Source organism: Scatophagus argus, chromosome 16, assembly GCF_020382885.2.
Source record: "Scatophagus argus isolate fScaArg1 chromosome 16, fScaArg1.pri, whole genome shotgun sequence".
Lineage (NCBI taxonomy): Eukaryota > Metazoa > Chordata > Actinopteri > Scatophagidae > Scatophagus > Scatophagus argus.
Genome location: NC_058508.1, coordinates 7,182,623 through 7,421,100, shown reverse-complemented (window position 1 = coordinate 7,421,100; position 238,478 = coordinate 7,182,623). Strand labels below are relative to the sequence as shown.

The window sequence follows — 238,478 nt, the reverse complement described above, 5'->3', positions numbered from 1 at the left end:
TATGGCTACAGAGCACCTTGCATTTCACTCCACAGATCTTCGACCGGCTCGAAAGCCATTTTGACCTCTCTGGCCTGGCTCTGGCAGGGTTTAAGTCCTGCCAGTCAGAAAGAACACAGTGTGTTTCCTAAAATAATAATCCATCAGTATATAAGAAATGTGAAATATGGAATACCTCAGACCTTTGCTCTTCTCCCTGTGTATCTTATGTCTTGACCAAATCATATGCAGTTATGGAATAAATTTAACTGATATGCTGACAATACTCAACTGTATGTGCCGGAGATGTTGGTGATTGGCCCAACTCGATACAGACATTAGTGTATTAGCTGTATAACAGTTACACTCAATAAGTGTGGTATTGCACAAAGTCGTTTGGCCCTGCCCTTTCTTTACAGCAAATGAAAGAAACCAAGATTTTATTTTTTACTTAACATAGCTAAGGATAGGACTTTCACATCTATGCCTGATGCAAATATCACAGTTCATGCCTTTGTTTCATCCAGGCTGGGTTATTATAATGTTTCATGTCTGTCTAAGGACAGAGGGTGTAAAGTCCTCATGCATTGTGACTTGTGATTTCAGCTATATAAATAAAATTTACTTGAGTTTACCAAAGGGAAATCGCCGGTTTTACTCTGTCCAAAGGTAACAAAAGCTCACTAATTAACATGTTATTGATTTTTGTATGAATGTTGTGTTGTATACAGGACTGTTTCCTTGACTGGTAGCAGTTGCCAGGCAACCAGTGGATACTCCAGGAAGTCAAACTGCAAATTGTCACTTTCACACTTCAGTTTGTGTACAAATTGAATAAACAAGATATAACATGTTAATTGGTGAGTTTTGGAGGTGCTGGTAGGTGCATTTGGTTGTGTTTGGACAGAGCCAAGCCAGTGGTTTCCCTCGTTTCCAGTCTTTGTGCTAAGCTAAGTTAATAGGCTGCTAGTTGTAGCTTCATATTAACGTATACTGACATACTGAGAGTTGCATCAGTCTTCCCACTCAACAGTCTGTGAATCTCCCAAAATGTCGAGCTATTCCGTCAGCTCGTCTCCCGCAGTTTTCACTGCCACTAGGAGAAGCAGCTCCCCCACGTAAATTAGAGCACTCGCGTGTTTTTGTTTTTTTCCTTTGCTTTTCGTGCTTGAGTTCAGTTTTTGTGGACTGCCCCTTTAATCAACAGTGGACTCCATCAGGCCTCCATTTTGGCAGTGCCAGTAATGAAGCTGCTGGTTGTGATAAAATGGAGGAAAATTCAGCTTTCTCTGCAGAGCTGCAGAGCTGACCACGGGAGACACATTTTCCACCGCTGACCATTCATGACTCTGCCCTCAAAGAGCTGGCAAAGGTGCATGTGAGTGTGAGTGTGTGTGTGGGTGGCTTTTGAATTCCTGTGTGTCCATGTGTAATTAAATCTTTGCTGACATGAAGTGAGTGTGTGTTCCTGTTTCACAGTGAGCAGCAGTCAGGGGTTCAGCCGTCTCTCTGTTTCCCCCAGAGGACCAGCATCAGCAGAACCTCAGAACCTGCTGGGAGCTTCCTCTGACACACACACACATAGAAAAGTATCCACACATCCTAAGATACATGGGCACACACACACACACACACACCCACACTCTGTCTCTCCATCCTACTTCAGCAGCGCCCCACACACACCCTCCTGTGGGAGTGTCAGCATGCAGGGTTCTGATTGGCCAGGACCACATGAACAGAGGAATTCTATTGGCTAAGGCTTCATTCCAGCTTTAACACAGGGAGTGGAGGGAGCCGAGACATGAGTGTGTGTGTGCATGTACCAACGTATGTGAGTGTTTGAATTCATTACTGATGAATCCGTCCACCTCTCCTTATTTCTTTCTTTACTCCTCAGCTCTTCTGGGCAGCCTTGGGTGTGTGTGTGTGTGTGTGTGTGTGTGTGTGTGTGAGAGAGAGAGAGAAAGAGAGAGAGAGAGAGGGTCGCACACACCAGTTTCCCAGGAGACAGGTATCTAAGTGAGGGGGCGTTCAAATGCATGCTGAGCACAAACAGTTTGAAAGGGTTGTTATTCTTACTGGAGTTGGCTCTCAGACTTTCAGAGCACTGTTTGTCCTTCAGATCTGTTTTGTCAAAAAGAAAAAGAGTTATCTGTATTCAGTTCTATACTAACTCTACTTTCTCCTCCTTTTCTCTTTGCTAAACGTCTTTCATTTTTTCATTCTCACATGCTTCCCTCTCTGATTACATTACTTGTGTAGTTTTGCCTTAAGCAGGCTGAAATCAGGAGGTCTAGAAAGACTGGATGTCAAATACAGGACTGCTTGCTCATCAACCCGGAGACACCAGAAACCTTAAATCTTCATGTCACTGATGCTCTGCTTAGCTGATAAGATCAACTACCACTCTCATGTCTGCATGTTAGAGCTGCTGTAATCAATAGTTTTATTATAACAATGGATCAAATGACTGCACAAAATGTCAGGGGTTGCTCATAGTGATGAACCCAACAAGAATTATCACCTTATTCTACAGTTTCACTCAGCTCTACAGTCTCCAAGGACACTCGCTGTAGCAGGTCAGCTACCAGAGCTCGGTAACATCGTTTCAGCTCGTTGTTTGATTTTCCAGCATGCACCTTTACTGTTTGGATACACTCTCACAGCATATAGAGCAGTTATCTGCCACAACCAGCAGGAAAAAACCTACTGCACATTAGGGTTACCTGTCCAGCACTAAATGAACATAGTGGAGCGTTTAGCAGCAAAACAAATTCAGTTATTTCCTTCAGGTCTTTGTGCAGGAAAACAGAGCTAAAGGGAATGAGTGCTAATGCTGCTCCTTGTGTAATAGATGACAGTTTGCAGCTTCTTCCACTGTGCCAGTTCCCCTGCCCAAATCAGATTTTGCAGGAGGTGATGATCTTAGCATTAAGATTTAAAGTAGGGAAACAGTTAGTATGGCTCTGTTCAGTTATCAGCACCTCTAAGACTCAAATACTAACATGTTGTACTGCACTTGTGTGTGCTGTTAAACATCAAACTTCCTCCTGTTCTTCAACACCAAATGCATCGTGTTCACTGCAACAGGTGAGTAATTAAATCATTTGCTAAGGCATGCAGAGATACAAAATGGGGTTAAAAAGTGATACAGGACAGGAGCCAACACCTCATGGCCCCTGCAATCTATCAAGTGACCCCTTGGGAGGGTCTGACCCCAGCCTGGGATCTGCTGACATCTTGTCATATTTGCTCTTACAGAGTAATTCTAGTAATGCTAGAGCAATGCTTTCACAAAAGCAGTTCAGCATCTCATCAGGTTCATCAACAAGTTCTGATGTTACAATGAAGAAAAGCCCCTCAGCTACAGACACATGAGAAGTAGTTGTGTGCTTCTTGTTTTCCCTGGCTTTTGATCTCTCTATATCCCTCTCGCCTCTGCACTGTGTCTCTTGTTCTTTTGCCTCTTGTGATAAATTTGAATGCGAAATGACAACTGAGCTTTACAAATATTAGTTCAGTGTGATCCCACATGGAAGTGTGTGTGTGTCTGTGTGTGTGTGTGTGTTTGCGTGTGATGTACTGCATATCAATTAGCTATCTATTATTCATGCTGACAACATAATGAATGAAACATCACAGTCTTTGAATTTCAGGCATGTTTACTTGTCTCTCTTTCTCTCTCTCTCACTCTCACACTCACACTCACTCTCTCTCTCTCTCACACACACACACACACACACACACAGCTGTCGTTGTGGGTATTTAGACAGGAGTGACAGTACGAATGAAATCCCACTGTAGCTGTGAAGACAAGGTGATGCCCACTGAATACCTGACAGCTGAATGCAGCTCAAGACTGCCAGCTTCTCATGTACAATGAGGATGAAGGAGAACATGATCTGGTCTCTAAAATATCCCATAAGAACCCAGAACCATTTTTCTTTATTGGAAATTATGGGGGACATAAATGGACCACATGTAACACATTTCTGAAGTTGTTTTGGGAAAAGTGTCCCCTAGGGACACAGGACCTGTGGGGGTCACCAGTCTCAGAACGTTGGGTCCTTTAAGTCCTGTGCATTGAGAGTGGGGTCTCCACGTACACAGATTCCTGTTCAGGTTATGATCTGGGGAGTCTGACTACCACCACTATAGAAAGCAAGCTACCCAGTTTCATCAATATGTAATATTTGCTAGACAAATATAAATGCGATATAAATGCGGAACATAATGGTAACATTGTTTATACTTAAAGAGAGAGGGAGAGGTTTGTATGCAAGAAAAACATCTTTTGAAACTAAGGTTTTGTCTGAAACTACCACGGAAAAACCTATGGTTTTAAGGCTACATAGTCTATGATTTTTCCATATATATTTTTATTGCATAGAAATGCAGTATAAACAAAACTTGGGAAAAAAATCGTTTGCTATAGCCAAATACACACGTATCTGAGACGTATCTGCGCTTTGTGTCACTTATCATGATGTCTCCATCTGTTCTTCTGGCGAGTCCTCTCTTCTCTGGTGCTTCCCTTTTCTCTCATGTCATCTCATCCATCACCTCTTCCTCCTCTCTCGTCATCCATCCACACCATGATTTTGTAGCTGTTTTCTCCATGTCTTCTCTCTTATACCTCTCTCTCTCTCCTACCTTTCTTCCCTTGGTTCCTCCACTGGCCCTCTCTCTCTTTCTCCCTGCTCCCCTTCCTCTGGACTGTCTCTCTGTACTTCTCTGCAGTCAATCAATTTACTTTAGCTCAAAATCCCAGAACACTGTGCAGTCTAAGCAACATATGATACTGTCTACCTGTCTGCACTACTTTTATATGAGGAAATAGCTGACCTACGGGGTCTTTTTGATTTGATTTCTACGTAGAAGTTATGAAAAACAGAGTCAGATTTCCAACTAAAATTTCTCGAGGTCAGTAAATTGATAAAGATTTTCCAAATTAGTATTTCCATATTTCTCCTTCTATAATTTATTGTGTTATTGTTCTTTGAGGTGATATCCTTGTGTCTTTTCCCTTTGGTGTGTGGTCATCATTATAAGCATATATAAACATTTACGTCATTTTTGACAGATTTTATGTACTGAGACCTCTCATCTCTCATCACGTCTTATGTCTCCTAATAAACATTTAAGACTGTATAATAACGACAAGTACGATAGAAGTCCAGCAGTTTCATATAACATTTTCAAAAGGGTCATCACAGTATTTACAATTATGTCTTCCAAATGTACTCTCACTTCTTCTTTAATAGGGTTTGATTCACCGCACAGAGACAGTTAAGAAGAAGTGGAACATTTTTTGATGATGTGAAAATGTCACATGGAGCACTTTCAAATCAATAGACAGGACTTAATTATGCAAGTGAGCTGATAGCAAAAAATGTAATGCAGTTCAGCATTTCTTTATGGCACAAAGTCATACCAATTCCAGTGGCACAAAGGCCAAGTTTCTTGCAAAACAGGTGTTTGTAACAGGTTTATCTAAGTGGTAGGCAGACAGATAAATCTAATATCCAAAATCCCAGGTGGTCTATCACTGTCCTCACACAAAAACAATCCACTTGAAGAACATATTTCATAATTTAACACATAGCACCCGGTCACAGTGGAGAAGAAATGACCAGTTCCTTTCCACTCCCCCTCTACCTTCCTCTATCTCCTCTTCCTCCTCCCCACAGTAGCCTATGTGGAGCAGAATGACTAATGATCAGTTGCTCTGTCACACACCAGAGACTTTCTTTTCCTGCAGCCATATCCAAAATTAGCACAAATGCACACACACGAAATACACACTCAGGCACAAACAGCCAGATATTCACAGGTCCTTGCACACACATAAAGTCACATGCACACACATGAAGACAATATTAGTAGCTGTAAAAGAACACTTTGACCTGTATGAAGATATATGTTATTGGTCTAAATGACTTACACTTCTGTCTTTGTGTGGTTTTGTGACCTATGTAGAGATTGTGCCCGATGAAAGAAAGGTCAGAGGTCAAAAAGAGAGAATTTCTCTTTATGAGAAGCTTTTTTTCATTCCCTGACAGAGTTATGAAGCTAAATAAAGACACGTCCTCTGATTTGTGATGCAAATGCTCTACAGAATCCATTTGGACCTGAAGTCCTTCAAGTGCACAGTTGATGGCTTTGTTCTCTGAGCTGCAGCTCTCTCTGCTGGATACAAGCAGTCAATACACACTCACTTGCTAATCTCCTACAGGGTGAATTCATCTGGATTCTTGAGAACACTTGAGCGGGGCGGACATCTGCTGTCGTGGCACTGAGAATGAAAAACCAGGTTGTATTTCTCATCTGTTGGACATCTTGACCATTGCAACCTGATCACTAACTCCAGCTCCGAAGAAGCTCGCATTCAAACATTTATAATAAACTCTATAATACAGGCTGCTTTTGTAAAAGCTCAGAGGAAAAAGGTGTTGTGAAATGTGAGGTTTTGTGGTGCAGATCTGCTCTGCACGCAGTTGTTTCAACAGGAAAAAATCTGACTGACTAAATGCGGTTGCTTCCTGTTTTGACAGACACAAAGGAGCTCTGATCTAAACCATAAGAAAAAAAGTCTCTTCTCCTTGCAAGTAAATGCATAACAGCAGAAATAGCAACAACTCATATAAATAGAGTCGGCATACAAAGATGTAAACACCTGTTTTATTAAGCTTTGACAATGGAGCAGTGCTGGGCCCAAACAGAATGCATTGTAAAAAAAAAAAATCCAGGATCTTAAAACTAAATCTTAACATATTTACAGTAAAACAACATTTTAAATTACATCATTGCAGAGTTTTTCACCTACTATGACATATTAGCAGATTTTGGAGGATTATATTAGTTGTATTTGATAGGTTAAGCACTGAATATCCTTTTAAAAGTGTAATAAATAGCTAATCTTTGAGAGCTGAACAGCCACAGCCACATTACTCCAATCCTCCTTAACCTTCAGATTTCATACAGATAAACTGAATTAAAGATAACTGTCCTTCCACTCCTGAAACCAGGCAGGTCTGTTTGGTTAAATCCTTTATTTATCTGCACATATTTTGCACCACAAAAGCGGTTCAAACATCCAAAGAAAAATAATTTAGCTCACAGCACATAATTCTTGGCTTGGACGTTTTAAGAGGCTCACTAAGTTATGCTGATCTTTTTCACAAGTATTACCTGCAAAATATCTTATGTTACAGTAGATATGTACATATATACAGTGTAGTGTCAGTCTGCAATCTTTTTACACCATCCTGATGTTTCACAGTGTGCAGTCACATGAGGGTTCAGTCTAAAATTGTCAGCTTGAGGTGGTTTCTGAAGAAATTCTTTGTTGTTACCGGGGAGAAAAAGTCCATCTGTGGCTGATTTTAAGACAGGAAGTGACACGGCGGGATGACGGATATCACACCTTGAGGATGAGATGAAATGTGGTCAATGTGTTTACTTCACAGTGAACTCAAACTCAATTATCCTTTACCTTAAAACACCAGAGTCGCTTCTCATCTCTCAGAGGCCAAAAACTTGCCTTTTGAGTGTCTAGTTCACTTTAATTGCTGTCCAAACATTCTTTCTGCTGTAGGTTAAATGTGTTTTCCTGACACTCCTTTATTGTCATAGTGATTTTGTCAAAGAACTGCTTTCCTTTTCGTACTACCTGTGGCTGGCTGCCTGTACTTTTTGGTGAAGCTTATTCTACCGCTAAACTCATCATGAGTTACGCCATCAGCTAATGGCAAAATTATGATCTGAAATGATGATTCAGATGATCGACAGTGGAAAACAATATCAGTTTCAAAGTGTCATTGTGGTCAAATTCTGCAGGACTGATTTTTCTCTGGTACAGCTTAAATCTTATTTATTAACTCTAACCCAAAAATTACACATTCTTCATGATAAAACAATCTGTTTAGAATATCTTACTAATTTGCTTCTTAGTGTATACAACAAACTACAACTTATTAAAAAAAAAAAAAGTAATAGTTCAACATTTAGGAAATATGTTTATTCACTCTCTTGGATTGAGTTAGACAAGAAGATGTCTGCATGATAAATAAAAAAGCTGGAGTCGGCAGCTGGTTAGCTTTGTTCAGCATAAAGAATGGAAATGGGACAAAGGTAACCTGGCTCTGTCATAATTGTCAGTTTACCAGTGAATTTAGAGGATTTTGTTACCATTGAATAGATTCAGGCTTTCACCCTTCTTCCAGTCTTTATGCTAAGCTAAGCTAACAAGCTTTAGATTCATATTTACCATCCATCTTTTTATCAAACTCTATTCTTTTAACTGATGAAGGATTGAATTCAACATAACATATTGGGTTTAAGATGCAATTCGGAAAGTGGGATGTCGCCTCTCTCAAATGGCACTGATCCTTTCTACCGGAGAGTGAGAGCGAGAGCGAGAAAGACGAAGGAAAGAGACTTTTCATGTCTTTTAATGCCAAGTCTGTCCAAAAATAACTAAAAACACCTTCAAACCCAGCAGCTCACTGAGAGGACTGAGGCCTCAGGCAATATGGCACTGTCAGCACAGTGGGACATACATATAGTAATGAGGTTAGCTCCCAAATGGCACCCTACCATTCTTCCATTCACGCTGTCACCTACATAATGTAGTGCACTTCGTGCCTTTCTGCACCGAGGCCTGCTTTCTTCATAATGTATAAATTCTGGCCTCTGCTCTATGAGGAGATCCTCTTTATCGCTGCAAATTTAATCAAATCCAACAGGAAACGCAGATGAAGTAAGGAGCCGGGGGAGGCTGTTCAGTGCTTTGTCGAAATAATAAAAGAAACAGTTGCTCTCTGAATTCTATGTTCTATAAAACAAAGCTACCAAAAATATAAATCTGATATTTTCTAGAGGCTTCCACATGAATAAAATAAGCGCTCTTCACGACCTTTAGTGCATTTCACTCTGTGTATTTACAACCTCCATCCTGTTACATTTTTAATTACATTCATTATTTTCTCAGCTACTAACACTGATCAGACTTTTTGGCACTAATTTGTTTCTCCATGATGTCCCACATCATTACATAGATGTTACAGACACTGTTCAGGGGGACACAGAGGGAATACAAACCATAAAAAAACAACTGCAAGACACAGACATTACCAGCTTACCTCATCTGGTGAATTCACACCAACATTCTCTTACCAGTGTGTGAGAAGTGATGTGAAAAAGAAACCTGCTTATTCTTGTCTTCTTTTTTGCGCTACAATATCTGAATACAACAGGGGGCAGCAGCTGCTAATGCAGAGAATCCATAACTTCATAAAGGTTTAACGTCTCTTTAGTTCAATATAAGGGTTACCTAACTGGTAAGAGTACAACTGAAATTTTCCAATTCAGATTAGACAAGCAAGATGGAGATGGAAAAGTGTGGTTAATGTGTCTGCTGTCTCTAAAAAGGATGGATTTCTGAAATTGCAATAACAATTATATAATTTTTGATTTTCTCTTGCATGATGTGTGTTATGTCATTAATGGAAGAATGTAATTCCTTTTAAGGCACAGTAAAATAAAATAAATAAATAAATAAATTTTTGAACTACTAATTTTGTGTTGTCGTGTTGACCCTTGACTTCTTTTCATTTTCAGCTTTTGTAAATCAGGTTTCCTCTTTTCAATTACACCTGTTTATCCAATCAAATGTGATTTGGTCATCGTGTTAAACCACACTTAACTGTCTGTAGCAGCTTGCAGAACAATATTTGTAGTCAGAGGTTGCAATTCTAATTCTTTAAATTCTTCTCATAATTATACCCAGGCTTCCATTATACTGGCAATCATATCACATTACAGGAGCTAAACAAGTTCTAGCTTCCATTTTACTGTGAATGGAATGGAGATCACGTTAGGTTACATTTGATGCAGGCTAAATGTTGCACATTTCAATAATTTTACCTGAATCAAACCATTGTGGTTGGACCTTACTGTCCAAAAATCTCCATCATCTTATTTTCATCACAGGAGACTACAACGAAGAAACAGCTGGTCCAGAAAAATCCACACTGACGTCATCTCTCTATTCTGAATATCACAGTTCTGATAAATCATGAATTGGGACATATGTGACCCATGACACCAGGGCTCCTTCGTCTCCTGCAGCGAAGTATCACTTGACATTACACTGTACAAATGCCAGCCCATCTGTTCGCACACACATGCTGACGATAATTTCACTGTGAGACACTCAAAGGGCTTGTGTTTGCCCGCTGAGCTGCCGTTCTTCACCTCCAGGGAAAAGGTCATCACAGCAGAGCCGAGATATCTGAAGGTCACTGGACAGCCAGGTCGGAGATTGAGACAGTGGAGAAATCTGCTACGTATTTGCTGTTTAACATCATTTCCTCCACTACTAAATCCTTTTTTCCCCCTTATTCCACTGCCTTTATCCACTGAACCAAACTGAAGCGTGAATCAGTCTCTCATAGTAAAACTTGAAGCTTTAAAGCGTTCTTTCCAGATGTCTTCCCGTCCTCTGCAGCTGGACTTGTGTCCATCAGTCTGTGCAGGTTCTCCTGGCCAGGATCTCATGTGTGTGAATGGCTGTAAGTGTGTGTGTGCATGTATGTGTGTTTATATCTGTGTTTGCTTGTGTGTGGACATTCAATACCCAGTGCCGTTGGCTGGTGTGTGCATGTTGACTGTGGAAAACTGTGTTCCTGATCCCGGTGCAGTGAAGCTGTAAGCTGCGTACGCCACAGTCGAGCCCACCATCAAACCCGTCATGTAGGAGACGGTCATGGTGTTCCCTAGACAAAAACATGTAGAGCAGAGATTCACTGTGGAGCTGTTACAGAGAGAATAAAGAAGTATCTTATCCAGAGTGAATGATTTTAAATACAATGTACATGTGGGACAGTTAAATAGCATGTAAGCATGTTTGTTTTTTAAAAAACAAATTAATGTACCAAGATTAGCGGTGTTTGTAAGGTTTTCTCTTGTACTATTTTCTCTCCATTCCAACACACAGGGTCTTTTAGCATATAACTTGCTGTTGAGATGAGTCTGTATAGCCAAAGCAGGGATGGGGATTATGTAATTTTATAAAAATGAAGAGGACTGCAACTAACATATGTTTTCATTATTGATTTAATGTCTTCATCATTTTTTAGATTAATTAATTTAATCAAAATTGCTTTATTTGTTCAACCAGCAGTCGAAAACCCAACAGAGGGAAGCAGACAGAGGCAGAAAATCCTCACATTTGAGTAGTTGGAACTGGTGACAGCTTGCTGGTTTTTGCTTGACAAATGGCTCGAATGATCACTTAATTAATTTTCAACAACATAAATTCAATGTTTCCTTAAGCTGCAACGACATTCTTTACATTCTTTGAAGCGTATAACTCTCACCTGCCAGCTCCCTCTGTTCGGGAGGCACTTTGCCAGCTGCCTGGATCATCGGCACAGACCCAAAGTACCCGTTGGTGACTCCCATGAGGAGGGAGAAGAGACAAGGCCAGGCGGGGTGGGACAGGGTGGGGTTGCTGGCTGGATACACGCACATGACGAACAGAGGGATGAAGATCACCCTCAGGCAGGAGAAGAAGAGTAGTCGGCCTCCAGACCAGTCGTACGGCAGCGCAGCCAAGATCTGAGGAAAGAACAGGAGGCTAAATCCTTTTCTGCTTTGCCGTCAAGTTGCAAAACTAACATTATGTTAAACGTGATCTTGCATTTTTCTGAACATCACAACAGTCACTGTCTAAGCCACATGTTTACCAGCTGCTTATGGAAGTTTCTAGAAAGCACAACAATAAGTCAAAATGCCACAGAGACCATTTCAGTGTTTTGCTCTTTCTTATCATGACGTTTTCCTCTAAGCTGACTTAGTTTTTCTTTCTCATTTTCTATTTAATTTCTCTTATTATCTTCTTTTCCCCCCATTTCAACCAAATGCTAAATTTGCCGTTAGGACAAAGTCAAAGTGTAAAATAAAATCAGAGCAACTTTTACTCTGACAACTTTTTTTCAGTTCAAAGTCAGAATTATGACTCCAGGATGCCAGATAAAGTTTCGCTTCTCAATATTCAGATAAAGCCTTTGAGCTAAGTCCAATTACCCAAAATAAACCAGGATTTTTTTCCCCATTCTTACTCGCAGGTTTAATAAATGGAGCAACTTCTTTCACAATTTCACAAGGTCAGCTCCAGTGTTAAAGTGTGACTTTGTCTCTTTCCTCCTTCTGTAGTGCAACACTGATCAAGTGTGTTTCAGATTTGAACACAAAGGCATAATTTCCACTGGATATAGGCCAGGGAGAATGTCCCCAACAACTATACAGTTTCAGTTTCAGTGATGTCAAACTAATAAAATGTCATCTGGGTCATCTTCAGTAATTAAAGCGTCCTCACAGTATTTGAGCTGTGCAAACAGTAGTGTGATTGAGTAGTGATTCACAGATGTCTCACAGGCACCGTACAAGCTTCCTCTACCTCCCTGATAAAGGCTGTTTGGGCTCCATGCAGATTGCGAGGAAGACTGCACTATACTATTCAGGGTTGAAAAAAGTTCCCAAACTCCTCTGCATTTTCAGATAAAAAATGATTTAGCTTTATTTACAGTTAAAGAGAAGAAGAAGATTAAGACAGTGTTTGTTGTTCTAAATATAGATATAAAATATCATTTAGTGAGCTTAAAGGTTCATTATTGATATTGTAAATGGTGCGTAACAATAATTAGGAAAAAGGAACAGCTTTCTATCATGTTAATCACAGGTGACTGTGCTAGTGCATCATAAGGCAGACATTCATACTGTATAAGGCTATTTTTGGTATACTAAGGCATGATAACATATTTAATAATTATCTATTATCTGGTAGATCATATAAATTTAAAATAAATGAAGAAAATGACATACTTGTATAAAAAGCTTTAGTTGTTGTTATTATTCATTCTTTTGCCACTTGGGGGCAGCAGAAACAGGTTTTTTTTTCACACAACACTGAAATTTCATCAACAATTTGGTGAACATATTGTACAATGAGTTGCCTTACTACATGTCCACTAGTCCTGTGTCCACTCATCTGATGAATTTAACGTTCACGCTCTTTTAGAGCTTCTTCACAAACAACTGCCTGCTTCAGCCAAAGATAGTAGAGCAGTGAGAAGGACCAAATCCAGGAAAGTTGTGGGTCAAGGCCAAAACAAGGAGATGCAAGTCATTATAAAGCCAACAGGAGCTCACACATTCCACTAACAAGTGCTGCTGTGATACTCAATGTGCGATAGCATAAACAAAACACACAAAGGTCAAAAGTGTTTCTTAGTGTGTCATTTTGTACTTGTAACTAAAGAAGAAACCTTCATCTCAACATGATCTTCAGATTGGTTGTTTTCTTTGGTTTATTAAAGCTCAGTCAGGTTGAATTTGGGTGGAGTGGAGCTGGATATTACATTAAGTCACTGAGCTCCATGAGAATGACAAAGGTGTTCACTTGTCCTGCCCAGGTGCATAAAGACCATTGAGGACACGTCAAAGACCATGTCTCAGATCTTCACATCTTTTAACTCTTCTTTACAACTTAAAAACCATGGACCTCACCTTGCCAACAAAGTCTGACATGTTGAATGTGGCCATGATGAGGATAGGGAGCCATTCCCCTAAGGTGGAGTTTCGTATCTCTGACTCCAGGCCGGGGAACAGACACAGAGTGATGCTGTAGGTCACTGCTATAGACAGCATGTAGGCCCAGATGACACGGGACACCACGTAACGATGCAAGATCATGTCTGGTTAGAGAAGACACACACAGAGTGATGTTGGAACATCCCAAACATCAGTCATGCAGGTTAATTCACTAAGAACACTCTCCTCCTCCCAATAATAACCAGGGGATGCATTTAAATTTTAAATCTATCCATTAGAGTCAGAGGGTAATTGAGCAGCGAGTACACGGGATTAAAATGGAAAGTACCGCGGACACCGGGCCAGCTCTTCCTTATCTTGGCTTTTGGGGCATCAAATCGTACATACATCCCGCTCGCCATTTCCTCAGGGCCTTCATCTGTAGAGGACGGCCCGGTCCCACCATTTCCCTGAAGAGACACACACACACACACACACACACACACACAGAGAGAGACTTCAATTTTCATATATCCTTATTTTTGGATCCAAGATTAAATTGAAAACATCACATGAACTATAAAATCACAAGTCACAATTTAATTTTGTTCCTCGTTTCCTGCAAACAATTTCAAGGCTTTTTGAAGGACATTAACAGTTCATTAAGAAAACACTAGAGGCAGCCATCACACAGCAAATAACCACATTTTCTTGCACTTGTTTTCAACTTTTCAGTCTTTCCTTTTTTTTTTGTTTTATTAATAATGGCTTCCTAGCTGCATGACATCATTTTTAGGGCAGCGGCTATTAAAGAGGCTGGCTCTGAGTTGCTGCGGGTTGATGTAATGATGTTGGAGAGACTGCAAATAAGCTCAGGAGCCACACACACACACACACACACACACACAGAAGACAACATATAAATATTTCCTTCTTATCCAAACATATAGGTGCCTCTTTCTACTCTGCTTCTTTCCAAACACACATATGTACATCACAGAGGTGATGTGCACCATCACTTATGCACATGTGCACACACACACACACACAGAGAGAGAGAGCAATCCATTAGTTGATTAGAGAGACCTGCGGGCACTACTCTTCTTGATTATCTCATAATATAGAGTGCTGCCTTGGTTTCCCCCGGCAACCAGAACAAAGAGCCGCCTGAATCAGCCCCCAGACTCAGAAAATGGCACACAAACACCAACACAACACAAACACAGACTGTGTAAAACACAAGGGGACGTCCCTCATACACTTTTCTTTTGCACATTAGTGTACAAACACAAACGTTCACATGAAAAGATGGCAGCCTGAGGTGTTGTGTCGTCCTTTCAAGGCTCTGAACAAACACACACGATGTGATGAGAAATTTTAGCTCCATGTCTTCATGCTACAAGTACAAAGTGCATTCACCTCCTCTTCTCTCATTCCTTTCTCTCAATGCCGTGACGGGTTCCTGCTTTCTGCCTTCTCTCCTCTCACTTTTTGCTCCCTTCCTGTTGTGTTTTTTTCGCTAATTTTGGTGATGATCCCTCGCTCTTCCTCCCCTTGGCTGGCTGTCTCTCTGCACCGTCTCCCCCTGTCTGTCTCATCTCTTTGCCGCATCAGTTTTCTCCAAACAATTTTTTTTTCCACTCAATGTCGTGACTCTCAATTTGTCTCTCTTCACAGCAGGCCTCAACCTCTTCCTTTCCCTCTAAAACTCCATCTGTCTTTGTCTTTATTTCCACAAGCATCATGTTCTATCCCTACATACTTGAACCATAATAACCCCTCTCAGAATCTTTCTCTAACTCCCTCTCAATATTTCTCTTTCTGAGTGGTATTCAAAAAGCAGCCCGCAGCTTAAATGATTGATTCTGCATTTTTAAAAAGCATACCGCCCTCAATCCCTTTGTGCACAGCAGACGAGAGGCACACACAGAAATCAACAAGGAAACAGAGTTGCACGACACCACAGTTTAGAGACCTGACAATTCTTTCCTGTCTTGGTTCAGCAACAGTTTGCTGGTGCAACATTAATGAAGGGTTTAATAAATGAAATATGTACAAGAAACTTTAATGAGGGAATTTGCTACTTCGTGTGAAGTAGAAGAGAGAAATTCTCAACAGAACTTAAAAAACCCCAACTTGAGAACAAACTGAATTTACTATATGACAACTGCAAAACATATAAGACAGAACACAAACATCTAAAGGAAAGGCATGTAAAGCTAATAGGCGGATAGATGGACTGCTCTTAGTGCAGCAGACACAAAATCTCGAAACATGACATTTGCTTATTCCATACACCCAATGTAACTTTTACATTCTGCGGTTTAACACTAAATGAACAGTAAATTGACAGTATTGGGACATGTGACCATCAGATGAACAGGGATTTAATGACACTGAAAATAAAGTGCAGAGATTAAATAGAATACATTATGACGTAAAAAGAGATTTTGGTCAGACAATAAGTGTACAATCATGATAGCAACTCTGAGAGGCTGTGCACAGCAGTGCTTAATATTCAGAATCAACATTAACAATGGAAATGTCAGTAATTTTTCAGGTATATGAAAAACTAAAGGTGTGGAATCTATCTGCCACAGTTAAAGCTGGCAGAAAGAAAGAGCCATCGAGCCAGACTACTGGCAGGACTAAAAATAAATGTTCATTATATTCACTATGTGCATTCATAGCTGTGCAGTCAAGAAACTCTACACAAACTTACAAATCTTACTTCCTCTGCGGTGACATCATGGTGAACTCGGTATCCAGTCCCGTTGTCACGCGGGTCTTGGCATTTACCCGGACCTTTTCCCTGGGTGTGGCTGGTGTAGTAACGCACGAATCTGGAGCGGCGGACGACCAGGTGAAGCAGGAAACACAGCATCTCCATGCTGATGGAGATGAGGAAGAAGATGAGAGTGTTCCTCCTCTCGTCTTCGATCAGCAGCTTGGTGAAGATGCGCGACAGGGAGATGATCACCCCTGCTGTACCTGGGTGAGAGGAGAGGAGAGGAAGAGAAGAGAGAATGTAAAAGTGAGAAAGGGAACGAGACGAGGACGACAGCAGGAATGTGTGAGTGCAATTCTTCCGTCTGTGTGAGTGTTCTTACTCTCTCCAGTCATCACCCCTTGTGTGTACCTCTTCGGCAGCATCCCCATGTAACCATAGAAACTGGACTGCTGCACTGGGGAGAGATGAGGAAGTGGTTGTCAGTACCTAACAGTCTACATTGTAAGAACACTATTTATTTAGAGGCATAGCTTCCTGAGCGTAAACACGCCACTCGAGAGAAGCCACTCTGACCTCTGGACCCCCACTGATTAAACTGTTACTAGTGCTGGCTGACGGGCTCTGTGTTCACACCCTCAGTAACAACAAGGAAACTGGCTCAGTGCAAGTCATTAGCAGCAGATGATAACTGAAGCCTCCACTCTGTCCTAACAGTCTGTTACTTGGTGATTTCACAACTCAGAGTGATATTTAGCTAGAGCATCAAGAGCACCAAAAGTTGAGGCTGTATTATACATGATAATACATGTGTCTCCATCTTATTCATCTATACCTACCTCATCTATACCTACCTCTTTTATCCTGGATATATGACGGTGCTATGAAATCAGACACCACTAGTATATACTGTGTATTTCACCATCAGCTTACTCTGTTATATGCAATTACTTGGAAGGGAAATAAAGTTTTAACGGTAGAGCTTAATGAAGCAGCACCATTTTTAACCACAGAGTGATGAGTGTAAACACTGACATACCTTATTGATTTGTGTTAGCAAACATGTCAGTCAACTGTTGCAGACACATTTGCATTTATTTGAACTCACATGGCAAATGTAAGGGAAATATTTGAGGCTTTCAGCTGTGAAGAACTCCACTGTGTTCACCACTGATAACTTTGTCTGTTAGCTGTTCGGTGTTTCAGAAATTTTTCAGATTTTTCAACCCATAACAAGAGCTGGAAGTCGCTAAAATCAATAGATAGGTAGATAAATAGATGGATAGATAGATACAGACAGACAGGCAGACAGATAAATAAGCATTACTGTTAGTGGTACCTGTACATCCGAAGGCCACCACTGCCACTGACACAAGGTTGACGATGTAAGCCTGCTTGGTGGTGAAACTTGCCAGCAACACATCAAACACACTGACAAAGACCAGCGGTCCGAGTGCTAAGACGTAACCTGCCGGGAAATGACACACGGACAGACAGTGAAGAGACACCGCTGAACCAGGACTCTGTTTGGATGCATGACACACATTTGACAAGCCAGATGTGCAAATAGTATGGTTTTCATCCAAAGTCCGGTCCTGAGTTTATTCACTCCAGAGACCAGCTCTCATGCAGACAGCACACTTCAAAAGATATTTCCTCAGGGATGTGAGCAGAGCTATTTTAAGCAGCAGAGGGTAAGATGGTGAAACCTTGCTCTTGTATGCAGTATATGTGTAGATATATCAAACCTCGCCTCCGGGGACATACATTTTTAAAAAGCATTTTTTAAAGTTTTGCTCAAAGATATTTTTTTTTATACCGAGGAGGCTGAACAACTTGCATGTTTTTTATGTTTTTAAGGCATGGACGTATCACAGTGTCTCACTGAGAATTCTATACCCTGCAAAGATGTGCAGGCACTTTGAAAATCAGCTTTTTAATGAACATTTTTGGGCCATAATTAAATTTCTCTCATATAAGGCTTTGTCTGAGTGTGCACCCTTGTATCTCAAATAATATAGCGGATTGAATGTTTTGAAGGTTGAAAACATAACTGATGATGATGCAAGATTTGAAAAAAGAAAAAGAAAAGAGAAACAGAAAAATACCCGCCCTCTGGAAAGACAGTCGCTTGTGAATTCAGTCTTTGGCAAAGTTTGTTTGAAACATTTTATGAATAAAAGCCACGGGAGAGTTATGACAGAGTGTATTTTTCTCTTTCTCTTTATACTGCCTTTCCATTTTCATTCTACATATTCTGCCCTGATAGGCCTTGAGGCTCCCAGAGGATCCTTAATAAATGAGTAACAGCAGAAGTTCCATAACGGGAAATTTTTCACAATTAGAGCTGCGTCTGTGAACCAGTTGACTTACCCACAGTGATTCTGGTGTGCATGCTGAGTCTCTCCACCAGAACGTTGTTGAGGATGACGGCCAACAGAGCCACCAGGATATACGTCAGACTCATGTCAAACACGATGGACGTCCCTGAAACACACACACACACACACACAGGAGCCATGACTCCTGGGGACTGAATATGGACATCCTCTATAGGTGCAGTTCTGTACGCATATGCATATTTGTACCTTTAAACTTGTGGTGCAGGTAGTCCACATCAGTAATGAAACTGTTGTAGGGAAGCAGGAAGCCCACTCCAGCCAACAACATTGCAAAGTAGATGCCATGGTAACGGTCGTCAGGGATCGGCTCCTCAAAGTCTGAGCAGGAAGGAAGGAGAGAAGGGTTAGAGAATTTTATAAAACAGTAAGGATGGAAAAAATGACTTCAAAACATCTAAATTAGGTCTGAAACCAACACACTCAATCCTCATTAAAGCTAATCAGGATGAATGAAGCAGCAGCAGCAGCAGTGACGCCTCTAATGCAGCAGAGGACCTTGTTGCTGTGTTGAAGGTAAATTGATCAGAGGAAGTGCTGATCGTGGACTAACTGGCCGAATGACTTCAGCTAAAAACTGGGCTTTGTGTTCTGATTCAGCTTCATAGTTAAAGTGTGATGTGCAGCTTCCTGATAGAACTGTTCATAATCCTTCCCTAATCCTGTGAGCCTACCATTAATGGCTGCTAAGAATTTCTGACCAATTTTACAGCTGAATATTGGAGGGGGGATGGGGGGGGTGTATTTGTTATGTTTGTTTGTTTGTTATGTAATTTGTTATTATGGTAACTAGGACTGATAAATTATTGCCCTGTACATCTGCTGATGATAACCTGCATTCAGCTCTTCAATGTTTTGTTTCTGGGATAAGCAAAGAAAGTGAAGCAGCAGATCCAGTCACAATAAAGCAAAGTGTGCAGCTAGCATGAGCACTGAACATCTCCATGGCTGCACAGACTGAAGGAAAGATTACCGCCTGCAGAAAATCAAACTTCATTAACTGAAAATCCAATGAAGACAACACCGCAGCACTGCCCACACTGGGTCACTGACATTTCGGTGTAGAAATTCAACTGACAATATGGAGATGTTTCACAGTGGATTTTTTTTCCTTTCTGACATTCACGTGGCTAAAACTGACACACCCTCCACACAACATGTCAGAATTATTTAAGAGTATTTAACTGGGAAGACTTCTTTAATAGTGTACCCAATTTAATCCAATTTTAAGAAATATCTCGGAGTAATGGAAACTCCATACACAGAATGTTGCATGTTGTCCTCTGCATATGCCAATGTGCATCTTTATGAAAGATGAAAAGTTGTCTTTATAATATATGTGTAACTACTAACCGTATGCATGTATTAATTAAAAGAAAACCCTCCTCCTTTTAGACCGCGTCTCCCCCTGTAATTAAAAAAAGTCCCTCAGAACCTCCTCTTTAAGGAAGGAGGAGATTGCATACCCCTTCTGTTCTGCTGGCTGTGCACTGAGACATGGAGACTGACAGCTACAGGAGGAGGACAGACACAACAAAGGACGAAGAAACCGAGAGAAGAGGGAGAGTTCTCACAATCTAGGATCTTCGCTGCGCATCCTTGGTCACTTGTTATCTGATTAGTGTGCTCTTTGTGCAACCTGAGTAACCAGGCAACACAACAATTTTCTCTTAACAAGCTTGCCTCCTGGTTTTTCTTTTTCTTTTTTTTTTTGCATACGCTTCCTTTGTTCTCTCTGTGTCACGGTTTTTAATCTCTCAGCCTGAACCACCGTCTGAAAACACAGGCACACTCGGATTCAGCCTCACTTATTTTTCTTACAAAACCTAAAAATTGTAAAAAATTAAATCTGACTAACATGTTTTCATTTTGTTTATCTTTTTTCAATAAGCATACACAGCTTTGTTTATATATTACATTGTATGTTCTATAACTGTCTGTCCCTTTACCTGCATGGTGAGTGTTGCACCATGCACATCTACTCAGAAAGGTGAAGCTAGAAAGCTAGGCTATCTAGCTTCCACATAAAGAAACCATTTGGTTTAGCCTGCTAATGTAAATTAAGCGCTGATTCTGATGAGCTTATGTTACCGTTTGCTTATTTCAATACCTGCTGAGTCATCAGCGACTCCTGCACCGGAATATACAATAAAACAACATATAGTATAACAGTACAAAAGAAACAAGGCTGGCTGAGAACGCTAAATGAAACTGCTGAAGTAGTGTGAGTGTAAAGAATCTATGCACTGCTGCTAACAAATGGAAAAATGGCTGTGCACCATCATACACTACTGCACCTTTATTAACCTCCAGGAAGGGTGCATATAACAAGGCAAAGTATATTGAACATACAGCAAGGCATGTGTTAAATACACATTAAATAACCTTTTGGTAATGTTCAATTTTACACCAACATTTCACAATAATTCTTTGAAATTATTGGGGGACCCCTGCAGTCAGTATCAATCTAAACACATCTTCCTTTGCTTGGTGTTTTGGAGTAGCTATTCATATCTTCTGTTTTCACTTTGATGTATTGTCGATACCTCTACCGCATTCCTCGCTCACTGTCCATAAAACCAGCATAGAGAAAACCAGTGCAGTCAGAATAGAAACTCCCTCACCGGGCTCGGACAGAGCCAGCACTCCTCGCTCCGGGGCATCTTTACTGATCTCCTCCTCCTCCAGCTGGTACGAGTCGAAGCTGTAGCTCTGCACCACGCCACCCTCTCTTCCCTCTCTCCAGCCCTCCCTCCCCCCATCCCTCCATCCAGCTCTTCCTCCCTCCCTCCACACATCCCTCTCCTCGGGCGTCTGGACCGGCGTGGGCCTGCGGCGCTCCGCTCCCACTGAGCCCATCTCTGCAATTGAAGTATACACACACGCAAACACACACACACACACTAAAGACTCGTCTGGGCACAAGCTACACACTCACTCACTACGACACCCACTGGAAGAGAGGAAGGAGGCCTTCAGATGATGGAGGATCTGCAGGGGGGAAACAGAAGCAGAAACAGAATTAAAATGTGAAAGGCAGAGATAGAAAAAAAACCAAAAAACAATCTGTCAGTGTCTCAGTGAAAGTGACAAGAGTCAAGGGTAGACACCCCAAAGAACCGTAGTTTGCTGTGTGAGTGTTTGTGTGTGAGAGGCATATTAAATGTGAGAAACAGAGTGACAAAGGATGCATAACTGTGACAGACGAGGTGAGCGAAACTGCAGCTCTGCATTCAAAGAACAGGCACTCAAATACACACCACCGAACAGACGGAGAAGATGTGGAACAGAAGGGAAAATCGATTAATAAGCTGACAGAAAATTAATCAATGAAATACTGACACCTTTACTCATTCAGTCTTCTCAAATGTCAGGATTTTCTGTGTTTGACTTTAATATTGAATATTTTTTGGTTGCTGAGCTGTAATTTGACAAAACAAGCAGCCTGAGGACATCCTTTTGGGCTTGGGGAGACTGTGACAAGCCTTTTTCAAAATTTTCTGAAATGCTAAACAATGCACTGGTTACACAAATCACTTAAAAACAAATGGTCAAACCCACTGACAATAAACACAATCGTTAGCTGCAGCCATACATTACATGAAAGCCTTGCAGTTTAACGGGATAAAGAGCCAGAACGGTGAGCATTAAAATCGTTTTAAATAAATCAGCTGACAGAAAGCTTATTACATCACAAGTCATCAGAAGATACACACTGCAAGTTTCCTCAAGCCCAGGTTGCTTATTTCTCTACTGCTGTTTTATCGGTTCAACAGAGCTAAACCCAAACACATTCTATTCACAGTGATATGAATGAAAAATACCCTGTGTTAAAGACTGAAAGTGTATTTAAACACTTTCTTTCATTGCAGCATCTGAAACACGGCTCACTAACCTGCTTTCATTAACTCCAGCCAACAGGGAACTGTTGAGGAAAATGTTATTGTTACAAGCGAGATCAACATCGATGGGTATTGACACTGTTCCATATGCAAACACACGCACACAAAGCTCATATATTGTGTAGACCCGTGTGGTTACACAGACTGCTGCCATACAATGCAGCTCTGTCACCACACACACACACACACACACACATCCAGTCTGTGGCCTGCGATGAACTGCGAGATGCCTTTCAGCTCTGATACAACACGAATCAAACTCAGTGAGGAACACGGCTGCTTTGTTAGTGGGCTCAGATTCTATTTTAAACTGCGCTCTGGAAAGTGGCAGGATGAGATGATGTAAGAAGGTTACAATCATCTCTGTAATTAAGGATCATCCTGATGCAGATGCAGGGAAACAGGTGATCAAACAGAGGCTCCCGCTCTCTGGCTGAACACACCGACACAGCTTACTGAGTAAAGGTTGCGTGGTCGTTTTAAATCTAATGACGACGGAGAATTTACTGGCGCTTCGCGCACGGAGCCGCCTGGAGAGGTTCCGTCTCCAGACTGATGGCGGCGCTCTCAGCCCTCCTTGCACAAATTAAAAGGCTCAAACAAGCGAACCATAATTGAATTGCAATCAAATGTCACGCTGCAGTTTCTCTTCTACTTATAAAATAAAGAAACTGAACATCGGAATAAAAGAAAAAAAAACACCTCTAACAGACAAGACAAGCAACCCCTTGGAAATAATTATATTCCAAATCAATTAAGCTCACGTTTTACCACACAGGCGCGTGTGAGAATAAGAAATTGTGATCAATTAAAGGTAAAAACACGACGGCTGAGCAGTGTAGGATGCACAGAGACGCTCTCTCAGTTATTCTTCTTTTCCAAAAGCATTATTAAAACGATTCTTATCAAGTACAACAAGGTTTAGATGTCGCTTTTACATCTATCCTTGTGTTGTTCTGTCTAAGACGCGAGCGACCATCGCGTTTTCTCCCTCAAATGAAAAACAGAAACACAAAAACAACAGGTTATTACCGCTAATGGCCCCTTTACCTCCCGCGTCTCCCCTCTCGCTCCCCCCCAGTCTCGCGTCCGTTTCTCCGGACTGGAGTCCGTCCTGCACGGTCCTCGGAGTGGTTTCTGGTCTCTCCTCCTCAGCCCGTCTCCACCAGACAGAAGGGAAGCCCCCGGTACAATCCTGTGTGCGCTCCTAACGCACCATCCATCCAGTCAGCAGCGTAGGAGAGCGAGCGTGGATGGATGGATGAGGAGAGCGAGAACGGGGCGGCGGGGAGGGAGGGGGGCGGGGGTGTAGCCTCTGGGTGTTCATCTTTTGCAAAAGCACCATTAGAGCGGAGGATGAAACCATCCAAATGAGATACAACTTAAAAAAAATAAAAGAAAACAACAACAACAAAACTGGGATTAAAATTGATTTTGGGGGGGGGGCGTTGCATTTTTAAAAATAATGTATTACAGGGTAACATTCATCCTATACCACAGACAGAAATCTTCTTTTCATAGTTTAAAATAGTTAGTTTATATGCCACAGCAATAAGTCATGTCACAGATTGTTATTGTTTTCATAATAATTTTTCTGAATTGTTATTCTTAGTTTTCTGTTTTCCATTGATGCTTCTTGGGTTGCAGTACTTGCTCGTATCGTCATTTTATATTTTCTCATGCTATGGTTATTGTTATGACCCAATATACCAAAGAACCTTCCTCATATGTGAAAACCTACTTGGCAATAAACCTGATTCAGATAAAACCCAGAAGGTGCTGCAGGAACATTATAAATCCGAGATTTTTCTTTTGATATTCTCTATTTATGTCTGTTCAACTTTCATTGTTATTTTCAATTCTATTTCTTGGCAAGATATGAAGATATGAAGTATGTGAGCTGCCAAAGCATTTAGATAAGGAAAGCAGAGGAAAGGAAAGGGACAAAAGGACAATAGAGAGGAGAAAAAAATCTGTGATTGACAGTTTTATCAGTTCAGTTCGATATGTTAATATTTCATTATTGACTCTGTCATATCACACCCCCTCAGTGTTCTCACAGAGGAGCAGAGCCAGACAGGAATTAGTTGCTGTCTTTTTAGGCGTGCTGTGAGTGCAGCAAACTGACCCAGGATCTGCTGCTGCCGCTGCACTACAGGGTAGGAGGTTGTGAATTTGAATCGTGGGCTTGGCGTTTCTGTCTTTGCATGCTGTCTCATTCATCTAACTGTTGGCTCGATATCACTGATTGCAACAAATATCAACTGTGTCGAATGATGCAGTGCAACATGCAAAGGGTTTGTCCCATCAGGATACTGAGGCTGTTCTGAAAGCTGAATTTAGGAATAATGTCATGCTGATCTTTTAGAGATTATGTGCAGAGAGCATTCCCTTTGATATTTGCGATTTCTATTTCTAATATCCTGCACACTGGCACATACTGCACAAAATTAATCCACTCCTGTCTGTCATTATGGCAGAAGACTCACAAATTAAAGAAAAACTGCACAGGCTCAAAATACACCTGCATGTATTTTGAGCCTGTGCAGTTTTTTGCATTGTATTGCAGTCTCACTGAAGGTATCAGTTTACTGCACATATATTTGAATTAATCTATAACTCAAAATCAGTGAAGCAACAATTAACACTGGACTTCCAAGAAAAGAATAATAAATAATAATGACAATAACAACAACTGCTGCAACAACCTAAAAATACAGATGCATTTTTTGTGCCAGATAAAGAAGACTGGCTTGTCTTTGTTGATCAGAATATACCTCAGTAGATGCAACAGGAGTTCACTGCATATTTACTAAAGACAAACATTCAAGATATCAGGACAAAGCTGCTTTCTTCACAAATATCCTCATCTTTTTCAAATCCACCACAGATTTGAAACAACACCAGATGTTTTACCGGCTGTAGTGTTGTCACTGTTTCTCAGTGTAGAACAACTTCATCCTGACTTCATGTTTCATTGTTGCTTCTTTCACACTCACATGACAGAACAATCTGCAGTCATTCTTGACTAAATGTTCTCCTGGTTTGACAGCAGACAAAAATAGTTCATATTAGCAGAAGTTCAGGAGGTTTGTATTACTGACTTCTGCTTTACTGCAGGAAGCCTACAGTAGCACACATATTGTTGTGGCTTAACAGCTACTGGATGGATACTTTATTTACAAATAATTCTTTTCTATTCCCTGTTGCTATCGAATGAAATAAAAAACAATTTACAGCAACAGAGACAAAAAGACACAAAACAGCAGCAGTGAAAGAAATACTCAGAAACAGCTCAGCCTGAACAATGAAGCAACACTAATCTGTGATTTATCAAGCGCAACATTCTTTATGAGACGCACAAACATATGCTGTGACCCAGCAGGCATTTTGACGCTGGACCAGAAACTTGTTCTTGAGATGAATTTAATCTGCGTAAAATCCTCTGGATGACGGGGGCGTCGTTTTCCGGTTGTCTGCCTGCTTATCTCTTTAGCTGGCTGGTTGTTTACCTGTCTGCCTATCGCTTCACCTGCCTGTCTTGGGTGGGTTATAATTTAGTTGGCAAATTTCTGTCTTTCCATCATTCTGTCATCCTGCTGCTCTAGTCCTCCATTCGTCTGCTTTCCTCTCCCTCTCCCTCATTCTGCTTAGCTTGTGGGGATGCTTGCAGCTCTGGATTTATGCTGTGTGTTGAATAGTAATAGTTTGTCATGTTGTTTTAGCCTACAGCAATCCGTCCAGAAAAGAAGGAGTTATTGTCTGTTTGTGTGTGTCTGTGTGTGTGTGATTGTGTGCAAGTGTGTGTTCATCCCATAAATATCTTTCCAGCAGTTCTCTGTTATGAATGTGTAAAAAGGTCAGACCGTGTTACGCCTCCTTCACTCAAATGGAATTATTTTTTTCTGTACAACCAACACCCTGCGGGACTGTACTGACAGAAGTGTCTGTAAGTGTGTGTGCTTGTTTGTGTGTGTATGTGTGTCTATGCGTGCGTGGCTTTCCCTTCATCTGCTCCATCCATCCCTCCTTCCCGCCTGGTAAAGATGCTGAGCCTCAACAGTGTCTATATTTAGCTGCTGGTTCAATCAATGACGGCAGAGCCACAGCACCATGACTCTGCATACTGATAGTACTACTGCACATCACCACCTCTGCTCACCTCTGTAGATAGACAAAGAGAGAAACAGGGGACAGAAAATAGGCAAAAGAAAGAAATTATGACAAGAAAATGAGGGCAAAGTCGCCAAAAATGACCCAAAAAAAACGTTCAAAAACAAATCAAAGAGAGAGGGACACACGCAGGGCCTTAATCCTATCACGTTTAAAAGAAGACAGAAAAAAGCGAGAGAAATGGGCACCAGGAGGAGGTAATGATGTGCAAGGCATGCAGGTGAAGAAGACGAGGGATGAAAGGAAAGAGACAAGTAAATGCAGAGGGACTGTCAAGGGACAGAGACAGATGGAAAGGGGTGTTAGAGAGTGGGGGATGAAGAGGAAAGAGGACGTGGTGAGTTCACACAGGCGGGCATGAAGATATGGAGACCGAAGGATGGATGAGGACAGAGAGAAAAAAGAGGGAGGAGGGCGATATGGAGTCAGTGTCTGAGGAAAGAGAAGCACAGAGAAATGTGTTTCTTACAGAAGGGGAAACCGAGAAGAGAAGGATTCCAGGGGATGAAAAAGAGAAAAGTTCACACCAGAGCAAAGAGAGGAAGATGTAACAGAAAGAGCAGAATGTGTAGCCGGGTTTCAAGGGAAATAAAAATAATGTAGTGTATAGAGAAGCTGGGAACAGGCACTCTGAAGAGGACAGCCTATTGACACTATTGAGATGTGACAAAGAGAGATATGAGACACACAGTGAAAGACTGTGGGCTAGAGAGAGGTCAGGATTGAGTCACTGCTTGAACAGGAATTTTATCTTTCAGGGTGTTTTCTCATTTAAAGCAAATGTTTCTTGTCTTGTTTTCAATCACTTATCAGGGTACAACAAATGTATCGCATTTATTTCCACAGCTGCTACCAAGCATGGTGCCGTGTATTTCAAAGAATCTTTCAAAGTTTTGAGAGAGCCCATTTGCTTTTTTTGACAGGAGTGAGGTAAAAAGATCAATGTCACTGTCATGTCTGTTTCTGCAAATATAACACCACAGGTAGATAGCTTAGCTTGGCTCAAACACTGGAATAAGTGACAAAATTCACCTTGGAGCACATATACATATGTATATGCAAATTAAAGAGACTATGCAACATATATATGCAAATTAAAGAGACCCTATGCAACGTGTTCAGAATTCAGCAAAAACATACATACGCACACACACACACCAACAGGCACACATGGTTGGTGTGTATGTTGCTAGCCACTTAGCTAATAACGTCTGTACAGTCAGTATACAGCCTGCAGAGAGAAAACAAGGTAATATACCATCTTTACTAACAGGAGCAGTAGTGATGTGGTTGAAATTCCTAATTGGTTCACAGAATTTGTTTGGACTTTTATCACTTTGTTTAACTTTTATCCCCTAATGTGACTGTGGGTACAAACCTATAGCATGTCATCAAAATATGAATAATACTAAGTGCGCACACACAGGGAACACACACATGCAGTTGTGTTCCTTTTATTTCTGTGCTGTGGGCTCAAGCGATACACACTCACACATGGTGCATAATCTCTCACATGCACAAATTATCTCTGTATCATCTCTGCAAGCATAAAAATGAAAAAGTACACTCAAACAGAGTACACACACACACACTCTCTCTCTTGCTTGCACACACACACACACGCACACTCAGACTTTAAATAGCTGTGAAAACTGGAAAGCGCCTTGAGCACTTGGAAAGCACTTGCAGTAAATCCACACTATTGTTATGTTTGGCTGTGATCATCTGTACTGGGCTGCAATTACATGACAACAGAAGAGTAGAACAACGTCTCTGCGTTTTCTCTGTCTCTGTGACACGCGCGCGCACGCACACACACACACACACACACAAAGGTGCATTCAAACACCGTAAGCAGGTGATGTATTCTTATAATAGGATCTACTGAGTACATTCTTCCTTTACACTTATAACTTCTTGTTATCCCATCAGGTTTACACTAATTCTAAACCCAAAATTCTAAATTAGCTTTGGTCTTTAATGTCTCTTGAAGGATTGGTTTGACATTTTCACAAATACAGATGAAAAAAATCATACCGCTCTCATGTCTGCATGACAAATATAAAGCTACAGCTAGCATCTAGTTAGCAAAGCTTGGCACAGCGACAGGAAATGGGTAAACAGTTAGCCTGTGACAGCCTGTAGATAGATAGATAGATAGATAGATAGATAGATAGATAGATAGATAGATAGATAGATAGTCAAAGCAGCAGGAGAAAGACACAAATCTTCTTTCATGGATGAGATAATTCTGTTCATAGCTCTGTTGCTTTGTTTTGCTGTGTCCTTTTCAAATGTGATCCCTGCTCTCTTGAGCAGTTTATCTCTGTGTGTGCTTCTTCTGTGTCAGTTTAAGCTTTTAGAGCTTTGTTAAACACACTGTATATGTGCACACACAGACACATGCACACACATTCTAACCAAAGCTCAGAGACACTCAGAGAGCCAGAGTCCAATCACTCTTCTCTCTCTGTCTCCCATTATCATTGTCTCCATCTTACGCCTGTTGTTTATTAAAGGCTGCTACAAAACCACCAGCAGCTTCACCATTTCAACACAGCTCTCTTTGTATTTGTTTGCGTGCGTGCGTGCGTGCATGAGCATTTGTGCCCTCAGTGTGTGTTTTATTGTGCATGTACTGTAATTGTATTTTTTTTATTTATTTGTTTATTTTTTGTACCCTCAGCTGCAGCATTTCACAGTGAAGCAAAAGCACCAATCTGTGCGTCTAATCTGCTGCAGAAGGCTGAAGGCCAGGATGACTTCCCCTTCCCCTGTCTTGCAGACAACGTGGCCTCCCAGTTCATTTTGTCCTACAGTGGTCAGTTAGGAAACAAGTTAACATTGCTGCAGCATTTTGTAAGAGTTAAGAATATGAAGAATAAGAATTTTTCAACATGTTAGTTTGCCATGTTGAAATGCTAACATTTGCTAATGAGCATCAAACTGAAAGTAATGCTGAGACTGAAGGGAATATCACAGGTATGCCATCATAATCCAAAGTGTGGCGTTAGAGGGGAGGGATTACCAACAACATTACAGATATTACAATTGTTCCTGAGGGGCACATGAATACTGAATCATTACAGTAACAATGAAAAATTACAACACATGAACAGTACAGGGCCAAGGATAACATTTTCTGCTCTGGGCGAGTTGGTCAGACTGACTGAGACTTTCCACTGTTCAAAAGACAAACCCAGCTTCACAAGTTATTAAACAAGCTGATATAATCTATGGTGTTGATGACAAGCATCAACTGAGATCAAATACAATTAAAATATTTTATTCTCTCTTTAATCGTTTTAAAAACAAAGGATATCTGCTCCTCTCTTCAACCTTAGAAGAAAAAGGCAGTTGTGACTGATTTATTTATGCATGTCTGCATGTTTAGGACTGGAAGGAAAGTACCTACAGAAACATTAATTAGTATTAAAGTGTCTCTATTGACCACTTGGGGGCTTTGGTTAAATCATGAATCTGCAAGGTTGTACTGAAGCTGAACCTAAACATAGGACTGTGACACACAGATGAAACCCTTAAAAGTGAAGATTTATTGCAAAGATGTAAAAATGGAGGTTTGGTGAGTTGACCCTGGTCACACTGAGGAGCAGGCATGTAGAGAGCAGTTGGGTAGAAGGCAGACCAGACTGACAAACAGTGGGCGATGGTCGGATGAGGATCACATGTGTCCACAGTGCTGCTCTGGCAAAGACTGAAGTGAAAAGCTGCCGATCAGGCAGATTCTTACTTCCTAAATAGGCTGTAGGTGTGAAGGCTGATTGGCATCTCACTGATGGCAGGAGACAGACAAAAGCACACACACACAAACACACAGAAAGATAAAAATCAAGGAGCAAACAAGACACACAAAAGAGAAACACTGGGAGTGAGGGAAACCATAACCGACCTTTGATACATCCTCTGTCTGTGTTGAACATTTAATGCAGTAAATGCAGTCTCCAGTGATGGAAGCATCGGCTTCACTGAGATGCCTTTTGTGCAAGGCAGGCATGTACAGCAGCTGTATGACTGTGAAGAAGAAATAATCACATTAAATCGAGCTCACAATACTTCATTTTATCATACTGGAAATCACAGCAGGTGTAATTGATGTTTGTAGAATAACATATGAGATAACTATGTGTCACCTGTGACTCTGCAGGTCCCTTCCCTTCAGCTCTAAGGAGGTTTTTTAAGCATCTTTCAACTCATTGATTTGGTCTTCTGACAGTTTGGCAGCTTTTCTCAGAGAAAAAAGCTCTAAAAAATCCCTACTGTCCATTACCTGCCAAGCATAAAACAAGGCATAGACAGAGTTAGTCAGAAGCTTGTGGAAAGTGGAGCATTTAGCAGCTTAAGAGCCAGATATTTCCTATCGGGAGATGGTAGAGATCAATAACATATCTAAAAGGAGAGAGAGAGTATCCAAGTCCAGATGAATGCTAATAGATATGAATGGTGTGTTCACATATATGGAACACAGTTAGAAGCTTCCAGTCTTTATAATCCTGGCTGTAGCTCCATACTTATCTATCCTCTCATCTAAGAAAGCAAATAAGAAATAAATGCCAACCTTTTCCTTTACAAGTAGAAAGATCAACAATGTTAAGCATCGCAGTTCGAACACAACTGTAAAATGGTTTACGCTGATAGGGTTATGAGGCTTTGTGCTCTCAAACAATGTACAATTTGTCAAGGTTAAATGAGGATTCAGGAGTGTGTGGTCTAAAATAGATAAAGAACTTAACATCCTGACCCATATTAAACCTTTTCAACCTTTTCTACAAATTTTCTACAAATTTCTACCAAGTTGGAGGTGTACTGCAGGTCTGTCCTGTTTTACAGTCAGCAATTGTGTAGCTTCAATTAGTCAACGTGCCATTAGGGCCCATCACATTCAAGTGTGTGAGTGAATGTGAATGGGAAAGTTTGATTTAGTGGCCAAAGCCATTATCACTGAGGAATGAAAAGGTCCCTGTGGAGCGTTTCTGCACATGTAGTATCTTCTTTCTCTCTCTCTCTCTCTGTTCCTCTGTATCTGTCACACACACACACACAGTTGTGTTTCCATCACTTCTGGGGACATTACACAGGCTTCCATTCATTTCCTGGAGGCTTAACCACCAGCTAAGCATAACAATAAACATTACTTGACGAATCCTGACCCTTACCTTAACCTAACCTCACAACTACTGGAATACGCATGTGTGTTCCAGTAGTAGAATACACACATACACACACACATTTCCTCTGGGACACTCATCAGGCCAACAAGCTCCTTTTAGCAGTTCCCCTGATGATCGCCATATCTCTAATGAGATTATTATAGTAATAGGAGAGTTGATAAATTCATTAGCCACAACCCACCCCTCCTGCCTGCCTGTGCTATCCACCTGTGAGCTCTCAACCAGGACAGAGAAGAGGACAAAGACACATTCAGGTCAACAGGAGGACGAGGCTGCTACCTGGTTAAGAGAAATAGAGGAAGAGAGGGCAAAAGAGCAGGAATAGACAGGACAGAAATCAATGAGGGAGGGAGGAAAGAGGAATTGTGAGACAGTTACAGAAGGAGGGAAAGAGAAATAGCTGACAAGGTCGGAGAAAAAAGTGTTGATTATGAGGAAAACACAGGGGGGAAGTCTGAAAAATGAAATAAAAGAAGATGTGGCGCATGAAGGATGGAAGAACGAGGAGTGGCTGTGGAGAGTGGCTGTTTAAAGGTCATGTGTATTACAGAGCTGTGTGCAGAGACAGAGGCTCAGTCCCCTCCTCTTTTCTCTCCTTTATCCTTCATCTCCCTCCATCTGTCTCTTTCCACTGCCACTTTCCCTTTCTGTAGTCTTCATGTCTTTGCTACCCTCATCCTCCTTCATCCCTGTCTCTTCTCCTTGTCTGCCTATCCTCCCTCTGTGCATCCTCCCCCTTGCACAAACTCCCTCCCCCCCATCTCTCGTTCTTTCTCTCTCTATCTCCCTCCATCAGCTTCAAAGAGCTGTCTCTGTGGCAGACCTCGAGGGCACCTGCCTCTTGAGGTGGAATAAAATCAGAATCCTCTAGTGCCTTGTGTGTGTGTGTGTGTGTGTGTGTGTGTGTGTGTGTGTGTGTGTGTGTACAGCTGGTATAGATTCTGAAGTGCACAGAGGCCCGAGACAGCTCAACAACAGACAAACAATGCCAACAAACAAGCAGGTGAACCTGGACAACAGGGTCATTCCTGCCTGTGGGTTTACTCCCTAAATGAGATTATGTTACAGTGCTGTTTCTAACCTTTACAGCACAAATGAAATCTGTGTGTCTGTCCATCTCTGCATGGCTACTGAGTGTGTCAATTTGTCACAGTGTTTTCACCTTTCTGAAAGTTTGCGTCCGTGTGTGTGTGTGTGTGTTTTCATCGCATCAGAGAATCTGCCACCTCTGAGGGTGTACGCTGGCTTCTCAGCAGCACCGAGCAGGATTGGATTAGAGGTTGTGGTCTGCGCTGTTTATCAGTGAGACAGACACAAGAAGCTGGTTCAACCAAGTGTATGACTGAGTGTGACCTTCGTGAGGAGACGACAGGAGAAGACAAGACAGGAGCAGTACTACCAGACTAGGATCTCGTCTGTCCAAAATGGAAGACTTGTGATAGTAGAGAATCTTTATTGGCAGTAGATTTTTACATACGCTTTTTTCCTCTGCATTTAATTCATCCTTGGTGGAACACAAATGCAACACCCAGCAAATTACATGCAGTGAACACACACACACACACAGGTGCTAAAGGGAGCAGTTAGGGGGTTGGATGCCTTGCTGGGGGGTGGGGGGCACTGATTATGCTTCCTCCAAGTGGCGAAAAAATAAATCATTGCATGTTTAAGAAGGAGAAAAAGAAGAGACGTGCCTCAGTACAATAGTCTCATCCCTCTGAACAATTAGCTTTCATCCACTACAGATTGTAATTTTTTATTCATTATCTAGTCAATTAACAAAATCTGTCACACATGTGTGTTCCATCCATCCATCCATCCATCCATCCATTTTCTATACTGCTTATCCGTCAGGGTCGCGGGCATGTGTTTTCCATAAATATCATAATAATATAAATTGGAAAGCTGCCTGCCGGGAGACAGTAATGAAAATTGTCTGTACATTTTCTGTTCACTGTATGTGAGAGGTCAAAGGTGAAGTTTCTGTTGACAAGACATGACAGTACATGTAACATGTTGCTACACAAATAAATTTAGTGCATACATGCAAATATGCATATCACCTCTTTCTGTACTAGAATATCGTATTGCTGTATTCCCTTTTAACATTAAATTTTTACCTGCTGTTGAAATCTCAATCTGAAAAGCTCAGCGTGGAACATAACACCATTTGGCTGGACAAAAGGGTCATTCTTGTATAGTACAGGACACAGCCAGTGTAAAAAAAAGACACTTCTGAAATACATTTGGACCAGTACAGCTCACACAATGACAAAGCAACTTTTCATTTTTAGTAGCATTTGCCAGATCACTGACACAATAACTTGGTACTGAAGCATGAATGAAATGTTTTGTTTGAGTTACTACCTTTTGCACAAAGGGTTTAGAGAATGTTTGCAGCAGAACTGAGGACTGATTGGTTTGTTTGGGGAGGAGAAGAGAAGAGAAGAGAAGAGAAGAGAAGAGAAGAGAAGAGGAGAGAAGAGAAGAGGAGAGAAGAGAAGAGGAGAGGAGAGAAGAGAAGAGAAGAGAAGAGAAGAGAAGAGAAGAGAAGAGAAGAGAAAAAACTGGGCCAATATGCAGAGCTGAATCATCAACATCAAAGACTAACCCTGGTTAAGATTTATCCATGTTCACTATACACATGCAATGTAGTCATGTATCCACCTACGTAACCCCTCCACACACACACACACATCACAGTAATCAAAACTGTGTGTGTGTGTGTTGAGTAGGAGAGAGAGAGAAGCAGAGAAAAAAAGCAGGCTGGTGTTGTACATCTACACGAGTCCTCCATCTAATGAAAGTCATCAGAGTGAAGAAGGAAAATCAGTCTAATAAAGGAAAGAGGTTATTGCTCAGTCTTGGATGAAGGCCAAAACCACTACCATACACCCTAATTCACTATGTGTGTGTGTGTGTGCGAGAGAGAGAGAGAGAGAGAGAGAGAGAGAGGGAGAGAGAGGGCTGTATTGATCAGTGGGCGTGCTGAGAAGGGACCTGAACCACCACAGCACCACCTCAACCACTCACACAAGCACCAGCGTGAATAAGCTCTTAATTATATCTTCGGGTATATTATGTATAGCAGTGCTACTGGCTGCTGCGCTGTGCACAGATCAGCTGCTTTCTCTTGGGGAAAAAAAATGATTCCTCTGATAGAGTGTCAGGAGACACTATTGTAGTAAACCCCTCAGGTCGATCTGTGGTGCTTTTTAAAGCAGAGGGGTTTAACATGAGGTTTGAAAAAAAAACCTGAGGTATCAGAACATTTAGAGTATGGAGTATTAATGTATAAATCCAAAACCAATTTACTGTGAAACGCTATGGTTTTATCTCTAACTGCATGTATTATCAATTGATTACACTAATACACAAAAAACAAAGCTTTGTAAACAAAAGCTCGCGTTTCATATTAGGAAACTCAGTTTAATTATTTAGACGATAAACTGGTGGAAAAGACTGATTCCATGTGTTTGTATTATTTTGTCCACCTCCCTTATATAAATAAGGGCAGGCTGTATAATACAATACAGTTGAACGGTATGACAAACTGCATTATCCAAAATGACCATGAAGATTAATCAATACCTCTCTTACACAGTTTGAACAAAAACTGAGGGAGGATATATTGCAGGACTGTTGTGCTAGGTGTGCCTAATAAAGTGGCAAAGTGGTGATTGTTATTGTAGTTTTCTACGCAGTGTTATATTTGTAAAGCCTTCAGGTCTGATCCACTGACTTGATACAGTAAATAGCCTAGACTCGAGCCTCGTCATTAAACGTGTGCTTTCACGTCTTCCGCTGCCCTCTAGTGGACAGATTTGAAAAAACACACGTTTTCCCATAATGCACTGCCTCCGTTTTATTCCCATCATCCCCTTCTGCGAGCCCTCTGCACCAGTCAAGATGGCGGACAGACCAGGTAAAACAGCGTGCCCTCTGCTAAAAAACATCCCAACTTTTCTCTGTTATTCGTTTTATCGTTGTCTTATTTTTGCGTTTTCACAGACGGTGTGTGTTTTTCTGTCAGACAAGCCATTATTTAGTCACCTAAAGGTCTTTGTCAGACCGGAGGCCTCACTCAATCCTTTGAGTCACGTCAAGGACTTTGCGTGTCATTGCCGGTTTTGTAGTTGAAATTAATCTGTGAGCCGCTTCTGGACATTGACTGATATGTTAAGTGATCAGAAGATTTTGACTTGACTTGCAGTTTGGACGAAACTTCTATAAATAAACTGTCTCAGCGTGCATATCTTATGCAACGGTTTCATGCTGCTAGCTTGCACAGTAGCCTTCAAACACGGTCTACCCCACACTCTGATTTTCTTTTCTTTTTTAAAATCCTAAAACAAATTACAAACACGAAATATATAAACGTAAAGCCATGCTTTGGTTTGCAGTGTTCTCTGAACGGTGGGCCCAGAATATTTCATTCATATAATTGTTGTTCATATAATTAATGTCGCTTCTCGGTAGTAAATGTCAGATGACACCCCACAGCTGACTGCAGAAGCGGAAAGAAACAAACGAGTATTTCAGTGTAAATAGATATTTTTTATATAAGGACTGAATACCTTTTGCAGCAGTTAGACCTGCAAATAATAGTTGTGTTCAGTATTGATGAGTCCGCAGATCTTTTTAGAGAAGAGTAACAGATTTGTCTATAAAATATCAGTAAATAATTGTCATGCCCATCCCAGGCTCTCAGACACATTGTCTGTTTAAAAGGTCGTCACTAACACGTAAGACAAACAAAAACCAGACGAGTTCAAAGATGGAGCCAGGAGTTGTTTTTCATTTTTACTCAGAAATAATGTTTGAACAGTTAATCAGTCATCATAACTGTTTCAGTTTAGGTTCATTTTCGACGGATCGACTTGTCAGTTAAGTGACCAATTAGCTCTGCTTTGACACAGTTAATAGCTGCAAATTACGTTAGTATTTGCAGCGATGAAAAGTGTTGAATTACCCCTAAACCAGAGCAGACAACATTAAGGAAGACATGTAAGCTAACTGTTGTTGCCGTCTCCACTTGTGTCCAGTTCCCGTAGCTGAGAAGAGGCTGATGGATGTGAAACTGGGTGAGATGGGACGGTGGCTTGGAGGTCGAGACTTCACTCCTAATGGCATCCTCTCAGCCCTCCGCAGGGGTAAGGAAAACTTTCATGATGACGTTGTTGTGCACCTAGGGATGTGTGTGTGGGGGGGGGTTTGTTCTTTGACCTCAGTCTCTTGCAAAAACACAAGTGCACTTTGCAGTTTTAAATATGGGTGATGTTTGAAATGCAGGCTTTTTTTTTAGTGCCAAATATTTGGGGCATGTGCAGCATGTTCATTCTTAACAGACTGCACAACATAATTTTCCATGTTCCCCATTAGCAACAACCTCACTGAAAGGTTGCTGGTTCAGTAACTCGTTTAAAGGCAAGAGCTGTATTAAACAAACACCCTCAGGATAAAAGTATTTCCCACCTGGGAGAGTTATGAGAAACTCCCATACATAAGAGGTGTGTCAGTCGTACTGTTTGCACTCAGAAGTTTTTGGTAAAGAGTTAATCACAAAGCATTTCAACACCAAAAACCAGCTCTTAAAGGTGCAGTGTGCAAAATTGTTGATTGTTAAGTCTCTTTCCCAGGTCATCAGCTTACACATTTAAGACTGAGAGAAGCTGAGGGAGGTCCTAAGGACTCACCAAGAAACTAAATCCAGTTTTAATAGTTCATTGAGTGTGCATTAAATAATCACCAACTAGCTTTTATGTGGAAACCAAATCACATAAGCTGGCTATCAAACCAGGTGGTCAACAGTATTGTTGATCAAACCGTTTGCACTAATTTTATTAAACACCATCAGTATGGCACCACAGTAATACTTATAATGGAAGCTTTTCATGTGTTAATCTAAGCGATGGTTGACATGACTTGTGTCAGTGTCAAAAGGCACACATGTAGTAAATTCTTAGGGCATCTGGACTTGTTAGGGTTCTTGAAGACGCTTTGCCTCTCACCCAAGAAGCTTCTTCAGTTCTAAATAAAGTTCTAACCCTAACCCTAACCCTTCTAAATAAAGACCCACTTCAGGAATGAGCCTGTAGGCTTACAGCCCTTTCGTTTAGGCATTCAATTCCCACAGAGGTTAAATACTCTGCACTCCCCACCAAAATTTAGAACTGAAAAAGCTTCTTGGATGAGAGGCAAAACATCTTCAAGAACCCTAACAAGTCCAGATGCCCTAAGAATTCACAACACAGACCATGACCTGGGTGACTGAGAACCTTCACCGACAAAAGGCACATGCGTAAACATTCAGAGGTCTGCCAAAGCCTTACACTAGTTCTCCAGTGTAAGATACTTTGTTGTCATACTGTTGTGGTTTATGCTGTTTTTGACTTTGTTTTTTTCCTCCCCCTGCCTCTCTGCCTTCCAGGCCATGACCGATACTACACCAAATACATTGATGTGAGGAAGGGAGGCATCGGTGGCATAGCTATGCTGCTGGCTGGCTATGTGGCCATCAGCTATCTGTGGGAATACGACCACCTCAGTAAGAAACGGAAACATTCCCTCATTTCCTGTTCAGGATGTTTCTTCCTTTTCTATGAAGTTGTTTTTCTGGGAGCAAATGTTACATCTGATAATTGACTTTTGAGCTCCAGTTCATCTCAAAATTGCAGTGCCACTAATGTGAAAAATTTGCATTTATTTTAAATATCCCTCTCTCAATTTGGTCTTCCAGAGCATGATCGCTGGAGGAAGTACCACTGAGGCCCTTCAGCAGCCATCAGACCTTCAGGGGTTGAACTTGAATCTCTTTGTTCCTCCTGCTCTTTCTACTGTCAGCTCTCTGTTGTGTTGAATGTGACTGTTGTGACCAATAAACAATATAAACATTTATTGTTGGTTATCATGAGTTTAGCTTGTGCCCTATGTGGTTACACTTTATAATGTGAGGCTAGCATGATGTTAGACATCTGTAAGAACATTTATTTGTACAGACACAAGTCGAGAGAACATGTTCATACACAAATGTATCCTCTGAGATGTCTTTCTGTCATGTATCCACATCCTCTTCTGTAAAACTGAATGATCTGTGTATGCAGATCAAACATGGGTCTCCACACACAACTGGCAAATAATCCAACAACCTTCAGGGTTTAAAATGTTTGAAAACCACAATCATGTAACTGAGCTATTGCATGGCAAGCAAGAGGTACAGATTTAGAAGTATAAAACTGAGTGCCAAGTGGATTTGGGCTCTGATGAATTGCAGTAGTTTGGATTCAAACAGTGTTAGTTTACATCACTACTGACAATTATTTTATTTATTTGTATACATTGTCACACCGATTTTCTAGAATTAGTAGAACAGAAGATCTGGTCTGGTGTCACTGATGCAGTCACATGACCAGAGGAAACATGAATATCCTAAAAGAAACACATTGCATTGCTGCACTTCTGTCTGGTGTGATGTGGATTTAAATATTCACTGTACTATTGGGTACAAACATTGTAGAAAACTATGTACACTAACCCAAAAAGTGGCAAAGAATAGAAATAGTTTTATCTTTCCCACAGCCTGTATCTGTATGAATTCACCCTGAAACCACGCAGACACAACAGTCGCAGTTAAAGTCTTTTAAGTTCAACTTCAGCCTGTGGAGCAAAGGTGCTTTGTCTCCTCTGCTGCTCTTCCTCTCATCTCCTCCGTCCACAGGGGGAGAGACTGAGCTACGGCAATGTGGTGACCTCAAGGCTGGAGGTTACTGTCCACTCAGGAAAGCAAGATGGCCTTTAGTGCATTTGTTGGCATAGTGGCCCTTCTCACCACACTACATACACAAGGGGGACAAAAGAATGAAGATGCAATTAGCTCCTTACTAAACGCAAATGACAAATGGAAATAGTGCAGGAAAGAGAGCATGTGTGTGTATCATAAGTAGAAATCATCATTATTGGACAGTCAAGAGTGTTGGTGTAGAAAAGGAGCACATCCTCACATTTGGAAAGGCTGAGCAAAATGTGTGAACAGGATTATAAAAAAAAAAAAATCAGCTGAGAAAGTTTCAACTTTATTGTATATAATGACAATGTCGATAAGTATCACTTTACATGCATTTTACATTTAAATCTGACAGAATAATGATGCCAGTGCCTGTTTGTACTGTGTTAGTCTTACAACTGTCCCAAACAAATAATATTTAGCGAAATGTGAAGGAGAAAATCTTGAGGGAACATTTAACAGCATTCACACCTACGACTACACTGAGAGACTTGTGTCTAAACCAGATGCGGGGACACATTAGCAGACATATGTTCAGGTGACTTACCTTGTAGCAGGTGACCTGGTCCAGTGGCCGAGGCCCTCTGTTACCAGTCATGTTATTTTGCTGAGCACCAGCCATCGATGTGTGGTTCTGCGGCCGCTGGCCTGGGCTGGAGTTTGTGAGCTGGATTAGAGAGAGCGATGAGCGAACGACGGTAGGCACAGGCTGCAGCAGGTGACGAGGAAAGAGTAATGATTTATATTTTAATTTCCACCAGACACTCTGCTACCTAAGTGAATGAGATGGCCTATCACTGATACATACAGTAGTGTGGGTCTTTGTGAATGTAACCTCTTACCTTTGTCTGGTTCTGGGTCTGCTGTGGCAAAGGAGGCTGTTCAGAGGCTCCCATGGGCAACTCAAAACGAGGGCTGTAGAACAACTCAATGTTAAATGTACGTAATGGTATAGTGGAGTTTCCAATTGTTTTCATCTACTGTTTCTTCAATCTTTCAACTAAAGAATATTTTACTAGACGACATAATTCATCCTTTTAATACGGCAGAGAGAGGTTACAAAATATAATACCAAAAAAGGTTGCAGGTGATGTAATATCAAACAACAAAACTGCTTCTATTATGTAGGAATCATATGAAAAAGATTACATACTGCATAAATTTACAGGATTTTCCTTCTGGACAAAAGCCCACCAGGTAGTTCACACAGATAACCCTTCTTGTGTGTCTGTGTCTGCAGTCAGGACCTGAGACAGAACATGGAAAAGAAATTCCAAAATGGGTCATAAAGAGTGTGTTTAGGTGTGAATATGAAATGCCAGAATATTTATGCCAACCACAGAGGAGGACTCACCATGTTTGCAGAAGCCTCGGTCATACCAGGGACAGTCTTTGATCTTGGACTCGGGATCAATGTGCAGGAATGGACATTCCTTGTTGCTGCACTCACCTGCGAGGGTCAACACAGGCACAAAACATTAACGGAATAAAGTCATGGCAGTCCGCCATCAAGCTCATCTGTGTGATTTTCTGAAACAACAAATCAACGAACCAAACTTGGAGTAGAAGTAGCATTCAGGCATCTTGGTCATGTCGTATTCATGGAGAAACTCGCACTGGTCTCCCTTCTTACACAGTCCTCTGAGCCAGTGCTTACACACCACCGTCTTCTCTCCACTGATGTGCCGGAAAGGACACATCCCGCCTGGGAGCAGAGAGAAAAGAAAAGATACAGCACAGATGAGAGGACAACGTTCCAAAATCATACCTACTTTATTTTTTTTTTTTTATGTGGATCAGTTTTAAATAGTGGAGGAAAGAACGTTAAAAGAAGTAACAGCAACAAGAAGCTGCTTTCTGGTTTTATGACCTTAAACAATATCCTCCCTTTGGGTACTAGAACAACAAATCTGTTTTTTTAGGCAATCCAACCCTGTCAGCTCTCATTTTTTCTTTGCTATTAATAGAGTTTTGATTATATTTTATCATGTTGTCATCAATCATGTTACATATTCTTATTTTCATTCTTTCACTGAATTCACATTAATTTAACTCTGCTTTCTAAACCACTGAAAGGTGCAGATGAAGGTTCTGGTGAAAACCTGCATCTCTCCAACATATCATCAAGGTAAAAAAAAATGCCATGCACATACCACAAAACAGTTTGCTGATCACAGTGAAACAGTGTCAGTGTCCCAAATCCATAAAAAAAATACTACTGACTACTGACTTCTTTCCTGAGATTCACTCCTTATGTCACATGTGCACAGTTGTTAAAATATTGTCATCACCCAGCACTGAACATGATTATTTATCCTTTCTTTGGACATGTTGGTGACCACTGACATTCGTGTTTAACAGGCAGGGAGAATGTAATTTAAAAACATTATATGGGTTGCATTAAGGGGAATGTAGGATCCAGTGTTTTTGGAGCTTGACTCATTCTAGAGGATTATCCCTTTACAAAGCAACTTCTACCGATATCAGTTTACTTTATTGAGTAATAACACAAGGGATATAAAATTCTAAGTGACACGATTATACAATTGCACGAATAACAGGTGTAACGTAACGTTAAGACTGACACAGCTGTTGAAGCGTTGTCACGTTGTGTTTTACCTTTCACACAAGCTGCTCTCATGAAGAACTCACACACAGCAGATCCGGATTCTGCAGGGACACACAGTATTACAGTCTTAGTAAATGAATGGCATAGAGGGTATACACATCCGCCACTGTTAGGTTGCCAGTGTCAACCTGCCGTTAGCCAACATCAGTTTTACCGTTAACTTTGACCATCACCTCCAGCAGCTACACACCAGCTAGCATCCAAGTACTTACTGTCCATGCCGGGAAAGGGCAGAGGCTGTGCTCCTAGCTGCTGCTGCACAGCGATTTCCAGGTCAAACTTGATGTGATCCACGTTTGCCAGTAGGTCCTGCATGTCTGCGTTAGTTTGCCGTACTCCGCTCAACGAGATATCAGTTTCGATTAGCTAGCTTGAAGTTAAGCTAGTTAGCTTGTATTTTCTTCATTAGCCAGCTAAATCGGCTAACGAGGCTAGCCAGGCTAACCGATAAACTTAAAAAAAAGACAAACTCCCCGATGAGAAACCTCAATAGATATTGTTCTTTGAAGTTTTGTGGGGGTATTTAAAAAAACCCCTTAGCACTGATCACTCTGTAACTTCTCAGGCAAGACCAGCTCCTTGTTCTCCCCGAATGGTTTGGAAGCGCGCAGACTGACCTTTGACCTGAAGGAAACAAGGCTCGACTAAACGATCCCCGAGCGGATTCTTCTTCTTCTCTGGGGGGGGGTTTGGCGTGTTGCAACCAACTTGAAAGGTGCATATCGCCACCTACTGTACTGGAGTGTGTAATTCAGGATGACTTGTTCTTCAGGTTACAATCTAAATTAATACAGTTAACAAAAGAGACAGCCAAACAAGAAAAACAAAACAAAACAATCGTATCCTATCCGATTTCTGTCATATTTGTTGAATTAACTCTATTAAAAAATGCAGCAACAGGCTTTTTACTGAGAAATCACAGGGCCATAGCCAGGATTTTATTGCCCAAACACATTTTTTTTATTCCCCTCAGCCAAAAAGATTTCTAATTTTTCCAATTAGTTTCTTACACTCTTCATGTATTTACTTGTGTCACATATTTTTCATACTTAATTAACTGTTCCTTCTATGCCAGGGCCAAACTGCTGGAGAAATAATGCAATACAGAACTAACTCTATCGGGGAGGTTACCTGAACCCATCATATTGTATTATTATTATTGTAACACCTCAACAACTATCGGTTTAATTTCCATTAATGTTTTACAGCTTGCTCTGAGTTTCATGAGCAGTGTGTGCTCAGATGCCACTTACTTTTATTTCAGCTTTCAGTGAATGATACATCCATTTATTTGTCTGAGATGGTGGCACTCGAGTCTTATATCTAGCAGCAGTCAAGGTTTTGTATCTCACCTTTAATGTGACCAGTATTTTGGTTTATTTCCAAATACCTAAACAACTGATTCTATACCACAGGCTTCAGATCTACTTTGTATTTAGTGTAAAATAGTAAATGGTAGCATGATAAATTAAACACTGTGGGCTTTTACTTCACATCAGTGTGGTCTTTGTTATGAACATATTGGTGTAGGCATTTAACTCATAAATGCCATGATGCAGTCACAGCACAATGGTTAGCCTTATGCTAAATCCTTTTAATAAAGTTGATATGTCAGTGAAGGAACATGGATATATTGGCTTTAAAGGAAAACTCATACATAGCTGTTGTGCCATTCATTATGATGACTTTAATTAATGTAATGACAGGTTTTATTTATCCAATTGTATTTATTATAATGTGTATGTACAGTGCATAATACAGAATAACTTCATGTCATGCTTTGTGCTTCAGTCTGCAGTACAGTAACTGTGGATTTTAAATTGAATACAAAAACATGATTTTGACAAGATTAAAGCTTAAAGTGATTGTAACATTCAAGACTGTGGAGAACCAAAACCAATATAATACCAACAAAGGCACTGTAGCAACACTCAATAACTGGGGGATAATTAAGTCTGCAAAGTCTTTCTGTTGTTTCATTAAGACACATCTGTTCCAAGCTAAAACTGAACTGTTGTGAGGTCAGGATGACACACACTGAAAACCACTATATACATGAAACAACACACCACCAAAACAGACATACGGATTTTGTTCCAATCATCTGTTCAGAAGCTATCAGCGTCCAAAGTGGCACCGTCTACAGCTCAGGCAGGCCAGGCATGGGGAACTGACCGGCGAAAGCCTCCACCTCTACCCTGATGTCTGCTACTCGCTGCTGGAACTTTTCTCCCTGAGCCAGAGCCTGAATGAACTCCTTCAGAGGAGCCTTGGGATCAAGGCTTCCCTGCACCTCCAAGGTCAGCACAATACCTGCAGGATTACATTATTGCAATTGATATCAAAACACTATTGAATTCTAAAAGTTCTGGGCATCTCAGTTCAAGATGCATTTTTTAGAGAACATATTTGCAATTTTATTTTTTTTATTTCTTTGAATTGATTACCTCTGTGAATGAACTCAGCCACCTTCTTGAAGTCATCCTCCACCAAGCCCCTGGAGGTAAGAGCTGGGGATCCAAACCTCAGGCCGCTGGGGCGCAAAGCACTCTTATCTCCTAAACATTTGTATGTGGAAATGTTAAAATAGTGGCATTCTGTACAGAATAAATTATATTTGGACCAGATTACACACACTAGGGTCTCTTAAGCAAACAAAACTGCATGTATCATTATATATCAATCATGAAGAGACACTTGCACACTACCTGGACAGGTGTTTTTATTACAAGCAATGGCACAGGCTTCCAGAACCTTCTCAGCTCGTCCTCCGTCAGTTCCTTTGTTGCGCAGGTCCAGCAGGATCAGATGGTTGTCAGAGCCACCTACACAGGAAAAGAAAAAGTCTTCAAAGACACTACATAGGCCATCAGAAATCTGCTGTCACAACCTTGCTTGTCATGTTACCCTTTGTTTTTTTAAAAAAAAGGTATATTACATATTTTAGCTGTTATCATTTAAAAGAGATTCAACAAGAAGCTATGGATTATTATGTGAGAAAAAGTAATTGTAACTTGGCATCTTTTAATTCTGAAAGAATAATCTGAGTAATTTATCTTGTAATTCTGAAAATTCAATTCTCAAAGGAGATAATCTTCTAATTATCAAATCTAACTCAATCAACTGTGTTGTAGACGCTAGAGAAACATCAAATAGACTGGAGTGTGCTTTTGTCTGAACAGAACCAACAGACCTTAAATGCCCTTGCAAGATGCCATGACAACAGCTACGAATGTCTTAAATAAAAGAGGAAATAATGGCAAGTTTAATCAGTTCAATTATGGACTTTGCTTTTGTACATTCATAGAAACGATATGTCGAGGAACTTACCAGTGACAATCTTGTAGCCATGGTCAGTAAGGGCACTGGAGAGAGCTTTGCAGTTAGCAAGAACCTGCGTCTGGTAGGCTTTGAATTCTGGTGACATGGCTTGTTTGAGAGCTACAGCAACACCTGCCAGTGAAAAACAAGTCCTACGTGAGATAAATGCTGACATATCTGAATGACAGTGAAGAATATGAGTGGACAAAGTCAAAGGGAGATGATCAGTTGTACCTGCAATAGCATGGTTGTGTGGTCCTCCCTGTAAACCTGGAAACACAGCCTGATTGATCAAGGATTCCAAGTTGTACAGAATCTCCTTCCCTTTGGCATCCACGCTCCTCACACCTGGAGGGGAAAACAGAAAGTGTCGAGAAATCTCAAAATACCAACACAGGCAAAAAGAGTATTGATGACCAAACAAAAAAAGGCAAGTGGTTTGTATTGGCAGAAGCACAATTAGTCGTACCTTTCCTAAAGAAGATGAGTCCAGCGCGGCAGCCACGCAGCGTCTTGTGCGTTGTCGTGGAAACAATGTCACAGTGCTCAAAAGGTGAGGGCACCACTCCAGCAGCCACCAGTCCACTGATGTGAGCCATGTCTCCCATCAGATATGCACCATTCTCATTAGCGATCTGCTTCAGGCGGGCGTAGTCAAGGTTGCGGGAATAGCAGCTTGTTCCTGGAGAAGAAGAGAGAGGAAAACAAAACAGAGGTGAATGTGATGTTTTTCAGGTTTTTTGGACACAGACTCCACATTTCACTGATTTATTTGAATATGTGAATATAAACAAGTAATAGCAGTCTGTGCTAAAGGACCTGCAATGATGAGTTTGGGGTGGAACAGCCGGGCGTTTTCTTGCAGTCTGTCATAGTCAATGTAGCCAGTTTCTGGGTTCACCTAAAAACAGAAAACCCCGGTTATATTAAAACACCAGGCAACACAGTGATACATCAATACCTAAACAACCTGAAATACTGAAATTTATCCTCTTAGGTTTCCACAACCGAATCTTAACATTAAAATCAGCTTTTATTATTTTGTAAACAGTTTTTGACTTTGGATGCACTGTGTTATTAAAATGTATTTCATCTGTCTACTAACTATCACTTTAATATTGTGTGAACATTCATTCATTCCAATTGTATTACAATAAGGCATGACTGGTAAAGTCCATTACTTTTCATTTTTCCAAGTGATAATCCAACTTTTGGCCAATATACTTAGATTAGAAACAAAAAAATATACAAATGTAGGCTTTAAAGAAAAGCAAAACATTTTAAATATAAAATTAATACTGAACAGCAAAAATGTTTTTAACCAACACATTTGCAGATATGTTTATATTCAAGACAGTTCACACTGAACTTTGAGGGGCATCTCAGTGCCTGGGGTTTTGGCATGAGAACAGGAGATGTGCCCTTGAGGAAGGCAACTAACCCTTAACAGCTTGAAGCACTGAGTATGTGGCCCAAATAATGAATACCTACAGGTCCTGTGTGTGCATTTTCAGCCTATATGTGGGATTAAAATAAATGCAGTGCAAAAACTGAATGAGGGACCAATAAAGTATATTTTCTTGATCTTTTTTGCTTTAAGTTGCTTTGTGTCTTGTGTCTTGTGACACAAAACAGATTACGATTATGGCCTTTTTGCCATCTTTGGCCTGTGAATGCCACGTGGACATTCTTGTACTCATGAGGACTAATCTTGTTAGTCCAGGGCTCCATTTTAGAGATGCAACTATCAAATATCTCTCAAAGTAGATCAACAATCACTTACTCTGTACATATTCTGAGTTTAAGCTGTCATTACTACTACCACAATGAGAGGACAGATTCTTATTTATTTAACAATTATTAATTTTAGTATATGATATATATGCAAAACAGTGTACAATTATTTGTTTCACAATTCTGAGAAATTTTTACCCAACTCCGTACCTTATATGGCATGGATTCAAAGAAAATGGACGTTGCTGAGATTTTCTTCTTGTCAGTCATGAAGCCATGTGTCAGGTGACCTCCATCGGGAAGGTCCAGTCCCATGATCCTTCCATGTGGCTCCACAATGGCCGTGTAGACAGCAAAGTTAGCAGGAGAACCTTAAAGAGAAGCATGAACAAAAATATGACAGTTGCAAGAATTTCCCTCCAGGGATTAATAAAGGAATTCTGATCTGTAAGACAGAGAAACGAGGAAGAAACTGTGAGAGAGCCAACATGGTAAGGGGAAATGGGAAAAGCAACAAGTACAGAAGAAGAGTTTTTAGGGATGAGAAAGAAGTGAGGCTAAACACCTGAGTATGGCTGCACATTGACCCCCCATTTGTCTGAGTCCAAACCAAAGACCTCCAACGCCCTCTTCTGACAGAGTCTCTCCAGCTCATCAACATGCTCTGTACCACCATAGTACCTGAACACAATGGATTGAAATGATTATTAGTGCTACACTCATTTAGCTCGGACAAATCAGAATGCAGCATCTACATGATGAAATAAAACAGTAGGACTTCATAGACCAACTTGCTTAATTCTTCCTACCTCTGACCAGGATATCCCTCAGAGTATTTGTTGTTCATACAGGAACCCAGAGCCTCAAGAACAGCTCTGCTGGCAAAGTTCTCAGACGCTATGAGCTCCAGCCCGTACGTCTGCCTGCGCTTCTCTTTTTTAATGATATTAAACACCTAAAACCACAAATATACACAAAGATCATATCGTTCAGGAGAGAGGACAATTTTACAATTTGACTCAAAAACAATGCATTATAATTGGACTAAATACCAACAGCAACCTCATGCAAAAAACAACCAAAAATACCTCTGCTAAGCAATTTTTCAGATGGTTGTTAGTACTGCTGATGCCAGTGAATCATCACTGCAGGTAATCACTGGGTATTGTTCTGTTTATAAAATTAAAAAAAAACCCCACAAACCTCAGCGTCGCTGATGGACAGGGGATCCAGCATCATCTTGTTGTGAGAATCCCATGTTTCTTTGCTCACACGGTGGCCATTTGTCAAAGACATGATTGCTGTTTCTCTGGTCACACAAAGTGGAAATCTAAAACAGGGAGGATGATTCTTCATTTAGAGACTAGATAAAAATCACATTGAATTTTTCTATTAGAGTTAACAAAATGTTGTGGATGTCTTATGAAAGAGAATATAATGATTGCTGCTGACCAACTGGCTTCTGCAAAATGCATCCATTATCACAGCCCTAAGCCTCTAACAAAGGAGCAGGCGAGGCATATGCCCCACCACCACCTAAACTGTCGGCAGGAGTGTTGCAACTCTTCGCCCAATGACGTGATATGGTCTCATCAGTTAAACCTTGAACCTTTATAGACTGATAAGCTGCAGACACTGTCATAACTGGGGTTGTTAGGTAACTCATAACGCATTCACACCAGTTTATCGTCCAGTTGTGTTTACACTGGCCACAACTTTATCTGAGACAGCTCTGTCCTGTCTGCAGAGTTGATAGCTACTGCAGCTCAGTCACGCATCTGTCAAATGCAAAAACTGCTAGCACATGATACTTACTACCGTGATTATCTATTCTGGTCGACTGACCCAGAAACCCAACAACGAGTGTAAGAGTGAAAACGTTTGATAAACCTTTAAATCGAGCTGCGTAAATATAGCACTAGCGTCAGAAAATGTCCATGTATAAACAGTCACAACAACTAACTATTTAGCTAGCTTTCTACTTTTGAAACAAAGTTACTTGCTGGCAAACTGCTAGCATAAATGTCATGTCATGGTGCTGCGTTAAAACACCGCGGGAAAACAAACAAATCGACAAAGTGGGGCAAGTAAGACCTCTGCACGCTAGAATAAAGTAAGTTCTTCTTGAAAAGATTTGGCAACGTACACATTAACTTCCACTACTTTGCACATTTCCTTGTGTCCATGAAACACTGATGTTTGTTTAGCCAGTTTACTCACCAGTTGAAGAGAGACTCCAGCGGCTGTCACTTGTCAGACTGAGCTGAAATCAGACCACGGGGCTTCAAAGCTTCTCTGAGTAGGATAAAGTCCGCCAAACTTTCCACCAATAGACGCACTTACTCTTCTTTTTCATTTTCTTATCCAGCACATTAGGCGCAGTACCGCCCCCCTCTGCTCAGAGTGTGGACCAGGACACACTTTTTCTTCATAACGCTATAGCAATGGCTCTTTACAGTCAATGTGAGGATTTCGATACAGTGAAATCACAGCTGACATAATTTGTAACCTCAAAAAGGAAAAAAGAAAAGAAAAAAAAATCAGCATCAAAATAAAGTTTGCGAAGCATGTTAAGGCAAACTGAATTGGTAACTCCTAACCAGGCCACAGAATCTAACAGGTGCAGAATTTGGTGTAACACTGCTATGTACTTGTAAATATGGTCTTATGAATGGCTCTAAACTTTATCTTATGAGTCAAATAATGCTTAAAAGCAGGACTGTCATTAAGACTACCCATTGTTTACTGTATCCAAAGCTTGCACGCTTCCATATATTGATGTTTTGTTTCCACAAATAACAGCTGAAGGTCGTATTAAATGTTTACATGAGAAATATCATACATTGTATATTTATATTTTTTTCTAAAACCGAGTACTCAGGGGTCAAAACATAATTTATTTGGACTTTTTTTAATTTGTCACTTTTCTGTTTTATTACTCATTGCCTTTCAAGCTCACCCGAATTCATCAAAGCTCAGTCCAATGCAGTACATCACGAACATTTACTTGACATAGATTTGATGACCTTTTTCATGCTGTATAGGAAATGGAAGTATTGGATACACTTTCTGTCTTTATTCAACTTCTCATCATACATATCCAAAATATAGAAACTGTATGTGACTGATTTAAGAGAACTCTTTTAAATAATTTAGGATCTGAGACCATAACACATATGTACACTTATGTATGGTATTTATTCTTAATGCTCTTTAATGCACTTAGGACTTTATCAAGGATTTATCAAGAGGCCTGATTCATACAGACCCAGAGACTAAATCCTACCCTTTATTCCTGTCTGGCTAAGAGAATCAAAGGAAATCCCACTTTGTGTACCACTTGATACATCTTCATATTAACATCTTTAACAGCAGTACTTTTTCATTCTTTGGTTTTTCATAATCAGATCCATTACTGAAGTAAGAGCCATTCATTTGTTAATATAACTGTTCTGTTATACCTTGTATAAATGTGGAAATCCTGATGTTCCAAAATAAACATCTGCGATATCGACTCATCTCATTTTCATATCAACTGACTCTTGCACCTAATGCTGATAAATCTTGCTCTAAAGCAGTAACAACAGTTTTCTCACAGGGAAGTAAAGCAAATAAAGAAATAGACACATTTTACTGGTTTCATCATAATAAGCTAAAATAGTTTCATGAGTCTGTTATATACAATGTTAAGATCCCCAAAAAATCATAGTGGCAAAGCTCAGTTAACAAAGTCATAATTGTACAATGTTAAGTATACTATTATTAATACCATGTACAAGATCATGGATTATAAGAGGTTCATTCCAGGTGTACATGAAGACCGCTGTATTCTCAAATGTAGCTTTACTTCCTGGAGGGATCAACGTAGTCATTACTTCATGCCAAAATACACACAACCCCCCTCCATTGGTGTCTCCACAGTCATTTCACAAATGGCCATATGGTATAGTAATGTCAGCATCATAGTTCCTCCTTTAAAAATAGTCAAATATGTATTGCGCCAGTCCGTGAACAAGTGAAAGTGCCTCTGATGAATACTGTGCATCATTTCAGTGAGAGGGAGTTTACTCCTCTGGCTGCTGCTGCTGCTGCCGCTGCTGCATCTTTTGCTGCAAGCAGAGAAATAGAAGAAAGAGACAATTAAACTGACTCACTGCACGGACGCGGCCATGTATGCAGTGGCAGCAATGAGACTGTGGCCGTTGTTTGAACTTGACCGTTCACTATGCCTCGGTCCACTAAATTACTGTTGCCATGCCTGTAAAGTTTTCCAGTCTCACACGGCACACATGCAGATTACAATGATGGCAGAATTAAATTAACCGCTCAAAAATGTTTCAATCGATGGGGCTTAAATTTCATTTAACAACTGTTGCGGGTAGATTTTTAAAGAAAAGAAAAAGCAAGCTTTCACGACCACACCAGGGCTCTAATTAGGTAATAAATCATGTAGTGTTACTCAAAATGTACACTGAATATTTAATACAATAAACACTGCAAAAAACACTTTTTGTCTTGCCTACCTTTTTTCTCTTCTTCTTTCTTTTTGGCTGCCTCTTCTCTCTGTTTCCTGATGATGGCGAGGCGAGCAAGGTCAGCTTTGGCCTGGTCCGTCTTCCCTGCCAAATGCATCTTCATATAGCGCTCCTTCGCTTTCTGCTTCTCAATCTCCTCTCTGTGTCAGAGTGTGTCAAGATGTAGAAAGTGACATAAGACAAGAAAGTCATTATTATTTTTTTTAACATTTTTGATTGGAAATTACTGAAATTTACTGACACTGAGAAGTTATAAAACATAAGTGTATGAGTACATAACTCTTCAGTGTTTACATCCTAACTGCTAGATGCAGGGTGAAGTTCCCATTTAGCACTTATAATGTGTGACTGACTACACACCTCTCTCTCCTTGATAACTGCTTGGGCTCATCCAGCTCAATCTGTGCCACCTTCTTGGACTTCTGAGCGACTCTGTTGGGGTTCTCGATTTCTATCAAGCCCTCCACACCCGCTCTCCTCCTCTAGAAGCACAACAGCTCATACAGTTTAAGGTGAAAGCTTCGAACGATGAAATGACCACGCAAACACGCTTATTAAAAACTGCCATACAGAAAAAAATGTTACAAGTGTGTGTGGTAGCAGAGTAAGGAAGTGACAGAAATAGTGTGGCCGTACCACTGAATTTTCATCATCGCTGTCCTCTGATCCTGATCCTGCTGGTAGCTTATCCTCTACCATGTCGTTCTGAGCTGCACCGGCCTCTTCCCCATCCTGCTCCTGCTATAACATACAACAACACAGAACCAAACAGTGAGATGACACAACCAGGAGAACATAATTAAACAAGGGCATCATGTCACTCACATACATATAGAAAGAAACACCACAGCCTCTGTTTCACAGATCGGTTTCTCTCTTCTGGCTGGTGAAGAGTTAATGAGTGCAATCATCAGGTGAAGGGTCTTACAGGGTCCTTCCAGCTATGTTAAACTCAAGTGTTTACTCACATACGCAGGCTAGTTGACTCTTTCCAGTGGAAAAATGCAACTGAGTTGCATTCCGGTAGGTGTGTCTTTTTCACAGCTTCACCAACACTTAAGTGAAAAACTGCACATACTTGGCCCTGTGTAGTACATGATTGAACAGTGTTTAGATGTACACTGCACCAACCCTTTTCCTCTCCTTCTCTGCCTTCATCTGGGCGTCGATCTCCTCGGGGCTGGTATACGTCCGCACGCGACCCTTGTGGCCACCTTTCTTACCTGCAACGATGACCATGATTGAAAATGACATCACACACAGATTCGCGTACACATAGTACGAGAGATGAAAAGAGCAACGAACTGACAAGTGTCAGAAGAGGCAGAGCGGTTTATCAACATATTCTCAATATTTTTCAATTGTTTAACGTCATCCACAGCACGGAAGTGTAAGTTAGGAAACCTGCACTTGCTCTACAGAGGCGTCTGGATGCTAGTTGTTGGGTGGCTAACAGAAGGCTAACAGATGTAGAAAAACTGACTTCAACAAAATGTAGAGGGTTTATGATCCTTCTTACCTCCTCTGGGCATTCTGACAAACGAAGCCTTTCTTACAAATTCAATGACAAGGAAAACAGAAGTGATGAAGCAGCAACACGAACTGACAGCTGGCTAAACTCACTGTCGAGATGAGTAACACAATACTCGAAGCAGTTCAAGTATTTGCCTTAAAAAAAACTTTACAACAAGGCATTTGCAAGTGTTTAGTAAAATCAGTTGCTGTTCTAAGGTAAATAACGCATACTTTCATATAATTTCATGTTGAATAAATTACATGAGTTATGAAATATGAAGATCTTAATTGTGTTGTTTATCTTAAGGCAATGTGCTAGTGCGCTAAAGTGATGCAATATGCCAGGTACGACAGAAATACATCTACTTTGATTTAATCACACCAATCACCTTTAGACTGACATAAACAAATGTTGACATAACCTTGTATGGTGCGTTAGTCTCAGAGAAGATCTAAGAACTAATTAACGCCAATAACTGTAGTATGTTTATTCGTGATGGTGACATCTTCAAGAGACGACAGATGAAAATGGACCCTTTCTTGTGACGTCGGATTGTTGCGCCCGTGTTGCAAAGGAAAGCTAAGATACCGTGAGCTTTTGTTCTGTTTTGTACAAACTATAGCAACATGCCCAAAGTAAAGAGGAGTCGGAAGCCGCCTCCAGATGGCTGGGAGCTCATTGAGCCAACTTTAGACGAGCTGGATCAGAAAATGAGAGAAGGTAAGCCGGTAGAAGATGATTAGCCTAATGGTCCTCAAAACACTTGGCCGTTTGACTGTAACGTCAATTACAGCGTGCAGTGGTTAAATAATTTCAGCCTTTACTTCATATTTACATGAGCTGTTTACACATACCCTTTCAGTTTTATTTTCCGTTTGATTAAATATTGGACATTTTTAAATTTTGGAAGTGGATACATTAGTTGATTATCACGCGTGTTGTAAAGTCGTATTAATGAACTGAGCCAATCAAAAGTCCCGTGAAGTGGCTGTAGTTCAGTCAGATGCACATGTTTGTTATTAATTAATTTATAATTAATAAAGATCTTTATCCGTAATGCCGTCGTATACATTGTGTACAAAACTGTGTCGCCATATTGTGCCCATATATTCCAGTCAAGGAAAACTCTAATATTACGGTATATAGTTGTGGAAAAACGAACAAATCCCTTAAGATTGGTTCCAAACTCTTGTGGGGAATATTTTATTATTAGTTGAGGCTGTTATAGCAACAGATTAATGTATTATTTCTGATGTGACATCACTATTCAAGACTCTATTCACACATAGTCCCAATAGCCATTTTAATTTATTATTTTAAACAGGTGCTCCATTGATTTTTCACTTTCCTCATTTTCCTCTGTGTCACAGCTGAAACAGAGCCTCATGAGGGAAAGCGAAAGGTGGAGTCTCTTTGGCCAATTTTCAGGTTGCACCATCAGCGGAGTCGATACATCTATGATCTGTTCTACAAAAGGAAAGCCATCAGCAGAGGTATAGAGTTTTGATTCTTGCTTTCTTCCTTTTGAACTACTTGATTTGCTTGTTTCATTGCCCTCCTGCCTGACATATTAGGTATCTTCACTAGATGTGGTGAATTTGTAAAAGAGATTTTAGTCTCTGTGGGACCTCTTGGTAAAAGGGTTAAAAAATGAAATGACAATGAAACCCGTTGGTAGTTGTACTCATAGATGCCAAACCAACATTTCCTTTCTGTGTGTGTTTCCTCACAGAGCTGTATGAGTACTGTATAAAGGAAGGCTATGCAGACAAGAACCTGATTGCCAAATGGAAGAAGCAGGGCTACGAGAACTTGTGCTGCCTGCGTTGCATCCAAACACGAGACACCAACTTTGGAACCAACTGTATCTGCAGAGTCCCCAAGAGCAAGCTGGAAGTCGTAAGTCTCGCAGAATTTTGGACATTTTTACTAAGGCCATCTACTTTAATCACTTTGAAAAACGACCCCATTAAAAGCTTGTATTAAATATGTGTTAAAGGGTTAGGTTGTCCCTCTGCTTACATTAGTCCTGCTGATGTACAGATATAAGTGCAAACAGTGCAGATGAGTGTAAGATTAAGTAACAACGCCGCTATCACACTGCACACATTCAAAGACCTCTTACTGGTCCAGAGTGTCTCGGGATTTTTGTTTGGACAAATGAGGCCAGAGTGCTCACCAGTCACTGTGTCATATATATTAAGTACCGGTAATCATTGACAGGCGTTTTGTTACAGAAACAGGAAGTCGCAAACGCCACAAAAACAAACACTCCAAACCAATACTGTACAGGTTACAGGCCTTACTGTTAGTTGTACTTGTTTTAATTTCAGATGCTCTATCTTCTGTTTGATTTCAACAATAGTCAAGTCCATATTTCAATAAGACTATGAATGTCTGTACAAAATGTTGGTTCAGTCTATTCTATTCAGAAGATGTTGCTGTATTTCTCAGAATGGGTGAAAAGTTCAACCCACTGGTGGTGTGAAAGAAAAGATCTGTGCAGCAACAATGAGAGTAAATTCATACTCTGGAGACCTTGAATTTTGGATAAAATATTTATCCATCTGTCCAACTCATATTTGCTGAAACAGACCAGCAAACTGACAGTTCCATCCCTAGAGTCATGCCACTAGCATGGCTAGTGGCTGGCACATTTTTAAATTCTGAGGATTTTTACAAACAAGATATTTAATAAAGGACAGTGACAATTAGCCATTTACCTTCCCAAATGGAGGCATTTTGGGATGTAAGCTGGCCTGTTCATTTCTTGTGTATTTTTGTCACCTAATTCTGTTGTTTTCATCTTCTCCGCAGGGAAGGATCATTGAATGCACCCACTGTGGGTGCAGAGGATGTTCTGGTTAAGTCCACTTTGCGGACATCTGGTCTACTTTTTGTTGGGCATCAGGACTCGCCCAACCTCCATCTCTCATATCCCCAAATCAACATTGTCTTATTTCAACTGCATCAGAAATAAATGACTGATGAGCTTCACCATCATCCTCATCTTCCCTAATAGGGGTGGGTAAAGGAGGATCCACTGACAGGGGCCATATTGTAGAACATGCATTTGTGTCTTTTTTTTTGTTTGTTTTGTTTTGTTTTTTCAAGATTTTCTGCCCTCCTCTGCAAAAGTAGGAAGTTGAAGTTAGCAGTTCCTAGATCAGACCTGTCATTCCAGCATGTCAAACTAACTTTGGAGGTTATTTTACATTTTAGTATGTTTCATTTCATTTTAAGAAGGCTGGGATGGAAATATTTTTTGTTTGAAATATTATTGTTTTTAATTTTAAAGCTGTTTCTTCATCATTGTTCTTGTAATCTAATTTTAAATAAAACCATTCTGGTTTAATTGTGAGTTTTTAAGCATAATTCCTCTCATGAATTAAAATAATGTCTTTATTGCCTGCAGATGTTACATGTTGTTGTTACATACTTCTCTATTCATAATGTAGCATAAATCACTAACTCTCTTACCCTTTAACAGTCACTCACATTGGATATTTTTATCATATGAGGATAATATTGCTTACATGTCACAAAGCATACTGAAGGCAAGACAAACTATAAGATGTTGGTAGTATAGAAAGGGTCTTCCCAATGGCAGATATTTTACAGGTTGTGGGATTTTCTTATCTGAGGCACAAACATTGCAGACCATTGCTAATTCTAATTCTTATCCCTGTCCACCTGTGAAAATACAGACCTGTGGACCAGCCAATATGTGTGAGTGCTCCTTCTGTGCAGCACTTGCAAAGAAGCTGCTAAAGAATCACCTGCTGCAGCTGAGGCATACAGCCCATAAATGTAGTTAGTATTTATTATTAAATGCTGAAGTAGAAAAGCACACTTGTTTACAGCATGAGACAGACACAAAGAGCTGCCCACTCAGTCTCTGCAAATAAATGTTATTGTAAAGAGTGAACAGTATTGTAGCAAACATGTTCTCACATCATTAATTTACTGCTACTTTCTCTTCAGTTCACAACCTTGACTTCTGCCGCTCCTGCAGGGCAATTAGATGCTTTCACAGACAAGCGTTTATTATTCTTGACACCTCAAACACTCGCACATACGTCATCACCTCGGCAAGTCACACAAACACGAGTCTGTTGGAGTATCTGAATTTTTCAGGCAGATTCAGTTTTTGCAAAGGTCTGTATCTTCCAGTATCTCACAGTGAGATCTGGCATAGTCATCATGATCACCCCCAACTCTTCTGTCACCCAGGCATCCACACACAAATGAAATGGATTCAAATAATTTAATGGAATAAATGAATATAATCAGCATTACAGGAAAGCATCAAGACATTCACAACGTGCTTCATTAAAATCACTGGTCATACAGGGCAGGAGTAAGCACTAATCCTCCTCATGATAAGATACAAAAGGTAGACATGACATGGCAACATAAGGACACTGAGTGACAACATGTTAAGAACACTGTGGTATGGCTTATTCAGATTACATTCACCTTTTTGCATTAGAAGATCAACACCTAAATAAAAAGAGCTGTTACATCTGAACATCTGTTTTTCAAGCAGTAAAAGAAGCAGTAAAAAAATAAAAAGATAACGTGGAAAAAAAAAGACTCAAAGTCCAAATTGCACTAAACTAAAATAAAACAATAGGTGGAATTGACAGGTGAGGTTGCTGCTCATAGTTAAAAAGCATATACCTTAAATTGTTGTTCGCAGCAGGAAGGACAGCAGAAATGATTCACATTGTTTGACCCTTCACATTAAACCATGATCATGCAGTCACAAGTACAGTTACCATCCTAGATACAGAAGTGCAGCTCCATCACTGGTGCCAAAGAATTAAAAACAGTAAAACCTAAAATACTCTCAAAAGTGCTTCTTGGGTTTTGCCTCACTGGCCAATGTGACAGAACTTAAAACATAAAGACTGCACTTGTGAAGTTCTCCAACATCCCAGAGGAAATCTGGGTGCACTTGGCGTGATGATCATGATCCAAATTTTGTCCTTAAGCAATAAAGAGAGAACTGTTGTGTTTTGTTCACAGCAAAGCAAGTTTTGCTTTTGATGGCACAGGAAATCAGGTATTCCAATCATAAAATCTAATCTACACAAACACAACATCACCGTCTCAGCAACATCTCGGCAAACTGTTCAGTCAGTTCATCCAAATATACCGAATCTGAAACACTATCAACACAATGATTCACCCTGGCACAAGACAGTCTCATGCTAACATCACAGCACTCTCACACAACTGTAAGACAACTGGGAAATTCAATACATTTAGGTTAAATAGCTTTAAAAATGTTCCTGATTGAGTGAGTAATATCCATGAAAATGTTTGCCAGCGAACAATATTGACAGGTTTTTGCGGCTGCTGGCCCCACATGGGTGAGTGTGTCGAGATGACATTATTTCTCAGACATGCAATATCATGTGGAGCTGACTGAGTCTAATTCACACATCAGATACACTTCCTCATGCATCACAAACTGAAAACAGCCTCTGGGAATGATCACTCCATGCTCTCAAAGGTCAAATCTACTCAGTTAAAATTCAACATCGTCTCTATTTAGAACAGAACTGAGATTCATCAGTTACTGCAGGAATGTGTGTCAAAATTGATTCATGAAAGAGAAAACTGAAAGAGGAAAAAGAAATATCAAAAGGAAACCTTCAGAAAGGTTTTGGCTTTTGGAGGTTGTGTGGTAGTTTTCAAGAAGAGTGGCGTATCACAAATCCAGCTGTAACAAGCCTGCATGGTGCCAAAAGGGTTTTGTGGACAGAATCGGAGGGAAGTCTGTTCACCACAGGCAGAAAATATCAGCATAGTTTGTTATTGTAAATCTGAAAAACTTGTTTACGTATAACTGAGATGATATCATAGCTGACAAACTGCTCAGCAATCGGTGGGCGTTAACACTGAGCTGTGATCGAGCTTGTTAGAAAACTGGATGAGGTCAGATCAGCACTGAAGACAAACAGACAGCCATGTTGCACAGAGTTTTAGAACATGACATGCTTAATGCATGTGTGTGTGTTGAGGAGGGGACGGGGGCTCACCTTCAACAAACCAACATTTTTTTCCCCATTGAAAGTGAAAAACACACAAATGACTCAAAAGACAATAAGTAGAACTGACCTTCATCTGCTCTGTTATGTGTGTTTCTGAGTGTCAACACACTCTAGACCTAACACATGCAAGTAAACACCCACTGACATTCACGGCTCATTCTGTCTCCTTTTTCCTGCACAAAGAGGAAAGAGCAAATCCAGAGAAAATAACAGCAAGGCAGAAAGAGATTAAACAATAACCAGTTCAGAGTTCGTCCTGAAACTAAAAGACCTTTGGTACAAAAACCAAAGTGTCAAAGATGATCTCTGCTAAAACATGTGTAGGAATCCTCCTCCCGGTATATTAGATTTTGTAAAAAACGCTGGTGGTGTAGTTAAAACTAAAACAAGTTGCTGCTACACTGCTCCCAGTGGCGGGCTGCAGGTACTGCTGAGTGATGAGCTGACTGAGGTAGAGCAGTATCCCGCTGTCCTCCTCACTCAGCCCCAGCTGCTCCTGCAGGAAGCAGCGGCGTCGGCCTTCCACAACCTCTGGCCCCTCAGTGGAGCAGACGGGCAGGTGGAGGTGGTGGGTGAAGGTAAACAGAAAGGCCTTGGCTACCAGGCGACAGAGCATGCTTTGTAAGTGAAGGAAGTAGGTAGAACCACGGCGGATGTAGGTGCGATGGTCAGCTATGTTGGCAAGGAGTTGGCCCCGATATGGTGGACAGCGCAAAGTCTTCTGGTCAGTATCCAAGATGGAGATGTAGCGACTGTAGCGGGACAGTGAGTAAAGCATGCTGGAACCCACCGGGGACGCTACTCTGCAGGGTACAGATAGACAGATAATCAAATTATTATTTTTTTTTTCCAAGGAGGATTATCAGGCTCTCCGCCACAGGTAGAACACATTTTAAGTCATCCATAAATATGGTTCAGGCTATGTTGTTTTAACCATATTTGGTCCAGGACAGTGGCACTGCGGGTCAGTACCAAAACATGAGAGTTAAAAAAATAAGCGCACTAGAGATCCTGTAAAATTAGCAATTGTTTTGTGGGTAGAGATCTGAACAGCAATTTCAATTGAAATGCTTGGCATTGACACTGTAGTCATTGCTCCAAATGTAAATAACCAACATCAAGGATGCATTCTGCATTAATGCAATACTGGTATAAGGAAGGAAAATGGGGAAAATCCATTTTAATTAAAGTGGTGTCAAGATTCAGTAAATTTTGAATGCAGCTCATGCCTCCAAATTAATTGATCTCTAGTATTAAGTATTAAATGAAAAGTATTAAATCATTTAAGTATTAAATGAAAAATGAAATTAATTAGCAAAGTAGGCGTATAATATTTGAAACTTTCTGATCTTCGCTTTAGTGTGTTCAAAAAAATACTGTAATGCGTTTGGGAATTTCAGCCCACTTTGTTGTAAAAAAGATGTGTAGAAATGAAAAAGAAGTTCAAGGACAGACGTAAGGCTGCAGATTAATAGTTGCATAGCTGAATGTGCGAGTCATCGATGACTGAGTCATACCAGATGAGTAACAGTAGACAAGGTGTGATACAAAGCACAGAGTGCAATATAGCTTCATTTTCTCAACTTCACCTTGATGGAGACTCTCGAAGGTTCTGTGAAAATCTACCTCAGTAATTTAGTGAATCTATGTTTGTAACATTACCTATCATCATTATTTGTATAAGAGTGTTTGTTAAATGCCTTGTATGAGAAATACCTTTGCAATCCAATGAGTTTCCACCTCTGCAGGTCTGTAAGGGTGAAGGGGCAGGACAGCCATGCTTGAACTCTCTCTCCGCACTTCCCAGGACCAGGCACAAAGAGTGCCAGAGCAGCAACTAGTCTACGGACTCTCCCCTCATCTGCCCCAAGCACCACCAGGGTTCTGCCACTCAGAAGACACCACAGAGCTTGCATGGCAAATGGGTACTGTCGTACAAACCTCAAGGCTGCTTGTCCAGCCTTCTTCCTCTGACGCAAGGTCACCACTCTACCATAGCCAAGAGGTGAGGCAGCCCGATCAGATCCTGTAGAAGCACTCATGGTACAGTCTGACACATCCTCCACTGATGTATGGGAAATTCCATCTCCAAGGAGCCCCAAAGGCAGCTCGAGACCAGCTGCGGGGCTTTCTGAGCATGGAGAACCCACCACATAGTCTTCCGGGAGTGGAAGTAGGGCCTGGGGTTCCTGGTTGACCACCAAGGTTTGACAGGGCTTCAGGTGGGAGCTTTGGTCAAGGCGAGGCACAGTCTCGGGGGCAGAAGCCTCATAAAGAAAACCCTCTTGGCCCATACAACATGCTGTGTCAATTGGAACCAGCAAATTAGACTCCATCTCACAAGCCCCATCAGCTGCTAATTCACCCTCATCCTCTTTGCTGGCCTCCAGCTCAGACAACACTTCCAGTAGAGACACCGGTGTCTGGTCACCCTCTTCCTCCCCAGCAGTGGTCTCGATCTCTTCACTACTGCTCTCCCTCTCCAGGTCAGTGTTGTGGTCAGGGGTCAGGTCAAAATCAGGATCTGGAGCTCCTGACTTGATACTAGGCAGATTCTGTTGTCTTTCTGTTTGACCTGTCTCACTCTTATCACTACTAAAGCTTCCTTTGGTTTCCTCTGAGCTCTCCTGAGTCTCCAGAGTCTGATCTGAGGGGGAAGACTCCAACTGACTCTCCAAAAGCTCAAGTTCACACAACTCTTGAGCATTACTGATCTCAGAGGCTGGGTCTCGACAATCTGGAGGCTCCAGAGCACCTTGCTCCAGAGGTTCTGGACCTAGCACAATTGGAGGAGGATGTAAACGTGCACAGTTACCTACAGCATGGTTCACGGCACAGAATGGTTTTGGTGCCCCCTCTTCTTCCTCATCATCATCACCAAGGTCCTCCTCAAACAAGAAGTTGGTAACTCTCTGTTTCTTGCGCAGAGCCCTTTCTAGGCGGAGTGTATACAAGTAGCTCAGGTCCCCCCGGAAACTCCTCTCCGTCTCCCTCAGGAGCTCCACGGTGGCCTCGTAGAAAGTGTTGTCACACAGCTCTCGCAGGGTCTTCAGCCGTTTGTCAAAACACTTTGCAGACTTAGCTTTGATCAACTGTGGTGTGTAGGACGGCCTGCGTTTAATACCCTCATCTTCCTCCTCAACCACTTCTTCTTCTCCTCCTTCGTTGTCAGTCCGACCCTGCCCTTCCTCCCCCTTCTCCCCTTTGTCACTGTAACTGAAGGGGTTGGCAAGCTTGGCGTATTTGTTTAACAGCTCCTCACATTCACTCAAGCACTCAGTGATACACTTCTGGCAGGTAACAGCATGAGGATCTCGGCGGGGACGGAGGTGATAGCAGCTGATCTGTCTCAGCAGGTCTCTGTGTTCATAGATGCTCTTTTCAACATTTGCAAGCTCATTGGCCTTTTCCACAGCATGAGCGGAGTACATGCACTGAGGCCCTGCCTCTCTCTGCAGGCCTTCCTCCCTCTGCAGCACAGAGCGAGTGTAGCTGAGGGAGAGAAAACAGTTACTGATTCACATGTTCATACAGGAAAAGGGAAGGCAGTTTGAAAAAAATATGATTTTATTTCCTCAAGAGAGGAGTCAGAATAAGTGGAAAAACCTACACGAGAAAACACTGAAAACCTGCTACAGGGGACATCATGAATTGTTCAGATTAGGTTTGGAGTTCATTATCCAATTATACATGCTACCCATGTTAGCTGCATATTGTTGGTCAGTTGGTTGGCTGCACCATCACTTTGGTTCAGAATGAAATATTTCAGCAAATTCATGAATCCTAATGTATTTTTGTGATCCCCTGAGCTTTCCTGTTATGCATTTGTGATTCTAAGTGACATATCTTGGCATAAAATCTGCTATACTTTGTGATCCCAAACTTTTTATTTAGCAGTCAGTGCTTTGATATATGACCGAATACGTGTAGAGACTTTCATACCAGCCTCAGTTGTACTTAGTACTTTGTGCTCATTAGGAAATGTTAGCATGCTAACATGCTAAATTAAATTCATGAATATAGTAAAGACTGTACATTCTAACCATGTTAGCACGATTGTTTTTGGTAATTTAACTGATTGCAATTTTGTTATGGACCACCATTCACTAATTTTGTGACAGTCTGGTTTAGGGGGTACTCTGTTATAGACTAATTTTAAAAGATTTGCTATTTTAGATTACACTGTGCTACATGATGCATACTCCTACATAAAGTCTCAGTTGGTGCCTAAGAATATAATCAAGCTCACATGGCATGTGTAGTCCTCTGTGTGCACTGAGGCAATTGGCTGCATGGACAATATACAGAAGGTGACTGGTGTGAGGTCAGTGAAACAATGAGAGATCTGTAAGGGACCACAATTTTTGCTCCTAACTGATTCATTTGGCTATGCTCTTGCTGTTTTTCAAAAATTATTCTATTCACTATGTAATATGACTAATAAATTCAAAGAATTCATATTAAAATATTAGATATAATTGATAAACCTTAAACTGTATGTGGGATAGCAAAAAAGGTTGTGTTCAAGCTCTTACTCCAGATCTCGGAGCTTCCTCTGGAGTTCCTTGGCAAAGGCTCTCCTGTTCCCAGCCTTCAGACACTCAGAGGCCTGCGAGAAGCGGAGGGACAGCTCCTGAAACTGCAGCATGATTTTCCTCTCATCTGCTGACACATACGCCATACAAAACGGTCGCACAAAGCCCCTCGCCTCCAGGTCGTACAGCGTAAGATGATGGACATAGGCGAAAGCCCCCTCCTTTGAGTCACCCAGCACCACCCTTGAGTCCTCCACAAAGCTGAGCCTAGGGTAGCCGGTGCCAGGTGGATGCCCAACAAAGGAGGCCTGATAGTCCACTGACATGATGCGCAGGGCAAAGTAATTGAGATCAAATGTCCCACAGACTTTGGGGTCATCAGGGATAGTGAGCAGCGGCTGAGGGCCCACCTGCTCAGAGAACTCAGAGATGAGGATGAAGTCTTTGGTGAACTTGGCATAGGAGGTTTTCGCCCAGGGGTTGAAGTCACCCAGCGGGTGGAGAGGAACAGAGAACTCCTTGGGGAGCACCCAGGGATCAGGATTTGTCTCACCATACTCATCCTCTCTGGTGAAAGCCACCACGTCAGGTGAGCCTATCATAGTGGTGTTGTTGAGCAAGGCATCAGAAAGACAACACACAGTGCAGCACAACTAATAAGCCATAAACCAACTGTCAGAGCACAGCAGTGGAGGGCAGCCCCATGAAGAACATTGAGATTGTCTGTTCTGTTGCATAATTGTTAGTTGGGATAGAACAGCTGTGGCCCAGAGATGGAGAGGGTCCACAAAAAAAATCAATATATCATCATTATATGATCTATGACAAGAGGTCCCAGAGAAGAGTGGGCCCAAAATACAGTCGTGACACTACAGGAGCCAGTCCACAGAAAAAGAGCCTGGATATGAATCAGATAAAATAAAAACATCCGCCTCGACAGAAATATAAATCAGTGTGTCTGTTAACAAAAGCAATTATCTTGTTTCAATCACAGGGTCCGGGAGGCATCAGACCATTCATGATGTGCAGAGAGAAGAAATAAAAAGCAGCATCAATGAAGCGCTTCTCTCCTTCTCTTCCTGTCTTCGTGCGTCGTATCCATTACCTTTGTGCGTTCTGGTCAAAAATGCGGGATACTGATGCGACAGAAACGCCGTAGACAGACAGAAGCGCTACATGTAATTTTCACGTCCAAAGACAGACGCCATGTTTACTCAGCTGGTTGTAGTCTGGTCAGGTGACCAATCCTCCTTCCCATCCGGAGAAATTCCACCCTAAACCAGAATTTTAGTTTCAATTTTATACCGATGATTCATAATGATGATTATATACTAATGATAATTTCATGATTCACTCCTCAAATATGTTTTGTTATTTAATTTTTTCTTTAAATATTCTTTACTTGGCTACCTGTTTGTCAGACAACACTAAATCATTTAATCAAAATGTAGTCAGATACAAGTCAAACATTTTATACCTAAAAAAATCAATACAAAACGTATACTTTTAGCTGTAGAATTACTAAAACCTCTAATTAAAACACAGGGGACATTTTCAGTCTTGGTTTCACAGTCTAGGTTTATAAAGTTGAACTGTCGAAGTTCTGATTTAGGGTGGATTTTCTGTTTAACGTTGACGTATTATAATTAATTACATAATAACTGTTGTGAAACATTTGTTGTCATTATTATTAGTAATTATATTGCATATTCGTGTAGACGACAGACAGTTTGAACACCGTTACAGCACCATTGTTATAAACTCGTTTTACATTAAGGTTTTGCTAGTTCCAGGGTTTTACGACAGTATTACGACCTTGATTACGGCAGAGTTTGACAGGCGGGCGGGGAATTTGTAAACAGAACAAACAGTATCACAGGTAGTTTATAGCGTTGCTCCTGAAGTTGTAAATCGGGATTTTCCTGTGTTAACGCCATTTTTCTTTGTTTAATTTATCAGTTGGGAAGTTAGTCAACTGGTGACGACTTTTTAGCTCTTTCTTAAAAGTTTTGAAGACGGGTTACCGCTAGCTACGTTAGCTAACATGCTAACACATTGGAGAGACACCAGTGACAGGACTACCTGGAGGACGGGCTGTTTCATGTGAGAGCGGATAGGCATGCTAGTACACCTACTCAGGAGATCTTTGTTTCGATCTGGTCTACAGTGGCTAGGGAGCCAACGGAGGTCTTTTTGTACGGCGCAGAGTGTCCCGTGTCCGGACACACCGCAGGAGGCCGGCATGAACCGAAACCGGGCTCAGATCAAGCGAGTCCTCTGCGTAGCCGAGAAAAATGATGCAGCCAAAGGCATATCAGAGATCATGTCCAACGGCAGGTCCAGAAGGGTCAGTCACGTCTTCTCACCAGAAGTACAAAACCAAAATACATGATATTAGTGTAGTGTTAAAACGAGTAGTCGATGGACAGAGAATGTATCCGAAACAACTTTGATAATCGATCAGTGGTCTTCTTCTTCAAGTCTTTTTTCAAGCTATGATGTTCTTTTCAGTGTCTGTTTTTGTTATAAATGACATTAAAATGAAATATGTTTGCGGATTAGACTACTGGTTCGTTGATTGACAGTTTCCTCATTATCAGTGAGTCTTTCCAGTCAGTGGCCCTCCTAACACTGAGCACAAGATCACATTTCTAGATGAATGAATGAATTGGTTCCAGCTAAAATTGGAAGATAGTCTTACGTGAGAGCAAAGTGAATGTCCTTGTGTATTGGACTGTTGAACTAGCTGAATAAGTCACTTTGAAAATTTAAATAACTGTGGTGGTCTTGCTGATTGTCTTTTTTCCATTTCAGAGAGAAGGGATGTCAAAGTTCAATAAAATCTATGAGTATGAATATCATCTCTTTGGTCAGGTGAGTGCATACAGTGAAATAATTAGATATCATACATATATATATATATATTTTCTAGTTTGTTGTTTGTGATCTTTCTGCTTTCATTATGTTTCTGGACTCCAGAATGTAACAGTAACAATGACATCAGTATCAGGCCATTTACTGGCTCTGGAGTTTAAAACACCGTATCAGAAATGGTGAGTTAAAACAAGTTTAATTTCTGGTAATATTCAGCATTACACAGTATCATAGCAAGTGGTATTAGCTGGACAATTTTCTCTCCAAAGGCACAGCTGCAACCCTGTTCTGTTGTTTGATGCTGAGGTAGAGAAGTACTGTCCAGATAACATGATACAAATCAAGGTATGTTTATTCACTGCCCTTCTTGTGGCCACAATGTCATAAAAATGATTTTATTTGTATTGAATGAACTTATTGGATCTCTCACTTTGTAGCCACATTGTGTCTTAATGTGTAATACGTTCTCTGTGATATTTTGAGTTCTTGTTTCCGTTTGCTCCAAATAATTTGTGCAGTTTCAGAATTGCTTTAGATTTGTGAAACTAGGATAACCTACACCATTTACCATTTGTTCATTTTGAGTAAGCAGTAAATCTGGATGATGCGCTTACTTTTTGCCTTTCATCTCTCAACAGTGTGAGCCACAATTCTCATTCAAAGAAAATAATGTTGAATTTGGGTAATAGCAATGGATTGTGAATTTTTATGACTCCTCCACACATCTAATTGTTTATGTCTAATCTTTTCCCTGTCTCTCAAGCGGACACTAGAGAAAGAGGCAAGGCAGTGCCAGGCCTTAGTCATTTGGACTGACTGTGACAGAGAGGGAGAAAACATTGGCTTTGAAATCATCGATGTTTGTAAAGCAGGTAATATGTAGTAATATAAGTGGTTTGTTTTTGTTGTTGTGTGGATGCAAGTGAGCATGTACCTGAAATCTGAATACTTTGATATTGGCTCTGATATTTTGGAAAAAAATGCATATTACCAAGAGTTAGATGAGAGGATTGATACAACGGTAAATATGAAGCTGGAGCCAGAATACAATTAACTTAGATTAGCAGAACAAATAGAAGATGGGTAAAAAGTTAGATCTGCTCTGTCCGTGTTATATCTTTTGTCCCAGGCTATCCACTTTTCTCTGTTTCCAGCCTTTTTGCTATGCTAAGCTAATCTGTTCCTGTCTGTAGCTTCATATTTACTCTATAGACATTAGAGTGGTGTTGGTCTTCTCATATTCTCATCCCAACATGTCAAACTACACAACAATTTACTCTCAGCTATGTAGAATTGATATTCATATTAATGAAGTGGAATTTGCAATGTTTCTGTGACTGTGAAAAGATTTTGTGTATGTTTGTCCACAAATCTTTCTTGCCTTTTATGTCTGCTTTTTAGTGAAGCCAAATTTACAAGTCTTTCGAGCAAAGTTTTCTGAGATCACCCCAAACTCCATCCGGAGAGCTTGTGAGACACTAACAGAGCCAGATTCTAACATCAGCTATGCTGTTGATGTCCGTCAGGAGCTGGACCTGCGGATAGGTATGGTAGCACTCTTAAACTGTACTCTAAATGCATCAGGACACTGATGCAAAAACATTATTCCAGGATTATTGGATGGCTCTACAGATGATGGTCCATGCAGAATCACAATTTAAATTCTGGATGAAGACGTGGAATAGATATGTCTTCACCTATAATACAACATTGACTGTGTCTATCTGAAAATATGTTAAATAGATTGAAAACACTGTAAGTTGTTAATATGATCCCAGCTTCTTTCCTGTGCACGTCTTCATCAGGTGCGTCCTTCACTCGATTCCAAACCCTTCGCCTGCAGAAGATCTTTCCAGAATCTCTGGCCAATCAGCTGATCTCATACGGAAGCTGCCAGTTTCCCACTCTGGGCTTTGTGGTGGAGCGTTTCAAAGCCATCCAGTCTTTCATACCCGAAACCTTCTACAAGATCAAAGGTACAAACTCAGTTGTGTGCAAACAGGTTCAACAGAGATGAAAGTATTCTGGTTTTAAACAGGCTGCTCTTCGTTCCCTCTTTTCTTTGTCCGTCTCAGTGCTGCATGAGGTGGAGGAGGACACTGTGGAGTTTAACTGGAAAAGAAACCGTCTCTTTAACCACACAGCTTGCCTGGTGCTCTACCAGATCTGCATGGAGGTATGTTGCTGTTGTGCCTATGTGTGTTTTATCAGGAGCACACTAATATGTGTATCTTTGCACATGTCATGTGCTTTCTTAAGCATTATAATGAATTAAAGCAGGCCTAGAACTCTACTGTAATGCATATTTGCAAATGCTAAGATGTCTACAATAGTTCGCTTTGTAGGTTAGTTTACAATAGCTTAGTTTTCTGTATGTGCAAGTCTTGTAAAGACATTCTTACTGTATTTCCTAGTTCATGGTTGCAAATGTAATGTTGATATTTTTGTGTTCTTAGTGAAGTTTTGGACTTTTTCATGGTCTTGTTTGCTTGGACCCTTGTTTCTTTAGATCATTGCAGTTTATTATTGTAATGTGCAAATTAAGAAGCTAATTTGAATTACCATGTTACCTGAACTTCAGCAGTACTTCAATAGACTGTTTCTCTGTGAAACTAAAATGGAAATAAACCCTCTACATCTGTGAATGCACAAGATGTACTTACTAACCTTATCAAACACAACTTCATTGAAGTGAAGATAAATAAAAGTGAAGAACTGTTACATTACGTGATTATTAGCACAAAGTTTAAGTTGCACAAAAGTAAGGTAAAAGTTGCCGGATTGGTGAGTCCAACAATCACCAAGTCTTGTTTGGTCCAAGTAAACCGTCAATTTAATGTTAAATTCAGGGTGAGTTAAATGTTAAATTATTGTGTGTACTGTGCTAATGGGTTAGCTCGCTGAACGAGAGTCTGAGGCAGATTATTCAAGTAGCAACATAAACTGACAAAAATTGCAATTGAAAAAAATGACCCACAGTTGGTTATTATGATATGTCATGTATGGTAATGTTTGAAGTATGAAATTATGATCAGTATTCATCATGCAGTAATGAAGATTAATATTGCCTCTTGTCATCCACACACACACACACACACACACACACACACACACACACACAAACTGTGTATTTACAATGATGATTTAATTTTGGTGTTGTTCCAATCTGCGCAATAGTGTCAGTACATTTAGTTGTTCTGTAATCTTTTTCTTAGTTGATCTCACCTCAGCATTTCTTTGTTTTAAATCCCGTGTGGTCTCTGTCACTAACAGGATGTTAACAGGATGGAGATGTCATCTGAATCTGTGACTGTCTCACTGAAAACACTTATTAATTGCCAAGGTGCTCACAGCTGACAGGCATGTTATTATCACTTAGCTAGATTTCACTGTTTCCAACTGAGACAGATCTGACTATCAGGAGACAAACTCTGGTCAGACAAAAAAAAGAGTACTGCATGTCCCTGTACACCAGAGCTTAATAAAAACATTAATCAAGATACCTGTTTTGCTTACATGAGTAATACCAAGTCAAAAATACAAAACTAATAAACAAAAAAAATATGAAAAAAAAATCTGAAAACAAAATGGATCTGTACATATTTAACTTTTTGTTTTGTCCTCAAACTCATCATTGTTTGTCTACAAATGATCAAATCGCTGTGTATAAAATGAAATTGTTTTCTTGTAGTCACCCATGCAGATCAACATGTTGTTTCAATTTTTCTATCCAAAATTGCCCTCAAAAAAATGAAACAGTGTTTCTGTCCACTCTGCCAATTTTTTCCCCCAGTTTTGAAACCTGCATTGTTTACAGCCATGTTTTCTTGCTAGCATTCTCCTTCTTTTCTGCCTCTGCTGGTACATTTCTGCTTTTCCTCGCACGTTTCTGTCACTTGTTGATCAATTTCATTGTGTGAAACCGTTGGCTGGAATGTGTATTTCTAGTCTTGCATACAGTATCTCCACACTGTGTTTTAGTGCTGGAGCAAGATCTGGCTGAACCTTTAATCATTATGGTATAGGGAGGAAAAAAAACGTTCTGGCTTGTTTGTACTTGTTTTGTTTTAGTGGAACATTTGCACACGTGGAGGTGAGACATGGCAGTTAAATGGCTAAACCCCTGAAAAAGAACCAAGCAGGCTGCCTTATTGTACAATCAAAATTTTTTGTCAAAACTTAACATTGCCATGTGCAGGTTCCTAGCTCGGAGCTTGTTGTTTCACATAGCATTGAGGGCTTTGCATGGTAGCATGCAGATAAGAACATGATAGCACACAGAAGAGAATACACGCAGCCTATTTCCTGTGAGTCAATCTTCTCTTTATGTATTTGTTGACAAATCCTGTTACCTGTTGTTGATCTCTGTGAAGTTCATCAGTTGTCAGGAGCAAAGCACCACTGCAGTCAGCTAAAGGCAAAATGCTCAGGTGCAATATGTATTCATACTGGAACACAGTATAAGCAAAGCAATGCAGGAGAGTGAATTTGGGTTTATGACATATTAATGCGGTTATGCTCACTATACAAATTAGTGTACTGGGACTTATTTGATGTAAATGCAAAAATACAGCGATGTTGTTGATGTTACCCACTGAGAAAGGCACCATGCATTTGTACCAGCTCTGTGTGTGTCCACTCTTTGGACCGATCACATCCGCACATGTGTGACCTCTCCTCCACCTGCAGCAGTAGCCTCTGGAGGACACATCAGTAAATTTGAATGTTGTCCATGTGCCTGAATAAAATGGGCTAATAGCCACATGCAGAAAGGTACACAAGAGAATATCTTTTCATTCTTTTCCAGGATCCCATAGCAACAATCACCTCAGTAACCAGCAAGCCCAAGAGCAAGTGGAGACCGCTGCCTTTGGACACTGTGGTAAGAATATAAAGTCAAACAATCACACACATATGTGCATTGCATCTCAGCGAACATATGTTAAATGTGCGTAGGTGTTTTCCCAGCACGGCAGGAAGAACAGTGCTTTGTTTGCTTAAATGTATTGGGTCCTTGTATCAAAGGCCTCTATCTTTATTTGATCAACAGGAGCTGGAGAAATTGGCATCTCGCAAGCTGAGGCTAAATGCCAAAGAGACTATGAAAATTGCAGAAAAGCTCTATACCCAAGGGTGAGTGTACGTCAGGTACTGTATACTGTTATCCCCACGGCAAAGTAATGGCTTGGTATGACTGTATACTAAATGTCCATATCAGATTATCCTCCTGCAGTATTTTTGATCTTTCGTTTGTACTCAGATGGCTGACTTGAAGCCACCTTATCAGAGGCTTTGTGCCATCAGTACAACGGTCAGGCGTAGAGTTTATTTACAGGGCTGTTGTACCACCTCAAAATTCAGCCTATTTTTAGACATGAAAAGATGCCATCTGGCAGTGTTGCGTCTTTCAGACGTTTAATAGATGAGTTTACTAGCAATGTCCTATTTCTCTCTTCGTTCCTGTATGTTAGGATGATTTGTGACTCTTGTTTTTTTCTTTTTTCTGCTCAGGTTCATCAGTTACCCTCGTACAGAAACAAACATTTTTCCCCAAAACCTGGCCCTTAGTCCCCTGGTGGAGCAGCAGACACAAAGCCCAGTCTGGGGGACTTTTGCCCAGCGGGTGCTTGAGCAGCCTGGTGGTCCCAACCCACGGCAGGGCAAGAAATCAGACCAAGCCCACCCCCCCATACACCCCACCAAGTACAGTGGTACACTGCAGGTCAGTTGACAAAAGCTGGAGTTCATTTTGTTCAAATGAGTCATATTCTTCCCACTGTAGGCTGAATTTTTTTCCCCCTGTGGGGACATTTTTTGTAACAGTAACAACAAAAAATGTTCCAGAACCAAAATGTTCTGTTTTCTTCTCTTTTTTTATTTTTAATCATAATGAACACCCTTAATAAACAGCTTAATTAATTAAGTAATTAATTAATTATTGGTGACAGCTCTTTCCGTGCCCAAACTGCGCAACTGTTTCTACTACCTGCATGGACGCAGCTATTGTTATGCACATGCACGTTCATTAGAAAGCACTGATAAAGGTAATAACCCGTGATAAAGTGTGCAGTAACTAAGTACATCTTGCTCAAGTACTATGCTTGTATACAATTACAAATTTCCATTTACTACTACTTTATACCTCACTACATTAATTTAATAACTTTAGTAGCTAGTTAGTTTGCAGAATGCTGATACAAAATATAGACGCTTTTAGATTTCACTACTATTACAAACAATACATTTTTAATTAATTAATTTTTTATCGGCAATCTACCAGTAATTGGAAAAAAGTTGAATATCAGAGCCAATAACCAGTCTCTCCTGAACATATTTTTAGACACACGTGGATTAGGAGATGAACACACAGTTCACGACAGTGTGAAGAAGTGATTTTCTTTCTGTTTCTCACGTTTCCAGGGTAATGAAGGACGTTTGTATGAGTTCATTGTCCGGCACTTCCTAGCTTGTGTGTCCCAGGATGCTTTAGGGCAGGAGACTGTGGTGGACATAGACATCGCCCAGGAGAAGTTCTCCACCTCGGGACTTATGATCATTGCAAGGAACTACCTGGACGTTTACCCGTATGACAAGTGGACCACCAAGGTGTGTGTGTGTGTAGCCGCAGGAGGACACATCAGTGAATCTGAATATGTTGTTCATGTTCCTGAATAAAATGTACTAAAAGCCAAATGTAGAAAGGTACACAAGAGAATATCTACTCATTCTATTCCAGGATCCCATAGCAACAATCACCTCAGTGAGAACTCTGTGAACTCACTATGCCAGTGATGTCTTTCTTCTAACAAAGTTCTATTAAAAGTCTCATCTAAAGGTTCTAAATTAAGTGAAGTCAGAGAAAATTGATGGTACCGTGGCTTAAGTGCTTTGCTTTTATAGAGGATGCTGAGTGTGGCTTCAGTTGCCTGCTGCCTCTTGTTGTTTGTGTGGCATGTCCCAGTAAGCCTGCTGTGTGTGTGTGTGTGTGTGTGTGTGTGTGTGTGTGTGTGTGTGTGTGTGTGTGTGTGTGTGTGCTAGCTGATTCCAGTGTACGAGCAAGGCTCCCAGTTTCAGCCCTCCGCTATCGAGATGGTGGACGGACAGACGAGTCCTCCGCAGCTGCTCACTGAAGCTGACCTCATAGCACTGATGGAGAAGCATGGCATTGGTATGGTGTAACACACACACGCGTGTTTTGTTTTGTTTTGACCATTGACTCTTATTCAATACTCAAAAGTTTGACTCTCATACCTTTTTATATATATATATATATATATATATATATATATATATATATATTTCCTACATAAAATATATTCTGATATAGTAAAATAAATAAATCAAAACATTTAGATTTAAAAAGGAACCATCTGTTTTGGACTCAAAAATCAACATATTTCATCTCATTTGTTTAAAAAAATGCTCTAAATCCATGCATTGTTTGTAACAGCCAACCAGAAATATTTAACACACACACACATACACACACACACATGACTGTGACTGTGACTGTGACTGTGCAGATCTGTTTGTTGGACTGTGTATGTCCACCTGGATTTATTTGTCGCATTTGCACACATTGAAAAATCCTTTTTTTTCCTAAAGAGCCTCTTTCTGTGTGTTGTTGTCTATTTGTTGACCTGTTTGCACCATATCTGATTTTGCTGCGCCTGTACCTTGAATAAAAGCACATGAATACTTATCTAATGCAAACCTGGCAACAACTTTGTGACCCTCCTGTCAATTTGATACAGAATTGTTGTTTGTGTGGTTTGTTCAGGACTAACTGTCTGGTGTCTGATACAAAGTGGTCTGTATGAACTGTGTGTATTACAGGCACAGATGCGACCCATGCAGAGCACATAGAGACTATAAAGAGTCGCATGTATGTTGGCTTGACATCTGACCAGAGATTTCTCCCTGGAGAGCTTGGCATGGGACTGGTGGAGGGTATGTACACACACGCGTGCTCAAACACACTGCATGTCATATTATACAATAGGTTTCAATACATACAGATGTTGATAGGCTTCCGCTGTCCCTGTCACTCAAATGTATGACACACGTGTGTGTGTGTGTGTGTGTGTGTGTGTGTGTTTGTGTTTAGGTTACAACTCCATGGGCTATGAGATGTCCAAACCAAACCTGCGTGCTGAATTGGAGGCGGACCTCAAGCTGGTATCAGAGGGCAGGAAGGACAAACAAAGCGTGCTGCAGCATCACATCCAGAAATATAAGACTGTCTTCATTGAGTCTGCCAGGAAGGCAAAGAAGTTAGTTACTTTTTGTTGTAAATGTGTTGTGTATTTCTTATGCAGCATTTGAACCCAAAGGACCAGACTCGTGTGACACATTGTAAAATAATGTACTAGTAACAGCTGCCCTCAGATCAATGCAGATTGGTTATTGTTTTTTGTTGTTTCCTCAGGTTGGATGAAGCCCTGTCTCCATATCTGGGTGCAGCTCTGCAGATCCCTGAAGCAGAGCAGGAGAACATAGAGATACCGCTGCCGGTCAGGAAGTGTCCTCACTGTGGGCGGGACATGGTGCTGAAGAAGAAGAGGGAGGGAAACGGGTGAGGCGAGACTTGCAGCAAATAAGTTTAAAGCTATATTATCACAAGAGAACAAAGATGCTGTCAGTCTTTCTGCACTTTAGAATCAAATTCTGCATTTCTGTCCTCATCTGCTTATCTCCAAAAGGTGACCTGTTTCTGTTATTACACTTTAAGGAACCATGCAGCCCATTAAATACAAAGCAGCTGCACATTAGCTTTTAGTTTAATTTTCTACAGTGGTAGAAATTTGAAATTTGACATTACGTAGTTCCTTTTTTATGTTGCCACAACAAACCTTGTATCTTGATAATCTATTACGTTGATGTATTAGTTTTAGCCATCCATGTTTACTAAATTGCCCCTTGGGGACAAATAACGTATTTTTGAACTGAACTGAATTGAACTGTAACAGTTCGGCTCCTGCTGTCCTCTCCACTGTGTCTCTGCAGTAAGTACCTGTCCTGCGTAGGCTTCCCAGCTTGTAAGACAGCAGTGTGGTTCCCTGACACGGTGCTGGAGGTCAGCAGAGATGACAGTGTTTGTCCCACCTGTCAGCCATACCCTGTTCACATGTAAGTGCCTTAATTTATACTAGACCACATTCAGTTTCATTTCACAGGGCTCTACACTTTACATTTAACCTGTTGACTGATCAAATTAGCTCTAACTAGAAAACATTTGTTGCACTGCTTATCTGTAAAGAAAAAAGGTCCTTGTTAAATAAAAAAAAATGATAAAATGAAAGACTAATAGTTTAGAACAACAGTTGTACAGTCTGTTTGTTACAGAGACTCTTGAGAATGATTTAAAGCAGAGAAGGATTCTTATTCACATATATAACCAGACTTACAGTAACCTCATGTATTTAACTTAGAAAACATTCTTGTCAGCAGTGGCTTCAGCACCAAGTACCTCATTTTGCCATGAGCGCACACAGCTTACATGTCTTAGATTGATGAGAAGTGTGTGTAGGCTGCGCTCTACACTGTGCACTGTACACAATAAAAACACAGATGAAGCTCTCAGTGGCCTCAGCAGTGTGGGAAACTTGTCCAAATCCTTGTTTACAAGTGGGCGTTAACCCCTTGAGCACGTGCCTCAGCTCAGTCCAAATATAGGGCACGCTCACTAGCATTGAGCCAAAGTGCTCCACACCAGCATCTGTTACCATAGTAACCAATCTGGTACCAAGCTCAAAGTTGAACTACCGCGCTTACTCTAAAACAGTATCACTGTTTTTTAATCAGATCTCACCCAGCAGTTTCAGCTTGTTGGATAACTTCATATGCCGTTAGCAGCAGATGTGTGCAGTAACAAACTGTTTCTACTGTATTATACAAAGCACGCTGCTTCAAGCTGCTTTCACTCAGTGCACACAGAGTTTACCGGGTGTACTGTGGATGTTAAATTATGCTATATTACATATTTTACATTTCGTGTGCCGTTTGCATGTTTTCCCCGTGTCTGCGTGGGTTCCCTCATGGTGCTCTGGCTTCCTCCCACAGTCAACAGACTTGCAAGTTAGGTTAAGTCAGCTGGTGTCTCTAAATTGCCCGTAGGTGTGAATGTGAGCTGTTGCCCTATGTTGGCTGGGATCTGCTCCTGCCCTTAGCGACCTTCCAAAAGTCAGCGACCCTGCAAAAGGATAAGCATTTGTAGATTATGCATGGATGGATGGGAAGTTCACTTTTTCAAATCTCTTCACACAACATCAGTCGATGTGGACTAAACTGTGAAGCATGTGTATTTTGATTTATGTAGAGTACCACCAAGAAATATCATGATAACATCTAATATCTATCTCAGTTGATTTCTCTCTTTTTATCCGGCTTCGGCACACATATTAAGGTTGAATTCCTCAACATTAATCTCCTGTGTGTCATTTGTCAGGTTAAAGTTCAGGTTCCGTAGGGGCAGCCTCCCTCCTATGATGCCTTTGGAGTTTGTTGGCTGCATCGGTGGATGTGATGAGACACTCAGAGAGGTTCTGGACCTGAAATACCTCCGACCAGAAGCAGTGGAAGGAGGTGGGGGAGGAGGAGGGGGAGGAAGAGGAGATGACCCTTGGCCCCCCAGACCAAAGCCACCCAGAGCCCCGAGTTCAAATCCCCGACCTTCTCTTCCTCCTGTCCCCTCCTGGACTCCGCAGCCACGACCTTTACCTGGTGGCAGTGTTGACACCGGCAGTGATGTCATCGTGTGTAACTGTGGTCAGGATGCGCTCCTCCTGACTGTGCGCAAAGACGGCCCCAACCAAGGTCGCCATTTCTACAAGTGTAACACCGGGAGCTGCAACTTCTTTCTGTGGGCGGATCAGCCAAGTCAGCAGGGCGCGTTGCAGAGTCAAGGGCCTCCACTGCAAGTATCGCAGACCTCCCAGCATTCGAGGCCCTCTTTGGGGTTCAGGAATACCCATGAAAATGTGGGACAGACGATGTGTAACTGTAACGAGGCTGCAGTGACGCGCACGGTGCAGAAGGACGGTCCAAACAAGGGCCGAATGTTCAACACCTGTGGGAAACCAAGAGACCAGCAGTGTGGGTTCTTCCAGTGGGCTGATGAGAACGCACCTCCACCAGGCAAGGCTCTCACATACACACACACACAAAAGCTTTACAGTGCTTTTCATTTTTTCTACTTGTTTTAACCCTGAAGCCTGTAATAGATGCGCACTGAAGGAGACATTTTTAACTTTGCTGAAGTTGCAGATGGTAAAGTTGGGTGGTCTGTCCACCACTTTGATCCAGACTGAAACATCTCAACAGCTGTTAGGTGGATTACCATAAAGTTTTTCACACACATTTATACCCCCCCCCCCCAGTTTGAATTGAAATTACTCTCTGGATCTTTCAACTGATCCTCTAGCGCCACCAGCTGGTCAAAATTTCTAATTTTCCAACAGTCTAACTAAATTGCTGCAAAACTGCTGATATTCCCATCAGCCTTAGCTGTACTTTTTGTTTAGTGCCAATTACCAAATGTTAACATACTAAACTAAGCAGTAAACTGAACAGTAAGCAGCTACACTGATTTTAAAAGACCTTCTCATTCTGACTGCAGTGAAAATAGATCACTTGGACTTATGGTCTCCTTTTAGAGCTGAAAATTGCATTTTGTTGCTGTTACTATCTCTTGGATTTAATTTTGATCAAAGGGGGATTTTTCCAAAAATCCACCTTCACCTTCTCTCCTGTACTTACCATTACCATTTACCAGTTATTTTTCTGAAATTTCCCCTGCATCACAAGCACACCCATTGAAGGCGAGCCCTACTAACACATTAATACAGGCATTTGCAGTGCATTGCATTTCTCACAGTTAAGTGTGACTGCATTAACGTAGTTGTCAAAACATTTGCATCATGAGCCTACAGTCGGGTAATACATTCTAATAACACATTCACACCATGTTTATTAAAAATATCTAAACACAAGCGTGCAAAGCAGATGTACACGCTGATCAAACGCCAGAGGGAGAGATCCTTCTCACCTACATCTATACTTAATGATAAAGAGAAGTTGTCACGACTCACAAACACTCCCACTGTGACCTTGAGGCAGACTTAGTAGGCTGAGGCAGTGTCGTCAGTCTCCGCACACACAGAAAAATCATTGGTGCCTTTTATCCAGTGACCTCCAACCACCTCGTGTTGTGTTTTATCTCTGTTCCCTGTGTCAGGTGATTTTGGTGCTGGAGACAGAGGGAAGAAGGGAAGGAGGATAATGGGAGATGCCACCGCGAACAAACCCCCAGCTGCTAAGAAACCTCGTACCTGCGGCATCTGCCACATGCCAGGACACACCCGAGCCACCTGCCCCCAGCGGTGACAGCCCATTGAAGACACTGTTTGGAGTTATCGAAGTCTGTGACTTCAAAGTGTGGAGTCAGATTTGATTTTTCAAATATGCAACAATTTAGCACCTCCTCACAGAGGGTGGATCTTCTCCGTGGTGTATCAGAATGTAATCAAGACCTATTACAGTTCAAGATGGCAAACACAGCTCTTGGCACAAGTCATGTAATAACTACGATTTAAAACAACATCTGAAATTTGCAGCATATTGGGGAGTCTGTTATTAAAAAGAGAGAGAGAAAGAAAACAGAAGAAAAGAAAAAGACATTTTGTGTCTTGAAACCTTTCTTTCTGTTTTCATCCAGCTTTGATTTTTCAAGTCTCCTCTGATCTGCAATGTGTTTGTTCAAGAAGTGTGACTCTTCTCTGGCCCCTGGGAGGAAAGTTAAGGGTTAACATTTAGTTTCCATCCCAGAATCCTTACAGGAATTCAACATTTTAAGAAATATGCTTATTCTCTCCCTGCCAAGTGAAGATTGATAGCACTTTCATGTCTGTACAGTAAATATAAAGCAATGCCAGCTTAGTTTACATAAATACGGGAAGTGGGAGAAACAGCTAAGTTTAAAAACATATTTCCCAGGATGTTGAACTTTTCCATTAAAGCTTGGTGGAGCATTCCTAAACAGACACATGCTATACGCTTTAAAGTTTCTGAACTGCCAGTGGGAAAAACTCAGTGTGAGAGGAGGAACGAGAGAATCGCTTGAGAAAAAAATCTGCAAAACGTGAATGTGCTCAATGGTTAACCAAAATTTTGCTCAGCTGGTCTTGGATCAAATGTATCCCCCGTCTGTCGTGTTCCTCTGCTTCCACCTGTATCCTGACAGCTTGTCTGAGATCAGCTGGAGGAGGGTGATTCAGACACAGAAGCTGTTTTTAATTAATAACTGTATTTTAAAGCGAACCCACTTGCACACAATTTATTTGTAAGCAACAGTGTAATTATTAAGAATAATAAATAAAATAAGTGCAAACTAGCTAGCTTCTCTCTTTATGGTCTGAGGAATTTCCAGTACCAAAGATTTCTATTTTAATATTGACGAAGGCTAATAAACATTGATATTTTGTAAGATCCTGTGCTTATTTATAGCATTGCAGTCATGACAAAGGTCAGTGTTACGACTTTTGGTTTTGGTTTTATCTGGAGTCTTTTGTATTTTCCTCTTTGTTCCAATGGTTTTGGTTTTGTTTCTATTTTGAGTTTTCAACTTTGAGCCAGCTAAACCTGAAAGAAAACAAACTCAAAAAATCTTCCATGATACTGTACTTAGTCAACATCATTAGCAAAAATTGCTTACATGATCATAATTTCTCTCCTGAGCAGTAGTGCTTAGATCCTTTATCTGTTTGAAGTCAACACCACAATACCATGCTGCAGAAATACTTTGATTGATAATTGATAATTCTTTCAGAATCAAAAGTGAATAAAGTTGCTGTGTGTGAGAAGAATAACCCCTGTGAGATGTGTATTCCTGGATGATTATTGCCTCTGGTCCATTCATGTGTAGTTCACAGCGCTACTCGGTTCGGATACTTTATATGATTATCAAATATTATGTATGTAAATCTGTAATCCAGTTAAATACAGTTGTCAAATACAGGGAGGTGGAGTAAAAAGTGCAACCCTGCCTTCTTTGATGTAGAGGAGTAGACGTCTGAAGTAGCAGAAATAGGAATACTGGGAGTACTTTTCCGCCACTGGTCCCGAGTTTTCCTGCAGCCATGCACACTGCATGGGCCTAACTAATACCAAATGTTCAATGTTATTAGGAGTGTTGTAGGAAAGGGAGTTTAGTTGTGATACATATCATATATCACACATGCCTTCCCTCAGATTAAGTTTATGACTGTGAGTTTCACTGCAGGATTTGAATAGTTTCACTTTCCCAGAAGTGCTGCTTGTAACCGCCGAGCCAAATGAAGTGCAAGCCCCTCGGGGCTAACAGGGCCGGGACAAAGGGAAATAAACCAGAAACGAATGGATTCCCGACATGAGGCTATAAGTTGCCCTGATGGTTTTTTTTCCCTGTCTGTTGATATTCCAGAGAAGTAGCGGTGATTTTACCGTCACGTTTAGTGACTCATACATGAGTCACTACATGTGGGTGGGAGCGAGCGCTGTGATCCGTCCTGCCTGTGTTGTTTTCGTCGCTCCATCCTCAGCTCCTAACTCCGCTACAGTAGTATCTGGGCAGATAACAAGTCATGTGATTGCCTTGTTTCTTTTCTGAATTGCAGCAGTTACCCTCCTCCTTACGGGAAATGCGCTCTTTTCATCCCGTGTTACATTTTAGACTCTGTGATACTGTAAAGCAGCTTCCTGTAGTGTTGCTGCAAGCTGAAAACACTATAATGCACAATGAGATCACCATAGAAATTACCGGAGCTATAAGAACACCATCATGAAGTATAAATACTGAACGTCCCTGTTCAGATACTGCAGGCTATTGAAACACCTTCTTCTTCTTCTTCTTCTTCTCTCTGAAACTTAAAGGAGAACTCCAACAATTTTACAAATGTAGTTCAGTTTACTCATCATGAAGAGCACTATGCAGACTGTAAAGAAATTTGTACAGAGTCCTCTGTGTTTCTGAAGGGGCATGTCCAAAATTCTTAGAAAGTAACCCTGATGATGTCATGGTGATGTCATCAGGGTTATTTGGATTTGGGTTTGCAGAGGCTGCGCTACAAAATGGAGGTGTGAAATTTGACGGGTAGGTCAGCTTGGGCTCTTGGGAGGAACTTTTTTACTTTTTTCTGAGATTTTATTCACCACACACTTACAAATAATTGAAAGATTGAAAATAACCATTAGTGTCCTTACAGATTTTTCCTTTTAAGCCCATAATCGCTAGAAACTGATTTCGCTCGACTTCATACCAGATGCTACACGTTTCAGGGGGAATGTCGTTGGGTTCTTACAGGACTTTGTGGTTGGGCTGCTTACATAATCTGAGAACTAAGCGGTCAAAGGTCACAGCTGGGTCAGTAGAGGTGGCTGACTCTTCAGCTCTGAGCTGTTCACCAACTCTTCCTGCTGTCTCATCATCAACATCATCCAGCTTTTCAGCCGTCGCTGTAGAAACAGTTGCCATGACACCCAGTGCCCGTAAGTGATGCAAGTATTCCAGGTGCAGAGAGACCGTGGATCGTGTGAGGGGATTGTGTGTGTGTGCGTGTGTGCGCACGCAGTGACAGAGTTTTAGTGTAAACTGATCCACACCAGCCTCAATGAAAGACAATAGGAAACTGGCTCTGGGCCTTTTTTCCACGGCAGACACTTTACCTTCATGAGCTATTCCTACATGGGGGCTGGATGATTAAATGTTCAGGTAAAAAGTTAGGTAAGTGTGTGTGATCAGTGGCTATGATGTGATTGAACAGATGTTTTTTTTTAAAAAAAAAAAAATCAGTCCTCTATAATAAATATACACTGACTGTAGCATATCAGCAGTAATTATCATCAGTGCAATGTTTTTCTGTGTTGCACCAGATCTCCTTTCTGCAGATTGGTTGCTTAGCATTCAGGATGTAAAAACTTCCAGAGTTTAGATGTTTAGTTCCATATTTGGATCAAACACAAGTGGAGGGTTGGACATTCATTTCCATTGCAGATTTTGATCTGTCCTGCCTTTACTAGTGTTACATAAAAATACATGAGCTCACATTCTGTTTCATGCTGGAGCTGGAGTTCAGTATTTTAACTGCACAACTGAACTCATTTGACTGTATGTCACATGTGAAAGAGCATAAAGCCTTTAGATCAGACATAGTAGACATATTTTGCCGTGTTCTTTTATTTGTTAATATCTTAAATGGTTCGCACATTCACTTTATGGCTACAGTCAGCAGCTGCTTAGCTTAGCTTAGCATAAAGACTGGAAACAAATAAGCACCTCTAAAGCTCACTATTTATGAATAAAAAATGTAAAAGTTTACATTTTGCAGGTGATTGTGTATCAGACTATTTCTTTGTAACTTCCAGAAGTTTCCACTAATTATGCAGCAACTGCTCATATCAAAGAAATAGTCTGTGAGAGTTGAAACAGAGACGTCACATTCTAAACACACAGACAGCTTTGCAGCTACAACAGCTTCCACCCAGCGGAGAAGGCTTTCCACATTATTTTGTGTGTTTCTGTGGGAATTTTTGCCGGTTCATACGGTGGAGCATTTGTAAGGTCAGGAACTGATGTTGGATGAAAAGGCCTGGCTCACAATCTCTGTTCCAGTTCATCCCAAAGGTGTTCGAAGGGGCTGAGGTAGTCAAGTTCTTCCACCCCAAACTCATTCAACCATGTCTTTATGGACCTTGCTTTGGTATTGAGGATACACACAAACACACACATATCTATCTATCCATCTATCTATCTACATATACATATGTAGATGTATACATATGTATCTACTAATTAAATGCCAATAACCATATTTCCTAAAGTTGCAAGAATATCCAACTTTTTATAATGAATTAAATGAAAGAAAGTCATATCACTTTGGATTTTACAAAAGGTTTTCAAAGTTTGGGAAATAAAAATGTGAACGGACTGAAAAGTGTAACTGGCAATGTTTTAATGAATAAATATTCAAGCAATCGCTCATTATACAGCAGTATTTACTCGCCCAACTTCAGTTTCATGTAACCTTGTCGTTCTGACCCTCCTCCCTCCGCCTCCTCCTCTGTCCCTTTTCTGCACTCTGCTCCCATTTGCGTGCGCGGCCCCGTGGCACGGGCACGCACATTGGGGGCTCGGCCCTACGCAATGGAAAGGGGGCGCGCCCGACTTAAAGCAGCGCGTTGTCCTGTGTTGATGTGTCGCAGATTTTAAAAAGTGACGGAGGCAGGCAGCTGGAGTTTGGTGAGAAGGACTCTTCCCGACTCTTCCGTAAGCTCGGCGCTCAGAACAAGCGTTCACGCCGGGAGCGAGCGGCTGCAGTGACACTTTCTACCCCCCTCCTTTTTTTAACATCTTTAAAAAAATTTTAGCCCTTCGAGAACAACTGCACACATCCAGTTTTTGTCCTGTTTGGAGCGTGTGGAGCAGCGCGTGGCGATGGAGCTGTCATCCATAGGAGATCAAGTGTTTGCAGTTGAGTCAATAACAAAGAAGAGAGTGAGAAAGGTAAGAAGGAAGAACGACTTGTACTTCCTATAACTAACCATAACTTGTTTTCTGGTGGTTTCTATCCTAGCGTATCGCTATACGGTCAGTGTAGCATCGCCTGTCGTCCTCATGCGCAACAAAACTAGGTTACGCAGTTTCTCAACTATTTACGCCAAATACATTTAAAGACTAATCTGTTCTTTCATTCAGATGTGCCAAAGTTTAACGTTGTCTCACAGCCCGAGTCACATCCTGTAGCCTTCCTGTGCAGCCGCTGAGATGCTGCAGCATGAACGTGTTTTGAACAAGCCTACGCAGCTGTAGTAAAATGTGGAGGGGGGTGTGTATTATGAAGGCTGGTACGGCCAGTGAACGTGGGAGCTGCGCACTTGATTTAAGTTACGCCAGCGAGCGGTTTCTGTATCGGACTGCTGCGTAATGTCACTAACTGCTGCGTAATGGTGAACGATTGATTTACAGTAGGGAAGATGTGGTAGCGACATGGCCGTAACTTGTATAGTGTACATAGAACAGTGAAGTGTATGCTGTGAAGTCAAACATATGACAAGTGCAGTGCCGCATCACCTTCATCCAACTGAAATAGGCTATTATAAAGTTTAGAATAATATAATAAAATGGTTAAAGTATATTAAGCAAATTGTTTCTTCCAGATCAGGTGAATAATACAGTAATTGGTCACTCGGGATGATTATGATAATTGTTCCAGGCTCGCTGAGTGAACGTTGCGCAACGCCGCGTTGTTTACATGTTCCCGAGGCCCCACCTATCCCAGCCTAAACCCGTGCGTTGTTGAAACCGGCTCGCGTGGCCATGTGCGGTCACGTCACCGCGCTTCGAGAGAAAAGCTGCTGTTTGGAGGCCACCCAGCCCCACTGTCATTGACGTCATCCCGCAGAAAAACACCGTTTGAGAGGCAGAAAAATGTCCATGACCCACCCCCCCTCCGCTTCCCTCCTCACTCCACACTTTAAAGTGACAGTCATCCTTTCCTCGCTCAGAGCATCTTGTTTCTGCATCGTACTGGACCGGATTTGAAACGCGGGCTGTGTGAATGTGTGCGACTCTGTGTTGTGTTTCCTCTAAGCCCACAATCCTGCATCTCTGTCTCTCCTCAGGGAAATGTGGAGTATCTACTGAAATGGCAGGGATGGCCCCCAAAGTGAGTAATCATTGAGTCATCACCCAGTGACCTCATCCCACTACCGTACAATCAGTAGCCTTTGAAAAACATATTCACACCTGACCACTGTGAGGATACTTGGGTAGATAGATAGACTGACTTATTTGAATGTATGCGTGTGTGCAGGTACAGTACTTGGGAACCAGAGGACAATATTTTGGACCCGCGTCTGGTCCTGGCCTACGAAGAGAAGTGAGTAATCATGGAAAGCCTCTTTTATGCTTGCCAAGCACTTTTTTGTTTTCTTTTTGTTCACTTGCTCACAGTGTATTTGTCTTTGTCCCACCCCTCTGTGTCTGCCTGTCTTTCAGTCAGGAGAAGATAAGAGCTCTGGCCTATCGCAGGAAAGGTCTCAGACCCAGGAGGCTCGTTCTGCGGGTAGCGGCACTTAACTTTCTTTTCTCTCACAGGCCCTTGTGATATCTTTTTGCAAATTTAGTGTCATGTGTTGAAGGGGTATGCCAACAAGTTAGCATTGAATTTCAGTCATTTTGAGTGTGGCTCAAGCCCATTTCCTGTAATACAACTCTACTGCATCTTTTATTAGACCCTACCTGGCTGGTTATTCCCATCTTCTTCCAGACCCCACATCTGTAGTTTGTAATGCAGGCTGTCTCTTAAAACATGCGAGAGATCCAGTGTGTGGGGGATCTGCTGGAGGAAGTCAAATATAACATTAATAATTAATTCATTGCCTTAGAATGGGTCTACAGAGAGAGAGAGAGCAGGTCCTCCAAGGAGTTGGCCTTGTTGTGTCACCATTTTTCTACAGTAGCTTAGAAGGGACAAACCAAACACTGACTCTAGAGAGGGCCTTTTTCATTTTTCACTACAGGTTCTCCTAAACTCTTGGAAGGGTTAGGGTGAGGCAAAGGGTTTTGATTTAAATGAAATGTGCATCCTTTAGACTCCACTAAATCGTACACCCTTGACTTTTTATCTGAAGAAAAAAATGGCGTAGTCAAACTTTAAGACAGTCCCTGCCAGATACACAGAAGACATGATACAACTGATGAGTAGGACTCTCGATGGCAAAAGCAGAGATCTGTGTTTCGGGATTAACAACAGCCTAAGTATAATGCTGCGAGGTCTGTTATGTTCAGGGGTGTTCTATGTGAGGGGTGTGGTAAAAATTTCACGGTTGCTCTTACTCTGCTACTATCACTTTCACAACTGCTGTTGATCTTCGCTGAAAGACAGTTTGACGAAAGAAATCTTGTGATATTACTAACTGAAATACAGGAGGGCGAGGCAGGTTATGGTAAACGCAGTGCAGGCCAAAAAAACAAATCGCAACAGTTTAAAATGACAGACATTTCGATAATATCCATATATTTTTCAATGGGTGGAATTTCTTTTGAAGTATAAGCCCGGATGACAGAATTGCACCTGGATGAATACAGTTAACCGTTCACCTTTGCTCTGCTCCAGAACATCTTTGCCATGGACCTCCGCAGTGCCCACAAGGAGAAACCCCCTCCCCGCCTGCGTCTCTCCCTCACCCGCGCCATGAGCACAGATGTGGACCAGGGCGAGCAGGCCAGCATGTATCGACGGCCAGCCTGGAGGAAGAAGAAGAGAGAGAAGCAGAGAGGATCCAAACGGGGGCAAGAAGGAGCCTCGCACAAAACCAGCCGTCCACTGAGGAAGAAGGAGGAGCCTGTGGAGGAGGACTGGGGCGCCACCAGCGAAGAAGAGAAGCAGGGGTCTGAAAGCGCCACCGAGGAGAGGCGTGAAAGCAGTTTATATGGTCGGTTTGCCCTGTTAATCACTTGGAAATTCAGGAGCCTGGCCATGACCTTTGAACTTTAAACAGCATTTTGACAACATTTCTCTTTTTCTCTCTTTAAGGTCAGTCAGAGTGCAGCTCTCCGCCTGTGCTGGAGCGACAGGACTTAGAGATGGAAGTGGAGGAGAAGGAAGATACCAACCTGACATCGGTAGGCACAGAAATATGGACTGGCAGACCAGACGGCAGGACACCCGAAACCATACAGAGCCAGACATTTGCGTGTGACCAATCAAAAGACAGTGCCTCTGTGCCTGAGGCCGGACCAGGAGATGCGGTTACTGGGGGCGACAGGTCTTACTGGGACAGATTGGGTGAGGAGGGCGTGGAGTCAGTGTTGGAGTGTCCCACGTTAGACAGCAGCGTTTGTCAAAGCAACAACACAGTCTCTGTGATAGTGCACGCTCAGGGGAGCAGCGAGGCGGCAGGCGATGCCACCGCCGCCTTCTGCTCTGCTGCCGAGGTGAGGAGGGAGGATGTGAGAGGTGACAATCAGAGCGTTAGCACTGCAACACCAGGCAGTCAGACTGCTTCCATTGCAGCAGGGCATCCAGAGAAGGTGATTGTGACAAACGTGACTATCAACTCTTTGACGGTGACTTTTAAAGAAGCCACAGGGGCTGAAGGTTTCTTTAAGGGCTATTGAATGATGACAGAGAGAACTGGAGAGAAATCAGAATAACCATAATTAGACTTGCCACTCATTTTGTACATGTAAATAGTCATGTATGTAAGATAATTCCACATGTTTACAAAGCTACACTCATTTCCTACGGAGTTCAGTGAAGACATTATTGCCTTTTAATGAAAAAAAATGAGTGGTAACTTTATTATTGTGGCTCATTTATTAGGTGTGATAGGGAGCCTGAGTCTCCCAAAACTGTGCTCAAATCATCCATTGCAATCCAGGGGACTAAATGGATCTCAGTGGCAGGTTTGATTCGTGGGGCCGTTGGGCTTACTGAGAACGGGAGACAGATGGTGAGACAGCAGTCAAAAACGCTACAGTCCACATTACTACTTCCATGCATTTACTTTTTCCAACCGTCCTCAGTGCTTTCCAGCCAGATGTCAGTTTCACACACTCAGATCTGTCCTCGGGGGCTTGTTTCAGTCGCTCCTCTTTCTTACAAATAATGTTTTGTAAAGATATTGGTTTTTTTTCAGTATTCTCACAGAGCTAACTGCATGCCCTGTCAGTCTGTGCCACACTTGCACAAAGTCCTGTCCTGTGGTTTGTAGAAGAGGTTTATTTCTGTCATAAAAGAGATAAAACAAAGAGAGAGAATTAATCCCTGCCGCTTAGATGCCGTTCTGTATTTCAAGGATAGATGCACAAAAAGAAATACACAGTTGTGTTTGCTGTCTGTCTGTCTGTCCTTTTACTTTTCAAGTATGAAATGCTACCTGGTTCTATTTTTATATAACCAATTGATAGTCCACTCTTTTCTCTAGCCTTCGTGCATTTCAAAAGAGGCGATGTCAGTGTACACTGCTGCTCTTGCGCTCTGTAAGGTAATGTGCAAATGGAAGCAAGTGTACGTTATGTTAGACTGTAGTGAGCTATTATTTATTGCATGTCACGCGTAAAAGCTAAACTAACTTATGTCACTTACTGTGTTGGAATCAGTCTTTGTCCGACAAAGATGAACTGTCAATCGTGTCTTCTCTCTGAAAATGATTTTTTTTTTATTTCGATTGCATTTCCAATAAATATGTACAAAAACAACTGCCTTCTGGAGAATGTTTATCATGCGACTGCAAGTAGTTTTTTATGTGCATTACATGTCGCACAGGAGGTCGAGTGTGGGGAAAAAAAAACACACACATGACATCACAGCACAACTTCAAGACACTTTTCTTTTTTAGTCAAAAGTGCCCTGAAGTACTGGAAGCATAAAGGCAGTCATGATATACAGTCTAAGGCATTTACTACTGTAATTAGTAAATGCAATTTACTGAAGTGATTATTGTGCAACCAGCTTGTACTTTTTTTAAAGGACATGCTGATTTTGTTATGCGCCCAACAGCGCCCCCACATTCAACACACACAGTCAACAAACAGTAGTTGTGTTTTAGTCATTTATTAACCCAACTGGGGACATCGGTAAGCACCACAGCAAAAGCAGGGGGACTATCTTTAACTCAAATGAGGTTTTCCTGAAGTAGTGATAGATGAATGTTACTCACTGCTTCAGAATGTCAGAAATTGCCTTGAGACCGAACGTTCACAACAATCAGTCAGAAGAGAAAAATGATCTTTGAACACACATCCAACAATTTTTTCCTTGCTGACATATAACTCATTTTTGCTCTGAAAGATGCAGCTTTTTACTTTCACCTTTGTATATTTTTTTAAGATGATAAAATATCTGTAAAACCAGTGAGTGTGATCCATCCACTCTTATTACTGCGATAATGTTGAACAATCCTAGTGCCACATATCGCCACTAGGGGGCGTGTTGCTCTCATGAAAGTTACTGTAAGTGACGCCATCGAGTGCAAGTTAATCGGCTCTGAATCATCGGCTCAGTATGTTTAAATTGTGCAGCGGTGGACATGGGGGGGTGGGGAGGGGTTTGGAGTGGAGTGCGTGGGGGCAGACACGAACAACAAACATCTGCTGGCATGTCTCTTTCTCGCTCACCCTCTTTTGACTTCATGATATGAACCAGGTGTGATCGCAGGGAGCTGCATGAGATTTTGGTGTGATCCAAGAAGCATGTGCTGTGTGTAGTGGGACAAATCATTTTCTTCAAGCTTTAGTGTTATGAATCTGATTCTATAAATAAACTGCCGTTGCACGTGTGTAAGATTTAAGCTCGACAATAAATGAACATCAGTCCTTAATCTTAACATGGCACGCTTAAAATTATTAAAACTCACATTCAAAGTCCTAATTCCTGGCAATAATAAACACTTGTTTATTCTGTTCAACAAATGGGTGCCAAATTAACAACTTTAACTTTTCTAAATATCAAGAAGAAGAATCAAGAATCAAGTTGAAATCATGTCAACTAATAGCTACTGTTTTAAAGTCCAAAGGGGCTAAAGCGTGGACAGATTAGGAGACAATGAGGGGAGGTCTTATACATGTCTGAGTCCAGTCTGTTCCTTCTACAGTGGAGCAAGACACAAAACTACAAACGACAAGGACTGTAGTCATTTCACATGCCTTTGTGGTCATTTCATTTTATGAGGTCCATATTACAGAAGCCCTGAGAGGCAAATAAGGGAAAAATAAAAGCTCTGGTGATCTACTTTCAGTTTGTAAACATAATGTACATATACGTATTATGTGTAAGCAAGCTCTGTAATATTACTCCCATGTCTTATTTTGGTGTGCATGATGAAATAAAAATGTACCTGAAAGAAAATATGAATGCATTTGGTCCTATTGAGAACATGGGAGCAGCGGTGCACGTCAGCCTCTTGTGGCGAAAAGGAGTATTACAAAAACAAACGCGGTGTTTTTCACCAAACGGAACTTTTTAACATGACAAGAGAAACTTTTAAAAATGATCCTATTTTCACAGTTGACAAAAAGTAAACTGGGAAATGGATCACCAGGTTCTTTTATCTCAATGAGTATGTGTTTTTGAGTGTATTATTTGCATGGCTTTTGTGTATTTAATGTAGTAACTGGTGCCTTAGTTTGTTTGACATTCTGTTTTAAACACACAGGAAACCTTGGACAGCAGCAAACTGCTTACTTGATTACACATCACTTCATTGTAAAGACAGTGCTCATCCTTTGATCTGATTGGTCAGTGTGGCTGTTGGCAGGTTCTGGGGTAGATCACAAAGTGATACCTGCTGCAGGTTAACCATTATTAAAAGCGAGCTAACTCTGCGATACTGGAAAACCAGGGACAGCTGGATGACATACACCTCTCGCATTGTGATCAAGAGACAGAAAGGTGTGTATTTTAAAAAGTAAAACTACTACTCTTATCCACCAAATACTAACCTTGTTTCTAACAACAGCCGCATACAGGACACAACACTATTGGTAATTTTCATTTTATTATCAAAACAGTATTTGAGTCCACAGTTTGTGTTTCCTTTGTACAGTAAAAAATATTAAATTAAACTCCCAAAGTTCTTAGCAGAAAGATAAAGAGGATGGAGTTTGGGGGGGGGGGGGGGGGGGGGGGGGCACAGGAGAACAACTTCCCCCTGAGGAGGAAGGGTGGGGAGGGGGGTTAAAGTCCAAGGGAAGCAGCAAAGGGGATGAGGCTGAAAGAGACGGAGACGTGACTGCTCATACCTCCTCCTTTCTCCTCATTTCTGTGCAACACAGTTCATTTGGATCTAAATCCTCTGTTTACTCCAAACAGTAGAATCCTAAAAACACTAAAAGGAGCCCACCCCACCCAGTTTTTTTCCACATCCCAGCCCATGTACTCAAAATGTTACAGGCACACAGGTATGCACCCCCCCTCCCCAAGCCTCCACTGCTCCATATTAAGTGTCTCTGAAGGAAGGAGTGCACACACATTCGAGGGAGAGGGCTTGCATGTTAGCGAGGGAAAAGTCCCTTCCAGCATGACCGATGTCCAACACAGAAGCTGGCCGGGATGTCACAACATGTCTGTTCAACATCTCAAACTCACAGCAGACCCTCAACCACTGTAATAAAACACTGACATTTAATTATTCCCACCTGAACAGACCCAACTAAAGACATCTAAAGTGAAATGAAATATCCACTACCCCTGTCTTAACTGTCAATAACAAAAATATATTTCTATACGAATTGTAGCAGTCTGAGAATACATAAACACCCCAACCCGCCCCCAAAAGAAGACAATAAATAAAGCTAACCCAAACATTTCCAAATGAAGATATGCATCATGTTTGGATTTACATTAACAATAATCCACATCACTCTGCAAAACAGAAATAGACAGACTGAATGATGGGAAATGAAACTGATAAAAAAAAAAGTTCTTTGCATTAAATCATCTCCTCTTTAATTCCTGACCACTTTTAAAATCTTAAAAACATTTCTTAAAAAAGGCAATTATTCCTATTTACCCCAAAATCTCCGAAAATATCACCTTTCTTGTATTCAGTAAGAGGTGGAGGTGAGGGGTGGTGCTCAAGGAACCATTCCCCTCTTTGTCCACAATTGGCAAAAAAATATATTAACAGCAATAACTTACAATTCATTTATTCTAATTTATTTAACGACTGCTGGATTTATTGTTCATCTCCCATAGGAAGTTCAGTTCAATGCATCTTTATTGAAAACATTTTAAATAACATTTAATAATAGTATAAAAAAAGAAAGGCTAAGTAATAACAATAACACTGTCCTGGGTGAGTGCAGTTTGTGCGAAGAATCACAAAGCATTTCAGCTCAACTTGACACGTTAAGTTGTAGACTTCCTACATGATGTCTAACGAGTTGTGATTCATATTCTGGCCCAGTGGATCCTGACCGCTACCCCCCGGCCCATGGAGACCAGTCATGCCGCTCAGCTGAGATAGCATGGCACTCTGGTCTGACCCAAACTGCTCCATAGAGTTCTGTTGCTGGGTCGTTGGCTGTTGTTGTGGAGGGACCACCATACCTGGGTGATGCTGGTTCAGGTGGCCTGGGTGTGGGGAACCTGTCTGCATCTGTGGGGAGATGTGATGTGGGGAGGGCTGGGGCTGCATGCGTGGAGACGGGCTTGAGTGTGGTGGCTGGGACTGGGGTCTGGGTGACGGCTGCGGTGATCGCACCTGGTTAGCCAGGGATGTGGGCAGTGCCTGTCCCTGCAAGTGTGGGTGTGGGGACTGGGCCACTTGCTGTGGTTGCTGAGGGCTCATGGGATTGCTGTGCTGGGCAGGTGACCCCCCAGGGCCCAGATGTTGCTGCTGCTGGAGCAGCCTCTGGTGAAGGGCCTGTTGGCGCAGAGCCTGAGAAGATGGTGGCGGGGGGCCACTCTGAGTGGGCTGAGGGCCCTGAGGCGGCTGCTGAGAACCTCCACCCGCACCTGCATCACCCCCTGGAAGGCCAGCCATGGCATTCTGCTGCTGCATCTGGAGGTGGTGCTGGTGCTGGAGTCTCTGCTGGAGTGCAACTGTGGCCTGCTGCTGTGCCACCGATCCTGTGTAAGCTTGCCCCTGCTGGCCTGGGGGACCACCTGGCTGCTGAGGGCCAAGAGATGGACCTCCAGGCGGGCCCTGTCCCACTGAAGGAGGCTGCATCCCAGGCTGTCCTATGTAGCCTTGCCCCTGTGGTGGCTGTGGCTGCTGGAACTGAACATGATTTACCCCCATTTGCTGTTGCTGTTGTTGTTGTTGTTGCTGTTGTTGCTGCTGTTGTTGCTGCTGTTGCTGCAGATGGCGCCTCATGAGCAGCTCTCTAAACTGGGGACTGTTGAGATTTCCCATCTGTGGCCCCTGGGCCTGCATTCCTCTTCCTCCCCCTTGTTGCTGCTGTTGTTGCTGCTGCTGCTGCTGCTGGAGAGCTGCCACTTGCTGCTGTTGTAAACTGCTGAGCATTGGCCTCTGTTGCTGCTGTAACTGCTGTTGCTGCTGCACTTGCTGTAGCTGGGCCATAGTGGCCATGTTAATATTTGTTCCACCCTGACCCCCCATGTGCATACCTGGCTGACCAGGACCTGGAGCATTCATATTCACTTGTTGGCCCCCTCCTGCCATGACATTACCAACAGGGCCCACTGTGGGTCCCCCAGGACCTCCAGGGATACCACCGGGTCCACCTGGGCCCCCTGGAACCCCTTTGTATTTTGAGGCCCTCTGTTTGATAAAAGCAGCCATGAGCTGTGGGTTGGACCGTAGGATATTGAGGACTTGCTGTTGCTGGAGTGGCGAGCTAGGTGAGCGGAGAGTCCGTAACAGCTCCTGGAGGGCTGCTTGGGGAATGTTCCCACCAGCAGCAACAGCCCCCGCGACACCAGTAGCTCCTGGCACCACACCCCCTGGGACTCCACTGCCAGCAACTTGTTGCTGCTGCTGTTGTGCCATGTTTATCAAGGCAGCATGGCCCTGTTGGTGCTGCTGCTGCTGCTGCTGCATTTGCTGCTGCTGCTGCTGCTGTTGTTGTTGAGCTGCCATCATGGCTGGATGGCCCATCTGGTTCATCATAGCTTGCCTCTGCTGAGGTGGCATCCCCTGGCCTGCCCACTGCTGTTGCTGCTGTTGAGGGTTTTGAAGTGGAGCACCCATCCTCTGTTGTTGAAGCTGTACCTGAGGGGGGAGCTGGCCCTGGGGCAGGTTACCCTGCTGAGGAGGTTGCTGCATGGGCCCACCAGCACCAACCATCATCCCTGGTGGAGCACCTTGGGGTTGATCCATGTGGGCCCGAGCAACTGCCACAGCTGCTTGGGTCTGTGGTGGCATGCCCTGGGGTCCAACCATCCCTACTGCCCCTGGTGGGTGTCCCATACCCATCTGCTGACCTTGACCCTGTTGATGATGAGGGTGAGGTGGCATCATGCCCGCAGCTGCCTGGGCCGCTTGTCTCTGCAACGCCATCTTCCTCTGAGCATCAGCTACCTGTTGGATCTTCATGGCAATTTCTACTGCTGCCGGTGGAGGGCCAGAAGGTGGCTGCTGTTGCTGCTGTGGAATGGAGGGCTGGCCCTGGGGCTGAGTGGGAGGTTGTTGGCCCCCGACACCAGCCATGACAGCACCACCAGGTGGCTGTTGAGGAGGTGTTGCTGAGCCGAGGACCGGTTTGCCTTGGGACTGATGGATTGGGGAAGAACCTGGGGGTCTGCTGGCATATGGAGGGACATTGTTGGGGTGCTGCTGGAGCTGTTGAGGGTTGGTTCCTGCTCCACTTTGCTGCTGCTGGACCTGAGGAAGCATCTGCTGCTGATGTTGGGGAGAGCTCATCATCCCCCCAGCCCCACCACCTCCACTTGCCATTTGCTGGAACTGGTGGTGAAGCGGGTGCTGAGGAGGCATGCCACTTTGTACAGGCATTCCACCAGGTTGCTGCTGCTGCTGCTGGACCCCAGGTCCAGGGCCCATTCCCTGCTGTGGGACTGGAGGCATGGCCGGAGTCGGGGTCTGGGGTGTTGGTGGTTGTGTTCCACCAGAAGTTGGGGTACTGGGCGCTGTGGTGCCGTTGTTGCCTGGTGATGGAAGCCCTACAACTGGTCCTCCTGGTGGACCTCCAGCTGGCTGCCCCACTCTCTGCATGCTTGCCATCCTCCTTCTTAACATCTGGGCCTGCTGGAGTCTGTGCTGCAGCTGCTGCTGCCGGAGCTTTTGCTTGATGTTCAGACAGAATGGGACAGGACATTTGTTCTCCTGACAGTGTTTGGCATGGTAGCAGCACAGAGCAATGAGCTGCTTGCAAATGGGACAGCCACCATTTGTCTTGCGCTTGCAGCTTTTTGTGTGCTGAACAACACGCTTCATCTTTTGGCAGGACGGCAGGGAGCAGTTGGCGTTGCGACACTGACACGCGTGGACGAGCGACTGGATGCAGCGCTGGATGCTGAGACGTCGAGAGTCTCCCGGGCTCTGGGTAGTTGCTGCTGCCTGGTTGTTGCTGTCGTCGTCCAATCCAAGCCCCAGCTTATCCATCTTGTGCTCATGACCTTTGATATTGTAGCAGGTGATGCACAAGTCATAGTCCTGAAAAGTAAAAGGAAATATGAATGTATCTCTGTGAAGCTTAAATGCCAAAAATCAGTTTTAAGCATACTGTACATTCACAATTGCATGCAGTCCTGTCTGAAAGTATGTGGTGTCCTGGCTTTTGTAAGCAGGATCACACCAATACAGCCTTTTTGCAACGTTTTGCTGTTGTGCAACTGTCAGACCTAAAACGAGAGGAGTGATTCTCTTTCACTATTCCTGACTAGATTTTCCAAACTTTTATCTGGGAATGCAAAGATGAACAATCCTCTCAAACTGACTGTTTAAACTTGTTGGCGCCAAAGGACAGAAAACAAATCGACCACCATCACAGACCTCACTACTCTGCAGCCGCATTCGGCTCTGTTGTAAAGTCCACTGAACTTGCAATGATTGGAAGGAAAGTCTTTCTCTCTGCACTAGCAGCTCGAGTCAAGGCACTGGTGTGAAACCTGGGACTGCTTTGGACTCCAAGTGTAACAAAGGTTGCACATGGCTTTGTACGCTCTCCACAGGCCAACCACCACAGTGGAGTCAGCAGTGATAATGACTACAGTACAATGGAATTTGCTGTTCCAAAGTGGAAGGAAGAAAGAAAGGTACATCTCTTAAACCACCAGGCTTCTGTTTGCTGCCTTCAACTAAAACCTCTTATTTGTTCAGCTGACACTTAAATGACAGAGAAAACCAGTTGATCTGTACTTTGAAATATGGTATTCCTATATATTACCTTTTGTAATGTACAATTTTAATAATTACATTACTTCTTGGAATGTGGGAAACAAATGATTCAAAAGACAAACAAAGAGAAAACTCAAGTCCCAGCTCTGTGCAAAACATACTAACACAGCAGAGATGTTCCAGTACCTCTTCAGAGCCATTTCCACAACAAAACTGGGTAAATTTTGGAATTTATTTATTTGGAAATAATTTGTCAGTACTATGATGCTTAGGTCAATTCATTTTGAATTGTCACAGCAAAACAAAACAAGAAGCTTATGTGTTTTCTTTCTTATCTTCGTTAAGTGAAGCAACAACACTGTGGACAGAGAGGCCCAGTTAGGCCACTGGGTCTAAGCAGTTAAAAACCTCTTTTCACCTCTCAATCAAAAGACAGGACAGCAGAGGAAACAACAACAGTATAAAACAATAATTTGCTCACAGCTCATAAATGCTACCTGTTAACCAAGGAAAACAGTAATCTGAATATATAATAACATTCACTGTTCACATGGTCACAAAGTTATGACTGGCTACAATGACTTTCAGAATAAGTGCTTGCAGAGAGTTTCAAGGTGCAGAATGATTTTGAATGCAATAAATGGCACCTTAGTGTGGAAAACTGAGGAAAATGTTTGAAATTTAGCTGGCTTACTGTGGAGACGCTCGCCTGATGATGTAAAGAACATCACAATATTTAAATCTTTCACAGTGTCGCTGTTTTGTTGCTTCAGTTTGATTTCCAGTCAAATTAAAAAGGGAGACAAGGAAATCCTAATACTCACCTCGCAGACAGTGCAGTGGAAGCGGGTCTCCACATGATGTTTGCACTCATTGCAGGTATAGACGAAGCGGTCCTGGCTCTGGTTGTGCAGTTCCACTAACATACACATGGAGCTCCACTTGGATCTCCTCAAAGAGCTGAACTCCAGGTGCTTGTCCCTGGCCAGAGTCAGGAAGGCATCACGGCCATCCATCAGATCACAGGCCATCAAGGGGTCCTGGTCAGTGATGGGGGGCAGCGAGTTGGCGGTTGGGCCAGCAATAAGGCGAATTACAAAGAAGACCTGGGAATTAGAGGGGAGAGGATGAGCTGTGAGTTTGTATTGTTTGTACAGACCAACTTTTATACAATTTTAGATTAATACAAACATTCACATGACCTGTGCAATATTTTGGCCTACTGTCAACTACTGTCTACTCACATTATTTTATTCCTATACATACCTTTAATCACACTGTCTTTTTTGTTTCCTTAAAGTGAAAGTGCATCACAAGCCTTTAACGACAGTGTGACTTAGATTCAGGCCCGTCACAAACAAGTGTCATTTGTGTCAGACAGATTGGTTCAAAAATGTAATACAGGTGTACAGGTCAATCACTTGTCTGCTGTGATTTATTAATTATCTCAGTTGTTGCCATATTATAAGTGTAGCAGCAGGTAATCCAATACAAGAGTCAGCAGCTATTGCTAAAATCAAATTAGACTTGCGCACCTCCTTGTGTTTCTCCATGGTGGCGTAGAGCTTTTGGGAAAGGTCATTGGAAACATTGGGCATCCCTGGTTTCTTCTTGTTGGCTCGGCTCAAGCTACTCTTGTTCTTGCTTGTCTTTTTGTTGTTCTTCTTTTTGGCATTCTTGCTGTCTCCTTTTGTGGCCTGCGAATGTTTTAATGTCAATTAAATGCAATGAAAAACATAAGTATTTAGTGACCAAAACAAAAAGAGCCTAAAGGGGTGATTGCAAGTGGATTCTTAACACACTCACATCTGTGCTCTCATTTGAGGTACTGTTCTCCTCCCTCTTCCTCTCCTCCTCCTCCTGCTCCAGCTCCTTGATACTCTCCTCCAGTACGTTGGGCCAGAAGTCGCCCTCAAAGTAAGGCAGCTCCTTGGCACTGGTTAGCCGGTCCTCAGTTGCCTGCTTAAAGATGTCCTGAGGGACAAAGAGATAAGTATTTAAGTTATAGTAACTCTAGTAATGTCCTTGTGAACTTTTTCATTTCAGGAAACAAAATATATTTTTATAAATATATTCTTTCATGCGTTCTTGCTGTTGAGAAAACAATCTCAGGACATGGGCAGTGCAGTAGCTGTTCCTTCATCTTCATCAGTAGATGAGACCAGCTGACCTAGAATGGTAGATATTCAAATTCCCATTTTTTCCCCTAACTTTTTTAAATATTAAAAAAGAAAAATTGAACATCTAGAAGTGGTACATTCAAACTCACCAGAACAGCAAGCATATTAAGCTTATGGTGAGATTGCTTTCTCAAAGCATGCTGTATTAGCTTGAAATTAAGGCAAAAGTCTTCATTTTGCTGCAACAGTTCAATGCTGTTATGGACTGTGGATGAAGCCAGGCGACTGTTCTCTACAGTGATAAATACATTACTTCACATTGTTGATACAACAACTCAAGAGAAAACATGTCTCACTTTGTAATCATGGACAATGCGCTCAGCAACTGCCTTGTCCAACATCTTCTTGTACCACTCCTGCAGGCGCTTTGGCTTGGGGATCTTCTGGTCCGCTGGGTGACAGTGGAAGATGTAATCATCCCCTTCACTGGGTGGACAGGCCCAGATATGACCTGTTGTAAACCTGACACATGGGGAGATGTGGCTGCATTCATTATGAAAGAAATAAAAGTATTTTCTTTTATTCTGTCTGCTGGCTCATTTTCTTGCTGTTGAAAACCGTCTTGTGTCAGTGCCACTATCACAAAGCCTAATGAGTGCATTTCACACTGCATAATGGTCTTACATTCAAAGGCCTGGGTAGATAAAATGCTATAATTAACTGATTTTTGCCGCTTAGTTGGTGTTCCTTGTATGTATTATGTTTGTCTTACCCCTGCCTCTTGACATACTCCAGGTAGCCCAGCAGGATCTCGTGGTAGACAGCAGTCCTGAGGTGTCGAGGTCTGAAGAAGTGCACGCTGTCCAGGTATGAGATGTACACCCGTCTCTGATTGGGAGGTGGGCAGTCCGAGCCGTACTCTTGGACGTGCATGCCGAAAAAACACACGTCTGCGCCGTCGATGTCCTCAAACGCAAACAGGGCCTTCATCCTGTACGGGAAAGACTCTGACATCTCTCCGCTGTCCACAAACCTGGATTTAAGGACAGTGGGGGGCAGACAGTGTTAGGTTAACCTTTAAGACTCTTCCCTGCTGTGTCTTTAACATAGTTGCAAATAGGGACTACAACTTGTCTACAAATGTTGACGGGAGCGGTATTCTTGATTACACTGGACAGCAGATGATGGTCAGTACCAACAGAAAAACTAATCTGAGCTTGATGCAGGCTCTATGGGGTTTAATATGTACCCAGCTGGTGATTATCAAACTAACTGATCTCATTTGTAACTGAAAGGATACCATTTCTCTTTTCATTTTTAACAATACTGCTTGAATGACTATAATAGCAAGTCCTAAACATCTTAAAAATCCTCTCACCACACACCCAAAACATGCAACAGCTGAGAAATTCAGCCTCTTACCTGGACTTCATGCCCGGCTTGACCTCAACCACCTTGTCTGAGACATGGACCACGCGGATGGTGACCTCCCCAGATTCAGGATGGTTTTGCCGCTTGAGGAAGTCATTCACTCGTATCTCCAAAAAGTTCCCCAACTTAGTATGGGGAAGCCCTGCAAAAAGACAGTAGGAAGGATGAAGGAGGAAGTCAGAGAAGGGGGGGGGACAAGGGAGATATGCACTGCATTCACTGCACATGTAACTATGTCCATAAAAACAGCATGTTGTGGTTTTAAGGGGTTTATACACTGGGCTTTGTCTTGGCCAGGCTCGGGAACTTCATGGAGTCTGCAAGTAAATTTTCATGGATGAAAAGACTTATTTACCACAGTGATGAGAGTGGTACCAGTCTTTGTATCCAACTCTTTAAAAGAAAGTAAATTTTTGGTATTTCTAAATATTAAATTATTCCTTTGATATATTATACATCACATGCATCCTGAGGACTGATTTTGATGACAGTGATTTAATCTGATCTTTCTTTGCTTTGGTATGTGAACATTTGTCATTTTGTCAATATCTGTCTTTTTGTTCCCTCTCTTTGTTTTATAGTTAGGTAAGTTTCTCTGACTTTCCCTCTCTTTCACAGTGCACATTAATACATTCCCAATGACTGGCTCGGACAGCTCGGATAAAATATCACAGACAATTACAGAGACAAAATGTGTTCAGGAGTCCAGGCAAGAAGATATGAAGATATAGCAAAAATGATTTAAAATAGAAACTACAATGTAAAAGAAACAAACTCATCACTTATATAGTATGAGTGATGTTGGTATTACGGCTTCAAAAGAAAGGGATTAAAACCTAGAGAAAACACAAAGTCTGAGTGAAGTAAAAGAGGAAGGCGGGGCAGTAAAACAAACAAAGTGTTACCGCACTTACTTTTGGCTGCATATTTGTTCTCTTTTCGTGTCTTGTTGGCCTTCTTGAGGCAGTTGTCACACACAAAGCTGTGGTTAGGGAGAAGTAAACGGAAAATGGTTAGACTTACAGGTTACCATCACCTCTGTCACAACTCCTGTGACCGACAACTTAGCCTTTCAATCTTCCTTTCTTTAAACAATTACCACAACTCTAAAATTGCTTTTAATTTCAAACCTCACATGGAGGAACGTCTCACTGTGCACTTGAACTGCAGGACTTTGTTTGCATGTTCATATACTGCTGCCACACTGGAAGGCACTTTTTGTCCTCAGGTAATGATCATGCCTCCTACATGTTTTCAGTTACAAAACTTTGTCCAAATTGCTCCTCACAATGTGTGGACTTGGACCACTTGCATGGAAATGTGTGCTCGTGTGTGTTCAGACTTAACAGTTTTTCTAAATTCTAATTTTTATTTTATTTTAAAGGAATATCAACAGAAGTGTATGGAGTGTGTGTATGTATGTGTGTGTGCGATAGTTGGCTCACCCTGAGGGCCAAATGGTTTCATTATGCAACACGCAGATCTGGTGCATTTTACGACCACAGTCAATACATTCCACAAGCCTGAGCAGAGAGAGAATAAGAACACAAAAACTAGTTAGGGACAACATGTCACATAAAATGAGCATATGTTTGTGCCTCTGCAGGAGCTACATAAGTGCCAGATAAGTAATTAAACTAAATAAGTCAAAAGTTAAAACATGAAAAACTTTTTTTTAATTTAATGACAAAATACTCAATCACGGTTTTTTGCTTTTTTTTTTTTTACCAAAAAGCACTTAATTCAAGTGTCTCAAATAAAACTTGTTTTCAACCTAAAATCATGATGCTATTTAAACTCAACACATAAAGTCACAGATCTTACAGTATCACAGAGTTGGTGCAAAATGAATTTATAAATCAAACTTAATGAGTCAAGAGGGGGGGACATACAACTCAGGGTCGAGAGTGTCGTTCTTCTTTCGTTGGAACTGGTCTTTGTTGATGGACCTGTGGGACATATCAGAAAAACTACTGTAAGACACAACAAGGAGATGCTCTGAGGACTGCAGGCTGTGTGCAGAACTCCTCATCTTTCATTCAGAAAATACTTCAAATTCACAATGTGCCCACTAGCTAATGTCATCATTACATTTTGTTGTTCTGATTATTGATCCCACCCTTAAATAAATAAACTCGTGTCAGAGTGAAGACTTAATATAACCTGGATACTGTAAGAATTAAACTATATAACAAAAATGGAACTGCGTGTGAGAGGAGTGTGTGTTTAAAATTCTCTTTATGCACCACAAACCAACAGTTTCAAGCAATTCCAAATAATTACAGCTAATCACGATCTTTATTTCTTAAATCCTACCAAGCTGCAGTTAGATCCATGATTACAATAAGCTGATACAGAAATATTTCTAACTCTAAGCAAGCAGCTACTGAAGGCAAAATTAAAAGGAAATACTGACTGTTGAAGGGTTAAATTCATGCAAGTGGTCTCTGTTTAATAAGAACCTTTTAGCGGTTAGACAGTTTATAACAGCTGGTACAATAAATCTATGCTGCTAATATCAGAATCACTTAAGTGCTCATCTGGACAAGGACTACATAAGAAAGTCTAAGTTTTAGATGGGAGAGCTGCTGTCTGTCATGTGTGAGAGGAAGACAGGAGTGTGATGGTACTTACGTCTGAGGCTGGGAGGGGTCATCCCCCAGGGAAACACTCTCGCCCTGGATTTCGTTGAAACACTTCTCACAGAAGTGGTACCTGTCAGCAAGAAGCCCATATTTTGGTGAACTACACGTTCGCCATCAGCACAGCCAATCACAGAGAGGGCACGAAGAAGCAGCCGCCAATCAGGGCAGGGCAGGACAGGCCAGGGGGCGGACACACAGGAGGAGGCAGAGGGCAAGGTAGGTCGTCGCCAGGAGGAAGCAGCCAATCGTGATGCAGGGTTTTTGTGTGGGCGGGTGTTTTGATTTTGCGCGTAAATTTCGGAGTGGATGATTGGTCACACCAAAACAGGCCAATGCAGACATCACAAGCGTTAAAAAAGGAGGGAGAGAAGGGGAAAAGGGGAGGGAGATGGGGGAGGGGAGGGGAGGTCAAAATGAATATTAAAAAAAGCGTGAAATAAATCGTTACAGGTCAGACAAGGACAATGGAGGGGACAGAGAGGGAGAGGGGGACATGGAGGAGGGAGGGACGGACAGGATGTGAACAACAACCAACAGAGGACAGAGAGCCAAGGCAAAGCAAAGATTAGCGTCAGACATCCAGTGGTAAACAACAACAACATTACAGCAACATGAGAGACCACTAGGAGCTGTGGAGGAGGGGAGTGAGGAGTCTCCAAACATGAAAAGGTGGATGAGGAAAAAAAAAATAATTAAAGCAACAGAGACCCATCATCCTTTCAGTTCATTTATAAAGTGGGAACCTTCCTTCTGTTGGTGAGCATGGATGTCCACCCTCTCCCTCTCTTTTCACAAGTACATTTCCATTTCCAAAAATGCAAGCTGTCATGTGTTGTGTGTGTAGCTTTACCAAGTGGGAAATAATGATGCCACAAATAAAGAAGAATAACTGTTGAAGAAGACAGGAGCCCACTTTATGAATGAAAACATAAAGAAAATTAAAACGGTGAACTATGGAGATGGAGATGGTGCCAGGGTAACCAGTTGAAGCCAAATTAAAACTCATCTGTGATTGTACTGATTGAACTTCCTACAGGAAAGCATCAACGTGCAAAATACAACACGACATGTAAAAGCTGATCTCCTTGGCTGTCATTTCACAGCAAAACGCCTAAATGCGGATAACGCTTTCTGAACGCTATTGGTCTGTGATCTGTGTGTGCTTGTGTTCCAATGTGCCCACAGCCCTTACCTGTTCTGGTAGCTAAAATAAGCAGCGTCACGTTGGATGGTGCATAATTGTTTTCCATAGCAGCATAGAGTTTGGGGGGAAAATTCAAACTGTAACAATAAAGAGACAAAAAAAAAGTTTTATGCAGACTTGTTGGACACTAAATAAATGAATGACTCCTCTTAATACACCCCTCACATAAACATACAGTATAAGTGACCACAAAATAAACTAAAGGCTGGCAAACACCCTCAATCACTTTCGGAGGAGAGTTCCGCAAGACTGATACCACTCATAATCCTCCTTTAAATATGAAGAGACAGTCAGCAGTTGCCTAGTTTCACATAAACACCAGAAAAAAGGACAAACAGCTAGTCTGTCTCAGTAAAAACTTCCAACAAGCAGCACCTCTAAACTCTCAAATGAACACATTATCTCTTGCTTGTTTAATCTATTTCTAGGTCAGGGGACATTGCCAGGGAACTGGTTATTGTACCGTCCCAAAACAGGCAACAGTTGCTTTTACATTTTGGTTGTTGTATAGATTTTATATAGACTAAAGAATTAAGACATAATGTGTTAATTGGAGGTGTTGGTAGGAGGGTTTTAGACAGCCCTGATAAACGTTTGAACCTTCTTCCAGTCTTTATACTAAACAAAGCTAACTGGCTGCAGCTTCATATTAACCAAAACATACAAAAAAGTGGCACCAATCCTCTCACCGTACTCTCCATCAGAGTGAACATGCATATTACCACAGATGTCAGTTCAAAACTATTTCTTTAAAATCCATCCTGACAATGAATTAGCTTGATTAAAAAAGACATGAAAAACATCTTCACTGGGGGAAATATTCCAGGTTTGAGAGCAAGCAAAAATATCAAAAAACAACAAACATTCCAGTCTCACCTTCCTCCCACAACAGTATCCTAGACCCTGCATGACGGGATCGATCTCCGCCTCAAACACCTCAGCCAGCTTGGAGCAGTACTTGTAGACGCGGGACGTCTTGCGGTTGTACAGCCAGGCGTTGTTGAACATCAGCCAGATATCCTCGACATACTGCCAGGGCTCTTGGTACTGTCCTGTGTCTAGCTTCCGCTTGATGGTCGACAGGTCCATGGGGTTCTTCACAATGTCAAAGTAGTCCTGGTTTGTCCGGAGTCGAGAGGCAGGTGGAAGAAAAGTTCAGGAGTTGAGAAGAGTCAGAGGAGGGAAAGAAGAGAGAGCAGCGAGATGGTGGGAGGTTTGGTCGTCCGAGGGACCAAGATGAGAGAGATGGAGAAGAAGAGTATGATCATCATCATCAGCAGCAGCAGCAGAAGCGTTGTAGTCATCAGGTGAAGGTGTGATGAAGGCGTCGACCGGGTGGGACCAGAGTAGGGAGAGAAGAGGGTGCAGGGGGACAATGTTGTTGAGCGCTGCAGAGAAGAAGGTTCACGTGCAAACAGAGAGACATGACAACTTCTGCCCTCCAGCTCTCTGCTTTGCACCCTACAGTTTTGGTCCCCAGCTGTACTGTCAACAGGGACCAGGTGACCGCCACAAGTCTGTCCGGTTCCCTTTCGCTTATTGCACTATTGCAACTGAGACCAAGCCTTATGAAAATCATTATGAATCATGAATTTGTCTTAAAAAATGAGCAGATTTGTTTATTTTGCCACACAGTGCTGAACACTGTTCAACAGCTGGGGGGGTGGTGGTTCTCTGCTGAAGACTGAAAGCAAATAAAGCTTTCAGGCAACAAGGGTGCAAAACCAAGCAGAACAGAGCAGCGGCAATAGCAACAGCAACAGGCAGACAGAGATTTACTGTTTTTAGCAACGTAGTGTTTGGCATTAACCATGCCAGCAGCATGAGTGGCCACATGATGGCAGAGTTAAAACCAACAGTGCTGAGGTGAGGCAAATGCGAGAGGGACAGATATTCTCCAAATTGTTTTTCTTTTCCTATCATCTGCTCTCCGCTTCTTCTCAAATGTAAAAAAAGGACCTTATTTCTTTTGGGAAAAGAGCAGAGAAGATGGCGAGGGAAAGAAAGGCTTCTGGAGATTAAAAAAAAAAGAAAAAAGGAGGAGGTGTGAGTTTCAAAGAGCAGGGTCCATCGCTGAGTAACCATGGCAACAAGAGTTAGGAAACAGACCCTGATCTCTCAATGGAGCAACTCACATAAACAAGTGGTGCATATTACAGAGTCAGATTACCGAGCCAAATTTATCAATCCCATCGGTTTATGAGGAAAGTACATTTTTAAGTAGGCCGCATGGATATCAGAAAAAAGTATTGGATAAATTGTACCGCAGTGGAAAGTTGCCTCTCCCGACTATGGAGGTTCCTGAAGAGAAGTGAACCAATAGTCTGGTGCTCACTCATCACTGCTCTAAAAATGACATTTATTAAACTATATACTGCATGAGGAAGCAAGGGAACGGACACTGTTTTATTAGGAACTGTAGTATTTACAAGTACTAAGTACATACCGAGGCTGATTTTTTTGCCCCTAGTTAGGGTAAAAGCCTTGTCCCACCTCTACACACTGCCCACCTGAACACCAACACACTGCTACTGGTGAGGAACTGAACTAGAAAGCTAGCAATGGAGCGCTAGGATGAAGACTACACAAAAACAATAATGAAAATAAAACCAAAAATTTGATGTCAAAAAGGCAAACGTCAAACAAAATAAAAGTGATAAATCAAAGCAACTGGCTCATGAACTGTTGTTTAAGTTCTTCCTTTCGGCTTTGAATACACAGTGTTGAAAAGTCTCCACTCTCCTCATTGCATTTGTTGTGCGATGAAAGACAAACAGCTATAAATTATGATTATTAATTATTAATGATTATAAATCTGTAATTACTCAGCCAAATTTTTAATTATGTTTTTTTTAATATGATTTGCATAATTTAATTTTTGTCCCCCAGTACAGTTCCATCAGTAAGGTCACATTTTCTTAAGAGTTATTGCTTTGATTTACAAGTGAGTTTTTCAAACAAAAAAGGAAAAGAAAGCGCACACACACACACGCATTTCCATCTCTCATTTTATGAACTTCTGACATGCAATGGGAGAAAAATCAGCTAAAGAGATTAAAGAAACTGAACGCAGGTGTATCAAAGAAATTGAGAAAGTATGACAGCTATGACAAAAGTGAAAAATGGATGAAAGTAAAAGATGAAAAACATAAAACAAAATAGAAACTACAGTTTCAGAGGAGTTGAAGCAAAATGGCAGCCAGCGCAGTCCCTTACCAGGTTACTTTTGTTACTAGTTCGAATACGTACGGGTATTCCCAGTAACTGGGGGTCCACCGGCTGACGGAAAGGAAGGGACTCAGGGTCCTGCCGGTACAAAGCTTCCAGGGTGGGCATCAGTGCCTGACGCAGCTCCTCCGGCTTAAAGACTGGAATTTAGAGAAGGACAAAAACAAAAGAGATTTCTTTTTAGAGAGGTTTAGAGATAGAAGGTAAATGGAAAGGAGAGGAGGAGGTAGGGGTACACATGGCAAAGCAGCCACTTCTCTCTGCTGTGTTTAAACTCCATTGACTGCATCATTAAATGAGGCCATAGTGCACATCAGACATAAGAAATATTAATGGTACACCAGCTGCGGTGTGTCAGACAGCGCACTGAATGTGATTCAAGTGGTGCTTTGTTGTGCTGAGTTTAAGTGCATCACAACCCAGTTGGTGTAAGACCTTACACAGACAAAAGGCACGTGTTGGCAACAAGGCGTTTAGTGAGTCACAAACAGCAATTTGGAGCTATGCTTACTCATGAGGTTACTACCAATCAATTGATTTCTTCAGTAGGTACCTCTGGAGTCTCAACTTGTGGTCTCACACCTACTGCTACTCCTAGTTCTCTTGGCTGTTTTTGGTTTTCCCTCCGCTGTCAGGTTTATTCAACAAAAACGTCACATTTCTGCCAGTCTATTTTCTGCTTGTTCAACAATTTTGTTTAACTGATCACACTGTCCTCCTTTTGTTGCATTCCAGGATAGTGAGCATATTCACCGTCAGCTACAGTAAAATATATCCAGCAGTTTTATTATCTCCACTGTGGGCTCTGCTCTAAGCTGCTGTCCAGTGTCTGTGAGAGAATAACTCCACCTCAAACTTACTTTTCTTTTTGCTCTGGGTGCTGGCTGGGGAGCTATTGGTGGTTGTTGACCCTGATCCCTCCTCTTCCTCTTTGGGCTCTTTCTTCACCTCAGGCTTCGTGTCTTCACCTGTTGCTACCGACGATGACACAGAGGACGAAGATGTATCCATGGGCTCACCTTTACACCCATCTCCTGATAGCTTCTCTTTCTTAATCTGAGAGGAAGATTCAGGTGTCAGTATATGTGATTTAATTCTCAATGCAATTCCCATTAATCAAAATTTAGACACCACTCCAAACAGGAATTCTGCACACCCAGACAAAAGAGTCTAAGGCAGGGTATAAATTTTACCTCTGGTTTCTCCTCTGTCTTTACATCAGGTTGACCCTTGCCTATTTTTCCCTTGCCCTCTCCTTGGCTGTCAGCACCCTCATCCTCCTCCTCTTGCTTCTTCACCTCCATTTTGACATCTTCTTGGCTGGGAGCAGGACCGTCCACCTGGTCCAGCTGGGACCTGGGGTCAGCACTGCTGCTGACAGAGGCTGGAGAGGACACCTGACCATCTGCTGTCAGAGAAGGCTTCGGAGATAGCTGTGGCAAAAGAACAGAGAGGTGGAGTGAGGTTAAGAAATTGCAAATTAGAATACACAAAACGATATATTTCTGTTGCATTTTCACATTCACTCAGCAATGGTTTGCAATCCAACTTAAGGACTTCACTAGTATTCAAAATATTCAAGTAGTTATTTGCATCATTCTTCCTTCATCAACTTCCTGGACAAAATTAACTTTTCTTTTCTTGAAAAAATGCATTTTTCTTTTCAATTTATTTTTTTAATTTCACCTGAATTTAAGCAGAATCTAGGGAACAACTAGCATGAAAATAAAATGGGGATTAAACATCCCACACAATTCAAAATTGAAGGTTCGCTGGACCAGGGCAAGCAGGAAGCCAAGAGAATAACTGAATGAGGCTTAAACAGGTGGTTTAAATAAAGAAACTCTGGGCTGGACAAAGCAGTGAGAGCAGGGTGAGCTACTTACTGGTGTCTGCGGCAACTGCAATGGCACATGAGCATTCTGAGCAGGCACAGAAGGAGTCTGACCAGGTTGGGGGACTGAGGTAGCCACACCCCCAAGCGTCTGCTGTGGAAGCTGATTGGCCTTCTCAGAGTTCACCGCCTGCCCTGGTGGCTGCTGCTGCTGCTGTTGCGAAGCTTGTTGTTGTTGCTGCTGCTGCTGCTGCTGCTGCTGTTGTTGTTGGGGGTGCTGTAGAGGGGGCAGCTGGGGTGTGCCGGGAGTCTGCGGCTGTGGGGTCTGAGAACCAGGGAGTGTCGGGGGGGTTTGATGTGGCTGAGGCGTTAAGCTGCGTGCTGGTGAGGGGGAGTTTGTTCGAATTGGTGGGCAATGAGGGTAGGAGTTGGGCTGAGTGGAGGTGGAGGATGGAGGCAGGCTGGGTAGGGGCCCAGCACCACTGACACTACCAGGCCCTGCAGAGCCTCCAGGGGCTCCAGAGCCTTGGGCAGAAGAAACAGACTGTGCTGCAGGGCTGCTGGCTGGGAGGGAAGGCGGCGTTGACATCTGGTTCTGCTACAGAGGATAGGAGAGAGGTTAGAGAGAGAGGAAAAGCCAGGGGTCCCTGCTCATTTTTTAAAATAAGAAAACAGATCCTTTTTATACAAGCTCTGCGAAAGATGACTGGAGTATGTGAGAAACAATTAAACAAGCTGAGTCTGACTAACTACAGAGAAAAGGTTTCACCAGATACACCACTCTGGAACCTTTGAGTCAACACTTTTATTTCCAATCTGTCTCTTAGAAACCTGTAACATCAATTACCAAAATATGGAAGACTGCCAAAAAGCACAAATAATCCATCTTAACACTTCTTAATAGAGCTAATGAGGAACTGTGATCCACCTCTCACATAGGACAAGAACTGTGTGCCAAAATTTTGAAGACAGTTCAGTTAATTATACAGAATTCATCACTATCCATCTATTCCTGCAAAGCTGCACAGAGTTTATGTTTATCCTAATTCACATTCATTCAGCGGCTTTTCCGACTGAAGATATGTTTGAATTTCATCATCTCATGTACTTTCACTGCCTTTGCAAGGACCTTCTGCAATCAAACTCACCTCACCTCTACATCAGAAAATACTGTCACTAAGTCCTTACCGGTGGCACAGCAGCCTGTGCTCCTGGCTGGTTCATGCCAACAGGACCAGAACCACGTCCAGGACTGGACCCAGGAAATTGGCCTGGAGGAAGGTACTGGTTTTGTAATTGTGCAGCATTTGGCTGACCCATCCTTGTTGCTCCCATGCCCATCTGGATACAAGACATCAAGGAGCATGTTATGTCTTTCATAAATCAAACCATTTCAACAAGCAGTGATTTTTTTAATGCACCTCTGAATTTGAATACACTAAATGTGCTTCTGTTTCTTTTCCCTTTTGTGTACCCTCCTCTTCCTCCTCACAGATCACAGCTGAGATTCCACACAGTACTTAGGTTAAGAAAACAACACCGACTTAACCTTTAGCACAACCAGGTCTACATTTTGGTAAAACCTTTTATCCGCGACTTTCAAGCATGAGGTTCATACAACCCTGAAGCGATCTGTGACAGAGATGGTAATAATGATGCCAACCTGGTTCATTGGAGCACTGAGAGGAAGAGGAGGTGTTGACCTCTGACCCATCGACTGCATCCCCATCTGACCAAACTGGTTAATTCCTAGAAGAGAGGGATGACAGAAGGCATGTCAAAATGAGAGGTAAGAAGCACAAAAATCCATGGTGTGTTTTGTATTCACAGTGATTGAATGTGGTAAAAAAAATTTCATTGGGAAATGTCTGTTGTGGGTCTGTTTCAAATACCCATAGTGCATAAAATCATGCTGTGCGCGTACTTCAGTAGGAAGCAAGTCTGACCCATCGCATACTCTGTTGTTCAACTTACTAGTCTATTCTGCCCTACATGTAAGGGAGCGCAGGAAGTACAGAACCAGGCAAGTTGAAGAAAAAGTTTTTTTAAGTTTTCAAGCTGGGGAGCAAACTGTAGAATAGACTGTAAAGAACACCAAACTGCAATTGGTGATTTTGAGCTGTCAATATAAAATTTGATTTGAATATCTGAGGTATATGTGGAAGCAATTTGAATTTGATGCCAGAAAGACAAACTGTATATTAAGAAAAGCCTGTCTGTTGACGCATTACTTTAATTTCTTTAATTCTGGCTATTCAACCAGTTTTGTAATAATGGTATTTGCACTTATTAGAGCCATACCAGCTGGGTTCTGCATCCTGTTGACCATCTGGTTGGGTCCAGTCGGTCGGACCATGGACGGATCGGCGTGAGGACCATCTGACAGGGTGAGAAGAGTTACAGGAATCACAGATCTCGTCTTCTGGATCATTGAATATCACTAAAAATCACAGATGACTGAACAAGGGTTAAAGGGTGAGAAAAAACATACAGGACAAATTTTGTGTGTACTTCTTTAAATAGTGTTTGCTATCAGAGATACATGCCAGGTGACATGAACATCCCTGATCTAAAAGCTGAGCAGTCGAACTTCTTTTCTATAACTTGCATGCCAGCAACATGTGTACAGACATGTGCATGTGTGTTATGTGTGTCTACACACATTCAGAGCTGTGTGAGTGAAGTAAAAAGAATATGTTTACTTACTTGGGGGTTGTCCCGGGGCCATGGGTGGCTGTCCCATGCTGGGAGGCCCCTGTGGGAGTCCTGGGGAGGCTATGCCGGGTTGGCCTGGCATCATGCCCTGCTTCTGGAGTCGTGTCCTCCTCTTTTCCTCCAGCTCCTTTTGGATCTTATAAATTTTCTCTGCCAGCAGGTGGTAATACTCCGCCTAGAAGGGATGAGACACAAGGGGAGGAGGATATTACTGAATACATTTCAACAATGCACAAAAGAAAATGCTGCACATCCCTGTCCCTTAACAGCAAAGGGGATGATGATACCACAGCATCGTAAAGCTTGCCTGTGTTGGTTTCTTACCCTGCTGTTGGCTGACTCGTACATGTCCCCCTCTACTTTTCGAGCATAAGCCACCAGATTCTCCATCCGTCGATCCTTCAGTGCAGCTGGATCGGGAGTGGGGAAGATGGCCTGCACGCTGCTCTCACACATGCACAAAAAGGATACATAGCTATAATTAAAACGAGAACAGAGTCACTCAAATCCAAGACATAAAATTCAAATTAGTTTCATTTCATTAGCTCCTGCCCGGAGAGATATTTTGAAGGGTATGTGCAGGACAGCAGACTCACAGCTTGTGGACAAGGTGGTTGCGGAGGTCCTGTGTGATGTCTTCATGCCAAGACTTCCTCATGCCTGCAGCAGAAGGAGGAGTTGCCGTGGGCATAGAGCCCATGTTCCCCACACCATCATTCATCAAGCTGGGGGAAGCGACACAGACAAGAAAGAAAGGGGGAGTAAGACTTACACAATTTTTTTCAAGGGATCAATAAAGTATTTATGATTCTGATTAAGTGGAACTAATTTTGACTTGGTTTTAAGTCCGTTATATGACAGCACCCTGACAACGTGAAAAAGTAAATAGCTGTAACCAGTGAAAAGTGGTCCTACCTCTGTGCATTCATGTTGCTGTGCAACATGGTGTTTGGCAATAGGGAGGACTGCTGGTTAGGGGGTTGCACACTCACTCCACCATTCACTCCCATAGAGTTTCCTCCTGGAAAGAGATAGTTATACGGTTTGAAAGATATGGTTTTAAAATTGGGAAATACTGACAACAGTGTAAAAAAGCATGTTGCAAAGTATCATGAACAACATTTAAGCATAATATGAAGCTATCCACTGAAATACAAATCCAGCTTGACTAAGGAATCAACCAGGAGTCAATGGTAAGCTGCAAGAGATCAGACCACTGCTCATGTCTGTTGTCAAAGACAAAAAGTGTATACAAACACTTGTTATCACATTCCACACACAGGTCCTGTGATAACACCTCATCTGGCCCCGTTCACCATTAAAAATCATGAAGTGTGCTTGAAAGCTAAGAAAAAGTCTGGCAAAAGTCTATACATGCTCTTGCTAAGTTGAAATATGAACATATAAGCTGGGATGGTCCTAGTAAATTGTCATATTATTTGTGAAATGCACAGTGGCATCACAAACTAACCCATGGAGTTTAGATTCCTCATCCCAGGCTGCCCCTGCAGCCCCTGGGTTGGCATGTTGGCCTGTGGAGACTGCTGAGGCATCTGGTTACCCTGGTAAGTGAGCCCGAGTGCAGCATAGGCTCTCTCTATGGAGCTGGGGTCGATCTGGTTGGGAGGGTTCAGGTTCGGAGTGTTGGACTGTCCACCAGGTACCCCAGAACCTAAAGAGTTCACCAAACCCACGCCTGCACTGTTAACAAGAGCTGTCAAAAGAACAGGAGGGCGGAAGAATTGACAGGAGACAGAGAGGGGGAAGAGAGAACAACGGGTGAGTATCTGTAGGATCAAGCCTGCTGTCATGCACTTTTCTGTTTAGTTTATTTAGAGGATTCTCTCATTTCAAAGTAGATCCTGTGTAATAATTCACTTAAGAGAGCTATGAACATGTATAGTGCTCAAAGACAGACTGACAAACAGACACACACACTCACACTGCTGATTCCTCTTGTCTCCAGCGTTTTTCAGTGGCAGGCATACAGGACAGTCGTGCCGTGTGCAGTTCTTCCAATGAGAGATGATCTGTCTGGATGAGGCACAGTGCGCCACTGGGGGGAGAAGAGACAGAAATGGAGAGAGTTTTGAGAAGAGGGACAGAGAGGGAGAACAAGTGGAATGAGAAATTGTGACAGTGTGAAGGAGGGGAATAAATAATGAGACAAGTAAGGGATGAGAGAAAAAGGAAAACAGAAATGTCACAATGAAGAGAGAGAAGCCAGAGACTAAGAAAGTTATCGTATGAATCAATGGGTACAATAAAACTATGTCCAGATGAGAAGGAGAAAGGAAATATTGCAGAAGACCAACTAGCTATAACTCAGTGTGATACAATGAAAAACTGGGAGGTAAACCAAGAAGGATATAAACAACAAACAAGAACAAGCAAAGAAAGAAAAAATGAATTGCTGCAGATACATGACAACTTTAAACACTGCCTAGTGTTTATGATATAAACCACAGACCATAAAACCAGCAATCAGCATAATTCAACAGACTCACCCTGGCAGGACTTGCCAGCTTGGCAATGAGTCATGTGGTTGAGCACATTCTTCATGGTGCGGCAGTGGGGCAGGTTGCACTGCCGCACTTCACCATTGGCCTGCTCCCTTCGCTGGCACTTGTGCGCGTGGAGCAAGAGGACCAGCTGCTGCTGGATCAGCTTCCGTTTCTCGGGGTCTGCAGTAGGGGGCGCTGAGCCGGGACCTGCCCCCACGGCATTGAGTCCAACCTGATTCCCTCCCACTGCTGCTGCTCCACCGACGGATACACTACCAACTGCTCCGGGCTGCTGCTGCTGAGAGGGCTTGAGACAGAGATGAAGCAATGTTACAATTTTTTACAAGACTGCAAGAATTTTTAATAATTTTCTTACTTCAAAATTACTAGTCAGTAACCCCCATATGGTATGGATGCATTTGTGTGTTTGTGTGTACTGTCTATATGTATGAAACACTGATTATCAAAGGAACATTTAACAAGGTTTTTATCAATGCCGCCATGGCAATATCTTTGGTCTAATTGAAAAGTAACTAAATTAATGAATAATCAAAGGATAATACAGGAGCAAAAAGTCAGTTTCAGAACCACGCTTCCAGCTATTCTGTAATTACAAAAAGGAAAACCACCAAGAATGAATGAATCAATTATTTGCTGAAAAAATGTGTTTAATTACAGCCAAATTGCACTAAGCACCATAAATAATGCAGTGCGACAGTGATACAAATTACAGCTTGATCAATAGATTTTTGTGGCTAATATCAATAGATATTTGAGAGTTAAAACACAAAACAACAATCTTGATACAGATCAATCAGAGCTCTGTAATAATCGGTGAGATATTGCATCTGACAGAGCAAGGAATAGATACAAGAAACAAAAACTGATGGAGAAGTTTGAATCAGCTTTAAAAAGAAGTTACAATTTATTAACCTACAGTGACAGAGCGGTTCTGGAGCATTTGGTTGATGTGACTTTGAAAGGATTAATTTCCCTGAGGAGGGCGAGATTTCTGTAATGGTAATCTGAGCGACTTCTTTACTAAAATGCCATGCAAGAAAACCAGGATTTCCCTCCTGTTTGCCACTCAAACATCATTTGGCTAACAGTTACTGTTTTTTTTCCTCACCATCAATTTCAGACTTGTTTGTGAAAGTAAACCGTTTCCTAATGAAACTGGTATTGGAAAGTGGCCACACACAGGTGCACAATTCATACACTCCTTATCGGAGACAAGATATTGTGAGTATTTTCAACTTCTTACCTCAAAACATGTTCAAAGTCAGATTAACAAAACAATTTTAACTGCACGAACTTGCCATAATTTGCTTGCCTCAAACTGATAAACTGTTCTGTTTCAATGTGGACATCAATGGAATGAGGTGTCAAAAAATGGAATATGACAAAGTGCGTTATGCTAAAATCTGTATAGTTATTTTAGACTTCAGATACAAAGCAAGCTTAATTTACAGTAAAGTAATTAACTTCTATGATAGCTGCAGAGTTTATCCATCAGTACGGAACAGAAACAAACAACTCCTACCATCCCAGGCATGCTTTGACCCGCTGGTGCCTTTTTGTCCATGTTGAACTGGCTGGCCATATTACTGGGCAGTCCCTTATTTTGGAGCTGTGGGCCCAGCCCTGCTCCAGGCAAACCCTGGCCAGCAGATTGGCCGTAAGGACCACCATAGGGGCCCGTATTGGCCATCATATTCATCTGGAGTGGGGTGAGGGGAGACAAAGTGGATATGTGAAAGATAAGGAAAAAGATGAGAGCCGGCAAGAGGAGGAGAGATTAAGAATAAAAAGTGGAAGACATAAATAGTTTAGAAGAAAAAAAACACTTTTCTTGACCTACCAATGCACAGTCTAAGCAGCCAATCAACTTATTATTCAGTCATTCAGGGAAGAAATACGGGAGGTGTTACAAAGTCACATTCTGTCACATATTTATATTCCAAGGTATCCAACTACATTGGACTGTTTAGAGCCAACAGTGCCAATGAGAAAACTGTACTAATGTGACAACATGGAATTACTTTCAATATACTAATGGTTATCATTTCTTCATGATAAACTGTCTTTGTGACCTTTCAGTGACAACATGACTTCCTCTTCCACCTGACCTTAATTCAAATTCCACAGTAAAGAAATACCATAGACACTACATTGGCTTTGCAAACAAGTGACCAACAGAATCTAATAAAAAGTGCTCATCTTGACACCTTTTAAGTGAAAATAACTCAACTTAAACTGCCCATTTTGCTTTGCGGACAAGCATGGCAGTCTACAGTGAAAATGGATAATACATGCATATTACTCATGTATATTTTAACTATTGTGGGCATTTCTCACTTTAACAAAACAAAACTGTGTTTGCTGGTGCATCACCGCAGTGGTAAGGTAAAGACAGTTATGCCACTAGCTGTAGCAAAACAATTGAACACAACTGTTAATAAATACTGAAATACTGATTGCAGATCTTTAGAATAAATCGTAAGTGTTGTGTGACATATTGACTAACTAGGAGGTTAACCAGAAATACCGCAGAAGAGAACAATGATGTGACTGTGGGTCTGACACATAACCACACACACGCCTGCACCTGCTCTGAGAAACTCGTCTTCAGCAGTCTCACATGACTATCGACTACAGTCTACAGCATCACTCAGGTCTGAAAAGACGCCTCTGCCTTTGTGGTGTAGACCTTAAAATAATGTTTAACTGAACCAACCTTAAGTGTGAGTAGCTTTTAAAAAGGGAGAATATCAGGAATCTTCCTCTTTAAATTTAAGATTTCATCTGGACAAACTTCCAACAATGTTGGACAACAATTTTAAAACTTCAATATTTTACAGACAAAAACAAACTAACAACAAACAAAAACCACTGGAATTCACTTTTTAGCGATGGAATACAACAATCTTTCTAATATTAAAGAGTACATCACCACTGGAGATCTTTTTAAATTTGAAGACATCTACATACAAATGTAGGAAATCTGATTCTGATACAAATGTGGAAATCAGCAGACCACCAAGACCACATTTTGTTCTGACTAGTAATTGGAACATTTAAGCCCCAGTTAAAATTTGCGGCTTAACCCAATGATTCCTATAAATAGTTGCTACTGAGAAGCCAAGTTCACACCAGCAACCAGGTTGAGTGTGCTTACCTTGTTCAGTGCTCCGGTTTGCTGAGGTCTCATCCCTGCCTGACCCCCAGGTCCTATTGGCTGACCACCTTGCTGCTGCTGCAGGGTTTCCGCCAACAGATTACTATTGTTACCGATGCCTGCACTGCCAGGGTAGGCCATTCTTGGTGAGCCATTTATCACCTGCCCGCCCATCAGGCCTTGCTGCTGCTGTCCAGGATTGCCCTTCTGGGCCCCCATCATGGTAGCTGCCCGACTGAGCGCCGCTACCCCTCCAACCATCCCAACCTGCTGCATTAGTCCAGGTTGCTGCTGCTGTCCTTGGGGATGCATGCCTTGAGGTCCACTGGGGGGGACACCAACACCCCCCATCATCCCCATGGAAGCCCCTGACGCTGTGCTGTTGGAAGTAGGGCCACCTTGTTGTGTTGGTGCTCCAGCACGTAAGAGTTCAGACAACTGTTTGTGTTTCGCAGCTGCATCCTGGCCTCCCAAACCAATTCCTCCTCCGAGTCCTGTAAGACTGGTGTGGAGCTGGTTGATATCCCCTCCATTGGATAGTCCCAGGTCTGAGGAACTGATGAGTTCATCTGGGAGATCATGCTCCAAGTCAAATAGTGGACAGTACTCTGGTATGGAGGAAAAGAGACAAAAATTAATACTTGGTTCCTGAAGTTGACAGCTCAGGAAAATTAAACTATAATTTAAAGTTTGCACTGAATATAGACACAATATTTAGTATATGTATTTTAAATGTGGTACAGTTCTGTCAGATGCTTGAAAACTATCAACTGTTAATCAGGAGCCCACAGGTAGACGGGCAGTGCAGGAATAGCTGTCTCTCACAGAGCGGACCCCTGTCTCCTGGGCTTCAGTTTGTGGTTTGATGGGATGCCAAACATGGAGAGTGAACGCAGTAGGGTCAGGGTGAGAAGCCGCAGAGTTGTAAACACGACAGTACCCAGGTAGATGTGTGCACTGGTTATGTTATGTTGTGCAAATACATGAAACTAAAAAAATATCAGAGGTATTTTCCACCATGAGACCAATTTAAAAGGAAATCATATATATACACATATACATACACACACACACTCGCATTTGGCCCCACAAAACATAAACTGTGGTAACACCTTTTAGCATGTCAACATATCTCAAAATTCTCTTTAAAATCAATTCTACCAGGTAGACACACTATGCTTGCGTTTGACTTGGTGCATGAAGCTAGTTGCATTTCTGACTTTTCCCATACTGTAGGACATTAAAGATGCAATAAGCTTAAAATTGACTTTAGATATTATTTTCTGACACAGATGGTGCAAACTTTGCATGATTAACACTAAAAACAGAGTTCAGAATTCTGTAGGTTTTTGTGTTGTGTTAAGAGTAATAGTTATGTGTGTGTATCTATAGCTATATAGATCTAGATCTAGATATAGATACACACACACACACACACAGTGGGAAACAGCACCAATCAAATAACTGAGTCATTATGATTCTGTGTTTGCTTACAGCAGGATGCAACAAGAAATGGTCATACCAAGAGTTTACAACTTTTTGATCAAAGCGTTTAAATTAATTCGTTAACAATAATAATTTGATTCACAATACAGGCAAAGTGCATTGAAGTAGATTGCCTGGGGTAAGCACTGAATCATTCTGAAAAGTATACTGCAAAAAAAGTGCAGCGCAATGACACCGTAGAGTCAGACAATGGAGGGTGAACAAGAATAGGCTTCGTTGGTCGCACAATTAAGAAACCAAACGCCTTTGAACAAAAGGCACAAAAGAAGACATTTCAGGGACGGCAGCTAACGTTGCGCTTTTAATTAAACGCGGTAACGTTGTTAAATTAGCCACATAGCTACAAATTCGTGGACAACAGCGCTTTGCGCAACTTTAATGAAGTGTCGAACAATGGCTGGCTGGCAAACGACAATAGTTCAATAAAATCAGAGTACACGTGAAGTACATGGAGTTCACGAGTCTTTACTGTAACCACAAAATGTTTATTACAAACCAAGTTACTTTGATGACCAATACTGTGTAGCTAGTTAATCATCACCTAATTTCTTTTGCCAGCCAGCTACCGAGCTCAGCTGAGCCGGTCCGGTAGGGGTTATCTGCTTAACGTTAGCTAGCTCTGTTAGCTCTGTCTCGCTCTGTTACCGTTACTTTCTCCTAAAGCTACCTTGGAAACGGACATTTGTCTCCATGTTTGTGGAGTATTTATAAACGCTGATGTTTTATGTGCATGCGGTCTCATTCTTCCGATTGATTAACTTTTATAGTAACTAGACAACTTGAAGCAAACTGGGTGACTCGACTCTTCCATTGTTTGGAGGTGGACCATATAGTTAGTAGCTAGTTAGCCTGTTGAGGCTAACACATCAAAACATCCCTGCTGCAAAGTTGCTCCAGCCACCAGCGTTACATCGTGTTTTGTCTTTAGCAATCCAAATTCTTGAACTAGCCCACTTTAAGCAAGCAACGAATATATTCGTGGTTAAAAGCAATAGTAATAGAGCAACTCTGTGTCAGAACAACTAAGTTGAAGCGTAACTATACAGGACTTCCAAGACTGACAAGGAATTAATACACAGTCAAAGCCATTTCCTCACTTTAAGCCCCAAAAGTAATGCATGCATTATTTTTTTACCATTTCCATCACTTGCAGACACCGAGAGAGCAGGAGAGGACAGCTTGGGCCTCTTGGCTGAAGGCGGGCCGGACTCCAAGACATTATCGGCCATATTTTTGACGAATTAAAAAATTGCTGTAGATCCACGGAGGGCAAACGTATTTCCCTTATTTGCGTCTCCTTATTCCTTTACGGAATGGTTCACCTCGTTCCCCCACCGCTTGGGGGACGGTAGGGGGAAAGATAGTAATACTGAACTGCTTCCCTCACAGTTCTCCCTCCCGGTTTATTCCTCTCTGCAGATATCAGTCCCCCTCCCCTGTCGGAGATTTTGTTTCTTCACAGATTTGAAGAGGTGGGAAGGTGGAGTCGGCAAAAAAGGCAAGCGTGCGGCCCTCTGTCAACCTCATGTAGCCTCTTCTGCGACACAAAAATTGTCCCAAGATCCGTCCTCCATGCCGCACTCAGTCCTACCCGCCATAGTCGGCGAAGAAATCCTGTATTTCAGGTCTGAATCACTACAAACAGCCTTGGTCAGGGTGCAAGAATGATAATTGTCATCCAAAAACACAATCCAGGAGTATTCCTGTTTTGACTTCTGGAGTCGTTCTCTCATGCAACAGTTATGAGAGCCACGGTTCCTTTTACCATTTCTCTCACCTGACCACACATCCCGCTGCTGGCAATGCCACCGATCCCTTTACCTCCCCAAAACCAAAAAGTCTGTCAGCCGGTGAGTGGAGACCACCAGCAGTAGTTTTATCATACAATTAAAGCGTCAGTGGTACTCTTAAGTGCAATGCTGAGAGGAATAACTTGCATTGGCTTACCAGTAACTGAATAAATAGTATATCAGTTCTGCAGAAATGCGAAAACACTGGAGTCCTACACTTGCAGTTACTCAGATAAGAAGAAAATCTATAGCGGATGTACAATTCCATGCACGAGTTTTCTTTTGCATGTGCATGCTGACTAAATTGTGCACTTAGTGTTTGACCATGCAAGGCACTGGGTCAGAAAGAACAGACTCGTATTGCACATTTGGTTGTTGCAACCCTTTAGCACGATTATGCCTATTGCAGTAAGCAGGGTTTGGCAAAGGTTACAAATAGAAAATATAGTCAAAAATCACCTCTCTTGCACAATCGACTCGGATGGAGACTTAATTTCTTTGACAGAATAGTTCTGAGGGGCAATCACGGCGCGGATTGCCGATCAGCGGACACTCAGATTGATCTAATTAGTTTTATTTTGCAGAGGACGATCTGAGGGGTTACTTATCTTGTGCTCCAGAAGAGGTTCCTCCTCCGGTTTTCGTGTGGTTTAAACACTTGAAATCTCATACATTGAGAGAATGGTTAAGATACTGAAGAATTTAACTGTTACCCACAGTTTATAGCGTGTCATGGCAAGGCAAGTGAAGAGAAAACGAAAGATCTTAACCAAAAACCGGAGCACAGCTACCGCGACAGGCGAAAATATGATTTAAAAAAATTGACGGTGGGTCGCGGAAAAATTATGGCTATTTCGGAACTGAAAAGCTTTACATCGGCACACTAATGCTGACACCCCCCGAAAATGTTTTGGGCTGACAAAATTCTCTCATTGACTCTTTGTGATGGAGAATGCCCCCCTTCGTGTTGATCCTGGCAATTTTCCCCTTCTCTTTAAACCCGTCTTTCTTTCCACCTCTCCCTTCTGCCCGGCAGCAATTTATTTATATAATTGTCTATGCGGACTCTTTCCTTCCTCCGCGACGGACACATAATGATTTTTCATGTTGATGTTTTCCCTTTTCGCTGTTTTTTCCTCGTTATGATAATATATAGCCCTCTTCCGCCTCTCCTTTCAGTCTCCGCTCCGCAAAACACCCCCTTCCTTGGATTTTTCGGAGTATTTCCTTCTCATGCACGCATATAGATCTCCGACTCGGTTTTCCCTCCACTGACGTCTTATCTTTTTGGTGATGCTTTCCGTCTCTTGATAACACAGACGGGATTTTGCCACTCTTTCTTCCCGCGGCGGTTCCCGGAGCGGCTGCAGTCGGTTGCCGGAGTCGCTCCTTCTCTCGGTTATCTCCTCCTGTTTCTGACGGTCTGTCCGCACAAACAAAATGGCGGCTTGTTGTTTCTACTCCTCTGATACGGGGGGAGGGTTGGAGGTACAGCAACATTAGGCGTGAAGGGGAGGAGGGAGGAAGGGAAGAAGAGGGGAGGTTGTCTTCGTAGGTGTTCGGAATTGTCCGGAAACCGGTTCCGTGCTCTTTCGCCTTTAACTGATTTCAGTCTGTAGGGGACAGTGGCGCTCCACGTTTTTGGTCCTTCAGTCAAGCCAGTGATGGAAGGTGACTGACCACGACTGAACTTAAGTACTGTTCAAAAGTTTTTTGATGCTACTTTAAACTTTATTGCCTTTGTGTGAGCTAATTACTCGTTAGGATTATGATTCTTATATTTCGCAAATCTGGCAAATTATTGCAAAATTATTTGCTGTTTTGCATCAAACTACTCCGCAGTAAATGTTTTAAATAAGCTATACAGAGACTACCTGTGCATCAATATAAATAAAACAATAATGTAACATTGTGAAAGGAGCAGTTCCATACAATAAAGAAGACCTGCTTTTACGTTTGGTACTTTTTTCAGTTTAGAGCGCTTTTACTTGCAGTAGAATCGTTTTGGTACTTTACATTTAGCTAAGTAAAGGGTACTTCTTCCAACACACTTACAAATAAGTTAATCTCAAAATATTACACGCAGTCATCACCAGTGGCAGAAAAGCTTCTTAAACAGATTCACACCCAAGGAAGATTCACAAATTCCAGCAGTATCCATGGACTTAAGATGAAATGAAAAGCCCCCCCCCCACACACACACACACACACACACACACAGTGGAGTTAAAGTGGGGGAAGAACGATCTCCTCAGTCTGTCAGTGGAGCAGGACGGTGACAGGAGGCTGTCACTGAAGCTGCTCCTCTGCCTGGAGATGATGCTGTGCAGTGGATGCAGTGGATTGTCCATCACTGACAGGAGCTTGCTCAGAGCCCGTCGCTCTGCCACAGAGGTCAGGCTGTCCAGCTCTGTACCCACAACAGAGCCCGCTTTACTCACCAGTTTGTCCAGACGTGAGGCGTCCTTCTTTTTGATGCTGCCTCCCCAGCACACCGCCGCATAGAAGAGGGCGCTCGCCACAACAGTCTGATAGAGCATCTGCAGCAGCTTTGTGCAGATGTTGAAGGACGTCAGCCTCATGAGGAATTACAATCGGCCCTGTCCTCTCCTGCACAGAGCATCTGTGTTGGCAGTCCAGTCCAGGTTATCATCCAGCTGCACTCCCAAGTGTTTGTCTGCATAATCTCCACACAGTCCCCATTGATGGTCACAGACTCCGAGTGAGGCCTCCTGAAGTCCACCACCATCTCCCTGGTCTTGGCGGTGCTGAGGTACACGTGGTTGGAGGTTGGATCTTTTACCACAGTTTAGAAGTAATCCACTACAAGTAGAGTCCTGCATTAAAATGATACATGCCAAAAGTACATGCATTAAGTATTATAAGTGTAATGTTTTTCAAGCATCAGAAGTAAAGATTCTGGGAGTATTATATTATTATACTGTATGTCATGGAGTTACTATCGCTCATGCATGGGAAATTGGATTGGGCAGTTAAGCAGTGCATGATAATTTATAAGCATGTTTTTGTTGTAAAAATCTTTACTGAAAAGTTCATTTTAATGTATGTGCTCTGAAGGCTTCAAGTTTTAAAGTCAATATTGTGTAAATTAGATACTGAACCACAGTTATTTCCCAAACAAGCCACAATGTTACAGTCATGTTCATACAGACACACATTAAACTTGGACTTAAGGTGAGAACAGACAATAAATGAACATTTTCTCTTTAGTAAATGAAGATGGAAACAGACTTTTGAATGGACAGGGACTTTAATAATCATTCAGTAAAATCCTATATCCTCTACAACCATCTGAAAGATATGCCAAACTTCGTCTCTTCTGATACCTCAGCTGATGTTACCAATGTAATGTTCTCCTTTCACCCAAATTTAAAATCTGTATACTTCACTCATGTAACTTATTTGAATCATTTTCACGTACGGGCTTTCGAGCAGCAGCACAGGTTGACAAAACGGATCAAGGTGAGAATTTTTATCATGTGAACTGCACGGCTTTACAGAAGCTCACGGACAACAATTAAAAAGAGAGTGAGGCTTGAATGTGTGAACACTTCTCAGTTGTGCTGTGTTACTGTGAGGACAGAAAACTGCAGGACATTTCTATTCATGCACAAAATATGTAAAATAAACTTTTAAGGCCATAAATTTTCCCCCTCAAATTTTTCACAAACTTTCAAGTACTTGAAGGACCTGTGGGAACCAAGGGTAATATGAGGCAAGGGACTCCCCTACCAAAGGTCTGACAACTTGAAGAAAGCCACTAGTTCCATGTCAGACTGTGGCACCTCATGAATGTTGCAGTATTTACATTCTGTCATCAGTGCTCGCGCTGTATTTCAGTAACTCAGCAGCTAATGTGGAAGTGAGATGGAAAAAATGCAGAAAAAATGCCGCATGTTTGAGAAAAAGGTGTTAGGAAAAACAGATTAACCCTTACTTTATAGGCAGTGATCTGCCTTAACAGGTTAATCCTGTGCTCAAGTAATGTTAAATGCCATTATGATAGCAATTGCATGGGTTTTAATATGTGGCCCTAAATTAACTACATAAATAAATAAACTTAGTTACCAAACCCTTTGTTTAAAGTGATTAAATTTCAACTGTTTCATAAGGAAAAATTAAATAAAAGGCATTTATTTGCATGCTGGTTAGGGAGAACTGGTCAACAGAACCCCAAGACAGCATGAAATTAAAAAAATATTGAATTATTCCATGCCTGACCCAAAGGAGAAAAACATTAATATAGAAAACATGACCTATAGTTTGTTGTCAGTGGCGTGTAGAGTGTAAGAGTTCCATTTTTTAGCTTGGAGTGACAATAGTAACCCAAGCCAGTCATGAATTGTGATTAGAGATGTAACCGAAATAACGAAGGGGGATGTTCCCACCCCACCAGCAACCAAATCTATGCCTAATGGACCATGAAACCCTCAGGTGAAACATTTATTTTCCTTGTTGTTGCAGTCAGGGGTTTAACAACCTAATTCAACACAGCCACTATTATTATTATCATCATCATTTTCAACATCATGTCATCCATCATCCATCAGTAGTTGAGATAGAAGGGATAATGACATCTTGATACATCTTTATCTTAATACATATAACATCTTTAAAAGACATCACATTTGCCTTTCTGCTTAAAATACAAATTTCCCCACACATACACACAAAAAAAACACACACAAACTGCACAAACTGTTTTCAGTTTGGACTTTTTAAACCATTTCTCTATCATTTGTTTATTATTCATCATGAGTGATGAATAATATATATACATACACATACACACACACACACACACACACACATACTTGATGCAAGAGGTTTTTATCTTTAATTTTCACTTGCTGATAGCATCATCACAGCACAAGATGCAAAGATGCACATGATGTACATGATCAGGCCTGGTCTCCACGTGGTATTGTTGTAGTCATTGCATCCCTGATGTATTATTAAATTTTTGAGGATGTCAGCTGCAGCTGAGTATACACATGTAGGCTCCAGAGCTACACCCTAAGTTCGTAACACACAACTAAATCACCTCGACCTTTACCTGCTCTTTTCTTTAAACGTTTTGGTTACTTGCCTGTCTTTCCCTGTCCTATCTCTGGGTACAGGCCTGCTCTATGTCAGCGATGGTCTTTGGTGCATCACGAGACAGAATCAAAGGGCCTCCCTTGTCTTGGATCACCACATCATCCTCAATCCTGATGCCCAGCCCGCGGAAACGCTTTGGCACCTCGTCATTGTCCTCACAGATGTACAATCCTGTGAGAATAAAGGGAAAATAGTTTACATTTTCTGAAAGTAGGAATAACATGGAATATAAAATCGAAAGAATGTAGCATCGTAATGCTGTCTGTAACTAGGAAGTATGGTGTGAGTGCTTGTGTTACAGTTTGGATTTTTAAAAAACATTTTCACTCCAGCTTCCTCATTGGCACACACGTACACACACACACACACACACACACACACAGCTGTACATCTTGAGGAAAATCAAGAGAGAAAGAGGGCATTTACCTGGTTCTATAGTGATGGCCATTCCTGGCTGAAGAGGTTGTGAGCGGGACAGCTCAGGAGTGTCATGAACATCCATGCCCAGGTAATGGCCAACATGGTGGGGGCAAAACCGCCGTGCAGCCTGAGATAATAACAAAATGAACACTTAATGCAGTTGTATAGATGTTTGCCATTGTCTATTAGAGATTCAATAGCAGTCACAACTTGTTGCTAAACAAGAAATTCAGAGCTGCCAATGACTGACTGATGCCTGGCAGTTTAATTTGTCAGAAAAATCAAAGAATCACATTTGAGTGAAAATTTGCATGACTGACAGGATCTGGTTGTTAACATGATAAAAACTATGACATGCTGGTGGCAGCAGAGAAAGAAAGAGAAAGTGGTAGACATACTGACAAACCAAAGGACAGATCACATACTCAGAGGACTGAAACTATGAGCCCGGCTTATGATTAAAGTCTCTCACTGCATCATCATCATTCAGTCAGTCAATGCTGTAGTGTGCAAAATGTGTGACTCTTAGTCTTGACTGGGACTTAATATCTACTAACTAGACTAACTAACTAACTGACAAGAACTAAGAGATCTGCGTGTGCCAAAAAGAGTCTTTATTACCCCACAGCATTTGTGTTCGGTCTCTTTCTTTCTCTCAAACCAGCTGAATACATTTACATTCATGGTTTGATTTGCCTAGATGTTTTCTATGATTTGTCACACATACGGATGAATTTTGTGAAAACGAGCATGGCTTTTGATTTTTGGAAATCTACTCTACACGGAATCTACTCTACTACTCTGATCATTACCTTTAGTGCATTAGCATCACTGGTACTGGGTTTGACGATGCCTAGGTGCCTGAGCTGCCGTCCCAACAGAGCCAGCATGGTGCTGTAGATGTGATCCAGGCTGATGCCCGGGGAACACAGAGACAAACAGGAGCACTGGACTTCCAGGACGGCCTCGTACAGCTCGGCCTGGGCAGGACTGAATCTGGCAGGAAGAAAGTGTGTGAAAGACATGTTTAAGGTGTGTTTTTCCATCTGTCACTGGTAACAGCATATCTCTCAAAGCACAGTCTTACTACATTTTCATTCAATTTAAAAAGGGCCCCTATTATCTAGAGAAATGTTATATAAACCATGTATAACATTAACAAGATATGTTACTACCTCCAATGTCCTATGAGAGAGAAAAGCATGTTCAAACAACAAAGGGTGAATACTGTAAAGAACTGGATTTCAGTGAAACAACTGCTTTCTCTGATCTTCTAAAGAATTAAAAATTACTTACTTTCCATTCACTGGCCATGTTCGCGTGATATCACTGACATAACCAAAGTATTCACAACCACCATCAAGCAGCACCATTTCACCATCCTGACAAGCATAATGAGTCAGTTAAGCTTCTCAATCATTACTTTAAATGCACAGGCACTTATCATTTCAGAATGGTTAATGTCCATTGCACCATATATGAAAAGACTGATCCTTTAACACATCCAACAGCTTCCTTTACCTTGACAATCTGGTTGTTGTTTATGTAGTGCAGCGTATTAGCCCGATTCCCTCCAGCAACAACGGGGGGGTAGGCCAGGAAGTTGGCGCCATGGATCCGATTCTCAAAATCAAACTGGAATACATTTTTTTTTAAATACATTTTTTATATTTAATTTACTATCTTACAAAAGCAAAACACAGCAATTACATATCTGGTCAAAATGAATGAAGATCTGCATCTGACTGTTTGATCTTTTTTGACCTGAACTGACTTTTATGATACCTTAAATCACATACTAAAACTCCATTTAAAAGCTTTAATTCATTGATCTGGATCTCAGTGTGAACAGGCACAGTCTCCCAGCAAGGCAAAGATACTCATTGTTAAGCTTTGTACTCTAAACCTGCAGGAAACCTGTGCGGTACTGGGGTTGCTCTTTTATGCTGTAAGGTCCTTGTATAAACCAGGTGAGAGCTGTGCCTGGACTTTCTGCATTTCTGCTTGTATTCTGTGAACATCATCCAATGGCAAAGTGCAGCAGCTACATAAGAACTGCTTAAGGACTAATGAATACGTCTTTAACAGCAATTGTCAATACTTCATATCATGTGTTGTTTCTGAAGACATATGAAGACAATAACTTCACTCAATATGTTGGTCATGTTCTAATTCAGTTACCTTAGCAAAGAGCACAGCTTCATCCACGTCTCCATGAGACAGAGCCATTGTCCTCCGAAAAGCCTGGAAGTGAAGGATTCAAGTTGGAGTGAGTATGTCATACATCTACAATAACTTAAAAATGATCAATAGAGGTGCATGCCAATACAAAAGAATGAAAACCCTGCTCTATTTGCAAACATCTATTCTTGCAATATCAACTGTAATGACATTGACACTGCCAGTAATTTAATCACTACAACCTGTGCTGTGATGTGACCTGCTTCTTGCATGAGGGCCACCTCTGCTGAGCTCTTGACGGCTCTGAGAGAGTGTATGAGGGGCCTGAGGGAGCGCGGCATCGACCCCTCTTCCAGCACGGGACACACATGAGTCTGGTGGAGCCGAGGATGGGCGGGCTGAGAACTATCATACCACAGCACAGTGCCTGAAAGGGGATCAGAGAGAGAGAAAATGGAAACAGGAAAGTTAAACTCCTGATTGGTTTGTGGTCAAACATTATTGTTAGTGTGTATAGTTGTGTGTGTGTGTTGTTGTTGTTGTTATTATTTGAAAGAACTGTTCAACCCCTAAATGAAAAATCATTCATTCATCTTCAAATCATTTCTTCTTGTAGGAGAGAAACCCTCTCTTTGAATAAACTAACATCAATGCATAAATGTAACCTTCTTGTTGCTCTTCCAGTTATGTTTAATAATAAGACTAAAAACCCTCTAAGGGTTGTGCCAATGCAAATAACATCTTCATTTACAATACTTTACTATAATACTGGTCAAACTGGCTCTACACAGCAGTATATGAATACTGCTGTTCCTGATGAGGAAGCTGACTTTCTGCCAAAGTATGTAGCTTTAGCCTCAGTGTATATACCTTTTGCAGTGTTCTCAGTTCAAGATGAATACACTGGAAACACTAAAAAGTCTGCTGGAGATAAAAGTTTTAAAACACTCACAACGTTTAAGCTTCGGAATTAGCTTACATTACATGGTCATTTGAGCTTACAAATTGTATTCATTGGCTAGAAGTGAGAAGCCATTTTTTTTAACTTCTGTGTGAAGTCAAAGAATTGTCATTAAAAAAATTACTCAAATAAAATTTCCTACTATTATCATCTGCATACATCCAGGCTAAGGTAAGAGATAAAGTTTGACAGGCATAACAACACACAAACACAAAAATCAGACAAAGAGATTACTTCTATGAAGACATGTTCCTGCTGGATGTGGTTCCTCACATTCTGGTCCACCCACCTTTAAGGCTCTTGAGCACAACACCCAGTTCTTCTGTGCTATGAACTCTCTCTATGCCAGTCAAAGCAGCCGCTCCATCCTTCCCTGATCGGGGCCCATCCCACAGCTCTCTTCCTGGGTCTCTGCGGGGAACGAACAAGATGGCCTGGTCTGGTCGCCCCTTCCCATGAAGAACCAAGGCACTGTCAGGCTCTAGGATGCCACTGAGGTAGAGGAAATCCTGGGGAACATTTAGCTCCAGGTTATTTTGCAGAAACCTTGCCTTTATACCTGAGGTTTGAATTGTTGCAGGTCAACACCCCACAAAAGCACAAGAACTGAAGGTAAAGAAATGAAACTTAAGACCAAACATGCACCTGGTTCTGATGGAAGGGATAAGGGATATCATTGGTCATGTAGCGGGTCGGATGGGACAAAACAATGACCACATTGGTGCTAGAGGAAGCAGAGGGCCCCAGCCTGTCTGCCTGGGCCTCAATAAGTGAGGCCAGCCTGTGTCTGCGGAGCTCATATTCTGTCTGGCTCAAGCCTGGGGTCACCTCACCTGAGAACAGATCACATATGTTGTTAAACGGCAGCTCATCAGCCAATCACCTCATGTGGCGTTACAAAATGTAAGCGGTTTTCCCCAAAAAGTGTAAATATTCAGGCCCACATTTCATTGTGAACAACACTCACCATGTTTGAGAAGGTGTGGATGAGTGAAAGGGCTGGGCTGGCCCAGGTACCGAGGTGGAACCGTCTTTGGCTTCAGATCTCCTGGTTTCACAGAAATGTTTCTGCACCAGACACATCCTGCAGGCAGCAAAACAATACAGAATGATTTTAGCCTGCCTTGTAAATGGGTTACAAAGATGGTTACTAACCAGTGGTTTCATTTGTATGACTGAAAACTTAATCTGAAAACTAACTAATAACTGTCAAATAAATGCAGTAGAGTTACCGCCTAATATTTCCCCGTGGTGTTCAAGGATACATTAGCATAAAATGGGAACACAAGCTCAGTACAAGTCCTTAAGACTGTAAAACCTAACAAGAGTGATCGTGGCTCACCTCGACTCCCGTTGCGCCGTGGCAGCAGCTTCACAGCAGACCTGACCAAGGTGCTGCCTGGGGGAAACATACTGGAGGACACCGATCAGCTACAGCCTGTCATCCCACTGTAAGGTTACACGTGAGGCGCAGTCAGTGGAGTACAAAGTAGTCAACTAACACTTGATATTTACGGAAATACATAGCGGTGTGATGCTGCGACTTACCAGCGATGAAATCTTCTCATACAACTGTTATATTTCCCTTCAGTGGACAGTTATCTTAGCTAGCTTGCTGTCCCCATGTTTACTAGCCACATTCAACCGTAGCCGTCGGCATATTATCCCCTGAGTTCCGCTTCGCAGGCTTAATCCCACCTCTTAAATCTTTTCTTTTTTCTGTTTGGTTTGGTTTAGCTCACCCTCTGCTTTGGAGTATGGAACGGATGTGAGATCCTAACACTGGATTTCGGGATTTCTTTCTTGTTCAGACCAACTACAGTCTATAATTAGGGTGCATGCACAACAGACTCTTCAGCCTGACAGTGCTCACATAAACAGGTAGATGGTTTCCTCTTCCTTGAAATTAAAAACTGAAATGACCATATCTTAAACTGTTGAAAAGGCCTCTTCTTGACCTACCTATGTTTGTAAATGTTGAAGTTTAGACTTTGTCACTAAAGTTGTACACAAACTGTCCCCATGTTTCTCAAGACCTTGACCTCTGACTTGCTTAATGTGACTTATAAATATACATGTGCAGGACAGAACTGATATACCTTGCTGAATAAGTCTGGAATGTACTTGTACAGACTCAAACCCAAAACCCAAACACAGTAGTGTTGTCGGCCTTTAAAGGCCACAGGCCTACAAGTGTTTTTATCCTCTTTAGCACCCCAATGGGCACGTTAGATTGCTACTCATTCACAGTATTAATGTACTCCTCTTCCAGATATACACATACTGAAGTATGTATGACCAGCCTAAGCCCTTTAGTATCCTGACTTGGTCCGGTGGAGCTGCTCAGAGGCCATTAGCTGAAGGATGGGCAGCACCTAGTAATGTGTGTGTTATAATAAATGTGATTAATGCCGTTATTATCTTTTAAAATATGCCAATAAAATTTACTAAGTTTGTCTCTCCTGACATTTTTTCATGTTTGGTAAATAACATATTATTTGGGATCCTAGTAAGAAAAATATGAATGATTATAAATCTGAATGATCTATATATGAATGGCAGCTGAATGTCCAGTATGTCAGACCTGAAACCTAAACATGACATTTGATTAGTAGAAGCTGTTTGGTGAGTACCGTGAGACCCGCACTCAGGGCAAATACTGTAAGTGACCGATAAAAGCGAGTTGAAGTGACAGTTTCGCTTTCAGATTTTTGTTCCCTGAATTAGGAATTGCGAAAGATATATATTTTTTTATTTTGTATACGTTTCTGTTTGTATGTCATTTTTTTTTTTATTTATTTCTCCGTCATTTTCTTATTGTGAACATATTCGTTTTTATAGTATTTCCGTCGACTGTATACCTGACAGGCTAAACTCAGGGCAATAAGTTCCTGCGACCTCGTTCGGTCTGTCCGGCAACTCGCCTGAATGAAAACACAGGAGCGACGCCACTACTTGTGAAGCTGTGCTGTGGCGTTTAAAAAACAACAGCAACCTCCCTCTGCGGATTTTCTTCTGGAGCGTCATCTGTGTGCATCTTCGATCAGGTGTGTCCCCCCTTCGTTTGCTGACACGTATGGCCGTAGATTAGAAGTGTTCGTTGTTAATCATATTGTAGCTAGCAAACGACGTTGTCATGCGTCAAACAGTTAACGCGTCACTGACGGATTCACATTTCTAGAAACTTCTGCTTTGCAACCATTATATAAGCATTCGTTAATGCGAAGCTAAATGTGCATATTAAGTTAATTAATTGCTAGAGCGTAATTATCACGTATTGTTGGATTTTTGTGGACTGAACAAAGTGAGGTCGGAACATTAGCGCACGCTCATTCAATCCCTGCACGTTAGCATACCTATCATAAGGAGGCTGGTATTAACGTTAGCAGCTGAGCGTGTAAACAAAGCCAGACTTGGCTAAGTTGTTTATCTCTCTGGTTTTGCCCATACGCAGCGCGCCGTGTGCTGGACGTAACCGAGCAGTATGGACCCACGAAAAGTGACAGAGTTAAAGGGCTTCGTGCAGCTGTGCGAGTCCAAACCCGAGACCCTGCACCTTCCAGAGATGAGCTTCTTCCGGACCTGGTTGCAGAGGTCAGTATACCTCGGTTTCTCTAACTGTTAACGAGCTTTGCGTGTCTCTGGGTTGGTGTGTAAAAGACTGTGCATGTATTTATTCATTCATTCATTATGTTACTGAAGTACTTCAAGTCTCGTACAGACTACAGGCTTTCCACGTGCCCAGTCCCGCCAACCCTTGCGTAAAAACCAGGCCATGGGCCACAAGCTGTGTGCGGGTGTGTACAAAGAGGAATAATTTCACCTAATGTCAGTCAAGAACGCGCAAATCCCTTCATTGAACAAGGGGGCATTTATTTATTCATTGATTGATGGATTTACACTATCACAACTATTTTCATTCCTGATGTTATTGTTGACCAGAGATTTAGTCTGCAATAAACTGTCATGAATCACAATCGTAATTTTACTGCTCAAAACAGCTATAATTTACTGGTTCTAGCAAACAAAATACCAGGAGAATCAGGATCCATATTGCTTGCTGAATTGTTGTTTTTTATATTGCAGTATGGGTGCAACAATCCCTCCGCCACCCGAGACAAAGGACTCATGCCAGGTAACACATCAAAACTGTTATTACACCAATTTGTGTATACCTTTGATGATTTGATGTATTTTATTTTTTGTCTTTAAGTTTCTAATTAGTCCTTGTTTTCTGATACTTGTTTGGGGACAAATCTGAAAATGCAATAAAAAATCTGGAGTTGAATAGTATGTGCAGTGAGAGCCTGTAAGTTTTCACATTTGCCACATTATGGTTGGTGCTCTCTTACTTGCAGGGTGGCTGTCCTTGTGGTCCTCCACCTACGTCAGCTTCACCTCCTGAGCCTGAGCCTCCTGTGCTCTCCGAGAGTGAGGAGAGTGAAATAGGTACTGTATGTCCATCTCTGTTTGTTTATTTAATTCCTTGTGGTAAAATAGAAACATTAGATATGGTGCCATGTAAACATTTTAAAGAAAATATGCGCTCTCTGTGTTCATGCAGGAAGCAAAGATAACTTCCATCTCACGTTATTTGTGTACTTGCGTACATTTTGATAGAGACAGACAAGCTTTTCCCCTCTGTTTTTAATTTTATGCTAAGCTAAGCCAAGTGGCCGCTGACCTCAGCTGCATAAGTATGAGATGATTTCATTCATCTCTTCTCACCCTCAGCAAGACAGCTAATAAACTTTCCAAAAATGTTGCACTATTCCTTTAAGGTGAAAGTATAGGCACAGGTCTCCAGGTCAAGGTTGTATTTGCAGAGATGTTGCCAAGCTTTCAGTTGAGTGTGTGTATAGTTTGTATACTGTATGTCCCCATATTTATGCATTGCTTTGCAAGTCAAGTATCTTTTTTCGTCTAATGAGAATTTTCCCAAATGTTACCAAAATGGTTCTAAAAATAACCAACCTTAGTATTGTGAAGTGCAACTCAGGATTGTTTGTATTGTATTGTTTGTATCACCCATGTTCTTTTTCAGAAATTGACAATGAAGGAGTGATCGAGCCAGACACTGATGAACCACAGGAGATGGGAGAGTTTGAGAACGTTGAGGTAACATTTACTTATGAAACTTATGAAACCCAAAGAGTATAATAAAAGAAATTGTGTTAACAGCATAACTAAGCTTTTACTACTTGAGATAAGATTTATTTGAACATGACTGTCCATACATTTCCTCAGGTCACAGAGGAGATGATGGACCAGGCCAATGAGAAGAAGATGGAAGCCATCAACGCTCAAGGGGACGGTATGTTGATATTCTGTTCAGAAAGTGAAAAGTGTATACAGACACAGTTTTGATCAGAGAGATGCTCAAAATGAAATTAGATGCATGAGCTCCGATACTCATTTCTTTTTCTCTTTTAGGTGACCTGCAGAAAGCTCTGGATCTTTTTACTGAAGCCATCAAGCTGAACCCCTGCTTAGCTGTCCTGTATGCAAAAAGGGCAAGGTGAGGGTCCTCAGTGTCTTTCATTCAGTATAATTCAGCTGTGTCACAGTCCCATTCATCAAAATACTAAATCATATTTAAAGGCTCTTGATGTCTTTGCTTAATAGCTACCCTTCTGTTACACTGCTTGTTAACGACCATGACTGCAATAAATTGTTCTCTCTGTTTTAGTGTCTTCATCCAGATGCAGAAACCCAACGCAGCCATAAGAGACTGTGACAGAGCCATCCACATCAACCCAGACTCTGCACAGCCCTACAAGTGGAGGGGGAAAGCACACAGGTATCCTCCAGATGCTTTCCAAATGGTCAAGTTGGTCGAGTTACACATTTACGCATAGCCAAACAGCCGGAGGTCTAACGCACCTCAGCTTGTTTGACAGCAGGCAGCTGAACTGTCATGATTAACTAACCAAGCCTTTACAAACGTAGGTTAAGTTTTGATTTTTGACCATTTCTAGATGAAATTTGACATTTGTGAGTAAATCTGTGAGGCACGTCCACCATCGGCTGCTTTGGTAACCAAGGACGGTCTGCATCAAAATCCTCACTGCGTCAGAAATGTAGGAAGAGATTCTCTCATTGCAGCTGATGCCACAACCCTACAAACAAACCAATCATAGTTCAGCATGGAATGACACAGAATTTACATTGTAAACATTGTAAAAAAAAATGTTTAGCCATGGCTGAAGCTTGTTTTTGTTTCACTGACATTTCAAAACATGGGAGCAGCGCAGATGGACATTGTGGCTGTGCTTTCACTTTATTTTTTCTTATTTACACTGTATAAATATGCCTCAAAATTGATATCACAGTCTGGCACAGATTGCAACAAAGATTATATTACATTGAGTATTACATTGATACAGTGTCTCTCTGTGCCATCCGTGCTGATTGAGCCATCTGGTTCGTCATCTGACCGTACTATATTGTGTGTGTGTGTGTTGCTGCAGGCTGCTGGGCCACTGGGAGGAAGCAGCTAGAGACCTGGCCACAGCCTGTAAACTGGACTACGATGAGGCCGCCAGTGCGTTGCTGAAGGAAGTCCAGCCTAAGGTATAATACCTGGGAAGAGGGAATAAAAATAACTTTTGACATTTCATTAACTGTAATGCAATGTTATTTTAATGCATTTCAAGCTCAGGATACAGTTGTCATGTGTGATCCTTTAGTGTTTACATGATCCTGATGCAAATGAGTAATTTGATCAGAGTAGAAACCCCTCATGGCAAAAAGGCAATCAAAGATGAGGTTCCCAACCTGTGAGTTTGTGGTTCGTCATTCTTGTCACGTTTTCCTTTATTAGGCTAACAAAATCATGGAGCACAGACGCAAATATGAGCGCAAGAGAGAAGAGAAGGAGATCAGGGATAAACAAGAACGGATAAAGAAAGCCAGAGAGGAGCATGCGCGGGCTCAGAGGGTGAGTTGCTGTGGGGGTTTCTTATTTCAGAAAAAAAGGAAATGGCTCTTTACTTTGAACAATTCTACATGCTAGTTCCCATTGGTACATCCATCAAGTTTTCTCACACCACACAGTGAGCAAAAACGGTGCATTAGATGTACCATTATTAAGTAAGCTTTTTTGTATTGAAAAAAAAAAATCACACTGGGTTACTTCTGTTAGCTAGATACACATGCTAACATTTGGAACTCAAGTTATAACAGAAGATACACTGTTTAATCCATTCCTTACACATATGCTCTTGTGTTGTGTTGTGTTATGCTATTGTGCTGTGGTTGTTAAGCTGGGTTTGGACAGATTGTTGTTCAGTGAAGGGGTTAGTCAGACGGTCAGGTACTGTCCCACCTCCCATCTCTACGTCACCTTCATTCATCATGAACATTTTTACAATAGCAGTCTTCCCTAAGCCTCATAAACAGAAGAAACCACATGCAACTCCTGAATTCTCGTGACGCTGATAAACTCCAAACTCATCCTTTTGTCCCTCAACAGGAGGAGGAAGCACGACAGTTTGGGACAGGAGCAGGAGGATTCTTCCCAGGTAAGAGATTTGAAACAAGCCGGGTCATTGCATGATGGGATGAAACTGACACTCATCTCAATGGTATTGAGATATCATTTTCACTGTGGATGTGATTGCACCTCCAAGTGCAGTAGTGAGTGTTGCTATTGTTAATGAGTCTCACTGCTGTTCTGCAGGTGCTGCTGGGTTCCCAGGCGGAGGCCCAGCTGGCATGCCTGGTCTCGGAGAGTTCCTGAAGGATCCTGAGCTGCTCAACGCCATGAAGGTGATTCACCTGCTCAGCTGTTACATGTTTTGTTTCTTTGATAGATTGATACCACTCTCGTGTGTATGGTAAATATGAAACTAGCCAGAAAATGGTAACCTTAGCATAAAGACTGGAAACAAGGGGAAACAACCATCTTGGTTCTGTTCAAAGGCCACATCCACCTACCTGCACCTCTAAAGCACACTAATGCTACAATTGATATCAAACACAGCTTTAAACACTGTGAAGGCTCTGTGAACAGTTAACCCACTGAGACGTACAGTATTTTCCACACAAAGAGTAAGAAGTAGACAACAAATACAAAATCATCATCTCCATTTATGCAACGATGATGATGAGATGGGACGTGTTTTAATTGCACACACCAGAACATGTGTATTAGAGCTAGACTTGGATGCATTAATCTGTTGTCCCCATCAAGAGATTTAAAAGCTAGAGGGGTATACAGAACAACTAAAACACTCTCACAGGCACAGCGCTATTAAAGGCACACTCTGTAAGCTCCATCTGTTTTCTACCCAGAAGACAGCAGTGTTTTCCTGGTTGGAATCATTTACATTACCGCCATTCAACCCATCTAACTGTGATGTCGGTCCTGCTCTTGTCCTCACAGTCAGAAAATGTGTGTGCAGACTTGGGTAAAAGTTTTGGAGTAGTTGTACTCACCCACAGTCTCCCCTCTGTATAGAGTTATTGCTGCCAGTGCAGCTACAGTAAGAACTGGTGTAGGCCTGAAGGGTTTTCTATGACAGGAGGAGGGGATGGATAGACTGCGCCACATCGGTCATCACAATGTACCAGAATTTTGCATGTGCCCCTAACTGTGAAATGAGTCATTCTGATTTAAAACTGAAGAAAAGGTTGAGTGGGCTTTATGAAAATAGAATTTTACTAATGTACCAATAAATGGTAGAGTCATACAGGCACATGAAAAGGGCATTTTTCATATCGAGACACCTTTAACACTGCCGTATTGCTCCTAGTGAACATTTAACTGTTGGAGTGTCTTTTTAACAAGTGTCTGAGTGTGTTATATTTAATTATTGTTGTTTAGATAGCACTTACATTTCCTGAAAACTTGGTTTCAAATCTTTCAGGGATATAAATGATATATCGTTATTATAATATTCCTGATTGAATATACAGCAATCAAGTTTAAAAATCAAAGTTTAAGCAGAAATCACCACACAGCTTTTGCTGAAATATCGTCTTTCATTGTTTGAGTCAGTTGTACAGTCGTCGGAAACTTTAGATTCACAAAAAACGAAGGGAAAATGGCTTGAGCATGTCGTTGGAATCAAATAAATAAATTCAACTAAAATAGTTTTAACAAGCCTACCTGACTAAATAAACAAACAGTAGTAATGAAACGTCAATTTGCTCTGCCCCACTCTTAATCTGTTCAAAGCAAAAAACATTTTGCGCTTGGTGTCCTTATGTAGAGGATCTGTATGTCTGCTTTGACAGAATAAGAGAAATTGGCCCACTCTCCAGGTAATTAAGTGATTGCCTTGTAAATTTGGATTTTGTCATTTCTTCATTTCTTTGATTTCTTTGTCATTACGATCTTTATTAATGATCATTCCCAAGCAAGAATATTTATTAAACTTATTTACTTTGATTTACTTGAGCCAGGAAAAGCAGCAGGAAGCTGAGAGACAAAACTGAAAAAGTGGATTTTTCAAAGTGGAAGTGCGTTAGAGAGTAGAGATTCGAAAATGTGTTTTTCATTTCACTTCCCTTTAAAGCTAATTCGGACATGGCAGTATGTGAATAAAGGTGACCCTGTTTATCCGTATATAACTCCAGGACCCCGAGGTGATGGCTGCCTTCCAGGATGTGGCACAGAACCCGGCCAACATCGCCAAGTACCAGAACAACCCCAAAATCATGGCTCTCGTCACCAAGCTGAGTGCCAAATTTGGAGCTCCGCCACAGCCATAGACGGGAAAAAGACCAAAGCTGAGGGGAGAGTGGAAACGTGGTGCATCAGTCTGGAGAGCCACAACACTTTTCAACAATTATTCCACTGTGTGCAGATCAAACATGGGAGTGGGTGAAGGGTTAATTGGTGTGATGGAGAGAAAGCTGGGCAACTTCTTAAATGTTCTTAATCCGCCTGTTAGCACTTAGCAGCGTCTCAACAAAGCAACCCCATGGTTAGGAGTCAGGTCTGACAACCTTTTCTGACTCGTCTCAGCTGGGACTTCACTTAACCACAGGTTGACATTTCTTAACCTGTATCTGGAAAAGCTAAACTGGGAGCTCCTGCATTAAAATGCTAAGATCACAAATATTTTTACAGCCATTTAATATGTCTTTATGGTATATAGCTACTGGATTTTTTTTTTCTCTGAACAGAGCCGAACTCTCACACACAACTGTTCATACATTTTTGTTAACAGATCTATTCTTAATTCAAAAAAGAAAGTTGTTGATCTTGATGTCTGAACCTGTTGGGAAAAATGAATCACAATAATAAAACCTCTGTTGCTGCAAAACAGGTTTGACATTCCTTTCTGCTTCACTACACTTCATCTTGTACAGCCAGGCTTAACCGATTTTATAGAATAACCAAATACTTTTGAACAGTTTTTTTTTTCCAGCTGCTGTTTCTCATCTATTGAACTGAGAAAACAGGAGATTTTTCAAGAAGTTTTTCAAGCAGCACACTGAAACCAGCAGCTTGTATATACACTGATCAGACATAATGTTATGAAAACTGATAGGTGAAGTGAACAAAAGTGATAATCTCGTTACAATGGCACCTGGCAGTGGGTGGGATATGTGAGGCAACAAGTGAACATTTTGGCATTGATATGTTGGAAGCGGAAGGATCTGAGTGACTTTGACAAGGGATGAATTGTGATGGCTAAACGACTGGGTCAGCGCAGTCACTGCAGCTTTTGTGGGATGTTCCGGGCTGCGGTGGTCAGCACCTACCAAAAGGGGGTCAAGGAAGGAAAACCAGTGAACCGGCAACAGGGTTGCAGTGTGATGCCTTGGCCGATGTTCTGCTGGGAAACCTTGTATCCTGACATTCATATGGATGTTATTTTGACACGTACCGCCTATCTAAACACTGTTGCTGAACAAGTACACCTCTTCATGGAAATGGTGCTCCCTGAGGGCAGTGGCCTTTGTTTTGGCAGTGAGGGACCCGGTAGCCTCAGTATTAGGCAGGAGATCCTATGTTGTGGCTGATTGTGTCAGTTGGTGTTTTTAGCATAAATGGATGTGTTGTTTGGTTGACTTTCAACATTTCCTCACTTGAAGAAACATTCTCATAATCATGACACTTGTTCGACTAAACGGGGTAGTTGTGGGGTGACACTGACATCAGCTCAAATGGTTCAAACCATAATTAATGCATTATTCAATAATAGGGCTGAAATGAGCAATTATTTTCATTATCAATCAATAAGCTGTTTTTCCTCTCAATCATTTGCTCACTAAAATATCAAAACAGTTACAAATGCCCATTATAATTTCATAGCACCCAAGGTTTGTCATTGGATTGCTTCCTCTGCAGATATTCTATTACAGAAATGATTAAAGGAAGCAATTCTACAATTAAATTATATAAAACTAACTAGGAAAATAGTGGAACTTCTTGCTTGAAAATGACTTCAATTATTTTATCAAAATAGTTTTAGTTATGATCAACAAAAGTAGTTGTTGGCTGTGAGCCTAATTGGGTTGTTGTATTTCAGGCACATGCTGGCTTTAATTGTCTTTCAGCAGATAGCAATTTTTAACAGAAAATGAATGTAAAAGTGAGTACCTGCAGGCGGTTGTAGTATGAATCGGGCCCAGAGGGAGAGTGGCTCACCAGGCTACTTAATCCACCCCGACATCAGTCTTTCAGCCAGGGGATTACTGCTCTGTAACACATGGTCACTTTGGCTCTCATGGAGCTCTGAATCAAAGCTGATCTTACAGAGCAAATTCTCATTGCTGAGGACAGCTCTTTTTATCCACCAACATGTAGTTAAACTAATAATGAAGTGAGTTCCTGCAGAAGACCAAACTGAACGTTGACCCATGTTATTTTCAGCAAAAGCTATCATCATTAAATGCAGTCTGTGGCTCAAGAACAAGCACACCGAAGAATCAGAAATCCCTACCAGCTGAACAAGTAAAACAAGTTTTTTTGTGACAACATTCATTTTTATTTGTATACTTACAATATACCAAAACAAACATGGGTGTAAAATAACAACTTGTTTACAAGCGGGAGAGAACAGAAGCAGTAAGTGTGACTCTTGCAATAGCCAAGAAAATGACCAACAATAATACAGCTAATGTCCATATCTGCAAAAAGAAGACAAATGGAGAGAGAAAGACGATCTAATGTCAATGCACATGTTCATTTCAAGAAATATTCACAATTAGTCATTGTCTCAGGTAATGAATAAGCAATCAAAGATTCACTGAACTGTTAGAATGATACACAAAGCCATACATCGGTAACCACACCATGAAGTACTGATACTCACTTCTGAAACTCCCACTCCCTGTTGTCCAGAGGGCACACCTGTCTGGTTTTCAGCCAGCGAGAGATACAGTGGAAATGGAAAGCATGCTGAGGAGGAAAAACAAAAACAGTGTAGAAAGACGCGTGAACACACGTGCCGTACAGCTGAGCACAAACAGGTGAGGGCAGCAGCTCAGTGGAACTAAAACATCACACTTTAGTATTAGCTCAGCTTGCTTAGAATAACAACTGAGGTGATACAAAAACAAAAAAGGCAGGAACTGTCCACGATGGAAAACCCATCAAACAAAAAATGGAAATCATCACTATATTGACACATAAATAATTTCTATTGAGAAACATGCTATCTTCGATTACAGACTATTTTTACTGATAGAGAGCTCCATCACATGGTGTAATGACAATCACGTGAAGTCCAATATCAGTAAAACCAATGAGCTTGTGGTGGACTACTGCTGCATGTACATTAGTGTGTGAGTTCATTGAGAGAAATAATCAAACTTCATCTGTGCGTTCACATACTTGGCCAATAAAGCTGATTTTAAACAAAAAGAGGCTATAAATTCTAAAAGCAGGATGCTTAACTTAAAGATTTGCATTACCAATTCAGTATCTGACCAAATGTGAAATATGGTCACAATCCATCCTTTTGCTCCTGACTTATGGTGTTGAATAATGGACAGAAAACATGGTTTCACAGTGAAGTTGATGGCTGATTTTTCTATAAAAAATGTATTCATCATTTTATCCCATTAGACATTTGAGTGTGAAATTCTGTTAACATATGAATTTGAGATATGGTCAAAAATGTGTTTTCTGAGATCACATTGACATCTGACCACCTAAAATCTAATCTGTTCATCCTCAACTCAAGTGGACACTTATATTTCACAATATTTCCAGGCTCACCTGTCGCCAGCATAAAAGGCATAAAAACAAGTGTCACAGTGGTAACAGACCTAACCAGTGATGTATATTAGAGGCAAGCATGGAAACTCACATTGCAGACACCCCAGGCTACAGTGCATTCCTCAGAGGTTGCAGAAGCTTGGTTGGCCTGGCACTCTATACCTGATGAAGGAGAGAGAAATGTGTCAGCAATTCAAATTTACGAAACAGACTGATGAAGGCATGTGCAAAACTGTGTGAAAGCAAACTTACAGAGATCCATGATGTGGTTCCTACAGATTGCACAGTTATCCACCACAATGTCCCAGGCCCACAGAGCCACAGCATTCCACTGGTGGAAAATCAGAATCACAAACCAACATTAGAGAACATTTACTGCAGGTGATCATGTTGACAGTGACATAGAAATGAAATGACAATGTTATTAAATCAGAAATTCACAAGTACATTCAAAATACATATTTTATATTATAGTAACATTTTAACATGTTCTTGTCTCATTTGAGCTGCACAGCACACAATGTGGAAACAGTAACTGTCCAGCCGTACACACCGTTTGCTGTCATTATGATATTACTATGTATGATTGTACCATATTAAAAATATGGGGTCCTCAACATGTTTGATCGGTTTATGCTGTTGGCGTTTAAAACAGTTATTTACCAAATGACTCTACGCACAACGTTTACAGGACTCATCAATCATATAGTTTGGTATCACATTAGGAGGAGGCTATCGACTCCTGGTTTTGACTCTCTGTAGAAGCTAACAGTTGCGGTAAATGCGTTTTAGCTCATGCTAGGCTAACTGACTCGCGGAGTCAAGAGCTTTGTTTGTAGTTAAGGTTTAACAATGACTTTAATATGGCTATTTGTTAGAAGATGACACAATGCGAAGGGTTGGTGATCTCCACCATATCGACATAGGTTCATGTTATTCATCTAAGCTAACGTTAGTGCTAAAAGGAGAAGTGCAAATTCATGCCCTGTTTCAGGTAGGCTAACAGCTAAGTGGGTACTTGGCTTAACGTTAGGCTACAGTTAGCGCTGTAATGCTAACAGTGATTAGTTAAATTAGTGGCAGTGAGCCGTGTTAGCGAATATTTGGGCCTGCAGGCAGAATACAAAACGTATTTAAACTACAACAATACTTTACTTGAAACATCTATACCTTCTTCACTTCAAACCGCTTCTTGCTGGCTCCACTGTTTGTGCCGCTCGGCGTATCTACATCCATAGCTGCTGCCATCTTGAATGGAGGTTTGCGTGACGAGAATGCTTCCCGGAAGAAACATAATTTCCGTCAGTGTATTAAGGTAAGTGTTAATCTGTGATTATACTTGTTTGTGATGACTCTGGTGAAGTATTGATTATATTTCTGAAAAAAAATATATATTTTTTTTTAACTTTTAACTTTTTCTAACTTAACTTTAAGTGAAGAGAGAAAAAACATCAAAAAAACTTCAGGTTCCACCGAGATTTGAACTCGGATCGCTGGATTCAGAGTCCAGAGTGCTAACCATTACACCATGGAACCGCTGTTATGTAAAGAACGACTTGGATGATCTTATTAGTTTGCAGGTATGTATGGCGGTCAATGCTCATTCATTTATTATCATTATTCACTGTAGTTTTTCCGAGATGATCTTGGCAACCTAACTAAATGTTCAATGGGACTGTCTTGTATAATATAATATTCAATATTATTGAAGATGCTCTCTTTGAATGGCAAACTAATCTGATCAATTGTTGCATTGTTGCTTTTTTCTTTCATTTTGTGTTCACTATGTTCAGACAGCAAAAAAAACATGTGAACTCCACACAGAGTTGTAATCTTAAATTCTTTATTGAAAAGGAAAAGAAGTCCATCAGATTGCAAAATCAAACTCATGATATGATACCAGGAATGACTGTTATATTCGTTTATTATAGTGTCTTCTTGTTCTTCGTCAATCTCTGCGTCACAGGAGGCCTGTTCTTGGTTGGTTTGGATAGTTTAGCTTTGGGTTTGGCAGGCTTAACCTTGACTCCAGGGGCCCTTGAGATGCTGGCTTTGGGTTTCTTCAATTTTGCAGGTCCGGGGTCTACAACAACCTTCTCATCTGGAGGGGAGATGCTTTCTGGGCAGGATCTGAAGACATGGATGTCCTGGACCTTCTGACCTCTGATCTCAGGAGGATGACCACAGGTAGCAATCACCTGCAAAGTTACATTCTCCATCCACCTTAGAGACAAAGAGACAAAGGGAGACAAAGAGCAACCAGTTAAATAACTGTTATTATTGTTAATAATGTGACTTAGTTGCTAATCTAGGTGAACTGATTACTATGCTTTCTTGATCCTTAAGAAATAGCTCCCTGGCAATTTATAGGAATTGACACTTGAGCAGTAACGCAAGTATACAATTTCAGTTTATTTGCTTATAACATCTCAACCCATTCCTGAAATGATGTCTCTGCCAAATGATTTTCTAAACCTTGTAAACTCTGAACTGACCTGCGTAGTGGCAGCAGAGAACAGTCACATAGCAGGGGGTTGTCCTCCAGGTCAACCACCTCCAGGCCAGTGAGTGGGCTCAGGTCAGGAAGCTCCTCCAGCTGGTTTCCTTTCAAAGTGAGAGCCCTCAGCACAGGGCCCAACCCTGCTAGAGCATCCCTGGAAATCTGGGTGGTGCAAAAATTCAGTGGGACAGGCAGATGTTACAGCAGAAGTGGTTACATTGAAGCAGCAACCAGTGTGATAGTGACATAACATGGATTTCCCCAAATGGCCATAGCAATGTTTTTAGCCATGGAAGTAACTTTTGTACAGACATTTATGATCTCCACAGGAAGAAACTTACTGACTTTGGTGATCCTCTGACATTTGCTCTAGTGCCACCATGAGGTTCACATTTTGATTTTTGGAGACATGTATTAACAGCTATTGGATGCACTGCCATTAGTGCCATCAAGAGGTCAATATTTCATCTGGTTTATGAACAAACACCTGCAAAACTAATGACATTAAGATCAGACTCAGCTGTACTTTGTCTTTAGTGCTAATTAGAAAATGTTAGCATGCTAACAGGCTAAGCTAAGACAATGAACATGCTAAATATTATACCTGCGTAACATCAGCATGTTAGCATTATCAGTGTAAGTGTATTGGTATGCTAGCATTAGCATTTAGTCACATAAAGTGCAGCATGTGAGCCTAAGCGTAGCTGTGGACTTTTTCTTTTTTGTCCTCTTAATTGAAATAAGGCCTGTTATACCTTCTCCATTCCCATCTGATCCATGTACAGCCTCTTTAGACTTTGGGATATGCGCTGGAATGCATTTGGTCCGACCCATCGAATTGAATTCTGGGAGAGTTTGAGCTCCTCCAGGTTAGGGGCCTCTGTCAAAGCGTAGGTAGGCATCTCTGTCAGCTGATTTGAATCCAGGTGAAGTGTACCTAGGAAAGTAGAGTCCAGGGCACCCTTGGCAATGGATGTTATGGTGTTATTGGTCAAGTAAAGTTCCTTAAGCTTAGGGGTGACTGAGGACAGCAAACCAGTGGGCTCTAGTTTGGAAATGGCATTTCGCTCCAGGTGTAACACAAACAGACTTGGTAAAAGTGCCAGAGCTACACGAGAGAGAATAAAGAGACAGAACATATCTGTTTTAGTTTCCTTTGTATGTGTTTTAATAAAATGTACCTTGTAAATTCATGCAACTTTAATTTGTATACAGCCAGACTTGACTAACCACTGACCTGATCCAGGGAACTGCGTCAGCCTGTTCCCCTCCAGGTGCAGGTAGGTGAGCTCGGGAACTCCAGCAAAGGCTTCACGATCCAAGGAAGTGAGGTCATTATCAGAAAGATACAAATAAAGTAGGTTCTTCATACCTCGAAAGGCACCACCTTCGATTTCATGGATTTTGCAGAACTCCAGGTGAAGAGAAACAACTTGGCTGGTGCCTGGGAAGCTGTTGGCAGGAAGGTAGTGGAAGTGGTTGCTGCGGAGATCAAGCAGCTGCGTCTTGGTGGGGAAACCTCGCGGGACTTTGGTGTGACCTCGACCCTCACATGTGGCGTGTTGGGCTTCAATCTGGGGAGGGTCAAGTCAAAATGTAATATTATTATTAAAAATACATCTAGTTGGGATTTATAGACAGTGCTGCACAAAGCATTCAGACATTTGCCAGCAGTGAAACAAACTGTGAACACAGCTTTGAGATATTACTACATTTTAAGTTGATATGCCGAAGTTTTTAGCAAAGTCCAATATCTGCTCTCCTTTTAGCTGTTTTTAGTCTTCTCTATCTCCTGGAATTCATCTGACTCTTTAGTTGCTAATTATTACACTATTTTCACCTTGCTGTCTAGTTGACAAATTTGTTACAAGTTCTTAGAGCTTTTCTCACTATAAACAGCTGACTTTTGCAGCAGAGAATCCATGGCGAATAAGACAGGTGAGAGTGAATGAAAACAGTAAAGTTGTGGGCTACATAAGTGTGTGTGCAGTATTTCAGTGTTGTGGCTGGTCAAAGTGGATAACTTCTTTATCTGTGGAACAATTTAATCAGTTGCAATCTATCAACTTTTAAGGTTGATCATAGGCTCTTATTACGTAAAATCTTAATCTACAAATGAAAACTGTAGGTAACACTTTGTACGTACAAAGCCACTTAATGTCAAGTAACAGTTTTCTTTGTGTGCCATTTTTTCTAGAAAGTGGCTAATGTTGGACGTGTACTATGACTTAATACTGGTGTAAGTGGACAAAATCTGCCCCACAAAGGAGAAATTTTGTTTCTGTCACCAGTGCGGCCCCCACAGAAAACACTCACGTCACAGTCACAGTTAACTGGACACTTGACTTTCTGCTTGGGCTTGGCTGTGGGTGGGGGACTTCCTGTGCTCTCATCATCCTTCTCAAATTCATCTTTTAGTGTCTCCCCCCGACTGCGGCAGCGCAGATCCAGAGGAGCCACGGTCTGCAGCGGCTCATCTGAGAGGTGAGGAGGTCCAGCACACACTCCCAGCAGCTTCACACCACCGACACGAGCCCACACCTTCAGGGGCCGCATGTAGCAGTTACAGTAGACCGGGTTGCCTTGAAGAAAATGAATGATAATAGGTATGTATTAAAAATTTCTTTTATTCATGTCTAAAACTGTACTAATGAAAAATGTGAGAACAGCGTTGTACCTGTCAGGTTGAGGCTCCGCAGCTGCTTGGGGCCTGACAGAGGCTCCAGATAACGAAGTTGATTGTGGCTGAGGTCCAAGTGGGAGAGGAGGGGGGCGCCGGACAAAGCCTGATCTGACAAGTCCTGAAGGGACATGTGGTCAAGGTAGAGGTGTGTGAGTTTCAGCATAGAGATGGATTCTTCTCCGAGGTAGATCATGGGGTTGTGGCTCATGTCCAGGCGTGTGACCTCTCGCAGTCTTCACAGGGAGGAGAGAGTCGAGTAAAAAGTTGAATGACTTGAATATAAAATCTACCAACTCTTAACTTCAAACAAGACAAAATGTCCACAGCCTGTCTGCAGCTCTGTGGGGCTGCTCTTAGGCAACAGGGCTGAGATAAATGTCAACCACCAGATTGTTTCACCTGTTCATGGTCTGAGTGGGGAAGAACTGCAGCTCATTGTGGTCCAGGCTGAGGCGGCTGAGGGTGAACAGTCCAGTGAACGCCTCAGGGGCCAAGTTGTTCAGGGAGTTATGGCTAAGACGGAGCCACTTAATGTTGTTCAGGCCCTGCAAGAGGAGTCAGACCTCTGTGTGATTGCCAAATATACTCATCCATTGTGAAGCGTCTGTGCAGTATGTGAGCAAAGCAGTTTCCTGCATTTGTATCAGTTTATAATAATAAGTCTGAGTACCTGGAAGGCCATGTTGGGGATGTAAACTAGCTGATTGTGGGTGAGGGCCAGCATGTTGAGGAAACCAAGCTGTGCAAAGGCTCCAGGCTGGATCTCCTCCACACGGTTATGGTCCAGGTGCAGTTCCTTCAGGGAGGAGAGGCCATCAAACGACTCCTGTAGTCAGGTTAGAGGTAAAATGAGGAGTGCGGGAAGCAAAAGAAATAATCTCATATATCCAAAATGTTTTTCCAAAATGGAAAAATGTCAACTGCAGTTTTTGCTTTCTCCACTTACTTGGTAAAGGACATCAATTTTGTTATAAGCCAGGTTTAGGGAGACCACGCGACCCAGAGACCGGAAAGCACCCTCCTTCACCTTGATAATGTTGCAACGCTGCAGGTTGAGGTGGGTGAGGTAGGGTGTGAGGGTGAACGCTCCCCTGGACAGCTCCTGTAGGTTGTTATTCCTCAGGTCGAGTTGCACTGTAATCTGTGAGAAACAAAGCAGACCACAGGATGTATCTGAGGTAGAGGTGATGCACAATTAAAGGTCGGGACTGGGAGAAGAAAGAGCAGAACACTTATCTCCAACTTACAGCAGTATGAATGACACACAAGAGGTCTTAAACTACTGTACATTTGCCTTTGGATTGATAAAGTTTTAACTTTAAGAAACATCTGAAATGCAAAACTGTACAGTCCATAGCTGCCATTCAGCATTCCTTTCTCAAACAGTTGTGTGAAGTGAACTACTACACTTTACATTTGAATTCCTCACCTCATCTATACTTGGGGGAACCTCAGTTAAATTCTTGCCGATGCAGGCGACCGTGAGTTTGGTGCTGTCACAGCTGCACACTTTGGGACATTTGCCCGCTTCAGCGGGTAAACTCACTACTGATATCAGCAGGAAGGTTGCAGAGAAGAAACGCATCTGTGCAAAGTAAAACAATTGTTACAGTCATATGAAAAAATAAAACTTGCAGTCAAAACTCTTCAACTCCTAAACAACCCGATCCTTTAAACCTAATGTACGTTGAAAGTTTAACTGTTCAAACTTGTGATCATTTAGTACTTGTATTTAATTTCTTGAAAGCTTTTTTTCCCCTCTTGCTACATAACATATGAACATTGCTTAAGAGCTGTTTTCTTATTTGTATACTTTGGGAAAAAAGATTTAAAAACATTATTGTTGGTTGTCAAATATTGTATTTACATCTCGATATCTCAAATCTACTCTTAAAGCACCACAAAGAGAAGCTTATCAGTTGGAAAATTGCCCTAAAAAAGATAAAAAGTGTAACCTCGAAAACAAATTGGAGAAAAAGACTGGCTTACCTTTGAGTGTCACAGCCCCAGCTTGCTTGGTAACATTAACTAAAGGTGTACTATATGTAACTCTACCAGATTAAGCTTCCGTTATCTGCCAGTGACATTTCACTCTTGACTGTGTCCAGTACTTACAGTCTGCGGTCCAGCTGGCTAACAAACAAGGCTTTGGTAAATTCTTCTGTGAGGACCCCTGATCCCTGCGCCCCCTCACTGCAAATTAACACCTTGGCTTTACATTTTCCGTCCAGTCAGAGGCTGAAACAGAGGGAGCAGCAAGCAACTGTATTTGTCGGTCCAACAGATTTGCATTTTTTTGATTGCTACAAGTGACAAACTGACCTAACATCAGGGCTATCTACTTTTTTAACCTTGAGTGGTTCAAAACATTAGAAATGAAAAAAATAAACTCACTGTTAATGAGCAGGAATGAAAACTTCTAGTTGTATTTGTAGGAATAAAAAAAATAAAAAGTATTAATGTACTAATAATGTAATGTAATGTAATACTGTATGTTTTTGTGATATTACCTCTTAAAAATCTGTCTTAAATTATCAGCTGTGAGTGACTAGCATTGTTTTCACCTTGTGAGTCTGTGTGTGTTTGTTATCATAGCAAAATGTGGTCCTGGAGATACCCAGTGTCGTGTCAGTTACCACAGCAGTGGTTTTGATTGCTTTGTCGCATGTTGATATGTCAGATATGTCTACAGATTCAGTCAAAGTGATACGCTCACATCTGAGGGCAATGCAGTCACAAAACTTTAAAGGCGGTAATCAGGACCTAAATGAAGGTTGAGTGTGAAGATGGATGAGGTCTGTCCAAGCATGCTAAAAAGTAGGGGAGGGTACAAAGTGTGGCAGGAACCAGTGGTCTCCCCTCTTTACACCCCTGGCCCACATTCCTTCTCAGTCACTGAGCACTGTAACCAAGCCTCAGTAACTCTTGTCCACTCCAAAACACAACGGGATCACACCAGCCAGGACACCAAATCGGTGTCTAAAGTACAACGGAACACACAACATCAAAGTAGTGAGTTTACCATGTTTAATGTTTAATTCCTTGCATCAAATAAGGGAACATTTCAGCAGAAAATATTAGTATTCTTTAGATGAATACTAATAAAGGTTCAAATCTGACCACACAAGGATGGTTATTAAGAAAGGATGGTGAATAAATCTAGCACAGTTTACCTGTTTTGACGATCTCACTTCTCTCATGTCATGTGTTCTGTTGCACCATACACACTTGGTGTTGAGGATGGTGCGATTTTCTGTGCAGTTTTTATGCAAAGGCTGTAAACAACTTCAAACACTACAAATCAGCTTTATTTTCACAACACAAATCCACAAAAACTGCATTTTAATACATTTAAATGTATTTCATCCCTTTTGATTGTTCTGTTGTACTTTAAAGTCTTACTTTGATATTTATCATGTGTCAGTACATGTTTTAATAACATTGTTTGACCATATTATTGAATTTAACATTTAATAATAAACAACAAAATAGTAAAAGTAGATATGAAATATAAAATGTAGCAAATATGATGGCTCAAGCCCAGATCAATGCTGGGCAGAGCTTCTCTAGTTAGTGTAATCTGTGCTTTAGCCAATCAGGAGCCATTAACCAGGAGACAACACACAGCTCTTGGCTTATGTGGGGAATGAGGTCTTTACTTATTCGCCAGAATACAAAGAGCAAAGTTACAAAGACTAAGTTGTCAGTGCTGTCCTGTGGTTATGTTACTGTACATGAAGCACTTCAGGTAGTCCACACCATAAGAACATACTCTACTTTGAAACACAGCATATTCAAGCCCAGTCCAGAGTCCAAAAGGAGGTGTGTTGCCAAGCTTGTGAAAGACAGTGGTGACACAGCGAAGTGCATCTGAGTGGAGAATCTTCTTCTCAAGTGCTGCACTGCTTCATTTGCTTTAAACATAAGCTCATGTGTGCTGCTTTCCAAAATGTCCATCAGTGGTCAGTCAAGTTCAGTCTGTGTCGCTGTGTGCATCTGTGTGTGTGTGTGTGTGTGTGTATGTGTGTGTGTATCAGCAGTCCTCAGCCCTCAGACCTGACTCTCTGCAGTGTTGACTGGAGGCTGCTTCTGGCATTGCCACATGACTCCAGGGCCTTGCTGTTTCTGTGAATGATAGCACACAAGATTATAGGGTCATGCATGCACGAATGTCCCTAACTTCACATTAATAAAACTAATTCTACTATTAAACTATAAAAGTACTTTTTACTTAGTTAATTTTTCTAATGGTTAGTGAAATTCTTGCATTTCCCTGCAACCCCAAGAAACACCAAAACCAACCTCGTGTTATTTGGACAACAAGCTATTGTTGTGGCTCACAGAGGTATTTTTGGACAACAATAGCTTGTTGTCCAAAAATACCTCTGTGAGCCACTGTTGCACCTTTTATTATGTTACAATGATCACTGGCACTGTAGTCCGAGTCAACTGCACATACACTCTACAACAAATTTGTTAATGTGTGTGCACATCAAAAACATTCAATTGATAAAATACTTGTTTGTCTCTTATTGCGAAACACTCACAGGATGTACAATGTTCTAATCACCAAGGTTAGCACTTATCACTACCTTTCACCAAAAATGCACACACAAAACAACCACCCTGTTCTTCCTTTTATTTTTTAAACAGTGAATGAATTTGTTTTAAACACTGTAGAAAGTAATGAAACAGCAAGCAAGGTGTTAACTGAAGAGCTGCACACCTCCAGTACTTTGATAAGGTAACAGCTCATTTTATTGTGCTGTTCTGTGAAAAAGTACTTTTAAAATTTAGATTAGTTCTGCTAGTGGCATGATGGAAAACATCAACAAATATCAGCTGATTTCTGATGATTGCAACAATGAATGTTTGCTGTTCTGTACTATTCTGAGAGAGTAGCAGTTCAACAAAAGCTGCCAGAACTCTGAGACTTGTAGAGTTAACCAACACAAGCTGTTACCAAAGTAACCACTGGCACTGCTAAGTCAACCACGACTGAAGACTGGGGAAAAAAAAAAAGTTATAGGTGTAGAAAGTAAAATATCTGAAACTGAAGGGTTGAATTTTAAAAACATTTAAAAGAACAAAAAAACAAACAAAAAACTCATTCCAACACAACAATGAGCAAACACCACAGAGTGTCCACTAACATTACCCACTGAGTGCAAAAACATTAATTTAGGTGTAATCGCTGTATTTTGTACCTGCAAAATGCCTGCTGATTGGTTCATTCTGTCTCGTCCTTACCGGGACATGAAGGCCTGCAGAACAGCCACATTTTCTTTGGGGAAATAGTCCTGCCGAACAACATGCTCCAAGGCGAGTAGGTGGCCGGGAACCACGAGCATGGGCCTCACCTTGTCCTCGCTCTGAGCGGCCGAGATGACAGGACAGAGGGATGGACGATGAAGCAGGACAGAAAAGTGTGTTAACAACAATGGAAAGCAAGAAATGTGCAGAAGAGAAATATAAAGGCAACAAGATACATGATAAAGTGACACTGAAGAAACACATGGTTCTGCAATGCAGCAAATGTTGCAGAATACACGCAGATGAAGCATACCTTTATCAGCCCGAGCAGCACTAACAAAGATGATACAAAGTTGAAGCCTTGGAAGGAAGGAGTGGAAAAAGCTTTCCTGAGAAGGGCATCTGTGAAAATAAAGCCAACAATTTATTACAAACTTATATGCCAACACTGTCAACAAAAAAGAAAACATGCAAAATGTGTATCCAGTTTGTAAGACTCCTAATCCTAAAGTGAAGCCTTAAAACCATGAAAAATCCATACTAAAAGATCTTTTAAGTAGACTGTGTCATAGAATCTAAGTTGCATCTCCGCACACACTGGTGTAGTAATAACAGAAGGGAAGCAGATTAAAAGCCAAAAACATCAATAAACTACTGCAGCTCAGCAACTAGAGGTTTTTCTAGAAGGTTTTTCTTTAGGTTCAGTGACAGGAAACACAAAAAAAGAGGAATAAACAAAGAAGATGATGAAAAGGGGATGTTTATAGACAAAGTTAAATGAGATTTTGTGAAATTGGCATATCTCTTGACAACAGTTATATAAGTAAAAAGACAACACATTCCAAACTAATATCCACTGTGTAAAAGGGAAAAACTGCTGTTTTTATATTTTGGCTTTTGTATGTATTGAACAAAGAAGATATAACATCTTGTTTCCCATAGAGACATTACACTGGTATCAATCTTCTTAAGTAACTGTTTGTCCAAAATGTCAAATTGTTCCTTTAGAATACCCAATGTAGTTGAATATTTTCTAGGGAGTGTTAAAACTCATTTTGGGAACCACTAAACACACAAAATAACACTGATCAGCATGAATTATTTTGTAAAGCTTTGAGGTTTCCTCTCCATCACAGGCACATACAACAACTATCACATCAACCAAAGTGTCTCACCGATGCTGTCCAACACTGCATTCTTAACATCATTATTCTCCTCCTTATACACAGATGCAATCTTGAGGAAGGCTTCAGCTGTTTTTGCAGCATCCGACACATCCACCTAGCCACACAGACAGGAAGAACATTTAATGATGCCCACCCTGAGTCATGCACATGATCAAACCGATGCTCTGTTTGTTTACGTTAGCTGACATAACTTTCAGCCTTTAGTAGGTCTTATAAACGCATTGTGAAAACTTGAGCTGGTGTGAAAGTATTTGTATTTCCTGTGTTTACCTGCTGCTCGATCAGCAGAGCTCTCTTGGGTCCCAGTTTGAGCAGTTTGTCTGGGGATGGAAAGATGAGGAAGGAAGACACATCTGGTGGCCGAGATGCTGATGCAGGTGTGGAAAGCTATGAGCGGAAGCAGACAGAAAGAGTCAATTAAACTCCAACGCATAACAAATATGTGCACACAACAACAGCTAGTGTGACATTCAGACTGGACTTCATGTTACCTAGTCCACACAGTTTTGCTCCAAATTAAAAAAAACAAAAAAACACAGATATGGAATATATAACGTTTTTGGACCTGAAATGAAATCTCAGCGTAACAACACCTGGATTTTCCTGCAGACACTAACAATTTGGAATTAATTAATTATGTCCCTTTGCAACAGACATTTGCTTGCAGCATCCCACTTTGTGGATGTTTAGCAGAAATTTAAAGTCAACTTGTCTAAGTACAGGTAATTAAGGACCACTTTGACACCTGACATCATCACACATTCCTCTGACCTTGATGCTGCCGTTTTCCTCTTCCTCCTCTTCTTCTTCCTCTTCCTCCTCTATTTCTTCCTCGTCCACTTCTTCATCATCCTCTTCCTCATCTTCATCCTCTTCTTCATCATCGTCATCATCATCATCTGGTCCTCCTTCATCATCACTGAGGCAAATTAACAACTCTGTCTGTTAGTGAGGATTTTGTTCTGGGATGAACGACTGCAATATTCCACAAATGCCTCATTTCCACTGCACAGAACAGTTCAGCTTGGCTCGGCTTGCTTAAAAATCATTTGTTTTTGGTTTTCCACTGGCAAAAAAGTGTGAATGTTTCCAGAGTTTCCATTATTTGCTAATTACTGTTTTCTATACCGGAAAACTCTGTTGGAGTCTGACATATTTAAATGTTCATGGTTTTAATATCGGGTGAAAATAATTCCTTAAAATTCCTATGTTTTCAAACATGAAGCAAACACATATGTATGAATAGAACAGCAGAGCAGGCCTAAAAACAGAATATACATATATACTGGGAGTCACAATAAAGGCTATGGTGGACAAAAGTGAATTAATCTTGAATTTAAAGAAGAATAACAACATCAGAGTGAAAGTTTCAAACTCTTTCACCCTCTGTGGCTTGTGCATATTTGACATGTCTGATAAGTACTGTTATAAACACGCAATAAAACACAAATATAGCACATATTGACAAGTCACAAGTATACTGGTGCCATGACAAGCTTATGAAGGAAATCTGGTGGTCAACTCAGTGATGAAGAAGGCTCAGAAGATGTGGACGTCTTAGGCTGAAGTATTTCATGACACTCAGTCAAGGAGAAGAGGCATAACAAAACAAGTGAGAATGAAAGACGCAGTATGTAACTCTGTCGTTATATAAGATTCTCCTTCGAATCTACATAAGCGTAGATATTGCATAAAGCATCCATCACCCCAAGTGCATTCTGGGATAGGTTCCACACTCTCATGACCCACAACAGGATAGACAGGTACAGAAAAAGAAAAGCAGGATTTCACTGAATACACCACAGGAGGTAAAGAACAACATGATTACCTGAGTGATCCTAGAAGCTCGCCCATGTTCATGTCTTCCATGACATCTTTCAGAGCTTTGCAGCCATCCTCCCCTAGATAGTTACCTGAAAACCCAGGAGTAATCAGTTTAAAGTGGAATCAGGTAAGCAAAAGAAAATCTCTAAATAACATTTTTACAAATGATACACTAAACAGAAGTACTAAATAAGATATGTTACATCTTCTTCTAAATCCACTGACAGAAAAACAGATTTTTGTTCTTCTGTAAACGATAATGGCTATTTGCATCTTGATGTAAAATTATATTTTACAATAATGAAAAAATAAAAATTCTAAATCTTCATATGAAAAAGTAGATGCGTGAAGAGCAGAATCAGCTCTTTGTGGGTTTGTACCATTTAAGTCCAGTTTCTCCAGCTGGCCCTTGCTCTTCACTGCGTGTGCCACAGCAAGGGCAGCTTCTGCCGTAATTTCACCAAATGAAAGATTGAGTTCCTGTTAAACATAATGGAAATTTTTTCTCAGAAGGGAAGAAAAACGTCAAATAAAAGCTAAGAGAAAGATAGGAAAATAAACAACTTTCAGAAAAAAAATTAGCTTAGAAATCATCAAGGTCCACAGGTGTGTGTGACCACGTCAAGTCGAGACTGAAGACACACACACACACGCAGACAGAGTCATAATATTCAAACACTTAGCAGTTTGCTAACAATATACAAGGTCATTAAATTATTATTATGAGAAGTGACAACTGCGCTGGTCTGAAGAGGAAGCAGAGTGTACTGTTCTCACTCACCCTGAGGATTGGTAGTCCCTCTGCTACACTTTTTGCAATAGCTTTGGCTCCTTCAGGCCGCACCAGACAGTCTCCAAAGTTTATCACCTGGATGCTGTGTAGGTGTGTCAGGGCCTGTAAAAGACACAGATATTATTCACTACAAAGTCTGAAAAATATTAGTGGAATTGAAAACTGATTTTGATCTTATGCCAGACCTTTAGCGAATCCATGTAAAACAAAAAAAACAAAAAAAACAAAACAAAACAACGACATTTTAATTTAATTCCTTCATTACTCTTATAGCTGAACTTATCATTCTTTATTTTATATAAATAATGTCACAATTACAACAGATAATCAAAAGGGTCCTGTCCACAAATAAAGAATAAAAAGAAATTATTTATATCTGCAACAGTCATGATAGTAATTTTAGACGTCTCTGTACCTGAGCCATGGCAACAGCCCCTTTCTCAGTGAAGGTGTTGTCATTGAGGTTGAGTATGCGGAGGCCTGTGTTGTGCTTCACTGCTGTGGCCAGCGCTGTTACACCAGGGTGATTAATGCCATTCTGGGGCACATGAACCTCCTCCAGGCTGCCCATCAACTGGGGAAGCAAATCGTTATCATATGATTATTCCACCTACACAGCCACACAGTGTTTTCTTTGAACAACGATGGTCAAGTCAAATAACTGACAATACATATTTCCTCACAACCATCTGATGATGGATGTTCAGTTTGTCCTGTACCTGGAAGGCTTGAGCGAGGGCAGTGGCTCCATCGTTCTCTAGTCGGTTTCTCCCTGCAACAAACACCTTCAGGCTGAGGGGGGCGCCCTCTGCGCTGGATTTTTGATAGCACTGGATCAGTGAAGTGGCCAAGATCTAAGGAGTCCATAAACAGAGATGAATTCAGCTTTGATAAAATGCATCCAGGCATCAGTGATATTTCATCAGATATGTGAAGCATTTATATGCTCAATTTTACTTCTTTGTCAGTATTTTGTAGAAACAATTTTGTTTTGTGAAATTCATTCCATCTGCAAACAATAAATCAAAAACTTAGCTCTCTGTCCCAAACCCAACAGCAACAGCAAGCACATGTAAATTTTCTTTAGAAAATGTTGTCTTTTCTGGTTTTATATAGTTCTCACACACTTTATTAGGTGCACCTGCACAATCTAATGCCGTCCAAAACAACTGACCTGCCATAACACTTATCTTTATGAAGTTCAGAATTTTGCATTTTTGCTCGCATTGTCAGAAAAGTGTAAATTAAATGTTGTTTCTTACTAATTAGAATATTAGAGAATGCAGTCCAACGCAACATCACTAATTATCAATCCAGTGCTAAGATATATAATTGAATTAACACCACTATAACAGTGTCCACAAAAGTACATGGCCGTGGAGCAGTTACCTAACAATGATGTTGATATAACAGTGTGCATGGAGATATGCTTTGCCTTAAAAAGATGTTCTTGTGACTCACCTTCCCCCCTCCGATGCCCATGCCACAGTTGTTGAGCCGCAGTTCTTGTAACGTGTAGCAGGTGGAACTCTTGAGCAGATTCTCAATACCCTTCACACCATCTGGTCCAAAGGCGTTGTCACTGAGGTCTAATACAGTCAGCCTGGCACCCGCTAGCATCAAAGCATCTCCCAGCGAATTCTACAACACATGGACAGAAAGAGACAAAATAAAAGGCAGGATAAGTAGGACAGTGTGCCAAAACACAGACAACAGAGTAAAGTTTGCAGTATTTCAACAAGTTCTGACCGGAAGACCAAATTTGTTTCGACATGGACAATAATATTACCAGGGCAGGTGGGATCTCACAGCGCAGGCGACCTGTGAACATGTCGCTCCAATAGCAGCACTGAAACAGAATAACGATACATAGTGTGAATGTCAGTCAAGCGACAATAGTAATTACGATAATAAAAAATACAGAGCAACACGACTTAATCATGATCAGTGTACTGTACAATGTATTAGAGCTGAAACAAAAACACTGTTTGTTGAACAAGATAACCTATCAATATTTTAGAAATCAATTAAACAGTCAAGTCCTTTCTCAACCAAATATGCAAAACATTGCCTACATTTAACTTCAGAAACTTCTGGTTACAGTGAGGAATGAGAATCTCCAAAAAAAAAAGTCAAGAGTAAAACCTTGAATTCGCTCTTTGTCTCTAGCGCCTTGGCGATGGCCCGTGCTGCCTCCACACCTATAGTGTTTCCCTCCAACCTCAGAGCCTGTAGACCCTCGAAGTCCTTGATCTCCTTCACAATCTCCTCCACTGGAGGGGGTGAACAAGATAAGGGGTTTAGGGTGAGTGATGATGATGAAGAGTAAAGAGTGATGGCAATTTCAATAAACAATTGATTGGTACTTAGGACTAAAAATCACAAAAATCAAGACGTAACTGTGTTTTAGCATTCACAAAATCTAATTAAGCCTCCGTGGCTTAGAGGCAAGGCTCCTTGGACGCTAAGCATGCTCAGTGACACATGACACTCACCTGATTGGGCATCATCCAGCTTTCTTCCTTGGCCTTTGTAACTCAGCTCTCTTTCCTCTACTTCTGTCTTGGCCAGAGAGTCGGCCAACTGCGCAACAATGTCTGTCGCCATCAGGACACCTGAGGAACGTACAAATGTACTTCTCATTCTACTTCATGTGAATGTGTGTGGACATGAGTGAGTTTCCTCTATGTCACAGGTAGCACTCATTACAAATGAAAACCAAAACCCTGGCCACCAACTAGAAGTCATTTAAACTCCAAAATATACTGTTTTGCATGAACATTGTGGCTATAACTATCTCGATTTTTCTGGAAAGTGTCCACCTTTACACTAGATAGAAAGTGCTGAAAGCGCTCTTTTAGCTGAGGGACAATCCACCCTAAAGCAGTATTCACCTCTGCTGCACTGTACTCTATTAATTTGCAGCTCGGGTTTAATTTGTGGATTTGAACATGTTTCCCTTTATGCTTAACATTATACACACTGTTAACGCTTCATCGGACGTTAGGTGAGGGACAAATACCGGAGCTCCTTTGTATACACTGAACTGAACGGCATTTAAACATAACTTAGCAAAATGAGATGATTTTTTTCTTGAAGTCAGTCAACTAATTCAGTGTCCAACTCGACTCTGAAACGTTAGATTTAAGTTGTTCCTTCAACACAACAAGACAGATGCTGGGTTTTATACACAATAACCTCACGATCTAACCTCATCAGGGCAGAAAGTTGTTTTGGGGTAGATTTTTCTCTGTGAATAGACTGCAGCTATCATTAGCCGAGGGCTGCTAACCGTATGCTAACATACCTATGAACACAACTGTTTTGATGCCTGCGGAGCCCCTTTTGACAGCTATCGGTTCGGCGACATGTCACGCACTTGCTAGATATTTAACACACTTTATCTGTTGGTTGTAGGACTATAAACCGTCAAATGTGTCCAGCTAGCTAGCACAGGTACGTGTGACAGAGCGTGTCTTTTTCTCGGCCTCTCCAGTCGGTGAACAGAAGAGCAATTCGGAAAATTGGCTAACAATACCTTCACTGTGGTTAGTCTGGCCTCTCCGGTCACTACAAGCCGTTATTTAATCTACGCCCACAAGAAAAGAATATAAACATTACCGCAACACGACTGTGCTGATTATAGTCTGTCCAGTGGCACACTCCCGCTCGCTCCTGATGTTCAAAACCAAATCGAGCACACTACCCGACTTGACGACCACAGTATTCGGGGTCAAGGGATTTGTAGTTCAATCAGACTACAACGGTGCGTTCACGTGCTTCTCCCAAGCGCTTCACCTCAACAAGGCCTCTGTCGGAAATACTGTGTGTAACATAGTTAAGTCGAGGGAGAAATGACAGAATGGACTTGGTAATTGTTTATTTGTTATTTGTTTTATTTTGGGCTTATAGAACTCTGTATTATTAAAGAGACCAATAAGACAAGACAAGACAACTTTATTTGTATAGCCCATTTTTACAAGCAGTTTGTCTCAAAGGGCTTTACTTAACACAATACAATTACAGTAACACAGATTTTTGGTTCTTATCATGTTCTGTGGTTTCGCAAACAAGTCACCATCCACCCTTCACCACTGTATTCTTTATGCAGCTGAGAGGCAGGCAATATGTGATAATGTATGATTATGGTGTTCATGAAAATAATGAAAAATCACTCATGTTTAGGATTTTTTGTATGGTAATTAATGAAAAAGTTTATGTAACAGGTACAGGGATTAAAGTGGTAAGATTTCATACCAGAAATGTCCAAACAAATATACCAGTGGCTCCCCTGACATCCTTTGTCAAAGTCAAAGTCAAAGTGTACTTTATTGTCAAAAATCTATGTAACAGGGGTTAGCACAGAAAATTGAAATTTCGTTTGACCAGTCTCCAACGTGCAGTTAAAAACTAAAAACTAAACTAAACATGTAGGTAAGACAGTGACAATAATTACACACACACGCACACACACCCATACACATACACCCAAACAAACACACACAGTGTGCAGTAAAAGGACAACATACTGATACAAACATGTACAATAAATACACACACACACACACACACACAGTCACAGCAGCAGAAGTACAGTCAATGGACATACCGGTATGTGCAGTAGTGTAGATGCAGTATGTAAGGTGCAAAGAGTAAAGTGCGAGTGACATGTCATGTAGTGTTCATCAGTGTATTGATGAGTCTGATGGCTTGTGGAAAGAAGCTGTTTCTCAGTCTGCTTGTGCGGCACCGCATGTTGCGGTAGCGCCTCCCTGATGGTAGTAGGGAGAACAGTTTATGTGCTGGGTGAGTGGGGTCTTTGAGAGCATCAGAGTGAGCAACACGTGTGGAAAACAATGATTAGGGTTTAAAGCCAGACCAGTAAAAGTGACTGACAAGACCTTGTTTGAATCCAGAATGGAGCAGAGGAGACAGAACAATTAGAAAATTAGAAATATAATCATGCCTTACCAGCTGCCCAGTGGCTGCACTTCTCAAAATGCCTGTATGTAAAAAAAAAAAGGTTTTTACTTTTGTGTGCCACATTGTTCGGTGTTTACTTGAGTACGTGTTTGTTGCAAATAAACCCGCACTGAGTGAAGATTCCTGAATATTTGAGCAATTAATGAATGTTTGTCTACAATTGATTTATAAAGATGTTTTCCGTGGCACCTAGTCCACCAGTGAAGTAGTTCCAGCTTCTTAAGTCTTAACTTTAAACTTTCACTGGTACATAGAAGAGGAAATGCAGAATTTTGTCTGGCCCCTGCACATGAGGGATCATGTATTTACAGAGAGGATGGTGAACACAATGACGCACAGACGCAGACCAAACCAGAGCCTGTCCTACATACTCCTGTGCGGTAGGTGGCCAACCTACCTAAAATATTGGTTTTGCAAGACGCCAAAAACGCAAGGAAGAAAAAGGAGAGCGAGAGAGAGAGAGAGAGAGAGGTAGTGCGTGTGTGTGTGAGAGAGAGAGAGTGAGTGAGAGAGAGAGAGAGAGAGAGAGAGAGAGAGAGAGAGAGAGAGAGAGAGATACTACAGCTGGCTCACGAATGGGCTGGAGCTGCGGGGAATCGAAACTGAAGCGGAGACTGTGAAGTCAGACGTAATGTCTTCCTCCTCGGCTCGGTGTTAATCATAATTTGGATGGACTTTTCTAAACTTTTACCAGCCCCAGACAACAGATGACACGCTTTTAAACTTTACTTCAATGAACTTCCTCACTTTATCAGGTAGGTGTGTCTGAAGTTAGCACCCGTCGCGCCATGACAGCAGAGGAAACCTGTAGGGTCAGGGGCTTGCAAGTTGGAAGTATGTGCAAATAATGAACAGTGAATGGCCATTTACACAGGCTCTGTGACAAATAGGTGGTTGTTTCTTGCCTTTTTACTTTTGGGGGAAGTGGGCGTATGCCAGCTATATTTCTTAGGCAATAATTGTCAACACGTACTATGTGGACAAAAGTATTGGGACACCCAAGTGTATGGACATTGGTGTGGACGTGGTCCACCTTAGCGGCCGTGGCAGCTTCTGCTCTTCTGTGAAGACCTTCCGAGGGATTTTGGACTGTTCCTGTGGGCGTTTTTGCCCATTCATGCTGTAGAGTGTTTGTGGGGTCGGGAATTGATGCTGGACTGTTAAGCCTGGCTCGCGGCCTCCGTTCCGGTTCGTCCCGGTGGTATTCGATGGGCTTGAGGTCGGGGCCAGTCGGGTTCCTCCACACCAGACTCATCAGGCCATGTTTTTGTGGACCTTACTTAGTCTGCTGGGGCACAGTCATGCTGCGGTGCATGGGGGTTTCCCCAGGCTGTTGCCGCGGGTTTGGAGGCTTAGCATTGTCCAAAATGTCTTGGTAGTGCCACCATAAAGAAGCATGAAGATTTCCCTTCAATGGAAGTATGGGGTCTAGCTCAGCCCTTGAAAGAAAAGCCTCATACCAATACTTTTCTTTATATTAGTGTAATATCAGTCATTTGTTGCTTCTCATCTGTTTGTGGTCTTTTTTGTCTTCTCCCCAGTGAACAAGTGATGGACCCTGCCAGACAGAAACGCAAAGACGAGATAACTAAATCTCTGACATTTATACAGTGAGAAGTTTATTTTATTTTTTTTATCAAAGGGTTCTTGGGCATTAAGTGAAACCATGGCCTTGAATGACTCATTTCCTTGATAACCAACCATCTCAGTACAGCTTAAAGCAAGTTTACATCTTGTGTTCTAGGTCCCCCTTGGCTTATCCAGATCCTCAAGGCTACCAGGTACCAGCTGTTATTACAAACACAATGTTATGTTTGTCTCCACTGTCTCTTCGCTCTTACACTGTTGGTTTCATGCATTTTATGATCTACAACCACTTGTAAACTCAAGGAGTAGCACAGTTCACTTATCTTGGCCATTCTTATCTTGGAGGTGGATGTTGATGTTAACTTAATGGTTACTGTAATCATTCATCATGTCCATGATGATGCCATGTCCAAAGTGATCCCTCTGTGAGGTACCTACAGTGTAAAATATGGAGGACAAAATCTGATGTCCTACCTCTGTGCAAAAATGCATTTTAAAGTTCAACAAAATGTAATGTGTGGTTTCAGCACTCTGAATTAGCCAACTCTTAAATGTAGGTTAGTCTTTTAGTACAAAATTCTCTCTTCTATGTTACTGTTCCTCCACTGTAGCCCAGCAAGAAAAGAGATGGCCACTTGATTTTAGCAGAACAAGCAATATGGCTTCATAGGCAGGTTCAGCACTGACGAGTCTCAACAATTTGATGGATTGCCATGAAATTTTGTACAGACACTTACTGTCCTCTGAGGATGAATCCTACTGACTTTTCCTCATGTGCCACCATAAAGGTGGGTTTACTTGAAGCCATCATGTTTACTGTCCATTTGTACTCTGTCCCTAACCAGAATGTAAAATCATTGACACAAATCATTGATACAACTAACAAAAAAACAAAAAAAAACATGACAGGGTTGAGCGGCACAGAGCTGGTATGAATTGAATAAATAAACAACCAAACAACAACTTTTGGGCTGAGTTATGAAAGCTTTTAGTCATGACATGGCCCAAAGCTTTTAGAACACACCAGCAACATCTTATTCCCTTCTTTCTTTTCCTCCTTTCAGGACTTGCTGACCCAGTTAGTGTGCAACCTGCTCGAGGAGGGCAATGCCTTGTTCAGAGACAGTGAGTGGGAGCAGGCAGTCAGAGAGTTCAGTGAAGGCTTGAATGTCTCAAGCTACGCTGCCGCAGAGGATCTGCACATACCCGAGGCTTTGCTGGAGAGCCTGTATGTCAACCGGGCCGCTGCCTACCACAGTATGGTGAGACGCTTTTTGTGCAGTGTGCGAGTGTGAGATGGCACGTCATGACGTAGATTTGTGACAGATGTGTTTCAGTGAGCATTGGTGCACATCAAACAGTTGCTTGTGAAGATGTAGGCAGCTGTTCGGCAAAAATACTTGTGGCTGCACCTGACGCTTGTGACAAAAACTTCTCCACCTCCAAGCCCGATGTGTGCGTGAGTCAGTTAGTTGTGACTTTATATAAAAGTGGACCAGCCCATAATAATTACTGGTTGAAGCAACTTTTCAGCCTCCTTGAACTTTTGATCTTGAATATCCAGTAACCTGCCAGCCAGTACATTAATTATATGTAATTTATATGACATTGATTATTAATAGCAAAAATCAGCTCAAGTGAAAATAAAGGTCAGTTTTACTGTGGTTTATGCAACACTGTAAACAAACAAAATCAGCACAGTGAAACATGCTGGTGTTAGTCCTCCTATTAAAAGACATATCTATCTGTTTGAAAGTGAAAGTTCTGTTCTTCCATTTTCATTTTCCAATCCTCATTCATCTATCCGTTGATCTATTTATTTTTTGTGGTGTCTTTTTGCCAAGTTTTCCATTTCAGATTGGTTGTATAATTCGACCCTTTCCAATCTGAACTGCCGTACCAGCTGTGTGGAAAACCCACAAAGAAAAGTACAGGGGCTTCCCTCCACCAACAAGCCATTTCACAAAACATATACTTTAGACAGTACATGAATGATTTAAGAAAGGGAGAGACATTTCATCAGCCTTCATCAATGTGACAAGATCCATTTTTTTGCATACTAGAACTCAGGAGTGAATTTTAGAGAAATACAGTATATTACTGTACAAAGCAGCAAGCAGAACATAATAATTCACTGCAAGATAGCGCTTTATAAAAAAGACAGTTATGTAAGTGTTTATCATCAGTACCAGTCGACTGTGCTAAAACTGCTTACCAACCAAAACTGTGCTAAGTTGATAATTGGTTTTTAAGAGGTTGTGCCTTTATATTTAACGTTATGCATACCGATATTGTGTTTTAGCTTATCTGAATGCTAATATAAAGTAAAGAATTTAAGTTGAATGTTTTCCTTGCCTCTCCTTTGAAACTTTTTTCATCACGTCCTTTATGTTCATCTGTCTTGTTTTCCACAGGGGCAATATGATGAAGGCGTGAAGGACTGCGACAGAGCGCTGGAAGTGTGTAAGGAAAGCCGCAGGGCCCTGTACAGGAAGGCACTCTGTTTGAAGGAGCTGGGGAAGTACAGGGAGGCCTACGACTGCACCACGGACTGTCTGCTCATCTCTCGTCTGGTAAAGGAAGGAAACAGGACAAACTTTACACAAGTTTGAAATTGATTGCACTTTAAAATCAGTTAGTGGAGACTGTGTCTCTCCCTAATGTTAAGTGCACCGGCTTTTTTTAGAACCAGAATGAACAGATGCAGTATACTGTACCTCGCTAGCTTTAGGGATTGCAGTGTTTGTCACGACTTTTGTTCCAGGATAAAATATGTCTTGTCATTGCCATGAAATTTTGTGCTGACATTCATGGTCCTTTTGAGGATGAATCCTAATGAAATTGGTGATCCCCTGAGTTTTATCTTGACTCACCTGCTGGTCAAAAAAATGCATTTTCTCCCGCTATTGTTCACGTGTTTCGTGCTTATTAGCAAATGTTTCCATTCTAACAACGTCCTACCATTTCTACCCTGTTTGCCATGTAAACATCAGCATGTTAGCTTTAGCTGCACTGCCCCAAAGAGCTGCTAGAAGGGTTGCAGCCATTCTGTCTTGTTTCATTTTAGACACATTTTATGTCAAAGTTTGTTTAGTTGTCATGAGGACACTCTGAAGGACATTATCTCAGTTTCTTTGGTAAAAAACACAAAAGATGATTATCTCTTGGAGTGGATTGAAGTGGAAGAAATGCTCAAATTAGTCCAATTTCACAAGGTCTCTGCTTAACATTGGTTATAAGTACAGTAAAAGCAAGATAACACGTGGAAATGTTTTTTGTCCATCTTTTCAAAGACAGAGGTATAGAGAGAGACTTATAGCTAGTGCAGTGGAATATTTATTTTTCTTTTTTTGTTTAATTGTTGACAGGACAAACAGGTGAATGAGCTCGCACAGGAGCTGGCGATTCATCTTCGGCTAAAAAATCGAAAACCCTATGTCAGCACAAAGGTTAGTAAAATGATCACTGTTTACCGTTTTGTCCACAGAGGGACTACAAGTGAATAATGTCAAAGGATTTTCTCAGTCTCCAGCTTTGTTGTGGTCAAATAGGAAGCAGTCAGAGTGTGGGAATACAAAATCTTACTTCACAGTACACATAATTTTAAATAAGTGATATTGACATATACATAAAAATGTAAGACATTTATAGTAAATTTGATAAAACAATCATTTTTGCTCTCCAGTAAATTCATTCCATAAAAATCAAATTTGTATGTCCTTTAAATGAAAGATTTAGACAGATAATCAGATAGATGTAATAAATAGAGGATATCCCTTTATTTATCCCAGCCTGGGAAATTTCCAACTGCAGCAGCCATGTACATTCACTCCACATATATGCTACAGAAATTTATATATATATATATATATAAATTACCGATAATATAAGGTAAATATATAACATATCTACAGAAAAAGTAAAGTTAAGTATTCTAAAAGAAATACCACTAAATATTTCCTGAAGTTGGCAGCTAGCATGCACTGTTAATAAAGTAAAATGTCAGACAACTGCTTAATTTATATCATCTGACAGTAAGCAATGTCATATTGCCAAACTCTAAGGCAGACACGGCTGTGTTTCATGTATCCGCTCTGTCATCTTGTCTCTGTCCAGGATCACACAGTCATCATGAGAGACGTCGCAAATGCAAACATGACGGCTGAAGCCAACGAAGCAAGTTTCACATTATCTCTTTAACGTTCAGCACCAAAAAACAAGAAAAGAATATGGAACCACATTTTCTAACAAACACTATGAGCTGACAGTGATTCAATGATTTCACAAAATTTTGCATGTTTTCCTGTTGAACTGATGATTTTTTGTTGAGCGTTTACACATCCCTGCAGACATTCTCAAATCCTCATCTCAGAAATGTATTTTAATTGTGCTTGTTTATACTTGAAATGTTTACTTTCCTTCTTAATTCCAGGTGCCAGGTACTCACTTAGGAAATGGTATGAGTCATCTGAATAGCCTTGAACCAGGTGTGAATGCTTGACTTTCATTTATTTTTGTTTGTTTGACAGAAACAATGCCAGAAATACTCTAACAGCTTAATAAGACGGCAACAGATTTGTTGCATAGAAGATTCCTAGCCAAGGCTAATAGGGTTCCCCTATAGGGAATAGGGCGACCACCTGACCTCGGTTAGGCTTTCCTGCTTTAAAATGGTCATAGCATATCATTATTAACAAGAGTGCATTAGTTAAATTAAGCACATGTCAGTATGAGTGCAGGAGCCAACATCTGATTTAATGTTTAAGTTCTTTTAAAAAGTTCTTTAAAATCTAAATAAATTCCCTCCTGCTTCCTTTCAGTCAGCTTCCCCGGCGTGTTTCAGTCCTCCTGTTTCTCCACAACTACTATGTGCTCCACAGTTCCTGACACAGTGGACACTTTGGAGGACTCTGAGGTGATGGGAGATGACTTGGACAGCCTGCTTGACTGCTTTCCTAATGAGCAGGAGCCAGCTGAGGTAAAAACTTGGGTTGTGTGCCCTTGCAGACCAGTGAAGTGACTTTTGTCAGTGATAGTGGACTGAAGGTGTCTTGGGTTGTAGAAGATTACTATGCCGGAAGGTCTGGAAGATTAAGAGTCGTTCATTTCAGTGCACTAAAATCAAAGTTAAATCTTGCTTTGAATAGCTCAGAAGACACTTTTTCACCTTTTTACGTCTTCTAAAAGTAAGTGATGCGGTTCACGTGTGGAAATGTTTTCTGAGTAGGAAGCTTCAAAATCTGTCTCTATTTTTAGAAACGGCTTCTCTACCAAACAGCCCGAACTTCGCAGGTGACTGAAAATGAAACCCAGACGTGGGCATCGTGAAACAGATCATGTGCATTTGTTTGCCTTTTTCATTGCAAAAAATGTATCCAAAAGGGAAAAGATGCATAAGATGCATCTTCTCGAAAAATTTTCTTTAAAGTTGAATTCATTATTATTTAATTCATGTATTTATTTGGGCCCCCTGAGGTCACCTGAACAAGTTGCCTTAACAATACTGTCATCTGTTCCTTAGAAAGTTAAAACCAACACAGTAGCTGCAGAACTGAGAGAACCTGAACCTGTTTTGTTTGTGGGCACAACGCTGTTTGTTCTCCTCCATTGTTTGATCCATAGTTTATGTTATATTGATGAGTGCACCTTTGAGGATGTGTGATTTGTCATTTTTATGTAGTTGTAGATATTCGTATTAAGTTAATAATATGAGTCAAAAATGAGTCATGTTGATGCCGCCCAGCTATTGTTCACAACATCCTTCAAAACCATCACATCTAATCATTGTGACACTTTGTTCATACTTTTTTATATTCTGTGTCATTTCTTTGTTTGTTTTTTTCCTTTTTTTCCCCATTATTCTTCACTCAAGTTTCCTCCTCCATGTTTTCCAGCCACACATCGGGCCAGTATTCTCAGTCCCCAGCAGGAAGTCCACACACACAGTTCCTCCAGTCCTCCCCCCTCCAACACCTCAGCTGCCCCCGGCCTTCTTCAACTCAGCCGTCAGTCAACTCAATGCCTTGGACTTCTTTTCAGGAGGTGGGTGCAGCACCACAACTAATACACTGGATACTCTGGATGACCTCTCGACCTCTGGACTTGGAGGTGGCGCTCCAAACCTGGGACTGACCTCCGTGGCACGGGATGCTCTAGATGGCCTTGATTCCCTGGATGACTTCTCGGAAACGAGTCCGACTGCTGCTGCTGCTGAGAATGGGTCCATAAAAGAACTGGCTGCAGGGGAAAAGTCCCTTGATGATTTGCTAGATGAGCTCGATCCCCTCGAATGTGTGGCTGATCCAGGTGGTCTCAGTAGCCATGTCTCTAAACCTGGGGTGAACCCTGTGAACCCGCTAAACTCCCTTGATGCCCTGGACTCGTTCCCCTCAATGGAAGGTGTTGTGTCAGCTTTGCCAGCGGTCTACATTGGGGGGACAGGCCTGGACTCGCTCTCCGATTTCAGCACAACTGGTAATCATGAGTTATTAGTGACTTATTATTAGCAAAGCAGGAGGCCTGTTCTATTTCTGAACAGATGCTGAAATTAACTCGACAGCTCTGATACAGATGTGGTTGCCAACCTGTTTTGCATTGTGGTTTCTCAAAATGAAACAAAAATAGTTTTTGTTCTCACATGGTTTTCTTTCAAGGATTTTAAAAGCTGAAGAAGTGGTAGATTGCATTATTTCACAGGAAAAAAAGCTGAAAATTAGAAAACTTGTCAACTTTGAGCATGTCATGGCCCGTGTACAAAGCATGCTGAGTTACACGAGAAATCTTTGATACACAAAAAAATGGGAATTGAGAATGTAAAAAAACCAAGATAAGACACCAGATTTGAATTTCACACTTTTACTGCAAAGCGTGCACACATTACAGGAACTCATAATTATTCATTTATTTTCTCTCTTTGCTTCTCAGGTTCCACAGGCTCTCACAGTAATGCAGCTCCTGTAATGCAACCTGCAAAGAACAACTACAAAGTAAGACTGATAATCTGATTGTCCTGTTCCTCCTTCTCTTGTGGTACCTGCTCTGTTCTTGTCTTTTTTTTTTTATTAGCGTTAACTGAAATCTTATTCTTATCGTGGCTACAAAGGAGCAGAACAACCAAGCGCAGGGTGCAGTGTTAAATCCCCTGTCCGCCACCCATGAGTTCCTGCAGGCCTGCTCTGCCTGTTACCCTCGGACAGGTATGCCAACAGTCCAGCCCTTTCTAAAACTTACTGTAGTGTAGCAAGAAATCATAACAATCCTGTTGCTGATTCATGACCCTAACTATTTCCTGTTTTGAGCATGCCTTGAGAGGAACTTGTATTCCTCTGCATCCTTTCTGAAAAGGCAAAACGCCTTCGCCAAGCGAAAATGCCTGGATCAAAAAGCAAAAATCTATTCAAAACACCCCAATGGAGATAAAATTTGTCCTTCCACATGCACATGTCCGTTTGTTAGATCTTCACAGATGTCCACATTCAAAAACAGAACATCTGTTCCTCCTTTTCTGTTGTGTTGAATATCTTTGTATATTTTTTTTCTTTTTCAGGTCAAGGAATATATACTTTTGTTCACAAGCCAGACCTGGTCCACCCCTGTGAGCGAGACATTCTGTTATGTAAGCGAAAGGTAGGACAGCCTTCGAAGTGGACCAGAGTGCGACCGATTCCTAAATCGACTTCCTTCCGTGGGCCATTTGTACTTTGCAAGGGTAAAGATCTCAAAATCAGATGGATTCACTTTTATCATTGCTGGTTAATGTAGTTAAACTGATTTGTGTAGTACATGTATCATTACAACATCGAGTCTTTTATTTTGTGTGTGTCTCTGGATGATCCAAATCAACCTAATTAGTGTATGTTTGCATGAAACACTTACATCCTGTGTCAGATCTTAACAATAACATTGGAGTTGATCACTTGACGTGGACTCAAGGAGGACTCAACACAGTGGACACTGTTTCCTGATCATTTTGATATGTCAAACATGCCTGTGTACACAGTATAATTTATTTAAGATACACTTTTAACAGCAGTCACTTACTAGCAACTGAAAAGTACAGTTAAAGATAACCTGAAATAAAACAGAGGGATTAACATGGCCGTGTTTACATACTGCACAGCTCTGGGCTTGACTGAATGACTTCTGTATTTTCTTCCTTGTCAGAGCTGCTGAGCTCCGGGGATCGAGGCGTGTGTAAGTATGGAGAGAGGTGCACGTTTGCCTACAACCAGCTGGAGATTGACGTTTGGACAGAAGAGAGGAAGGGGACGCTGGACAGAAGCCTGCTTTTTGGAACAGCAGCTGTCAATCTGGACCCCGTGAACAGCATCATACGCCTTCTACAGGAGCACAAGGGCGAGTTCATATTCCTCTGTCAGGTCAGTGCCGTCGTACAGGTTACATTAATATTATTATTATTAGTATATTACAGCCATGGCTTCAAATCATTGTTTTTCAGTCTATTGATTGAGATTGTTTTTATTATTTATAATATATAACATTTTAATTAATTTATTATTCTCTTTTGTGTTCTGTTGTTCAGTTATTGAACTATTGCTAATGCTTGTCTTTAAGTAAACACAAGCAATAAATAAAAGCTGAAAATAATACATAAGTAATTTTTTTTTATTAATCAGGAAATAAAGGTAATTTATGAATTTCTACAAAAGTCCACTTATTTATTTCTGTTTTTTCTGCACTTCAGTTTTGATTCTGTTTATCTACATTTCTATATTTCTAGACCTCATTAACATACAGATACAAAAATCTGTAAATACATAGAAGAAGAAATGCAGAATGAAGGGAATGTAGAGATGAAATTGTGATTGTTGTTACAATTTGTAATTATTTATGTTCCAATTTCTTCATCATTTATGTACTTGAATATTTATTGAATTATGAAAATACAAGCATTTGTTTACAAATTCCAGGCCCCCATTGTACTGTGTATTAAATAAAATGCTGCACTCCTAAGCAGGACACTGGTGTCTGTTTTATGAAGCATGCATGTTACACAGCACTGATCTTCATATGCCTCTCTGTCTCTTGTGTGTGTGTTATTTATCATAATAGATTCATTGATATTCATTTGTCATCCTCGGTCATCCTCTTAATCTCCAAATATAACTGTTCTTTTTCTCTCTGTTTTCTTTCTTCTTTTTGTTTCTGTTGATGGTTGCTTTTGTTTCTTTGTCATCTATTTTTGTCTTTTCTTCTCTCTAGGAATGTTATGACAATAAACCTAGGATCATCAGTAAGCGCAGCAGAGACAATCATACTGTCTGCTCTAACTCGGACGCTCACCACGCCTTCGATGCCAATAAGTGAGCGTCAACATGTGTAAACCTCAACTTACCCTCGCTCATTTCATTCACATGTTAACTCTTTACCGCATATGTCTGTCTGTCTTAAACATCAGGTGTTTGGCATTTGTGGTGAGGAGCTACACTGTGAACTACAGTAAGGTCCGTCCTCTGAGCGTCATGTGCCACTTGGATTTGTGCCGCCAAGCTATCCGGTACGGCTGCCAGAGAAAGGACAGCTGCAATTGTGCTCACTCCGTCATAGAGCTCAAAACCTGGAGGGTGCAGAAAGATACAGGTGCAGCATATCAGACACATACAGTAAAAATAGTAGAATGAAGCACTGTAATTTAATTTTCTCATTTGCGTAAAAAGATTAAAACACTGAAGAGTGATTGAAGAGTGACAGAGTGATGGCAAGGTGGCAAAATGTGAGGTGCGTATTAATTCAATTCAATTCAGTTTATTTATATAGCGCCAATTCACAACAAAATTTATCTCATGACACTTCCCAATTAGAGCAGGTCTAGACCAAACTCTTTAATTAAATTGTAATATAGAGAACCCAACATTCCCCTTGAGCAAGCACTTGGCGACAGTGACAAAGAAAACCTGCCTTCTAGAAGGCAGAAACCTTGGAGCAGACCCTGGCTCAAGATGGGCAGCCATTTAAAACTGGCTTAGGTGAAAACACATTTGATTCACATTTAACTTCTAACTTCTGTTTAAGCTACACTAATCAATATTTTCATATTAAAAGGCCAAATGACAGTGTAATGTGAAAGGGTTGCTCGTACTTCGTCTTTCCTCTCAGCTCTGCGGAGATTTCTTTATGTCTTTTGAAGGACCAATGTGTAGGATTTAGCGGCATCTAGTGGTGAGGGTTCAGATTGCAGCCAACTGAACACCCCTTCACTCACCCCTCCCTTTCTAAGCATGGAGGAGAACCTGCACTGGCCTCCAGGTTGGATTTGTCCATGCTGGGCAGTGGTACAACATGGCAGTCTTCAAGGAAGAGGACTCCCTATTAACAAAAACAGAAATATGATTCCCCTAAATCCTACACACTGGAACATTAGCTCATTGTTATTGCTTTTATTGTTTTGATTCACTCTCACTGGTCTGTGCTGTTTTCAGCTCTGATAATCTCACTGTACACCATCTGCTCGGTCGGTCGACAGTTAACGGCTCGCTGGTGAACATTTTGGGTTATTTAGCAAGGCCAGTTATTTCCCTTAGGAGGGGAACCACAACAGAGCTAAAAGGAGAGTGGATATTGGATTTACATTCATTAGGTGGACTCAAATGTGACTCCAAATGAGTGATAATGTGCTTCTGCTTCTGTCAAGTGGCAAAAAAAAAAGTTTTTTTTCTCATTTTATTCATTTTATTTATTTTTTTTCAGTTGTTAAATGCAAAAAGATTCATTGTTGTTGGGATGCTGTGTAAATTGCAAATATAAAAAAGCAGCAGTCATTTCACAATGGTTTCACAAAGTGTTCCTGAGCCCTTGTAGTAATATCCTAACAAAGTGGTGAAACTCGTTCCAGCATAGTTGGTTAGTAAGTAACTGTTACTGGCAGTGTATGAGTAACCTCCTTTAATAATCCAAGTGCAAAGCAGGAAATAGCTGGAGCGTTTCTCTTCAAGTGAGTGATGACGTTATTTCTGTGTTGTTTGTGTGTTTATGTTTACAGGTATCAGGCCTGATGAGATTGTGAAAATATCTGCAAAGTATTATGATAAGCAGCAACAAAACTCAAGCAAGCAGAAAGGCAATAGAGTAAGAAGAAATTTTTAAAGCATTTTTATCATTTTATTGAAACAACACCATGCTTCTCCGGCGTGTAGACCGACCTGTAACAGCTTGTCCAGAATCCTTTCTGTCTGTTCTTATTTTTGTAGATGTAATGAACCCACACTTTGAAGCAGACAATAACAAGCTCTCTCTCATTTTATTTTATTTTATTTTTTACAATTTGTAATTTACAGAGCTTTTGACTCACGGACATATATTGTAAATATTAATCCTCTGTATTGTGCTCGTATCAGTCAGATTGTCCAGCTATAATTTCATACAAATCAACATAATTATTGGCTAACTTGTACTTTTCATGTGATTTTAAGCAAATGTCTTCTGGAGGTGGTGGAAGCAAACCAAGAGGAGGAGGAGGGAACACTCTGGATATGAAGATGAAGTTTGCCTGTTCTCATTGCTGGCAGGACGGCCTGATCAGTGAGCCAGACAAAGCCCTCAAGTACTGCAATGCCAAGGCCAGGCACCCGTGAGTAAAAATAATATGTTTGTATAATTCCTGTCCAAGTCTGGAAAATAATGGAAAGTGTGTTTAATATTTGAATATTTTCTTAATTTACAGTAATCATCGTATAAACATAGCCATAGATTCTATTAAATATCAACTATAGATTTTCCAACCTGCCTGAAAAAAGGATGAAAGGTTAAGTGCCATCCACATATAAAACTGGTAAATCACAGTAGGCCAAAATGATCCATCCTCCTCATATCTGGGTCTTCAGGTGGACTAAAGATAGACGGCTTCTGCTGGTCAAGTCAGCTGAGAGAAGTAAATGGGTTCAGGTCCGACCGTTACCGCACGCCAGGAACTTCCCTATGCAGTACGATGTAGGTGTTCTTCTTCTGCTGATCTATAATACAACGTGTGGTTTTAGCCAAGCGCTCATTCATTCAGCACACACATTCCCACAACAAGGGTCTTTCTTGAATTTCTTGTCTTTTGTGTTCACTGTGTTTGTGTATTTAGTGCTTTTAAAAATGAAATTTGTAAGTTTGCCTGTTGATGCTGGTTGTGGTGTCTCCTGAAACTTTGTACTGGACATTGTGATCTCTCTTTAACAACATTAAATTTTCCCCTGGCAGATCTGTACCCAGATTTTGGAGAAAAGGAAATGTAACTACACTGGGAAATGCACTTTTGCTCACAGCCAAGAGGAGAAGAAGATTTGGATGTATATGAAGAACAATGACTGTGAGTTCTTAAAATATGTCTTTTTGAAAGAGCACTTCACTGATTTAACATAGCTATCGAATAACGTTGGATTCACAATGCATTGTTTCACACATTTCTCTTTTTTTTTATTTATTTATTTGCCCAAAGAATTACAGTACATTACCCACAATGCAACTCAACCTCCGATAGTTCACTCAGGGATATGTTAGTAGAGGCTACACTTACACACAACTGTGCTTTGACTGAAGTGCTGATGTCTGCGTGCTTGTGAAAATATTAACGTGTTGATACGTTGCGGGTAAATAATATTTACTATGATCACCATCTTTGTATAGCGTGTTAGCATGCAAACATTTGATAGTAGCTCAAAACACAAAGTAGCTGAGGAACAATCGTCTGGGCTTTGCCTTGTTGCCTGACTCCCACCGAACATCCTCAAAGTGATGACAGATTTGGATTTGTGCTTGTAGTGTTGGACATGCAGCAGATGTATGACTTGTGGCTGACATTAAACGCCCACAACCAGCAAGCAGATGGAGATAATCTCACCCAGTCCATCTCAGAGGAGAAATCCATCGCCATGCCAACTGACTATGCTGAACCTATGGTGGGTATTCATTTGACCAAAGACTGCTGCACAGGCTCCATACTAAAACTTTCACATGTGCCATTCCCTGAGTGAGCATCTCAAAGAAGATGATGATGGTGATGCTTGTTTTTTTGTGTTTTAGATTGGCCTTCACTGCCATCTGTGTGGCAGACACAGTAATAGCGAACGGCAGTGGCAGCAGCACATCTCCTCTGAGAAGCACAAGGATCGAGTGTTCAGCTGTGAGGGAGAAGGTGAAGCTCTGATGTGGAGGTACCGTTTCCCTGGAACGTGCTTCAAACTCTGCCCCAAGTAAGACCTTTTCCCAGGTTCTGGATTCCCTGTTGTTTTTTTTATTCAGAGTGACAAAGTAAATGCTAAAGTCAACTGTCAACAATTACAAAACCAATTGGGGAGACCACAAAGCTTAAAGAGTAACTTAAAGGGACGGCTCGCCACAAAATCAAAAATGCATATTTTTTCATCTTTTTTCTTTCTACCAAACTACATTTTATCATTGCTCACAAGGAAACATGGATGAGAGGCTTGAGCTCATGATGTAAACATTAATGGCAACCTCATTGAATGAGCTGTTATGTCAGCTAGCTTAGTTAGCGTAGTTGGCTAGCCTCTCATCCATCCTGTTGATTTTTTCTTCTTATTTTATTATTTTTTTTATCAATCAATCAAACAAAAAAATCTTTACAGTGTCCTTAGAGACTCGGGAAACGCCACAGGGGAGGGATCCCTCTCCCAGGACAGACTGACATGCATAGATGTTAGGTGTACAGAACAGACCATCAAATAGAAACACAGAATCAAAGATTACCATGCTACATTTACTGATACATGCACATTATAAAATATATGTATGTGAAGATGGACCAGCTCTGTGTCTGCCAGATGTGTAAATAAGTAACTGTTTGCTAACATGCCATTTCTAAACGATAAAGCTATAATTTATCAGTGTTGTGCTTACAGCTTACCTACACATATTTAACCCGTCTATATTCAGGTAAAACTAAGTCATTTGATTCAGAATTAATGATAGTTTCAAAACACAGTGATCGCTTTGTTACATTCACAGTAATGAAAAATAACAAAACTGGTGAAACATTATGTTCGTGCATTATGTTCGTGTTCGACAGGTTGGATGGTGACTGTGCTGACGGTGTGAGCTGCGACTACGCCCACAGTCCAGAGGAGTTGCAGGAGTGGATGGAGAGACGGGATTTCCTGCGACAGAAGCTGGCCAAAGCCAGAGAAGACATGCTCATCATGCCTGATGAATTTGATTTTGGGAAGTACAACTTTCTACTTCAGGACTCATAATATTGATTTAATTTTTTTTTTTTTTTTTTTTTTTTTTACTTGGTGAGCCTTTGTAACTGCCAAATTAGCATTTAAAAAACAAAATCAGTACTATGCAGAAATGTACCAGTACATAATGTCTTTTTGCATTCCCAGACATGGTCTGTTCAACTAAAACGGCAGTAATGTTGTGCTGTAAAAGTAATTCCCATTCTGAAAATAAAAACATATTAACATATTAGTAGAGTATTAAGAAAGCTTCCGTTCCAGTTTACTAAAAGAAAGGATTTTAAAGCCTTAACTGTAAACAGTAAAATACTCGCCACAAATGATTGATGAAGTTTCAACTTAAAACACAAATGAAAGTTGCCTTGTCGAGTTCTGATTTGTACTCAAGCAAAGACTTGTGTTTTTGGTGGTATGATTTGAGTATTTTTTTTCCATGAGGAGCATATGTGTCTTATTCTGGTTCGTATTCTTTTCATTGTCAGAGAAGGGTGTTGTTATAAGGGCCAAATTACTACAATTATGAGACCAATAGTTTTGTTCGTTGTTTTAACTGAAAAGTGTGGAATGAATGCACAGGACCGAAATGGTTTGCAGAGGAAAAATTAAAACTCAGTATACTTTACAAGCCTGTACACTTAATCCTATGTTTGTGAAAGTGTGCCGTATATTTGGAAAAAGAAAAAGCGGTTAGATAATAAATGTAAAGAAATAATTAAAAATATATTATATTGAATGTTGCTAAATACATTTATACTGCACTTAAGTAAGTACAGGTTTGAAGTGCTGCTATTTCCATTTTATGCACTTTTCTATTCTATACTCTGCTTCAGTTGAGGGGAAAAATAAGTTTTACTGCACTACACTTATTGGATGTTGTTTTTTTTTTAAGGTTTCACAATTCAAAACATATTACACACAACATTATTATGGAGCTAAAAGTACCCAACAGTACAAAGAGTCGTTCAGATTAGCTCAATGTCGACCAAGTGCTCCAACTTTAAAAAATTAATTATCTTATAGACAAAAAATTTAAAAAAAAAAACAACATAATAGTCTGACTCTGAAGTTATTTCATTTTTGATTGCAAAAGTAAAGTTTGCAAATAATTAATGAATTAATACTTTGAATGCACGACTTGAACTCAAAGTACTTTTACATAGTGATATTGCTACGGCTTCCTCCGCCGCCGCTGAACACTTTCATTGTACCCTTTCAATGCACTACTCTGACACGTCACTAGATGGCGTTGCGCTTGGGGTGGAGCTGTCCTCGAGCCTCCTCTGGTCGCACGTGCAGCAGTGCGTGGAGAGAAATGTGCACGGCTGAGCAGTGTTGTTGTGGCTAACCTTCACTCGCGGCCGCCCCCTGCTTTGTCATTGGCTCTGTTGTGTGACTGACAGGCCCTTGCTCCTGTGTGTTCGACGCAACAAAGTCTAGGGGGCGTGGCTTCTTTTTCTAATAATAATTACAAGTTATTAGGACATATGCAGGCGTCCCCGTGATGTGAGCTTCTTCAGAGTTGTTTAAAAGTGACTGAAGTCGGGAGCTGACGGCACACTCGGTCATAGCTCGAGTTTTTCTCATCAGCAGGACTCAGTAGGCAGTTTCACAGGTTGTTTATCATGTCAGCTAACCTTACCTTCTGTGAGGACAGGAGCGACGTCCCTGATCTCCTCAAGTCTTTGGCAGACTATCCCTTCTCCTTCCCTGCCTTTGATGACACCGGTAAGAATATTTTCTAATGTTTTTCAAACGGGATTTAAACTTTTGAAACAAATCGTTGCACTTGTTGTCACATAGAGCTGTTTATTAGTCAGATACGTGAGTCACGCGGTAGTAGTGGAGGTATTGTAACAGAAATTTTAAGGTACTAATACTCTGCTGCAATATTACTAAGTACTTTCAAGCAACTTTACTTATACTGGAAATTGTGTTGTTTACTAACGAAAATTACATTTACGACACTCATAGTTTACTTTTTTTAAGTTAGATTGAACTAGCCAGCAGTCAGTAAAGTTGTGAAGATGAGCTTCAACTAGCGACAACATCGCCAGTAAACCAGAACCAGAATCAAATCAAAAGGTCTTCTGAGAGCGGATGTTGTGCTGCCTAATGAGTCCTTTTACTTTTAATTCCCCTGATATTTTTGGCTGTTAAAACTGTTTACCTTAGGAAAGGTGATGATGATTGCCTAGTGAAGTTATCCCTGCTGTTGTAGGTCTTGGCCTGTATGGAAATGTGTCTATCTGCTTTGATAACTCAAAATGTTCACACTTTCTTGCTTACGTTCTTTTATTATTATGATTTGGCATTTTTTGTCTTTATATATAATACTGTACTGTAGAGATAAATGGAAAACATGAGCATAGAGTGAGCACCCACCAGCTGTAATGGAGCTACTTATGTGACTTATCACATGTCATGGTAAACCACAGGGATTTCCATTTCTTTCTCTCTCCAGGTACTGTTTTGCCTCCTTTTTTTGCTCACCTGTAGTACACATACCAGATCAGCGCTGCTTCAGTTTTCCAGGACAGTACTGGTAGTGCATTATGCAGTACTCTTGATTTACTGCATGTGCAAGACTTTAATATCCAAGGCAAAAGTGACCCACTGCAACACTGGAAAAAAACTGTATGTCTTTTACTATGCCGCCAATGTATTTTATCACTAAACTCTGAACGGAGATATATGTTATATAGATAACTTCAAATTTCCAGTCATGAGCTAAATTTTCCTATTAACTGCTGGTAAATAAACAGTTTGGACATGACTGTAGAAACAGGGCCCTTCAGCAGGGTGGATATTTTGAGGATTTGGATTGTTGGAGAGACAGTGGGGACACCTGGGCCCTGACCCTAATAGACAATGCTGGGCTTTAGATTCAGCAAGTAAGAATGAAATAACATCTTGTTTTTGGAAATATTCCTATCTTTGTGGAACAAATGCAAAATGATTATTATGTTGTCATCTAAAGTATAAACAAATGGCATAATTCATTGAATTTCATCACAGTCGACTGCCAACACTGATACATTTGCTGCCACGTTTGTCACATGTGCTGACACAGTATTTAATTAATATGCCAAGTGCATGATGTTCAGAGTTTTTGCAGGAAATCTCACAATATAATACAGCATATAGCAAAATCCGGTTGATCTGCTTATTTCAAGCACGACCTTGTATCATTTTGATGTTATAATTTAGCATGTTATGCTATCCACACGCTAGTCCACACACTGTTTGGATTCACATTTGTGCACATCACTGGACTGGCAGTGTGATTGTCTTGTTTGTTGTACTAGGTAATAATGTGACATGACCCTGATGGGTCTCCTCACTGTCTGCCCTTTACTTTCAGTCAGTTTTGATTGCTTATTCCCTACACCCTGATACTTATTTCTCACTTTTCCCTTCTGCATTTCCTGTCTATAAGCAGCATCATTATGTCAGATTCTTCAACAACATGATATCATCCAAAAAAGGAGTAATCTCTCCTTTTTGTTCAGCATCATTATTATTTAGTTTAACATTACCATCAATCAATCGGATCAATATTTTAAGCTCCACAAGCAGATTCATCATCAGATTTTTTTTTCCTTCCTGTGATGATGTCTTACAGTGTCTAACACAGGATAAGACACTGTGAGACACTGCACAGTAAGGATTGGATTTCCTTTTAAAAGTGGTGTTCTGCTTAGACCTTGTTCCCTCTCTGTATTCCCTCTTTTGTTCTGAAACAAAAGTTGGACAACAAGGCCACCTCCTGTCTGGGCCCCTTCACGAGAATAAATACCATGTTTTCATCAATGTGAGATTTTTTCCTTCCAAGACATGGCCAGTGGAGGTTTTGCATGTTTTGCCCAGCACACACAGCAGACTTGAGGCCAAGGCTTTGATAGGAATGATGTTTTGTGTTTGCACAAGCACAGCTGAAGTGCCTCACATGATTTGAAGAAATGTACACAGCCAGGGTGACCCACTTACCCCTGCCACATGACACTCTGATATTAATCATCTTGACAAAGAGGCTGTCTCAAACTATACACCAGTTCTACCACATAGTAGCTCAAAGTCAGAAGGGAGTTTTTGTGTTTATACATGAACAGTGACAAAATAAACTTCGGCAATGCAAAATATAATATCATAAGAAACTAATTTATTGTTTCCTTAGTACCAAACTGTAAAGTTAATTGAGTCCTTGCATACTAATTACACAATTAGTACACTGTTAGTACACAATGTGGAATAGGGACACAGCTGTAGACTACAGTATAGATAGATAGATAGATACTTTATTGATCCCGAGGGAAATTCAATATATGAAGGCACCAACAGGTGTAGTTTGAGTGGTTACCCAGTTTAGACTTCACGCAACAGAAAAATGTTATTTGATTCACTCAAGTACACTGGATAATTGAACTGGCTTGGTTAATGGTGGTCATGAGTGCAGTGTTTGACAAGTGATCAGTGCTATGACTAAAGCGGCTTAAAGACTGCAAGGACTTATCATTGCATATTGAATCTGTCATTTAGGCAAAACGAGGGCGTAAACAGCACACCAGTCTTGTCTTCAGTTCCCTCTCTGTATTCAAGGTACTGCAGTAATAATTTAAAAGGCTTCCACTCTGGTGGGGCAGTTACAGCAGGCACGGTGCCCTTTGTTTACCGTGTGGTTACTGTGGTGAATTAATGCAGAAAAAATTAACAGATTAGCGGTGAAGGTGTGGTGGGGTGCGGTTTGAACATTGTGTTCCCGAACTTAAGCATCCTGCTGTAGACAGGAGAGCCTCGCGCACTCACTCGTCATGTGCAGCATAGCAGCGTGTGCACGGAAACGTGATATTTTCTCTTTTGTTGTGGTGCTGCGAGCGTTTGATGCGGGAGGTTCATTCGTTGTTTATGAAAAGTGTTCCCATAATGAGTTCATATGCGCGCCATAAAAAGATGCATAAGAAAAGACTGACGTTGAATTTTGCGGGGTTAGTTTAACATTTTGGTGTGCAGCTATGAACTAACGTGGTCAGAACATCAGAGTTTTATTAGAAATTATAGATATATTATGACAAATTATTATGAAGACACCGAGTAGTAGTATTTGGAACAGTCTGGTAACAGTCAGCCTGGTAAACAACGCGTAGGGTACTCTGTTACCATCAGGTCCCCGCCAGCTGTTCGAGTGATGGGCGCGTGCACGCCCCTGCTCGCCTTGGCCCCCACGTGCTGAATGTCTGAAGCCACGCCTCTCGACAGATTGTGTTTTCACGTGAGTAGGGTTGGGGCGGGGGCACGTGTTTGGCCACGAGCATCGTTTTGACTTGAGGAAAGGATGCGAGTGTTTGAAAGCCTTTGTTCGCGCACATTGCATTGCACTTGCTGCGTCTATCGAGACGTTGTTGGGATGCACGCTTGAATTTCAGCTTGTGGTCATTATTAAAGTGTTAAAATATGTGATTTAGTATTCATCAGGTCGATGCTGCCCATATCTACTCACTGCAGTCTGTGCGTGAACAGTGACATTTAAAAAGAGATTAATACTGCTGACTGCGCGAGGCTGTATGTTCTTAACGTGGTTCACGTTCCGCTCGTATGGACTATATGTGATGATGTCCCTATGGACAGTTTGCAGCCAATGAGCAGCCGTGAAAATACTGAACAGAAAAAAACAGCGTACAGTGGTGTGCTCTGTATGCATAGACACTGTTTTAAACATCCATACGGCCAGCACTAACAACCAATCAGCTGATACCATTCCACGAGTGGGTGGGATATGCGACTCATGAATATCCAACAAGCGTGCTCGGTGGGTTTAGGGAGCGAGGGGTCTGTGTAGTGTTGTTTTTGCGTACGAGCGCGTTGATATTGACAAAACAGGCCTGAAAGCTGCAACAGTAGTGGAAACAGCTTCGAACCGCGTTCCGTTTGAGTCTGTTGTTTCCCGGTGCAGGAGGCGGCTTTCGGTAACGCTATCGCTTAGAAACATCGTCCCGCTCTGCTCCGAGGTTGGCACGGAACAATGCCTGGCAAAGCCGCGGTGACAGTGACGTTACAGCCCAGCCGTAACGCTGTTACGGCGGCTCCGCAGAAATCCTGCCCTTTCGTTTTAAAGAAGATCATGGACATTCCGCCTCCGAACATCCTGGAGGAAGGCGACGACGGTAAGATCAAAATGCGAAAACGAGCTTTCCAGTTTGTTTCTTCCTTATGGAATAGCTAAGTTTGTCGACGCTTTGGAACGCATCCAACGGGTATACATTCAACTAGATGTGAGTAATCGTCAAAGCAGTGCCAAGGGCTGTTAATTGTAGTTAAACTAACATTATGGCCGTTGAGTTAATGACGCGGGATTAGGAAGGACATGCCATATGTCACACAGTGATAGTTTGATCCGAGGGTGTGAGGAAACAAAAAAGAACAAGAAGTTCTAAGTACACTCTGCTGCTGAGCAGGCAGCGCACCCAGACTGGAAATACACTCCAAGACAAAGACACCCCTTGGCTTTTCATTAAACACATTGGTCCAGTGTTATCTGGTTCCTAGATTTTGTAATTTGAGCAACAAGCAGGTCTCACACTCTCCAATGTTTCCATGCATTTCCTCCTCTACGTTCTCGTTTCCCTGAAGCCTGTCCTACATTTCATTTAATCTGCTCACTTTCAAACTCACTGACATTCTGTTTCCTTTTTTGTCGGATGTCTACCCACCCTGCTTCTGTCCATCTACTACTTGGCTTTTCATGTGTGTGCACACATCTGAGATTCTCTGAAATGACACGCGTGTATGCACAAGAAAACATTTCACTCACAGCTTGCAGCCATTTATTAAAATACTGTTCACTCCTGTCTTTAATGCAGAAATAGAGAAGGAGAAGCTTTGCACCTCTGAGGATGTGGAGGGAAGTGGGGCTGGGGCAGCCAGTGCTGGTGGAGGCAGTGGTGGTGGAGGGGTATCAGCCTCCTTGACCCCAGCAATTTGGGAGAAGACCATTCCCTACGACGGGGAGACCTTCCACTTGGAGTACATGGACCTGGATGAATTCCTCCTGGAGAATGGGATTCCTGTTACCCTGGAGGAGGAGGAGCTGCAGAAGACTCTCACTTCAGCGGTGGGCAAAGGCAAAGCCATCCCCAAGGTTACTGCTACAGCTACTACTACTACTACTACAACTGCTCCTCCACCTCCCGCTGCTGCTGCTGCTGCTGCAGCCTCAGTCTCTGCCTCAGCATCTTCCCCCTCTATGGCCGCCACGACCACGGTCACCTCAGATCCAGAGGAAACTGTGACAGTCACTACTTTACAACCAGCTAAACTAGTAGAAGAAGAAGAAGAAGAAGAAGAAGAGGAGGAGGAGGAAGAAGAGGGACAAGAAGAGGACACTTTGTCTGAGGAGGCAACACAGAAAATGGAAGCGAAAGAGAAGAAAACAGGTGTGAAAAGTAGATTTATAGAAGTGATTTTTGTTAATTATTTGGATAGCCGATGAGATTCTCTGTAGAAGCGTTCGTTTTTTGCATATACAATTCCTCTTTATTCAGGATATTTCAGATGATTCATGTTGGTTTTTATTATTATTCTTTCCATAAGCATACGCAGGACACATAGAAGCACTAATATGCAGCCATTAACTTTATCTGTAAAGGTCACATTATATTATCTGAGTAAAGGGCTAACTGAGTTTTTCATTGTGTTATAAGTCAGTCTGAGGGGAAGCAGGATGAATAACATACGAACTACAGCTCCAAGTACCCAAAATGATGTCTCAATCTGTTTATTGATACGCCATCTAAAGTAACACACTATTAGTTTTGTATCAAACAGTAAATTGCACTAAAGCTCTATTGCACTTAAAGCACCTAATGGTTAGTTTTATTTTGTTGGACTGGCCTCTCCTGTACTACAGTTTGCCCCCCTTGTCTCCTTCCCCATAGATAGTAACCCTGCAGAACGCAACACACCCTCCCCCATCGACCCAGATGCTATTGAGGTAGATGTGAATTTCCAGCCAGATCCTACAGACCTGGTCCTGTCCAGTGTGCCAGGGGGAGAGCTGTTCAACCCTCGCAAACACAAGTTCTCTGAGGATGAGCTGAAACCACAGCCTATGATCAAGAAGGCCAAGAAGGTGTTTGTTCCAGATGAGCAGAAGGTAGGATAGTTGAGTCACATGTGCCTTGTTATGTGTTTGACAAAATTGTTGTCAACAACTGATGATTGTTAAAATTACTAATAACTATTTCGGTTTAGTGGCTGTACGCTGTATTTTTATTTGTCATAGATGCCCCTCTGACTTGCTGAGAGAATAAAAGAACATGTCTGATATTTCCCCAAAGAAATTCCTTTTCTGATAACAGTACATTTAAGATATTGACATTATTCTTGAATGCAAAAATGATGAATGCGATTGCAGTTGGACTTTAAAGTCCTGATGGAAGAAGCATCACGAGGATAACTAGCTTCTGTATGGTGACGTATTTCTTAGCGAAACAGGCGGGACGTGACGTCGTGAGGATTTTGATTTTGATGTATAGTGACGGTGTACACAGACGGGATAGCAGTTTCCAGCAAAACCCATTGTGTGCTCCACCTAGTTGCTAAATCAGTGCACTGCAAAGTGTATTACGCATACTGTAGCGCTGTCACAGATACCACTTTCCTCCAGGTGAATAAATTCTAGCCAGCGGTAAACACCTTAGACTTTGCTCAGTGAAGCTTAGCTCTGCGCTGACACAATTTGAAGGGTAGATATTATGGTATGGTATGATATTATTGGTTTAAACTAGTTGGCTCAAGCCTACATAAGTGTGCATCATATGATAAGACAACATGTTTACATTTTTACTTAAGAATACACTGAAATGTAATTTTTTGCCCTGTATTGTTGAATAGGTGCACATTATGAACAGGGATGTTATGTAAAGAGTTAACCCTTTAAAGGCATTTGTAATCTCAACTTTAAGACCGGCCAGTGTTCTGGTCAGTCCTGGAAAAGATTAAGCATCTGTGGTGGCTTGTGGATTACATATCTAAAATCTAAAAGAGGGGGTGGGGGGTGTTTCTGCAACAGAGATTATGATTATGTTCAACTCTGCATCATTTCCCTATTTCTTTTTTTTTCTTTTTTTTTTTACACTTTCACCTTCTCTCCCTCAGGATGAGAAATACTGGTCCAGGAGAAAGAAGAACAATGTGGCAGCAAAGCGTTCTCGTGACGCACGGCGGCTGAAGGAGAACCAGATCACCGTGCGCGCCTCCTTCCTGGAGCGAGAAAATGCGGCGCTGCGGCAGCAAGTGGCCGAGCTGCGGAAGGACTGCGGTCGCTGCAAGAACATTCTGGCCCGATACGAGGCAAAGTACGGCCCGCTGTAAAGACCTCAGAATAAAACCAACAAAGTATCAGTGAGACAAAAAGCAGAACTCCCTTCCCCGCAGAATTCAACACAAACACAAACACCAAGGGAATCTAAATTTGCACTGTTGTCTTTACTGACCTCCAGTTACTGTGTCGAGCTTTGAGTTTTGGATACACTCTGGCAGGCAGTGAGGCATGATGGGAGCGGTGGTCACAGGAAGGCCTGTGGAGAGCGCCTGGCTCCTACACTGAGAGAGGAAGGGGACAGTTGTGGATACTCCCATGGTCAAACACACATGGAAAATATGTTCTGTCTGGTTTCAACAAAGTCAGGAAATACGGAAAGAACAGACAGGTACAAAAGAATCACCGGCTTTTAAATACTATGAGAATCAGTTTTTATCACTGCACAGCACTTCTTCTTAGTGGACCAAAGCAGGAGTAAGAAGTTGTGTATTTAGAATGGTACACACTTGCCGTCCCTCACATTTCCTTGTGTTGTACTTATGTTAGTGTCTGCTGTGTTTGTACTTTCTTTAAAATATTCTGGCTAAGTCTCAGAAGAAGGGTGTTGATGAGGAAGGAGAGGAACAGATGATGCAAGGAGCAGGAGACGCTCATAGTTGTTTCTTCCAGGCTGAGGAGGAAGGAAGTGAAGACCTCAGGTTGGCCGAGGAGAAGAGGATTAGAGTCTGTTAGAGGTGCAGTTTTAGTCACAGTTCTTCCTTCTTGTAAGCTACATGCACGCCTCTGCACACCTAAACTCTCTTTAAACTGTTTATATATAGTCTCCCTGCACCAGAGATATGTGCGTGTAATAGTGTGTAATCCATTTTTGCACTTTTTTCTGAAAAAAAAAAAAAAAGGCAAAAAAAACACAGTAGGTAAACACAGTGGGAGACACTGTAGCTTGTTAGGAAAAAGAAACATGCATGGCCTACACTTTAAAGCTACATAATTTCCTTTTCTACTAACCTCAGAGCCCACATGAGATTTCGTTAAAGAAAGCAGATTTTGGGTTTCCACAAAAGATGATTTTATATGTGGAGAGAGAGAGAGAAAAATAGTTTTTTTCTGCAGGCTATTGTTGAAGGTATTTGTCTGATGAGCTGATGTTTATTTTACTGCACACTGCAGGTAGAGGGCGCTACAGCCACTGCCTGCCTGATCGTTGTGTAGTGTGGGCTGGATTGCCTTTTTTTTTGGTCAGAATTTAGGCAGGGCCACAGTTGACTGCTTCTAAACCTTGTAAATAAATGACTGTATTTCCTGAGACAGGGATCTGACTGTGTCTTTATTAACCCAGTACTATTCCTTATATTTGCCAAATAGTCAATGAGTGCTGTATTTATTCTGATGGTAATAATGCATCTGTTGATTGTGATGTACAACATGTCAGATAATTCTATTTCCTTTGAGGAACAATACTTCTAATGAAACCAGTGCAGGGAATTCAATGGGTAAACTGTGCTTTGTTTAGAAACAGATTTATATAGTTTTATGGGATTTTGTTTTTCTCTATATACATACAGTATGTGTCTGAACACAGAGGACAGGACACACTCTTATTTACCTCATCCAGCACTTCTTATTTTCAATGGGTAACAGTTCAGCAGGGCTACAAAACGGTGTTGGTTGAAACAGAGAGCACATAAAAAGCAGCTTGGCTCCACTTGGCAAAACCTTAAGTCCGAGTTGATAAATTGAGCTGTTTTTGCCAAAGTGGCTGAGTCTGTGTCTAAATTAGTAAATACATTATAGACTGTTATTGGACTCTATGTCTCAAGTGTCTCTGGCTGATGCAGATTCTGTGATTGGTCGGTTTGAGCTCATTATCGCCGTAATCTTGGGAAGAAAAGAAATGTGGCAATAACACTATAATGTGTAATGCTTGTTTGATTTCAGTAATGATGTTGTATGTAAAAATGCTATGATGTACTAAATGCCCCAAAGTCATTTGTGCTTCCAGTTTAGATCCTCTGTAGTCGAGGATCCTAATGCATGAAACCCAGTAAACTTGTCTTTTTTTCTTTCATATTTCACACCAAGTGTACTTATGTCTGTAAACCATCACTGAAAACTAGATATGTTTTTGGATGGGTAGGTTGATGGTGTATTGTGCAGTTCTGTCAAGAGAAAACGCAGAACATCTTTGTCGTATTCATGATTTGCTTAACAGCGCCACCTATCCATGTGCAGCCAGTGCTTGACCTTGAGGCGAACATCAGCTGAAAACAGCATCTTTTGATCACTGTGTGGATTGTTTTCTATTTACTAAAGATTGATCTATATCTAGATACACTGGATCAGTTAGTGATTTTGTGTTTTCTTGATTGACTCTGTGTTTAAATTTCCTGATAGTATAGTATAACACACATTTCTTAGCAGTGTGTTTTATTTTGCATTGACATTCAAACTTGAGATTGACTGCATTATGCCGTTTGTACATATATGTAGTTGATGAATGCAAATTTCTGGTTATTTTGTAACTAAATTAAAACTTGACTAAAGGTAGGCTACTTGCCAAGAGAGCCTTTTAGAAGACAACGAATCAGTATTGTTTTTAGTACTGCATACAGTATGTAGCAATTACTCTCTCTAGCTCATTTTTGGAAAGGAAAATAATATTGGCTGTGATTTAGATCTGCAGATGTAGACGCATCTGTTGCCACATACGGACAAAGATAAATATAGCTGCTGCAATTTAAAAAGATACAAAAAAACTGTTGTTTTTTTTGTTGTTCTACTGATTTCTCCTGTTTGCTTAAAAAAATAACAAAAATTCAACATGATTGCTTCACAGTGGCCGTCAGTAACCACGGCCTCCGTGGTTCACTTGAGCTTAAAATGGAGCATTTTCAGACATCTTAGACAATTATCAGAAAATTGATCATGGAGGCATTAACTGACTAATCCAGAATGATTCATTTAAACAACAGAAATGTTCATAAAATCTGATGCAGGTTTACAGTTTTAAGGTTTAAGGATTTAAGTTCAAAATGTAAAATAATGTATTTCGTAAATGAAACGTATTTAAAAAAAAAAAAAAATCCTGCAGTGTCAACATTGCATGCAGGTGGCACACAGGTGAACATGCTATTGTTTTCTTTATCTGTAGATGGTGCAAATTAGCATCTACATCTGGAGGCCTACACTGCTGTTAGAAACAGTTGTCACTTGCTTTGGGTGCTTTGCATCAATGACACTATGTCCTTGTTTACTATCCATAGTAGCTGTAATACTCCTGGAAAAATACTTAAAATATTTTTAAAGTTTTGTTGTTTTTTGTGGTGTTTTGCTTTATTTTCTCTTTTTATATAAACGTATGTTTGGTGTTTTTGTATTGTCCTAATCATGTATACGATACATGCAACTGCAGTATCCTGTCCTAACTGTATCTTGTATCATGCATATGAAATAAATTGGGATTTAATCATATGTCAGCCTGTGGTTTGACCTTGCCTGAGTCATCAACCAGCTGCAGCAGCACTGATGGAGGGGGGGGGGGGCGGGGGAGTACACTGGTGCTAACAGACAAAGAAAAGAAATAGATAACACAAGAAGCACAGTTTGGTGGACAAATATAAGCGTCTTCCTCATCCTTGATCTCATCCTTGATGCCCATGAGCACACACGAGTGCAGACATCTTGTTGTTATTCACTGTCCCTTTGTTGCCTCCTTCCTACCGCTCATCAGTATTCCAGAGGAGTAGGAGATGTTGCGTAATGATCACATCGACACACTGGGGAGCAGTGTTGCGTAACAGCAGCAGCAGCCTCAGAAACCAGCGGGATGAGTGTGTATGTGGGAGAAAGGAAAGCGAGGATGCAAGGGAGGGGCTCTGGGAATCGGGGGGGGGGGGGGGAGTCAGGTGGTAGGAAAGATGGAGGAGAGAGGGGTGCTGAAGAGGGAGAAGGAGGGTAGAGCGGGGGGGGGGGTGAAGGAGAATATGAGAACAGAGGAGTGAGGGTGGAGACAGGGCAAACAAGATGGCAAGGGGATGGATGGAGAAAGATGGAGAACAGGGATGCAGTTAAAGACGTGAGCCGAGGGAGGGAGGGAGGGAGATAGGATGCAGCGAGTGGGCGATGGAGATGTGGAAGAGTGTAGAGGAGAGCCAAGGAGAAGCCCAGCCATGCATGTTAATATCACACCACTACACGTTACTATGGAAAGCACAGCCCAGCGTGTTCACATGGGCGAGACAGCCTTACAGCTGGCTGCAATCGAGCACAGGACAGACAGACAGAATGGTGGATGATGAAACACAAAGTAATATCTGCTGGGGTGGCTCCAGCTGAGGTGGGTGGTGAACAATCTGTCTTTTCACCGTTTTCATCCATGCTTTGAATTATTGATCAAACATCACTTGAGTTTGTTTACTGCAATAAGAGGACACATTGCCCCACCATTTCAATCTGAGGCTTTTCACAGGGACTCGGGGATCTCATTTTTCTAATCTCTGATCTGCAGTATGTTCAGCACTTACCGTATATGACACGTACACACCAAGCGGCGCGAGAAAAGTGGATTTATCTACACGTCTGATTAATTTTTGTAGGATGTTTCATGGCTCTCCATGCACGTAAACAATGAGGACGACACAATTAGCTTATTTTCCATGCTTATTTTTGCCAGTCTGTTCTCTTTTATTACAAACTTAAAAAAGAATCTGATACAATAAGAAACTGCAGTAGTAACTCCCCATTCCTGAGGGGCAGCACAGAAAACAGGTCATTGCATTTCAGTAGTGAAAGATTCATTACACATCTACAGGGTGTACAGATCAGATACAAAATAGGAAAAATAATAAAATACAGGCAGGAAAGAAAGCACTATATTTATACATCATCTGAACTTTTAATTATATCTATTTTACTCTTAAATGTTAAATTTTACATAGAAAATAAACTTCTTTTATGACAATGAAATATTCCAAAGTGCAAAATAAAACGCACACATTGATATAAGCAAAGGACATTAGAATACAAAATTCTTGTTTTTCCTCTTCATTAATGCTCAGCCCTGACTGCAGAATAGCCTGCGTGTACAGCTGATGTGTGGCGTGTTTAAAACACCGTCTAATCTGTTCTTTAAGTGAACACAAATCAGCGTTCATTCTTAAAGATGTGAGGGGGAAACCAGCTTTACGACAATCGATCACACCCTCCGATCTCTCCGTCCAATTTGTATGCAGAGGAACAACACACCTCGCTAATGCTTAATAATATGACAAATGTGTGTGGTGGTGGGGGGTGTCACTTGGACCTTTTGAACGTGCAAGTGAGCAAAGATCCACTAAATAAAATGAGCAGTTTCCCCAATTTATTTTCTGCAGGCCATCTCAAACAGGGCTGACTATCAACAGATCAATAACATTCACAGCACATTCATTTCCTTCATCATTCCAAACCTGCCGTAACACCGTCTTCCTATCAAGGAGATATATTGTTTTTTTTGTTTGTCTGTTTGTTTATCCAGGGTGCAGAGAGGTAGTAACCCCTTTAATCTTTCAGGGTAATTTAAATTATGGCATTACATTGCACTGAAGAAGGGTGAGCATCTGTGTAAGCAAAGACAGTCTGGGACATATGGCTATATTTATCAGGACCAAAGGACCAAAGGGTCAGGCTGATGGAGGGATGATAACCCACTGGAAAAAAATTAGTTGAGAAAAAGTTAAATCTGATGGGAGGAAGGTTAAAAGATATTTTGTTAATAGAAATCTGAATTCATCTTCCGTAGAAAAAGAGGAGGAAAAGCAATGACAGACATTTTGTCAGGAAAAAATTAAGCTTGGCGACCACACAACATTAAGTGACTTCACATGAAGAGAGAAAATGGTCATTGCACTCAAAAATTAATCTGAAATGTGGAGATTTTTGGTTTAAATGCACTGCCTATGGGAGTAGTTGTCAGACTGCCCTGGGAGCACAGAGAAAGTCATCAGCCATCTTTTCTTTACACAAACCCACTGTAAACATTCACATCTTAAACTCCAAATCCAACTTGAAGAATGAATACATTTACCCGTCTTATTAGACAAATGCTGTACAAGGTACAATACACATTCAATACTTTATTCTGTACATCTTTATTTTTGTCTCAGTTTGCATATATTCACGTTATTTTCTGAAAAAATAACCTCAGCATGTAAGAAACTAAACAAAGAATCTAAACATAAGAACTTTTTATATACATATTCCTGGACTTGTCATGTCTTACTCATACAAATGTAAGTGATCATTTGCAAAAACAAAAATATAGAAATATTGGAAATAAATTAGAAAACAAGAACTATAAATGCATCTTTTCCCTCACGATTAGAACATTTTCAGAGATGTGTACCTCCCCACCCGTTCCCATGAAAAGAAAACAAATAAAGGACAGAAAACCTGCATGCATATGACAAGCTGTCACATTGCAAAACCAGCGTGAGCACAAGTCAAGGGTCCTTGTTTCTGCTTATACAAAAACATTTAAGGGTACAAGTTTAGAAAACATTCAAATAAATGGACAAGACAGACAGACAGACATCGTCTCCTCACCAGTTTAATGTGTCTGAATACAAATGAAGCTCCTGCTTGAATCTCTAAAGCATTTCATGACAGCTGAATAAAATGTGCCATTACCAAACAGAGGGCAAAGGAATGGTTTAGCGCTCACGTCTGTGGGCGACACACGGCATCAGGAGCCCAGTAATAAAGTGCTGGACAGCTCAAATGGACATCTGGGGGTTACCCTTCCCTGCAGTGACTAACCAACAATCACATGGACCCGGCTGGTAAACAAGTTATAAGCGGCAGACTTCCAGAGATCTGACAGGCCATCAAATAAAGAAACAAAAGCCAAACACCAATAAAGAACATTCATCATCGTATCTTTATCCACACAGCGGCAACTGGGAAAAGAGACAGAGCAACCTGAGCTGGGTGTATATTCTGGTTTTTAGATCAATAGCCAGAGGAAAAGATCACGGAAGAATTTCAAGAGGAGGGAGAGAATGGTGTAAGCGTTTGGCTTCAGGTCCATTTAAGCTCACCAGAAACGTGCTCTGGTTTTCAAGTGTCACCCTCTAAGCCCATACAGCCTGCACGCCACCGAGGAAACAGAACCCTCCGATTTGTTCTCTCACTTTCCCCTCTCCGCTTCTTCTGTCTTCTCATCTCTCCCATTGCCTTCTCTCCTCTCCAGGCAGACGGAAAACCTCTCCTTCATAGTCAAAGTCATGCTAAGCCATTTATCACAATCCCTACTGCTTAACTGCAGCATCCCCTCCCCCCACCTCCATATCCGCCTGTTCACCTTCACACAAGCTGCTGAAAGGAATCGTGTGCATGTGCACATATTTCTGCATACATATGTATGAAACCATCAGCTTATATCCTTGTGGGAATCAGCACAGGGTTATAGTCCTTAAAAAAAAAAAGAAAAAAAAAAAAAAAAGTACTTGCTTTTCACATTTGCCAAGGTTTTCCTGACCTTCCAACTGTAGTTTCCCCTGACAGGCACAATACATTCTACTACATCGCTGCCTTAACACCCCAATGATCCCTTTCTGCTCCCTCCACTGCTCTCATTTCATTTAAAGCCATGTCATGTACATTCCTGCTGACGATAAACTGCTTCCAGTATACACCTGGTGACAACAACAGAGTTAAATTGTGCCTGTGCACGAGTGCGTTTCAAAGGTAACAGGCCCGCCGCACAAACATCGAATCTCTTGATCACGCTGTGCCACAACAAAACAAAACATGACTACACACACACACACACACACACACACAGCAGAGCCCCTCTCTCTGTATTTGTGGCAAGTAGGGCAGAGCAGATTGCAGAGCAAAGTGCTGAGCTTTCCACAGCCATCATTCTCTGCAGGACTTGGCAACGTCCCTTTTCACAGCATGACAGCGCAGTGCAAAATGGAGCTATACTAGAGCCGGGTCCATTAAACTACAAGAAGTCAAGAAAAAAAAGGCCCATTAACATTCAATGCAAAATAATAAATGCAGATTGGCAACGACTCAAGGTAAAGAGGATCCACTCCTGTCATCAAAGCCAACACACAAAACATGAGGAGTAACACCAAAAGGCAAAAGGGCAGGGTGGGATTGGGGGTTATGGAAGAACAAAACAAAACACTCAAACTATTCAGTGAATGTAGTATTTTAAATCGTTGTAGTGAAGCAAATTCTTAGCTTGGATTAGTTTTTATTTGTTACAAAAACTGAAAATATCATTGTTCCACACCCACCTTCTCCTACAACAATTCTTAACGGTACAAATGAAGGCTTAGTTGGCCAGCACAACAGGCTGGAAGGACTGGCTAGGATATTGCAGGTTGTAACTTCCTAAACCCTCGACAAACGGCGGCTTCTCCATGTAGGGGATTCCTCCACTGCTGCCAATGATGCCCACACTCTGAGTAGGAGGAGGGCTGGAGAAGGGGTCAAAGGATGGATGGGTGTTAACGGTGTGGGATGGTTGGAATGGGCTGGCATGAGGCTGCATCGGCTGGGTGTCAGCATCGAAGTAAAGAGGACCTGGGGATCCTGGGTAGACAAACTCTTTGGCGTTGGGCGAGAGCTGGCTGGCGATGGGACCTCCGAGGGAGTGCAAGGAGAGGGACAGGGGCTTGTGCTTGAGTAGCTCTGGCCCCGAGATGGTGGTCGGAGAGCGGGAGAGCATCCTCTGGACAGGCGGTATGACGACTGCAGAGCTAGCTGCCGACCCAGATCCACTGCACTTCTTCATCTTGGTCGAGCCAAATTTGGTGGCGGCGAAGCTAGCGGTGGTGAAAGTGATGGGCTGAGGGCGGGCAGTGGGAAGAGTGGAGGGTGGCTGCTGAGTGGAGAGGTAGGGCAACCCACCGCTGGGAGGAGAAGGAGTAGAGGTGTTGGAGGAATGGGCAGCAGGGTCGGTAGGTGTACTGGAGCTGGGGTAACTGAAGAGCCCAGGGCAGGGCTGGGCAGACAGAGGCGTGGGAGAGCTAGAGAGTGATGGCATGAGGGCAGGAGAAGCCTGGCTTCCAATGGGCACGAACACCTGAGCATCTGGGTTGAATCCCACACTCTTGGCCTCCTCTGCTTCTGGATCTCCTTTACCCTCTCTGATCACCCCCTCTGGCCTGTCGCTCTCAGAACCAAGGCCTGGAGGGTCCTCCAGGTAGAGAACCTTCACAGCCCCCTTCTCTCCAATCTGGTAGGACACCTCGTAAGGGTCAATCCATACACTGAGTTCGGCAGGAACATTTGCACGCACTTCCTCTGTGTCCAGTCCGCTTCTCTTGGCGGCCAACTCCACTACGGGGTCTCTCGGTGCTCCCAGATGAATACAGCGAAACGCAGAACCCCTGAGAGGGGCTTCAGGGTACCAGTGACCCTCAAAACGAGACACCAGTATCCTCTCCAGCTCCTCACCAAACAGGTCAGCTCGACGCCGAGGCAGCTTGTTGTACAGGTAGGACATGATGAAGTTGAGGGCGACCTTTACTTCTAGATGCATGGCTGGACCAGATTACCGCCGTCGTGGAAGTGAAGTGATCAAGATGATGCTGAAAGTGAGGCAATGCAACTGTAACAAAAAGCTCTTCCTCTGGCTTATTGTAAAGTGTATGATTCTTTTAGTGTCACCATGGTAAAGGCACCTTGAAGGCAGGGGCAGCAGGTTGCAGACTGGTTTTTGTTGTCACAAATATGTAACAATGATTTCAGGTCCCAACTGCGAAGTAGAAAGCAGAACAAAATTGTCATTTTACTTAGCAAGAACCAGAGGAGGATTTGAGAAAATTTTAAAACTCACTCATACATACTCTCTCTCTCTCTCTCTCTTTCACACACACACACACACACACACACACACAAATTGAGGCACTTTTGGTCATAATAAACTCAAAAAATTATGCAAGATCCCAGTGCAAAGGTTTAGTAAACGCAGCACTGAAGTGAACACTTAACTGATTTATATAATATTTGAGAGGTACAATTTGGCCTCGGCATAGACTGGGGCTTTATGAAAAAAGAAAAAAAAAAATCAACACATCTGAAAGCCAGTGGACGTGTTGCTGCTTAATGCGATATAAATTGAGACAATTATTTTCTGACCCGTGAGGGGACACAATGATTCAAATAAGAAACTTGACACTTGTCCAATTTGTTGTGAGCCATTAAAATACCATAAAACCACAAGACATAGTTTTAATTAATACAGCAACAGCAAATATACAGTATAATTGTTAGCTGGATGAAGAAAACCTCGGAGAGGTGAAGGGAACATATCGCAGTTTAACTGAATTTATGTACTGTATTCAAGGATTCAAGGAGCTTTATTGTCATTTCACACACGTATATATATAAAGATGCTAAATATATAAACATATATGTAAGAGGTGAACAACTTAATACCACAACCTCTATTCATATTAAGTAACACACAGCAATTATGTGTGTGATACTTTGGTTTTCATCAACTGCATGATGTAGTGATAGATGTGGCAGATGCTGTACTGTGGGCTGCACAAATCCTTTATAATCTGAATCTGATTCCATGGAGTGCCTCCTGCTTAATGCTTTTACACAGTCCATTCATCACCAGGCAGAGTCAAAAGATAAAGACATGCAAAAAGATAAAAAAAAACAAAACAAAACACCAAAAGAATCACAAAGAAAGAAGAGCAAAATGGCAGGACAGCTAGTCCACTTCACAGAACACCATTTCCCACCATGCAATGCGTGTGATCACCCCCACTCCTCCTCTCTCCCAGCACACACAAAAACAATTCACTCACATTCACTTCCCTGCCAGATGGGGATTCGGCAGCTAAGATTAGAAAGACGCCTACGATTAAAGACAATTCTAATGTTATTACAGATAAAGCTGCACAGGCTGGATGAAGGGCTGCCGGAGTGACAGTTCAAGACGAGATTTGCATTTCCCCTATTGCATGGAAAAGGTGACATTGAAGGATAAGATGGGGGTCGGTTTGAATGGGCTATAAATAAGGCCTCATTCTGCATTATCTATGGTGCAAATTTCTCTCCAACCTGAGTGGAAAACAATTTAAAGTGACTGTAGAAAAGGATCTCTGAGCGCAGGAGAGTCCACCAAGCCATCAGCTGCAACAGCCATCACAACTAAAAACCTTTAGTGCACACAGTTACCTATAGCATCTTTGTAGCTCTCCTTATGAAAAGACAACAGTAAGATGCAAGATTCAATGACACACAATTACATTAGAGGAATAGTTCACTTAACATATTCAGATTTGTTCTTTTATGAGAGCTATGCGTAGTCTAAATTATAAACTAGCATCCTTAATCTGCAGATTTATTAATCATCTTTAAAGAGCTGGATTCATTTTTCCAGGCCTGTTGTTGCAAGTCAGATCAATAGCAGAATCTCTAGTGTTATTTTTGTTTACAAGGATTCATTATCAGTTGTGCTAATGTGTGACACTGAGCACTTCGAAGCATCCTCTCCATGTCAGCTTTCATCTATTAATGATCTACAGTGATCTTACAAAAAAATACAACAGATGAAAGCAAAAACCCCTTATAAATAATATACTTGAGAGTTAAGAGCAACATATATAGAGGTCTGCCTGAACTGAAGTGGTCACCACACATAAAACCTCAATAGGAAATGAAGATTATTATGATTTCTCCCTTTTGTCTTGTTGAATTCAGTTTTCTTGAAACCGGACTTTGAACAGATTTACATCTGCAGACGATGTTTGAATTGGGAATGCGTTGCACATCTACAAGATACCAAATAATGGAGGCAAATATGCAAGAACTGCGTGAGACTGGAGAAATATCATGTAGGTTTGCCTGTGTGATGACAAGCTCTGATAATAAGGGAGCAGCATCTACCTGGAGATAACGGCCATATGTCAGTCAAAAGGCACTGGAGCAGAAAGGACACGGTTTTAGCTGACATGTTAAGTCAAGAATCCATCTTTGCCAAATTGTCACTGTTAATTAAATTATAAAACTAAGGCTGTAAATCGACCGAGTGTGTGTACTGAGCAGTGAAAACGAGAGTGCCTCGGCTGCACAAACATCCCCTTCAAAAAACAAACAAACAAACAAGAAAAAAAAAGAAAATAAACGTGACAGCCGTACAGACTCTAAGAAGGCCACTTTAGCTAACATATACCGTGCCTTGACAAAAACAAACGCTGAGTCTTTATTCATTGGCTGAACCAGTACAGCCATTCATTGTAGTCAGCGCATTTTGGTGGATGGACAAAGCTTCTAGAAAGACAAACACCAACACACAGCAACATGCCGTTGTCAATGAACACGCCTATAATGATATATGAATCGAATTAGCCTATTTCATGCACCGGCTGGCATTTAATTACTCACCTACCGTTACTGATGCCCTAGCTTGACTTATACTCCGGCGTTTCTGCTTTAATTCCCTTGTATTATCTCGGATTTCAAGGCGGAACTGTCGAGTCGTTCGTGCAGATGTTGACCAATATTTTTCACCGTAGTACAGCTGTTTTATCAACTGCTGCCCCAATTCAAAACGACCAACCAACCGCTTCCCCAGTTTGTCTTCAGCCGACACTTCGCACTGAGGGTCCAGGGAAACTTTACTGTTTGACAACCCGGCGTATTTATACAGTGTGACTCGCCCACACGCCCGTGACGACAGGAACTACTTTTTAGAAGCTGTTGATTTACCATGGTGTTTTCCATATAATGATCTTTATGCATCAGTTTTACTGTCAGCAAATAATTAATGTCACCTCCATACACAATATCAATTTCAATATCAACCCACATATTGACACAGACACAAGAAGCAAAAAAGACATGTCACTCCTCACGCTCTATACAAGATGTCGATACATCATCTTCATCGAAAAGTAGCGACGTCGACAAAAATTAGTGGGGAAATGACTTTTCCAATTATGTGAAATCCAGGTTTGCCTGGTGGGCTCTAGTTTAATTGGCGGAGGGACATTTGTAGTTCTGTACAGTGCTGAGCAATATGCTAAAAATATAAGTGGTGATAGCAACAGAGTCTCCATTGGCTGAAATGGGGGAGGATTCACTGATTATTGGGCTGCAGCGCCCGTTCAGCAGCTAAAGCAACCTGACTTTTACCAAGCGCTTGTGGGAAATGATGTTCTTAACACTAAATGATGCGGGGTAACGAGAGCATTAAATGCTAAGACATGGTTCATATTTTTGTTGTTCGGCATCCACACAGCTATACACTTTTCTGCACTGTGGGCATCTATAGTACTGTCTTATGAGTTGTGATTATGGAACTCATATTCACCATATGAAGAAGTGAATTCAATTCTTTGAATTAAATACTTGAATTAAAATGCATGTATCCCTAAATCTTCATTTACATCAGCAAATTGGGTAGCCACATTTTGCACAACAAAAGGTGTCAAATTTATATTGATTTAGAGCATATACTATAGGTTATTGACACCGAAGTTAGACATCGTCATAATTTCATTTTCTAGGACAACGTATATTTTTGTATTGTTTTAAGTATTGTGTGATGTATTCCAGGTACAGAATAATTCCAGAACAAGCTTATGTTAAAAATGACACAACCAGGGAACAGCGCATGCAAATTTAGCCTGTAAAAAAGGCCCAAAACATTTTTACATTTGTTTACTTCAGTAATATCCTCTATGTTCTGTTCTTCTATGAATAGTGTTTAATATAAAAACAAATAATAAAATAATGCTCATTTATTGCATATCATATTGTGGGCTACATGATGTAGGCCTAGTATGTGTATAACATAATTCCAGTGGTAGAAGAATTGAGAATGTTTACTTAAGTTGCAGTAAAAAAAAAAAAAAAATAGCATTAAATTGTAGGTCTACTTCAAGTATCCAGATTTAAAACACACCTTATGCAGAATAACTGATTATTATGTTATTGGATTATCATTACTGATGTGTCATTGGGTAAACAACGTTTTAGTGTGTTATCTGGTGGAAGTGGAGCTGGTGGAAGCGGAGATTTACGCCCTCTCTGTTTTGTCTGTAGCTAACAATTTTCTATAATGTTGCATAATATGATCTCACAATGCATCATATTCTGTGAGGTGATACCAAACAGTAACTGGATGTTAAGTTATAGGACAAGCAAAAGAAATGTAGAAACGTAACTTTCAAAGATGTCAATAGAAAGTTCAGGGAAGGACTGTAGGAAAGGAGGGAATATAACTGCTTTCAACAACATTTTTAGGTACCCGGCTAATACTAACGCTATAATATTAACAACAACAACAACAATAATAATAATAACGGCGAATTGTATTTATTTAATTTATATTTTTACATTTCATATATTATTTTATATTTATTTCATTTTATATTTTATATAAATTTATATTTTATATTTATATATTTTCATTTATTTATATTGATAAAGCGGAAAAACAACTGGCACCTTACAGTGACGTCACATTAGCGTGACAATCATCTTTGTCAGTGAACAAAATGGCGTCTTACTGTTTGACTGTCACTAGACTTCGGGTAAGAAACCGATATTTTAATTTTTCGGCGTGTTTAATTGCCTCACTAACGAGTACATATGTGACAATAGATGTGATCTGTCGCTTAATACAACCGCCACCGCTTAAGGCTGACTTCAAGCTGCTAAATACAGATTAGAGTGCGCAAAGCGGCGCTTTCAGTCAGGTCACGGTGACCCAGTTTGACTCCTGACTGCGACTCACTGTAACGGTTATAACAAGCGTCCGACCTGACAGCATCCAACATTTTAATGTGACGTTGTTACGAACCGTATCAGGTTTTGTCAACACCAACTGAGTAATGGCTGCAAACGGTCTTAAGGTGCCATGATGTTTGCAAGGTGATCCAAGGTTACGGAGTTTTCTGAACGTGTTCATCATGACAGTTCACTCCTGACAGCTGGGACTGATGCACAGTAGTGTGTTTCTGGCATTATGCTGGAAAGCGGACCACATCATATTGCATTGGTTTATTTTGAATAACACAGGGCCTTCAGTAAGGAATGGCTTACAAAAGTATGTAAACCCTAATACAACTTGCACTGTTTTGAACTTAGCTGACCGCTTTGATTCATCCGCTTTCAATTACTGGTGCATGAAAAACACGTTGTTTCATCGTCGTTTATTATTTTTAGCGATGCTTAATAAAATAAAACAACTTTAATATGTAGCTACAACTACCAGTGTCTCTGCAAAAATGTCACGTAGTATGAAGGAGCCAACAAAACATAAGAACATCCCAACAAAATCCAGTCAGCAGAATAATATAAAATATAAAATAAGACTAACATATTTGCAGGAGTAGTGTGTTGAGTTGTTTGAGTTTGAGATGTGATGTCACCTCAACTAGGCAACGTTTATGGGTTGTTGCCATATTTTTTCCTTTCGAAAAGCATCAGTTGTCATTCAGGTAATCTAGAAAAAAGCCACAGTCTCTCTCCTCAGTCACACCTTTTTAAATTCGATTAATTTGTTATTTGGATCAGTATGAGGTGGCAACACTAGTATGCATTCAAGGAGTTATCTTTTCATGACCTGCGTAAATGTTCTAAACACACCTGAATTCTGTACGTATGACTAGGTGGAGATGCCAAACACTACTCTGGTAACTGTTTTATGTCTGCTGTTTCTGCTGATGAAATACTTGAAGAAAACCAACCTGTTCAATGTGGGCAGCTAAATTTCAATATTTCTGAAGCTTTTAGAAAAAGCAGATTGTCTAGTGCTGCTGCTTTATTTATGTGATCTTGTTTCTAACTAACAGTGCTCCCTCTGGCTCCCTTTGCCTTGATGTACCCTACACTATACGATCACTGTTTGGTCACAGTGACCAATCATTAGCAACATATTGTAACATTTTTATTGAAAGTATGTGGCATTAAATGTGTCCCTCATGGCATCTGGTTCCAATAGTCATATTACAGACAGTATGTAATGCTGATATGTAGTGCTCATTCCTAGTTAACAGTAAAGGGAATGTTGAATCCACTCAGTTTATCAGGCCAAGCAGCAAAGGGTGAGGCTAACCCATGTAAGATGAGCTGTATAAACTTTCACCCAGTTTTCTTTGAGTGCTGTGATTTTCCACTGAATGGCAGCACTAAGGGACAGATACTAAGTTGGAGAATATAGCAGGTTTAAAGATCTTCCATCGTGTATCACATAAGATCACATATTGATCACTGGCTCACTGGATCACCGCTGGCTGTGATGACTATTTTTTAATCTATGGGCTGTCATTTACTTTGTCAAAATCAAATGTCATAGGTTTCTAATATTTTAACGAATGCCACTGGGGCATTTGTGTTCACTTGTGCAGGTGGAATACAGTGGGGATAAGATAAATGGAATTAAATATGAGTAATTAATTAAGATAGAGCTGATAGAGCAGCTTCAGACATTAAATGTTGCCTCTCTGATCTGTTGTTAGTATCTGACCAAAGTGACTGAAGAGCCAAATGAAGGATTGTTCTTCCGATTTTCTTCAGGTTGCATTTTTATTGCTGCTCCATGCAGGATTATGTTTTAACAATCCTTACACATGATCCCACTCTTGCACACTTTAATTACCTCTCTTTCCTCTGTCTGGTTAATGTATAACTCAAAACCTGATGTGTTACTTCTAAACTGTAAAATAAAACTTTGTTCATGGTGTTATTTCACAATGTCATCCTCTCTTTCCTCTGCTCTAGCTGGCCCTTGGGACTGGGGCAAGGCGATTTCATGTCTCCGCAGCCCTCAGTGCCCAGGCCAAGGTGGCTATGAGCCGCTTTGAGCCCACCTCCAGCATTAACTATGGGAAGATGCATGAGAACATCAACACTGTACGCAGGAGGTCAGCAGCTGCTCCTCGTAGAAATACACATGAATGTACACAGAGTTGATTACCTTGTTGATTAAATTTTGATAGGTGAGGAATGGCTGATGTTTATTACAGCTGCACAGTCAGTCCTGTGACATTTATGGTGTTGAATTGACAGGGCCACCAGTTGCAAAAGGAGCTAACTTTGAATGCCCTGCTGTTCCTTTCTTACTGAGCTTACCACACACTGCAATCCAGGAACAGGAAAAAGTCTTTTGTATGGCTGTTATATGACTATTGCGTGTGTGAGGCCATAGTTACTTTTGCTGTTCAGGGATTTTCCATGACTCTTGACAAAAGATGAAATCCAGTGCTTTCTCAAAGTGAAGCACACAAGGACACTACAAGAACGTTTAAGATGGATTTGTATACAGTATATTAAAGACTTTTAATAGTAAATTGATGAAAGGTGTTTTATTTACTCAAACTTGTATTTTAAGTGGGAAGGGCCATTGAGATGTAGCTCTCTTTTTAAAGGTCACCTTCAAGAAAATACATGTACAACATGTACATATATAATACAATACATATATGTACATATATATGTTTCTTACATAGTGTATACACAACCCAGCAAACTACATGGCAAGTGGTCAAAGAAAATACGTACATTTGCACTCCTCCAAGCCAGTCAGCTTTTAGTATTTGATGCTACAAAAACTCATTGTCCAACAAAACACAGTTTTTACCACATTTATTCATTAATCCACCCCAACAGGCTTGGCAGGCCTCTCACTCTGTCGGAGAAGATCGTGTATGGTCACTTGGATGACCCAGCAGGACAGGAGATTGATCGCGGCCGCACCTATCTGCGCCTGCGCCCAGACCGCGTGGCCATGCAGGATGCTACTGCTCAGATGGCAATGCTTCAGTTCATCAGCAGTGGCCTGCCCAAGGTGGCGGTTCCCTCCACCATCCACTGTGATCATCTCATTGAGGCACAGATCGGAGGGGCTCAGGACCTGGAGAGGGCTAAGGTGAGAACAGACAGAGAGAACACACACACACACAGCTGATACCAAGAACAGACAGAAACAACCAACAACACCAAGCCTATAAACTTTCAAAGCGTGTGTCCAATACCATCCTGAAACTAATTAAAGTGTTGGCACAGCACAGTTATGGAGAGACTGCAGATTTATAAGTTTCTCCTTGGTCTTTTGGCTTAGTTTATTGAGAGGTTCTGTGCGTTTAGTTAGTATCTTGGATTGTGTTTACATTATTATATTGTTGTGTTAAATAGCAAGACTTGGGATTTACTGCAGCATTCCAATTTATCCACTTATGTTTACATGGGGGATATTCATGTATAATGTACTCGGATAACTCACCTCCAACAGAAGTCCTAACTCTTCCTCAATTATTCTCATCACAGCAAATGAACGAGGAAGTGTACAACTTTCTTTCAACAGCTGCTGCCAAATATGGAGTTGGCTTCTGGAAGCCAGGATCAGGAATCATCCATCAGGTACAGCAGAGTAATTTATAAATGGCTTTTCTAATACTCTCAAATGTGTTTTGTGTATTGTTATTCCATAAAAGGATAGTTCCAGAAAAGTTGTTCATATCAAATAGCAGTTGAATTTAAGACATTTAAGTCATTTAACTATGAACTTCCTTTTTCTGAACAGATCATTCTGGAGAACTACGCCTATCCTGGAGTGATGCTGATTGGTACAGACTCCCACACTCCCAATGGCGGTGGCCTGGGTGCAATCTGTATTGGAGTGGGTGGAGCTGATGCCGTTGATGTCATGGCTGGAATCCCTTGGGAGCTCAAGTGTCCCAAAGTGAGTTCTCAACTTCTGATATCCTGCAAAGTTGTTTTAATTTCAGTTTTGACCCTGTTTTCAACCATCAAATGTCTCCACAAATGTCTTTATTTGTTTGTTTTTTCGAATTGTTTAAGCCTGTGTCCACCTTTCCATCAGGTGATTGGAGTGAGGCTGACAGGAGCCTTGTCGGGCTGGACCTCTCCGAAGGATGTCATCCTGAAGGTGGCTGGCATCCTGACTGTGAAGGGTGGCACTGGAGCCATTGTGGAGTATCATGGGCCTGGAGTTGACTCCATCTCTTGTACTGGTAAAGATGAGAAAGGCTTGAAATACTGGTGAAAGATGTGAAAATCTATGGAAGAACGGTGACTGCTTGTCTTACTTTAGTGCAGTATATTTTAATTAATTTCCCAGTTATGGGACTAATAAAGGATTATCTTATCTTACTCTCTGCATGCAATGACTCTTAGATTTTTTTTTCTTTTTTAAGGAATGGCCACTATCTGTAACATGGGTGCTGAGATTGGAGCCACTACATCCGTGTTCCCCTACAACCACCGTATGAGAACATACCTGGAGAAGACTGGGCGTGGAGGTCAGTCTCTTACCATTAGTGTCTGTTTGTTTAGTGTTTATTCATTGTGACCGTCCAGCTTACCTCCAGCTTTCCTTCACTCTCAGAGATTGCATCTGAGGCTGAACAGTTCAAAGATGACCTGGTCCCAGATAAGGGCTGTGAATACGATCAGATCATTGAGATTAATCTGAGTGAGGTGAGTCAAAAGACTTTAGTTTCCCGACATTAGTCATGTAACGCAACACATTATTTTCAACATGTTCCAAATCCATATGCTATTTACAATATGCACTTCGTAATAATTGTCACAGTATACTGCATAATATGCAAAAGGAAAACAAGATGCCAGCACTTCAGAATTTTATACTGACAAAAGAAATACATAATATGTGCAGCGGTAAATAAGTGACTTTAAAGAAATTGAAATTTTTATATTTTATTTTAATACAAGATCTTTCTGGATCAATCTGTGCATGGACACAGAAAGTCAGGAGTTATTAAATTATGGAATAGGTGATTTGATTCTATTTTGGGGATCACTGCTTATAAAATATGTGTGTTATGTCAAGCCAACATAGCAACCTACTTATTAAAGCATTCATTAGCTTAATGAACGACCAAGGTGCTGAAGCTGGTCAGATGTCATTGAGAATCACTGGCCTACCAAAATTTGCTAATGTTGAGTAAAAACTTTTCTGAGATATTTTACTTGTACTGTCCATTAAAAAAATACAGCATCCAGTTCTCATTTGGTCCCATACCTTTGCTTTCTCTTGTTCTGGCCTGTGTGGTTATGGTGGTGCATGAATGCTTATTATTGTTCCTCTTTTATAAGTTTCCCAATTTAGAAAACAGTATTTATAGCAGACACAAACATGTCCCACATTACTCAGATTATGACTGCGCTTCAATCTGTGCCTTGTTTCTCTCCTCCTCTCACAGCTGAAGCCCCACATCAACGGGCCGTTCACCCCAGACCTGGCCCACCCTGTGTCTGATATCGGGGCTATAGCTAAGAAGAGCGGCTGGCCCCTGGAGGTTAAAGTTGGTCAGTGACACAGCTGTATTACCTTTCAGTTTTTTGTATTTGTAATGCTTTGTCTGGTTAAATTTGATATTTCTTCCTTCATTCCTACTGGCTGTGCTATTGACCAGATATGTTAAGATCACATTACAACCCTGTCATACGATCTTCCAGACCGAGTACTGAGCACAACACAGTTACAGAACGAGTAGAATATAATTGCGACAGTCAATATGTATGATTACTGACATTTTATGCCTCTTCTTCTTCAGTTCAATTTTCCTCTTATTTCATACGCTGTAACTATATACGCCCTTACTTTAGTTTCCTCATTCTTGGTTCTCTTCTTACAAACACTGACCTTGTCTCTTGCAGGTCTGATTGGCAGCTGCACCAACTCGAGTTACGAGGACATGGGCAGAGCAGCCTCTCTGGCCAAGCAGGCTCTGGATAAAGGTCTGAAGTGCAAGGCCCAGTTCACAGTCACTCCTGGGTCTGAACAGATCCGTGCCACTATTGAGAGGGATGGATATGTAAGTCAGAATCTCACCAGCTTTTAGCAAGTGACCCTTTCATTTTTTTTTGTAGAAGACATTTATAAAATTGTATGTTTTCAAAAGATACAGAGAGGATTTCCTCAATTTAGTGTTGTACCTATTTCAGGCCAAGATCCTGAGTGATGTTGGGGGAATCGTATTGGCCAATGCTTGTGGGCCCTGCATCGGCCAGTGGGACAGGTATGAACCTCATTTGTCAAGGCTTATTTTGTCACACTGCTAGAACAGGGAAATCATCAATCAACACTTTCATATTGTTGGATGTAATGAACCGTGCAACCACTAAGGGCCACTAGCGGGACTTTGGAAGTTTAATCTTGTAAACTGAATCAGATGGCTCAGAGAACAAAAGTACAAAGTGAAGTCTGAGGATCAAATAGAAAACTCATCTGTGTGACGTGGACTGAACAAAACCAGACTAACATGCTCTGTATTCTGCCTTTCTTCAGGAAGGATGTGAAGAAAGGAGAGAAGAATACTATTGTCACATCCTTCAACAGAAACTTTACTGCCAGGAATGATGCTAACCCAGCTACTCATGCTTTCGTCACCTCTCCTGAGGTAAGGATTGCTGCATGTATACTGAATCCTAATGTTGGTGATATAAATGTACAAATTTTAACACATTTAACTGTCATTGCTGTCTAATGCCTATTATGTAATTCAATATAGATTGTCACTGCCCTGGCCATCGCTGGGACCCTCAATTTTAACCCAGAGACTGACTACCTGACTGCTCCTAATGGAGAGAAGTTCAAGCTGGAACCCCCTACTGGTGATGAGCTGCCCTCCAGAGACTTCGACCCCGGCCAGGACACCTACCAGCACCCCCCAGGAGAAGGCAGCTCAGTCGAGGTGATGTTTATTGGAGAGGTTTTCTTCAAAGATGTAGTATCTAATCTCGAAAACTGAGAAAACAGCACAACACTAATGAAACAGGCTTTCATTGAATGAACATTTTCCATCATAACCCAGTAATGTGATCAGGTAGATGAAAGTGTAAACAAGTATAAACTAACAGCATGTTCAAGGCTGGTTGTGTTAACACAGAAAGAGTTTTTAGTGTTCAGTAAAATACAGTTTGACCTGGAACTTCTGTATCCCACAATCCTTTTAAAAATATTCTGTGGGGATGTTATGTCATACTCTTATTGTTTTATGTTCAGGTGAACGTGAGCCCCTCCAGCAACCGTCTGCAGTTGCTGGAGCCTTTCGACAAGTGGCATGGAAAAGACCTGGAGGAAATGAGAATCCTCATCAAGGTAAGCAGGGAATGGAAGGCAAGTTGTGGTGGATGTGCAGGTAATCGAGAACTTCTTGTCAGGTTTAGCAATATTATTTGTAACATCAAGGATGCGGTTCATTTATTCTGAAAAAAATCATGAAAATCCCAAAACCAACAATGAAAAAAATAAGAACTTATCGGTCAGTGGTCGTCCACTAACTATTAAAAACACACTAGTGGGCCACATTGTTGCACTGGGTGACATGCATTGCCGTGAGCATGAGCGCTGCAGTTATTGTTTACACTTATGTCTTCAGTAGGAAAGAATAGGATTGGGGTAGAAGTTGAAAAGTGACTGAAACTCTACTGATTTATGTAACTGCTGTAATGTCAAACACACATATGTAACTTCTGCTTCTCAGTGTCAAAATAATAAGAAAAGACAGAGTTTGATAGTTTTGTGCAGTAGCATGGGGTCGTGGGAGTCGTTATCCTCATCTTTAAACAACAAAAGACAATGAATAATCATTGTAAATAATACCACTGTAACCATAGTAAACAAAGTCCTCACGCTATGATTTAAGATCTGGTGTGTCTTAGGAAGTTACAGCAACTAGAGAGGGTCGAGGGGAATATGGCAGGCAACCAAATGAAATGCACCATTAGCTTGAAGAAAATTACACGTTTCATTGAAACATTTGGTATAGTGTAAGTGTAGAGGTCAACAAAATATCCAACATAGGTTCAGTCATATTTAGACATTTTAATGCAAAAATGTTACATATTACGCTTTTAAAGAGCTGTTGTTGTTTTTTTCTTTCCTTGTCCTCTGTTTCTCCTGCTCCTGCTCTTTTTTCTCTTTTCCTCTGCTACTGTAGGTGAAGGGAAAATGCACCACTGACCACATCAGTGCTGCAGGGCCTTGGCTGAAATTCCGTGGCCACCTTGACAACATCTCCAACAATATGCTGATTGGTGCAGTCAACAGTGAGAATGATGCCGTCAACAAGGTCAAGAACCAGCTGACAGGAGAGTACGAAGGGGTACCTGATGTGGCCCGCCACTACAAGGTGAGTTTGACAGGGAGCAGCCTGTGTTGTTTATTTGTTTTACATTTATACTTCATCTTGACTTCATACACACGCTAATTTCTCAGTTTATGAGGTAAGAAACCAATTTTCCCTATTAGTTTAATCTAGTTCTTTGTCTTTGGTAAAATGTACAATCCAGGCCAATGGAGTGAACTGGGTAGTGGTTGGAGATGAGAACTATGGAGAGGGGTCCAGCAGAGAGCATGCTGCCCTGGAGCCACGACACCTTGGAGGACGTGCCATCATCGTCAAGAGCTTTGCCAGAATCCACGGCAAGTTTCAGGGGAATAGAGAAAAAAAAGCTTACGTATATCAATCTGTCATGTGCCATGTTGTCATTCTCACACTCGACTATCTTGCCTTGTGAAACCTACCGTAGTTGCTTGTAGTTGACACAGTTTGCATATCTATGTACAAAGCTCAGATTTCCAGCAGTGTAGGTTTAATGTAAATGGAACATCTAAATAATTATGGGAACTGGTGCTACTCTATAACAACCAAACACACATATTAGTCTCCATGACCTTATATTGTGTGAAACAGATATACTCCTGTCAGTCAGAAAGGACCTCTCTGGTTACCTCAAGGATGTACAGTATGAGACTGTGTCATTGAGTCTGGTATGTCCATTTTTTCCTCTTCACAGAGACTAACCTGAAGAAGCAGGGCCTGCTGCCTCTGACTTTTGTTGACCCCCACGACTATGACAAAATTCGCCCTGATGACAAAATTTCAATCACTGGGCTGAAATCCTTTGCTCCGGGCAAGGTGAGCACTCTTCTGCACATATGAAACATTGGTAAAAAGAACAACCTAGCATCTCCTGACATTATGTTAAAGATGATGATTGAAACGTGATCTTGTTTGCCTCCCGTGTCCCTCCTCGCAGCCTCTGACAGCAGTGATCAAGCACAGCGACGGCAGCAAGGACTCCATCTCTCTCAACCACACCTTCAATGAAACACAGATCGAGTGGTTCCAGGCAGGCTCTGCCCTCAACAGGATGAAGGAGCTGCAGTAATTAGTGGGAGAGGAGGTTCAGGAAGGGAGAAATGTGGGCCTAGAGAGGGGCTTAGCAAAGAGGAAGAGATGAGAGATGTGAACAATAGATGGTAACAGTTTGGTGTTAATGTTGGTTTAGGGACAGCTGTAGTTATGCTCAGTGAATCAAAGAACATACACTGTCACAAACACACACGCAATGTCGCTGTACAGATGAAAAGCGCACACACCCACACCCAAACACGAGCATGTCCTCATACAGACAGGATTACTGTGAAAGCAGTCTCAGTCAACAGGCAGAATTATTGCACACAAATGCACTCAACCAAGCAAACATAACCGCAGCTTAGCAGCGTGGGTCTCCGTTAAAGGCAGCACCGTTCCTAGTGGCAGCACTCCGCGGTTTAAAATCAGATCTGTCTGTCTTATTCATTCACTGAGTGTAACCCCAATGGATGGGGTGATATTTTGCTAATTTTGTGAGAGATTGGTAACACTGCTGTAATTCTCAAAAGAAGTTGCTTGCTCTCACCAAAGGTTGTTCCAACACCCCCCCCCCCCCCAACAGAAGCAGCACTGACATAAAACATTACTCATTATCCATCACACTGTATACCGTCTTTAATGACCGTATCTAGCAGTACACAAACCCAATTCAGACTATGACAAGCATAGCTTCCTTATTCCTACCTGCTAAATCCACTCTAGACCATTTCCGTTCTCCTCATTAATGTTCCATCCAAACAGCTCAATAAGCATAGCAAGTTGTTTAACTCACATGAATGTACTTTTTCTTCATTTTGTCCAAATCTGTCACCTGAAGGTTTTTTTTCTATAATTACATTTCACTTAATTCAGCAGTCATGAACTTCAGCACTTATCCTTCATTGTACTGGGCTGCTTGGTTTGATACTCCCTGATGCCATGATTAACTTGAACAAATGTTTCCAATTGTAGATTGGACCCACGTGGTAAACAAACTACCACACTCACTTATTTACTGTAAGTGGCATCACTGACATGCTGTCAGCCCCCCACACTGTCACAGTACAAGTGCAGATCGATCTCACTCTGACATCTTGTGTTTTTGTGCTGCTGCTGTTGCACTTTTCTTTTGAGTTGAGCCAGTCTGTAGTTCACTGCGGTACCTTTCAGCTAACATGTGAAGCTGAGTTCACCCCCTGCTGCTCTTCCAATACTTGCTTGCTCCTTTTCTGTCTTTTCGCATGATATGACACCCTATTGTGAGAAATTTTTTGTGTGTGATTGTCTCTGACTAGGACAACAAACCACAACACATACTGCGATTGTGTTAGCACTGGTCTTGCCATTTTTTTCTTTCCATCTGTGTTTTGTCCACTGTGTGTGTGTGTTTATGTTTATGTGGTGCATCGTTGTTCTTATCGGGTTAACATCGGTTTGTGTTTGCTCATCCTGTCTCTCCTGTCTCTGAGAGGAACGTGCAGCTTAACAGTGTCATAAAACGGCCGTGATCGTGCTCTGTCCAGAAGAAGCTCTGTAGTTTTGTAGTAGCAAATCCCCTGAAATGGAGCTTCACAAATCAGTTAGTTGTCCAGTTTGGATGTTATGTTATATTTCTCTGTCTGTCTAAGTCAGTAAGAGTTTTTTTTATAGTTCCTTTTCACTTCGTTTGGAGATACCAGTGTGTGGAATTGTAACTGTAATGTTGAGGTTGAGGTTTGGTCCGCCATAACAGGAGATGGGCTTCTGTCTTCTTAAACAAACATGCGCACAATCTAGTGTCCAGGTGCCTGTACACTAGCACTTTGTAGAGTTAGGAATGTAGTTTTAGGTGTGCTTAGCCACGCTCCCTTCATCCTTTGCAAAGATTTTTCTCTTCAGCATACATCTCTGTTGTGTGTGACTATTGGACTACATACAGCTTGTAATATTAATTTACTGATACACACGTTTTCAGACATTAGAAAATTTTGATTCTAGATCATCTTGACTGTCACAGTCTTCCCATGATGTATACCTAGTTTGTGCTACTGAAACAGTGTGGTTACATATTTTCACAGATTTAGGGATGTTTGAGGTCGTTGCTTCTATGTTTTATATGGGAGAACTCTTGGTCCCCTGTGCTGAATTCTCATCATCATCCTGAAAGTCTACAAATCCGTCAGGCAGTAAAAACACTTAACCAAATAATTACAGTTTCTGAGGTGAATCCCTGTGTGCTAAAAAGTCAGGAGTTTGTTTCTGTGTGTAAATGATACAAAGTACAGAGTATCTGCAATTTGTATAGAGGTGCGTACATATATAATGAATCATTATATGAATATATATATATATATATAAGAGTGAGAGTAAATAACATTCTGTATGCTTCCTGTCTGAATGAGAGCTGTTCAGTCTGTGACCTCATGTAACACAGTGTCATCATAAACAGTTTGTGGTCTTCAGCTTCACAGTCCAGCTGACATGTGGATTGCGGGTTAATGAAAGCGCTGATATTTAATTGTGGTTGTTGGTTGCTGGTGGGCTTTGATAGTAAAAATTGACATGTTACTGTTGGGAAGGTGACTCTTGATAGCTTTATGTATTTTTTGTAATTCAATGAATTAATTAATTTTGGTTTTGTTCAGATTATCTCCAGTGGCAGAGATGTTTTGAAATAAGAGCAGCCCAGCTTTTAGGACTATGACATTAATGACTCCATACAGGGGTTTTCATGTTCAGTGTCCTCTGTAAGCCCATCATTTTGATGGTTAATCACTCCTCATCACTGTATCAGATTTACTGCCAGAGATGCCTAATGAAAATGCTGAGATTTGAAGAAATGATGGTGTTGTTTGAGAAATGACCCATTTTTATGTGACCTTTCAGAGATATGTCTACAATATTTGATTATATATTGGGTGTTGATTCCTGCAGCATTCACCAGGATTAGTGTTTATTTTTAAGACATCTTACTGATTAATTTGATCATCCTATTTCTTTTAAAGTAGCTGTTGGTGAAGCATTTTGCTTATACTGTGATACAAGTTTGTGCTTTATTGTTCAGGCAAAGGCGCTAATGTAAAGTAACAAATCAAATGATGTTGCTCATGGAGGCGTTGTGTGGTGGCGTGCCTGTTGTGACACTTTGTACTCAGGTGTGCTCCGTTTGGTCAGGCATCATCTTATATGTGTGAAAATAAAATTTTCAACATGCTTCTTCTGTCAAAATACAAAGAAAAATGGATCATGAACCGTTGTTTTCTCATAGTGATGATTTCCCTAACACTCCTGTTTCAGCATTAAACTTGATTTTGTAACTGTAGATGATAAATTAATAAAGAGTCAGTTCTGAAGAGGTCTTTTTTGTGTTCTTCTTTGTTTGATGAAATCTATAAGATTGATGATGTGATTTGCTGAGAATTGCTGTGTTACAGTGCATGTACAGACAGCTGAGGCAGAGTTGGTTTCAGTCATGGATGCTTTGTTCCATACAGTCTTCGCATGTATTCTTTGACATTCATTATAAATATCTGTTTTTATCTAATACTGTCAACGTGTTAATACAATACTGACTGGTCACACTGTCAAAACAATAACCGCTACTTTGTTATATCAACATACTTGTTTATGCATCTATTTACTAACACTATCATGTCAAACACCTGTTCATACTCGTGAGTATACATAGACTGTGTTAATTGTATCATCATCTGTCATACTCATTTAAGAAATTTCAATGAAGCACCTTGTCATACAAATACTACTAGTAACTAGTGTTCATAGTTAACTTAAAAACGCACAAAGAAATACTGTGCCTTTTCTTACATCATTTAGGAACTTTATCGAATTAAACCAAATCAATAGATAAACAACCTAAATCTAACCATAACCTAAATGAAAGTAAATATAATACAATAAGAGAGATGGCGAATTGTTGAAATTTTAGAGACCAAATTGCTCGTTGTGTAAAATTATTCCATATAATAATAACGATCGAGCGTTAAAAAAGCTGCACTGTACCTTTAAGCTTTACGACATGACGTAAAACACACTGTCGTAAATTATCACGTGGAGGCACCATGGATGGTTCTGAGTTTGCCGAAGATTACTGCAGTTCAAGTCGTTTAATTATACAGATTGCGAGCATTTGCTGATGTTTTTCTCCACTGTGAGAAAACAGGAAATGCTGTCCTGAACCTCACAGCTCAGCGGACAGCTCAGTGCGGTTGTTTCACTGCAGCTACTGTTTGTTTGTGTGTGTGTGTGTGTGTATGTATATGTGCGTGAGTGTGAGTGCGTGTGAGTACCTGCTCGCAGTCTGCAGTCTGCATCATGTTCTTGCTGGTGGAGATGGTCGACACTGTCAGGATCCCTCCGTGGAACTTCCACAGACAACTGAACGAGGCCATCGCTGAGGAGCTGAACAAGAAACTGGCCAATAAGGTTTGTGAACTTAATACGGAATTTTAAAGTATTACTGTTTTCATTGTGTTGAGAAAAGGACACCAGAAACAAACACAGACCTCTCAAAATTGAACTTAAAAAATTAGACTTTAAGTTTGGTTTAATTGGCACAGAATGAAAACTTTAAATAATTTAAATTCATCAGTTGGATGAGATGTTCAAGTTCAGTCCATTTGTATGAGGCAAAGCACTTCCGTCCTAAGTTTTTCTTTTTTGTGGCATTGCAAGTCCTGGGATGTGACATATTGAGGCAGTTTTGGTAGTACACTCTAAGAAGTAGTTGTCCTCTTACTGCTACTGAGGACTTTAACATTTTTTATTTTATTAGTAATGATCATATAATCACCAACGTGCCTTAAGGAACTTAAAATCTCAAGAGTGCTTGGCATGCAAGTAAAACAAGTGTGTGGGTGTGTTCTGAGCTTAGCATATGATTTAGTGTTTTGCACTTTGTATGTGGGCAGAGCCTTTTTTGTAAAAAGCTAAGATAAGACAAGTCATGTTGCTTCTTGAATGTCTCCTGTGACAGTCCGGAGCTCTTGTGGATTAGCATGTCTGTATTTGCTAAACTGTGATGTGCTGTCATCACCTCAGGTGGTCTACAATGTTGGCCTGTGCATCTGCTTGTACGACATCACTAAACTGGAGGACTCCTACATATTCCCCGGAGACGGAGCCTCACACACCAAAGGCATGATGATGATGATGATGATGATGATGACGACGATGTAGCTGGGAGCGGGGCTCTCTTATTCTTTCACACAGTCACGCATCAATCACATTGCAGCACAGTTATAACTTGGCCACTTACTTTTGTAGTTTTGATTGTTTAATGACTGAAGTTTATTTATTTATGTTGTTTATTAAAACTTTTTATTGTGTTTTAAGTCAGTGATGCTGACAAGAAATTCAGCCTTTACCTTAAAATCCCGATAGAAGCACTGTTTTGTACAGATCAGGGAGGGATGGAGAGGGTCACCATTTTCTACCCTACTCAAAGTCCTTAAGGACATACTGATGCAGACTCAGAAAATGTTTAGCTGTTTTCCTGTCCACTAATAAAACACATTCACAGGCATACAGATTGATGAGTGAGGTTGGCCTCTGCCTCTGTTAGAACTCAGTTCTTAGTTATGATTAAAGTAATGGTTGATGGACTCTCTCAGTTTTACGTGACTCTCACACACTGATTTGTTCCCATCTTTCTTTGGTCATTCTCTCAGTTCATTTCAGGTATGTTGTTTTTCACCCTTTTCTCGACGAGATTCTGGTCGGCAAGATCAAGTACTGCAGCCAAGAGGGAGTTCATGGTAACTTTTGTCTTTCTATTTCAGCCTGTTTGCTTCAGTCTACAGAGATATGTTAGCAAACAACAGTCGGTAAAGACAATCAATTGTAAAATAAATTTGCTATATGTTGTGAAATGTTTTTCACTCTTATTCCTTACTTATATTTTCAGCTTCTTGAGTGTTTATTTTGAATTTGTAATCAGAAGTAAATGGTGCTCAAAAGTGTTTGTCTGGTGCATGCAGCACATTCAGTTTGGTTTATCTGTTCTTTTGTGTATTTGTGTTATTTTTCAACTTTGTTACAAGCACATGAGTGTCTTATCACTGAAATGTTTAAACCTCTATGGGTCACTTAAGGGCCACTTTAGTAATAGATCTGGTGTATACAAAAACAAACAAACAAAAAAAGAAAGAAATGCTTGCTTTTACCCGTATCAGACGACTGGGGGTAAACACTCACTGCTCTCTGTAACCTTTCTGCTTCACAGTGACGATGGGCTTCTTTGATGATATTCTCATTCCACCGGAGTCACTTCAGCAGCCTGCCAAATTGTATCCTGACCTAAAATACTTTTATAAATGAAGTAAAGTGTTTCACATACTATTTGAATTCCGGTCTCAAATTGATGTTGAGCTGTGAAGGCGTCCTTAGCTACAGTCGCAGCGACGAAGCAGAGCAAGTCTGGGTTTGGGAATATGAGACGGACGAAGGGGCACATGACCTCTATATGGACCAAGGAGAGGAGATCCGTTTTCGGGTAACGGATGAAGTCTTTGTGGATACGTCGCCAACGGGCCCGGCCACTGCAGAGCCAGAAACGCCGGCACAACCGGGACAGTCAACAGCACCACCTGCAGAGGACGCCGGGGGGAAGAAGGAGGCGCCATACACTCTGATTGTAAGAACACTCTTAAGACTAACGCGTATTTACACCACTCATGCTAAAAGTTCTTTTAAAAGTAGTTGAGAAATGTGGTTTTATTTCACTGATATCTCAGGATCCACCTGCTAGTTGTTTATCATGGCTTATGGAAAAAATACACGAGTAAGAAGAAAAAATACAGAACTGAACACATGAAATGAAACAAAAGGAACTTCACGTCCACCCTGACTCTTTCATTCCACTGTTGTTTCAGGGGACCATATGTGAGCCTGGACTGGGCCTGCTGTCGTGGTGGAACAATTAGCACTGCAGTGGATGAAGAGAATATTGGGTGGTTAGAACAGGCAGACCACGATAACTGAGGGGAGACTGAACCCCTGTTGTGTGGGTACAGTGAATTGTAGTGAAGACACAAAGTCAAGCTGCTTCCTGAAACAAGGTGCTGTTGGTGTAAAGTGACTGATGTTACCTCAGTCACATGACGTACTGTCCTTAACTTACAAGCATCAGTGTATATAAAATATACCATATATTTAATAACAGAATGATTGGTAGGCATTTACGTCCGCCTGATATATTTCACATGAGATTTTGACCCCAATTGAAACGAAAACAACCATTAAACCATTACGTGAATACGTTACAATGATAGAAATACACGGGTCACAAAATCTGAATCTGCACTTGTCAGGATAAATAAATGATAAACCGTATTTGTGGTATTGATGTGTGAACTTTTATATATCCTTGAATTTTAAGATTAGAGAGTTTAAAGTGGGGCTGAGTGACTTGTTTTACTAATACAAGGTGACCTGTGGCTCATATTTTTAATGTGTTTGTTTCAAGGTAACATTGCAACAATGTAAATAATTTTTTCAATGGGAGTCAAATTTGTCAGACTTAGAAGATCTACTTTATCTTTGAAATGTTACCTCCAGCCTCCAGGTGTCTGGGCACTCGTCCTCTGTTACTTTAACAGCCTTGAAATATTTTGTATTTCTGTTCAATCTCACAGTAAAGGGACGGATCGACGGTACGAGTGGGTGTGATTTATGAATTTGCCGTTTTGTGTGATTGTGGGATGTACATAAAAACGGATTAGTGACCAGCCTTTAAATCCTACAGTTTAAAGGGCAGCGAAGGACTTGCGTGTTTAGGACAGATCGCCTATCTTCGCTCTTCGTCATGCGCTTTGTTCATTGCAGCTCATGCTTGTGTTTGATATACAATCAGAGAAGCAGTGGACTGTGTTTCATGTGACAACTACCTGGCCACCTCATTTTTGTCTCAGTTGTCTGTTGTGAAACTATCTTAGATTGGAGAGAGTTTTTATAGATGTTTGCAAGTGACCACTGATGCAGAAGTGATGCCTGCAGAAAGCTTAGCTCCAGAACATTATGAACTAACTATCAGCCTACTGCAGACTGTGGGGAGCTATCTCATGTGTGAACATCGGTGCTCCATGAACAATAACATGTTTTTGGTGCTTTTACTGATATATGTGTATTAAAATATAAGCTTGTAAAAGCCAAAATCCGTTGTATTAACGCATCCTTGATAATAGATGAGCAGCGTGCAGTATAATGAACAGCATGGCAAAGACTGAATGCCTCACTACACTGAGAGCACTGTTCCCCTAGCAGCAGATTATACTCATGAAAAGGAATGAAGAAAGTCATTTTTCACACACACACACACACACACACACACACACACACAGTCAGTCACATCACGCCATCGGAATCTCCGCCAGCTGCGCAGACTCAGCAGCCCTCACAACGTCACATCAGGGTTTTCCGTCGCCCGGTCTGCGCGGCTTTAGTCGACTTATTTATTTATTTGCACGTTATATAATACAGACTGACTTTAAAGACACACAGTCGCACACTGATCGTCCTCAAGCTACTAGCGCACCCAAAGCAGTAAGTAACGTTTCTGCCGATAAATGCATGTTGTAGTGCCTGCAGGGGGGAGTGTGTCACTGTGGCTTTGTTTTGGGGGACAAAACAATCGGGACAATGTAGTCTCTGCATGCTTGACAGACTTTCCGCTAAATAAAGAAGCAGATTTTTATTAGAAATTACATAGCCTGAATGTGTGCATCTGTGATTGTGTGTAGGACAAATTCATGTTTATTTGACCGCCAGCTGGTCAGCATGAATGGACCTTTCGCCCTGTTTTTGTCCAAGTCCAGCACACTGATTTCCTTTTCCTCCTGTCACACGTTTTGAGAACATGCAGTAATCATTAAGGTTATAAATCAGGGATTTTTTTTCCTTACGTTTCACTACTGGCTGAAATTAAAGCAAAGGTAAGACAGAAATATAAAATATGTAATTTTATGGCTGAAGGTTCTGTGAAGAAAGTTAAGTGTATGAATTCAGCTCTCAGGGCAAACTCACATACATTTTTATCCTGAAAGGAAAGAGATGGGATTTGTTCCCCACCCGGGACATAACCTTGTTTAATTCTGTAGCTTCATTTTGGTACATCCAGATGTTCTCCAGCTGCTGGTTGTAAATATGTGTGAACTCTCTGTATGTTTGGGTCCATTTACAGTAGTTTCTCATTATGACCGGCATCATTATGATTACTGCAATTTTCATGTTGAGACTCAGTTTATCGGGACCTCAGTGTGTTTTATTGGAACCACTCTGATATAATGTGTGTAGTAGCCTTCCTGTACGATATGTGACTGCTCCTCTGGGAATGGGGCGCTGACGTCATGAACGCACCACTGAAGGCGATGTTCTGCAGCTGCTCTTACGTCAGGCCGCGTGCGGAGCTCCAGCTCTGCCTGCATCGTCACAGGCGGAGGAGTGGGCGTAAAATAAATATGTCATAGGAAAAATACACACATACCCACGTAAACATAGAGCAACGCGGTTTTTGTGTATGGTGAGTGTGTTAATGGTGTTCCTGAGGCGGATTCACGGACAGGAGATCAGCCAGTTCCCCCTTTAGTGTAACCTTGAAATTATTATTGTATGGAGAAACCAGATTAGGGAGGATTGGAGGGCAAGGTCACCTGACTAAACAGGATATGTTGTGGATTTTAGGAATTTAATAATGGAAACGTAGGTAGATTGATAAATGATAGCTCAAAGGGCATATAACTGTGATCATACTGAACATGCTGTGTACAGTGACAGTGCTCTGTAATACATATACACTGTGCAGTTGCAATGCACATAAAGTAGATATACAAAATTAATCCCCACATTTATTAATACTATGCTTTGGGTAGCTTCGGAGATAAACCTTGCAATATAATCATGTGGGATCGCAGTGGAATGCAGATGGCCTCCAGCTGAGCCAAAGGGAAACTTTCAAAGGCTCCTGATGTAAAAGAAATGTGTGTGTTTTTTGCATTACACGGGGTTTGGGGATAGCTTTAAAGGGGCACTCCACCAATTTCACAGCCCATGATCTGGTTATACTGCTCAGCCTGTGAAAACTGTATTATTTTTGTCAAGTTTGAGAAAATAACCATAATGGTGTATTTTTGATATATCTCTGATGGGACTTAGAGGATACACATTTGTAGCAGAAAGCCTGTGTTAGAAACTGGAGGTATTACCAGGGAGGCTTAACCATCAAATCCATTATATGAAGTGTACAATCCACTGTTTTTGGACCCAAACTTGTGTCATTTTGACATTTAAGGATCAAGCAATGCATACTTGAATATTTTTGGCTGGATGGCCCTTTGAATCCCTCTTTTCTCTCATTAATTTTAAAGCCACATGCCATCTCTCTGATCTCTCTGAAGTCTCTCTCTCTCTGTGGTCTCTCTCCTCACAGCAAGTCCTCCTGACAGACTTGAAGTGACAGAGCTGACCAGGATCTATCTGCTGAGCCTGTGCCCCGCACTGAGGCAGGCCTTTCCAAGCAGACGGACTCACAGATACGCCAACTGTGTCAGCAGCCTGTGGCTCAAAGAGCAGCAGCAGCATCCAACACTGCATTCACACCGTCTTTCCCCATCTTCCTCCTCCTCCTCCTGCCTCATCTGACATGGCAGACCCCAACCTCACGTCGCCCTCTGGGACTCCTCTGCGCTCCCCTGACACCTCTCTCACCCTCACCTTCCCCTTCCTGAGGGAGGGAAGTCGAGTATGGGAGGAAGGGAAAGAGCTGCCACTGCCTAGGGATTTGCCCAGCCCCTTACCAACCAAACGCACCCGCACCTACTCAGCGTAAGTACGATTGGTTTATTATATATTAATGTGTGGTGGATAGACACCTTCTTGAAAATTTAAATTGTGGATTCTTGTACCTTAATTAAGTTTTACCATTTCATTCATATAGTTTACACACATAGTTTAAGCTTTACTACATTTCAGAGGAAACGCAGTCTTTTTAAGATTTTTTAAGACTGAATACTGCACTGTTTATATTGTGAGTTGGCCTGTCTGCTGTCGCTGTGTTGGGACACTATGAGATGGTGTAGGTGTCGATGTGAACTGCTCTTCATCTTTTCTTCTCATCTCCATTATGGATCTTCCTCTCTGTCCTCACTCATCCATTTCTCTGTCTTGTCAAAAGGGCCCAAATCTTGAAAAGTATATTCTTCTAAACTCCTGCTTCTATTGTCAGTAAGTCACACTGACAGTAGTATTTTTTTCTTTCTTTCTTTGCCTGCAGTACAGTACGTGCTCACTCAGGTCCAGTGTTTAAGGGTGTGTGTAAGAACTTCTCAAGGTCACAGGGTCACGGTTTCATCCGACCCTCCCACGGTGGCGAAGACATCTTTGTTCACATCTCAGAGTGAGTGGGACAAACACTGAACACACTCCTGGGAGAATGTATCGTCCGGATGTTACAGCGGTCACCTCTGAGAATCTCAGCAAACACTTTGTGCATTATATCAATTATGCACAATGTGCATATGTATTAAAATAGCAACACAAACCTATTGCAGATCTGCAGCGTCAACTCATAGCACAAGAAGAACTCAGCAGATAATATTATCTACATGTGTACTTTTTTCAAAGGAAAAGTTATTTTCCCCAACTTTGCTGGGACACTGTGACGCCTGCAATATGCACAGAAAGAACAGCAACTTCTCTGATGTGCTTTTATTATTCATTTTTTATTCAGGACAAGCATTAATCTTCATCATGTTGTATTATAACCACAGCAAAAGCACATTTAAGTAGTTCCACCAAGCAAACTATGGAGGACAATCCTGTTATATTACAGCCAAACATCTGAATAGTACTAAAAGTCCAACGTTTATTTTGTGTCAGATGTCCTCATTATCAGAACTCCAGCAGCTGTCTGTGTTTGCTTCTGTAATCTCACTCTCAGTGCGTACGACCACACTGTGACATCAACCCTTTAAGAGAACAATTTTACATTTTGGCACTTTTTTTGCCAAGAGTGAAATGAGAAGATCTGTTAACCAAGAAATAGTGTCACATGCAATGTCTAAACTGGTAAGGTGATGAGGTGCTGGTAGACAGATGTTCTTTCTGTCCATCTATCTTTGGACACATTACACAGAGACATTAAAATTAGTTATAAATCATAAGAAAAATTAGGGCCTCTACTTTAAGTCATTCCTTGCACATAAACACATTTTTGCACCATGAAAGGTAAAAACTCCTTCAAACAAGTGTTCTCTCGTGACTGTTGTTATGTATTTTGATTTGTGATGGCACTTCCTGTGTTACACTTCATCTGTACCCATCTGCACATCTATACCACAAGACAGTACGAAGCCAAACAGCCCATTATATCTCCTACCTCATCCTTGTCCTTACTGTTCTCTGTTTCAGCATTGAGGGGGAGTATGTCCCTGTTGAGGGCGACGAGGTCACATACAAAGTGAGTCGGGTCCCACCCAAGAACCTGAAGGTGCAGGCAGTGGAGGTGAAGATCACACATCTCAACCCAGGGACTAAACACGAGACCTGGTCTGGGCAGATCATCAGTTCTTAGGCCCCGGGGGGAGGTGGTGCCAGGGAGGGCTGGGTGGGGGGGATGGTGGACCCTTGGTGGGACTGATAATTTACATTCTGTGCAAAAAAAACATTTTATTAAAATCAAGTTTTACCTACACAGCAAAGTGTCCAGAGTAAACAAGTGTCCACTCACAGTGCTGATACTGTCTGTTCTGTTCAATCCGTCTGTCTGCTACGCTGATAAATTTGCTGTGTAGGAGAAACCGAGCATTTATTCATTGTTAGGAAGATGTGTTTTATTTATTTATGTTTTTGTTATGACGGCAGTAATAAAAGTCAGATTTGAGGTGAGAAGATAATGGGTATGGGAAGAGCTCGGCCTCATTTTGTAGGAGAGGAGAGCAACAGACAAAGCCCTGAATTCAGTTTTACTTTCTTGTTATCCTCTTGTGTACTTGACCAGATTTTCCAGGATCACATGTTGAGTTTGTCATGATGTTAAAGCTATTTTTTCAGTGCAGGGGTTTGCCAAGATGAGATGAAACTTTGATTTCAGCAAGAGAGAAAAGGGACATAGAAGCAAGCGGTTTAGGGAACTGACAGTGAAGAGATTTAAATGACTGTATGGCTGAGTGAAAGAAAGTTGGAAGGGCAGGTTGACAATCCTTAGAGCAGTAAATCACAAATCATTTTTCATTGAATTGACATGAAATGAAATGTATACAATAACAAAAAATCTCTAAAACCATCCATGCCTCTATGTTTGCGGTCTTGACAGGGCATAACTCTTGAGAAACCCTCATGGGTTTCACATCACAAGCTCAGAAACATTACCTTAGTAAACAAAAAAAGAGGAAGTTTTATTTTGAACTGCAGATGGGAACTGAAAGTGGAAGTGAAAGTTGGAAGTTATGAATTTATCAATAAAACATAGAGGGAGAAAACATATCATCAGACACATCAGACAAAATAAATTCATGGAAGATCACATTACAGCAAGGACATTTCAAAAACACAGACTATATATGTTACTGTGAATGAAAGCGATTTTCCTGAAAAATGCATATGCTTGGTTGTTGTCTTGTTTGTGGTTAATTAATACAGATTATTTGTTTGATAACTTTTTTAGATTTGTGTGTGTCCTCAGATTAAGCTCTATATTTTGATCAATACGGTCACTCACTATGAAAACTGTCACAGCGACCCAGATGTCACATTCAGGTTTTTCTCATTTTGTTGTTCTGTTTGACAGCTCCTGTCCTGAAAGTTTCTGGAGTCATGAATCGCTGATTATTGGAAAAAACATGCATCTGTGTGTGGTTTATTAAGTGTAGTCAGTGTGATTGTGAACTATATGACTATAGTCAGTGCCAATAGAGAGCATTGTCACAAAATGTTTGTAATTATTAAGTTTTTGCTCAGTTGTGTACTGTACTGTTTGTCATTTTCTATTATATTTGTTCAATCGAATCTCTGTGCATCTCGTCTTTCTCTCAGTGCCACTGGCTGCATTTTTCATCATTAGATTTTGTTTATTTCAAAGTGCACATTCTTTTACCACAGTGGTGGTGCTACACATGATTACTTCTGCCGAGCCTTGAAAGAACATTAAAACATTTAATAACTCACAGGCCTCATGGAAGCTGTGTTTCTTCAGTTACGTGTGTGTGTGAGTCTGACGGAGAAAGACAAAGAGTGGTGTGAACTCTGGCCCATGTGACGTGAGAGACACTTCCATAAAAAAGGGAGATGAGATGAAAGATGAGATCAATGCCAGATGTTCAGTCTGAGTTTTTAGTGTATTATTTACTTCTACTTAAGTAAAATTTTGAGGTACTCGTACTTGACTATTTCTATTTTATGATACATCATAGTGTATGTTTCAGAGGGAAATATAGCATTTTAAACACCACTACATTTCCCTTACAGCTTTAGTTAAATTTGAGATTACAGTTATTAGTACAGAATAATGACTAATAGATTGTTATGTATCTTTAGGTGAATGGATTAAACCCCTCAGCAGTAAATAAAAGAGTTAAAGTTAATATGTTTAAGTAATGTATACATTGATGCATTAATAATTATAAAATTATAAATTATAAAGGATTTTGTAACAGACCTTGTAACCTGATAAATCATTCAACACATCAACAGGCCAACAAGTTTTGCACTTGTGCCACATTTAAGCAACATGTGTTTCAGCTGCATTTTTTTCCTTTAAAGCTGTTGTTTATCGGGAGCACATTTTCTACTGGCTATGTTTTTTAATATATATATATATATATATATTTATGATAAACTTTTCAAAATAAGCAATGTTTGTTGACAAAGATCAGTCTTTAATGAATTTTAGAAATACCTATTTACTAAACTATCTGCTTATCTGTTATTTACTGGTAGAAGTGTTCACTGTGTGAAGAGTTGAAAGAGTTTCTACACCGAGTGCCGACCAAAACATAACATCACTGCTCAATATGATTAAGAGACACTGGTGATTGTAAAGGGGATTAACAACATTTAGTGTTTCAACAACCACAAGTTGAATATTTTATTTTTACAGCATGAGTTGTTGGTGACTCCCAGTGGTAGAATCAAGAAAGTCACTGAAATGCAGGCTGGCCATCCTGTAGAGAACCTGCAGCCTTCTTAAAAAGAGAGTGCTGAGTTTGTGAGTGACTTATACTGTATGTAAATGGAGCCTAGTTTGATCCAACAGGTTAAAGGACACACACACATACAGAAAATGCACTTTTATCCATAAACGACTAAACAACATGACGAGTTTTACAGTTAGCATCAGTGACACATTAAAAGCAAATTTTCTGTGTATAACAGTCTTGTCAACATGATCCTTGTAGTCTGTGAGGTTGAGACGGTGCTTACAGTTGGACACCGAGGTGCAGACGGTCTGTACTCTTTATCAAAGGCCTCAGCGTTAATGATCCATTAAGAGGCATTATTTTTCTGAACCATGACAAAAGGACAGATTGTTGTGTTGTTATGGGAAAAGCGGCAGTGGCAGTTTTGACAATTTATTTTAAAAACTAAGAAAAAAAAATTTGCAACAAGAAACCAAGAAGTAAGCATCGATACACACAGTCATCCAGCGTGCAAGCTATGATAAAGCTTGTAAAAAATATCTGACATATAAGCTGTCAAACTGACCAACAAAAGTTTGTCACTTCATCACAATAGCTTAATTCACTGGTTAGGATGAATTCATTGAGTCAGTAGTGTTCAGTTTTAAATAGGAAGCTGAAAAATCTTCACTTTAATGCATTTGAAGAAGGTAAAGAAGCAAAACGTGCAACCTTTCATTTCCAACAGCTCTGTGAGGTAAACAGATACTGGACACTCAGGGGACCACACAGTAAATCAACAATCACATCCAGTTCAGAACGCTGTAGACACATTAAAATGCCTGGAATGATTCTTATATCCATAACTGCAGAGGAGGAAGGACCTCAATCTGCGTCACTCATATCTCATTGACAAAATAGAAACCTCCCCTGTTTTAACATGACTCTTAACAACACTCTGATCACTTCATGCTGATCATCTCCTTCAGCAGCGTTCAATAAGACTCTACCAACGACTGGTATAAATTAGACCAACATTAGTGCAAAACATGATTCTATACTTTAAGTCATCCGGAGCAATAGATTTCAACATTGCATAATGTTTTAGAATCTCTCTAAGCAACACATTGCAGTGGTCTGACAGAGTACTTACAGCTTCCTCAGTTGCTGTCCCTTTTCAAAAACACAGCAGGATTTATTGTACCAATTCGGTCAAATCACCCTGCTGCTATCCATTTGTATTTGGAGTAAGCATATTAATAACGTGGGGAACATCAGTAGTGGCACCTTTCAAAAGGATGCCAGAGGGGTTTGTAGTAAAGGGATTAGGGGCATGGGTGAGAGCAGTTCAGGACATCAGGATTCGTGTGGTGGAGCATCAAAGAAGAGCTCCTGGCAGAGCTTGGCCGTGTCCGTTGGGGAGTAGACTGTGAAACCGATGGTGCGTGGGTCATTGAAAATTTCATAGTCGTTTCCGCCCTACAACGAGAATCACCAACATTATAAACAAAGGCAAACATCACGCGAACTGATACTTTTCCCAATTCCGAAGTGTTCAGCCCCCCGAGCTGCTTCTTTTGCTAGTCGGTGTGTAAAATAAAATCAAGCATACAGCTGTGAAACCTCAACTGACAAACGTGACAGTGGAGTGGGCTGCACTGTATTGTACTGTTGAGTGAAATTCACTGTGACTCTGTCACAGGATACCACCTTGTAAATAAGTTTTTCCGGCTACACTGGTCAGCCATAAGTGCTGTTATTTGGAAACAAAAAGGTCAGTGACAACAATTCATTTCCAAGGCTAAATATCTACAGCCAAGTTCCTACATTTTGTGGCAAAAAAGAAACAAGGTTCCTCTCTCTCTGCTTCGCATCCAGCTCTCCTGTAAACCTTTCCCAAGATGAACTTACAACTGAGGTCTCGTTGCCAAAGAAGTAGATGGTGTCCAGGCATTCACTCTCCAGCACCTCTAGACACAGTCTCTTGTCCCAGCCCTCTGGAAAAACATCGAAGCTGATGAGACCACCTAAAACAGGATAATAACAAATAGGACTTTATTATCATCGTTGGCTTAATCATATACAGTGCTATCATATGCTGTGTATTTCTTGCATAAAAAAAACCTTTAAAACAATGCAATTTAAAGAGGAAAATGAATCTTTCTTAGATCAGTTAACACATACCCAAGAGCAGACAAAGCATGTTGCATTCCTTGTTCATGTTGCAGTCACAACACAGCTTTTATCAACCAGTACACTCAGTATGCTGGTGAATACTCCCTTTGCACTAATCCACCTGCATTTACACTTAACCAGCTCAGCAGAACAATTGCTTTTTGAGCTCTTTATCTGACAAGGTTCTGACTTGTTGGGCGGGTCGACAGAGAAATGCACTGCACTTGTGAAAGGACGTATCACAGGAATATGATAAGATGAGATAAGATGAGATAAGCCTTTAATGTGGGAAAAATCTCATTGTCAGCAAAACAGAGGTGCAGCTAGGTCAAGTAAATATATACAAAGTAAATAACACATAGATATTTATACTTTTTCTTTAAAGAAACTATACAAAAACACACACAATATTTACAGTATTTCACAACTTTTAAATTGTTAGCAGTAAAACGTTACTGTATTGCACTAGGAGGAATGGAATGGAAGAGACCAAGTAAGAATAGCACAAACAACTAAGAGTATTTCCTGTATTCAAGGAATCCAGATAAGACTGGCTATGGCTGCAGTCCAGCACTGGTTCTTATTACACCTTATTCTTCACCATAGACCAGATTTTCATTTGAAGTCGCAGCAAAAGCTCTTTAGATGCTCTGCTGCAAGTAGAATGACTGTGGTGGCCTTTGCACTGTGAAATGTAGCTGAAAAGTCTCCTCCAGGTTTCTCTGCAGTACTTCCCTTCCAGTCTGCTCTCCCGCCCATCCCCCCTTCAATTCTTCTCCCAGCCAAGGGTTTAAAGAGCCAGTAACAAAGGCAACAGCTGGGGAGTGTCCAGCCAATCAGAGAGCTATTTCACTCACACACCCTCCACACGCCTCCATCCCAAACACCTTTAACCTCAACTATAAACACTTCAGTCACTTCAATCACATTTGTGGCAACCCATCCCCCAGTCAGCCTTTTTTTTTAAACTCCTGAGGAATAACAGAGTAGAGCTGCAAGGCTGCTAACAATGCATAGATGTGCATGCTAAACCCCTGTTACTGTTAACTGGTTACAAAACAGCCTTAACAAATAAGGGTTACTAAGCACTTTGGAAAATTTGATAGAAGCACAACAACTGCTATGTGGAAAATGAGGAGCAAAGATTCAAGTCAGGACATGTATATACACACACAGACACAACAAGCTTCTCTCTAACTACAGCTACCTCTCTGAGACTGTTAACATTTAATAAGTAGAACACATTACATGAACTTTCACCTTTGATCATCCATGCATGTAATGAAAACCCAGAGTGTCCCTTAAATTCCGTACACTCCGTGCAGATTGGATAGTGTCAGGATTGCATGACACCTATTGCAGAGATCAGCAGAGTCATCGAACAATGGCAGCCAAGCTGAAGAAGATACACACTGAGGACGGCAAACAAATGAATGTCAAACTCTGTAAACGTTAGCCTGTTTCCACAGTGTCAACAGAGTAACCAGCAAAACATCTGCAGATGGCCCAGATGCTGCTGCTACTTAACACCTTAGTAACCTGAGGGTGTGTGCACTGTGCAAACTATCCACCATCTGCAGAAAAAAAGCCAAACAAACTCAATAAAACAAAAATCAATAAAATTTTCAGGAGCTGAAAATGATATCTTACAGAAGTTTGTTTGCACAGTTTAAAAGCCCGGGCTTTGACTAGTCTGCCTGTCTAGTGTTTGCCATAACTGTGAACAGCTTTCACACGTCATCAGCATGGACACACACCTTTGCAAAGCACGTACGCAAACATCAACTGCCCGATTCACCTTACTGCTGCTGTGTTGCCAGAGAGAGGGTGGGAACAGTGTGTTTATATGTGCATCGGCGTGTGTCCATGATAAGTTAGCTGTGGTGTCTGTGTCCAGCAAAAAGGTCATCCACACATGACAGGTGTGAGCTCGAGGGCTTTTTAAAAACAAAGATAAACAAAGAGATAACACACATACAAATGTGTTGTAAAACCAGTTTGTCATTAGACCACATTTCTGTAAACATAAGGTTGTTTTTACTCCTGAAAGAACACTCCTTAGGGATACAAACAGACATGCTTTCACCAAAACTGTGGTGGCGTTAATAAAGTCCAAACACAAAGCCTCTAAGACCCACAGTGTCATGAACTGATCTGAACTTTGTTCAGAGCTCTTTTAAGTTCCGTGGGTAAGCACAATGAATAATGTGCATGAAATCAACACTATCATCCAGTAATGTGATCCTCTTTATTCCACTTCAGCAGGCGTTTGAGGGGCATGTCATTGTTCAAAAGCTAAATATGACAAGTAGTGGCTTAATGGGTGGCTGGGAGACACATTTTCTTCCCTGATATCAGTTCCAATACCTCAAGTCAGGGTGTCTGCTAATACCAGTCTGCTACAGTGCTCTTGATATCCCAAATCTAAAACCTGTTTGCCTTACCTGGGGGAACTAATCTGGTTCTTTTTTGAGGCCTAAGTTAATATACACTCATTAGCATTGGAGATAGAGGGTCAGGGTTTGGATTAAGTGCAATGGATTTCTGGGACGACTCACTCCCCAAGGCAACTTTCAACTGTTGAACCAGACCAGGAAAGAAATCCAGGATGGGAGCCATGCTAGACTAGCTTGGACTTAAGGCTGCTCCTGGATAATGTCTGGTCGTAGGAATATGAAATGGATTAAATGTGACACACGCTCTGGCCAAGCAATGGAAAATCAGAGACTGTTGTGCCCACACCTTTATAGAGACCTGTCTTCACAATAACATTCCAGATCAAGGTGTGAGCACTTGATGGGCGGGACAATGTTCTGAGTCTCCAGATGGATGACAAGTGGCAGATTCTGTGTTTACATCAATGTTACCTGCTGCTTACAAGCAGTCAAAGTTGATGGACAATGTTGCCCAGATGTTAAACTTTTAATGTGAAAATGCCAGCCATGTTGTCTTGTTGCTGCTGCTCTCACCTTTACTAAACCGTAGTCCCTTTCCAGCAAACTGCTCTTTCAGGGCGGCAACAAATTTCTCCCTGATCTTCTCCCTCTGCAGAGAAAGTGACAAAGCAGTCAGATTTTGCCAACACTTTGGCTACATTTACATCACTATTACCTGCTTTGTTCCCCATGTGTGCATTATGTCAAGTACAGATACACCAACTATATTTTATGTATTGAATGGAGCAGAGAATCTTGTTTAATAAATGTTAGCAAGTAGCTGAAGGGTTAAAGCTGTCCTCCACTGCTGCTGTCTGCTTACTCTGTACTGCTGGCTCTGTAAACCATCAATGGACAGCCTGTTAAGCTGTCTTGAAAGCTCAACATTGTTTGACCTCTTTCTGTCTGCTTAATTGTGCACATGTCATGAAACAGAGAGACAGTGAGGGAGCAGTCTGTGTGGAGAATGGGCGCAATATTATACCTACACACATGATTTAATGTTATCCGGAGTGCTACAATCCAGACGACAGCAGAAGAATATGCTAACCCACTAACAACGTGATCACAGGGGTTGAATGTTTGACCACAGGAAGCTTCATAAAAACACTGCAGAGGTTTTGTTGAATTCTGCATTCAAAAAGATGAAATTTCCTACTTGATGTCTGTTAATGTACTAATAAAGTAAGTAAAGCAAAGTCATTCACCTTGTCGATTTCAGAGAATTCGATTCGCTCCTCCAGTGTGCAGTTTCGACCAATGGGGGAAATGTTGAGCATTCCATTCCTGAACTCAATGAATGTTCCCCTGCAGGCAGAAAGGGGATGGATGGTTGAAGAACATGTTACTTATTCAAAAGACTGAACTGCAAACCCAGATTTATTCACACAATGGCAAGACTACAGACAGAGGCTAACCCCCCCCACACACACACACAAAAAGGTGAAACTGATAAAACTGCATTTTAGCTTTACTCCTACACGGAGGTCACAGGTTTTTTTTTTCCTGTTTCAACAGGTCAGTGCTGACAAACAAAGAGAATTTGCCTTCCCGAATTTACAGACATGCAAATTAAAGGTGTGTGTGTCTGTGTGAGTCTCCCTGGGGGTTTAAGCAAGTAGTTGCCCAACTGTCTCAAGAGTTTAGTCAGAGTCTCACCTTTTCTTTGGCAGCTTGATGAGCCCCATGTAACTGAGGCAGAAGTTGATCAAGTCCTGCAGCAGCTCTTCGCCAATCTGGTTCTGAATGGCCTAAAAGAAGGGAAATTCACTTCATTCATAAACATAAAGACAGACTGAACAGACTTTTCATGACAGAATGTGAAAACGCCATTTGGTGTGTCCACTTACATGTTTGGAGATGAGTTTTCCATCTTTGTATTGCACTGCCCCATTCTCAGCAAACACATAATCAAACTTGTGTATCACTGCAAGAGAGGAGACATGTGAAGTGAGACATCCGACTCTTTAAAACCAGCAGACTAATTGACTAATTCAATTAGCAATGGCTCCTCCACTGAGGCTCAAATACGGAAGAATAGAACGGCCTACTATAATTACCTGGAAGCAGATTACACAGTATATGTAACACTGCCTGACCTTACCGCTCACTGATTTAAGAGCTGATCTGATCCCTTTAACTCAGGTTTTCAGGTGTCACCTGACTGTGTGATAACTTCACACAGTCGCTTACATTTTATTACAAAATATAATAAAATGTTACTATTACTGTTGTTATTGGAATCCTAATCCTACACATTTTAACTGGTGAAGTCATAAATTTGACATTTCTAATACATTGTTTGACCTTCAATAAAAAATACATTGTACGCAGTACACAGTATATAACATAAAGTTATATCAACATGAACAGCTTTTCAGTATTTGTTCAACTCATTTGGAGTGTTATTTCATTTTGGCAGATCATCACATTACCCAGCAGCTACAACAACATCAGCTGCGCATCATGAAGTATGAAAAGATTCACCTTTAGCACACTTGGCGTGGTTATGAAACCACATGACTCCCTCTTGGCACAATGCATCTGCATTCCAGTTATAGCCTAATATTTACTGTGTGTTAAATCAGTGGGGAGGCTGCCGGCACTGCAGCGTGAGGGTCAGCATGCTGGTGTGTTTTGCAAGCAGGTTGGGGAGTCACCATGTGATAAAATTAACTTGACAGAAGCACTGAAGTCGTTACAAGAGTACAGACAGCAACGGCTCAGGCACAGTAGTGTGTTTGTGTTATTGAACTGTGACTCCCAAAGCATTGTTACGAAATCACACTGAGACATCCATGATCAGTTGGAACGCAGCAGTCATCATGACACAGTTATGACCTCTGTCTCATGAGAAGCTGCACAGAAGAGAAGGAAAGAAAGATGATCAGCCTGAACTAACTACTGGCCTTGTGTGATCATTTTTCTATAGTGACGCTCTAATGCTGTTAGAAGGATTTATGTTACTCTCTATTAAGCTGCATAATGAGCACAAAGTTTGAGTCAAATTGCATGGCCTAAATTCTAAATTATTCCCTATAGTGGCCCTCCCTGTCTGGTCTGCTCTCTGGGGACCGGTGACCAAATGAACAGAAGTTACAACAAAAAGTGTCAGGCCATACAGAATGATCTGGCCGGGCGAATGATACAGCACACAGTGTACAAAGCATCCGCGGCAACGACAGGAAGAGCACTGCTCACCATCATCCCCCTCGCCGAGCTGCTCTGCTATCTTGGAGTAGTCCGAACCTCCCACAATGCCGATCTTCACTTTCCTCCGCAGAGTCTGGAAAAACTCATCCAGCTGTGGGTTGATTTTCTACAAATTACACACAACATGCATTGCATGTTATATCATTATCACTGGAAATCTAAATCTGTGCACTATGTTATTAAAGTACCATTACACAGTGAAGAGTGGACATGACTGCAGAATCTGCCTTTGTGGTATTGCAATTTGGAACAGATTTCCAATCATTTCAACAAAGGGAAGAAAAAGAAAACGTCTCAGCTGCACACAAGAGAGACCGCATTATGTAATATCAGGGGGCTGGGGGGCTGGTGTGCTGTGCAGGGCCGCACAATCCAGTTACCCTAAACGAACCCAAGCATTCAAACCCAATGGAATAAGGGGGGGTAGGAAGAAACATACAATTTAAAAAAGAGGTGGTTTCTCCCATAAATGGCCGTCAGAAATGATACTCAGAAACGTGGCATTTATTTCAGTCTTCCTACAGAGAATCTGTGGTACATTCATTTAAAAACAAAGGCATCAATTAAAGCCCACGTGAGGTGACAGTATCAGGGTCGCTTCCACGTGTATTTAAGAGGGACGTAAATAGGACGCGAGACAGCAACAGACGCATACATGACACCATCCATGTGTCGCAGCGGTGCTGTGTGTGGTAAACAGTGATGGGGTAACTCTGGTGTTTGTGCGGGGTTGAAGGACGAAGAGCTTAGAAATATGAATGAAAACAGCGTATCTGAGGTCAATGGGACGCAGTGTGCTCGTACATATTCTGTCTCCCGCCCTGAGGACGATTCAGAGGCTAATTACGAAGGCAGAGGAGCGAGGGGAGCAGGAGCCCCAGAGGAGCAGGGGGCTGTAATGAATGCTTGTACTCAACAATAACCGAGCAAGTTACATATAAGGATCGTTCCTGTCTGTTGCTGTATTGATTAACTGGAGGTTAGCTCACCTCTCTAGGTGCTGTCAAAGTACCGTCCACGTCAAACAGGCAGAGGATGTTTCGGTCCGGCGAGAAGCCGTTTGATTTCTCCATTTCTTCTTTTCTTTTTTCTGCTTTATCAATTGCGCCTCAGCTTGCAAAGTGTCACAGGTTCACTGTCGTGCAAATAAACACGCAAAAATACAAAATACAGAGCTGTCAGCTGAGGGAATAAAATAAACAACTTTGAGGTTTTGAAGAAAGTTAAATTCCTCAGTCTTCTCGTCCCAGCTCGGCTGCGCTGGTCTCCGCTCAGTTAGACCGTTTAAACGCAGCGTGCTTTATGTGTCAGGTTTCTCTTGCAACACAGAAACTCACCCGGCAGCCAATCACAGTCAGAGTGAGGGACGTGACGTTAATGTGGGCGGGGCGATTCAACTAAGATTCCAATCAACACCCAGTTGATATTATTCGATGGACAGAGCGCATTTAATAGAAACTGTATGGTATAAACATGCTTTATTTTGCTGTTTTTTTTAAGAGCAAACTAATAGCTACCTTATCTATCAATGACAAGAAACTAAAGCAGGGCACAGCATACAAATAAATAATACACACAGACAAAAGTAATGGAAGTAAAACGCACACAAAGGCAAACAAGTTGTAAAATATGTGATGGTATCATTTTACCAGTATAAGTTGACAAAATTATCTAAGGAATTGCACAAATACACCTGAAATAATATTTGTTTCTTATTACTCATTTACTGACCCAAGTCAAACCAGTCACAATAATCTTTGTGCTCCACTGTCCTTTTGTGAGAGATACTGTTTTACAGTCTTGTAACCAGAGGGAACTTCTCTTCATTTCAGCAAGAGTTAAGATTATAGAGGTTTTGTTCTTGAAATATTGTTTCATCCTGCAGACTGTCCTCATCTGACAAATCTATTCTTTGTTTTGATGACTAATCGATGTTTCATAAGGCATTCTAATTCCTTGAAGTATTTTACAGCTTCTCAAAGAAAATACTGTTCTCTGCAGCAACGATCTATTCGTTTTACATTGATGACACTTCTAAAGAGTTCACATGGTTTTCTTTTGAAAGGGTCTTAACGGACCTCTTTATACAGATCACACGAACCCTTCTGATGTGATTACAGTCCTCTACCCATGCTTAAATCACTTACTTTGTTTCGGCAACAGGCCTGCAGCTGAGACACAGCAGTCTTACAGTTGTGTTTCTCAGGAGAGACCTTGTGTGCTACACCGGCTGAACAACATATGGTTCCGTTTTGCTCTATGCAATAGCATTTATGATTAGCATAGCATCTTGATTAAATTGCAGCAGGAGGTCTATACCAGAAGGACAACTGATGGTTCTAAACTAAGGAAGGTAACCTTTGTAATCTTTGTTTTGACTTAGTATTTTTATCATACTTGAGACAAAATACACTTATTTTATATGATCGCATCATATTAGGTAGGTTATTTTGGATTACATGCAGTTATATTAGGTGACACTGGAGTAGACAGCATACGGTTCCACAAAAAGACGTTAAACTAATGCCTTCAGAAAAAAAACACATCACAGACAAGTTAGCCTCTGGCAGATGACTCAGAGGTGCCAACAGTAAACCAACACACAGCCGTGCATTGGAGTGCAGAGCACAGTGTGTGGCTGGCACAGGAGCCAAGTGCAGACAGACAACTTTAGACCACTTTTGGTGACTTTTTATATGAATCAGCAGTTACAGGGTCACCTCTGTCAATTTACTCTACACTATTTGCTGAATTCAAGGAAAACTGATTATTATGAAATAGCCAGATGCTTGCAATCAGACTTTACAACTCATCTACCTCTGTCAGAGCCATGATTACACACCTGGACTAAATCTACCTGTCACCTTGTGCACTCCGGATCCCATCACATATGCATCCCATGCATATGTTGTTTAGTCTTAATAAGTTTTTAATATGCATATATTATACCTATACCTATACTATACTATACTATATATATATATCATATCTTGTGTGTACACATACATATATCTATGTGTACAAATTACATATTACAGTTATGTATATTTGCACACCTTGCACAGGTTAAATATATATATATTATTATTATTACTATCATTATATACCGTTGCTGCTATAATTATATACTGTTATTGTTACACTGTTATTTTGCTATTTATTTATTATCACACAAGTGTTCTTTAAGTGTATTTTTATTCTATTTTTCTACTTCAGTATTTCATGTTATTGTATTTTTATTGTATTCAAATATACCGGACTATGACCACCTAATTTCCCCTCGGGGATGAATGAAGTCATCTATCTATCTATCTATCTTTACTTATCATTTACTCTTGTGTGGAGTAATGTAACATTGGTACCTTCTTTGTGTGGTATTAAGCAAACATTGAAGAGCTGATTACTTCATTCATTCACAAGAGGTCTGACTTAAAAATGAAGCAGACCTCATGGTCTTAATGCCTTCGTTAACATGCTCATTTTCACCGGTTGCACCACATCAATCAATCAATCCAAAAGGTTTTCGGTTTCTGCAAGGTTTCAAGATTCCTTACAGCATCTATTCTCCATTGAGCCACTATGTCCACAAGAGGGCAGAGTGCAAGATAAACATGGAGTTGTACAAGCTTTACAGTGGTGGATGGATTTCCTCAGGTCAGAGATCCTCCTCCTCTTCCTCCTCCTTCCTCAGTTTGAGCAAGTTGTGTAAAAACATGAAAAGATGACAGATTGATGTAAATTTTATCACCTTCATGATCTGAAAAATAAAGCAAGTATGGTAAGACGTTGTAGGAATTCTTGACCATGGCAGTTGGCAACAGTGACAGCTTTAATAGTGGCACCATAAATCTTTTGTATGTTTTATCTTTTCCGCTACAGTCATTAAGCAACACTGCATGGACCTGAGGTTCAAAATAAGTGATTATGTCAGAACACAAAGCAGCAAGACATCTTTTGGTCTGGTACATAGGAACAGTATATGTTATTACTCTGTTGGTACATGTTATGATCACCCTGAGAGACACTCTGCTCTCTTTGTTTGGATTTCAGAGATCCCGTCACAGAGGTGCAAGCCAAGTAATTTGGTGTCATCAAGGTCAGTCAGTTATTTATGTGCGTGTTTTATAAGCTGCTCGTTGATATGGTTAAATTGCACGAGGAAGGAGGCAGCAGAGAACAGTTATTGCCTAATCATATCAGACTAATCATTAGCTTCTGAATATATGAACGTGCTTCTTTTTCTTTGACCTTAATCCTCATGGTACGTCCAGTCCCAGCAGAAAGGATTTTAAAGATTTAG

The 238,478-nt window shown here is 41.3% G+C and overlaps 22 protein-coding genes and 1 non-coding gene across 50 annotated transcripts; 10 read left to right on the top strand and 13 right to left on the bottom strand.

Moving 5' to 3' along the window:
- Positions 1–8,902: 8,902 nt before the first annotated feature.
- Positions 8,903–23,903, bottom strand: slc29a4a (solute carrier family 29 member 4a). 6 transcript variants are annotated; one of them, XM_046416439.1, is made up of 12 exons: positions 23,637–23,903; positions 22,598–22,627; positions 21,327–21,693; positions 18,892–19,023; positions 18,677–18,790; positions 17,643–17,771; positions 16,686–16,760; positions 16,298–16,566; positions 13,925–14,045; positions 13,552–13,739; positions 11,361–11,601; positions 8,903–10,757 (listed from the first exon to the last, which is right to left on the bottom strand). In XM_046416439.1, exons 3-12 carry the CDS (start codon positions 21,559–21,561, stop codon positions 10,612–10,614), a joined length of 1,650 nt encoding a protein of 549 aa, XP_046272395.1. In that variant the 5' UTR covers positions 21,562–21,693; positions 22,598–22,627; positions 23,637–23,903; the 3' UTR covers positions 8,903–10,611. The 6 variants fall into 6 exon arrangements, with proteins under 6 accessions (XP_046272395.1, XP_046272399.1, XP_046272397.1 ...); XM_046416443.1 differs by having other exon boundaries at positions 16,307–16,566; XM_046416441.1 differs by having other exon boundaries at positions 23,655–23,903.
- Positions 23,904–35,785: 11,882 nt separating this feature from the next.
- Positions 35,786–38,863, top strand: atp5mf (ATP synthase membrane subunit f). The gene is made up of 4 exons (XM_046416083.1): positions 35,786–35,891; positions 37,012–37,119; positions 38,397–38,513; positions 38,706–38,863. Exons 1-4 carry the CDS (start codon positions 35,816–35,818, stop codon positions 38,732–38,734), a joined length of 330 nt encoding a protein of 109 aa, XP_046272039.1. The 5' UTR covers positions 35,786–35,815; the 3' UTR covers positions 38,735–38,863.
- Positions 38,864–39,014: 151 nt separating this feature from the next.
- Positions 39,015–43,028, bottom strand: cpsf4 (cleavage and polyadenylation specific factor 4). 2 transcript variants are annotated; one of them, XM_046416082.1, is made up of 8 exons: positions 42,591–43,028; positions 42,369–42,419; positions 41,302–41,454; positions 41,104–41,199; positions 40,903–40,996; positions 40,592–40,664; positions 40,297–40,416; positions 39,015–39,798 (listed from the first exon to the last, which is right to left on the bottom strand). In XM_046416082.1, the coding sequence occupies exons 1-8, from the start codon at positions 42,691–42,693 to the stop codon at positions 39,730–39,732; spliced, it is 759 nt and encodes a 252-aa protein (XP_046272038.1). In that variant the 5' UTR covers positions 42,694–43,028; the 3' UTR covers positions 39,015–39,729. The 2 variants fall into 2 exon arrangements, with proteins under 2 accessions (XP_046272038.1, XP_046272037.1); XM_046416081.1 differs by having other exon boundaries at positions 40,297–40,458; positions 42,591–43,026.
- A 1,012-nt stretch (positions 43,029–44,040) lies between these two features.
- On the bottom strand, positions 44,041–49,807 carry shmt1 (serine hydroxymethyltransferase 1 (soluble)). 2 transcript variants are annotated; one of them, XM_046414166.1, is made up of 12 exons: positions 49,654–49,807; positions 48,637–48,763; positions 48,243–48,388; positions 47,999–48,114; positions 47,644–47,804; positions 46,519–46,600; positions 46,169–46,381; positions 45,934–46,047; positions 45,709–45,831; positions 45,087–45,203; positions 44,826–44,936; positions 44,041–44,691 (listed from the first exon to the last, which is right to left on the bottom strand). In XM_046414166.1, the coding sequence occupies exons 2-12, from the start codon at positions 48,727–48,729 to the stop codon at positions 44,519–44,521; spliced, it is 1,449 nt and encodes a 482-aa protein (XP_046270122.1). In that variant the 5' UTR covers positions 48,730–48,763; positions 49,654–49,807; the 3' UTR covers positions 44,041–44,518. The 2 variants fall into 2 exon arrangements, with proteins under 2 accessions (XP_046270122.1, XP_046270123.1); XM_046414167.1 differs by lacking the exons at positions 44,041–44,691; positions 44,826–44,936; positions 45,087–45,203 and adding an exon at positions 45,261–45,614.
- A 1,238-nt stretch (positions 49,808–51,045) lies between these two features.
- On the bottom strand, positions 51,046–53,818 carry pdap1b (pdgfa associated protein 1b). Of its 2 annotated transcripts, none has more exons than XM_046414169.1 (6): positions 53,488–53,818; positions 53,100–53,191; positions 52,605–52,706; positions 52,329–52,450; positions 51,957–52,108; positions 51,046–51,542 (listed from the first exon to the last, which is right to left on the bottom strand). In XM_046414169.1, the coding sequence occupies exons 1-6, from the start codon at positions 53,498–53,500 to the stop codon at positions 51,478–51,480; spliced, it is 546 nt and encodes a 181-aa protein (XP_046270125.1). In that variant the 5' UTR covers positions 53,501–53,818; the 3' UTR covers positions 51,046–51,477. The 2 variants fall into 2 exon arrangements, with proteins under 2 accessions (XP_046270125.1, XP_046270124.1); XM_046414168.1 differs by having other exon boundaries at positions 52,605–52,709; positions 53,488–53,805.
- A 141-nt stretch (positions 53,819–53,959) lies between these two features.
- bud31 (BUD31 homolog) lies at positions 53,960–56,839 on the top strand. The gene is made up of 4 exons (XM_046414170.1): positions 53,960–54,204; positions 54,855–54,977; positions 55,217–55,383; positions 56,302–56,839. Exons 1-4 carry the CDS (start codon positions 54,111–54,113, stop codon positions 56,350–56,352), a joined length of 435 nt encoding a protein of 144 aa, XP_046270126.1. The 5' UTR covers positions 53,960–54,110; the 3' UTR covers positions 56,353–56,839.
- An 898-nt stretch (positions 56,840–57,737) lies between these two features.
- Positions 57,738–65,682, bottom strand: smcr8a (Smith-Magenis syndrome chromosome region, candidate 8a). The gene is made up of 3 exons (XM_046414165.1): positions 64,082–65,682; positions 61,263–63,038; positions 57,738–60,349 (listed from the first exon to the last, which is right to left on the bottom strand). Exons 1-3 carry the CDS (start codon positions 64,681–64,683, stop codon positions 59,890–59,892), a joined length of 2,838 nt encoding a protein of 945 aa, XP_046270121.1. The 5' UTR covers positions 64,684–65,682; the 3' UTR covers positions 57,738–59,889.
- Positions 65,683–65,884: 202 nt separating this feature from the next.
- On the top strand, positions 65,885–80,345 carry top3a (DNA topoisomerase III alpha). Of its 2 annotated transcripts, XM_046414164.1 has the most exons (20): positions 65,885–65,960; positions 66,249–66,428; positions 66,896–66,955; positions 67,061–67,134; positions 67,225–67,300; positions 67,719–67,827; positions 68,357–68,500; positions 68,761–68,931; positions 69,031–69,131; positions 71,763–71,837; positions 72,006–72,088; positions 72,467–72,677; positions 73,376–73,561; positions 73,994–74,123; positions 74,792–74,905; positions 75,063–75,228; positions 75,384–75,530; positions 75,962–76,084; positions 77,403–78,091; positions 79,191–80,345. In XM_046414164.1, exons 2-20 carry the CDS (start codon positions 66,324–66,326, stop codon positions 79,337–79,339), a joined length of 2,913 nt encoding a protein of 970 aa, XP_046270120.1. In that variant the 5' UTR covers positions 65,885–65,960; positions 66,249–66,323; the 3' UTR covers positions 79,340–80,345. The 2 variants fall into 2 exon arrangements, with proteins under 2 accessions (XP_046270120.1, XP_046270119.1); XM_046414163.1 differs by having other exon boundaries at positions 65,911–66,428.
- Positions 80,346–84,138: 3,793 nt separating this feature from the next.
- cbx7a (chromobox homolog 7a) lies at positions 84,139–89,192 on the top strand. The gene is made up of 6 exons (XM_046415676.1): positions 84,139–84,491; positions 85,610–85,653; positions 85,801–85,866; positions 85,986–86,052; positions 87,106–87,424; positions 87,526–89,192. The coding sequence occupies exons 1-6, from the start codon at positions 84,423–84,425 to the stop codon at positions 88,107–88,109; spliced, it is 1,149 nt and encodes a 382-aa protein (XP_046271632.1). The 5' UTR covers positions 84,139–84,422; the 3' UTR covers positions 88,110–89,192.
- Positions 89,193–91,470: 2,278 nt separating this feature from the next.
- ep300b (E1A binding protein p300 b) lies at positions 91,471–122,747 on the bottom strand. 10 transcript variants are annotated; one of them, XM_046415663.1, is made up of 30 exons: positions 120,255–122,747; positions 117,614–118,221; positions 115,979–116,155; positions 114,439–114,742; positions 113,874–113,987; positions 113,403–113,645; positions 112,847–112,952; positions 112,528–112,656; positions 112,256–112,406; positions 111,923–112,106; positions 111,518–111,595; positions 110,880–110,965; positions 110,405–110,557; positions 109,269–109,811; positions 108,576–108,815; positions 108,243–108,438; positions 107,371–107,522; positions 105,031–105,270; positions 104,143–104,231; positions 102,940–103,050; positions 102,198–102,254; positions 101,751–101,828; positions 101,220–101,287; positions 100,297–100,447; positions 99,647–99,907; positions 99,231–99,396; positions 98,561–98,728; positions 98,290–98,451; positions 97,579–97,860; positions 91,471–96,070 (listed from the first exon to the last, which is right to left on the bottom strand). In XM_046415663.1, the coding sequence occupies exons 1-30, from the start codon at positions 120,346–120,348 to the stop codon at positions 92,858–92,860; spliced, it is 8,604 nt and encodes a 2,867-aa protein (XP_046271619.1). In that variant the 5' UTR covers positions 120,349–122,747; the 3' UTR covers positions 91,471–92,857. The 10 variants fall into 10 exon arrangements, with proteins under 10 accessions (XP_046271619.1, XP_046271618.1, XP_046271620.1 ...); XM_046415662.1 differs by having other exon boundaries at positions 109,269–109,814; positions 120,255–122,746; XM_046415664.1 differs by having other exon boundaries at positions 102,940–103,020; positions 109,269–109,814; positions 120,255–122,745.
- A 2,295-nt stretch (positions 122,748–125,042) lies between these two features.
- xpnpep3 (X-prolyl aminopeptidase 3, mitochondrial) lies at positions 125,043–131,449 on the bottom strand. The gene is made up of 12 exons (XM_046415673.1): positions 131,141–131,449; positions 130,935–131,041; positions 130,560–130,676; positions 130,238–130,425; positions 129,882–130,101; positions 128,874–129,058; positions 128,632–128,694; positions 127,972–128,085; positions 127,747–127,832; positions 127,263–127,446; positions 126,457–126,577; positions 125,043–126,201 (listed from the first exon to the last, which is right to left on the bottom strand). The coding sequence occupies exons 2-12, from the start codon at positions 131,002–131,004 to the stop codon at positions 126,035–126,037; spliced, it is 1,515 nt and encodes a 504-aa protein (XP_046271629.1). The 5' UTR covers positions 131,005–131,041; positions 131,141–131,449; the 3' UTR covers positions 125,043–126,034.
- Positions 131,450–132,481: 1,032 nt separating this feature from the next.
- On the top strand, positions 132,482–139,866 carry st13 (ST13 Hsp70 interacting protein). Of its 2 annotated transcripts, none has more exons than XM_046415674.1 (13): positions 132,482–132,639; positions 133,047–133,186; positions 133,679–133,727; positions 133,951–134,041; positions 134,637–134,710; positions 134,840–134,906; positions 135,026–135,110; positions 135,282–135,392; positions 136,063–136,165; positions 136,416–136,532; positions 137,067–137,115; positions 137,274–137,362; positions 139,175–139,866. In XM_046415674.1, the coding sequence occupies exons 2-13, from the start codon at positions 133,077–133,079 to the stop codon at positions 139,307–139,309; spliced, it is 1,080 nt and encodes a 359-aa protein (XP_046271630.1). In that variant the 5' UTR covers positions 132,482–132,639; positions 133,047–133,076; the 3' UTR covers positions 139,310–139,866. The 2 variants fall into 2 exon arrangements, with proteins under 2 accessions (XP_046271630.1, XP_046271631.1); XM_046415675.1 differs by lacking the exon at positions 132,482–132,639 and adding an exon at positions 132,687–132,901.
- Positions 139,867–141,513: 1,647 nt separating this feature from the next.
- On the bottom strand, positions 141,514–144,096 carry rbx1 (ring-box 1, E3 ubiquitin protein ligase). The gene is made up of 5 exons (XM_046416502.1): positions 143,943–144,096; positions 143,025–143,103; positions 142,864–142,934; positions 141,865–141,950; positions 141,514–141,679 (listed from the first exon to the last, which is right to left on the bottom strand). The coding sequence occupies exons 1-5, from the start codon at positions 144,018–144,020 to the stop codon at positions 141,667–141,669; spliced, it is 327 nt and encodes a 108-aa protein (XP_046272458.1). The 5' UTR covers positions 144,021–144,096; the 3' UTR covers positions 141,514–141,666.
- A 140-nt stretch (positions 144,097–144,236) lies between these two features.
- trnaq-cug lies at positions 144,237–144,308 on the bottom strand. The gene has a single exon. It is a non-coding gene; the product is annotated as a tRNA-Gln (tRNA).
- A 305-nt stretch (positions 144,309–144,613) lies between these two features.
- chadla (chondroadherin-like a) lies at positions 144,614–149,540 on the bottom strand. The gene is made up of 10 exons (XM_046415824.1): positions 149,385–149,540; positions 148,902–149,096; positions 148,626–148,787; positions 148,355–148,500; positions 147,950–148,188; positions 147,589–147,854; positions 146,510–146,846; positions 146,028–146,380; positions 145,268–145,434; positions 144,614–144,995 (listed from the first exon to the last, which is right to left on the bottom strand). The coding sequence occupies exons 1-10, from the start codon at positions 149,538–149,540 to the stop codon at positions 144,698–144,700; spliced, it is 2,319 nt and encodes a 772-aa protein (XP_046271780.1). The 3' UTR covers positions 144,614–144,697.
- A 1,701-nt stretch (positions 149,541–151,241) lies between these two features.
- rangap1a (RAN GTPase activating protein 1a) lies at positions 151,242–160,788 on the bottom strand. Of its 3 annotated transcripts, none has more exons than XM_046415323.1 (16): positions 160,634–160,788; positions 159,508–159,627; positions 159,158–159,285; positions 158,802–158,861; positions 158,474–158,653; positions 157,732–157,866; positions 157,428–157,586; positions 157,001–157,114; positions 156,600–156,699; positions 156,224–156,308; positions 155,167–155,314; positions 154,666–154,782; positions 154,384–154,489; positions 153,522–153,610; positions 153,163–153,327; positions 151,242–152,080 (listed from the first exon to the last, which is right to left on the bottom strand). In XM_046415323.1, the coding sequence occupies exons 2-15, from the start codon at positions 159,617–159,619 to the stop codon at positions 153,202–153,204; spliced, it is 1,659 nt and encodes a 552-aa protein (XP_046271279.1). In that variant the 5' UTR covers positions 159,620–159,627; positions 160,634–160,788; the 3' UTR covers positions 151,242–152,080; positions 153,163–153,201. The 3 variants fall into 3 exon arrangements, with proteins under 3 accessions (XP_046271279.1, XP_046271276.1, XP_046271277.1); XM_046415320.1 differs by having other exon boundaries at positions 153,206–153,327; XM_046415321.1 differs by having other exon boundaries at positions 153,206–153,327; positions 160,551–160,700.
- A 1,752-nt stretch (positions 160,789–162,540) lies between these two features.
- On the top strand, positions 162,541–178,402 carry LOC124073224 (zinc finger CCCH domain-containing protein 7B-like). 2 transcript variants are annotated; one of them, XM_046415310.1, is made up of 23 exons: positions 162,541–162,750; positions 163,537–163,605; positions 163,740–163,776; positions 164,647–164,844; positions 165,997–166,155; positions 166,951–167,031; positions 167,699–167,758; positions 168,015–168,021; positions 168,463–168,560; positions 169,477–170,056; positions 170,507–170,568; positions 170,685–170,778; positions 171,129–171,290; positions 171,746–171,960; positions 172,805–172,905; positions 173,001–173,182; positions 174,582–174,667; positions 175,012–175,169; positions 175,423–175,528; positions 175,784–175,892; positions 176,345–176,481; positions 176,606–176,775; positions 177,612–178,402. In XM_046415310.1, the coding sequence occupies exons 2-23, from the start codon at positions 163,547–163,549 to the stop codon at positions 177,793–177,795; spliced, it is 3,045 nt and encodes a 1,014-aa protein (XP_046271266.1). In that variant the 5' UTR covers positions 162,541–162,750; positions 163,537–163,546; the 3' UTR covers positions 177,796–178,402. The 2 variants fall into 2 exon arrangements, with proteins under 2 accessions (XP_046271266.1, XP_046271265.1); XM_046415309.1 differs by having other exon boundaries at positions 168,015–168,069; positions 168,403–168,560.
- Positions 178,403–179,241: 839 nt separating this feature from the next.
- tefb (TEF transcription factor, PAR bZIP family member b) lies at positions 179,242–190,570 on the top strand. Of its 3 annotated transcripts, XR_006845662.1 has the most exons (5): positions 183,497–183,941; positions 184,638–185,210; positions 185,712–185,929; positions 186,934–187,487; positions 187,688–190,570. XR_006845662.1 is itself a non-coding variant. In XM_046415337.1 (4 exons), the coding sequence occupies exons 1-4, from the start codon at positions 179,406–179,408 to the stop codon at positions 187,147–187,149; spliced, it is 1,110 nt and encodes a 369-aa protein (XP_046271293.1). In that variant the 5' UTR covers positions 179,242–179,405; the 3' UTR covers positions 187,150–190,570. The 3 variants fall into 3 exon arrangements, 2 of the variants coding, with proteins under 2 accessions (XP_046271293.1, XP_046271292.1); XM_046415337.1 differs by lacking the exon at positions 183,497–183,941 and adding an exon at positions 179,242–179,508 and having other exon boundaries at positions 186,934–190,570; XM_046415336.1 differs by having other exon boundaries at positions 186,934–190,570.
- Positions 190,571–191,761: 1,191 nt separating this feature from the next.
- Positions 191,762–199,755, bottom strand: LOC124073237 (protein Tob2). Of its 3 annotated transcripts, none has more exons than XM_046415333.1 (3): positions 199,502–199,755; positions 196,780–196,853; positions 191,762–196,686 (listed from the first exon to the last, which is right to left on the bottom strand). In XM_046415333.1, the coding sequence occupies exon 3, from the start codon at positions 196,635–196,637 to the stop codon at positions 195,426–195,428; it is 1,212 nt and encodes a 403-aa protein (XP_046271289.1). In that variant the 5' UTR covers positions 196,638–196,686; positions 196,780–196,853; positions 199,502–199,755; the 3' UTR covers positions 191,762–195,425. The 3 variants fall into 3 exon arrangements, with proteins under 3 accessions (XP_046271289.1, XP_046271291.1, XP_046271290.1); XM_046415335.1 differs by having other exon boundaries at positions 199,506–199,755; XM_046415334.1 differs by having other exon boundaries at positions 191,762–196,853.
- Positions 199,756–201,579: 1,824 nt separating this feature from the next.
- On the top strand, positions 201,580–215,426 carry LOC124073226 (aconitate hydratase, mitochondrial-like). The gene is made up of 18 exons (XM_046415313.1): positions 201,580–201,654; positions 203,846–203,988; positions 204,734–204,992; positions 205,391–205,483; positions 205,647–205,805; positions 205,947–206,097; positions 206,281–206,385; positions 206,472–206,563; positions 207,310–207,415; positions 207,767–207,924; positions 208,055–208,128; positions 208,398–208,509; positions 208,621–208,803; positions 209,115–209,210; positions 210,052–210,243; positions 210,404–210,536; positions 210,911–211,032; positions 211,154–215,426. Exons 1-18 carry the CDS (start codon positions 201,619–201,621, stop codon positions 211,283–211,285), a joined length of 2,346 nt encoding a protein of 781 aa, XP_046271269.1. The 5' UTR covers positions 201,580–201,618; the 3' UTR covers positions 211,286–215,426.
- Positions 215,388–218,903, top strand: polr3h (polymerase (RNA) III (DNA directed) polypeptide H). Its single transcript, XM_046415350.1, has 6 exons — positions 215,388–215,673; positions 216,289–216,385; positions 216,918–217,004; positions 217,472–217,535; positions 217,648–217,882; positions 218,121–218,903. The coding sequence occupies exons 1-6, from the start codon at positions 215,563–215,565 to the stop codon at positions 218,169–218,171; spliced, it is 645 nt and encodes a 214-aa protein (XP_046271306.1). The 5' UTR covers positions 215,388–215,562; the 3' UTR covers positions 218,172–218,903.
- Positions 218,904–219,569: 666 nt separating this feature from the next.
- Positions 219,570–225,402, top strand: csdc2b (cold shock domain containing C2, RNA binding b). Of its 2 annotated transcripts, none has more exons than XM_046415353.1 (4): positions 219,570–219,789; positions 221,672–222,066; positions 222,515–222,637; positions 223,651–225,402. In XM_046415353.1, exons 2-4 carry the CDS (start codon positions 221,885–221,887, stop codon positions 223,811–223,813), a joined length of 468 nt encoding a protein of 155 aa, XP_046271309.1. In that variant the 5' UTR covers positions 219,570–219,789; positions 221,672–221,884; the 3' UTR covers positions 223,814–225,402. The 2 variants fall into 2 exon arrangements, with proteins under 2 accessions (XP_046271309.1, XP_046271310.1); XM_046415354.1 differs by having other exon boundaries at positions 219,570–220,178.
- Positions 225,403–227,508: 2,106 nt separating this feature from the next.
- Positions 227,509–235,477, bottom strand: LOC124073243 (phosphomannomutase 1). The gene is made up of 8 exons (XM_046415348.1): positions 235,168–235,477; positions 234,167–234,284; positions 232,816–232,892; positions 232,625–232,716; positions 232,174–232,273; positions 231,500–231,575; positions 228,267–228,382; positions 227,509–227,834 (listed from the first exon to the last, which is right to left on the bottom strand). Exons 1-8 carry the CDS (start codon positions 235,249–235,251, stop codon positions 227,712–227,714), a joined length of 786 nt encoding a protein of 261 aa, XP_046271304.1. The 5' UTR covers positions 235,252–235,477; the 3' UTR covers positions 227,509–227,711.
- Positions 235,478–238,478: the final 3,001 nt, after the last annotated feature.

Coding starts and splice junctions, on each gene's coding strand:
- slc29a4a (XM_046416439.1), bottom strand. CDS start 21,561: ATGGGCTCAGTGGGAGCGGAGCGCCGCAGGCCCACGCCGGTCCAGACG. Junction 14,046..16,297: donor CCGCAGAGGAAGTAAGATTT/GTAAGTTTGTGT, acceptor GTGTCTCTTCAG/GGAAATGGTGGGACCGGGCC. Junction 13,740..13,924: donor GAGCTGGCCCGGTGTCCGCG/GTACTTTCCATT, acceptor TTCTCTAACCAG/ACATGATCTTGCATCGTTAC.
- atp5mf (XM_046416083.1), top strand. CDS start 35,816: ATGCACTGCCTCCGTTTTATTCCCATCATCCCCTTCTGCGAGCCCTCT. Junction 35,892..37,011: donor CAAGATGGCGGACAGACCAG/GTAAAACAGCGT, acceptor ACTTGTGTCCAG/TTCCCGTAGCTGAGAAGAGG. Junction 37,120..38,396: donor CCTCTCAGCCCTCCGCAGGG/GTAAGGAAAACT, acceptor TCTGCCTTCCAG/GCCATGACCGATACTACACC.
- cpsf4 (XM_046416081.1), bottom strand. CDS start 42,693: ATGCAGGACCTACTGGCAAACGTGGATCACATCAAGTTTGACCTGGAA. Junction 41,200..41,301: donor CTACTTCTACTCCAAGTTTG/GTTCGTTGATTT, acceptor TGACCCTCGCAG/GTGAGTGCAGCAACAAGGAA. Junction 40,665..40,902: donor AAATCCTGTAAATTTATGCA/GTATGTAATCTT, acceptor GTTGTTCTACAG/CCCTCGTTTTGAGTTGCCCA.
- shmt1 (XM_046414166.1), bottom strand. CDS start 48,729: ATGTCTTTGACAAATGGCCACCGTGTGAGCAAAGAAACATGGGATTCT. Junction 46,601..47,643: donor TTGAATCCATGCCATATAAG/GTACGGAGTTGG, acceptor TTCTGTTTTTAG/GTGAACCCAGAAACTGGCTA. Junction 45,204..45,708: donor TGGCTACAAGATTGTCACTG/GTAAGTTCCTCG, acceptor TTTCCTGTGTAG/GTGGCTCTGACAACCATCTG.
- pdap1b (XM_046414168.1), bottom strand. Junction 52,710..53,099: donor CAGAGAAGGAGAGGAAAAGG/GTTGGTGCAGTG, acceptor TGTATGTTATAG/CAGGAGCAGGATGGGGAAGA. Junction 52,451..52,604: donor GCGATGATGAAAATTCAGTG/GTACGGCCACAC, acceptor TTGTGCTTCTAG/AGGAGGAGAGCGGGTGTGGA.
- bud31 (XM_046414170.1), top strand. CDS start 54,111: ATGCCCAAAGTAAAGAGGAGTCGGAAGCCGCCTCCAGATGGCTGGGAG. Junction 54,205..54,854: donor GGATCAGAAAATGAGAGAAG/GTAAGCCGGTAG, acceptor TCTGTGTCACAG/CTGAAACAGAGCCTCATGAG. Junction 55,384..56,301: donor CCAAGAGCAAGCTGGAAGTC/GTAAGTCTCGCA, acceptor TCTTCTCCGCAG/GGAAGGATCATTGAATGCAC.
- smcr8a (XM_046414165.1), bottom strand. CDS start 64,683: ATGATAGGCTCACCTGACGTGGTGGCTTTCACCAGAGAGGATGAGTAT. Junction 63,039..64,081: donor AGGAAGCTCCGAGATCTGGA/GTAAGAGCTTGA, acceptor TCTCTCCCTCAG/CTACACTCGCTCTGTGCTGC. Junction 60,350..61,262: donor AAACTCATTGGATTGCAAAG/GTATTTCTCATA, acceptor TGTACCCTGCAG/AGTAGCGTCCCCGGTGGGTT.
- top3a (XM_046414163.1), top strand. CDS start 66,201: ATGCTAGTACACCTACTCAGGAGATCTTTGTTTCGATCTGGTCTACAG. Junction 67,135..67,224: donor AAAACACCGTATCAGAAATG/GTGAGTTAAAAC, acceptor TTCTCTCCAAAG/GCACAGCTGCAACCCTGTTC. Junction 78,092..79,190: donor TGAGAACGCACCTCCACCAG/GCAAGGCTCTCA, acceptor TCCCTGTGTCAG/GTGATTTTGGTGCTGGAGAC.
- cbx7a (XM_046415676.1), top strand. CDS start 84,423: ATGGAGCTGTCATCCATAGGAGATCAAGTGTTTGCAGTTGAGTCAATA. Junction 84,492..85,609: donor CAAAGAAGAGAGTGAGAAAG/GTAAGAAGGAAG, acceptor GTCTCTCCTCAG/GGAAATGTGGAGTATCTACT. Junction 85,867..85,985: donor GTCCTGGCCTACGAAGAGAA/GTGAGTAATCAT, acceptor CCTGTCTTTCAG/TCAGGAGAAGATAAGAGCTC.
- ep300b (XM_046415662.1), bottom strand. CDS start 120,348: ATGGCCGATAATGTCTTGGAGTCCGGCCCGCCTTCAGCCAAGAGGCCC. Junction 99,908..100,296: donor AAGCCGGGCATGAAGTCCAG/GTAAGAGGCTGA, acceptor CCTTAAATCCAG/GTTTGTGGACAGCGGAGAGA. Junction 99,397..99,646: donor GAGTATGTCAAGAGGCAGGG/GTAAGACAAACA, acceptor CCCATGTGTCAG/GTTTACAACAGGTCATATCT.
- xpnpep3 (XM_046415673.1), bottom strand. CDS start 131,004: ATGTTTCCCCCAGGCAGCACCTTGGTCAGGTCTGCTGTGAAGCTGCTG. Junction 127,833..127,971: donor ACAACAACCAGATTGTCAAG/GTAAAGGAAGCT, acceptor TATGCTTGTCAG/GATGGTGAAATGGTGCTGCT. Junction 127,447..127,746: donor ACATGGCCAGTGAATGGAAA/GTAAGTAATTTT, acceptor TCTTCCTGCCAG/ATTCAGTCCTGCCCAGGCCG.
- st13 (XM_046415674.1), top strand. CDS start 133,077: ATGGACCCACGAAAAGTGACAGAGTTAAAGGGCTTCGTGCAGCTGTGC. Junction 133,728..133,950: donor AGACAAAGGACTCATGCCAG/GTAACACATCAA, acceptor TCTTACTTGCAG/GGTGGCTGTCCTTGTGGTCC. Junction 137,116..137,273: donor AGCAGGAGGATTCTTCCCAG/GTAAGAGATTTG, acceptor GCTGTTCTGCAG/GTGCTGCTGGGTTCCCAGGC.
- rbx1 (XM_046416502.1), bottom strand. CDS start 144,020: ATGGCAGCAGCTATGGATGTAGATACGCCGAGCGGCACAAACAGTGGA. Junction 143,104..143,942: donor AGCGGTTTGAAGTGAAGAAG/GTATAGATGTTT, acceptor ATTTTCCACCAG/TGGAATGCTGTGGCTCTGTG. Junction 142,935..143,024: donor GAACCACATCATGGATCTCT/GTAAGTTTGCTT, acceptor CTCCTTCATCAG/GTATAGAGTGCCAGGCCAAC.
- chadla (XM_046415824.1), bottom strand. CDS start 149,540: ATGCGTTTCTTCTCTGCAACCTTCCTGCTGATATCAGTAGTGAGTTTA. Junction 149,097..149,384: donor TTCCCCCAAGTATAGATGAG/GTGAGGAATTCA, acceptor TGTTTCTCACAG/ATTACAGTGCAACTCGACCT. Junction 146,847..147,588: donor CAGTTAACTGTGACTGTGAC/GTGAGTGTTTTC, acceptor GACCCTCCCCAG/ATTGAAGCCCAACACGCCAC.
- rangap1a (XM_046415320.1), bottom strand. CDS start 159,619: ATGGCGACAGACATTGTTGCGCAGTTGGCCGACTCTCTGGCCAAGACA. Junction 154,783..155,166: donor AGGAAAACGGCAGCATCAAG/GTCAGAGGAATG, acceptor TTCCGCTCATAG/CTTTCCACACCTGCATCAGC. Junction 154,490..154,665: donor CTCTGCTGATCGAGCAGCAG/GTAAACACAGGA, acceptor CTGTGTGGCTAG/GTGGATGTGTCGGATGCTGC.
- LOC124073224 (XM_046415309.1), top strand. CDS start 163,547: ATGGACCCTGCCAGACAGAAACGCAAAGACGAGATAACTAAATCTCTG. Junction 170,779..171,128: donor TGCCTGTTACCCTCGGACAG/GTATGCCAACAG, acceptor TTTCTTTTTCAG/GTCAAGGAATATATACTTTT. Junction 175,170..175,422: donor AATGCCAAGGCCAGGCACCC/GTGAGTAAAAAT, acceptor CTGGGTCTTCAG/GTGGACTAAAGATAGACGGC.
- tefb (XM_046415336.1), top strand. CDS start 183,800: ATGCCTGGCAAAGCCGCGGTGACAGTGACGTTACAGCCCAGCCGTAAC. Junction 183,942..184,637: donor CCTGGAGGAAGGCGACGACG/GTAAGATCAAAA, acceptor TCTTTAATGCAG/AAATAGAGAAGGAGAAGCTT. Junction 185,211..185,711: donor AGCGAAAGAGAAGAAAACAG/GTGTGAAAAGTA, acceptor CCTTCCCCATAG/ATAGTAACCCTGCAGAACGC.
- LOC124073237 (XM_046415334.1), bottom strand. CDS start 196,637: ATGCATCTAGAAGTAAAGGTCGCCCTCAACTTCATCATGTCCTACCTG.
- LOC124073226 (XM_046415313.1), top strand. CDS start 201,619: ATGGCGTCTTACTGTTTGACTGTCACTAGACTTCGG. Junction 209,211..210,051: donor AAATGAGAATCCTCATCAAG/GTAAGCAGGGAA, acceptor CTGCTACTGTAG/GTGAAGGGAAAATGCACCAC. Junction 210,537..210,910: donor GAGCTTTGCCAGAATCCACG/GCAAGTTTCAGG, acceptor TCCTCTTCACAG/AGACTAACCTGAAGAAGCAG.
- polr3h (XM_046415350.1), top strand. CDS start 215,563: ATGTTCTTGCTGGTGGAGATGGTCGACACTGTCAGGATCCCTCCGTGG. Junction 216,386..216,917: donor CGGAGCCTCACACACCAAAG/GCATGATGATGA, acceptor TCATTCTCTCAG/TTCATTTCAGGTATGTTGTT. Junction 217,883..218,120: donor AGGCGCCATACACTCTGATT/GTAAGAACACTC, acceptor CTGTTGTTTCAG/GGGACCATATGTGAGCCTGG.
- csdc2b (XM_046415353.1), top strand. CDS start 221,885: ATGGCAGACCCCAACCTCACGTCGCCCTCTGGGACTCCTCTGCGCTCC. Junction 222,067..222,514: donor CGCACCCGCACCTACTCAGC/GTAAGTACGATT, acceptor CTTTGCCTGCAG/TACAGTACGTGCTCACTCAG. Junction 222,638..223,650: donor ATCTTTGTTCACATCTCAGA/GTGAGTGGGACA, acceptor TCTCTGTTTCAG/CATTGAGGGGGAGTATGTCC.
- LOC124073243 (XM_046415348.1), bottom strand. CDS start 235,251: ATGGAGAAATCAAACGGCTTCTCGCCGGACCGAAACATCCTCTGCCTG. Junction 232,274..232,624: donor ATCAAGCTGCCAAAGAAAAG/GTGAGACTCTGA, acceptor TTCTGCCTGCAG/GGGAACATTCATTGAGTTCA. Junction 227,835..228,266: donor TTGGCAACGAGACCTCAGTT/GTAAGTTCATCT, acceptor TTCTCGTTGTAG/GGCGGAAACGACTATGAAAT.